The 285,142-nt window shown below is 39.2% G+C and overlaps 17 protein-coding genes and 1 long non-coding RNA gene across 27 annotated transcripts; 11 read left to right on the forward strand and 7 right to left on the reverse strand.

Annotated features, from left to right (window-relative positions):
- Positions 1 to 9,053: 9,053 nt before the first annotated feature.
- prdx6 (peroxiredoxin 6) lies at positions 9,054 to 13,814 on the reverse strand. The gene is made up of 5 exons (XM_042005994.1): positions 13,600 to 13,814; positions 11,659 to 11,815; positions 10,940 to 11,083; positions 10,374 to 10,520; positions 9,054 to 9,362 (listed from the first exon to the last, which is right to left on the reverse strand). Exons 1-5 carry the CDS (start codon positions 13,689 to 13,691, stop codon positions 9,237 to 9,239), a joined length of 666 nt encoding a protein of 221 aa, XP_041861928.1. The 5' UTR covers positions 13,692 to 13,814; the 3' UTR covers positions 9,054 to 9,236.
- A 351-nt stretch (positions 13,815 to 14,165) lies between these two features.
- plpp6 (phospholipid phosphatase 6) lies at positions 14,166 to 19,793 on the forward strand. The gene is made up of 2 exons (XM_042005993.1): positions 14,166 to 14,812; positions 16,905 to 19,793. Exons 1-2 carry the CDS (start codon positions 14,329 to 14,331, stop codon positions 17,270 to 17,272), a joined length of 852 nt encoding a protein of 283 aa, XP_041861927.1. The 5' UTR covers positions 14,166 to 14,328; the 3' UTR covers positions 17,273 to 19,793.
- Positions 19,794 to 25,398: 5,605 nt separating this feature from the next.
- On the forward strand, positions 25,399 to 35,833 carry LOC121652882 (flavin-containing monooxygenase 5-like). The gene is made up of 11 exons (XM_042005964.1): positions 25,399 to 25,501; positions 29,618 to 29,756; positions 29,883 to 30,071; positions 30,150 to 30,315; positions 30,428 to 30,570; positions 30,657 to 30,856; positions 32,858 to 32,993; positions 33,070 to 33,289; positions 34,257 to 34,329; positions 34,433 to 34,685; positions 34,791 to 35,833. Exons 2-11 carry the CDS (start codon positions 29,625 to 29,627, stop codon positions 34,938 to 34,940), a joined length of 1,662 nt encoding a protein of 553 aa, XP_041861898.1. The 5' UTR covers positions 25,399 to 25,501; positions 29,618 to 29,624; the 3' UTR covers positions 34,941 to 35,833.
- A 4,312-nt stretch (positions 35,834 to 40,145) lies between these two features.
- si:dkey-239i20.4 lies at positions 40,146 to 44,940 on the forward strand. Its single transcript, XM_042005931.1, has 11 exons — positions 40,146 to 40,240; positions 40,436 to 40,576; positions 40,717 to 40,905; positions 40,998 to 41,163; positions 41,282 to 41,424; positions 41,836 to 42,032; positions 42,239 to 42,472; positions 42,855 to 42,976; positions 43,168 to 43,240; positions 43,328 to 43,397; positions 43,485 to 44,940. Exons 2-11 carry the CDS (start codon positions 40,445 to 40,447, stop codon positions 43,779 to 43,781), a joined length of 1,623 nt encoding a protein of 540 aa, XP_041861865.1. The 5' UTR covers positions 40,146 to 40,240; positions 40,436 to 40,444; the 3' UTR covers positions 43,782 to 44,940.
- A 3,001-nt stretch (positions 44,941 to 47,941) lies between these two features.
- On the reverse strand, positions 47,942 to 66,649 carry LOC121652865. The gene is made up of 3 exons (XR_006012697.1): positions 66,570 to 66,649; positions 50,174 to 50,179; positions 47,942 to 47,952 (listed from the first exon to the last, which is right to left on the reverse strand). It is a non-coding gene; the product is annotated as an uncharacterized LOC121652865 (long non-coding RNA).
- On the forward strand, positions 50,466 to 54,473 carry LOC121652859 (flavin-containing monooxygenase 5-like). The gene is made up of 10 exons (XM_042005930.1): positions 50,466 to 50,570; positions 50,910 to 51,085; positions 51,166 to 51,354; positions 51,467 to 51,632; positions 51,896 to 52,038; positions 52,337 to 52,533; positions 52,759 to 52,906; positions 53,048 to 53,255; positions 53,355 to 53,427; positions 53,510 to 54,473. Exons 2-10 carry the CDS (start codon positions 50,951 to 50,953, stop codon positions 53,922 to 53,924), a joined length of 1,674 nt encoding a protein of 557 aa, XP_041861864.1. The 5' UTR covers positions 50,466 to 50,570; positions 50,910 to 50,950; the 3' UTR covers positions 53,925 to 54,473.
- Positions 57,461 to 89,177, forward strand: prrc2c (proline-rich coiled-coil 2C). 2 transcript variants are annotated; one of them, XM_042005928.1, is made up of 34 exons: positions 57,461 to 57,841; positions 64,953 to 65,122; positions 70,102 to 70,276; positions 70,453 to 70,562; positions 70,960 to 71,085; positions 71,241 to 71,539; positions 71,644 to 71,723; positions 71,985 to 72,121; positions 72,223 to 72,310; positions 73,222 to 73,405; positions 73,491 to 74,142; positions 74,219 to 74,391; positions 75,838 to 76,087; positions 77,588 to 77,798; positions 77,883 to 80,366; positions 80,685 to 80,848; positions 80,952 to 81,106; positions 81,226 to 81,610; positions 81,693 to 81,778; positions 81,878 to 82,072; positions 82,162 to 82,419; positions 82,556 to 82,648; positions 82,753 to 82,854; positions 82,942 to 83,113; positions 83,196 to 83,420; positions 83,540 to 83,661; positions 83,736 to 83,890; positions 84,007 to 84,238; positions 84,356 to 84,466; positions 84,561 to 84,755; positions 84,844 to 84,944; positions 86,621 to 86,747; positions 86,946 to 87,188; positions 87,325 to 89,177. In XM_042005928.1, exons 2-34 carry the CDS (start codon positions 65,008 to 65,010, stop codon positions 87,577 to 87,579), a joined length of 8,460 nt encoding a protein of 2,819 aa, XP_041861862.1. In that variant the 5' UTR covers positions 57,461 to 57,841; positions 64,953 to 65,007; the 3' UTR covers positions 87,580 to 89,177. The 2 variants fall into 2 exon arrangements, with proteins under 2 accessions (XP_041861862.1, XP_041861863.1); XM_042005929.1 differs by having other exon boundaries at positions 83,199 to 83,420.
- A 719-nt stretch (positions 89,178 to 89,896) lies between these two features.
- On the reverse strand, positions 89,897 to 96,079 carry myoc (myocilin). Its single transcript, XM_042005932.1, has 5 exons — positions 95,345 to 96,079; positions 92,867 to 92,932; positions 92,699 to 92,791; positions 91,073 to 91,284; positions 89,897 to 90,999 (listed from the first exon to the last, which is right to left on the reverse strand). The coding sequence occupies exons 1-5, from the start codon at positions 95,838 to 95,840 to the stop codon at positions 90,418 to 90,420; spliced, it is 1,449 nt and encodes a 482-aa protein (XP_041861866.1). The 5' UTR covers positions 95,841 to 96,079; the 3' UTR covers positions 89,897 to 90,417.
- Positions 96,080 to 98,869: 2,790 nt separating this feature from the next.
- Positions 98,870 to 107,637, reverse strand: vamp4 (vesicle-associated membrane protein 4). 2 transcript variants are annotated; one of them, XM_042005935.1, is made up of 9 exons: positions 107,427 to 107,637; positions 106,598 to 106,703; positions 105,983 to 106,084; positions 104,590 to 104,636; positions 104,352 to 104,402; positions 103,338 to 103,438; positions 101,226 to 101,305; positions 101,043 to 101,094; positions 98,870 to 100,832 (listed from the first exon to the last, which is right to left on the reverse strand). In XM_042005935.1, exons 2-9 carry the CDS (start codon positions 106,598 to 106,600, stop codon positions 100,804 to 100,806), a joined length of 465 nt encoding a protein of 154 aa, XP_041861869.1. In that variant the 5' UTR covers positions 106,601 to 106,703; positions 107,427 to 107,637; the 3' UTR covers positions 98,870 to 100,803. The 2 variants fall into 2 exon arrangements, with proteins under 2 accessions (XP_041861869.1, XP_041861870.1); XM_042005936.1 differs by lacking the exon at positions 106,598 to 106,703.
- A 1,147-nt stretch (positions 107,638 to 108,784) lies between these two features.
- rangrf (RAN guanine nucleotide release factor) lies at positions 108,785 to 109,882 on the forward strand. 2 transcript variants are annotated; one of them, XM_042005934.1, is made up of 3 exons: positions 108,785 to 108,895; positions 109,041 to 109,652; positions 109,856 to 109,882. In XM_042005934.1, the coding sequence occupies exon 2, from the start codon at positions 109,052 to 109,054 to the stop codon at positions 109,616 to 109,618; it is 567 nt and encodes a 188-aa protein (XP_041861868.1). In that variant the 5' UTR covers positions 108,785 to 108,895; positions 109,041 to 109,051; the 3' UTR covers positions 109,619 to 109,652; positions 109,856 to 109,882. The 2 variants fall into 2 exon arrangements, with proteins under 2 accessions (XP_041861868.1, XP_041861867.1); XM_042005933.1 differs by lacking the exon at positions 109,856 to 109,882 and having other exon boundaries at positions 109,041 to 109,821.
- Positions 109,883 to 114,694: 4,812 nt separating this feature from the next.
- Positions 114,695 to 116,420, reverse strand: itpa (inosine triphosphatase (nucleoside triphosphate pyrophosphatase)). Of its 2 annotated transcripts, XM_042007091.1 has the most exons (9): positions 116,266 to 116,420; positions 115,983 to 116,040; positions 115,849 to 115,913; positions 115,693 to 115,766; positions 115,572 to 115,603; positions 115,350 to 115,462; positions 115,189 to 115,265; positions 114,831 to 114,999; positions 114,695 to 114,796 (listed from the first exon to the last, which is right to left on the reverse strand). In XM_042007091.1, the coding sequence occupies exons 1-8, from the start codon at positions 116,326 to 116,328 to the stop codon at positions 114,867 to 114,869; spliced, it is 615 nt and encodes a 204-aa protein (XP_041863025.1). In that variant the 5' UTR covers positions 116,329 to 116,420; the 3' UTR covers positions 114,695 to 114,796; positions 114,831 to 114,866. The 2 variants fall into 2 exon arrangements, with proteins under 2 accessions (XP_041863025.1, XP_041863024.1); XM_042007090.1 differs by having other exon boundaries at positions 114,695 to 114,999; positions 116,266 to 116,419.
- A 64-nt stretch (positions 116,421 to 116,484) lies between these two features.
- On the forward strand, positions 116,485 to 121,668 carry mettl13 (methyltransferase 13, eEF1A lysine and N-terminal methyltransferase). Of its 2 annotated transcripts, none has more exons than XM_042007088.1 (9): positions 116,485 to 116,734; positions 116,998 to 117,270; positions 117,356 to 117,827; positions 117,913 to 118,112; positions 118,227 to 118,416; positions 120,290 to 120,451; positions 120,618 to 120,830; positions 120,926 to 121,057; positions 121,180 to 121,668. In XM_042007088.1, the coding sequence occupies exons 1-9, from the start codon at positions 116,582 to 116,584 to the stop codon at positions 121,461 to 121,463; spliced, it is 2,079 nt and encodes a 692-aa protein (XP_041863022.1). In that variant the 5' UTR covers positions 116,485 to 116,581; the 3' UTR covers positions 121,464 to 121,668. The 2 variants fall into 2 exon arrangements, with proteins under 2 accessions (XP_041863022.1, XP_041863023.1); XM_042007089.1 differs by having other exon boundaries at positions 120,293 to 120,451.
- Positions 121,669 to 121,992: 324 nt separating this feature from the next.
- On the forward strand, positions 121,993 to 141,083 carry dnm3a (dynamin 3a). Its single transcript, XM_042005531.1, has 21 exons — positions 121,993 to 122,560; positions 124,102 to 124,175; positions 124,507 to 124,656; positions 124,756 to 124,959; positions 125,138 to 125,236; positions 125,871 to 126,031; positions 126,129 to 126,271; positions 126,358 to 126,493; positions 126,668 to 126,735; positions 126,822 to 126,960; positions 127,890 to 127,976; positions 128,082 to 128,152; positions 128,236 to 128,296; positions 128,946 to 128,972; positions 129,649 to 129,762; positions 134,182 to 134,291; positions 136,782 to 136,887; positions 137,454 to 137,612; positions 137,937 to 138,160; positions 139,183 to 139,323; positions 140,703 to 141,083. Exons 1-21 carry the CDS (start codon positions 122,400 to 122,402, stop codon positions 140,734 to 140,736), a joined length of 2,469 nt encoding a protein of 822 aa, XP_041861465.1. The 5' UTR covers positions 121,993 to 122,399; the 3' UTR covers positions 140,737 to 141,083.
- A 1,331-nt stretch (positions 141,084 to 142,414) lies between these two features.
- On the reverse strand, positions 142,415 to 145,501 carry pigc (phosphatidylinositol glycan anchor biosynthesis, class C). Its single transcript, XM_042005532.1, has 3 exons — positions 145,398 to 145,501; positions 144,552 to 144,783; positions 142,415 to 144,458 (listed from the first exon to the last, which is right to left on the reverse strand). Exons 2-3 carry the CDS (start codon positions 144,777 to 144,779, stop codon positions 143,802 to 143,804), a joined length of 885 nt encoding a protein of 294 aa, XP_041861466.1. The 5' UTR covers positions 144,780 to 144,783; positions 145,398 to 145,501; the 3' UTR covers positions 142,415 to 143,801.
- Positions 145,502 to 146,462: 961 nt separating this feature from the next.
- tmed5 (transmembrane p24 trafficking protein 5) lies at positions 146,463 to 150,128 on the reverse strand. Its single transcript, XM_042005533.1, has 4 exons — positions 149,805 to 150,128; positions 148,993 to 149,090; positions 148,733 to 148,916; positions 146,463 to 148,121 (listed from the first exon to the last, which is right to left on the reverse strand). Exons 1-4 carry the CDS (start codon positions 149,991 to 149,993, stop codon positions 147,903 to 147,905), a joined length of 690 nt encoding a protein of 229 aa, XP_041861467.1. The 5' UTR covers positions 149,994 to 150,128; the 3' UTR covers positions 146,463 to 147,902.
- Positions 150,129 to 151,167: 1,039 nt separating this feature from the next.
- On the forward strand, positions 151,168 to 190,037 carry suco (SUN domain containing ossification factor). Of its 3 annotated transcripts, XM_042005416.1 has the most exons (24): positions 151,168 to 151,436; positions 166,997 to 167,111; positions 170,353 to 170,448; positions 170,733 to 171,067; positions 171,858 to 171,998; positions 172,338 to 172,518; positions 173,753 to 173,864; positions 174,288 to 174,415; positions 174,603 to 174,670; positions 174,757 to 174,864; positions 175,485 to 175,590; positions 177,412 to 177,432; positions 177,671 to 177,726; positions 178,535 to 178,626; positions 178,901 to 178,966; positions 179,847 to 179,930; positions 181,791 to 181,869; positions 181,962 to 183,350; positions 183,439 to 183,526; positions 183,626 to 183,730; positions 185,061 to 185,215; positions 185,472 to 185,563; positions 186,336 to 186,391; positions 186,892 to 190,037. In XM_042005416.1, the coding sequence occupies exons 1-24, from the start codon at positions 151,384 to 151,386 to the stop codon at positions 187,435 to 187,437; spliced, it is 4,272 nt and encodes a 1,423-aa protein (XP_041861350.1). In that variant the 5' UTR covers positions 151,168 to 151,383; the 3' UTR covers positions 187,438 to 190,037. The 3 variants fall into 3 exon arrangements, with proteins under 3 accessions (XP_041861350.1, XP_041861351.1, XP_041861353.1); XM_042005417.1 differs by lacking the exon at positions 177,412 to 177,432; XM_042005419.1 differs by lacking the exon at positions 171,858 to 171,998.
- A 2,247-nt stretch (positions 190,038 to 192,284) lies between these two features.
- Positions 192,285 to 198,921, forward strand: mysm1 (Myb-like, SWIRM and MPN domains 1). The gene is made up of 20 exons (XM_042006414.1): positions 192,285 to 192,357; positions 192,564 to 192,633; positions 192,707 to 192,777; positions 194,000 to 194,074; positions 194,165 to 194,246; positions 194,423 to 194,521; positions 194,613 to 195,117; positions 195,205 to 195,430; positions 195,521 to 195,651; positions 195,727 to 195,830; positions 195,908 to 195,985; positions 196,071 to 196,153; positions 196,236 to 196,290; positions 196,879 to 196,929; positions 197,079 to 197,153; positions 197,225 to 197,413; positions 197,498 to 197,630; positions 197,788 to 197,893; positions 197,985 to 198,042; positions 198,145 to 198,921. The coding sequence occupies exons 1-20, from the start codon at positions 192,302 to 192,304 to the stop codon at positions 198,421 to 198,423; spliced, it is 2,526 nt and encodes an 841-aa protein (XP_041862348.1). The 5' UTR covers positions 192,285 to 192,301; the 3' UTR covers positions 198,424 to 198,921.
- Positions 198,922 to 199,158: 237 nt separating this feature from the next.
- Positions 199,159 to 210,520, forward strand: oma1 (OMA1 zinc metallopeptidase). Of its 3 annotated transcripts, none has more exons than XM_042006415.1 (8): positions 199,159 to 199,894; positions 200,616 to 200,844; positions 201,061 to 201,234; positions 201,380 to 201,487; positions 204,296 to 204,424; positions 205,369 to 205,443; positions 206,625 to 206,774; positions 209,219 to 210,520. In XM_042006415.1, the coding sequence occupies exons 1-8, from the start codon at positions 199,539 to 199,541 to the stop codon at positions 209,543 to 209,545; spliced, it is 1,548 nt and encodes a 515-aa protein (XP_041862349.1). In that variant the 5' UTR covers positions 199,159 to 199,538; the 3' UTR covers positions 209,546 to 210,520. The 3 variants fall into 3 exon arrangements, with proteins under 3 accessions (XP_041862349.1, XP_041862351.1, XP_041862352.1); XM_042006417.1 differs by having other exon boundaries at positions 199,159 to 199,484; XM_042006418.1 differs by having other exon boundaries at positions 199,159 to 199,484; positions 200,619 to 200,844.
- The last annotated feature ends 74,622 nt before the right edge of the window (positions 210,521 to 285,142 follow it).

Consider the following 285,142-nt stretch of genomic DNA (forward strand, 5'->3'; position numbering starts at 1 on the left):
ACAAATGGCCCTTTTTGGAAGTATTAAATGTGTTTACTCTCACCTATTCCTGCTAACTCACTGCATGGCTTTTGTAGTTTTAAGGGGTTGCACGACTGATATTCTCATTTAACAGGGGGGACAAAGATTTGTCGTCTCCATGACCATATGGACCAATGTCAGGGCTGATTATTTTTTTAGCCAATCCGCACTGCTTACATGCAGGTTAAACTGGTGTAAAAGTGGGCCAGTTCACCAGGAATCTTTGAGGTTCTGAGATTCCAGACAAGAGCCAGAGCCTGAGCCAGAACCAAAACCGTGTCTGTGTGAAAGCCCCTACAGATTTGTTTGTCTGTACCATAGTAAAAATGGTGGCTCTACTATGGCAGCTTCCATGTGGACCGACAGCAGGTAGAAAAAATTACTCTAAGAGAATACAAAAACAACAGTAATCTTAGTAATGTGATTAGATACCAATAGAAAGACAGTTCTGAATGATATGAATGAATTTTTGCTGTCATTGGCCTTTCATTTAGTTACACACTGCACCTTTAAGCTCATTTATCAAGTAGTTTGTTTTTGGTTAACCTAACATACAAAACATAATCCCAAGTTGAAAAATCAGAAAGAAAAGTATACAAGTGGCATCAGCCTTCTCAGGGAGCTTGTGAAAACTGCTTGCTAAGCTTGTGTGACCAGTTATGCATCAGTCGTGTGTGAAAACTAATCACATCTCAACTATTGACTGTTTACATGCTTTGTTACTTCAAGTTTACTTCCTAACCACAGTTGGGTCATGTGACAATTTTTGTGGTCAGCTCCAGCCTTAGGTGGGCTACAGCTACACTCCATTCAGGCATCTGTAAAGGCCAGCTGCTGACCCGTGGCCTCATAAAGTTCTAGAGGTCACTAGAGAATACAAGTCTGCCTTCAGCAGCTTCATGTTCAAGCTGATTTCTTTGTTCTGCTTTGTTTGTTTAGTGATAGAATTGACCTCAGAATCATGGCCACTGGGTCAGTCCAAGGTGTGAATCCACTGACCCCACGTCTAAGCTGATGTCTCTGCCTTTTTGTTCCCAGCAGACAAACCCAAACAAAAAATCAAAGCCAAACCAACTTGTTCCTGCTCCCCCATTTCCACCCTCAGAAATCCTCAGGCCTACCTACGTAAATAAACATGTGTACAGGCGGTCGAGTCACCTTTCCTCCCCACCATCTCCTACTTAAATAAACATGCAGGGGGGAAGTGAGGAGTTAATAAGGCCAAGTTTAGGGAAAAGGAGGAGAACGAGAGAGTGATGGAGGCCTGGAAAGAGGGGTGGAAGGTGGGGGAGACCCAGGGGAGCTCATTATACTTAGTCAGAGGAGACGTTAACTCACATGCATGCTTTTGACCCACACCTCTAAACTTTAACGCACACACAGAGACTTATTACTCTCCATGTGTAACATATGCTGACTTAAAGCCTCATTAACACACAAAGTCTTAAAATGTACTCATTGAAAGTAGTAGCACAGAAAACCTACTGGTTTCTGGAGAGTTGAAATCCACAAGCTAAATTGTAACATGAGAATAGAAATAGTTGGACCTTAAGAAAAGATTTGAGAGTTTAAGAGATCCTATCTTATATCAATAATGTAATGATTTACCTTTTTCTTACAGAACACACAGATAGAACTGTATTATTATAACAATATTTCTTGTTCTTTTTGCCTTCCTCTGCCTTTTACTGTGTTAGCTTGGCACTGTTTATTTACAAGTGCTTGTTTAATGATCATCACTTTAATTGATAGTTAACTATGGCTCTTCTCTCCCACTGTTGGATGAACATAAACAAGCACTAAAGCAAAACATGTGCTACACTTTCAGCTCTGTGTGTGTATGCACGTGACCCTGGGTGTGAGAGCCAAGAAAGCCAGGCTGGTTTCATTATACTCCAAACTAGCCCATTATGGTTTTGGGGGGGGGGGACTTCTAAACTCTAAACTGTTGCTATGGCAATGCCATCTCAACGCTTTCTTTTTTCCAATTTCCCCTGCTCCTTTCTTTTTCCTCCACTCTGCAGCCTCCACTTCTTTTTTCTTTGTCCCTTCCTCCTCCACTCTGAAGAATGCACATCACACCCAACATGCACAAACGTGCAGACACACACACACACGTTGGAACGTGGCACTCTCTTCTCCCAGCGATAAAGTTTCACAGTTACCCTCCCTCTGCCCTCTCACACTGACTGCCCTCTGCTTAAAGAAAAATAAACCAGTGGAAAAGAACACAGTGGTTTTTGTCTCTATCTTTTTCCTTTCTGCTACATTTTTCTTTTCTTGTTGCTAGCAGGTTTATGGCTCTGCACTTCCTTTTACAATCATGTCCTAATCTGTGAGGGGTGTAACAGCAGGAGTCGCCCAGTCAGATCCTGTTGGTGGTAATTTGTTCTCAGGTAAAGATTAATGTTATGACAGTGAGTTAACATCACTTCTGTCACTCCATTTTGGAGTTTTGGAGCACAAACTTGATTAACCTTTCTAAACCTGAGGTCCCCAAATTGGGGGACATTGAGCACAAATAGCCAAACTGTGTCAGAACAGTCATGTAGGAGACCTCACCTGAACTGTCTGAAATAAAACCTATCTAATTTTTTTCTGCTTTAGTTTATCAGAGTAAAACTTAGCAGAGATAGAGATTTGACAGAGATGTATAACTACAGCTGTATCATTCCAAAGTAATATCCATCAGTGTTTTTTTTTTTTCAGGCAAGCCTGAAACTTTATCATTTGTGCTATGTGCCATCTTCTTTTCCTTACATTTTCACCACTATGACTCTAAAAGTATTAAAAAAAAGACCTTGTGATTGCAAAGATATTCTTATTTCATAATGAGTGCACAGTTTTCAAGCAGAAACCTAAAAAATGCAGATGGCTCAAAGGGTTAAGTAACCAAAGACTACAAAATCTGAACCCAACTGTGAGAGATAACAGTTTAAACAAGTATGGTCCAATACTGCATGGGGCTGTATGGGCCAAAATGTGTAAACCAGGCAAGTCACAAACAAGCTTTGGAGATGCAGTTATGCAGATCTTTTTACTTTATCAGAATAGCCTGTCACTGTGCTTGTGCCTAACACAGTTTCACTATAGCTGATTGGCTGGCTGTATATTTTAGTGTATTTTAAAAAATGTGAAGCTCTTAATTTTAAACTGCATGTTGATTCTTAAGGTGTAGATATTACATGAGTGCATTAAGACTGAAACTTGAGGAAAGTAAAAGAGTCATGCACAGATACTGAAAGCACTAACAATGACCTAAAGTGATAAATAGCGCAGCATATTGTGGTATGTTGGTGGTCCGTTATTCTTATTGGATAGTGTTTCTTAATGTGTACTGCATTATAACTGTGCGCACACACATACACACACACAGCCATACTTTATTATGTGAGCAACCATTTGCCTTGTCACCATGATGAAGCTCTTGGCGCTCTGCTGGGACTGTTTTAAAGCCCAGACACCCTTAGCCATTACTCAGGTGATATGCCAGTGGCTGGTGATCAATGTGTCTCTAATAGTAAGAATGAGATGGAGCAAAAAGCGAGAGAAAGCTTATGAAATTGATAGAAAGAGATAAAGATAAGCACAAAGAGTGACTGCACTTTTACCATCTCATTTATCACCCTGTTCATTCAGAGCACTAACCTGCTGCAGTAATAGCCTGTCTGAATTGTGTATTTACGAGGTGCCATCAAAACAATTGCATCTATCTGGATAAACGAATCATACACCTTCATCATGTCTTCACCTCTGTGTGTGCACTCTGTGTATATCTAGAAAATCCCATGTTGACCTATGTTTTAAGTAGAAGAGAGGAATGCTCAAGGGTGACCATTGACTGTGAGGCAAATAATGCTGCTTAAAGTTCAGCTAAATCCTGGAGTCATCATTCATTTCTCTATTTGTCTGTCTGACCTTCACTCTGCTCATCCGTCTTACTGTCTATCAGTACGTCTATCTTAGTATTACTCGGTAGGTCGATACACAGAAATGCCTGTGAATTTTGCAGCGTACCAGTTTCAAAATGTAACCACCATGAATCATAAATAGGATCATTCTGAGTGTGGAGGAAACAAACCAAAGAGTTTGTGCAGTGCTATGAATGTGCATGGGAAAAGGAAGCTGAAAAAGCAAAAACTTTGATAAGAAAGCTGGAGTAAGGTGGGGGGAGGGTCTTTTGTGTGAGCACATGTGTGTGTGGGAGATGGGGAGAGTGCAGAGTGCCAGGCGATGTAGGAGGGACAGAGAAGGAGGGAGCGTCTGGAAAGCATCAAGCCATAACTCACAATATGTGTGAGTACATGTGCATGTGTGTGTTGCGTAGCTCCTCTGGTCTCTGGCTTGTTAACCTGCAGGTCACAGGCAGCTTCAGGTGATGAAGTCAATGCCTGGCACATGAGATGGGAAGAGTGACCTCTCCCATAGTAAGCACATGCTCATGAATAAACACGCATACATAAAAGGATATATACAAACATGTGTTCCTGGTTTTTCTAATGTTGTTACTTCTTGACAAAAAGACACCCATAAGGGACTAATTTAACATTTAGGGGTTATTTGTATTTTTCACCAAAGGTTTTTTTAAAAAAGAGATTTGATTAAATCTAAATTTCATAAAATGTTCTTATTATTAAAAACAAAGGGTGTAAAAGGAACTACAGTCAGTGTGCAGCTAGCCAAAATGGGTCAGCACTATCAAGTCCCACATCTAGCAGAGTAGAAGAAAGAAATCACCCCGGGTACCATCTAAATGACTCCCCTGCCCACACACGTACATGCACAGACACAAGGATAATTTTACTGGCTCAAATCCAAATCCTATGTCTGAACCTTGTTTGTTCCTTGTCCAACTTTAAGTCACCTAATATGGTCTATGATCAGTCTAAATGCACGAAATTTGCCAAGTTTCAATCCAAACTGTTCCACATTTACACATGAAAAACCCTGTCAAAATTGGCAGCTAGGTTCAGTTAATTATTACAGAATTATTATTTACAGATGTGAAAGCTTCAACCGGGGCTTACTTTGTCTTCTGAGCACAGGATACCCCTTTACTGTCACTTTTTGACCTACAGTTAACTGCTTCCCAGCTGTGTGTGTCATGGTTAGTGCATTTTGGTTCTGTTTTTGGTTTAGTTCCTGTTAGATTTTTATTTCAAGTTGGTGGTGTTCTCTGGTTTTCAGTTGTCACCACAGTTTGTCTTTTTCTTTTTTTTTTTTTTTTTTTTTTTTGCTTGCTTTGGTCTATAATTTGTCCATCTATCCATCCTGTGCCTTTGCTTGAGTTTTGTTTCTTCTTAGTTTAGGTTTATGCCTGTAGTTCTGCATTTGGGTCCTGCTTTCTCGCCAATAACATAGATTATGACAGCATACTGAGTCCTCCTGCTTGTAAGTGATGTGCCAGCTGAGCCCATAATATCTACCAACAGAAAAACTTTCTGCAATGCTCACTTATCAACAAATAATTTGGATCATAGAAAAAGGCTGGAGACAACTAGCCACCAAAGTCCTAAGCAAAGGGACTTTCTTTTGACTTCCCTTGTCAAACTCCTTTAATGACAATGTATTTAGACACTATTACAGTGACATTACAGAGCAACAATACACATCCAAAATGAATGCTTTGGGGATACTCTGCATTCAAAAGTGACACAACCAGCTCCTGACCAAGTGTCATGTTATGCACTGGGAGTGAGAATGACTTGACTTGGCTACCTGGATAACACGTTTCTAACGCATGTACTTCCACACTTGTATAAGCTGGACCAACTGAGCATGCTGGTAGTTGCAACTGGGGGCAACAAGAGAGACTGGGAAAAACAACTGTGAGCAAGCATAAAACTCACATTTGGTGAGTTTTGAGACTAAATCCTTTCCACAATAATCACTTCAGATGTTGCTATAATCAAGAGAAAATGACACAGAGGGTCCTCTATTTTAAGTTATATTGTTATATTATGATGCAATTAAAGTTTCACTATGTAAAATGTACTGACATGGCAAAAATGATACAGTCAAACCAAGTGAATTACCACCTATTCTTCTCCTTCCAATCCTGAAAACTAGAGAGGATGTAAAAAATGTTAAAAAAAAAAAAAAGCCTGCTTTAAAGCTAGTGTTTTGCCCTTTTATTTATTTATTTTTTTATGTTCTGAGTAGATAGTATAGGGCAGTCTGTAATGTTTGTAGGCAATACCACACACTGCAAGGTAAGAGGAATGCAGTTGTTGTGTTTGATCCATTTTACACTGATCAAAACTAGCTATAATTATTCTGTTACAATGCTGTGTTTAATACATTTTCCATTTGCACATTTTCTTTGAAGTTACATGTATCTTATTTAATTTGTTTAGGTTCAACTACTTTCATTTGATCATCTTCAATAAACCCTGTCACATATGCATATTGTCCACTAAAACAAAACTAAATGTGAAGGTCATATGGTGGTTATGTTTCCGACTGGCTGGGGCAGTGACTTCCTTATTGTCTTGTCATTCTTGACAAATTGCAATGACAAAACACAGACTTTAACATTTAGACTGTGTGTGGCTTGGCTAACCAGCAGCCAGTTGTAGCATCATATCAAAGAGATGCATTTTAGTAACTTAATCATCTTGGCAAGAAAGCTCATTTTGCATATTTTCCAAAATGGCTAACATCCCTTCAAGATTTTAGCAGCTAATAGCATTTAAATATCCCATTTCAGTTATCATCTCTCAGGAAAACTGGAGTCTAGAGAATTTGAGATTAAAACATTAAATAAGACAAGTAAGGCAAGAGGGTAGCTTCTTTTGAAGTAGTTTGTGTGTGTGATCAGCATTATGTTACAGTGTATGTTTGTGCACCGTGTACTCATAAGAGACGAGAGCAGCTGGCATTGTGTTTGTGTTTTGCCCCGTGAGAGGTGGATGAAGCCGGTATTGTATTACATGGACTAGTGCTGTTGAGGCGAGGTGGGGCAAGCTGGCTCGATTGCCAAGAAGTGAGGGATGACAGATGAACAGAGTGAAGAGGGAGGAGGAGGAGGGAGAGAAGTGGGGGTGAGTTGGCACTGGGCAATTAAGCCAGTGTCTGACACCCAAAGAACCTCTCATGCTCTGGCATAGACCATTGTAGTCTGGAATTTGAGAAATGCATTTGATCAGCACGGTGTGTCTGTGTGGGTGTTATTTTGGATGACTCCTGGGGACAAAACAGCCACCAGAGAAGTGAAAGGGAGAAAAGAAGGCAAAGGGCAAGGGTTTCCTTATGAATGCAGAGCTTCTATCATGTGTTTGAGAACTACTGCTGCTGTCAGGCAGCTAGCATTTCATTAACTTGACTATACCCATTTAATGGAAAACAAAACACTGCAATCAGCTTTTACGTTTTTAATACCTCAGTTATGTGATTATTAAATGGAAAACCAAAGAAAAACATTGAAGTTTGCACTGTGTGGATGACAGTATTGAAAAGGAGGAGGAACAAGATATGTTTCATCATGCCTTGCAAACTCTTGGCCTCCCTCTGCACTTAAAGGGAATCCCATCTTTTCTCTTTGACCTCAACATTCCTCGACCTCAGAGTGAATGAGAGGCCAGACTGTGTGTGAGACCAGTGTTCACCTTTAGACTACTTATGGTAATTAATACGATCTTCAGTCTTGTAGTTCGACAGTTGAACAACCTAATGATGAAACATACACCTCAGTCCTGGCTTTGGTGTCACGTCTACAGTTCAAGACGACCTGCTGAGAAATTATAAGGTGTTGGGTTCCTCTATCATATGCTTATGTTTCTATATATTCATTAAATATTTTCCATGTAATTTTTTTGCATTTGATAATTTGGCTTTAGTATAGTTTTTAGCTCAACTAAAGTTAAATAAATGAAAATCTGAAATCTACTTTTTTTCATCTAGTTTCTCATCCAAGAATGATTACTGTAAAAGAGCTTGAAAACCTACTGCAGGCACACTCATTATTCATTAAACTGTCAATTTCAAGGTAACCTGCAAAGTTCTACTACAAAAGAAAATTAAAAGCATGAAAGCATGAAAAGCAAACGAAGATACCCAGTAGAAAAAATGCCCCTGAACAGAAGAGGTCAATGTGCTGGTTCCTAACCCAGAGGTCAGGCCCCTCCAGAGGTTCAAAAGATAAATCTTTGAGACCATGTGATGATTAATGAGGGACAAAAAAAGTAAGATAAAGTTCCACTGCACAAATGAAGATTCATTTCATTTTTCTGGCTTCTCCATTAACTCCCCCATTTCTGTGTGAAATAATGGATGATGTACCTTCTTCAGGCTTCAGACAATTAGTGACACGAAACCAACAGGGAGTTAAAGGGGTGCCTTTTAGAGAGGAACTGCAAACAACTTTTAGACATCTGAAACATGAGGGGCCCTAACTACACTACACAAATTGTCTGGAAACAGTTTTAATGTTCTGCACATTTAATTCTTTCTAGCTAAATGTTATTGTTAAAACATATCTAGTTTTATGGCAATTTTAAAAGATTATGTCACATAAACTGAGTATTTCAACACTGTGCCCACTGGCATTTGGAGTGTAAGGTGGTGCAGCTGGTAGGTTTCTTCATAATTCTGAAAATCCCTGACATAGCTTACTGTGAAAAGAAAAAGAAAATGTTTAGGAGACTTATAAGCGGAACATCAACATGTGACTATGCCTTTGCAAAGTGCAAAACACAACGAGAGAAAGTTTTAAAATCCTGTGATCTTTGCAGAAATGGCAGAGATTAAACTAGATATCTACTCCATAATTAATGTGTCACAGTTTCTCTGTAATGACTGTTAGTGTAAATAGTCATTTCTACAGTTGTTGAACAGGTTGGTGCTTCCACCCCAACAGCAGCTGGAGCTGAGAATGCAGTGCCCCCTAGTGATATAACACAGTACTGCAGTGAAAACAGAAAGGTGAGGTTTCTATTTTAGCGTTGCAGGAGGACATCTAGTGGTAGTTCAGAACAAACAAACTTGTTACCAAACTAACTCGATGTTCCATAACAGACAGAAAATGCAGGGCATGCGTGAAAATGTGTTTATTTTAGGTCAACGAGGCACTGTACAGTGACACTAAAAATATTCCTGGTGCTGTGCTTAAACAGAAATTACTTCACGAAACGGGATAGGTGCATGTTGGTCAGTTATCCAAATTTCCTAGTCATAATACAAGTGAAAACGTAGCATGACAGTCTTCTTTTGTGTCTTCAGATTTGGGTGTAGCGAAGGTATTTCTTCCCAGAAGGCACTTCTTTAGTTGTCACCCCATTGGGGAAGAGAGCAGCAGCTTCAGCATCAGAGAGCGAGGGAATGACCATGACTTTGTCACCAGGCTATAAAAGATTAAAAAACAAAATAAATAAAACAAACACAGGGAAAGGTATCTCAGAATCAGGATCTAATTTTGTCACATGACTAGAATAAGCCTTCACTGATGACATAGAAGCAGCAGATTTGAGTCATGTGCCTTTTGATCATGTGATGTTTCTTCTGAAAATGGTTTTACATTTAGATTTTAATAGTTTAAAAAGGGAGGAACTCACATTTAGCATGTAGCTACCTTAGTTTAGGAAGCATAATCATGAATAAAAAAAAATTAAAGAAAATACATTGAATAACACCTTAAAAAGGAAGCCTAAAAAATAAAAAAAATAAAAAGTTCTGTTATGGTAATTTAGTTAGCATTGAACAGAACCAAGCTGAGACTCCTGTTTCAGGCTTGCTGTTTAAATAAAATAAAGTTTCTGTATTTCTAAAGGACAGACTGAAATTAGACATTAGACCTTTGCCAAACAACAACAAAAAAATCCTGGATACAAATCTGGATCAACATCCAAGGTTATTCTCATTTAATATAAAAATAACTTCTGCAACAAAGCCTTTTAACAACTTCTTTTGTTCCCTGTGTAATAGCCATTTTAAATTGTTGCATGTGATTTTATTCTTTTTTACAATTTTATAGCACAATCATATTTTGTGTTTTTATTTTGGGCATATTTTATTTTATTTTAGTGATTTATTTGGTGGTTTAATTCAACAGTCATGTTATGTGTATGCGAGAGAAGAGGTTATTGTTTGATGTAATATTTTCCAAGTTCTCCATTAGGAACAATAATTAAATGACTCCACATGAATTTACTGTTGTTGCATACAGGACAAAGTGTTGCACATTCCTAGTCATTTGTCTGTAAATATAAATTGTGTTCATCTAGTTTTTTGTCATGGCTGATGTATGCACAACTAAGAATATCACCACATAATCCTATCTAAACACCTTCATGGCTATTATTGTACTGCTGAAGCACAAATTTTTGATTTACATGAGTCCATGGTTTAATACGTACCTTCCAATCCACAGGTGTGGCAACCTTCTTCTGTGCAGTCAGCTGCAGAGAGTCGATAACTCTGAGAATTTCGCTAAAGTTCCTTCCTGTGGTGGCAGGGTAGAGGATGGACAGCTTCAGCTTCTTATCTGGGCCAATCACAAACACCTGAGGATCATATAGATTACAAGTTAAACAAAAAAAAAATAAAATTGTTAATGCCTTAAAAATACGTCAACATCAACAAATGTTTTCCTTGTGACATTAATTCATTTAAATTCTTTCCATTTCATTAAGTTAGTGATGAGGTTATGATTTGTCTCGTGTATGACTGGAGAGTAATCTCTGACAGGAAATACTCTGTAACTGCTAAAGCAAGAAAGTCAGGGCTGGGCTGGTATCTTTATTTTTTCCTCAAACTCAACTTCTACATTCGATGCCATTCCCAAAAATTAAAGTGTATAGAGTCTGCACTTTTAATGAGATTAAGTTATGAAATTCACCACATTAACTTTTCTTGAATATCCACAAACATCCTCATGTTATAACGATGAATGTGAGTGCGGATATGATGGCGGCTTCCTTACGCAGCGAGCAGTGAGGGGCAATCCATCCTTGTCTTTCTCATCTGGATCCAGCATGCCCAGCAGGACCGACAGCTCCCTCTTGTCATCGGCGATGATGGGGAAGGGCAGCGTGGCGTCAGCCTCGCTGCTAACTGCCATCACATCCTGTGCAGAAGGAAGGGAGACGTTCACCTTTTACATCTTTATTTAGAGCATGTCATCCTCTGGTCTGTCAGTCCTCTCTGCTGGTGTTGCACAAGTGTAGTGAACAAACAGATACCCCAAGTTTCTAATCTTTAACTCCTGCATGCTTCAACTAGGTCATGAGCTAACTGCTGTGTGAGTGCTATATTAATCACTGTGTCTCAGAAATATTATTTTCAAGAAAATAAGTGTTGTGTAGTCACTTGGATATTTTTTCTGACTTGAGCCAAATAGAAACTACTTCACTGTGATAAATTTCAATAATCAGGACTGCTGGACACATGGAGAAAAGGAATCTGGAGGAGTTTAGTTTTGCTCAAGATAAAGATTAACAGGAGACAACTAAAAGGTTACTGTACTGAGTCATGCCACTGTCAATGTTTCTAGATATGGAGCTACATGCAAATTATATATTGTCAACACTGTAATAAAAACATTAAGCTGTTAATCATTGTTTCCATCTACCATTCCATCCCTAACTACTCCAGACTTGTTTCAAGGTACAATTACACTGAACAGTATAGTCTTTGTACAACCTTGCTCCAACTGTGGTGATCCTGAACGCTGTCGATGGACAAGGCAATCATCTTCACACCTCGTTTCTTGAACTCATTGCTGATCTGAGCAGCACAGGCAAGCTCAGTGGTGCAGACAGGAGTGAAGTCTCTGGGGTGAGAGAACAGAATACCCCACCTGTGGAGGAAGCAAGAAGTGTTTTTAATATAGAAGCAGACCAACAGGCCTTTGTCAGGTTGATCAGTTTCAGACAGAAGTAAATAATTCCTCATGCTTCCATTTGGGTTGTTAAATGAGAGAAATGTATGTTTTATTTTGCATGTACCTCCATAAAGCCTTCTTATTTTTTCTGCAGAATTTTAAAAAGAATGAAAGACTCAAACAAATGAAGGATTAGGAGCACAAAGAATTGGAGGTAGAGCTAAAAGAGTGAATGAGTTTCAGCAGAGAAATTTCCTGGCATAAATTATAATGACAGGTGTCTGGCAGAGTTAAGCTAAAGATGCTAAATCCAGCTGTGTTCCAGTGGCGATGTATACCGAAGAGAATGGGAACTATTTCCTGCTCACATTACTGCATCAGTGTATTGTAACTTATCACATGAAGTAGAACAAAAAGCTGTGTCCCCCCATCCCTAAGAGAATGTGATGATCACCTGATTATCTGGTGACCAAAGGCCTAGATTAGAATGGGACAATCCCAAACTGCACCAGGCAGCAGTTTATTTTTTTAAAAGCTTTCTCCTACATGTGACCTGTAGGCCTCAAATTTGACTGTGTGGAGTTTTTTTTGTTTGTTTTTGTTTGTTTTGTTTTTGTCATTAAAGCTTTCACCTCCACTGGCAAGAATAATCTTAATTGCTGACAAACATAATGGAAAGCCAAAGAAATCTAGGACGCAGCTTTAACAGATGGCTGAATCTCACATTCCAGCAACTATTCCCGCTGAAGAAAAGAAGGACGTTATTGTGCTGCTATTCTAAGTAGGCAGTTTCCTTTTTTATGCAGAAGGGTTTGAATTTGAACCATTTGCATTAGAGTTCATCCACTGTGTGTCTACATTTAATACTGAAGGGGGGGAATCAGAAAACAGACACAAAATTAGAGTAATCAAGTTTTTGTTTTTTGTTTGGTCTGACTGAAACAGAGTCATATAAAATAAGAACAAAGTGGAGACATTGGAACCAGATTTCCCCGCCCTTTTTTCATAAAGTCTTCACAGATTACCAAATTATTTCTTTAAATGAAATGTTTCAACTATTCCTGGAAGATACATTCTCAAACAAGCCATTAAAAAATGGTTTCTGTTTATCCACATGCATCAAGCACAAATTGATTTGCGGAAGAATGTACATTGTGCACACCTGAAGTCCATCCATGTCAAACCCAGGCTGTGAGTATGTGTGTAATGGTATGCATGCAAACAATTCTTCATCTCCATTCTTTTTAGCAATAGGACTGCAAATCAGAATTGATGCCAACTGCTGAAGTGCAGTGCCAGGTTCACACACATCAAAAGTAGAATTTGGGCCTTATTTGACTATTACATTAGTAAAAATGTACCCTAACTCTTCATTATATTCACTATGTTACTACATTTGAACTATTGTATTTCAAACAATGAAATTACATGCAAAAAAAAAAAAATCTAAATAAAATCAGTTTAAATCCCGTTTGTCATGTTCATTAAATGATGTCTATATTTAACTTATAATTTATCTAAATGTGGCACACAGCAGGTGTCACGTAATGCTCACCTTAAAAGCCTGTGGACTTTTGAGTCAAGTAAACACAATGAAATTCGTCTTAGCTTTTAAATTCAGTATTAGTTCAAATCAAGAAAATAATAACAGCCCTTTATATCAGCTACCGTGGCTAAACGATCAATGGCATTGTTGCCCAGAACTCAAAAGACTCAGAAAACAAATTAGCCACAATAATTCTTGAAACCTGCGTACTTACGAGTTGCCCAGAAAGTCGTGGAACTTGATTCTTCCGATGGTGGTTTCGGCCTCGAAGTTTGGGAACTCGTCTCCAAGCAGAAGTCCAGGCATGGTAGTCTCCTCACTTCAGCAGCTCACAATTGAAACTAACGTGGACAACTAGCCTGTCCTAGCTTGAACTGTTTGCTGGTATGTTACAAAAGGTTCCGGATAGGCGTGGCTAATTTTACGTCCGTACGTCACAGTCCAATCAGAGAACAGATTAAAAAATATATCTTATAAATATATGGAAAATAATAAAATAAAATGATAAATCTGGAAAACTTTAATTTCGTGATTGGCTGCATGATTTTATTGTGTGTTAACGCCAAAGATAGATAAGGGCATGTTTTCTTTGTTTTGTTTCTTTAAAAAAAAAGATAAATGCAAAATCTGATTGTAAACTTTTATTAATTAATATTAAGCTAAAGACACGTTTTCACCCAAAATCTTAAGAAAAATATCTTTTACAATTAATTTTACACTTTTTCACGAGCATTAGTGAACGCAATTTCCCAAAATGCTCTGCGATTAGAACAACAAATATGGCGGCTCTACTCTGTCCTCACGGACGTGATAGGAATTGTCAAACGTACAACAGATGAGCTGAAAAAGCGACAACCTGCTCGACGCTGCAGAATATTTACCATTGCGGCATCACTATTTCACTTCACACATTGCTGTCCACGCTGGTAGGCCAACAGATAAAATGCCTTCTCCTAAAGCAAAAAATCCCGGTCGCAGCGGAGGAAGCCCGGTGTTCGGCAGCTCTTATGAGTTTATGTCGTTGACGAAGCCGTTGAACCGGTCCTCACCGTCACACCTGCTCCAGCGTCAGGGCTCCGACCCGACCACCGCCCGCCTCCGAGCTTCAGAAAGCCCCACTCGTCGCCGGGGCTCCAGCTCCTCCACAGGCTCGGCGAGCGGTCAGGGGCCACCTGAAGAAGATGGTATACGGCTCAATCCTTCCCTGATCCGCGTAGCGCTCAGCTCCTTGCTCGCCATCGACTTGTGGCTGTCAAAGCGGCTGGGGGTGTGTGCCCATGAGGACTCCTCCTGGGGCAGTGTGCGCCCATTAATGAAACTGTTAGAGATATCAGGACATGGCATCCCTTGGCTGGCTGGTGCCGCATACTGTCTGTACAAGAGTGACAGCGCTGCAGGACAGGAGGTCATGCTCAACCTTCTTTTGGGTAAAACATCTCTGTTATCTGTGTTCCTGGTGTGTTTTCACTCTGTTCCTCTTTCTGATACAGCATGCAAACACATAAAAACCTTGCAAAGTACAAATACAGATAAGATTGTAGGTATTACTTGCGCCATCTCATTTAAAGCCCTGGTTTGCTCTGTGTGAAGCTCCTCAGAACTCCCATCATATTTATTAGAGTTGTTCCCACCTCACAAAGCCATTCATGTCACTTCCTTTATTTGTGCTGGCAGATCCTCACCTGTAGAAGTAATCTGTTCTTCATTCAGGCTCAGATCCCTCTTTGATTTCAGTTATCCCTCTACATGTCTTGCTCCAGCTGAACATGTTGCTCCAAGTCCCTAGTGATATTTTCAGAACTTGTGTCAGGCAGCATGTAGGTCAGCCGGAAAAACAGCTCAATGCAAACAGGTGATGGCTTCGGGGAATGGTTTCTATAAAATCCTTTAATCTGTGGTCCCTGTATGTGTAGATTTGACAGCTAAGATAATTAATTGAGGTCTTCAGTAGACTCTTCTTTGTATCCTCAGTAGGAATCTGAAGCTTTTTCAAGTAACAGGAGAAAAAAAAACATAAATGACAGTGCAGAGATGAGATGCTCTTATTGGATTTCTAATTTATTTGACATGTTGTAAAAACATACTTGATAAGGAATAAGGAGCCAAGTAGAGCAGCCTTCAGTGTTCTCATACTTTGGACTTAGACCTGTTTTTATCTTTCTGTTCTGTTTTGGGTTACAGACTTTTACAGATTACAGATATTTTAATATAGTTGTGGCTTTTTCTTGATTTTTATTAAGCTATTTAAAACAAACATATAGACCGAGATCACATCTTATGCTCACATTTGTCTTCAGAGGTCTGGTAGTTTTGCTTATTATAATAATATCTCATAATATCACTGTTAAGACATATTTTTGACTCTTTCATTTTGGTGCATGTATAGTTAAAATCGTTAAAAACTACTCAAGCTATGTTTGGTTTTGGGCAAACGGTTTTTTGATATCCACTTGTATGCATGGTGTTAGCATGGAGCAGACAGTCTCTATCCGCATTAAGCTGGTTCGCTTTTAATTTCCTCTAAAGTGTTTTCAGGAGGTTTTAGATTTAATTGAAATTCAAACCAGCCAAGTAAGAAGAAAGGACCAGCTCTTAATCAATAAATGCCTGGAAAAGGGAAGTGATTGTCACTACAGGGCTCTGCTTTCACTTCAAAAAGAAAATATATAATTGAATCAGAGCTTTTGACAGCGATAATTATTCAACAGTGGAGTAGTTATTAGTAATAACTACAATCTTTTCTGCACATTAATTTAGCTGAAATCTTTTCCCCAGATTCCCAGAAGTGATTGGTTCATTGCCACTGAGAGTTTGTTTGTCAGCACTGCAGCCCTGCAGGATATAACACTTCTAATAAATTATTGTGTTGTAAACTCAATGCAGACGCATCTTTAAAATTTGATTCTTTTAATCAATACTATTAATATTAACTATTAATACTATTATTATTAATAATGCATTTTTTCTTTGTTGGTACATTTGTTAGATGCCAAAGTTTTTTGGGAGGACCTCTACAAGTCAGGTTTCCACTTTAGCGAAGCAGAGCCATAGGTATCGTTATAAGGAGTGCTTGTACTTTTGCTAGTAAGAAAGGTCAGCTGTGAAAAAGGTTTAATGGTGACACTGTTTGGAGTTTTGTTATATTACTGTTACACATGCTTTTTATAAACTGTGCAAACAAATCACTTAGCTGGATCATCAGTGCTTTTCTGTATCTGGATAACTTCAGAATAAGATAAACTAAGGTGAGTAAAAATGTCTTGTTCTTATACAACCACTAGATGGTGCCAGCGTATTTTATTTTATAATGAATAATGTCCTCTGTGCTGTGTTCAGGCAAACTGGTTGTTCTGGCTGAGACTCACTAGGTTTGCCTACTAACTTGAATAAACACTGTGTGGTTGTATGCTTTTGCCAACAATTTACACTTACATCCATGTGTGTATCATGCCTTATGTTTGATGTAATTGTATTGCTGTGTCTTTATCCACCATAACACATCCTCTTCATCATCTACAGGTCTTTTGCTGGACATCATCCTGATTTCCATCGTTAAGGCAGTGGTGCGTCGACGCCGGCCAGCACATAACAGGATGGACATGTTTGCCACTTTTTCTGTGGACCGCTTCTCCTTCCCCTCCGGCCATGCAACCCGTGCCGCCATGTGTGGGCGGTTCCTGCTGGCTCACCTTGTGCTGGCTGCACCGCTGAGGGTCTTCGTTGTGCTGTGGGTGGGCCTGGTAGGGTTGAGTCGAGTGATGCTGGGCAGGCACCATGTGACTGATGTGTTGTTTGGGTTCTGGATGGGCTATTGCCAGTACAACTTAGTGGAGATGCTGTGGCTCTCTCCTCAAACCTTACAAGGGCTTCTAGGACAGTGGGCTTAAAGTTAAAGACTACAGGAAGGTGAGAGATGGTGGTTTAAATCCTTACTGTAACACCACCTGCACAGTTTTTTTTTACTTTTAGAATATAATGATGTACAATAAAAATTTTATTTAGAATAGAGGAGGGCACCATCAAACATTTAGCTCCTTTTGCTTTCTGAATCATTTGTCTAGCTCAGGGTTGCCCAAGTCCGGTCCTGGAGATCCATTATCCTGCAGATTTTAGATGCACCCCTTCTCCAAAACACCGGAATCAAATGTCTGAATTTGCTGATCCACATGTCATTCAGCTCTGCAGAGGCCTTATAATGAGCTAATTGTGTGATTCAGGTGTGTTGAAGAAGGGATGCATGTAAAAGTTGTTAGATCTCCCGGATGGGACTTGGGCACTCCTGGTCTAGCTGGTACCCTCCTTCTGAGGCAGCAGCTGTATGAGATACTGATCAGACACTACATAAAGCCTGTCATGATGCTAAGATCCAATTTTCTGAGCAGAACATTGTAATGAAATGATCATTTTACTCTAACTGGTCTTAATGTTGTGGCTGATTAGTGCATATCAGACAGCAAGAAACTAGATCATTTTCCTCCTAAAGCCACCTCACTAACCCGTGCCACTGCACTGGCCTGATACAGTGAAACAAGATGAATTCTTTCCTGTTTCAGTGGTTAGGATACACTACTACTAAGGGATTGTTAGGTCCAGTCTGTGTACTTGTTGATCTAACTAGACACTGCCTGTAACTTTACAAACAGAGGAGCTTAAAAAAACACTATTTGGATTAAACTAAAGGTTTCATTCTTAAGTTAATTAAAGAAAACAACCATAGGTAGTAAGAGTAACTTCAGTAACATACAGGAAATGTATGTGAGACTATATCTTAGTTCCTACTGTAAAAACTCTGATTGAACCTTTTGCTCAGTGTTCAGCAGTTGTGGGATTTTTATACCTGCTTTAAACATGTGCATCAAGGAGCGATTCTGCAAACAACTAGCAGGATCTTTCTGTTATCACCACATTTTAAGCCATCTTTACTGCTTTGCACAGGATTCGTAAGAGTAAGCGTGTCTTCCTCTGGCCTTTGTTGATTTCAGGAAGGTATCCTTAAATCAGCCGGGTGGGGTTCAAATGCTTACTCCTTAGAAAGTGCTTCGATTACTTCTGTTCTCTCTTTATGTGACTTCTAACCTTAAATTATCACACATTCCCTTTGTTTTAAGTAGACGGGCCATAACATAAATTCAAAAATGAATCTTTTTCTACCATGTCATTGATTTATTAATAATCAACTCACAACTAAGATTACAACCATTACATTATCTTCATTATTCATGGAGATAAGTATGGACTTGATTACCAGAAGGACGTTAGTCTGACATGCTGTATTTTGAATCCTTGTTAGATTTCTTTGTTTTTTAATCTTTTTAATAAATGCTCATGCAGGTAAAAAAAAAAGTCTCTTAAATTTCCACATTGTTTATTCAAAAGACGAATTGACTACATGTAATCTTCTCAAGACGTTTGAACTTGTAGTGAAGTTGATTTTGTTTGCCTAGCTGTCTGTGTGAGGATGAAGGGGTCAAATTAGTGATAGGTTGTAGTTTATCTTCTTGTAGCATTATGTAGGTGGTCATCATGACAAGAAAAATCACTTATATAAATGATGGAGCATTTTTATGCATATCTATAATGTTAAACATGCGTAGTAATTGCACGAGGGCAGAGCAGTTTGTATGGATGGGATGAGGAAATGTGATCTGGAAAAATCCCCTCTGATATACTTCTGAGGAGTTTCTCCTGGGTCTGCCTTGGTTAAACACCATTTGATAAATAATAGGAAAGATTTTTAGAAAATCTGCCACAACACAGATAGACCAAGGTTTTATGCTTCTGTTGCTACTACATTAATCTTAAGCCTAGTCAGGTAATTATGTATCCTGTTACTGAAGGCAGCGCCAGTTTGTTTTCCTAGTTCATTTCCATTTTCCTGAGCTATGGAGGAACTACTGCAAAAAGCATCAGCTGTATCCCAGAGCTGACCCTCATGTTTACACAGTGTAGGTGATGCTTACCTGACTCACCCTAACTTACCCACATGGAACAGCTGAAGCCTGGCATATGTGTTAACTATCAGTACATACAGAATTTCTTTAAATAATTAGGGATTCATCTTAAAGCATGCATGTGTTTTTTTTAATATCCTATATACATGTTGATAAGCATATTCCTTCTATATTAGTTGATGCCACAGGGTTGCTTTCTGCTGTCGTGGTAGCAGCTGTTTGGGGTTTCTAAAAGGTCTGTAACTAGTTTGATCCCTTCATCCTTTTTTTTTTGTATGAAAATTACTCAACAGAGACATATTTAATAAACTTGAGTAGAGGATAATACATACTTAAATACTGTATATTCACATCTTCACTGTTCAGCATTATGAGAAGAACTTGAATAACTGAAGGAAAAATAACACAAGTTGAAAATGTGCTTTTTGTTTTTTTTATTTTTTTATTTTCTTTGTTTTGTTTTGTTTTTTGTTTGTTTGTTTTATTATTATATGGAAGATTTTAAATGTTTACTGCATGAGTAAGTGTTTTTGGGCACTTTTACTTGATGTTTGACTTTTAACCAAAAAATAAATATAAGTGAAGGTCCAACATAGTGGAGTTGGAGGATCAGCTGTAGTAAGCTGTAATTCATTAGCAATCTTTCCAAGACAATATTACCAGATTTATTAAAGGTAAAATCTTGCTCTTGATTCATACACCCTGAATGTGTTTTCCCTCTCTTTCTCCAGGTATGTTTGTAAAAAAGGTAATAATGTCAGGTTTACAGACTGAATTCTGCAAGTTTTTTCTCTTAATCCCCATTTCAGTAAGCACTTTTTTTATTTTATGTGACACTCCGGTGAATGTGTGTTTTAACTGTTTAACTTGTGCAATGACCTGGTAAATTTCCAGAGGGTTTGTGGATCAGAAGGCATCAAAATCTTTAACTTTCTATGACAAGAGGAAATTGTAAAGTATATCTGTCCAGGCATGCAAAAAAAAAAAAAAAAAAAATGCATGGCAATACACATTTCTAAATTTGCAATATCTTTTGGATTTAATGTGTGTGACATAGTTTTTGTAAAAATGTACAAGACTATAACAAAACCAGTAAAACCAGTAAACATGTCCCTGTATGATGGATAATGGTGGGATATATTGTGATTTATTTTTTGAGAGGTATGGTAGTTAAAAATCCTGAAAGGCAATAATTTCTGAAGGGACAAGCTTAAAGCTTTGTAATGAAACATGAGTTAATATTTTGAGACAAAATGTGACATTTTTAAGTTCTAGACTGATATAAAATGTAAAAAAAAAAAAACACACACACACACACACCGCCCTGTAGTTCAGCTTCTGTTGCACAATAAATATTTGGGTTTGCATACCTCTGGGGGGGATTAAATTTTACTCATCATGACATACTAACTTCATCAAATCATGAGTGTGTCTTTTAAAGCATGTACCATTTTCCATATTCAGCTCTTTTGATGCGTGAGCCACATCCGTGCGCTTCTTCTCTTACTAGGCGAGATTAAAAGATTCATTTTAAACCTTGAAATGGCACCAGCGGTGAATGTGGCGTAACTTGGATGTGTGTTTGATGTTAGCTCTGCCACGGAGGCAGGTGGAACGTGTGCAAGCCTGCAGGAGGCGAGTGAAAACTGCTGGCTGCCTCACTTCTTTAATGAATAGCATCAACTTTTACCAAAATCATATTTTCACTTTAAGCCAAATATTGAGCATAAATGCTCTGAAATTTTCCAAACAGGTTAGTAGGGCTACTAGTAAAGAAAAGGGTGTCATGGATGTTTTGCAGCTGATCCATAAAGACACAACATGTAATGAGATTGTCATCCTTGCTGCATGGATGTCTTTGTCATGTTGGTGTGCAAGGCTGGATTACACAGTCAATAGAAGACAAACATGTCTGTGAAGCATCTGTGGAAGCCAGAGAGTTTTAATCTGCAGATGCTTCTCAGTGTCTGTACCCCATTCTGGTTTATCCATTCAAAAAGCTTCTGCTTATTTGAGTATTTAGTTCCATTGTACATGTATTTAAACAATTTCTACTTGCATTAACATAATATTTTGTGTCATTGCTGTTTTTAACTTTGAATATTCTGCTTCACGATTGGGAAGATTTCCGACTCTGAGCCATTTCTCAGTGTGTGTGCGTGTTGGTTTGAACCAGATCCGCATACCTGTTATTTAACAGACTGTTCCATCACCGACTGTTTGATTGACCTGTGTCATACTGAGTCCAACTGCTGCAATAACTGACCACCTTCTGCATGCCGTTTGCTCACTGAGGTGGCAGCTTCTCACTGCTTAGTTTCATCACCCTCTGCTACTAATCTGAATATGATGAATGATGAATTTTGTGACCAAATTTAATTGTTTTTATGGTTAATTTCAGTGTTGTTATACTCGGTGAAAATGAAGATAAGCCTAGATCCAAGAGAAAAGGCTTTATCTCTAGTTATTGCACTATTTATATGTTTTTGGATAGATTTCCACATCAAGTGTGACTTGTTTACTCAAAGTTTGTTATTTACTCTTAAAGATGATAGTCAGCAGTTCTCACATAGACTCTTGCACATCAACATATTTGAAGTTCTTTTTCACCACATTGAGTTTTGCCTGCCAAATACAATGAAGTGTATTTTATGTTAACTGTAAAGACCTTGTTGGGTATCTTAATACTGTATATACATAATGTCAACATGTTGATGTGATTGCACTGTGTGGTAATAATAGATTTAAATCTGCTGTTAAATACTTCCTCATGTTTAATTTCTGATTAAACTGGGAACAAATCTAAAAGTGGCTCATGTCATGTATAATAAACAGTGTGCACAGCTTTTAAGCAAATTGTTTTCCCCATGATCTTCATCATTTCAAGCTCTTTTTGAACCATAAACCTATAAATGTGAGTTTTGTCTTCCTCAAAAGAGTTTGAGTGTACAATCTTTATATTTTCTCTTTTTTTATTTTTTTTTAACCAGGAAAGTCATTTGAGAACCACTTCTCATTTGCAATTGTAGCTGAGTATTATTATTATTTTTTTATTAATAATAATTAATTTTTATCAACATTCTTGGTTGTAATATTTTGTATTGCCAAACCATTTATTTGTTTAATACTGCTAGCAAAGTTCCTAGTCAATTTTTGTAGTTGGGGGGCCTTAACGACACACTGCAGTAGCATGTGTGACATTTTTCCATATTCCAAAAGCTGGAAAACCACTGTTTGGGAAACGATGAGAGACTGTGCCCCTCCTCTTATCCACAAGTGTGTGTGTGTGTGTAATAAATGTGCAGATCTTGATCCCTGGTGTGACGTCATTATTTGTCATTCAAGAGCTGCCACACAATGACGACCTGGGCCAGAAGCAACAGTTAAATATACAGTGGTACATATAGCAATGGCACATGTTTAAATACTATGTACGCATTTAATATAAAGTAAAACAATATTAAAGTACAATGATTCCAAAAAGTCTAGGAAGCAATTAATGGCAGGAATCAGTGTCACAGATTTATATATATTCCTTTTCAGACATAAAATAAAGTATTTAAATCATTGTTTATTTTTCTTTGTCTATTCATTGACTTCTCTCACTGTAACTTTAATGCAGATTTTCTTAATCCTGGTCCTCTGGACCCACTACTCTATATGTTTTAGATGATTCTGTACTTTAACACACTTGGCTGAAAAGATCAGCTCAAAGAACTTGATTAGAAGGTCTGTTAAACTGAATCGAGTGTGTTTAAAACATCTAAAACATGCAGGGCAGTGGGTGCTGAGGGTCAGAATAGAGAAACACAACTTTAACGCTAAAGGAGAGCCCACAAGTCTTCAGCAGGGTGTAAATTAATGTTTGTGTGCATGCGAAGTGGATCCATAAAGATTGTAGCTGTCCTCCAGGCTTTGGATTTACTACTACTACTCATGCAAGGTATATTCCCAAACAGCAGGGTTGTGAGTTCAGTTTCAATCCATCTTATTCCCAGAAAGGTCAAACTGGCAGTCCTCTGCACCACGCTGCCTTGTCTACTCAAGTTATTAAAACACAGGCCATAAATCTGCTTCTCATTTTAGGTGGACATGGATCATTTTTAAAATATATATTTGCATATTTCTTGGGTCAGGCTGGGAATCTTATTGCATTGTTATTGGGTTCTTAACAGCTTCTCTTTTAAACACAGGAGGAACTCGGGGTTATGGTGGCTTTGATTTTTCTTTTGGATTTTTTAGCACTTTAGTTTCTGTTTGCTCAGCCATGTTGACTAATCACAAATGCATAAGTCTGAACTTTCTATATAAGTTAAATAACCTTAATTGGCTTGATTTTCTGGACGAAACTAGGCCTCCTTATGAGTCAGACTTTTGTTATCATGAAAAACGCATGTAAGTTAGAAAATATCAAAGGCAGGTCGGCGGCTGCTGATCTGAGACCACAAGGACCCTGTGGCTGCAGGGGGCTCTGGCTGGGACCTGTTGTGGAAATTTCAATGGATCCCACACTGGATGAGAATATAGTAAGAATGTTTTATTGTGAGCTGCAGCAATGGGAATCACACAGTCAAACATCTTTGGCTGAGCGAGTCCGAAGTCAGACTCTAAGACACAGATAGTTATACCCCTGGTTGCATGCAGGCAGACAGGGTTGTGGTTAAGCAGAACAGGACAGTCCAGTTTTGATATCAACAACTCCTCTGAATAACAGAAGTTGACCTTTATCACTTCTGCTCAAGTAAAGGTGAGTGAGGATGCTATTTGCAGAAGTGAAGAGGTCTCAGTCAGGTTCAAACTGAGTTCAATAGCAGGTCTATTATAAGATGTTGCATACATCTGCAATTTTAAGCTTGCAGTGACAATGAAATCAGACAAGATGGAAAGTTATGCAACACCCAATATTTCATAAATGTATCACAAGCTTTTCCTCACATCTATTATAGAATAAAGAATAAAACACAGAAAATCATACTATATGTAATTTTACCATTACAGACCTTTCTCTGCCGCTTTCAGGGCGGATGCATGGTCATCTTCATGGTGTGGTAACTGGGATTCTTGCTCCGTGTTTGCTGTGGATCCCCTGGGTCTCGGGGCCACTCTAGTTAGCCTCCGCAGAGGCGTGGTCGCATTTGCATGCTCACACTCATCTTTGAACACTTTTCATTTGTCACATTCTGCATGTTGACTCAGTTACAGTGTTTTCCTTTGGGTTTACAAGAACTACTTTTGTGTAAGTATTTTTTGTGTGTGTGTGTGTGTGTGTGTGTGTGTGTGTGTGTGTGTGTTTGTGTGTGTTTTTCTGTTACTTTGGTTTTTGTTGTGATACATGTTTTTGTTTTGTTGTTTCAGCTTTTTCATTTCTTATAGGAGCTCCTGATGATTGTCAGCTTTGTTTTCCTGTAAAGCCCTGGTTTTCTCTTTTGTGATTCTGTACAGATGTTTGTTTGTTTGTTGTCTGGTGTTTCTGTTTGATTGAAGAGCCATTGTTTTCTATCTGGTGTATCTTTATCTCCCCTTTCTTTTGTACTCTCCCCTAATCATTTCAGTTTCAGTCTTTATCCTTTTTTCTGTCTCCTTCGGTAAGCTTTAACAATATTATATAAATTTAGTAAAAAAAAAAAAAGATTATTCTACATAAATAAATAAAGTAAGAATAAAAAAAATCAGCCTATCAAGAGGAGCCTCACAGTCATAAAGTTCCTCTTGGCAAAGCAAATTTGTTCGACACATCATTCTGCTTGCTACGGCGCTAAACAGGACAAGTTAAAAATAAGAAATAGAAAGTATTATCAAAATTATTTATTTTTTATATATAACTAGAAGTTGGAAAATATAGACAGACACAATCAGTACATTAAGAGGTCAAAATACTCAATAACTTTGCCTCCATTGATAGAGTGATCCTTGTTACTAGGTCACTCATTAGCAGTATACCAGCAACTTCAGTTGGGACACAAACTGAACTTTAGTCAAAGTAAAACTAATCCAATTTATGTAAACATCACTCAGCTGGATAACTGCCATTTTGAGGGCAGGATAAGAGTAGAAAAAAAAATAAAAGAATGTGTCTTCATTTGCCCATCATGTATAAAAGTCTGTGTTGAGGAAATTCTCTTCCACTTGACTGACGCAAAAAATCATCACACAAGTATTGTCAAGGTAAGAGAGATTCTACTATATCTGGTTTTCTGCTACAGAGAACTTTGAGATACTAACATTTGAATAATGGGAAGTTTTCCCATCCATCCATCCATCCATTGGCTACCGGCTTGTTCCAAAACCAGATTACAGGGGCTATCCCAGCTCCTATCAGGCATAATGAAGGGTACACCCTGGATAGGTAACCAGTAAACGACAAGATTAAGATTAAAATTTTTAATGTAATTGGTTTGTGATTGGTTGTTTGCAGATGAGCTGACGAGCTTCCATGTTTTAGCAAAAACATGCTCACAACTCTCTTACTATAACTACTATAATAATACTGTAACAACAGACTGGAGCTTATTCCAAATTGTAGTGCTTTCAAAGAACTGCAACGTCACATTTGTTCCTATTTGGAGTTTTAGGAACTGAGAACGTTGTCTGATAAAACCTGAGGTTAAGAAGAAAATGGGATATACAAACACTGGCTCAAACATTAATTTTACAGCAGATTTCAGTTTATGTGAGAATTGAAGCAAGGACTTCTGGTTTTATATGCAGCTTATTACCTAAGATGTATTTTCTTAGTGCCTGTTTTGTTTTATCTGAAATGTGGGAAAATAAATGTTAGTATTAAATGTTAGTAACTAAAAAGCAGCCTTTAAGGCTTCAGTGTTTTTAAAACAGACTGATCCTAAAGGAGGGGAACTTCCTTTTGTTCTGAAGTTAAATTTAATCTGCCTTTGAATCAGCCAGAAAACCATTGCATGTCATAGCTGTTACTTGCAACAGGTCTCTATCAGCTGCAAAAGATGCTTTACAGTCTCTAATGCAGCTTTTACACGGAAATTGTTCTTTTTTTTAAAAGTTAAACTAAAACTAGCTTTAAAAATTGTCCAACCATTTTTAACCCTGTGGTTAAGAAAATGTGTTTCAACTGTTTACGATATCAAGATGACCTATGAAACTATGAATGAAATATCTTTGGACTGAGGAGAGTATAGCAGACTGTTATCAGACAAGGTCCCAAGAAGATAATTGTTGGAAAGAACAAGTGAACAATAATGATAAGTACTCTGCTTCCTATCACTATGTTTAAACAGATTATCAAGTCAGGCTGACCAAATCAAATCAAATCAAATCAAACTTTACTTATATAGCACCTTTCATACATAAAAATAGCAGCTCAAGGTGCTTTACAGAGAGTAAAATCCCCCAGAACCCCAACCCAAGAGCAGCAAGCCCACCCCCCATCCCTTTCCATCAAACACACACACAACACAAAGGGTAAAAGCAAGTTAAAAGGACCAAGGAAATGCTGTCATAAATTCTGGGGTCTAGTGGTGTGGGGAAACACTGAGATAAAACACTGTAAAACCAAATCTAAAACAATCTAAAAACCAACCCTGGGTATAAAAGTAATATTGCTAAGACCCATAAAATAAGAGAACCTGTGAAATAAGAGAATACAAAATGATAAAACAAATACATAAATGATAAATAAATAGAAGCTGAATACAGCCTGTGTGTTAAGAATAAATAAATGAATAAATACAATAGTAATAATAAAAGTAATGATTAAAATGCTAAACTAAAAAGGTGGGTCTTGAGTCTGTTTTTAAAAATATCCACACTAGGAGCTCCCCTCACGTCCTCAGGCAGGCTGTTCCACATACGAGGGCCGTAGAAATAAAAGGAGGACTCGCCGTGGGTTTTTGTTTTTACTCTGAGAACAGTTAAAAGGCCAGTACCAGAGGACCTGAGGGGTCTAGTGGGCTCATAAGATAAAAGCAAATCAGATAAATAAGGTGGGCTAAGACCATTAAGAGACTTAAAAACCAATAAAAGAATCTTAAAATCAATTCTGAAGCAGACGGGGAGCCAGTGCAGAGACTTTAAAATTGGTGTAATGTGGGCCCTCTTCTTGGTCTTTGCCAACAGACGTGCAGCTGCGTTCTGTACAAGCTGCAGCTGGTTCAGGTGACCAGAAGCTGGTAATGAAATCAATCAGTCTTTATGTCTGATTTAAGAGGTAGTGAAGTCTGAGGGGAATCACTCAGAGGAAAGGAAGGGGGTGAATGAATGTGTCAAGGTAAAGACAGGACCATTCAGACCCCAGCCCCTTTCTTTAATAGATGGTGTTACCTTTCTGACAGTTAACACCACGCTGCAGCTGTTAAAATGCATATTTAAAAAAGTGGAAGAAGATCTTCTTGTTTCATCTTTAAACCTCAGAGTCGGGTCATTTAAGGTTGAAGTTGTGTGGGTGTGATATAAATTCAACAACACACTTATTCCAGCTTGTTAAATATTTTCCAATTTTCTTAAGTGCCTTGAAAGTGTATATTGTCATTTATTTCAATCTTGTAAAAACACTCCTCAGCTACAATACTCAAGAATACTCAGATGCGTCCTCCCAGATGGCATTAGTGGCAGTCATAAAAATACAAAAATAACTAAACCTCATCGTATCATTAAACTAGACATGAAGGACTTTTCTGAACTTGTGACATTGTTTTACTTTGACTGGGAAATAATTCATTTTACTCCTAACAATGTATAAAAAAATTTAACATTAACGTTAACATTTAAACTGATTTATCTTACTTATTTCATGAGTGGGAAAGAATGGGAAACAAATCTTAATTCAGGCTGGCTGTGGTTCTTTTAAAGAAGAAAACTAAATGTACTGCTGAAAGCAGACTAGCCAAAAGTATTAATTTGCTTTAAGAAACCTCAAACACCTTACATAATTCTTTATATTTCAAAGACAATGAAACCATTAGATGGTGATATCATTGGGATAGAGCCCCCATCCTCTCTCTTTCCATTCACAGTCAAAGATACAAAAGAAAATGTAAAGGTTGTTTTAATAAAAACTGTTGTGAGTTTCTTAGTATTACTGCTCATTCTTATGATCCTTATGTGACAAGTTGCTTTTTTGTGTAAAGCCCTAAAACATTTAGATATTAGAAAATCAGAAGGTTGAGACAATCTTTTGCCTTATTATTCAAAGATACCATCAGGTTGTGTTGCATCACCTTTGGCTTATCTTTCTTTCAAATCTCTCTTTGGACACAAGTGAAATGAATTCTGTTTAGAAATATTTGTCTTGGTTCTCTTGTAATTTAAAAGGGGGGTGACCCAGCTCACCCATCTTATCAAACTTTCAGTCTGGCTTTAGGAAAGGGCATAGTACAACTACAGCAGCTCCAAAAGTAATGAATAATCTTATTGACTCTTCCAGACAACAAACAGCACATCACAGCTTTTTCTATTGAGCTTGGCGTTTGGCTTGTATATCATACAGCACTAAAGCAAAGACTTATCAGTGTTTAACTGTCTGCGCCCACTAAACCAGAATTACTAAAACAGTGGGGGTTAAATTATTTTTCTTGTGATCGTATCTGACAGATTCCAGTGCCTGAAAGCAGATCTTATTACATCTCACTGCTATAGGGAATCCTATGTGGACCTTAGGGGTTGGTCCTGAACTGCTGCTGCCTTGCTCTGAACAATCTTCCAAAGAGAGGGTTTAAAATCTCAAGACTTAAAAAGTTTAAAAGGTTAAAATTATAATGCTCAAAAGCTTTGTATGAAGTGCAATCAAACTAAATAATATTTGTATAATTTATATGAGACTTAATATAGAGTTAAGTTTGTTCTCAAGTCTCATTAAATAATTTGCAAAACTGTTGTTGTATTGTTGGACAGACAAATCTTAAATGGTGGCCTTCATCAGAGTCATCATAAAATGGGTGACCATATAGCAGGAAGAAAAAAAGCAACAAAGAACCAGTCATGTACATCCTCATGCATATCTGCTTATGGTGTGTCAAGGATTGGTTGGGGATAAAGCTACATGACTTCTGGCCGCTTTTATCACAGGCTGGCAGAGAGGTAAAGGTAGAAGTAGTGAGTGACAGTATATCATATTGTACAGAAGAAGCCTTATCCCACAGTGCGACTATAGATGTGGCACACAACAAAATATAATAAATAGACCAGGTAGCAACACTAACACAAAGAAAACTGATCAGAAGACAGCCTAAACTGAAAACTATAGAAACACACTGAAAAAATAATACAACAGAGAAATCTGATAAGAATTAACCTACGTCTGTCTTCTTGCAGCTCCATCATGGTGCACAAGGTAGCAGTGATTGGGGCAGGTCCCTCCGGTCTGACCAGCATCAAGGCTTGTCTAGATGAGGGCATGGTTCCGACCTGCTTTGAAAGCAGCGATGACATTGGTGGACTGTGGAAATTCAAGGCAAGTACTCAACTTTTAAATTCTCTGAGCTGTTGATGGAAAACTGAGTGAGATGGACAAAGTTGCTGCCGTTGTTTCCACTAGCTTTCAGCCTTGTGATGTCATGTACAAACTGTTTTTCTGCAGGAAGTATCAGAGCTAAGCAGGGCCAGCATCTACCGTTCCCTCACCATCAATATCTCCAAGGAAATGATGTGCTTCAGTGACTTCCCAATCCCAGCTGATTATCCCAACTACATGCACCACTCTAAAATCATGAGGTACTTCAGGATGTATGCAGAGCACTTTAAACTACTACGGCACATTCAATTCCAGGTAAGAAGGGACAAAAGCTGAATTAAATTTTTGCTGCATTTGGATTACCATTCACTATCTTATTTTGTTATAATTCAGACCGCAGTGAAGAGAGTCACAATGAGACCAGACTTTTCTCGCACTGGTCAGTGGGAAGTGGTGACAGAGAGCAGAGATGGACAAGAGGAGAGGCACGTCTTTGATGCAGTTATCTGCTGCTCTGGTCACTATACCTACCCCAACCTGCCACTCAAAGACTTCCCAGGTAGATGTGTGTTTTGTACAAACTTTCCACATATCATCCCTGTTCTTCATTTTAATGTTACTTATACATTCCAGCAAATAACAAACAAAACTACATCACAAATGTGTTGCAGGGATTGAGACCTTTGAAGGAAAATACTTGCACAGCTGGGACTACAAGGGTCCTGAGGACATGTATGGAAAGACAGTGGTGGTCATTGGGATTGGTAACTCTGGAGGTGATATCGCTGTAGAGACCAGCAGAGTTGCTGAGCAGGTTCTTATTGTTCTTGTTGTCTTTTGATATGAAGCATTCCTCACTGATTTCAATGCATCTTAAGTTGCACCCCCCTTATCTTGCAGGTGTACATGAGCACACGCCGTGGGGCCTGGGTCATTCGTCAGGTTTCTGATGACGGCCTGCCAGTGGACATGAAGTACAACACACGCTTTGTCCACATCCTGTTCCAGCTGCTGCCTATCAACTTCTTTAACTGGTTTGGAGAGAAGAAACTCAATGCTATGTATGACCACACCATGTATGCCCTCAAACCCAAACACAGGTAGGTTTTGCCAGGATATCAATGATTGTTGCTCTTGATGTTGTTGCTGGAAAGTAAAACAGATTGTAGTAATGAAGCCTCTTTCTCTTTAACTGCAACTAACTTTTACTCTTATCTGGGAGAGGGAAATAAAGCACACTCAACTAATTTTAAAATCTTAATCCAGCCTGTTAAGACATTTTCATTCATATCTATCATGAATATATATTGGATAAAAGTCATCCAGAAATAATTTTGTCCCCCAAAAAGGAGCTTTTAACAACAACAACTGTCAGTGTGCAGGAGCTGTGATTTCGAAGAGAATATCCACTCGCTGGAGACTGGCACCACTGACCGCCCCCCGTTTGTCGCCATCCTCCTGACTCTCAGGTTACAGTCTCCAAGTCAGCCACAACTCTCCCTTGGATTTCAATAACTGGTGTTGTAGCTGGTCACTGAAAGGATGGGTGACTTGCTGAGTGTCAGAGCGAAGGGATAACATCAGACATCAAGGCTGGTGTTGAGTCATTTGCTGCAGTCCCATCAACATAGGTCCCAGTACAACCTGAATGGGTTCAAATGGGAACAAGATCCATGGCTCCAGTTTGCACATCAACAATCCATCAAACCTCCTTCAGATTTAGTCATCTTGGTCAGAAGTGGTTTTTGGTGGAAAGGTCCTATCAGGGGCTCTGACAGCCATGCCACTATGCTGGAACCATAAAATCATTTCGTGGTTTTGCCTGATGAAGATGCTTTCGAAACCCCGGAGGCTCTGCAGGAAAAAGACCAAGATGCAACATCTCTTCATTCTGCAAAACCAGTGAAGACTGTCCAGGCTCACCAGACCAGCAAAGAGAAGCGGTGGAACACAAGTCGCCACTTAGCAGTGAAGCCTTTGTCCTTGTCTTGCTGTAGGCTGCTGAAAGAGGCTGTGAACAGAAAGAGCACCGAGGGCCTCAGTCTTCCAGAGGCTGAGAGGGTGACATCACACAACCCAGCAACTTCCCAATAACTACCCCACCGGATACAATGCACCCATGGTCAGAGCGCTGCTCCCATGACCAACTCCAAATATGATAAAGCCCAGTCATCTCCTCAGCTGCTTTTCTCATTTACACCCCTGATTATTGGTGGTGATTCCATACCTATATTTCTTTAATGCAGCCACACATCCTTTCCCTGGCACAACTGCTTCTGACTTATTAGTAAAGCTCCAAGTTTTCTGCCTTCACTGCCATCCTCCATGAAAACCGTAACCACTCACATCGATAATTCTGAAGCAACAGTAGAACTCTGACCAAAGAACATTTTTATCCCAGGCTGCATGTACACTGTGAGTGGAGGTTCAGGTCATGTTAGCAGGTTACTGACCCTTAACACTTGGTTGCAGTCAGTTTGTAGAATCCACCGCACAGGTTTGATCAATAACTTTAACCTGTTTTAGAATTACTTTACAGTTTTTTATCAGAGTTGGTGTACTTCCCAATAAAGCTGACTGTTGAATGTTCATTGCTAATTTGCATCATGCTGTACTGACCCATGTGATTGTTTATATCCTGAACACACCCTCTTCCTTTTCTGCGATTCCAAATACTGATGAGATTATTGACAATTCAAAGACATTAAAAAGACACCTCACCGTTGAAACATATACTATTCTTATTCTGCTGAACCTCCCTCATCAAATCCTGCTAAACAAGAATGTTCAGAACATCTAGATTTCAGTCTCCTCAACAACTTCAAGTCACCTTTGCAAGGTGCAAACTGTTGATGCCCATTTATGTCTATAAGACTAGACTTAGAATTAACCTCTTTTGACAGTTTATGTCTAATTCATCAAACTCTTTGTGCTCTGTTTTATTTGTATCGACAACACGTTTTTGGGATCAGTTTTATTCTTTATTCATATTCCTTTTTACTTATTGTTTGTCTATATTTTTAAGCACTTTGAGTTGCAGTTTGCGTGAAAAAGTGCAATATAAAGATTGACTGATTATTGGTGTCCTGCTTCCTCACCAGGCTCTTCAGTCAGATTCCTGTGATCAATGATGATCTTCCACTTAAGATTCTGTCTGGATCAGTCATCATCAAACCAAACGTAAAGGAAATCCGGGGCTCCACTGTGGTGTTTGAAGACGGCAGCACTGTGGAAAAGGTCAGAATTTTCTTTTAAGTTTTCTTCAAGAGCCTTTTGGCATTTAAATTTAAATGTATGCATCTTTTTATTACAGGTGAATACAATTGTGTTCGCCACAGGGTACAATTACGACTTCCCCTACCTGCCAAACAATGTCATGTACAAGTCTGGGCACCGTGTAGGTCTGTACAAGCATGTTTTCCCTCCCAACATGGAGCATCCCACCCTGGCTGTTGTGGGCTTCATTCATGCCCTTGGAGCCATCATGCCTCAAGCTGAAATACAGGCTCGCTGGGTCACACATGTCTTCAAAGGTGAGGCAACAAGGTTGACTTACAGAATCTCCTGACAACAATCTAGATACTTCCCAAATACATGACAGTCTAATGACCTCTTCATGTTTCCTATTTTGTGCTTCTCAGGATCAGTGTTGGGACTAACGCGTTATTTAGTAACGCGTTACAGTAACTACGTTAATTTTACAGTAACTTGCGCTGTAACTAATTAGTTTGTAAAAAGCAGGAACGCGTTACTCGTTATTGTGATTTAAAAAGACTCGTTATTCGCTACTTAAGGATGAGAGAGAGAGAGAGAGAGAGAGAGAGAGAGAGAGAGAGAGAGAGAGCATGTGACCGCCAGTCGACATCCAGGTGAATGAAAACAAGAAAACAACCATGGCAGCAGGTGAACACAGCCCAGGCGTGGGCTTTCTATCATGGAAATATGCGCATTATTTTTCTTTTGTGTCAGCAAAAGACAACATGAATATTTTGGTGACCTGTAATCTTTGTGGAGGTTCAAAAACTCTATCCACGTCGAAGACTAGCAATTCCAACCTTCAGAAACATCTTCAGAAACAGCATTCATCTACTAAGCTAATTGAAAAACACCCTGGTGATGCTGCTTCATCGTAATACTATTGGGTACAATCAAGTTTTTTTTAAATCAAGCAATGTGCCACATCAACTCCAAAATAATGTGTGTGCATTTGTACAAGGTGGGGAACAATAGAAAAGTATCAAAATAGAAGGATAAAATAAATGAGAGGAAAAGAGACATTATCATGTTTGATTTATTATTACACTGCTCTACTGCAGTTGTACATGTATATCACTAGATGGCGCACTGCACTTGTAGTAGCATGGAAAAAAGTTACTTTCTCTAGTAACTAGTTACTTTGAAAGTAATGAGTAACCAAAGTAACTAAGTTACTGTTGGAAGGAGTAACTAGTAACTGTAACTAAGTTACTAATTTAAAGTAACTTGCCCAACACTGCTCAGGATATAAAAAGCTGCTCTCAAACCAGTCCATGATCAAGGCTGTTGAAAAGGACACTAAGGACATCGAGAAACAGTAAATATTCCTTTCCACGAAGCACCAAATATTACATATACATTTTACTTGTACCTTCATTTAATTTAGTAATTGTACAATAATTTCTCAACCATCTCCACAGCTACATCGTGTCAAAACTGACTCCACTGCAGGTGGATTTTGTTTCTTACATGGATGAAATAGCTGGAGAGATTGGAGTACGACCAAGTCTCCTCTGGCTCCTCTTCACAGACTATCCTCTGTTTAAGAGGGTTTTATGGGGACCTGTCACTGCTTACCAGTACCGTCTGATGGGACCAGGGAAATGGGAGGGAGCCCGTGAGGCCATCTTCACCCAGTTTGACCGCATGTACCAGCCCCTAAAAACCAGACAGGTCTGTGAGTTGCTTCAACTACTTTTCTCAAAGTATTGCACAAAGTTCTAAACTAATTCGACAACTACAACACCACATTATCTTAAAGCGGTCAATGTCTTCCAGGTGCTGGAACAGGAGCCTTCCTTTGCTGGCCGCCTGGTAAAACTGAGTCTGACTCTCATGGCCGGAGGAGCTGCAGCATACTACTTCCATACACGTAATCCAGACACCATCCACACCCTGCTGTCCAGCCTCCGTCTGCATGCTGTCTGATCCAACTGCATAAGTCACACAATGCAGAACTCTAAAAACAAAATATGAGCCTTATCTGCTTATCTGCTGTTTCTAGATCTGTTAGAAATTCAGTAAACTTCTGTTTGGGTTGTAATTATAGAGATTGTTAAAAGGGGTCTGTACTGAGCAGCTGACTGAGGATGTTTTATAGTATCTTTGCAATTTAAATCTTTAATAACTAATTTCTCTGAGCTATGCTTCATATTGAAATGTTTTATATCAAATGTTGACCTAATATAAAAATACTGGTTTGCATTTTTAACCAAACTTCACATTGACTATTGCTGAAATATAACTGGGTGTTTGGTTCAGGACTTTCTGGTCATAGTAGCTCATAGTTACATAATTAATAAAGAAAAGCAAACTGGGGTTTCCAGTGTTAGAATTTAATATTTTATACATCTTCAATTTTCAAAAGCTCCACATTTTCATTGTATAAAAATCAAAAATTTGCATGTTGATCTAAAGCTACGCCAGTTTTTTGTGTTAAATATAAATGTTAATTAGATTTACTGGTATTGTGGTCGGTAGTAATGTTGTTTGGACTGAATTGTCATGTTCTGTGTTTCAGTTTTTCTTCATGTTTTCTTTTGTAATTTGTCTTTGTTAATTCAGTTGTTTGTTTTTTCTTTGCCTGTTCCTGGTTGGTTCATACTTTCAGTTCACTGCCACACATCTGCCACCTTTTGACCATTATCGTGTTTTTATATAAACTACCCAGTTTCCCCAGTCTCCTGACAGATTTGGTTTGTTCATCGATGATTCTAATCCAGTTTTACTTTTCCATTCAGACTCATGTTCTTTCTGTTACATTTGCATCTTGCTTTTTTATATCTTAGTGTGTTTGATTAAAACAACTTTTTTTTAATCTACCTGCCTCCTTTGTCTGTATTTGTGTCCTTCATTAAATTACATTTGAGGCAGCTGAATTGTAAAATACCAGGCAAAAGTAAGATAAAGCTCATTTTATTGGTTTGTATGCATCTTATGGGATCAAAGCAATTAAATATAAAAATGCTCTGTATTTAATTATCAAAATACTTGAATGGAAAAGCAGAGGAAAACAATTTAATGCATCCTGAGTTTCTTAAATCTTAACGTTACAGCTAACAGGGATTTTTGCTAATTCGCTAATTAATGCTAATAAAGCCATTTTTTCCTGCTTTATGTGCAATTAATTGTGATCTCTTTTTAAGCTATGTGTGGAATTTTATGGGAAATTACTGTGATATATGTATGTAAATAGAAATCCAAACCAAAATTTTTGATTCATCCTCCACAACTGAGTTTGTGAGTCAAGAAGTAAAAAACATCTTGTATGCAAGTCATTGTTACCATCGCCAAGGTGGAGGTTATGTTTTTGGCGCCATTTGTCTGTCTGTCTGTCTGTTAGCAGCATAACTCAAAAAGTAATTTTATTTATAATATTACGTTTTCCTTAATAAAATTTTAAGCAAATCTCTGAAATGGATTAAGCAAAAAGTGATTAGATTTTATCTACTTTCAAAGAAATAGACTGCAAATAGACTGTAAAATTTATTGAAATAGTCTGCATGTCATCTTTGTTCAATGATGTCTCAATGCGTTTTTACATTTGATGGTCTGATTTCCTGCCTAATATCATCAATATTTTAGAATTACCAACAAGTCCTATAATCAAAGGGACAAAATAGTTTGCTACGGTCCTCCTCTAAACCAGAATGTATATTATACTATACTAGCTTTTAAACCTCATGTTTGCGTATATTCCATTGTGGGCATAATTGTTCACACTAGGATTCCACAAGGAAGTGCATTAGAAAACTAAGACCGGATAGAATTGTCACATTTTTGGGGTGTTAAAGATGATAAACATGGCAATAGAGGATGTTAGCTTTTGTTTTTTTGTTTTTTTTTTTGTTTTTTTGGTTTTTTTCTTTGTTTGTTTGTTCTTTTTTTAGATTGAAGAAAAAACAGAAACCAAACAGCACCAGTGTCATATGAAACTCTTAAAAACAATCACACTATGTCTTGTGTTTGAAACTTTCTATCATTTTTACTGATGCCAATCCTCAGACTTTCCTTCCAGTGAAACTGGTTCCAACACTGCCATCAATGGTTTCTCTCATATCACAGCTTGCAAATTTATTGCATTAATTTCAGCACTGCGACATTACCCGGTTAGGGGTTAAAAAATAAATAAATAAAAACTTGGGTTTTATTAGAAAATGATCATGAATGGGGTGTCAATCTCAAAGCACACCTGTACATGTGGAACTGATTCTTGTCCTCCAGTCCCTAACCGCAGTAAGGATAGACTAAAGGTACACGTTTGGCTTTGATTACATCCAAATTCAATAATCCTGAGTTATTTCATTCCATCACATATCCATGGTTGTCTGAGCTGGTTCTGAATGAATCTGTTTGAGACAAAGGTTTAAAGAGCAGTCCAACCAAAACTGTCCTTTTATCCTTCCACATGGGAAGTATCCACACCCTTCAATGCAGTAAAAGGGTGATCTGAAAATCATTTAAGTCCCAGAGAATGATCCAAACAGTAATACATGGAGCGTAAAGTATTCCAAATACTTCTTCCACTTGATAGGATTTCCCATCTTAATTTATGAGTAAGCCATGGAAACTCAGTAATACAATCTGGTCTGCAGCTGAGGGGTTGTGGTACAATCTTTAGCTCTTGATCCATCATTAGTGAGGAGGTTGGCTCTCTCCATCCATAGCTCCAGGAAAAGACGATATTTTAGCCAATTCAAACACTTTTATACTCTCAGCTTTTCTCTGAAATCTATCAAGCCCGTTGCTAGGGGACACCCTCCACTCCAGCTGTTACTAAGAAAGACCAATGCACACTCACTTCAGCTCTGTGCCAGTCAGTCCTTGAGGTTTCCTGCTTATCCAGCGCTAGGATAAGCAGTTGTTCATATACAACCCCTTGGACTAAGTCATTGTTTTGACTCTGTGTGGTCCAAACAATTTCTGTTTACATGGGAGCCATAAACTCATGAAAGCCTTCTTTAGGAGGCATTCCTAGATTTATCATTTCTCCTTTGCTGAAGATCAAGTTTGATTGCATTTTATCCATTCATAACCTGATATTGGTTTACCAGAGTTAGCATACTCATCATATCGTGCACAGACAAAAATTTGTAACTTTATTTTTTTTTATTATACCTTATTAATCCCAGCTTGGAAATGCTTTCTCTGCATTTAACCCATCCTGGTTACCAAGAGCAGTGAGTTGCTCTATGGAAGAATACAGATGCTATTTAAACTAGTATTTGTTCATTTATTAAATGATTTTATGATATTTAAAGGCTACTGGTAAACTTTACCTCTCATGCATTCTGTCACCTCAACAGACGTTTCAGTCAGATTCCTCTGATGATCTGCCCTTCAAGATTCTGTTCGGGTCAGTCCTCGTCAAACCAAACCTGAAGGAGATTCATGGCTCTACCGGGGTGTTTGATGATGGCAGCTCTGTGGAAAATGTCAGAGAAATATGTTGTCTCAAGTGCCTTCAATTTGTACTAACATAAAAACATCTGACAAATATGTATTCTTTATTATAGGTGGACATAGTGGACATCATGTCTGTTTGTTGTATATAAGCATGTTTTTAAACCCTCACAACATAAGAAGCTGCCTAAATACCAGACAGGTCTGAAATGATTATTATTTTATTATTACAAAGTGATTCATATTATATACACAGGAGAGACTGACTGCTTCTCAAATTATTGTAGGTACAGTGAATAATCTTCTTACATGCCTACCCTAGCTGGATGTACAACAGGGTTCAGACCCAGACTGTCTGATCAGGTTGAGTTTGACATCATGGCTGGAGGAGCTGCTCCTTACTACATTCAAGTTAACAACCCAACAAACTTCCCCACCCTGCTGTCCAAACTCCATCTACAGTCTAAATAAGGCAGGAGTTGGATGTCTCATCGTATACCTCTATCCACATCAGCTGTTTCTACATCATCATCTGTCACTTATCATCATATATGCCAACATGTGGCACTGTCCTCTTTGTGGTTATATACTGTAACTTAAAACTTAACTAACACCGCTGTTTTAGAGAAGCTGCTGAAATACCTCTACATACTTCATAAAGTATTTTAACCAGTTTTACAATTTTAGATGACTCATCTTCTTTCTGTATCCCGTGTTTTTTTAAATACATATTTTGCTATAGCTGTAGACTTGACTTTGATTTACAACACCAAAGTTGTCATTAAAATAAAATCCCACTCATCAGACGAGATAAATAGAGTGAAGCTGGACACTCCAACACTTGTTTTTGTTGGTTTATTCAAGTTAGGACAAGTTAACAACACTCTCAGGACTTGTCAATAATGTGAAAGTTACAGATTTTAATGACAGATTTACTGTATTTATATTCAGTACACATAGGTACTGTTAGTTGCATGGCTTTCATGGCTTTAGAAAGTATTAACACTTAAATAAAGCAGCAAATATCCAAGAACAGAAACAATCTCTTTTATTTCTTCATTACTGGAAAGCCATTTGCACAATGACAAAGCAGATTTGTACAATTTGGACAATAATAGAGACTAATTTTTACCAAAATATTAATAGAAACATGAACATGAACTCTCACCACCATCCCTTTTACACACATACACTAAGACAGACTCATTTACTTCCCTCTGAATATTTTCTGACTGTCTGAAGTGCAACTTGCACCATTTGCTTCATTGTACATTATCACAGGGACATTTCTGCAGCTAGATGACAGCATATATTTGCACACCTGTACTTTTAGTGTATCTTTCCATTGAATGATTTTAATTTAGTTTTTTTTTTAATATTGGTGTGTTTCTAATTTAATTTAATTTCATGGTGTATATATTTGACAGTAAGATGAGAGTTACCAAAATAAATATTATGTAAATGCATACTGACAATAAAGAGTTCTTGAATCTTGAATAAGTTCACCTGAGCAAGAACTTAGATTTTTATACAATGTGAAAGTGGTTAAAGGTGTTTTTTGTTTTTTAGGTTTTGTTCCCACAGTGTTGCTTGGTGCTTGTTAAAGGTGAAATTCCACCTTTCCACTCCTTCTTTCACGTCTGATCAATCATTTGTTTTGCACTGTAACTGAAATATTTCCACTCACCCAGCAGGGTTAAAGTCCCTCCCCTCCGTTACCGTTCAACTGATTATGTAACTAGCAACAGCTCGGTTCATGCAGGCCTACAGACTGTTTAACATTTGACAACAGCTGCACATGACTTTTGACTGCCTTAAGGAAGAAGGTAAGAACAGCTATAACAAAAACACTGTTGTTCAATGATTAGAAAGAAGTTTCTTTATGTGCTTTTGGTTTCCAACTGATAGCCAAAATGAGTTTAGAAAAAGTCAGTGCCAGCACATACTATGAAATGTAAAACTGATAGTTTTCCTTGTAGATGTGAAACATTTCTGACTGGTAGTTTCCTTCCCTTTCCAAGGACTCAGTAATGGTTCGACGTGTCGCAATAGTTGGAGCAGGCAGTTCAGGCTTGGTCTGTGTCAAGACTTGTGTTGATGAGGGATTAGAGCCTGTCTGCTTTGAAAGCAGTGATGACATTGGCGGCTTGTGGAAATTTAAGGTGAGTACTTGGACAGTTTGAGACGGTATCCTGTTACACATGGGAGATTTGAACAAAGCAAGACCAAATGAAACTGTAAAATGTCCTTGTGAGAGTCTAGTTTTTACAAACTCCAGGATTGTCTGTCTTTGTTTTCACAGGAGTCCCCTGAACCAGAGCGATCCAGCATCTACCGCTCTTTAGTGGTTAATACTTCCAAAGAGATGATGTGTTTCAGTGATTTTCCCATGCCAGATCATTTTCCCAACTACATGCACAACTCCCAGTTACTGCAGTACTTCAGGTTCTACGCAGAGCACTTTGACCTGCTCAGATACATTAACTTCCAGGTTATTCCTGTTTGATCACAGCTATCTTCTTCATGAAAAGTCAAAGAAATTTAAAATGCATGTTTTTACTAACACCAGTGTGCACCCTTCAGACCACAGTGAAGAAAGTTACACAAAGACCAGACTTCTCTCTGTCTGGTCAGTGGGATGTAGTTATTATAAAGAATGATGGCAAGGAGGAAAGGCACATCTTTGATGCAGTTCTGGTGTGCTCAGGTCACTATACCCATCCAGTATTACCCCTGTCCAATTTTAAAGGTGAGCAGATGGATGCAGTAAGTTCAATGTTGCTTTATGCTACTTTAAACCTAATTTTTCTTTATCAAACCTCTCTCATCTTTCGCTCCTAGTTCTTACAACATCTGTCTTTTTCCAGGACATGAGACCTTTAGTGGCAGGTTTCTTCACAGCTGGGAGTATAAAGATGCAGATGCCAGCAGAGGAAAAAGGGTGGTGGTGGTCGGCATTGGAAACTCTGGAGGCGATATTGCAGTAGAGATTAGCCGCTCTGCAGAGAAGGTAAGGCAGAACAAGAATACAAAAATGTCTTTGTTGCTTGAGAACCTGAAACAGATAACAAGGTTTACTAATCCGCCCATGTGTTGCTCTAAGACACATATGTCAAACTGGTCCAGCAAAGGGCCGTGTGGCTGCAGGTTTTTGTTCCAACCAAGCAGCAGCACACCAGATTTGACTGATTCAATCAACTGATCTCAGTCTTCAGACAGCTGATTGGTCAAACTGTGTGCTCTTGGCTGGCTGGAACAAAAACCTGCAGCCACACGGCCCTTTGCTGGACCAGTTTGACATGCCTGCTCTAAGAGCTGTGTAAAACATCATTCATCACAAATCATTTCTCTACACAGAAATGTGTTTCTCTTTTCTGTATTTTTATGCACTTACAGCCAGTCTTCTTCTCCTCCCTGCCAGACATTTCTAAGTACACGCCAGGGGGCATGGGTGATTGGCAGAATGGCTGGTAATGGCCTTCCTCTGGACATGACAATGATCACCAGGTTCAACAGTTTCCTAACTATGCTCCCCAAGACTTTGGTCAACTGGGCTGCAGAGAGAGCTCTGAACCATAAATATGACCACAGGCTGTACGGCTTGAAACCCAAACACAGGTGACATCCACTAGTTTTATACGGATTAATGAGTTGAATGTGATGTATTGATGTTGCCCCACAGCCTGAGGGCATCTTTCTGGGCATGTTAACATCCAAGATCTCTGCTTGATGCTATTAACTTACAAAAAGGCAGTGTCATCATGCAAATGTCTTGTCTTGCATAAGTTTTATTAACACTGATTATCATGTCTTCCCTTCCACAGACTATTGGACAGAAGGCCTCTGATCAACGACGATCTTCCTGGCCGAATCCTTCAAGGGGCACTGGTCATGAAGCCCAACCTAAAAGGGTTTAAGGATTCAAGAGTCATTTTTGAAGATGGAACAGTGGAGGAGAACATCAATGCTGTGATCTTCTGTACTGGTTATAATGGAATTTTCCCATTCCTGCCCTCGGCTCTGTCTGAAGGACCCTCCAGAGAACTGAAATTGTACAAGTAAGTTTTGCATGGATAGAGTTTAAACTGTGACATGCATAGACAGTCCTAAATGCTGCGTCACAAAACAGTGCTATTTATACTATAACTGACAGTTTATAAGCTAATTACATAGTTAATCTAAATGCTTTATTTGAAAAACTGAGACAGGGAAATGAATGCATTCTGCAATTTATTGATTCATTAACATTTTTGACATAATGTTGTAAAATAATGTTTATTTCATAGCAATTAGATAAATCTTGTTGAATTCAGTTAATAAACCTGAGATTGTCCCACAACTCATCTTTGTTTTCTTTGATTATAATTAAAGATCTGAATCGTTATGTTTTACTTTGTGATCAATATATAAAATTTTTCTTTTTTTTTAAACTTTATTCAGAAGAGTGTTTCCACCGTCTCTACAACACCCCACACTGGCCGTCATGGGTCTTTTCCAAGCAAAAGGGCCAATCATGCCAATAGTGGAGTTGCAGGCACGCTGGGCTGTTAAGGTCTTTACAGGTACCATCATTTTACACATGCACACACACACGTGTGTGTGTATATATATATATATATATATATATATATATATATATATATATATAGATAGATAGATAGATAGATAGATAGATAGATAGATAGATAGATAGATAGATAGATAGATAGATAGATAGATAGATAGATAGATAGATGTGTGTTTTATTTTCCAGGTCTGAGCCATCTTCCATCTATGGAAAAAATGCTGGAAGTCATTGAGTCTGAGAAAAGAAGAAACATGCACAGGTAAGAAAAAACATCCTCAGTCTGAATATAAAATCTAAATAATTCCTGTTTATATTCAAATTGAACTTCTGTCTGTGGTCTCCTCAGCTCTCTCAGCCCACAACTGGCTGCCCTACAGGTTGATTACATTCCATACTTAGATTTCATGGCAGAGGAGGTTAGTTTTATTAATGCTATGTAAAATGTTGTTATCCGTCGTTAAGTATTTAGAAAAGAAATAAAATTGATAAAATTCTGATCACAGGTGGGTGTTCGACCAAACCTACTGACACTGCTTCCAAGTGATCCTGTGCTCTGGATCAAGGTCTTCTTTGGTCCCTGCACTCCTTACCAGTATCGGCTCACTGGGCCTGGACAGTGGACAGGTGCCCGACATGCTATCTTCACTCAGTGGGAACGAGTCACTAAGCCTTTCAAAACCAGACTGGTACCAGAACCAAAAGCCAGGAGGTCTGCCTTGTGTTGTCCCTGGCTGATTATATTTGGAGGAACTATGATAATGGCTATGCTTTTTAAATATAAACTCTTCACAATGCTGTAACACGCAACTGAGATAGTGGACAGTGGCAAGATTTTTTTGAAGGACTCATGGTTCACTGGTTGAAAGACCCACTTTCTCCCTAAGAGTTTCAACATATCAAAATAAAACACACAGCAAATCCCAGAAAATACTGTTTGTTTGTTTTTTTTATACTGGTTTGCAAAACGACAGCGTTGTACTTTTACACTCACCAGCTACATTTTACTGTAAAAACCCAAACTACAAATTTACTATTTCAACATTTTTTATGTTATTTAGGTGAGCAAATATTTAAAAAAATAAAATAAAAAGCTACACAAACTCAAAATGTTAAGTTTTCTAATAATCTGGGCAATGAGATAAAATTCTTTAGTTGAGACAATTTTGGATGATGATGATTTTACGAACTATGCATGGTGAAATGGTTGTTGAAGTTTTAGGAATAGTGTCATCTCACCATGACAACACGATGAATACACGTTAGCAGCAGGTAGAGGTTCAGACACATGTGCTATAATAGTGTATTTTTAAGTATACAGTATGTAAAATGTTTTCATTAAAATATTCAGTTGTTCCTGGGCTGTATGGTGGTGTGCTAGCACCAATGTCTCTGAGCAAGAAGGTTTGTAGTTCGACTCACAGCTGGGGTAGAGGGGTTCAAAACGGGCCTTTCTATGCTTTTTGCTTGTTTGAATGTTCTCCCCATGAATGCATGGGTTCTCTTCTGATGGTCAGCAACATACTTCCAGCACGATAATGCACCATGTCATGAAGCTCAAATCATCTCCAGCTGGTTTCTTGAACATTACAATGAGTTTACTGGACTCCAGTGACCTCCACAGTCACCAGATCTCAATCCAGTAGAGCAGCTTAGGGACGTGGTGGAACTGGAGAATTGCATCATGGATGTGCAGCCAACAAATCAGAGTGGTGTTCGAATGTATTAAAACCTGGTGCCCAAAATCTCAGAGGAATGTTCCCGGCACCTTGTTGAATCCATGTCAACCTAGTACTCGCAAGGTGTATGAAATGAATTGGCCAGTGGGTGTAATTTATTGGTCAAATGCTATGATGTAATCATTTATGGCTAAAGAATTGTAAGTTTGCATTGAGTTTGTGCATCAAGTCCAACAGCGAAAAAAAAAAAAAAAACATTTTCTGCCTTGTTGAAAGTTCAAAATTGTGGCTCTCAAATGCAGAGAGAACATCCGATTTCTTATTGTGTTCAAGAAATCAGACATTTGTTACCATGAAGAAGGTGGTTGGGTCACCCTAATCCTAACCCTAGGGTCACCCAGCTACCTTCAAATTCCAACTAAAAACTCACCTCTTTCACTCTGCTTTTATCACCTAAGCAACTTTTTATTTCAGCTTTATTTGTGTTGTTTACTTTGCTTTGTTATTTGTCTCATTTTAACCTACATTTGTATTATTTACTACTGTTGTTCTCTTTTCTTTTATCTTTTAAAGCGCCTTTGAGTTCATGAAAATCACTATACAAATAAAATGTATTAATATTATTATATTATTATTACTTGTAGTAGTAGTAGTAGTAGTATTGTTATTGTTGTTGCTGTCTTTATTATTATGCATAAGGGGCTAAACCCAGGCTGTTACTGGCGATAATATATTTATCAGCAGTAACATGGTTTCTAACATGAAGCAGTATTCAACAGTATTTTGGATAAAGCGTGTTTAAAAAGAAATTAAAAAACATGCTAATGGGACTGTATGTGCATGAAGAGTGATATAAAAAATGCTCATCTCTTGAAAAGTACTTGCTTTTACAAGCATTTCAGTTGCCTTCATATTAGAACTTTTGAGGGTGCAGTAGGATTATAAGAAATATTAAAAACTATGTTTAGAGGAAATGTACCTCCCATGATCTCAGTGCAGTCTGGCTAAATGAGGTCTCTGTAGAAATTAAGTTTTCTGTAACTATGTTGTTGCATCCAAGTCTATTTTAACTGGATAAAAGTGAAAATGGCCATGAAGTTTGATTCAATATGTTGGTCAACTTAACCTTAAATGCTCCTTAAATGTTGAACATATGAGAGGACACGCTAGCTCACAGTCACTAACCTGGAAAACACTGTCATCTTGTGGCCTCCATGTGTTACCATGCTTAGTGAAGTATCGTTATTATAACATTTTATAGGCCACTTGCATCATTGTGTAGCGTGCATGTGTATGCATATGATTTTCTTTACTGACATGAATCTAATATGGACACAACTCTGTATACGAAAAATCAATTTACTAATAACAAGAGCTGAGTTTATCCCTTGATGTTTATGTAGATTCTCCGACATCTAGGTCAGTGGTTCTCAAACTGGGGGTCTTAAATATGTAGGATTAAAGTCAATGGTTAGTGTCCACCTTTAGTCTTGAGGCAAGTAGAGGGATTTAAAAACAAAAAAAAAACTACATAATACAACAACATAAGACAACATATTATATTATGACAAAGGGACAGAAGATAAGACGCAGACAACAGCTTAAATTTACAATAAATGGCTGCAAATTAAAAAGGCATCTAGTTAAGAATGTATCGATACATCTCAAATAATAACACACAACTATTCAAAGATTAACACACAGGAAGCAACGACCATACGTTTCATACATGGTGGGTATATTGGTAGAGTGACTTTAACCGTTCCTTAAGACTATTTTTGAATGATGAATAGTCATTGATTTCCCTGGTGGTTACTGGTTGTTTCAGTAAGCTTCGGGTTTCTATAGGGGTAATGTTTTTCTTTCTTTTTTTTCTTTGTCTGTATGGAGTAAGGTATTCATTAATGTAAACTAACACAAATAGACACAACATGCAGCATGCAGTTACTCTGGATGACAGTGACACATTCAACAAAAAGTCTTCAACCGGAGAGATATCTCTGTAAATGTGCGAAATTGTTATAAGAATTGTGAATAACAATCTGTGATTTTTGTGTGGGTTTTTTAGACTTTGGTGGGCAGTGTGAGACAGAGATGTAGTGAGATGTAGAGGCAGAGGGAGACACATGTTTTTGTCCTGATCATGTCATGACAATTGGCTCACGGAAAAAACCTTCAAAGCATGATGTCGGTATCATTAACGGAGAAAAGGTTGAACTTGTGGACAATTGAATTCTTTTAATGTATCTAAATCTATTTTATGTGTCTTTTATTGTTCTTTTACCTTTTAACTTTTTCTTGTATATGTTGGTTTTATGGGTTGTCAGTGAAGGACAAAATCAGCTTGTACAGCAATGTTGTGCCAAGATCATGGGTGTGCAGATCCCAGATTTACAGTCTCTGTGGAGGGGGCAGGTGATCCAGAAAGCAAAGAGCATTATTAGCCACTCAGATCATGTCCTCAAAAAGAGGTTTGCCTTGATGCCCTCTGGGAGGCGCCATCTCTCTCCCAGCAGGAAAACAGATATGCTAATTCTTTTATCCCTCTCACCATCAGACTTTTAAACTCTGATGACAGAATTTAGTGTGAGATGTTACATGTGTTGTTTTTAGGTTTTTAATCTATTTTTTAGCCTTTTTACTGTAACTGATGATAAAACTGCTGCACTGTATGGCTGGATCTTTAGCTGCTGACGTTCTATCCTGAACTCTGACTGATCCGTGTGTAATGTGGAATGTGTGGATTATGTCCTGTCCATTGCTGTGACTCATGTCTGTAAACTGAATTGCCCCTTGGGGATAAATAAAGTGTTCTGAATCTGAATGTTTGTGATGCTGCTGTGATTTGTACTGGACATTACACCCAACCTCACCTGCCACTTAGTGACTTTGCAGGTAAATTTAGATTCTCATGATTTTTTTATTTTATTTATTAATTTTTGTTTTCAATTCCACCGGTGAAAAAGAAAACGTCATTTTCTCACACTGCTGATCATTTTATTTATCTTATTCCATTACAGGAATTGAAAGCTTCAAAGACAAATACTTCCACAGCTGGGACCACCAATAAGCTGAGGGTTTAGAGGGGGAAAGAGTGGCGGTGGTTGGAACTCGGACAGAGGAGATGTTGCTGTGGATACTCAGCCAAACTACATGGATGCAGTCTTTTTCTGAAACAGGAGAACTGTTTAACATTATGCACCTTCTTGTTTCAAATGCATTCTTAAAAGAGATGTGACGCTCATGTATCGTTCACTGGTAACCTGAGGGTGTACCTCAGTACCAGAAGTGGAGCCTGGGTTGTCATCCACGTGGGATAGGGGGGTCTCCCAGGTGACGTGATTATGATTTCTTTGGGTGGAGACGATGATTCGAAAGCTCTTTTCTACATGGGATGTTGGAGAAGAAACTGAATGAAGCTTTTGACCACAAACTATATGCCTGAAACCAAAACATGAGCATGAGGGCAGAGTTTAGATTAAGTGTACACCTTTAATAATATTTGCAGAAACGCCACATGTAGTATAGAAGAGTGACGTTCCTCCTATTAATTTTTCCTCTGAGGCATGAAAGTATGAACTTGTCCAGCAGATGGTGACAAACTTTTGTTCAAAGCTTTCAAGCTAAGAATTTTAAATGTAAAGTCTTGTATGTTTTTTAAGCACACATTGTTTTTTCCTTTATTTGTCAGGAACTGTGGGTAGACCCATATTCATCAAGTGCATAAATTACACTCTAAACTCAGTTAAAAACTAACTGAGTGTGTTTGTGTCTCTTCTGTTGGCAGATTTTGGGCACAGATTCCTCAAGTGAATGATGATCTACCAGCTTGGATCATTTTAGGTTGTATTCAGGTGAAGCCATACGTGAAGGAGTTCTGTGAGGGCAGTGTTGTCTTTGTTGATGGGACCATCATAGACAAGATATTTAAGGAATATATAATGAAAATCTTTCATGGGATTAATAAAGTCTATAAAAACTGATCTATAAAAACCCATAAACCATGTCATAGTTTATTTAATTCACATAATCCATTGAAATTTCCATTGCTATACACTCATTGATATGTATATGTGTGTCACACATGTGGATGCAGTGGTGTTTGCCACAGGCTACAGCTTCCCTTTCCTGCCCCTGATGGTGTGGCTGCAGGCTGGTCTTGACAAGCATGTGTTTTCTCCCACAGTGGCCAAGCCTACACTGGCAGTGGTGGGCTTCATTCATTGATTTAGAGCTGTTAACTGTGACTGAAATTCAACACAAGAATGTTTTCAAGCCAGTCTTTTAAGAATTCTGGGCTTCCTGGGGGCTGTGCTCCATGGCAGCACAGTGCTCTGGCTGGGGCTTCCTCTGCTCCCCTCTGGGCAGATGCATGGTCATCCCTGTAGCAGGCTGGCTGGGATACCTGCCCTGGGGGGGTGTACCTGGTCTGGGCCCCGTGTTGTCTCTGATCTTTGCGGTGGCCCGGACTAATAGTTTGCCCCCACATTCACTAACCTGCATGCTGATACAGTCACTGTGTCGTCCTGTGGGTTTAATCACAAACAGCTACAGCTATGTTTATGATTTTCTTTGTGCTTTTCTGTCTCCTTATAGGTGTAGCAGCTGGTTGTCTCCTTTTTCCTGTTCAGATTGAACAGCTGATGCCGTTACTTTACTTTCTATCCTTATAGATATCCTTATTGATCTAGATAAATATAGATATATACTCTTATCAACTCTTAGCAACAAAGCTTCTGATTGTGTAGTGTGCCAAGATTGTGATATAATCAGTTTTTGTCTAATCTATTTTTTTTTTCCACTTGAGGTAATAAATCAGCCATAATAAATATGCAGGTTAATGTTTGTCTTTAAATAGAAACAGAGCTCGGATTTTAGATGTTTCCTGCTCCAATAAACCTGATTCACATAAAAACTGATGTTATCAGGATCTTCTTGAGTTCAAATATAAAAAAAAAAAAAAAAAAAACATCTTAAAATACTGACTGACATTATATAAATATATAATGTGTGTGCGTGTAATATTAGTTTCACAAAAGTTTGGGATATTTGGATTTTTCTATCAGCGATGTCAAAATTCTCTATAACCTTTAAAGGTGAACTTAATTGTACTTTCTCTAAACTTTTGAATACACGTGAAAATGCACTGTACAAAGTTTATGTACTTCTTCCGACGTACTAAGATGCTTAATCGTTAAAACAATAATAAAGTGTCTGAACCATGACAAATGGATGCACCAAAGCAATATACCACAATAAATTAAATGAAATCACGTTACAAAAAATAAATAACTAAAAAAAGTTGTTAAACATAAAACTAAAGACACAACTCACGCAGTGTTAAAAGCCAAGGAATAAAATGAAATTTAAAACACTCCACATTTAGACATCACCAGACCAAGACCACATAAAAGTTATTAAACCATTAACATTTTATATTGTGGATTACCCACTACTGTTAGGTTTTGTTTCAATAAATAGTTTGAAATGAAGGAATTACCATGATGCTACTTAACCTACATCTATGATATTTCAGTGTAACGTGAACTTTTTACATTTCTTTTGTTGAATACCGCTTTTTGTGAGTAGTTTGTATGTGCATATTATAAATTTGTTTGTACATATATTTCACTTTATATATTTTTTTTTTTACCTCTTATTATTATTAAAAGGGATTAAATGGATTTCCATACAAGCTTGATACTAGCTCTTTGGCTTATAATTTAGATAAAAGCAACTAAAGGTTCGTGATATCGCCAGTTAAAAGCTAACTGATCCGATCAGTCTCTGTTTACCCTCCCTCTAAATAACTGGTTGTGGAGAAGCAAGGGTCAAAGCAGAGCAACTCTCACTCCGCCCACTTCCGAGCTGCATGCAACACGAAAGAAGCTGTTTCTCCTTCGATCCTCAGGGGTAAGCTTTTTATAGCCATTCTAGCTACTTTTGCATGCATCTATTGATATTAAAAACGATTGAGTTCTCATAATGTTGACAGAGCGCGTGCTCAGTAACTTTGATAGGTGCAGCGCTGTCTTGGCACGCCTTCCGATAAAATACGACAAGTAATTTTTAAACTTATTTCGAGCCTATTTGGTAAATCTTATTTTGTCGGACACATTCAAGCGAACATCAAGTGAAATAAGTGGATTGAATTAAAAAAGAAACATTTTTTTTAATTAGCGTAGCTAACTGAAGTAAATAGGAGGAAAGTCCTCAGTGTGGCGCAGCAGTGATGCATCATCTTGTTTACAGCGAGAAACTTTTCGGACTGATCTGGTTCACGGAGCTGAATCATGGCTCGTCGTCGTGTGGCTGTGATTGGAGGAGGGGCTTCAGGTCTGGCCTGCATTAAGTGTTGCCTGGATGAAGGGCTGGAGCCTGTCTGCTTTGAAAGCAGCGATGACATTGGCGGTCTGTGGAGGTTTAAGGTGGGTTCATGTCCATGCATGTCTCACATTTCTGCCATATTGTAGGCCTACATTAAAAAGAAATATATCTGAAATTGCAGGAGAATCCTGAGCCAGACAGGGCCAGCATCTACCACTCTGTCATTATCAACACCTCCAAGGAGATGATGTGTTTCAGTGACTTTCCCATTCCTGCACATTTCCCAAACTTTATGCACAACTCCCTCATTATGGACTACTTTCATATGTATGCGGACCACTTCCAGCTCACCAAGTACATCCGCCTTAATGTGAGGAAGCTTTACCAACAAACTGCTCTCACTTGGTTCTCTGTGTCATCATAAAGACAACAGGAAAGTTTTTGCACCGTTATCAACCAGCTGTGTCTCTTTCTGTATCCAGACTAAAGTCTTGCAGGTGAAGCAGAGGTCAGATTTTTCTCATTCAGGTCAGTGGGATCTTCAGACAGAAAATAAGGATGGCAAAAAGGAGAAACACATCTTTGATGCTGTAATGATCTGTATTGGACATCACTGTCAGCCCAACATGCCTCTTCATGACTTCCCAGGTAACAACTGGACATGCTGATTAGGCTCATAATCAACCTTTGTCACAACATGACTAATCTTGTTGTGTTCTTACTGTGTACAGCCTGGTTATAAAGTAGGCTACAGTATCGTCACAAATCTGTAACATCCAAAGTGTGAAGCATTGAGGCTTTAATGACCTTTACTTTGTGCTTGAATTGTGTGCTAAAGGAAAGTAATCACAGTCATTTTGGGTCAGAATCAATGGCACAGGTGTCACAACGTTATGTCTTATTTCTCTCAGGGATTGACACTTTCACTGGAAAGTATTTCCACAGCAGAGACTACAAGACTTCTGAGGAGTGGAGGAACAAAAAGGTTGTGGTGATTGGAATAGGCAACTCTGGAGGAGACATAGCAGTTGAGCTGAGCCGAGTCACCAAGCAGGTTGGACTAAGATGCAACACACTGCATGAAACATTTCACTTCATGTTCAGTGGTGTCAGTGTTACAGCAGAGGTGATTGTAAAGTTGCACAAGCAGCTCTTGTAAGTAAGATAAAGGATTGTAAATGCTCATACAGTGGATGGTACAGGTGATACTCGGTTGTTTTAACCGTCCCAGATAACATATTTTTACTGTATTTTTCTGCTTCATTTACATGTTATTACAAATAAGCACATTATCAAAACTAATGTTCACCTTAAATGATCTGCACAGTGACATTTATTATTTCTTTACGTAGGTTTATCTGAGCACTCGAAGGGGAGCTTGGATCCTGAACAGAGTTGGAAACAATGGGATGCCCCTTGATCTGTATTTCAACAGGGTGACTGATTTTCTAGCTAGTGTCCTTCCCTTTGGTTGGTTCTGTTCCCTTGGAGAGAGACAACTCAACCAAAGATTTGATCACGCGCTGTACAATCTAAAGCCGAAGCACAGGTGCTGTACTCATGCAGATTTTATTGAAGTGTACACTTTATGGTGTAAAAGTCTGTAGGTTGCCTTGATTTCTTTTTTTTTTTTTTGTAATCCAAAGTGATCACTCTTCTCTTTTTTTCCTTTCAGTTCTTCCTGAAAAAATCATTTCATGTTTTATGTTCTGTATATCTGTCTGGCCGTATAACAAATGTACTTATATTGTGGATTGTATTACTGGTGTCTCAGGTTGCTCAGCCAACATCCTACTGTGAATGATGAGATTCCCAACCGCATCCTATCTGGAACAATTCAAGTGAAGCCCAACATCCGCAGATTTCAGGGTTCCAGCGTTGAGTTTGATGATGGGACTGTAGTGAAAGACGTTGACCTGGTGGTAAGTTTTGATATTTGTGCGTACAAACTCCACACCCAGTCTCAGTCCTGTCTGCTTCTGTGCCCCAACTGCACTTTGAGAAAAAAAAACTGCAGAATCAGCAGTTAGTTTAATGACACAAGCCTCATTTTTTTCTTACAGGTGTTTGCAACTGGCTACAACTTTTCTTATCCATTCCTAACCTCCCAAGTCATCTCAGTGACTGAGAACAAAACATCTCTGTACAAGTATGTGTTTCTTCCAGAGCTGGACCGCCCAACGCTTGCTGTCATTGGTCTTGTGCAGCCTCTTGGAGCCATTATGCCCATCTCTGAGATGCAAGCCAGATGGGTCACACGGGTTTTTAAAGGTAAGAGGTTTTTTCTCATTGCTGTTGTCTTGGCAGATTTTGTGTGTGTGTGTGTGTGAGTGTTTACAAAAGTAAATCATTATGAATCCCTTAAACCAGGCTGCATAAAGCTTCCTTCAGCAAGTGCTATGCTGAAAGATGTCATGTGCAAGCAGAACAACATGGCTAAAAGGTACTGCATTACTCAGCTTAGTAATTACCTAATGCTTATATTTCCATCATGTGCACTTGTTCAACTTGAGTCTCATATTTAGGTATGTGACCAGTCAGAGACATACCATCCAGGTTGACTACATCAGATACATGGATGAGATCGCAGAGATGGTTGGGGTTCGACCCAATATCACAAGGATGCTGCTGACCGATCCAAGGCTGGGACTGAATGTGATGCTTGGTCCCTGCACCCCATACCAGTATCGCCTCAGAGGACCAGGAAAGTGGGCTGGAGCTCGCCAGGCCATCCTCACCCAGTGGGAGAGAATCGCTCAGCCCATGCAAACCAGGCCATGTAACGACCCCAAAGCAAAGAGATCTTTGCACTGGCCTCTGGTTCTGTCAGCTGCTGCCCTGGGCGTGGCTGCATATGTCAACAGGAACAGTCTTGCAGCTTTTCTGCAGGATCCGACTCCTTTGCTGGAGAGAGTTAAAACGTACCTGCCCACAAAGTGATGCACAATTCCCAATGAAATCATTTTCTATGGGATAACTCTTGTGACCAATGTAAACGTTAGTAAATCTTTGCAGTAAACTACACAAATGTCTCAAATTTGGAATATTCAAATATATTTTAATTAAGGATACAGATCTATAACACATGTAAAAGCCAGCTGATGTTAAAGTACACTACATTAATCAGTACATTCTTTTGTTTGTCCAATTTACAGATTTGTGCTTCGCTCTGTATAGCCTTAGGTTTGCATGATTTTTAGAATATATTTTTTTCACTTTAGCCTTTATTTTTTTTCTCATAGATTATAATTGGCGATTTATAAAGCTCTCTGCTCCTCCGCTTCCTATGTGAATTCTGAGTATATGAACTATTACATTTTGAAAATGTCATTTTAACTAAACTTACAAAATACACAGATCCTGGTTTCTTTTTCACAGTAATTATGTAAAACTGCATTGTCACGTGTGTTCTTTTTTATACTAATGTAATTTCTCATGTATAATTGTGCTCCTCATTAAACCAGTTAAAAATAAAATCTATTTAAAAGAGGTTTTGGATTCATTACAGTTCTTTGCATCAGGTAAAATTACAAGGTTCCACTCTGACTGATATGAAAGACCTGAGGGGAAGCAGAACCACTAAACAGGTGTTGGCTTACCACATCTTTTTGATAAGCAAAACGCAAAGTAGGTCAGTGAGCTCAACATAATCAATGCAGACGTTGCTCTGTAATTGTGTTTCTTATTAATATTAAAACAGCTTTGTGGGATGCTATATGGTCGTAATAACTGATTTAAAACAAAGTTATTAAAAGATTTAAAAAAAAACTCTAACAATGACCTTAAGTAGGAACTGTGGGGTGTGTGCAAAAAGTTACCCATGAATCCTTCTGTCACTGCAAAAGGTTGAATCAGCTGTGCATTTACACAGAGCATGTTATTCCTTTTGCTGCTCTGCTAAAAGTACACCAGTGAGTTAAATTTCAGTTATTTAGAGGATTGCATGAAAAAGCCTGACAGGGAAATACTTTTTTTTAATCTTTTGTTAGCTCAAATTTGTGCAGTTTTCTTAGAATTTCTGCTCATGTTTCTAAATTGAGTAAACGTTACCCCACATGCCATTCATCAAATGTCTTTTCATTTGCTAAATCATTAAAATCAGATGCCTGGATGAGAAAACAGAGCTGTTGGGGTTCAGCTGCTGCTGACTAGACTGTAATTCAGCGTATTTCTGAATCCCTGCATGCCAAACTGATATCACCTCACAGAGCCAGAAAAGTGGTCTGGAAGAGTCCAAACATCCCTTTGAGTTGGAGAGGGTAGCCCAACCCATGCAGACTGCATGGGTTGGGCTACTCTTAAGGTGATAAGAGATCTTTAAAGTGACCTCTGGTTCTATTGATAAGGAGACAAAACAATGAGACAAAAGCTTCATTTTTACCACAGGGTCTGACTTTGTTTTTAAAAAGAAAAGATACTTCCTTCTAATATTTACATAATCTCTAATATATTACACGGTAATATGAAATTATATATAACTTAATCATTTAATGTATTATATTTAAAAGAAGCATATTTCACTCATTTTACTGGAGAAAAAAAAGAATGTTTTAAAAGAAAACTTTAGATTTCCAAGAATGCAATACTCATGTTAAATGTATTACTTTGGCAGCTTTGTAAGGTATTAATGCAGATCTCTAAATCCAGGCAGAGTCATGAACTAGAATGATACATGGGTCAAAGACGCCATCTAATGATAACTATTTGTCTGGTGATTAGCTTGAAAAAGTCTTGCTGAATCACCGGGAACATGTTGAATTTAGCAGATTTTTTATACCTACATTTATAAAGTGTTACTGTATGCCATGGAGTTGCCCTTAAATTTAATAAATCAAGAAACTAGAAATCCAAAGGTGCACAAAAAAAACTTTAATCACCACTTCACTTAAATATAGAAGTTTAGCAGAGAAGGTGAGACACTCACACCAGATAGCTTGATTTATAAATTTCACCCCGTGATGGAAAAGTTTGCTGTTGGATTTGTTAAAGCACCTCTGGCAAAATGAATTATTGTGGATAATTCTTAAAACTTTGTTCAGAGATCCCCTGAAAGTTTCTCAGAGATGTTGGAGTTTAACAAAGTTGATTAGGGGATGAGTGCACAGCTGTTTCCTTTATCCAGAAACTCTACTTCAAGTCCAGACTCTGGCTGGATCGCAGGAATTGAACAGGTTGTCATACTTGAGTTCGCACAGTAGAATCCGAGCACCCTAAAAAAAACTCTGCTCAGTGCAATATATTTCTGCACTCATCTTTCCTTCTATCCTGCCAAGTCTCTCTTCCCTACAGGCCTTACCTGTGGGCTGCTATCCTTATTTTTGTTGCATGCTGTATTAGGATACCACACTGTCATCGCAGATTCCAGACTTATATAAAAGGATGTACGCAAACTCAGACCTTAAGTGTGGATAGATAGATAGATAGATAGATAGATAGATAGATAGATAGATAGATAGATAGATAGATAGATAGATAGACTGTAAGTAAACACATATTGATTCTTTACGTGAATAGCTACAGTTATTAGGTGTACTGGACTTCAAGTTAACCGCCACTCGTGAACCACCCGGTAGACCCGGAACAAGATTTGGCCACGCGTGACTCGTTAGCATTTGGGTTGCCAGGTTTCCAGAAACCAGTAAAATAAATAAATAAATAAAATAAAATAAAGAATGTACAAAAGTCATGCTATACTTCGGCCCCTTTTTTTCATGGTTCAGCATTTCTTCGTCAAACCCTGTGCTTTCAGTGTAACAATGCAGTTTAAGTTGTAAATTATAGTAAAGGTGACACTAACCAAAGTGCAACCGGAACACTTGGCAGCAAGGTTCAGTCATTTAGAAATAATCCAAAATTTAAAAGAATTTATAAGAAAATTTATAAGAAAGTGATGAAGAGAGTTTTTAATAGTTACATTCATATCTCAAGGATGAATACTGCCTGTCTTTAAACATTTTGCTGCTTTGACAATTGAACAGCTGTAGATCAGTTGGTTATTTTTCAAAATGATCTCAGGACATATAATAATAACAACAACAACAACAACAACAACAACAACAACAACAATAATAATAATAATAATAATAATAATATTAATAATAATCATCATCATCATCATCATCATCTGGGTGCACGTTTTTAAAATGAGCCTACTGATTGCAGCATTGGTCAAATTCAAGACAATATATACTTAAGTTTAGCTTTCCATATTTACTGATAAGGTTTAGATTTACTGGCCATTGCAGGCAGTAATCAAGATTAAAGTTTATATTTAGCCACAGTTTTAACTTTCTCTGTTTGACTTAACCCCCATTAAACCCGTTCAAATCCACCACGTGAAAGTCTAATATTGTTAAACAGCCTTTTTCTGAATTCAATGAATTTTGTAAATGTTTAAGAACTTGTGCAGGTTGTTGAAACCTTGTAGAGGGGGATGTAAGGAGATAAATCTGGCAACTACTGTCTGCCATCTTTAATCGTGCGACAGGCCGCGGCGCGAGCGGGGCCTCACTCAAGTAGAAAAACGGTCTGACACGAGATAACGGGTGGGGAGATATACGGAGTTACGAGACAGAAGCGTACCGGTTCCCGCAGCGAAGGCCGAGCAGACTAGGACGGCCCGGGGGCTTGAAACGGTGGAGAAGACACAAAAGATAAAGCCGTGCATGTGGAGTGCGGTTTGCTGGCAGCCAACAAGCAAGGCTATCCATCGTTAGCCGAAGTGGGTTAGCAGGCTAGCCAGCTTTTGTAATCCGCCGGCCAGACATACATTCGTCCACCTCAAACCAGGCCGAAACCGGATTTCAAGTGAGGCCATATAACAAATCAAAAGACAAGGAAGACAGCGGCGGTGGCAGGTGGGTTTGTATCTTATGCAGGCAGCAAATCTGCTGTTTTGCCCAGTAGCCAACACATTGATGTTCACACAACGCTAGCTGGTTAGCATAGTGTGTGACCACAGTCTAGCTGAAAGTGGATGTGATGGCGACTACCGAGAAACGAAACTATGCTAAACGATGCAAGTTGACGGCCTGTTCTCTAGCAGCACCAGGTTTAGTTCAATGCATATGAAGCCGTGGTGCTACTACACAGAAACGTTGGCATTTCTGCATGTAACCTTTGTGAAGATTAACGTGTTATTTGAGCCTTGTCTGGATGAGTTCCGGGCGAAGACGGCCTCTACTCCCCTGCCGGTATGAGCCACCCTCACTATCAGTAGCTTGATTCATGGAGAGGGGTGGCCTGTATATTCGTCAATGGCAGTGATTTAAGAAATACAAGTTCAAGAAATCAGTTCAGGTTATCCTCTGGATTGTAAAATGCCCGGGCAAGTTTATGTGCTCTTTCAGAACATTGTTGGAGTGTGAGTGTCTAACCGGACTGGGTTGTGAAGAACTCCATGTGATTTTAAAAAAAATCTTTCAAATTTAGAAACCACTTCAGAGAGAAATAATTTGCGACGTCTTCTCTGCACATGGACGACTAATGGTAGTTCAAAAAGGGATTTTTATATTCTGACATTGGGTGACCGGGCAACACACCATGATCAGAGATCTGTAACTACAGATGGAAGTGTCTGGAGTACATGAGCATTGATTTACAGAATAAGGATGTTCAAGTGACTTACAATTTCGCTTTTTTCTGGTAATAAAAGGCATAAGCAAGGAGTTCTAGCGGGCTGCACTTTTTACACTCTAAATTGGTTTGTCCTCTAGAGAGCTCTAAGGTACATGATTTAAACTGACACACAAATGTCACAAATGGCTTTATTAGTGCAATAAATCTAAACATGACCACCTTCTGCATTTCTTTGAGATAAATGAAATTGCAGTCAGTTCTCCTGGGATCCTCTGATTTGATGACCAGGCATTGGACTACATTACATCCTAAGTAGCTTCCAGTCCAGAGTGTTGTCATCGCTTTTGTTTCTTGTGCCAGAAGTGGTAAGAAATGTTGGAGATGTCTGAATTCTCTTGAATTTAATTGAATTTCCTCCTTGTTTTGTAGAGTGAAGATCAGATCCTGATCTACTATTAAGAGAAATTGGTTTATAATTCTTAATTACCTGCTTACAGAAATTACCGGTTAAATGGGAAATGTACTTGACCCTGTACTTTAATGGAAGCCCAATATAGCGACAGTAAAAGCTTATCTGCCATGTGTGTTTGTAAAAGTTTATTTTCGGTGTCTGTGTAGCTGGACACATTTAATGCACAAAATGTAAACCTGTGGGTATGGAGTATTCAGGTCTATGTTAAGACAATACAAAGGAGGAAAGAGCTCAGCAATGGTCTTAGCGAAATAATGCTATAAGGTCATTTCCAAACTATTTGTAGTACACTTTTCAATGAAAGCGATGGAAGTGAAAAACAATCAAGACAGACTCCAGTCTTTGAATGAGTGGCTATCCCAGCAGATTCACCCTAGGGTCGGATCCAGGTCTTTTTATTGTTGTACTGCCAAGTAAAAAGGGAGGAGAAAAACATAGCAACAGGTTTGCAAAACTACATCTGTATATACTGTAAGACTTCTGGAACAATGTCTTTTGGACAACTGAGACCCAAGTAATTTGGTCATAATGCAAAGCAGCATGTTGGGTAAAGTCATACTGCAGCATATCAACACAAATGGCTCATACTATCTGTCTGGCACAGATTTGGGCTTGTTTTACAGCCACAGACCTGGGCATATTGTACTCATTGAGTTGAACATGAACTCCTCTGTATCAAATCATTCTAGAGTCAAATATGAGGCCATCTGTCTGACCCGCTAAAGCTGGATCATGGGTCAGGTCACGCAAAAGGACAATGATCCAAAGCACACTAACAAATCTACATCAGATTGGCTGAAAAGAAAAGAATCAAGGTGTTGCAATGGCCCAGTCGAAGTCCAGGCCTCAACTTTGTTGTGCATACTCAATGCACTGAAGCAACGTTATGTTTTTTATACAGAATATTGAACCTCCACAGTATTGAGAGACGGATGACATTACGCAGAAAACTACAGCTAAACATGGTTCAACAAGCTACTCAGTCACTTAGTTTGTGTTAAATGATGTCAGTTTGCATCATCTCTTTGTTTTCATATAATCTTTAAAACCTGTAGAGTACCAGATAATTTTTTTGTGATATGTCAAACCTAACAAAAGGGTATACTTTATTTTTCATGCTTCTGCATTTGAGCATAGCATCAGAACTGAAATGATGCTATCTATCTACTTTATAAAGTTTGTTTTAAATAACAGTTGCATCTAAAAATGTCAGATCTTCCCAATTTTGACGCCCAAAATAATTATTTTCTACTTTTCATTCGTTTGTTTGTTCGTCCGTCCGTCCAGCCAGCCAGCAACCAAAGTGACTAGCATGTTAGAAGACACCTTGGGCTAGGTTCACACTGCAGGGCATAATGCTCAATTTGGATTTTTTTGTGAAATCTGAGAGTCCGTTCACATTTCCGTTCACATTTTCAATTAAATGTGACTGTATGTGATCTCCTGTATGAACCTTATGCTCACCAAAAGTGTCCCGCATGTGTAGAAGACACGCCGACGTGACAGTGAGCGTGCGTGTGACGTCTTTGTGTTTGCGGAAGTAAACATGGACGGTAACAGCGGAGCGTATGTTGCAATTTTTAATTTATTATTCAGCTGTAGTCAGCACATTTCCGATGGTATCATTTTAAGGAGGAGATTGCAAAAGTGGAGAGCCAAATTTTTGGCCATGGCATTTTGTGGAGCAGCAGCAGCAACATCTGTACAGAGAAACGTTTGGTACGGAGTCGCAGCCAGGAGTGGTGGGAGAGTGATGTGAGCGCCTTTACAGATATGGAGTTTATAAACAACGTGTATGACGTGTAGGTCGAATTAATGCGACTTGGCCGTTCAGACTGAAGTCGCATGGCAAAAGATCAAATACGTATCGGATTTAGGACCACATATCCAAGTGGCCTGGGTCGCATTTGAAAAAAATCCAATCTGTGTCGTTCAGACTGTCATGAAAAGATCAGATACAGGTCGCATAGGGGCCAAAGAATCGGATTTGGGTCACTTCAGCCTGCAGTGTGAACCTAGCCTTAGTGTGCATACATGGGGCAACTAGACAACCCAAAATGCCACTGTCAAATTGAGGTCACTTTTAAGAAACTTAGCATATTCCTTTTGAATTTGTTTGTAAATACCAGATAAAACAATATATCTCTAAATGACAAAATACACTAATTAGTATTAATGATGTGATCAATTTTCATTTCAAAAGTTCAAAATGATAAAAAACAAAAATTCCTTTACACATATTTCTATCTCTGCTGTCAGAAACGAGCAACAAGTCTGAAACTGACAGAAAAGATGACACTAGATGTTAGCTCTTGGTTAATGTCAAGGCTCCTACTCTGAAATTTTAATCAAACAGCAGCATAAATTAACAAATTTACTATTCAGTTAAAGCAAAAGTCATGGTGGGATTTCAGAATTTGGTACTGTCTTTTTCTCACTCATGTCTTTTTTTTTTGTTTGTTTTCTTTCTTACAAGAACAACATTGAGCATGTGCAAGCAGCTTGAATGGGTTATGAGATTCTTTGCTAGGCATTTTTTAAAATTAAGAGATCAGAAAAGCTGCTAAATTTAATGAAAAACCTGTTGAATTACAAACAGTGGCAACATTAAAATTGAGTATCAGCTGTGAGTAGTCTTGGTGGAGAAATGTACTCCCATGATTTTGGATGTTTTGATACATTATTGCAGTTTTTTTATTTTTAATTGGTTTGTTTTTTTTTTTTTGTTTGTTTGTTTTTAAGGGATGCTGCCTAGTCTTTATTTTATTTATATCCCCCCCCCCCTCAGTAAACTTCAAATTTAACAGTAGGTCCTCCCTACTCTGAGCACCCTGTGCTTCAAGAGAAGACTGGGGGAGATTAAGGTACTTTAACATACACAATAAACGACCAGGGCAAAACGGCTACATCACTGAGGTTATGCTTCTGATGGGTGAGATTGAGTCATGGGTCATGGCTGTATCAACCGACTTGTGCACTCCAGTGCAAGTCCATTTATCCCTGCGATCACACCACGAGGAGCATATGCATCTGGTTGGAAGCGGTGTGAGGGCGCATAGCCTTCCTGTTAAAAGTGAGGCTCTAAAGCAAGTTCTTTCACTCCGGTCTTTGAGGGTCACTGTTCTGCAGGTTTTAGATGATTGCACATTAATGATTCATTACAAAGCTTGTCTAGACCCCAAGAACAAGGTGATGAGATCTGCTTCATATGAATTTGTGAAAACAACTAATACCTGTAGGGCCCTTAAGGAATTAAAGAACCCTGCCTGGAGGGTGGCTTGACCCCACAGCAACTGTTTCTCTATTTCCATTTTGGGATAAATCTCTGTACAAGCAGGGGAGGTAAACAAAGGCAGTGGTGGACAACAGCAGACTGCAAGAAACCCCACACTAAAGCCTTTCAAAGAGCTTCAGTAAGCAGGTTTTAATATATATCTGCCATGGAGCAATACTGTTTTATTTTTTTGGGGGGGGGCGGTTGTTTAACAGTATTGACAGCTGCTTTGCATACCTTGTGGGTGGTTTATTAATACCTCTGTCTTGCAAAAATGTGGTTATAGTAACAGCACCAAGAACAATATAACAATTTATTTCAGGGAATCCTAGTGTAATATAAACTAGTCTTATTTATATTTCTTGGGGGAAAAACATATGCGTTGACAGTAAATTTGTTTAAAAAAAAGCATGTGCTTTAACAAGGAAAACACTTTACATACCTGTTGCATAGCTGCTTCTTCTGTTTAAGTGTTCCAGGGCCAAGTTGCAAGTAGACTGAGGTGTCAGCTCCCTTCAACACACACAGCTACACAACACTACATGCACAGGCACCGTTAGTCCAGTCTACACCAATCCACCTTTAATAATAAATGGCCTCCGTGTGACCTGGTAGAGACACTGAAGCCCCAATGTGCTGTCTCCCAGCCCTCAATAATGCTCACTCTAATTTACCCTTTTAATTTGCACCACTCCATCTTGTGTGATGACTACTCAGTTCTGTCTCTGTCCTTCTGCTTTTGTTATGGTTTAATACAACAAAAATACTGTAATTAATTTTCTGTAAGTTTGACATGCCCAAACACGTTTAAGTTCAGTGGTGAACTTTTACATGGTCTAAATTTAGTATCCCACGGATCTCTTTAACCCCTTAAGCCCAACAGACCCACCGATGGGTCCATCAGGTGTAAACACAACTTCATGTGTGTAAAAATGTTACTTTAGTGATTTAAGGATATTTTATTTATAATGTGTCTTAAAGAAGAATACCTAATGCCACTAAATCAACTCTCCAAGTGCATTTAGTCAACAAAGTATTTGTTTAATAACAACTTTAAAATACGTATGCCACAAACAGCGCCACCATTACGAGTAACACCCGAAACAAAATGCAACACAACGCGTGACCCGTTCACTCCACCCCAACATATTGGGTATCAAATGAAACTAGAAAAGCTGCACTTTCATATGATACCAAGCATAAAAAGATATTCGCCAAGCACCTCACTTCAGTCTCAAAACAAACACAAAGCTAACCTTTACACATCACAGCAAGCCTTATCAGACAGCATGTTTATCACCAAATACAGCACCAAATCCCAAAGCTATTCTCACAAACAGCGATATTTTTTATTTCCTTACCTTTTTGTCGTCATTTTCACTCTATCCACACTGTTCTTCGACCAAAACTCACAGCGTAGTAATCCATAATTGTGAAACTGCATCATGCTCCAACATGTCATATGCTCCCATTCACAGCCATTTTGTTGTTTTGTTGTGGGTCTTGGCAGTGTAAATAAAGTTTGGTCAAATTCTACATCTAACGAGCTTTCCAACGACATCTGACACTTGAACGAGACTTTATCTGTCAGGTATAAATGCTTGCGCGTAAACAAAGGAGCATCATTGCCATTTTGCGGCAGTTACGCACGTGAGCGCACCGGAAAGACCGAATATCGAACAGCGTTCATTTCTTTGCTTCATATTGACTTTTTATCCATTTAGAACGAAGGATAAAAGCCATAAACATGTCCAAGAAATTACAAAAAAACAAATACACTGTGTTTGAAGCTCTGGAGGAAATACAGAGACGTAGTGATATGGAGATATCCAGTTCTGAAGACAGCGGTTCTATTTTTGACAGTTTAAAGCACTATTGAAATAAATGTTTCAACTGGAAAAAAAGGTTACAGCTCATTATCTTTTTATGAATTTTATATTATGCAAGAGCCAAATGGTGGACTGTATGCACACAGCCTCCTATAGTGGTGTTTTGTAGGCAGATTTTCTTCCAATAAGTAAAAAAGCCTATTTGGCACAGTTTGGGTATCCAAGTGGCCAAATGGAGAGTCCGCCTGGTACTATCCACACTAAAACCTGCATCAAAGCTATGAGCTTTGTTCTATTCTCATGAAACTTTGTATAATTGTAGTCAAGGAGTTGCTGAATGCATGCAGTGGTATTTTATGCACAGAATGATTTTTATCATTATGTTTTCATCTGTGTAAAAGAAAAAACAATTAGGCGAGGATAATTGTTTTTATTTTTACCTATGATTTATCACAATTTGCACAGGCATATTATCATTCACAATGTTTCTGACACTGGATTTATATTCCATAGGGTCTTACCTATCCATTGAGACCAAGGTTATGTATATTGACCTGAAAATTACAGAGTTATTGTTGATTTAATTTGGGTAGGTCTGTTCAGGCGAACTACACCTCCAAAAACCCTAGGGTTTAAGAGTTTAAGTAAATAAACGATTGCAAGATATGACAGATGAACAGTTGCATGAAAAGCTATTTGAGTGATTACCGTTCTAAAAAAAAAAAAAAACCACTACACCATTTAAGATTTTTGTTTTTTCATTCATTCATTCATTCATTAAATCATGTTTTTTTTATCTCCCCTCTTGTCTATAGGAGGCTGGTTCTGGGGGTGAAGCCAAAGGACCAGACTCAATGAGTTTCCAGCGAAATGTCAGAGAAGTCAGGGCAGAGCACCAAGGCAAAGGATGGCAAGACAAAGTATGCAACCCTTAGCCTCTTCAACACCTACAAAGGCAAATCTCTGGAAACCCAGAAAACTGCTGGTAAGAACTCAGTATCATTTTCTATTTTTGGTCATCCTTGCTGTGTTAACAAGTAAAATGGTAGATATTATATCCAATATGATTAAATGAGTTTTTATGTTTGATAAATGCGTAAAGACTTTAAACTAACAATATCAATAATGCAGGAATTAAAGTTCTCCATCCCTATGGCGGATTTTCGTCAAATAGAAAAATGAGATGAAGAAAACAGATGCACGTGTTTTTGTAGTGGTTCTGTTTATACTCCTCAGTCCAATTTCTTTGTGGTATTAAACAGGCTGTTCTCAGCCAGTAAAGTTTAGCAGAGCAATTAGCCAATCAGAAAGAGTGCAGTGTGGTCCTTACCACAGCTAACTTTTGGAAGAACATCACATACTGGGCACTGATGACATGAGTGGAAGTAATGATGTCCAAAGGGTAATGCTTATTACACTTAACGTTAAATTAATGAGTGGTGGTGTTTTGTTTTTGTTTTTTTTTTGTTTGTTTTTTTTGTTTTTACACCTGTAATTGTGCTACTCAAACATCTGCTGTCACCATCTGTGGTGATTTCTTCAGCCTCAATAACACAGTTGAAATATGGAATATGCATGCAACCAAGCATGGATTTCCTTGTGATTGGTCATGCACTATGTGTGCACCTAGAAAATATGTATATATGCGAGTACATCTGTCCCTCCCGATGTCTTGGTCCAATTGTTTTTTGTTTTGTTTTTTTCTCTGGTCCATATGGGACTCGTATCAGATTTTTTTAATGACTCCTTAACAGCACAAATCCAATTTAAAAAAAATCTGACCCAGGCCACTTTCATATGTTGTCCTAGATCGGATACATATCCAGTCAGACACATATCCGATCTGCGTCAAAGTGGCCTCAGTCTGAACAGTCATGTCGCGTTTCATGTGTCTTTGATGTCAATGAAGTTGCATCAATTCTGCTGTTTCACAATAATAACTGTGTTTTTATTGTAAATGAAACCGACGACAAAACAACACCATCACTTTAATATATGAACGAATCAAACAAAGTAATGTTGTGAAGGGGGGGGTGTATTTACAATTAGAATGTGTTAACGTGCTGGTCAGCTTGTGTTTTATATCCTAGATCAGGCATGTCAAACTGGTCCAGCAAAGGGCCGTGTGGCTGCAGGTTTTTGTTCCAGCCAGCCAAGAGCACACAGTTTGACCAATCAGCTGTCTGAAGACTGAGATCAGTTGATTGAATCAGTCAAATCTGGTGTGCTGCTGCTTGGTTGGAACAAAAACCTGCAGCCACACGGCCCTTTGCTGGACCAGTTTGACATATGTGTCCTAGATCGTCGGGTCGGGTCCAGATATCCACGGGTCGGGTTTGGTAATCATTCCAACGGGTTCGGGCAGGTGTGGGTTGGTAAAATTAGAGCTGCACAGGACTCTGCACAGACTAACTCAGCTGCATTGTCTGTACTAGGGTTGTCACGGTACTCGGTACTTCGGTACCAAGTCGGTACCAGCACTGCTGTCGTACTGTCGGTACATGTATTTTCATGGTACCGGTAGTACCGATGGTACCGAAGGAAACGGACGTAAGAGATGTTTACATCCGCCCGCTGCTAGCTAAACAGTTGGGTGGAGATGGCTACATTGAGTGCAGCGGGAGCGGCTGCTCCGCCTCAGCTCGTTGAAAAAAAGGGAACCAGGAGCCACATATGGAAGTACTTTGGCTTCAGGCCAAACGACAAAGGGGACATAATAAATCCCCAAAACCCAATTTGCCGAAGATGTGGAAAGGGATTCAATACGAAAGGAGGAAACACGTCCAATCTAGCAAAGCACCTTAAAGACAGGCACCCGGATCTATACAAAGAATTCAAGGTGAGCAGAACTTTACGAAGTTTTTGCTAGCGGACCACAACGGAGCCTTACCGAGGCTGTTTAGGCTTCTGGCTGCTGGCATGTGCAATAATGATGGAACACAAAGCTATCTTTAAGCATAATTTTGTTTGTTTCTTTTAAATACTTGAAGGCTCAGAACTATTTTTATTATTGTATTTCTATTTTGTATTTACAGTATTTGTTCATATTTAAAACGTTTCATTACAGAAAATGTTCACCATTGTAAACTACAATGTTTGTTTAAAATTTTGTCCATGATTACATTTCTGACTGGCTGCTGGGATTTATAATGCTGTTCTTGCATTAAGCACAATATTGTTCATTTCTGTTAAATACTTGAGGGCATGCCATTATAGAAATATTTTTTTAATTATTATTCTTATTTCTTTTTTATTTATTTGTTTGTTCTTTAGTAAAAAAAACACAATCTTTGTGTAAATACTTGAAGGGAAAACACCAAGGTATATATTTTATTATTATTTATCTGTTCAAGTTTCTACAATGTAAACAGATTAATATTTTAATAAAGATGCTGGATATCTTGAATAAATTAGTCTTTTTATTTTTTTGCCGTGGTATCGAATTAGGTATCGAGTATTGTGTAACTTCACTGGTATTGGTATCGACTACTGAATTTCTGGTATCGTGACAACCCTAGTCTGTACATGCCTCTGTACAGAAGTAGAAGTCACTGCTCCACAAAAGGTCATTTTTAACATTTGTGCTCTCCTTTTTCTCAGTCTTCTTCTTTCATTCATCAATTGGGCATAATTTTATTGGTTCAGAGTATGCAAGTACTTCTGAATAGATATATAGATGTGAAGCATCGAGTACATCCATTAATACAACATGACGTCCCTGTGCATGTGTGTCTCTTTAGGGCCGCATACCATTCATCCTCAGCGTGATGAAGGTCGCATTCAAATGATAATCTGAACGACCACAAACAAATATCGAATTTCATAAAAAAAAAAAAAAAAAAAAAGGATTAAAATCGGAAGTATTAATACCTGCAGTGTAGCCTTAGCCACTAGTCAAGCTAATAGGGTTAGATGCTGTAGATCAGAGTGCACTTTCTAGATCAGAACTACTCAATTCAGTTCTACAAGGGCTGCAGGGCAACACAAGGGTGTGTTGGAGCAGGGAAACATTGAAAAACTGCAGGACTGTGGCCCTTGTAGAAACAAATTAAGTAGCCCTGTTCTCGAGATGAATATCTAATGCAAATGTCTCCTACATGTCCACACATGGCATTCCTGCCCAGTACAAAACAGTTTGACCATGCTGGAGGCATTTGGTTTAAGTGCCCCCAAAAAAAGAGGTGAAAAGCACTATTGGAACAGTAGTTTTATTGTTCCAGTTCTTGCTGTTATTTTGTTTTTGATTGTCGAGTTTAGGTAAAATTGAAAAAATGAATATAAACCTGCACTGAAAAGATTGATGGTTGATTATTTGTATGACAAAATTACAAACTGCATCCAGGGCTTAAAGTATTCCGGCACCGTGCCGGATCTCCGGCTTTTCACTACGATTCAGGAAAAAAAAAGAAAACTGTGGCTATAGTGGTTGAGACTCTGAATTGGCTCTGAATTGTAGAAAATTAATTGAACAATGAACAATGTTAGTCAGAAATTACACATGTTCATCTTCGAAAATAGGCAGAACTTGCTGCTGCATATGTTTTCAGTGTTCAGCAAATAATGACAATATGCCACACTTCGTTTTTCTCCGCCTGTAAGCGTGAACGTTATCTCTGAGTGGTCTTAAACGCAGCATCCAAGCCGATGGTTGTTTCACCGAAATCAGAAAAAAAAAAAAGGAGAGTAAATTCATGAAGCCAGGGAAAGACGTCCTAATTGTCAACGGCATTAGAACCAAATGGCGCTGGGCATGGATAGAAGAAGGGGTGCAGACGACAAGCTTTTTGGGAGCTGGTGCCAGAAACTAAGAAAGCCAGGTAGGCCTACTTGTTTCTGTGTTGAGCTCGAAGAAGCTGGTGTATGCAACTAGTGGCAAAAAAGTTCTATGACGCCACGAAGGAGACCCCTGCAGCAGTTCGCGCTGTCCAACATACAAGTTGTTTGCCACAGCTGACGTAGCTGCCCCGGTGACTGATCCATGTTAAAAAGGAGAGGAGAGGAGTCAAAGCCCAACCAGAAAAGAGAGAAGAAATAGAAAAGGAAAAAAAACGTATCAACGAGCTGTGGTGATTGCTCTGGAGGCTTCAGTTTAGCAGTTCTCAGTTTCTGAAGTAAACTGTATTTATTTTCTCTACTTTTCTTATGCAGTTTAATCATGTCTTGGAGCACTTTAACCTTTTTGTTGCTGTTGTTAATTGTATTAAATTGCATTTGTTTATTTTGTATTTTCTATAACCTAATTTGATATTATTTTGAACAAAAGCGATGGAAATGTTGCAATTTAAAATTAAAATGTTACCTAAAGTTCACTGTTTCTCTGTAACTGTTTATATATAAATTGCCCTTTACTAAATTAAATGATTGCTAAATGAATAATTTAAATCAATTAGTTTCACATGTCCTTATAACATTATTATCTTTACTTTCTAAAATTCACATTTAAACTGTAGGTCATCTTATGCCCTGCCAAGCACAGTGCCAAAAGTTGTTTGCCTATAGTGTGTATGCATCAGATCCACTGCACCTCCACTCCACGGAAAAAAGTTCAGGCTCAGGATTTTTTTTTACTTTAAGCCCTGTGCTTCAAACCTTACAAATAACTGAAAACATCAAAATTCCATAAGAACAAATTAAAGACAAAATTAGCTTAAAACCACCTCCCTTTAAAAATTTATGGTCTTTAATATTTGGATTATATAGTTTAACTATGTTCACCTAAATTCTTTAGAAAGCGATTGAGATGGATCTGCTATTGTAGTGTGCTAGGCATGTACTTCATGCCTCAAGAATATATCACCTGAATAGAGGAATGTTCTGTGAAATATATTACATCTGCCAAGGAGATATGAAATACAGGGTGATGGATCTTTTGCATGGGTCAAATAACAAAATGGACCTATTGCATAAAGGCTTAATCACTAAATGATGGACGGAGTTTTACTATAAAATGTTGATTCATTCCAGTGGCTGCCAGACATGGGCTCCAGAGTTTGGGCAAAGTTGCTGTCAGCCGGCGTATGCCGCCTCCAGCCAACCTGCCCAGCCTGAAGGCAGAGAACAAGGGAAACGACCCCAACGTCAACATTGTCCCCAAAGACGGCAGTGGCTGGGCATCTCGAGCTGAAACAGGGGAAGAGAGGTAAATTGTTAACTAAGGCATAGCTTTTGTAGCCTCCATGTAAATTTATCTTACTCTTAAATGAAGGCAATTGTGATTAATAACATAAAAGAACGGTACATTTTTTTTTTTTAGGATTTGTAGAAGTTTATCATCAAAGTTGTGTTGTTTTGAAACTGTTTTGTTTTGTGGCACAGGCAACAGGAGACTCCTCCACCCCAGAACAAACCACCAGTGCTCCAGTCACAAGAGCATTCTATCGGGGGCAGTCGCTCTTGGGCAAACAGCAAGCAGACACAACTAGATGGTAAACATGCATTAATTTGCTCCCTAAATCTTACATCTACTTAATCATAGCTTACTTATAAAGTCCCTGCCATTCTTTGCATTTATGATAGAAACCTTAAAGAATATAAATTGTTTTCTCCACTTCAGTGTGATGTTCAACTTAAAGGTATTCATTAACTTTTCCGAGCCTTGTGTCCATGTCAATCTTTTGTATACATTCTGTGTTCGGTTTACTGCACTCAGTCGTTGTATTCTGTATGGAATGCAGACCATGTGAACTCTGCTAATGTTGGAGTGAAAGTACTGTTATATATCCAGTGGGGCTTAGACCCTTGAATGCCTTTTTTTTGTAAGTCATTGTGTTGTGTTCAACTATGTGATATCAAAGCATTTATAATGCTGTTTGTATTGTAAAGGAACTCCTCGTGTGAGCAGCCATTTTCACCAGGAGTTTCCCAGCTTGCAGGCAGCTGGTGAATCGGAAAAGGGGGATGGTCAAGAGGAAGAGCCTTATGGACCCGGCCCTAGTCTTAGACCTCAAAGTAAGGCCACACTCATACACATAGACATCAGGTGCTTTCAGACCGAACAGTTTCTAAGAACTATGAATGTTTTTCTGTCTGAAAGCGGTTACAGTTGTCTTGCTGCCATCTGAGAAGAAATGAATCTTAATATTTCTCTTCCCTCTGCCCATAAGATGTTGGCAGTTGGCGTGAGGGCGGAGGCAGGAATCTGAACACTGCATCCAGCCCCTCTGAGATGGACAACAGGACTCAGGAGGAGGGTAGTACGAGCCTTGGTACCTCCACACCACCTGAGGAAGCTGATGATCCTGGTCGAATTGCAGCCACTGAAGGTCAAAGGGAGAAGAGGGATGGCAGGGAGAGGTTGGCCCCATCCGGCCCTCCTCAGCCTAAACTCAATGGGGGGCAGCAGCCTCCTGCAGGGGTACCAACTCACTTTGACCCTGCTTTCAGAAGCATGATGCCACCATATGTAAGTCAGTGTGATATTCGGAACTAAAATGAAGATAAAGTTGTAAAATCTATCAGTTTTGTTTGTCTTTGCTGTGTTCTGCATAATGGTTGCTTTCTTTGTAGATGTTCCATGCCTATCCTCAAATGTCGTTTGCCCCAGGGCAAGGGAACTTCAGATACCCTGTACCACAAGACGGGGCAAAGTGAGTTTCATGAATATGTCTCATGTACTCCAGTTGAAGCAAAACAACATGCATTTTTTTATTATTGTGCCAGCAATTTAGCCTGGATTTTTACTTTAAAATTAAAAAAGCACCCATTTTAAAGTTGATTTAATATATATATATATATATATATATATATACTGCAACATACTGATGATAAAATTTTATATATAATCCCTCAACAAGTTTTAAATGTCAAATAATAAAGTCTTAATTAGTCTGTCTTTATTGGGCCATCAGGGGTCCTCGTTCGACTCGACCCCAGCAGCCACCCCCTCAGGCCTGGCTCCAAGACCCTGACAGACCCTCCATCATTAGTGCAACAGAGCTTAAGGAACTGGACAACTTGGACACTGATGCTGATGAGGGCTGGGCAGGTCAGTAGTTTTACATTATCTACAAATTGTAATATTTGACTGGTTGTTTTAAAGTTAATTTAAAATGTAATCATGTTAATCATGTCCATTGTGCAATTCAGGAGCTCAGATGGAGGTGGATTACACTGAGAAATTAAACTTCAGTGATGATGAGGAGAACCAAGCTGCTAAAGAGAAAGGAGAAAACTGGTGAGTATTTTGACCTTCAACAGTTATAGTATTTCTCGTTTTATTTTTTACTTGGGCTACAGAAGTGTTTTTTTATGTTTACCTGCAACCCTAATTGTGCCCCCTGCCCCCCAAGAAAGAAGAGAAAGATCATATATTTGTAACAGGACATAAAATATGCGACAAATGCTGAAAGTGTACCTTTTATGATTTCATGGAAAATATTCACTTTAAATGTTTAATTGCAGAAACACGTGTCATAATTTCGGACAGAGCCCTTTCCCTTTTTTTTTAACAATAGTGTATAAATGTGTGGGAACTGAGGAAACTAGTTTCTAGATCTTTGGGAGCTGTCCTTAACAGAGACGTCTCCAGATTCTGAGTATTTGATTTAAGGTAGTGTTAGATGGGTTTAAATCTCAGCTGGGGCATTTCCGTGTGGAGTTCACAAGCTGCTCTTGTACACGTATGGGATTTCTATTCTGGCTACTGCTCATATTATCCAAAAAAAGGGTAAGTTTTGTCACTATAGCTTGGTGAAGACTGGGTTAGGTTCCAGCCTTCCCATTACCCCGAATAGGATAAAGTAGATATAGAAAATGAATGTAATGTAGATGATGTAATTTGAAAAAAAATCTAATGTTGCTCCACAAATTGTAGACAAAAGTTTTTTGAAAATTGCCAATTTCTTTCAACAGATCATTTAATTTTTAGTTTCACCTACTTTTCCACTCTTTTGTTGACCTGTAGCAACTTTTTGAGAAGTTGCTGCCTCATGTTTTTCATGAGCTCGTTCTGATTTTTGCTAAACAGAATCCAGTGGACATAGTTTGTTGTTTTTATGGCTATATTGGGCACTCTGAGGCTAGATCTGTTGGGACACTGATAATTGATGGAATTTTATTTTTGGTTTAACTCAAATATATTTTCAGGGAATGGATGGGCAAAGTTGAGCGAATGAGATCTCGTACATCAGACAGTCAGGAGGGCTGGAAAGAGGGATCTGAGGAACGTGGGGGCAGTAAAACCTCCTGGGCTGACAGTGTGGATCACAGAGCACCATCACCTGGCAGTGTGGGGCAGTACAATAAATCTGCAACTCCACAAGACTACCAGGTAAAACATTTTTTACACAAGTGTACCACTTAGCTGGTGCTATTTTAAATGCATATTAAAGTCAGTCTGTATTATCTGTTTCCAGAGTGGCAGTCGTCCTGCAGGCAGCAGTGCTCTTCGTGGGAGTAAACCGCAGGGTACTGGAGCACCTGGTGCTGACGAGGACTCTGACGCATGGCGACAGAAGCGAAAGAAGCAATCAGACGTTTCTGAAGCTGTAGAGCGAGCAAGACGGAGGAGAGAAGAAGAGGAACGGCGGATGGAGGAACAACGACTTGCTGCATGTGCTGAAAAACTCAAACGTCTCAATGAAAAACACCGGCAGGCAAATGAGGGCAAACCTGCTTCTGCTCAGACCACTACTGAAGAAGCAGGAGCTGCTGGGGAGGAAGCCTTAACGGCTTCAGCCCCTGCTCCTGCATCCAGTCCTGTACCTTCAATCCCAGTTTCTCAGTCACAGGTCCCAAACTTGCAAGCTCCTCTGTCTGAGAGGGTTGATCGAGACAGGGATAGGTTGGAGCTAGAAAGAGTGAGAGTAGAACAAAGTGATGATGATGAGACTCAGTTGCCTCGTCAGCCCAGCCCCCCTGCTCAGAGACCTGTAAGTGTACCACCAGAACCCCAGAGCGAAGGAAAGACCTCCTTGGCTGAAGTTGGGCCTCTGATGGAGGAGAAACAGACAGAAAGGACAACACCAGTACCGATTCGTGACTATTTTAACATAGACGACAACAGAGGTAAGCCATCTGTAGAAAATTTAGAGGTACATGATCTTACTGCTTCTTGGTTATGAATGTGGATATTTTTCCCCAGCTGATGAGCCCCATTTGCCTCTGTCACACATGGAAACCCCTGGTGGAGAAGAAGTTCCCATTGCACCTCCACAACTGGAAGGAGAGGCTGCAGCTGCCATGCGTCCCTCTCTCATCTCAGGCTATTCCAAACAGTTTCAGAAGTCTTTGCCACCACGTTTCCTCAGACAACAGGTAAGATTGTTTACATCCGGCAGCTTGAGTTCCTTAACACTGTTGTTACACGCTGAATCTGTGATAACAAAGGGATCGGATATGCCAAGATTATGTAGTTTCTAAATTGCCAACTGAAAGGCAACTTTAGAGGAATATGACATTTGAAGTCCATGTCCAGGAAATGTCTGTGTGTGGTGGGTGTTAAAGCTCTAACTTCAGCCTCAGCCCACTTCTTGTGAAGCTCCCCCAGATTTATGAATGGCCTTTTCCTGACGAGACTCTCCAGGCTACAGTTATCCCTGTTGATTGTTCCACCTTTTTCTTTCACACTTTTCCCTTCCACTTAACTTTTTATTGATATGCTTTAATGCAGCACTTTGAGAGCAACCAACCTCTTGAGCAATTTTCTTTTGAGGCTTTCCCTCCATGTGGAGGGTGTCATTGCTGGTTTTCTGCATAGCTCTGAGGTCAGCAACCTTCCCCATGATTGTGAATTCTACTGAAATAGACTGAGAGACCATTTAAATGCTCAGGAGTCAGGAGTGTTTTGGATAATTAGCTGATTAGAGTGTGGCACTAAAGCCTGGGACACACAACTATTTTTTTAATCTTATGAGATTTTTCATGAGACCTCACATGTGAAGATAAAAAAAAAATCCATTTTGATCGTACTGTGTGTGGTGTGCTCCGAAAATGTAATCACAGAACAACACACACATAAAGATGCTGTCCCGCAACTCAGCTACAATCTAGTCCTCTGAACCAGACAAACGTCGAAACAAAGAAGAAACATAGCAACAATCAGAAAACACAACATGCAGCATGGATCTTGGGACTATTGTTAACAGACAAATACAGAAATGAAAAAAATGAGACTGGAGACGGCATGAACACAGACTTTATTTACTTCCTTCTTCCCCAGCCAGCTCGCTCTCTGATTGGCTACATTCTGTGCCACGTCACCATCCACGCAGTCAGCTTGCACGAGTCGTCGGCGTACCTCAGAAATCGGCACTGAAATATTGAACAGGTTTAATATTCCCCATTGACGTCTATGACCCATTTCGGAGCAGATTATCCAGACAAATCGGCTCGTAACACACCACAGACCAAGTGATAATTGGACAGGGAAATCTCACAATCTGGCGTTTGCTGTCCGAGGTCGGGATAAGGCAAAATCGGGACAAAAACTGCCCAAAAATCGTTAGATATGTACAGGCCTTAGAGGCTCTAACATTGAACCTTTTCACATTGTTCTTATTTTTTGGGGATGTTAATTATGGATTTTCATAAGCTGCAAGACATAATCATCAAAATTATAACAAATAAATGTTTGAAATATCACTTTGCTTATAATGAGTCTATATAATATCGTAATTTACCTATTTAAGTTGAAAGTTTTGCATGATATTCTAATTTTGTTTCACCCGCAGTACTTAAGATTTTTTTTCTTTGTCTGTATAGGAGCAGATGAAGCAGCAACAGTGGCAGCAGCAGCAGCAAAGTGGAGGCTCTGTGTCTCCATCGGGTGGTAGCAGTGTCCCAGCCACCCAACAGCAACAACACCGCTCCATGTATCAACCCATGGGTCCTCACCACCAGCACTTAGCTTCCATGGGGTTTGACCCCCGCTGGCTCATGATGCAGTCCTACATGGACCCCCGCATGATGTCAGGCCGGCCCCCTATGGACATGCCAGCTAACATCCACCCTGGTAAGGGAATTTGGAGAATAGACATTAGGACAGAACAATTAATAGGTTTTAAAAGTAAATCACAATATAAGGCATTGCGATTAGCAAAGAACAGGATTTATTTACATTACACAGCGCCTAATCCAGGTTACAAACCTGCAGCATCCACGTTGTACGAATCTACTTGCTTCAAATGTATTTCCTGTTGTACGATAGTTGAGTCCTCTTTTTGAGTTAAAATGGAAAAATGCACCTGGCCGTGATTCGGCTCTATCTGAGCCTCAAATGTTTGCATCAGATTTGCTTTGAGTTTTATTCCCCACACTCGCTTATTATTATCCACTCTCTCAGTCTGTGAGAAGGACAGGAAGCAGCCGCAGTGCAGACAGCCCAGAAAGGACAGAGTAACCACGGCCCGTAGTTCAAAGGATTTAATCCAGATGAAAGTTTTCAGATTGGATCCACAGTCTTGAAAATGGGATGTTCATAACAATAAAAGGATTCTGTAATCCAATTAGATCAAGTAATCCAATCTTGAATTTTATCTGAATTAAACATTTAGTTTGTGTTGTTCAAAACTTTTGGGTAGGATTGGGATACATTTGATCCAAAAATGCTGGATTATTCTGATCCCAGGAGAAGCGTGGATTAAGTGTGGATTCCACAAGCAAAATGTAACAAAACTAACTTAAAACTGGTAAAATAATATATTGTACTATGTAGTGTTCACACACATTCTGTTTTAATTTGCAATTGGTTTGTGCAGCCACAAAGACAAATTGTATACATATATATTAAATATGGGCTACAGATTTAAATTAAACATCCTGTGACAGCTGCACTCAGCTGTAAACGTCTTCGAACCTGTTGAACTTTTTTTGTATGAGGTTTTAAAAAGCAGAATTTCTGTCTGATTTTCAGGTGTTTGAAGCTTCATATTGTCCAATATGCGTTATCTGCTGGTTGGAGTGTGTGCACCTGCTCATGCACGCATGTGTGTGGCATTAGGGTGAAACTGTTGTGTACAGTGCTTAAATTATGTAGAGATAAATGAGTTGCTGTGGTGTAAATAAGATTAATAACACCAGACTGTTTAGTTTTTACTATTAGAACAAAGTATTAACCTGTTCTAGAGAAAATGTACCCTTTAGACTTCAGTGTTTTGGCCACAGGTTGCATCTTGCAGTTGGTAAGTGAAGCCATTCATTTACGTCCTTGTTAAAATATATTGCAGTTCATATTTTGACGTGATAATCCTCCACCTCCATATAGAAAATAAACTTCTGCATGAACACCAAGCAGAAACTGGAATTTAAAAGATTAAATCACAATGTTATAATTGTTATGTTATAATTACCATGCAATGTTGGTCAGAAAAAATCACTATTAGGTCTTTTTTTTTCCCCATATTGTTTAGGCCTAGTAGACACTGTGTCTAAATGACTATGGTTGTGATTTATACCGAGTGCTACAGAATAACCTGTTCAGATTTGCTCTGTTTTTTTTTTTTCAACATTTCAGGGAGAATGCCTCCAAAGCAGATTGTGCGCAGAGAACCAGGTGACAACTCCAGCTCTAGCTCAGATTCATTCGATCATTTGACCCGACCTATGCGTGACCATGGTCTACCACCAGACTCTCGGATGGTGTGGGGATCAGACCCTTACCCACAGTCGGAGCCCTTACCAGCTGTAACTCCTCCAAAGGGACGAGATGATAGCAAGGAGCAAAGGTAAAGAAAAGACAAAAAAAAAAACCATAGCAATATGACAATAACTTTTATACTTTGAATATAATTACAATTCTTTCTTTACAGGATGGACTCTAGTTTGGATTTGGACAGGGGTCTTCCAGCTATCTATACTCAGGACCATAGTGCATTGGACTCTCGTAAAAATAACTTCTTCCGGGACCCTTCAGAGTCCTTGTCAGCCTTTGCACAGGGCCCAGAGGATGTACCAGGGCCTCTAGATAGGGTCCCTGTAAGCTCAGCCTTTGATTCTGAGGAGCCAGGTTTACCTAGTGGGGAGGAAGTAGAAGCCCTTGGTCAAGCCATGCTCCAGAGAAGTGTCTCACAGGGTTCCAGCCACTCCCTAAAATTGGATGAGCCCAGGTTTGATGGGCTACCGCTGGCAACAAAATCACTAGAGCTACAGGACACGGGTGAACGGTCTGACGACAAGCCCCAGAATGAACTCTACTCCCAGGCTGCTGTAACAAGTAACAGAGCTACACCTCCTTCAGATGGATTACACAAACAGGAGAAGCTGCCTCTGCCAGCCTCCAGCAAGCAGAAAGCTGAGCTGCGCTGGGGTGGGAGATCAGGACCTGGACGCAGAGAAGGGCCAGGGGGAGAGAGACCGGTCCGCAGGTCGGGACCAATAAAGAAACCCGTCCTGAGGGACATGAAAGAAGAGAGAGAGCAAAGAGAAGAGAGAGAGAAACGTCATGAGAGAGGAGAACGTGGAGACCGCCCCAAAAAAGATCAGTCATCCAAAGCTCCTTCTGCAGCTGCAGCTGTGTCTGAAGGCTCTAGACCTCAGGGTGAGGGGAAGAGAGAAACTACAGAAGCAGAGGAAACACCAGCTGCTCATCAGAGGGCCAGAGACTCTCAGCCTTCTTCAGGGGTGCCCACCTCTTCCTCCCAGGAGGAGAAAGCAGACAAAGCACCCAATAACGAGAAGCATCCAGAACCAAAACTGCCCTCTCGAAAAGAGTCCAATCTTCCTCCACGTGTTTACAGACGAGAGGAGAGGGAGCGGGATAGGGAGCGGGATAGGGAGCGGGATAGGGAACGGGATAGGGAAAGGGATAGGGAGAAGGAACTGGACAAAGACAGAGAGAGAGAGTGGCCCATTGACTCAAGTTTTAAAGGACGTGGTCGAGGGGAGTATTATTCCAGAGGACGGAGCTATCGAGGAACTTACAGCGGCCGAGGCAGGGGCAGCCGTGGTAGAAGCCGTGCAGAATACCCTTACCGAGAGCCCCGATTACGCTCCGATTTACCCTCTGTTGGACATGCTGCTGCTTTTCGCAACAGAGAGGAAAGCGAGACACGCAGCGAGAGCTCGGACTTTGAAGTCATACCAAAACGCAGACGACGCCGTGGCTCCGACACTGACTCTGAAAGTGAAGGTGGGAGGGAGTCTGCCAGTGATACTGGACCCTCTGACCGTGAGCCTAGCACAAAACCTTGCCGTCCACTTAGAAGAGAGCTCCCTGGTGAGGGCCGTTCTGTGCCCCACAAGCCAGGCTTTGGACCACCTCACATGGGTGACAAGGTTGGGCCAAGAGGGGATGATGAAACCCGGCCCAAACCAGGATTTCTTCCAAAGGGAGAACCCTCTCGCAGAGGGAGAGGAGGATTATACAGTAGACGGGGTGGAGCAAGGGAACGTGGAGGCCCTCGCTCAGCCCCTCTTAGACGACCTTCTGCAAGAGATTCCTCCTCTCACTGGCCATCTAAACCAATGGAGACATTCAGGCCTGAGGATGCAGCATCCACAACAAGATATGACAATCCTTCCACAGATCGACGGCCCCCTAAATCAGATGGCAAGAAGTTTGGAGAAGGGGCTCCTCAGAACAGCAGAGAGAGGCCTCGTCGATCCAGACCAGCACGGCCACCAAGGCAGGATAAACCTCCCCGCTTCAGGCGCTTGAAAGAGCGTGAGGCTGCTGTCTTAGCTACTGGAGACACGGCAACAAGTTCCCCTATTTCTTTACCTTCTGTGCCTGTTGCAGCTGCTCATAGTTCAGCACTTGCTCCAGTTTCCCTCTCCCCAACCATGTCTAGAGCTCCAGGAACTCCTCTCTCTGTGCCTACAGAAGTTGCAACAGCTGTACCTGCAACGGATCAACCCTCTCATTTAGAAACCTCCTTGACTGAAACCAGTAGTCCCACCATCACTGCAGTGGGTACCAAGTCCCCTGACTTGTCAAACCAGAACTCCTCAGATCAAGCCAATGAGGAGTGGGAAACTGCTTCTGAGAGCAGTGATTTCAATGAAAGGAGAGAAAGGGAGGAGAGGAAGGGAGCGCTGGAAGCTGCTAATGAAGCAGCCACAGCCTTCACCCCAGCACCTGCACCCCCTCAAGGCACTTTGACACCTAACAGAAGCCCACCCGATGGAGGTATAACTTCAAAACGTGAAGGATCTCAAGCAGCCAAGAGGAGTTTCTCAAGTCAGAGACCTACAGAGAGACAGAATCGTAGAGGCAACAGTGGAGCGAAACCAGGCCGGAGCTACACAGGGGGCAAGGGAGAGAGGAGAGGAGGAGCCAAAGCAAGTCGCAAAGGGTGAGTTTTAAACAATCTGCCTTTTGTCTGCTGCTGGTCTTTGTGTACACACAATAAAATCTTCTCATTGATAGTGTCTGTTAGGACAACATTGTAGGTTCATTACCAGACAGTGCCTCTTATCTAGTTTATCTAAAAGTTGGATGAGGAATATACCCAAATTAGTCCATTATCGCTTGCAAATGTGTAAAAGGTAATTTACCTGAAAGAAAAATGACTGCTTTCCCAGACTTTCTTAAGCCAATTTTATTAATTAAAATGTGTAACAGTCTTTCTCAAAACAATGAAGCTGAATATATTTGTTAATCCGTTTAACAGCCCTGCAGGCCAGCAGAACTCTGAAGCAACAGCACAGGGAACTGGTGGAGCAACCCAGAGACCCACAAAGGATCAGCCTGCCCGTCGAAAAGATGAAGCCAAACAGGCCACCAAGAAGCCCAAGGAGAACGCTCTTTCTCAGTTTGATCTCAACAATTATGCAAGTTAGTAGATGCATATATACTGCAGACACTTGTCACGTAACCGTTAGCAAGGATGCTACATCTTGCTCTAGCTGATCAGATTGTAAATTTTGTGTTACTGTAGGTGTTGTGATTATTGATGACCATCCAGAAGTAACGACTACAGAGGACCCGCAGTCCAGTGCCAACGATGATGGCTTTACAGAAGTCGTTTCCCGCAAGCAACAAAAGCGCTTGCAAGATGAAGAGAAACGGAAAAAAGAAGAGCAGAATACTCAGGTTGGGGATAATTCAGTCATTTTGCCAGTTTGTCATTTTTAAAAACGCAATAAATAACAATGTGTGAAACTTAATCCCACAGCTGTAATTAAATAATGATGTTGAATTTTTTTCTACAGAACTGGGGTAAAAAGGGTTCTGGTGAGAAGAGCAGAGGGAGTGGAGGAAAACTCCCACCAAGATTTGCCAAAAAACAGTCATCGCAGCAGCAGCAGCAACAACAGGCCTCACAGTCTCAGCCTCCTGTAGCTTCAGCCCCCAGTGCTCAACAGCAACCTCCTGTTTCTGCAGCCCAGCATACTCACCTTGCTCCCTCCCAGCCTCCTGCGTCTCCTCAAACTCTGGAAGGAACAGTGGCTCCTCTAAACTCCATTCCCCCTGCTACTGTGGACTTTACCTCAAAGAGCCTACCCTCTGCACCTACGCAGACACACAGTAGTCTAGGTACAGAACTATGGGAGAACAAGGTAGCAGGCTCCACTGTCCTTCCTGATGTCAAAAAGCGTGAGTAGCACAGTTTATTCTTGTTTTTAAATTGTCTGACTTATCTGCGAGCTCTGTCTAAAGTGTAATTGGTTTATTCCAGTCGGTCCCATCAGCCCTCCTCAGCCACCTTCTGTGAGTGCTTGGAACAAACCTCTAACCTCCTTTACTGGCACTGTCACCTCTGAGGTAGATTAAAAAAGCTTGTTGCAGATCTTTGTGGCTATTTTGTCCATCTCTGTAGATAAACCATAAATAAACTTTTTTAAATATATTTATTTATTTTAGAGTGTTAAGGCTGGAGCTGAGGGTAGTGTCGAGTTGGGAATAGACAGTATTCAGTTTGGAGCGCCATCCTCAGCAGGCAGCACTGACAGCGATGGAGGCCTTGTGTTGCTGGAAAGTGGCTCTGAAAACAAACTACCTGCTCCCAAAGAACAGAGACAGAAACAACCTCGAGCTGGTCCAATCAAAACACCCAAGGTACAATTTGACGGAGATCAAATGGTGCCAGTAAACAGCATTGATTATAATTAATAGTCCAGTGACAACATTTTATCTTTCCTCTCAAGCTTCCAGAAATGGAACCAGTGGAACCCAAGGAGTACAAGCCAGGTCCAATTGGTAAAGAACGCTCGCTAAAAAACCGCAAGGCCAAAGATGCACGAGGAGCAGAGGCTGAAGGGATGGAAGGAGGAGTACCTGGAGGAAGTGTCAGCAGAGCCACAGACTCCAGCCCTCCCACAACTGACACCACAGTACCAGAACTTGGAGGGGACATAGAAGGCATGATCACAGTCCCCTCAGCAGGGTACAACAGTAATTCTAAGGTATACTATACCATCATGCCTCAGCAAAACTTTGTATTTTTAATCATACTTGACATACTGACCTTACATTGTACATTGCTTAAGTATTAATGGAACAGTCTAACATTTTAATATGTTGTTGCTCTTTTTCTCTCAGGAGTCTGTCACTGATTACACCACTCCCTCATCATCTCTGGCTGACAGTGTTCCTACAGGAGGCAACAAAATGGAAGAGAGTTTAGTGGCCAATGTGAGTACACCTCCTTCCTCTCGTGCAAAATACCATATGTCTTTTCTAATGTGAAAACAAGTTAAAATGAATTATTTTAAAACGTTCTGTGGGTTGTTTCCAAGGTGGCACTACCACATTCGCTGCCCCTTCCACGCAGAGAGACCCTGCAGCAGAGCTCCAGCCTCAGCACAGTCTCTCCTGCTACTGTTGATCTAACACTAAAGGTAAATGGATGTACTGATCAATCAAAGTCTTGCTATCTTTCTAGTGAAAAGTCATCAGTAACTGTTTTCTTTCAATTACATCCTCAGATGGAGTCTGCTCGCAAAGCCTGGGAGAACTCTCCGAGTCTGGAGAAGAATTCGCCAGTCACTTCCTCTTCGTCCCCCATCACCTCCTGCGCTTCGTCATATTCCTCTTTCTCCTCAACCTCCATGCCCCAGATCCCTGTGGCTTCTGTAACCCCCAGCACTTCGCTGTCGGGTAACTTCACAAATATTGTGTTTGTTCTTTTTAATCATACTATATATGAATCACCTCATTACCTATGGTCATTTCCATCCAGCAGGTTCTGGTACCTATACAACATCATCCCTCACCACCAAGACCACTTCAGCCTCTGACCCCCCTAATATCTGCAAGGTAAAGCCACAGCAGCTACAAGGTGGAAGCCTGTCTGCCTCCACCAGTAGCAGTAGCAGCAACAGCTTCTCACAGCTCAGCTGTGTGCCTCCCCTCCTGCCCCAGCAGCAGCAAACCCCACAGGTGTACGTCTCCCAGTCTGCAGCAGGTAAGAAAACATGTGATGCCAGTTCATCGTAACTCATGTTGTTGCCACAGAAGTCCTTATCAAGTGGAAACTTAACAAAAAACGTTTTAGCTTTTTAATAGTATTTAAACTATCTTTAGGTTCTGCAGCTCAGATTCCAGCTTTCTATATGGACACTAGCCACCTCTTCAGTACTCCCCACCCTCGTTTGGCTCCTCCATCGCTGGCACAGCAGCAAGGCTTCCAGCCTGGCCTCTCACAGGTAAGATGTGGTTTTAAAACACCAAAGAAATTTATACTGTTAGATATTAAACAATCTGTTCTCTCATCGTATAGCCAACAGCAGTGCAGCAGATTCCCATTCCTATCTATGCCCCACTGCAAGGCCAGCCTCAGCACCAACACACACACCAGGCTCAGCTTGGACTCAGCACTGGTCCACCGGTCTCACAACCACAGGACCTGTTCAGTTCATCACTTCAGCCTTATCGGTAATGCACAAGCTCTCCTTCAGTTTTCTTCTCCAAAATAACTTAACACAGATTTCGCAACATCCCAATTTTGAGAGATGATAGCATCTGATTTTTTTGTATCTGTCCTTCATCAGGTCTCAGCAGGCGTTTATGCAAAGCAACTTGTCACAGCCGTCCATGATGCTGTCAGGACCATCCCTGCACAGCTATCCTGGCGTTCAGGCCCCTGAGCTGGGCAAGCCTCAGTCCAATCTGGCTTATCAGCAACCCTCCTCCACCCAACACATTCCCATTCTGTTTGAGCCCCAGCTCAACCAGCCCTCGGGCATGGGAGGGTCCCAGCTTATCGATACACACATGCTGCAGGTAACCAAACTACTTCCAGGAAATGTATTATTTTTGATTGGTGATTCATGTTATCTGCATTTCATTCATGTTGTATAAGCAGACATTCCATATGACACATTTGTGTGTTTTGTTCAGGCTCGACAGGGGATGAATCAGCATTCTAACATGTACTCTGGGCAGGTACAACAGCATGGTCAGAGTAGCTACTATAGCAACACTCAGTCTCCCAGTTCAGCAATGCAACAGGTAACATGCATGCAAACAGAAAATGTAACATTTATGTGGAGCTGAAGCTGCAGAGTTTTATGCCAATTAAATAAATTTCTTAATTTCTCTCTAGGTCACTGTCCCTCTGCCGGGTTCTCAGTTGTCCCTGCCAAACTTTGGCTCAGGTGGAGGCCAACCTCTCTTGGCGCTGCCTCCTACTCCTCCCCAAGCTCAGCCCCCGAACATTAACCGGCAGCCTCCAGTTTCTCAGCCGTACCGAGGCATCATGGGCCCCAATCACAACATGATGCAGCCTCCAACTAGCAAAGTACTTTTATGTTTGTGTGTGTTTGTGTGGCCGTAAACCATGTTTTTATTTTACTGCAGTTTATCAGCTGTTTGGTGACCTGTTACAGATGGACATGGATCTGAAACTGTTTGGCAGTGGGATGGATGTGAAGCCTGGAACGCCTCCTGTCAGCGCCAGGAGTACAACACCCACCTCCAGTCATTACAGGTAAAGTGTCAATAATAATTTGTTCACCACCGGTACCATAATAAAACAACGTGGTTATGCCTTTGCAGGGCAAGGTACAGTCGTATAGGGCAGAAAAACAGGGATGGCTAATAACAAAACCAGGATGGCATGAAAACACAAACTGCTACAGTAGCTTTGTACTACATCAAACCGAGGACACTTTTCATTCAATGTTACTATTTTCTGAAATAACTTGTGGTGTTGCCATTTATTTTACCATGCTTGTTGTTGAAGAATGGATTTTGTACGTGCCAAAGCACAAGCTGCTGAGGAAAATAATCCACAAGTCTTCAGTGGTTTTGAGTCTGAGGTAAAGGTGCTACAAATTTGTGATTTGTTCAGGAATAAAATTAACTTACTGTAGTTCTGACCAATGAGCATATGATTAAACTGTAGTCTTAATTAAATTAGCCACGTAATGTGCTCAACTTGGAGCCATTTTCACACACAAACACTGGAAATGTTCAATGCAAAAGTGATAGCGTGAAACAGAACCACTATGTTTTTTGCCTGAATCAGGTTATAAATATAAGCTGGAGTAGTAAATAATTAAAGCTATTACACACAACGATTTTTTTATTATGAGATTTTTTTTATCTGGTCGAGACCTCACACGTGAATATAAAAAAAAAAAAATCAGTTTTGATCCTATTGTGTGTGTGGTGTGCTCCGAAAATGTAATCACAGAACAACACACACAATGATGCTGTCCAGGAACTCATCTACAATCTAGTTCTGCAAGCCGGACAAATGCTGAAACATAGAAGAAGAACTATAGCAACAACCGGCAAAAAACGAAGAAGAAATATAGTAACAATCAGAAAACACCCAGCATGGAAGGGGATATATATAGGACAAGGGAATGACGCTGGTCTTGGGACTACTGTTAACAGAAAAGGCCAGAACTGAAAGAGATAACAGACTGGAGATGGCATGAACGCAGACTTTATTTACTTCCTTGTCCCCCAGCCAGCTCGCTCTCTGATTGGCTACATTATTTAGTAGCCAGTCAGAATGCACGAGTCGTCAGCGTTCCTCAGAAATCGGCTCTGAAATTTTGGAACATGTTCAATGTTCCCCATTGTCAGCTGCAACCAGTTTCGGAGCGGATTACTGGGACAAATCTGCTCGTAACACACCTCAGACCAAATGATAATTGGACAGGGAAATCTCACGATGAACGGGCGTTTGCCGTCTGAGGTCGGGAAAAGGCAAAATGTGGACATAAACAGCCCAAAAATTGTGTGTGCCAGACCTAAGAAAAATATGCTCTCCTCTGGCTGAGCAGCTTAGCTGTGATGTCAAGATTCCCCTTGAATTCTCCAAACTTGGAGTGCTCTAAATGCTGCTTACTGCAGATGAGACAATGAGTACTCATGTTTGGACAACCCTATTTGAAAAAAAATTAATTAATTAAAAATATTTTGAAAATTTTTCAGGTTCTTTTTTTTTTTTTTTTTTGTAAGAGCAAACATTCAACTAAAACCATTTGGAACTGGAAGAAACAAACAACGTGGTTCTTTTAACTATTCTTGTTTTGGGTTTGGACACAGTGACAAGTTTTTTCAATTTAATATTTTATTCAGTCTTTATTGATCCATAATGTGTTGCTGAGATTCTGCATGGGATTATGTTTCCCTGTTGTTTGTGTGCAGAGCCAGCTCCACCTCTCCTAGCAGCCAGTCCAGTAAGATGAACAGCATGCTCTACCAGAAGCAGTTTCAGCCCAGCTCTGCTGGCATGAGAATGGCGCAGCATTTTCCTGGGCAGTTCAACCCACAGGTGATACATAACACAATAATCTTGTAATATAATACATTTTGATTCATGTATCATGCGTGACATGACTCATGAAACACACTTGTCCCTGTCAAATAAATAAAATTTGATTGTGATTTTGATTTGATGCAGAAGATATTTATTATGCATAGCAGGAGTCTGAGTAATTGATTTTTATTTCCTTTGTTCCTCTTGATTCAGATTCTGTCTCAGCCCAGCATGGTTTCTCCTCTGGTTCGTCCTCCACATGCTAATTCCTTTGCTGGAGGTGTTCAGCGTTCTCCCATGGGCCCTCCAATTTCACCCAATGTCAGTGGTGGTCTCATGCCTCACCCCCGACCCCAGCACCCACAGCACAGTCAGCACCCTCCCAGAGGGCCCTCTGGTCCCTCACTTGGACCCAGAGGCACGCAGGCAGCACTGAAGGCCGAACAGGACCTAAAGGTGAGTTTCTTGCTCCTGTATTTGCTCATTTTTTACATGTTTCATTAATCTGATCAGTCTAGTCATTATTTATTCACCTAGTGGTTTTATTCAGTGGTTTATTCTAGTCTCTTTCCCCCCCTCCTTCCATCTCAAGGCTAAGCAGCGGGCAGAGGTGCTTCAGTCAACTCATAAATTCTTCTCAGAGCAGCAGCAACAGCTGAAGGCCCCTCAAGTCAGTAAAACTTCACGACTCGATCAAGGAGGAAAAGCTCCACTCGACACGTCTGCCTCAAACCATCAGGCAGGATGCGAGCGTCCAGATACTGACAAGCCTCCTGTATCCACAGCCAAGCCCATTCGGACTGGCCCCATTAAACCACAGGCCATCAAACCAGAAGAAAGCAAGTAAAGGGCTTGCAACCCTCTTTAGATGACACAATGAATGAATATATGGAAGAGAGAATCTACCCCCATTCACTCAGCCACAGCCTCATCATCCCTGGAGGACAGTGAGGGAGGATAAATTGAGTAGAGGTCCACATGGTAGAGGTTACAGACAGTAGGCACTGTCGTGAACAAGCATAATCCTCTTCCGCTTCTTTCCTCCTCTTTCTTGTCCCACTGCAGGTGGGGGTGTTCAAGTTGGATTCTTCCATCATTTTTAAAAGCCGATTCAAATTGCTGCAGAGTTTGTTCCATTAAAGAAAATCTACTGACAGTAGATTCTAAGAGGGTTGGAGAGGAAAAAATGAGATTTGCTGCTGCATTTGCCATTTTTATAGTTCATTTCAGTTTTTTAATTTGTCTGCCCAAATAGTGTCACAAATACTATAGGAGAAACCTGTTTTTGTTAACAAAAGAATGAATCAGATTTTTTTTTTCTTGATGTAATTTAGTGAAGCACATTTTTTTTTTTTTCCAATCTCCCTTCAGAACTAATCCAGAGATTTGTGCACATGCACTTGCTCAATGGTTTGATCCATGTACTGCACGGAGTCATGAAATCAGAAATGTTATCATTTTTGTTTTACAACAAAGGAAATGTGAAAAGCATTTGATTACCTTTAATGATTGATTTATTGATTCGTCTGCCTGAGCCTTTGCTCCTGCCTTCTGCTCTCATCTCCTTGCCTGAGAATTTCAGATGTGTTGGGGTGTGTGTGTGTGTTTGTGTGTGTCGGGTGTGTGCTCGTGAATACAACAGTGAGGGCAAAGCTTTTAGCTCGACTCTCCTGTATATTTAGCCAAAGGTTAAAGCAGACAGAGATGATGTCACAGCCTTCTAGGATTGCTGTTGCCACGGCAGCAGTTTTGAGTGGACTTGCAGGATTGCATGCATGATGTAGGATCACTACTTCGATCTATTCTAAAATCGGAACAAGTGTCGCACACCCACACTGCTTTCACAGCCATCCTTGTGGACATACAAACACAAATATACACACTTCACTGTATAAAGCAAACAGACCTGCTGCTATTGACTGATTTCAGTGCCCTTAGCTAGTGTATACCAGAATAGGGCTGTTGGAGGAAGAGGAGAGAGTTAATTGAAATGGTAGAAAACTTGGAGTGTGAACATTGACAGTCACCATGACAAGGAACAGGATGGAGAACAAAAAAAAAAGATGCCTCAAGTTCCGAAGCATTTAGGCAGAAAGACACTTGCTGTTTTGTCTTTAACTGATGAGAGCAATCAGTTCTGTTTTTGTCTGCCTCCCCTCCACTGGCTGTCCTGCCCACTGTGCTCTCATCTTGGGGTTGTGATGACAAAGGCCCTTCAGAATTGTACAGAAGTATGCACCCGGGGGTCATGAGGGACTCTTCTCACATCTGCCCCAACTGGAGGAAGAGTCTTTCATAGGGAGGATGGAAGAGGGAGTGGGGGAGGGTTTTTTTTTTTTCCCTTTATTTGTTGTACAGGGGTTTCATCGCTGTATTAAAATATGTACGTTCTTATTTACATTCTCTTGGTTTGGTTACAGAAACTAATAAAAATAATATACTGTTGAGATGCTTTTCAGTAAGGTTTGGTTTTTACTCTCACAATCATCCTCTTAGACATCTATTAGTCATTTAACTACTTTGTGGCATTGTTTACATCTGACCACTAGATGTCACTGAAACACAACGGTAACAAATTTTAAACATAAAGTTCAATTAAAGGATTGGTAATGGGGCATCATCAAGAGTAGTGGATTCCATATTGGTGAGCACAAGACATACATTCACAGGTGCAGCCAATTAATGAACCTGGTGTGTCCTGCTCATGCTGGTCACCAGCTTGATCACAAACTGTTGTGAGATGGCATCCTTTTTCAACTAACATTTGTCACAAATCAGCTAATGTGGTTGTGTTGGTCACTCTGGCTCCAACAGCATTCCCAAGCTGATCCTACAGGTATTGGGTTGAGGGCAGGACTGCAGGTCATTCCATCCTCTCCACTCCCAAATTCTGGATGTAGAATAGCTTCTCAGTTATAATATTAAGCTGCTTCCAGGATGTAAAGAGTGAAAATATGGGGGAATAAAAAACAATGACAGAGCCTCATACTGATCTGGATCTGTTCTCATTCTGTATGATACACACTGAACTGGAAGTTTTTTTTATTTTCCTTTTTTAAGCCTGATTACCACCATACTTAAAGAACTCTTAACAACTCAGAGCTGGAATAAAATTACTAAACTCATGCTGCTAGAGAGACAAATAACCACAAAGATCTTCATAATTAATTTAGGATAAAGTTTATTGCATGATTTCAGACATGTCATGTTGACTACATTGTGCAAATACATGCAATATTCAAAACATGCTACATGTTAAAGCAGTTTATTTGGTAAAGATCTTGGACTGATGGATCACTGCAGGGCATGTTGTACTATAGAATTTTGCAATATAAGTAGTCTGAATAAATCATCCTTATCCACTAATAAAACTCATCTAGGCTTCATTTTTCAGTCTTGAAATGTATATATATATATATATAGCTAAACATGAAAACAACAAAATCATACATCAGGATTAAAGGCAGTACAAAAATAATTACTCTAAAAAAGAAATAAAAGCAGACCTGCTGGGCGCGCTGTTCTTCAAACGTCTTTGATTCACTTAATTAGGTAGTTAGGTTCTCCTACACATGGGTACTGGTAGTGTTGGCTTTCTAACTACTGCTGCCACTCTTCTTATGCTCTAAAACTGAGTCTTTGAAGCAGGAACAGGTGAGCAAAAAAACAGTCACTCATGGGGTCCTCAGTTGGCCTGCTGGCGACCCAGCCTGAGGTCATAGGACACTATGTGGAAGTTGTCCCAGGAAAACAGCTTCCTCTGTGCCACGTTGTAGTCAATCATGCTGTTGTAGCCGTATTTGTTCTTGAAAGGGATGGATATGGCCTTCCCCTGGTTGGTTTCGGTGTCGTACACATAGTTGATGATGGTGTCAGGAGCTGCGTAGCTGGCCACGGTGTACAGCTTTCCACAGATGATGAATGAGTTGGCTACAGATGACTTCCTAATGTTGGTCTCCCAGCTCTTCTTCACCTCCAGACTATTTGGGTCCAGCTGTGAAATAACAATGGCTCCTTGGGCCTTATTGGTAGAGTAGACGGCCCACAGCCCCTTCTCGTCCACAGACAAGTCAATGTCTGTGTAGCCTCCCCAGGAGTAGGGGAATTGGCCATGGAAGCCAGCATGGGGAAGTTCCCGACGGGCTGCGACATGCTCAGCAGCCAGATCATAGCGGATCAGAGAACGACTGAGCCGTCTCTGATAATACAGTGAGCCTCGATATAAAGTGGCCCCAGTGCTCTCTAAGGGGTCTGGCAACAGCAGGACCTGATGCAGGAAAATGTGAGACAATAAATAATAAATTTTTTGGCTCATTGAAAAGCATTTATCTGATACCTACCTTGGATGGGAAGCCTTTAGAGAGTTGTTCCATGTCCTCATATCCAAACAGCTGTCTGACTTCAGTTCCGATTGTATTGATGCGCCAGATCATGTTGGCCCCATATGGCAAAACACCCTCAGGGTCCTGCATCCAAACCCCATATTTACCTTCAATGTTTTCGGCTTTCCTGTGAGTGACCGGCTCACCAACTGAAACCAGCTCCCCACAACCTGCAAGCAGGAGGAGACAACACATCAGAGGGAAGGATCCAGGTGATCCAAATGGTTTGAGACAATGTAGGCCTAAACGTAGCAGACCATAGGAGAAAACTTGCCCAGGTACATAATAATTAACACCCCAAAATCAGCCCAAGAACAGTGGATTGAGTTACCATGTACTAAAACTAAAACAGATCTGTTAGGTTCCTGTTGCTGTGACCATATTTACACATTTCAACACACACACAATAAAAACTATCAAGCTGACTCAACTGGGCCCAATTCAGTCAGAAAGCTGTGAATCAACAGTTTTAAAAGCAGCAATCCTTCGATCAGCTTATCCTTTAACTGCCAACATCAGAAGGCCCCATAACAAGCCATGCGACACTGAAAAGGGTGTAGGTGAGCATGGTGGAGGCATGATAAAGGTGGATCTGAACAGGGCTGTGATGATGTCACTATTTGTCATCATGAATCAGTTAACTGTGCACTTCAATTTAGTCTTAGTCACTGCCATCAGAGCAACAGCAGCTGCACCACAACTCATTCCAACCGGGAGCCCTTAGCTTCTCTTACTGAGAAAAACGATAACGCTGGCTGTATCTTTACCACTTCCTAAAATATACCCTTGCACTCAGATCCAGGATGTGGCACCAGATTTAGGGTTAGATAAGAATATGTCTTATAAATACACCCAACACTGTGTAACTTCTCATGGCCTCATCAAAGACTGAATGACGTTTCATGTTGACTGTACGTGTATTTTCATGTCTTAAATAATCAAACCTGCTGAGAATGCTTCGGCAAAACGAGCTGCAGTGTGATGTGGTTTTGGGAAACCCATCCAGAAATGGGTTTAACAACTTTGTTAAATGATATTCGTGTTAGAGGTACCTTCCCTCTTATGACCCTAACATGAAACTCAGAGGGGCCCTCATACCTACGGTTTGGTATGACGGTGGTATTCTCGCCCCAAATGCCCTTGTATTAATAGTAGTATTTGCTTTAAGGTTGTCAGCAGGGAGGTGAGTGTCATGTTTGCGAGGTCACATGGATTGGGGAGGGGGTTGTGTGCAGGAAGTCAGTTAGGTATGAGCAGCAAAGACTGGCTCCCATTCCGGCTTGTATTTAGATGTCATCTTCGGAAGGACATTGCTATGCTTTTTAAAATGTTATTTCCGCCAACTATCAGATTTGTATCAATGTTCCCATGCAAAGAATGAAAAGACATTGCTTCTTGGTTGCCTTTTATTTAAGTTTGTTCATGCTAATAACTTTAATCAGCTTCATTATTGTTACAGATTATTAGAAACTAACTAGAACCTTAAAATAGTTGCAGACCTGCTCTGATCAAGTTAACACAGCAGCACATTGGGAAATCTGTGATTTGTAATGAATGAAGCTGTTTCAGGTTAAAGATTAAGACCTGTGTTGTCCTCGTTGCCATCAGGAGCAGGTACCTCAGTGACCTCAGCCTTCAGCTCCTGAAAGCCTGGAGATCCATGCTGCCATGCTGAATCTGAGCAGAAATGGAGAGACAGAGTAAACAAAGGAATTTACAGGAAGTGAAAGCTCTGCAGAAATCTTGTCTCACCTCTCAGGCGGCTGCTGTCTCCCTGCTGGTTGGGCCTCGTCATCAGGTGGGATATCTGACTGGAACCTAAACACACACACACACACATTTATGTCACAGCTTCATCATCTACAATAGTTTGGAGAGAGTTTGTGTACCCGTACATGTCTGTGCCACTACTGACAGCAGGGAATGTGACCACAGGGATCAAACACCCCTAAATGGATTTCCAGCTGCTCTGGAGTCAGCCAGTCGGTAGACTGACTGACCATAACACACACCACACACTTGACACCACACCTCGCCACAACAGCGTCAACTTCAAACCAACCACTTGGCTTTTCTTCCTTGTATCACCGTCAAATTTCACATTATTTAACATTTTGTTTTTGTTTGTTCCAACTCCTCCAAGCCAGTTAGTCTTTTGTCTGTTTTTTCTTTTTGTCATTTTCACAAATCATTACTGTGAAACATAAACCATGTCAAAAAAAATGTGATGAACTGTAAAGTCCTTGGCTTGGCCAGATATGAACATATAAACATAGAGATTTTTTTTCATGAAAACTGATATGTAGCATGGCTTTCTACATTTGTATGTAGAAATAGTTTGGTTGTTTTTTTTGTTGTTTTTTTTTTTCAGTGCTATCACACATGCCTGCTTTGCTCCTGCAAGTGCAGCGTTCAGTGTTCTCAGGCAGGCAATGAGCCCTAAAGATGCAGAGAACATTAAATGTTAGCATCTGGAAGCTGATGTTTATTCTTAGCGGTGATGAAGAGGCGCAGTAGGTTGGTAATGGGGCAGATGATGAGCAACAAGAATGTAAGAAATGTAAATTTGCAGGAGTTCATAAAGTGTTACAGGGAGCGCAGACATTCACTCTGAGCTATTAGGCTGTTTAGCCAGTCATCAGCACCATACTCATCATCACAGATAAATAGCGTATTCTCCTGTTGACTTGTCCTTGGCGTGTGCTGTATATGCCCTCACATTTTCCCCTCTGTTGAGTTTTTTTTTTTTTTTTTTTTTAACAAAATGCCACAAAGCTCATTCATTTTCCAGATGAAGAGGTTCAGTGTGAAGAGACAACAGTCTAATCAACTCATGAGAGCTTTTTCATCTCAGTTCTCCCAGTTTGCATATTTCTCTGTACAATCATGAGTCAGGATGCTGTGCACAGAAAGCAGAAAGCTAATTTACATTTTGATTGCTTTGCTTGTTGCATGTCAGGTGCAGTTACTGAAACATCTTACAGACATTATATACGTCTACAGCTTCTTTAGGATGCACTTTCTCATGATTCAAAGAAATTCTGGTAACTGAACAGAAACAATACAAATCTGGTTTCTATGACTGCTGTTCTAATTCTGCCCTTGTTCATTTTAGCAAAATCTCAAGTCTGAATGCAGTTTGAACATAAATTCCTCCTCCACAGAGCTGAATCGTGTCGGCTTTCACAATTTATATTTGTTTTGCTTGCAGCCCAGGCCACATTCTGTGTATTTCAGTCTGCAGGTGAAAGCATGAGGAGCTCAGCAGATTACCTGAAGTTCGATGGAGTATATAAGCCTCCCAAAGCGGAGGGGAGCAAGTATGTCCCTCAGGAAGCAGTAAGGAAAGATTTACTGCTGCAGGAAATCTCAGCTTTGAAAGCAAATGGTGTTGAGAGCTAGGAGGGTAAACAGAGCTATGCTTCACTGATAAAAGAAAGAGGGATGGTGATAAAGTGGAGATGAGGATCACTGCAAATACAGAATGGCAGAGCTTAACCTCAGAGACTACAAAATAACGTTAGATCCCAAATTCATTGGACTTTCAGACCTCCAGCAGCTCCAGTTAGGACCATAATGAGCACAGAACTGCTGCTTGCAGTGAGTGCATCACATTACAGCGACCCTCTTATCCCCCCCCCCCCCCTTTTCCAGGGCTATTCTCACCCTTTTCTCGCCATGCTGAGGGAAACACCAGCTATAAAGACAGCAGGATCAGTCCATAAATATAAAGCTGATCCTCTCTGGCCTGACTCCAGCACTCCTAAATCCAGGGCAGGAAGTGGGGACACAGGGAAACCTGAGCTGAGTGTCCTTGCAAACTTAGGGGACAACCAAAACATTACCATGCAAAAACACACACAAAAACAGGTGTGCATCATTAAACCATGACAGCAAATTATTCTACTTTCTTTGTTTTCAGGAGGAATTGTAAATTTTGTTTTGTCAAATAGGAATGGAAGCACAGGATTCATGAGTAATTTTGTGTGGCTTTATAAGTGCATAATATTCCACATCTAAAATGTATTTACAAGTCACTACTTTTCAGTTTCAGTTAACTCATCATCATCATTACAGAAAACTAATGTCACTAAATGCATATTTCCCTTTAAGGATGATCTGTTTGCAGACAAGTAGGTTTTTTATTTGTGGGTTCTAATTATGTTTAGAGAGGAAAAACCTCATTATCTCATCTTCGTGTTGTAAGAGCTCTTGAAGTATCTGTCTTACCACTACCAGCTCTGATTGGGGTCCTGTCTTGCCGAGGGGTGCTGGGTGGGACCACAGGGGTTTGAGGAGGACACGGCCTGCTCCTCAGCCTCTCCGTCTCCCTCCTCATCTCCTCCATCCTGAGGTGCAGCCCTTCCAGTTCCCGCTCCAGACGCTCCTTTTCTCCCTGCATCAGGTTTCTCTCTCTCAAGGCCCGGTTCAATGCCTCCTGAAGCTCAGCCTGAGCTCTGGTTCCGACCCCCTGCTGACCCCCTTGGGACTGAGAGCCTTTTCCACTCAGCTGGGATACCATCACCTCCAGCAGGCTGAGTCTGGCTTTCAGGCCCTCCACCTCCGGGCTTTCGACCTGTGGGCAGCTTGCCTCAGCAGGGCTGGGCACTGTGAAGGTGTAATGACATCGGCCACTCCGATCATTTCCCCTCCACAGAGAGGCTCGGTCCTGGGCATCCCCTCGAAGCACAAGACTGCATACGCTTAATAAGAGAAGAAGGAACATGTTTCAGACTGTCCTTTCACACAGGGGTTTCTAAAATAATTAATTTCTTTGTCCTCTGTCCAGTCTTCGGTTTTTGTGTGGACTGATCCTTTAAACCTTTACAAATTCCAAATTTCAGGTGATTTTCTTCTTTCTCCTTCTCTTGCTGAGGTACCTCTTTTATTTGAGTTGCTTTCCTCTGTCGTCCCCCGTCTTTTTCTCTCCTCTGTGACCAGGCCTGCTACACTGAGCTCTCCCCAACAGCTCACAGATATTTATACAATCTGGAAAGGACGCAAGGAGGGAAACTGAAAACAGGGAAGAGAGGAGAGGTGAAAAGGAGGGAGGGAAGGAGGGAGGGAAAGGAATAGTGTAGTGAGGGGGAGGGAGAGAAGAAAAGAGAAAAATAAGTAGAGTGATGCTGGTCATTTTAGAGACAAAAACATCTTATTTTTACATAAATCTTTTTGGGTTTTGTGGCTCTGCAAATGGTGATTTTTATTTTTTGAAAATGTGATTTCTGCTCCTGGCGTTTTAATCATTTAATTTTTTTTAATGTTCACATCTTACCTGGAAAAGTTTATCTTTCATTTGTTTGATTCAATCCCATCCATAGAGATTGGAGGTTTGGGTCCAGCATGACAGGCAGAGCTGGTCCACACAGGATACAGTTACCTCCTGAGGAGCCAGTGTCTCCTTTCATAGTGTTCGGGGCCTGGTGACTGGATATCTGACGCTGACCCTGACGCGGACCGTGTCCCGTCAGTTGGGTGAACATGCTCCAAACCATGCTGCGGTCATTACACAGCAAGATGAGTACATACAGCTTACAATCGCAAACAACTTTTACAGCTCTCACTTTACTGTCGAAACCTCTCCTGGCCCTTTCTTCACATCCTCATGTCTTTTTAACTCTGTGTGTGTTCAGACTTGTCATCCATCCATCTCAGCTGACCTGCATGGCCTCGAACCCTAAAACATCTCAAGGGTGCAAAGAAGAAGAGAGCTGCAAGGGTTGAAAAAGTGCAAAGTATGCACACCCTTGAAAGCACATACTTGCAGGCTGATGGCATCTTCCCTGGCTGCTAACTGTACTTGTATAAAGCTACGTGTGCTGCAGTTGTCACAATCTTTTTAAAAAGTAATTTATAAAATATTAAGAATTTTGATTTCTTCACCTGTTAAATGTCATGGAAGCAGATTTGGAAAGAACACTTGGGAAAATATGAGGGGATAGAAAGAGGTAAAAGAAAGAAACGACTAAGAAAATAATGACATAATATTGATTAAATGATTTTTTAAACTGTGATGCTAGCAGCACATTTTAAGTTATAATTGAGAATAATGAGCCAGTGGATTTACCTTCTATAAATGGACTTGTGATTACTTACTTGTGATTAAAACAATTTTTTCAGCAATTTCTTTATCTTCTTTTCAAGCAAAATAAACAGATGAATGAACATCATCCATGAGCAGAAACTCCATAGTTCATGCCAAAGGTTGCGTAAGCATGATGCACTAACCTTGCTCCTTTCTCTGAGCCTGAGAACATCTGAGATGGACTGAAGTAAAAAGGAAACTGTCCCAGGGTCTGATGGAAATGTATTACTTTTCTTTGATAGAAATCATGGAAGCTGCATCCTCTGGACTAAAGACAAAACAAATGATATGATTTGTTTTCAGCTCACAGTCCAAAAGGCAGAATCCCTGATATTACACGGGTGCATTGGTTGTCAGGGCCTGAATAACTTGTACCATTGTGAAAGTCATCCACACTCAAAAATGGTATTAATAAATACATGGTTACAGGTTCACATCACACTGCCTGAACATGTCCTTATATAAAATAACAGGTAATGAAAAATGACCTCATCTCTGATTTTTTGTGCCTTACCTTTCTTTTCTGTTTTGCAAGACTGATTAATGCAACTATAAATTCTTTACTAATTACAACAGCATGGCTCTATATCCATGACTGACACTTCACCCCTGAGGACTAAAGTGTCAGTCCAGACACACTGAAAATATCTGGCACATATTGACTGTAAAGCAGCTGAAATCCTGTACTGAGCTGGAATGAGAAAACATTTCACTTTTAATATGGCAGTTTGTTTTTCATTTCATTTTAGTCAGTAAAACATTTACAGGGTGGCATTAAAAGATGCAGCGTGGTATGAACCAATGACACATCCACCTCCAACTGATCAGTCTCCACTGGAGAGAATGTATGTGTTCTTTAATAAATGGTGGTTGGCACATTGTCCACTCTCCCTCTTGTGAGTTTGTCTCACTTTTATGTGGCTCATATAACCACTACTATGCCCAGAATTTGAGGTCATCTTGTATGAGCCCTTAACAGAGGACCAAAACATCCTCTGCTGCCAGTGTGGATGCCGTATGTGCAGGCAGAAAGAATAGGAATGTCGCACTTACGAGGTATAGCAGTTTGTTTTTTTATCCTTGCATGCAGATGTACAGCACCAACTAAAGACATTTAAACTCAAAGCCATCCATTAGCAAACAGGCTTTTTAAATGCAACCTAATCTACATTTATGACCCATTCATATTCAGAGATGAAATAAAGAAATCACCCGTTGTGTGCTTTAACAACAAATGTGAGCTGAAAGGACATCTGCCATAGATCAGCAAAGCAAATGGTCCCAATGGGCCAGTTTCATTTCTGCTCCCTCAGTAAGGTTGGGCAGTGCTTGTTGAAGAATGGGCTGTTAGTGTGTGTTTACATCTGCAGTGTTGGGAGGACGTGAGTGTGAGGTCTGTCAGAGCAATAATGCTTTGCGGATTCCAGGTCCTCCAACTTTAGTGCCATCTTGGGACTCCAGAATGCCAGTGAAGTCACAAAAAATAGCTGCGTAATAAGGAGATGAAAGCACAGGAATTTGGTAGCTTTGCAAGCAGGATACTTTTGCAAGTTTAGTGGCATGGATATTCATTTTTCCCTCTTCCACTTTTTTCTGTTTCCATTGATTAATCCCTGCACACTTCTGATTCAAGACAGTCAACTGGTTCAAACCAGAATACACCAGACAAGTGCCCTTTCAAATCACTTTATTTCAGAGCAAAAAGGATCCCTCCTCAATGCAATGCCAGTAATGTACATCATCTTCATTACAGAATCAATATTTACAGCTAGAATAAGTTACACAAAAATATTCAAATTACAATGTAGAGTTAATCCAGTCACAATTACACCAATGCTTATTTCAGAGCAGAGTTTTTGACTTGCATCACATAAGATCCATCCCTTCAAATATAACCAGTACAGAGAGATAAACTGCCCCCTCAGAGGAAAATACCAGCAGTCATACAAAGCATCATATGGAGCAGAAATAAGAACTTCAAATTCATTGGGAAAAAAAATTAGAAGCAGCATTTAAACCAAACCGAACCATTTTCAGCAGGAAAGCTGAACCAAAGCAGTTCAGGGCATCAGAGTACAGAGTGATGAGACATTCATAATCTGGGTGTTTTGGTTTGACTTGTTTCTTCTGTGGTGCTTTATGCTAAGAACAGGTTGTTGCACATGCACATGAAAAATAACTCTGCTAACCATTCTTCCTAAAAAGGAAAAATAACTGACAAGTGGTAAAAAAAAAAAAACTTTTTGATGATCGAAAAACTTTTTTTTTTTTTTTTTTAAATGCAGATGAAGCTAAGATGCCGCCTCCCCTCAGGCTGGTGGAAAAAAAATGTGCTTTCATTTGAAAAGTATTCCCTTTAAACATGAACATCCTCTACGCTTGAGAGCAAGTACACATGAGAGGAATCATGAATAGACATCAGAGGTTCATCTGCAGGACGTTAGAGCCCCTTTAAAATGAGGCTGCTGCAGCAGATTCTCACCTGCTAACCAGAGACAGACGGCTGGATTCCCTGCTCTTCCACTATTTTTCTTTATAATGTAACATGCAGGGCCTGTTACTGAGGGCCTTACACGTGATATGTATCATGAAATGGAGCACTCTTCCCATTAGCTATAGGGGTGGTTCCCAACCTGGGGTCCCTGGACCCCCAAAGGGCTCTCCAAAAGAGCACAAGGGGGTCCCCGAGGCTTTGACTGTTCAGAGCCAGAGTGATTTAAATTAAGGCCATGTCCACACAGAGACGACCTGTGGTGTATTTGCTAAGTTTTTATCATTTGGGTGTTTCATTCACATGGAATCAGTGTTTTGGGAGCAAAAAACAGTAACTCTGCACCATTTTATTAGCGAGACATGTCTGAGAAATGCCACAGTGCAGATGATTCGTCCTCATTTTGAAGAAAAAGAAAAGAAAAAAAAAAAGGCTATATGTTTATAATTCAAAAATGGGTAAGGATAACACGCACATCCCAGAAGGGTAATGCTGGGTGCCAGACCAAAACGGTGATATCAGATAAATAGTTCTAGTACGCACACCAGAAGTTGCTCCTTAAAAAGTTAAATGTTACGTTTCGGGTGTCTTGACTTATCTGAAGATGACCGAAATGTAACACACATTAAACTTTTAAAGAAGCAGCTTCCGATGTGCAGACTAGACTTATTTATGGTGATAATTACCTTAACTTTGGTTTTAACAAGTGAAAGGAGAAAGCCAGAATACATTAATTATGGTGAGAAGCCAGCTAATGAAAACATGAAACTGGGGGGTCCACGGCTTTTGGGGGTCCTCAGGGAAAACAGGTTGGGAAGCACTGACCTAGAGGGCCGAGAGTCAGTTTTCTCCTCCAAACTGTACCAAAGTATCTCCCTCACTCCCCCCACACAGAATTTATTTCTTTTTATTTTTTAGCTGGAATCAAACGAACCCGTGGCACTGATTTTACATCAGATTTATGTGGGATCTGCACCAAGGGCCATGTTATGGGCCTGATCCTTGCAGGTAATTGGGCTGACATTGAAGGGTTTGTGGGGAGCTGGCTGGTGCCCCTTAGCTGGAGTGGATGACTGTGTGCAGGTGGGGGGGGGGGGGGCATCTCTTTATCGGTTACTTTTGATATCGAAGGATAACTGGAACTGGTAAAAGAGAGAAAAACACAAGATTAGGAGAGAAGTCCTTCACCTTCTGTAAATGGTCCAATATAGTGTTTCCTAATCCTGTTCATCAAGTTGTCATCAAGCTTTTTGAAAATCTCTTATCGAGCCACTGACTTCAGTCAGGCTTTTAAAGAAGGGAAATATCAAGAACACAGGACTAGGACTTAGAAACATCGGTCCAATACTCACTGATTATAATCAGCAGGAGAGCAATGACTACCAGTGCAATGATCATCTTCATCTGTGGAAGAAATGACAGCAGTTACACACATTCCTCACAATGCTGACACTGGACAAACTACAATGCACATCCAAGTGTGGGTGTCTCACACTGGGATGTGCAGACACTTGTAAAACAGACAGACATCCCACCTTCATGTCTCTCCACCACATCCTCCTGTGCAGCTGTTTGGCTCGGCTACTGAAGGCAGATGCGTTGTCTGATAGGCTCTCTGAAGCATCACGAGACCGCGGCGCAAGGACGAACACGTGAGGAGGAAGATTGGGGGGCGGGGTAGAGAGAGAGAGACATCTGTTATAACCCAAAATAAATAAACCTGACTATTGTTTTCATTTTGATGTTGGATACTGTGAGTCAAACCTCTGTGTCTGTGTGGTTATAATTTGACAGGGTTATGCAAGACTCGACTGTTGATTTGATCGTTATGAACAGCTCTTTCAATGTCAACTCTGTTGGCACGAAATACTGAACAAGTTTCCAAATTAACACACAACGTAGCAAAAACAGTTTACTCTCTTCTGTCCTTGTCCTGACATCCCTCCACTGCAAGCTCCCCTACACTGTTGTCTGTTTCTCTGATACTGTTGTTAACTTGGTGTCTCTGAACGTTAACATGAGGGTAACAGCTCCCTAGCGTGCGTTGCTGTACTTGCCCAAACCCCCATCCCTCTTTAGAGCCTTTGTGTCTGCTGTTTCCATCTCCATGTGCCTGTTTACGACCTGCCGCCACTACAAAGAGAAGCTGTCAGACAAGGCTTCTGAGAAGCTTCTTGTTAACCTTGTGGAATTTAACAACAGGTTACCTGCACATGGATACGAGAGCAGACGCCAAGTGTCACTTAGTATGTCATGCTGTTCGCATAAAGACAGCTATTAAGGACAACAAGCACAGTGGAAACACGCAATCAGCCACACAACGATTAACACAGCCCACATAAACAATGTCTGAAATTCAAACACACGCAAAATTTGTCCTCCAGATGTGGATCATCGCCTTGGCTGGTTGGTCAACATGACCGAGTGAAGCGCATGAGCAACATGTGTGTGGAAGACACATGATAATGCCTGACAGACTGGGAACATTCAGCATCTCACTTGAGAAGGAGACAAAGAGCAGTGAGCATCTTGTTGAAAGCCTTGCGTGTATGTAAAGCTGTGTCACTGAGTAGATCAGAAACTGCTGATCTACCAGAATTTCCATCTACAACCATCTCTAAGGTTTACAGAGAACAGTCCGAAACAAAAATCCAGCTCTGGATGAAAATACTGTATTAACGCCAGAGATTAAAGGAATGGGGAGGATGGATCAAGCTGATAAAAAAAACAGTATGAGTCAGACAACAACTCATTACAACTCAAATACACAGAAAAGCTTTTCAAAATGTGCAACATGTTCAGCTGTGGAGTAGCTGGTCAACAGCAGATAAATCCACACAGGCTGCGAGTCCGGGCAGTTTAAAGGAAGAAACTGGATGCAGCAGTTTCCAAATAATGGACAAAAATAAATGATGATGATTAAAGATGAAAGTTTTGCTTGCTAGTTTCGACCTGTGGTACAGAATTTGATATAAACATAGTACAGATCCTTTCTGCTGCTTGTGTAAAGGTGCTTCTAAGGCACAGCCTCAAGTTCAATTGTGAATTATCTGTAGACAAAAATGAATAGAGTAAAGCAAATGATAGTGGTAATCCCTCTACAGCCTCAGTGTACCCATCTTTATATCTTCTTAGAGCACTTTCTTTGATATAAAATTTATAGAGAACATGATGTTCATATGGACCAGTCTCTAAGGTGTGTTTCAGCAAAAGTTCAGCTCTGAAAGCCAAATGAAGTTAAACTCCAAACTAAAAAGGTTCAGATAACAACATGGCCAGTGAGTGTATTTTTTTGCAAACAGCTGCTTCCCAAAACTTGGAATTTCTAACATCAGTGGTCCATTCCAACCCTTCATTACTGGGTAATTCAAAGATGTTTAAGATTAATCAGCCCCATTAGCATATATTTTCTTTTAAATTTGATGCATGTTGCAGAAAGCTTTCCATTCATGCAAGTAAATTCCCCAGATAATCTCATTTACTTTAATGGCCTGTAAGCCTGAAACTTTGGTGGAAAGGAAATGTTAAGATAAATACAATGGTGCACCCACTTTACGGTTGACTTAATTTGACTTTGTGATTTAAACACAGCACATGTTCGGTACACGTGAAGACACAAAAACACGTGCTTTATCGGCACAGCTTACCTGATTTGTCCTGCAGGTCATCGAGACGTTCGCCCCTTTCTATCACCTTGGAGATATTCTCCTGCATTACATCGATCACCTCATCAACCTGCGATTGCACCCTGAAGCGACAAAGTGTGTGTGAGGTCCAGAATTGTAATTGTAGCTGAAGTATTGGTCTTGTTCTTTTGGCAGCACAAAGCTTCCCTACATCTAAACTTGCCCAGCTGGTAGATGATAAAAAGCCTGTCAAATAATTTTCCACTTAAGTGTGTCTGCTGCATTACGTTTAAATCTTTGTTTAATTTGTGCTGTTGTAACTTAAGCATGACATGGCTCAGATTACTCCTGAGTGACTCCTAATTCAGACTAAACATTTTTAAAGAGCTGCAGAATTGCTAACAATGAAGAAAAGAAAACCTAAACAGATATGAAATAAAGGAATTAATTTGTTTGTGACATTAAAATCGACTATTAAGGACACAGATTAACAGAAAATGATCAATCTCGGTTTTCACCTTGAATACGTGGTGGCTGTAGCAAACATTCAAAAGCAGAGCAAAATACACATTCAGGAATTCAGACATAAAAAAGCACAATTTGTTGCAAACACATGAGGATTTCATTGAGTTCAGGTTCAGACAAACACATGAAAGTGGGAGCCTTGTGTATACAACATTCCTGGACTCTGTGATGATGGCATCAAGTTTCACATGGTCACAATGATGACAAATGGCAAGGACTGAAAACGGGGATGGAGAAACAACTCTAGGTGCCAGACATTCTCAACAATGACCTCCTCTGTTCTCTGGCTGTCACTTAATGGGAGTTTATATGGAAAGAGAGAGACTGAGACATGCTGGGAAGGTTACATAATAACCTGCACACGATAGCCTCTCTTACACAATGTCATAACAACCAGCAACTTCTGGTAAACATGGTGAGCCAGTTACATAACACCAACATGAAAAAATGTTAAAACATCACTATGACCTTTTGCTTTTTGGCTGCAACAAGAGAAATGTTAGTACTTACTGTTTGATTTTGTCATTCTGAGGTCCAAATCTGGGTCCCGTAGGCCCTCTCCTAGAAAACAATCCTAATGAAATTAAATTCACCAAAGTAATGTCTAAATTTAGCTATAAAACATACTATTGTTCACATCTAGTGCTGTAGTTGTTGTTTAGGAAAATGATTAGGAAATTATTATCCAAACACATTCTGCCTTTTCTTACTATGTTAAACCAATTAGAGTATTTTCACACAAACTCACAGAAAAAAGTCTTCCTCTTCATCAGAGTCCTCCTCCAGTAGGTTCCTCTGTAAGAAAAAAAAGGCCAGTAATCTGGAGGTTGTTTTGGTTCAAGGCTCAAGCCCATTACCAGCATCTCATTGGTTCTGAAGCCCAAACAGAGTACAGTACATTCCAGGCAATCAGTATTAATGCTGCTGACTCAACATTAAAACTGGCTCCACTTCAATTAATCATCCAGCAGCCAATAGATGTCATACTGATCAGTAACAGCTTTCCCTGATTGTCCTCTGAAGGGAAATCATCAAAGAGCAACGACTGATCCTAAGCGCCAAAACATCCAACTCTGACCAGGATAACCAGCTAAGTTAAAGCAGATTAGTCCACTTACACTGCTGTGATCACAACTAGTGATGGCTTTAATCAGGACAGAACGTGCCCTGCATAAAACGCTATTCATAGAGAATTAGCGCAGAGAGCTGCATTAATATTCTCACAGGAGGAGACAAGAGAGCTTGTCTGTTACTGGAAGGAAGGCAGAGACTAGATTCACTAGGAAAGGAAGGCTTTATCCTATAGTAATTTAATTTTAGTCATCATAATCACCATATAAACCTTATAAGATCTGCTACCAAAAAGAGCAGAGAGAGGGAGAACCTGTGGATGATGTTATGCAACATTTACCTGCCAGTGTTATGCTGATACATAGACATGTTCTATTCTTGTAAATACAATGTCATCTGCAAAAAAAGCTGCAAGAATGGTAGCCAGATGATCATAAAGTGTCGTATAAGTTGAGGAACTAATGTTCTCCGTCTGTGCAACCTCTCTTCTGTCTTTCCACCAGAAGGGGAGACATGAGGAGAACTGCTTGTAATTATAAGAAGGCAGGACAACAGCAAAAGCATGGAAGGGAGAGTTTTGTTATGCAAGTCTCCCCGTAAGCTTAGCTTTGATCCTACTTCAACACAACAGCAAGTTGGACTACACAGAGGAAGCAAGGCTGAGTGGAATATAAAATGAAAGGGAGCACAGAGGAGGTGGAGGTGGGTGGGACGATCACTTTGATGAGGACCAGATATTTGCCCATGGGAGGTTCTGGAGTCTCTTACCACTGAATCACCTCATTTGAACCTGTCCTTTCTTTTGTTTTCTCATATATTTTTCTTGTTTTAGGAGTATTTTTCCTCTAATTAATTAAATATTCTGAGGCAAAATTAGCTTTTTAAACCAACCGTTTTTAGCAAGTGCATAAATGCATTACACTGCAACAACGGTTTGTAATAAATTAAGAGGCTAGCTTTCTTTGTCTCTCTTCAGTCAGCGTGTACGTTTGCTTCCTTCATCCCTGTTGTTGATTGTGGTTAAAAACCAAAACCCGAACAATTCCCCTCCCGCTCCACCTGCATCTTACCCTCTCACTGCGGATGGATCCAGTGACCTCGTCATCGTTAAGGTGTCGTTTAAATTTGGGGGGCATGTTGTCTTCAGACTGCTCCTCCCGGTCTGGCTCCCTCTGTATGACAGTAGAAAAGTTTGTGAGGTTCTCAAATATTGAGGTAGACCTGTCAGACGTCTGCATCGAGCAACAACGGTTCTGTTGCTCTAATTGCTCCACAAAGACAGACGTGGCTCTTCAGTGCTGTTTGACTGTGTCTCTGCAAATTTATACTAAAACTAATACATTTAACAAAACATGGTGAAGAGATGAAGCATGAGAATAGAATCTATCATATTGGTGTAGATATGTATAACATAACAGATAGGGAAAGTGGATGTAATCATTGCTCCCCATGCCACTGGGTAAAAAAAATCTACTATGTGGATTTTCTCTTCTTCCAAGTTCTTCCAAATATACATGAGTCATGTGTTTTGGTACAACATGTTCTCAAGAATGAGAAAAACAGACAGATGTCTAAAAAAAACTATCTGGTCTCAGCTGTACTGTATTCCTTACGGGGAGGTACATTTTACTTATACATACATACTGTACATCCCAACACTCTCACACCAACAATACAACCTGTACCATTGAATCCGGTTAAGTCTGACACTGTGGCTTTCTTGGCTCCTTTTTTGGCACTGCGATGGGAAAATGGCCTTTCAGAAGCCAAGATAGGAGAGACGGGACAGGTCTGAAGCAGCGAGGAAAGAGAAAGAGCAGCAAGTCTAATCTGTTAGGGATACAGAGGGAAGAAATATAAAACTAAACTATTTCAACAAAGAAACTTAAAAGGAACAATCCACAAAAATCTTTATATAATTTTTACTCAAGCTGTGATTTATTACACAGAAAAACTATCACTGTGATGTTTGGTCTGTGGAATCTGCTAAATGACAACCACAAAAGGGGAATATTAATTATGAAAATTATGGATTGTAACTTTAAGTTAAAAGAAAGAGAGGAAATGGCATTTTTATAACGATAAAGTCAGGTATACCAGATTTTTTTTTTCATGGCGTTAAGCAGAGATAGTTTTAACTGATTAGTCCTCTGTTATAGCAATGTAATAACTTTTAGGTTCGTATAAGGTCTCTTTAAATGAGCTAGTACTGGAAATCATACCAACATCCGATCTGCGCGGCTACAAGGAAAACTAATTAACATTATATCACAGCCGTTACAACTTTAGCTTGTCGAACAGTTTGCTAATGCTGAGCAAACACGTCTGAATGTCGTTGTTTAACTGATAATATATATTTAATATTGGATATTAATCGACAACTGTGAAGGAAAAAGCAACGGAGACCAATTTACACAATATAGCTGATACACAATAAAGCCAAACAAAACAGGCCACTTCGCTTCCTAACAAGGCTAAACTATGCTAGCTAAGGATGCTAACGTGACTAGCTACCTGCTGTTTGCCACAAGATCGGAAGCTCCACGTCGCAGAACTTCTTCAGACGGGTTCTCGAGTATAGATACAGGGTTTTAGCAGTTCATAGTGGTTTTACAGGAACGTCTGATCAATTTTAATGGCTGTGCTGGACGATGATGCAAAATAATCATCGTGGATGCTAACAGTCCTCTCATCTGTCTCCGTCTGAATCAGCTGACCAGGAAGTCAACAGAAACAGCTGGATAAGAGGAGACTGCTGCAGATGTTTAACAGCGTGGGGAAAATGGTTCATTTGGTGTAGTTTTCATTGTCCTTTTTGTCATGTAAATGGTATAATTGCACAGAAAACATAACTTATTTAAATTTACAACTGCACCAGCTGAATACAGAGCTGTAGCTGTATTTGTTACATGAAAATACATTAAACTTAATATAAAATGTAATTGGTTTAATTAATTAGATAATTTTCTATTAAATACATTGAAATTAACTACACGTATAACATACATAGATAATTATATTTTGATCAGTAAATATAAGAGTGAAATTGTAACTGCTTATCAATCCTGTGTTTCTTCATGTAGGCTCACACATTTTTACCGAGATCTCAGTTCTTTCATTAATAAACTACCCATTAAGCTTGTAGTTATGCCGTGCAGACATCTAATCTGGGTAATTAATTTCAGTTATCAGGTTCCTCTGTGGGACCACATCCCAGTTTTGGCTAAGGAGGCGGAAACCCTGTTAATTGTTAATATTTGATTAGAAAATTTTCTTTTTTAAAATAAAGTTTTATAAAGCTCGTGATGAGGCGACCTTGAACCAATCCAATTAAGTTTATTTACTTTATATAACATATTATAAAAACCCATGGTTGCTAATGTGCTAGAACATAATTGTTGAACATCTCGAAACATAAAGACATTCCACACACAGCCAAAAAGTAAAATACACTAAAAGCAGTTAAAAGATTAAAATACACTAAAACCAAATAAAAGATCAAAATGCTCTAAAATAAATGAAAAGATAAAGATATAGTAAAGGAACTGGATAGATAGAATACAGTAAAATAAATTAAAAGGTTAAAAATACATTTAAGACAAACAGGACAAAGTATTCTCAAGCTGTGTTAAAAGCCAAGCAGTGAAAATGTGTTTTAAGATGTGATTTTAAAGTGTCCAGAGAGGGGCCCAGTTTGAAATGGGAGGAGAGCTCATTCCACAGTTTTGGTGCCAGTACTGTAAAAGCTCATTCACCTCTGATCTGAGGTCTATGTAAGCTGGTGCCAGTCCATAATGATTTAAAAACAAACAGTAAAATTGTAGTATTGACTAGAGCTCATAAATTCTGCGTCATGTCTTCCTGACCTGTAGGTGGCAGCAGAGTGCGCATCGCCGCTATAGTAACCAGAATTTAGGCGAAGCTCGAGAAGTTTAGCTTTAACGGAAGTCCGCGTGTGTTGATGACCGGCAAATAATAAATAGGTGAGTGTACTTCAGGGGCTGTGTATACCACTGTGTTTTTATATCTGTATTCCTTCATATTCTTGGCTGGATTTGATTTTTTCAGTCATATGATGTTTATGTGCAGACAGTCACGAACAGTACCTGTGTTTGTCGTTGTTGACAGGCTTCACAGAGATGCAGAGTAACCAGGCTCATCCTCTTTTTGGAGGGGCTTTATCAGCTGTGATCCCACACAGCGCCACGGACATCAGCGAGCTTAGGGAGATCCCGGACAACCAGGAGGTGTTTGCCCACGCTCACACCGACCAGAGCCTGATTGTGGAGCTAGTGGAGTATCAGGCTCAGGTGTCCGACCAGGATGCAGCCAGGTACCACTTTGAGGACATCGCAGGCAGTAACAAAGCCTTGGAGCCAGGTGCTTTTGAAGTGACCGAGATTGTGGCTTTACCTAAACCCGAGCTGTCCCTATCAGACTGCAGCTGTGCTTGGATGTTGACAGGGACACAACGTGTTTCTAAGTTTAACGAAGAAGCGAGGAATAATGTGACCATTCACCTTGGTCTGTTTCGTCTGCCGCAGTTTTCCACGGATGTCCTGATAACGTTTAATGATCCGCAGAAGATCAGCCCCGACAGCAGCAGCGCCTCTGCGGTGGAGACGCACAGAGAGCCTTGGACGGTGCTGGACTTCCAGCGGTTGTTACAGACGCTGACTCTGCACAATCCTGGCCTGTTTGGGTAGAACAGAGTGGGACTTAACCTGAATAGTTGTCTCTCTGTAACACACTTTGACCTGTGTTTTGCTGAAAAGAATTGGCTTGCTGGTATAGTTTTGAGTCCAAACCCACAAAGCTGGTGTAGAGCTGTTGTTGTTGCTCTAATAAATAGGAATACTTGTTCTCTTTTGTTTTTTTCCAATACAAATAAACTATACAATAACTCACAGACCAGTTGGATGTGTTTATTTTTCTTTTTAAGACATTCAGGAATAACCCTGTTCAAAATAGTTAAATATTAAATTATTTAAACTTGTATTATGTCATATTTGCATAAATATTTTTCTATGTCCATAGGCTTGTCTGGTCCCTTATCATCATGTTACTACTTCTGATTCACTGTGTATATAAGTTCCTTTATTTCTCAACACTCATTTATACTTTATGTTCTTTGTCAAGACTCTTCTCCTTTTTTTAACCTGATGAAAGTGGGTTTTTTTTCCTTGCAGTCCTTCATAAAAGTTGACACTGAAAATCATGCCCAACTTGATTTAACTTGTCAAAGAACCTCTGTAACTTTCACTTAATTTCGGCTTTATTTGTAGCGCCAATTCCCAACAAGTCATATCAGGACACTTTAACCCAATTTAGTTATAATCCAATTTAAACAAATCCACTGTATGATCTACATTTGTCCAATTAATAATAACCATGGTAATACAAACCAGTATTGCTGCTAAGGAAGCCAATGAATTGTATCAAATATTCTCTTTGATTCAGTCCCTCAACCTGAGCATGAATGGGGAGGAAAAACCTCCAACAGAAGCTGACTTTATAAGGACAACACAGAGGGTCAACAAGCACCATAACGCTAAGCCAGGGACACCTGCTGAGAAAGAGAAAGAGAAGCACAAGTTAATGACCATAATTATGTCATATGTTTGGAGAATAAAGAGAAAAGAGAGGAGCGTGTAGGGAGGCTCTCAGTATGGATATAGGGATAGCTAAAGCTCACCCAAGCCAGACTTAACTATAAGCTTTATCAAAAGTGAAAGGTTTGAGCCTAATCTAAAAGATGGAGAGGATATTATCTGCTTTCCAACCCTAAGTTGGAAGCTTGTTCCACAAGAGTCTACAAGACGTCTCAGCCTTCTGTCTCTGGTTTTTATAGGGCAACTGGTGGACTTCTGATTAACAGTACTACAGCTTGTGTACTTCCTGGTTTCTGCTGTAATAATCATATAATATTTGATTAAATAGTTTGCTTTAGTTTCTTATTCATTGCTTATCGAGGTTCATAGCCGAATGATAAGTGCATGTTGACTTGTATAAATGTTAATGAAAAGAGCTTCTGTAGTTATTATAAACTTTAGAATAGGTAACCCTGGATCATCCTTTATGAAAGGAAAATAAATCTTTCTGTCCCACAAGTCCTTGCTGTTGCACCATTTAAAGTGATATTTCAATATTTTTTGTCCAGTGGTACTAACTGTGATCACATGGGCAGATATGAAGAAAGGAGCATGGCTGTAACCAGCATGTATAACAAGATCTTTAAAATTTGTATCTTTGTCTTTCCCTTTTTACATAACCAACTATAACTTTCTTAACTCTTAACATACATCTCCTAACATTTTTTCTTGACGTCAGGACCTTTTCAAAAAAGGCAACGAAAACAGTTTCTACACAAAAACTGGTGATTTTTTTTCTTTACCTTTTTTTTTTTAAAATCATTCAGTCCTCCCGTTTGTTTGTGATCACATGTGATCTTCTTTTCTGTATGGACGTCCTGCAATAAACGATGTGATTAAATTGATTTAAAGCACCAACTCTAGAAACAATGTGAGAAATGCAGTAATTTATGCTGTATATGCTTGTTAAAGGATTTAGATCTGATACAGATCTTTTGACTTTGGTTTCCATCTACTCTAAAATACTACCTCTGTACTTAAGCAAGTTTATATGCTTATACAAGGAAACTGCAGATCACCATTAGAAAGCATCTATAAATCACAACCTTCACCTTACAGACTATTTAAAAGCCATTTAGTGACAGCCCATCCTGTGTGCCACAGCTCAAATGACCATATTTCTAACAGTATGGTAGTAATGAAAACACGAGTAATAGCAAAGGTCAGTGTAAGAGTCAGGTGGTTCAGGGTGAAATGTGATCCCACATACAGCATCCCTCTGGAGTAGTTTAACTGTAGGTACTGTTCACTGAGATCTGAGTGTTTTCAGCACTTCTTGGGTTTAGTCATAAACAGAGAAGTCAGGGATGAGTCTCAGCAGGAAAACGTATTAAGTCAACTGTTTCCATCTTTCACAGCAGTGGCCTTATGGTGGAATAATTCATCCATCTAAGCCTTTAGAAATCCTGGAGAGACTTCATTCAAAGAGTAGGTTTGGTGAAACACTAAATTTATGGAATTGAAAACGGCTACTAATAATCGGTCCTTTAAATGTAAAACCAACCTTTATAGATCTGAAGCCATATGTAATCTGAGCTGTTATCTGTGTGTGTGCTACCCTTTGATGAATCATTTTTTGCAACTGGAATCTGCTGTTAAACAGAACTCATCACAGCAGGGGAATTCAGGTCTGTCTTGTAAAACAATTAAAAGGAAGTAGCTGCAGCTTTTTTCCCTAAAGTCATATAAAATCTTTTCTTCCGATGGTGCAATCATGATGGATTAAGATCTCATAAAGTCAGGTATCCTTCCTCCTCCAAGACCCCCAGAGTATCACATTTCTTCATCAACCACAGCACCACAACAGCAAATCCTATTTCCACAAATCGTTTGGATAAACATGCCGTCACTGTTGTTTGTCACATTGTTGAAAATGTCAGGCATTTCACTTACAATTAATGTCTGGAGACCGCTTTTCCAAACATTATCAGGCTGGGGCTTTTCCAGGGCTTAAAAAGGTACGTTTCCAACTCCATAATCACAATAATCATTTTTAGCAGCAGTCGTTGTCATTTATGACCGACATAAAAAAACAACACTGACATGATATAAAACACACTTTGTTCCAGTACATCTGATGTTTATCGTGCATAAAACACAAAAATGAAAAACTGCTTGTTAGACCTGCACAGTTTTGAATACGTTGGAGCAATTTTAATGAGCAACTTTACTCAAGTTCAAGTTTTAAATACTTGTTCTCTGCAGTGTATTCATATTACAGAACCAGATGGTGATGCTAACTTCTACTTTTTCCCCATTGGTATTAAAGAAATTAAAATACTTCTTCCACCACAGGAAACTATACTTAAAATGTCTAATTTTCTTGTACTAGAGGCAGATCTCTTGAGTATGAATCTTTTTAAAAAGTACTACAGATGTTAGATTAACTGCCCTTCTATCCATGGAGACAGTAAGACGGTGAGAATGTGAGACGGTAAGGTTCAATGAAAAGGAAGTCCTGTTATACACTGCCTTACTAAGAACGGTAAAAATAAATAGTTTTACAGAACCAGTCAAAAGTATGGACACATTTTCCGATTAGATTCAAGGGGAGAGTGTGTCTAAATGTTTGATTGGTACTATATATGTATACAAGAAATAATCCCCTACTGTTTTGAGAGCCATATCTTATCTTATCTTATCTTATCTTATCTTATCTTATCTTATCTTATCTTATCTTATCTTATCTTATCTTATCATAGAGCCAAAGATCAAAATCTAAGACAGAATAAACTATTTTTTATTCATTTTGTAGATTCAGTTAAATACATTTTTTCAGTATCAGCCTAATAATATTAAACTAAAACTCCTTTGGTAAAGGTGGTAAAAAGAATTAGTTTTTGCTTTCATTATATATGCAGTGTACTACAACAATGGCTGGAATTTGCATTTAATAGCAAAACCATTTTCCCTCAAGCTGACAGATAACGATGTCAAAAGCAGGACAACCATATTTCTGAGTGGTCAAAGGTGCGGTGAAAAGAGGGTAATTATCTTACATCTGTCTTTTTTTAAGTTTTGCTTCCCTTTTAACAGACCATTATTATTTTTGCAGTTAGTTGCCTTGACTTCTGCAGCACGACAGCTATTTTTGGCATCATTATGGGAATTCCCATTGTTTAGTCCAAAGAAAAACAAGAACTATAAAGTCTGTGAAAGAAAGGATCAGAAAATTGGGGCAATTTGGGGGTGTGGCACTCATCACCAATGCTGAGACAATATATTGATCAACGAGGAAAAGCAAATTCCTTCCAAAGAACTGCTGCAAACTAGAAAAAATAGCCAAAGTTACCAAAGGTGTTCATTTTTAATAATTTCAACACCTTCTGAGCTGAACGTCTACATTTTAAAAATGGTAACATATCCAGTGTTCAGAGAGGGAGGATCATCCATTGAGGACTCCACATATTTCTTAATGAAAAACTCACTTTTTTATGAGCAATATTATTTAAAATAAGCTACAAGTGTTTTATTGCAAGATTAATAACGGCCCTTACAATATACTGTCGACATGTAGGGAGATACACTACTGAAGCAAATGTACCATTTACTGTATGTAGACTATAGCAAATTAAACTATTTGTAACTTGAGTATCAGCAACATTAAGCTGTAAGCTCTTTTTACTGGTCTTAAAGCAGGCTTGTTAATGTGCATGTCATCCCCTCCATGCAACTGGGAGGCATCAGTCACAGCTGTATGAAAAGTTCCTGCTCAGAGACTTGAGAATCCCAGATAAAACTCCCTTGTTATCACTGTGATGTATATACTGAAAACCCTGCAATCCTCTTCCCATCCATCTCTAGATTCCAGCCTGAATAACTTTTTGCTCTCTCTGCCAAACACAAGGGGCCAGTCTTAGCCTCACAGCAGTCTGCTGCTCTCATCAGGACCCTGGAGCTTCTCTTTTAATAAATTATTCTCCAAGTCTATTTTTGTCAGTTCTTGGAAGTTGAAACCCAGAAGGCTGTCTGGGGGTTTCTACTGTGGAACAACGATACCAGATTTGAAACCGTTTCCACTATCTTTTTAAATTATCTGGATATTTTAAACATGCTCTGTTCCTAAAGAAATGACTAATATTTAAAAGGAAACGCTCAATAAGTATAAAAACTAAAATGAAACTTGTTTAAAAATTACAGATCAGGTTTATTGAAAAAAAATGAAGAGGAAAACAGATATAATGCAGCAGCTGTCTCACTACAGATTTTATGATTACAGTACATGTTGTCACAAAGAGTCTCCTCTTGCTGAATCAGACCACCTATTAACACATATCAAGGCAGATGAGGTCAAAATGAATTTTTAATCTTCCTGTTTTTTCTTCTTGCTCTCTGGTGAAGTGTTGTTGGTTTGTGAAAAGTGCTCAGACATGGCAGCGAGTGCCCGGTAGCGGTGAGAGATTGAGTTCTTCACGTCTTTGGGCAGTTCAGCATAGCTACACATAAGGGAATAGAAATCAGTATTAATTATAGATGTTGTCGTTCAAACAAGTATAACAGTGATACTGTTTAAGAAGTGTACAGCTTGAGGTAAAACAAATCTGGTGATTTGCACACTAGCAATATGTTATCCTCTAGCGCCACCTGCTGGCATGAAATGACATTTTCTAGTAATGCTAGCTTACGTTTTGTCATATCCATTTGGCTGGAAACAGGGATCCCATCCAAAGTCTCGAGGACCCCTTGGTTCCACAATTTGTCCCTGAAATGAAACAGTAAAGTAGTAAAAGGGGGGAAAAACACAAGATGTAAACACTGGAGAAATGTTACAGAGACAGATTCTGACCTCTGTTTTCCCTCTGAAGAGCTGCACGGGTTCATCTTTGCCAGCACAGAATGCAAAAGTGCAGAGAGCCCATGCTGATTTATCTTCAAACCCAGCTAAGAGCTTGTACAAACCTGAAAATACATTCAAAGAGTTACACATTTGACATCACAGTGTTCTATGTAGTATAAAATAACCTTCTTTAAATGTCACACCATGCAAAACATGTATTGTATTTCTTACCCTCTGGCTTGAGTTTATCCAGAAACCATTTGCTGCAAAAACAAGTACATTTCTAAATTAATTACTGCATCTTTATTATCTGATATGTACAAGCTCAATAAGGGATGGAAATTGTACCGACATGTATGGACCAGGCAGTCCCCCCAAGGCCCTGAAACACAAGCAGGTGTCTTCTACTATAACTGGGCCATCAATCTAGGGGTACAGACACAATAGTTTGATTTCAGTAAGTCACTGACTCTCTAAACGTATATACCATAGTAATAACAGTATGTACCTGCTGTGCAGCCTCCTTACACTTTTGTATGGAAATTTCATCTGGCTCTCCTTGGTATTCAGGCACTAGATAAAAAGATACATAAGTTAGGATTATATTGAAATAATTATTTAAAATGTGTTTTTTATACTTACAATCAATCTTTTTTGACACTAATTTGTAAGGAAACTTGTTTCCAAGGATCTGGATAACCTAACAGGTGCAACCACAAAGAAAACATAGCATGAATCTATTTAGGTTGCTTTAAGGACAATATCACAAGATAATAATAATCTCAGCACCGTCGATATTTAGCAAGCACAACGTGGAACTGCATAAAGACGATGGACGTGCAAAGATCCAGCATAAAACGCTTTAAACAGGACACAAATATGGAAGCACACATTTTGTTTCAGATATGAGACATCTAGCTCTTACTTCTTCCAGTTTCTTTGCGTTCCCAGTCACGAAAACCACAGTTCTACAAGTGGGTACAGCCATGATGAATGACACCCGGAGGACTAAGAAAACTGGACCAAGCACTTCCGGCTAATCAGTGGCCAATAAAATAGTTTCTGAGAGCCTCAGCGAATCACCGGGCAGTGTATTGCCCCGCCTACCAAAGGTTCACCAATCACCAAGCGGTGCTAGAAAAAAATTGTCCGGATGTAAAAATGAGTTCGAGGTGCCATGTGGAGTAAAAACAGTCCTGGAAAATCAGTGCTGTCGCGGACAAGTGGAAAGAACACCCGCAATGAGCCTTTTACCTCGCACCGCCGAGGAGTTCAGCTCTGCGGAGTATTGGGAGAAATTCTTTAAGAAGCGCGGAGAGCGAGCTTTTGAGTGGTATGGAGACTACAATAAACTGTGCGGCGTGCTACACAAATACATCAAACTGCAAGACAAGGTATTGTGGGATGTGCAACTAGCCCTGCACCTCTTACCAGATCAGATTAGCCTCGATGATTATATGGAGGTGTTACCGAGATACATTTGAACCCAGTATTAATACATGATTAATACATTTGCGACCTGGTCTTTGCATATGCGCTACAATACATATACAGTAGCTAGTAGTGAGGGGAATCAGAATATCCGAGTCCCTTTCCATATCAAATGCGTATTGTACGGATAAGTGAAGATTGTGTTTGTTGTATTTCTATCCCCCAGGTGCTGGTGGTTGGCTGTGGTAACTCTGAGCTGAGTGAACAGCTGTATGATGTTGGCTATAAACAGCTGACTAATATAGATATAAGTGAGACAGTGGTAAACCACATGAACCAACGTAATGCTGAACGCAGGCCAGGCTTGATCTTCTACCAGGTGGATGCAACACAAACTCCATATGATGATGCCAGCTACCAGGCTGCTCTGGACAAGGGTACTCTGGATGCCATGGCATCTGAAGAGGAAGGCTCCTTAGCCAGGAACATGCTCACTGAGGTCAGAAAGCTGTTGATTTGACAGACAGTATATCACTAGTATACATCGCTGTATTTTCCTTATGAAAGTTTTCTTGTGATTGCAGGTATGCCGTGTACTAATTGTTGGGGGGCGGTATATCTGTGTGACTCTGGCTCAGGAGGGCGTTATCAAGTTGGCTGTGGAGCACTTTGTTCAGCTCGGGTGGGCGGTGAGGCTTCATTGCCTGCAGGGAGAAAGGGGAACAGAAGAAGAAGACTCCTTTGCTCTGCCTGTCTTTGTGCTTGTCTGCACCAAGTTCCGTCAGCCTATGCCCACACCCATTCTTGAGATGTGTGTTGGAGATGACGGAGCACCTGTCCGTTACTCACAAATTTGTGAACTTTTGTCAGCTGTGAGGGAGCATCAAGCCTATTCTGTTTTAAGAAAAAGGCTCCGCACAAGCACCGACCCCGGCTCAAACCTCTCACTAACTCTCTGCCATGCCAAGACCGGCCTTTCCCGATACACTCTGACAGTTCAAGATTGTCCACCAGGAGCCAAAGTGCCAAGATATAACCACTTTGCTATATTTATTGGTGAGCTTGTGTTTGTGAGTGACACTGGTTTAACTGTGTTCCTCTGTGAGATTTTTGTGACCTAACTCTCTGCTTGTTTCTTTAGTGCCTCGAGGGTGTGAGACAGCCTGGCTCTACAGTTCCAGTGAAGGCAGAAGGCAGCTGGCAGCCAGTGCTAACTTTCGACGCCTGGTTATTGTTGCTATGCACAGGAATCAGGAATACACAGACATGCAAGCAGTACAATCAGAACTCTCACCAGTGGTGATGGATCTGGCTCCCCCCGGTATGCCGACCAATCAGCAGGTAAATGCACATAAATATTTACTTTTTATGATACTTTAAAAAGTACAATAAAACATGTTGGGGCACAAAAATAATCAAATTACTACAGCAATTGAACTTTCTGTCTCAATTCAGGTGCCATTCCTGTCAGTGGGAGGTGATCTTGGTTGGCGAGAGGAGGTTAGCAGGGGTGTGAGTCAGCTCAGTGGAGAGTATTGTGTTGAGAATGTCAGAGGAGAAGATGGCGAACTGTATCGCAGACTGGTGTTCCTGTCTAACACTGCACTTGTCCAATCAGAAAGCCGACTTGTCTCATCAAATACTGGTAATTTTTTTTCCTTCCTCTTATTCTCAGTATAATATATAGCATTTTATCCTCATTGTTTAATATTGATTGTCTAAGTAGCTAAATCAAGACTCAGAATGCATAGATGATAATTAATTATTATAGTTTTTTAAAGGAGCATTGTAGTATTTAGTGAGATCTGTCTACAGAGTTGCTACACCCAGCTTTCCCAGCACAAAGGAGAAGCCATGATGGCTGATGAAAAATGCCAACTTTAGAGCCTGTGTTTGTTTCATCAGTTTCGGCTGCTGTAGGTATTTGGCTGGGAAATATGCCATATGCAGGTGTAAATAACATGTTCTAAGATAGCAAAAACATATTTAAATGCAATTCTTTTTCAGCTTATGTCATAAAATTAGTCAGATTTTGCTGCCTCCAAGTCATTTAAAGTTTCCTTGAATTCATTTTGTGACATGTGCTCCTTAAAGTTCACGTGGTTCTCTAACTGATTCCAAGTACAGGGAGCAGCATATTTACATACCCCTTTACAGATGGATAAAGGCGTAAGTCTGAGGACAATAATCTTATTGAAGGACACACGTTTTTGGGTGAAAAGATCAAGAGCAACTTTCTGTTTAAAGTTGGACCAGGCAAAGTGTATCACTTAACCATACTGTGTGTAATAGTGTGTGAGGTTTATAAAGCTTGTGTCATATGTCAGTGCTCTCTGGTACAAACCCCATTTCCACAAAAATGGATGCAAATAATAATAATAAAAATAATTGTCTTCACTTCACACAGATAAACCAAGAATTTAATGACAGTAAAGCACTCAAAAGAAGTTGGGAGAGGGGCAAAGAAAGGAAGATTCTGTAATAGCAGATTAATTAGTTACACGTGAGATTATCATGATTGGGTGTAAAAGAGCATCTATCAAAAGCTTCCAATCAAAGATGGGTTGTGGAGCTCACCTTTGTGTCAAACTATGTCAAAGAATTAACAGAAAATTAAAAAAAAAATTCTTTCTCAGTGCAAGACTGTAAAACTGTTGGTCTTTCAACATGTACAGCATGAAACCATGGATAATTTGTATATGTGTGAAGGGACTACTGATGCAGAGGTGTATGTTGGAATTTATGGGGCAACATCTGTTACCAACAATTTGATGTTTTTTCCAGGAAGGCTGTGGTTATTTCTGCAGGACAACACCACAATTTATTAAGCACTTCCTTTCTAAGCTTTACTTCATAGAAAGAGTGTGTGTGTGTGTGTGTGTGTGTGTGTGTGTGTGTGTGTGTGTGTGTGTGTGTGTGTGTGTGTGTACATGACTGGCCTGCCTACAGTCCAGATCAGTCTCCTGATTCACATGACTACAACCACAGAATATTAACAACTGAAATGGAAAGATTGGACTCAGAGTCCTTTTGTAAAACTGCAGCAATTAGTATCTTCAGCTAAAGTCATCAACACACACATGCACACACACAGATACACAAACAAATCCATTGTTCCATTCAGACAAAAGCAATTAAAAGGGGTTGTATTGTAACTATATGGAAAATGTGTCCAAAGGTTTTGAGTGTGTTGTTGGTTTAAAAAAAAAGTTCACATGTTAATATATGATGTAAATCAAGGTTCAAACATTTTAAAAATTATTGATTTAGATCTTCGTTTTTAGAAAATGTTCACAGGGTTTCAGAACATTAGTTTGTCAGTATGTGCAGGCATAATGAAGATGCATGCATGTAGATGACACCTCAATAAACCTACAGATACTAACAGAAATGATAGGTTACAGGTCTCTAGCCTCCAACAATTAAAGAACAACAAAAAGCTTAATTTAAAGCTTATACTTGCATACTGTAGTTTGTTATAATGTAACTGAGTAAAATGTGTATTTATATTTGTGCAGCAGGTCACAAAAAGAAGAACAAAAGGAAGGCAAAAGCAACAGCAGCTCCAGCTTCATCCTCAGTCTCGCTGTCAGTGGACTCTGGCTTCCTCTGCTGCGCTCACCATGAGGTCATGGTGGCTGGTCTTACCATGCTTGGGGTGGGGAGGCCACAGAACAAAGGTGTGTGTTTGTTTATGTGTGGATTTGGACATATTTATTAGTGTGATAAGGATGTGAAGAAACAGAACCTGTGGTGCAATCAGAACTCCCCAACACACCCAATGAGATGTAACACTTGCTTCACATTTGCTTGTATGTATATAATCCTCCCCATCTTCCGTCCTAGAAGTCCCAGTGTCGGTGCTCCTGGTGGGGCTTGGTGGAGGAGGCCTGCCTCAATTTTTGCGGGACTTCGTGCCCAATGTGACTGTTGAGGTTGTAGAATTAGACCCTGTTGTTTTGGAAGTGGCAAAGGAATGGTTTGGATTTCGTCCAGATGATCGTTTGAGTGTCACTATCGGAGACGGGCTGGAACGCATCTGTGCACTGGAGAAAGAAGGTTGGTGAGGGTTGAAAATATGGTAATTACAAGCAAGGCAGCACAAGTTAATATATTAATGCAAAGATCTGACTGTGGTGCTTCCTTTTCCGTAGGTGGTCATTTGTTTGATGTCATCATGTTTGATGTAGACAATAAAGACAGCTCTTTAGGCATGAGTTGTCCTCCTGCTTCCTTTGTAGAATTGTCCCTCCTGAGGAAAGTTTGTAACTTGCTGACCCCCAGAGGTACAAATAATTTCTGATTTATTTATTTATTTTAAACTCTATTAAGGTTTTAAAAAATATATAGATGAAGTTGTGTTTAATTTGCTCTCAATATTACCTTTCCCCCTCTCTCCCCCTGCCAGGTCTATTCATACTGAACCTTGTGTGTCGTGACCCAGACTTGAGGAAGAGTGTCCTTGAGCGTGTGAGCGGTGTGTTTCCCACCGTCCTTTCTCGCAAGATAGCTGAAGAGATCAATGAAGTCCTACTATGCTCTCGTGGTGAAAAGGGTGCAGCCCACATCCTTCCATCCTTGAACGAAGCAGCCAAGAATCTGCAGAGTGCACTGAGATCTAACAGAACTGAAGAAAAAGGCAGGCCACACATAGACATTGTAGAACTGTTAAAAGACCTGAAAGTAGAGTAGTATGCATGTGACCATTTTGGGAGGGGGATTGGGGGAATTTGGTTTTATGCAACAAGACAGTGTGAGACTACCTGATGAAAAACATGTGCTTATAGATTTTTCCATTCACTGCAATGTAATTAAATGTTATTGTTCATAACATTAGACAAAATAAACATGTATTGTTATTGCTGAATTATATAACTAATAAATCTAGCCTCCAGTCTCTTCTTGATTTGCCTGTAGTTTCTAGTGCATTTGCACTGTGTACACTCCCCCGCAGCCAAAGAACGCAGCAGCGTTATTTACAGTAGATGATACACTCCCAGATACATTCTCTGGCTCTAGTTGCAGCGTTTATAAGGTTGCGATGGTGCCTCACCAACACTGGATGTGTGAGATCTTAAATAGCAGTGGGCGAAATAAGTGAGTGCATTTTAGGTTTCTGGTAATTGGCTCTAAAGTTTGTCTGTCTTCTGTTTATGGGAGTTGCCGACTAAACTGACTTGTTGGTTTGTACGCATGCGCAAAAAACTTCGTTCCATTAGCTGTCAAAGCAGAATGTTTTCTTTACGTCCATGGAATAAACTCCGCACAGCGCCGAACCTCTGAAACATGTTTAAGATTGACAAACCACCACAAACATTTGGAAACTTGAAAGATGGATGCGTTTAACGAACTTCATTGGAGGATTTGAGTTCTCTGAGACTATCTGGGGACACTTTCGTCGTAGTCGCTCTGAAGTGCTAACGGCTGGTGAAGTCCTGGACCTTTAAAAATAAGCAGCAACTCTTAAGAGTATTTAAAGTTTCTTTTCTTTATTGGATTTAACTGAGAATGATGGTACATTGGTAAGACAGCATTAAGTATGGTAGTTGTGCTGTCGGCTGGTGTGGACTAGAACTGAAGGAAAACAGTTTTGAAAAAGGGGTTGGACGGATAGCGGTTCCTGTTGCGATGGGCAACCGCGGGATGGAGGATCTGATCCCGCTGGTCAACTGCCTTCAAGATACCCTGGGCAACGTGGGACAGAGCTGCAGCCTTCACCTGCCTCAGATAGCTGTGGTGGGCGGCCAGAGCGCGGGCAAGAGCTCCGTGCTGGAAAACTTTGTGGGCAGGTAAGCCGCAAACATTCATCTCTGAACTGAAAGAGATTTTAAAAAAATAAAGAAAAAAAAATCTTGTAATTTTGAAACCGTGCTACTTTCTATACAAGGGTTAGGTTGTGAAAAATCAAATCCATTCTGCAAATGTACTTGTATAAATTTATAATTTGGGACTTTACTATAATATTGTTACTTTTTTATGAATGGACAACTCGCATCTGTAAATGAATTTTCTACCAAATATAAGTGTAAGCACACGCCTACGGGGATGTTATATTTATTCTAAAAGATGTACAGCTGTTGTATAAAACATTCAATTCAAAATCAGTTACAAATGATCAGTTTTTTCTTTTCACTCACAAGAAACAAACACTAAGTCTAATAATACAGCCTTAAGTCTGTATTTAAAACATGTAAACATTTTCACCCTAAACTATTTAATCTAAAATAATGGTATAATAAAAGCTTCATAAAGCAATGTTGTCATTTTATGTCGGTTATTTTTAGGCAGTAAAAAGCTGTAAGATGTATGATCTATGTATACTGTTTAAAAAGTGTTCTCTAAATTTGAATGTACTGTTAAATAGTTGTATTCTTCAACAGTAAAAGCATGCAAGTGACTCGGTTCCTTTTCTCTGTGTCATGACCTCCAGCCGAGTATCATGGATATATTTGCTAAGTCTGAAGTGGCGGATGCCTGACATGAAGTGACTGCAACACTTTATCTCCCAGACAGGCTGTGTAGGTGTGAGTGAAGGAGCTGAGGCTGACATGGCACCTAAAGCATAATAGACGCTAAATTCTGGTCAACTTACAAGTTATTTCATTTACAGACACTAATCTGAACAAAGCTTTGTTGTGTTAAATATTTCTCTGACTCTAAGAGATTTCATGGTTCTAAAAATAATGCTGGTTGCTTGTGAATAACAGGGTTGTTTGGGTAAATCTGAAAGGCAACTGAGACAGTCTGGTGTGTGAAAAGGACATTAAGTTCTTCCATCTGTATGTGTCTTGATATTTTATCACATAACTGTTCATTGTCTCAGCTAAGACTGTGCTATGGACACTCCTTTTGTCTTGGACGGTGCCAGCAGTTTGACAGGATGTAATAAAACAAACTTCCTGAAAGAGATTTCAGTAGGAAAAAGGAGGGTTATTTTTCTCACTGTGCTTTCTGTTTCTGTATAACAATCTCTGAATCTGCTGTTTAGTGTTTACATATCATATAGCAAACATATACTTGGTCTTCACAAAAACACGGATGACATCTTAGATAGTTTCTAAACTAAAATAACTCGTATGTTACTCTTAGTGCTCCCAGATTTAGAAGGATACTCTATATTACAACATTTTAATCCAATCTGCATCATCATCACTCCATTTTAATTGTGATAGCTTTGTGCTAAACAATTGAAATGATTTAAATGGTAGGGTCATCAAGTAAATTTTTCAGATGAAGATTCAAGTTAGAAATGGCATCAGCTGTTGGTGGGTTTCTCCTTTATGTGTTTATATATATATTCTTCTCCAACTCAGTTTTTCCTTTCTGACAGAGATTTCCTTCCACGGGGTTCAGGAATTGTCACTCGCAGACCTTTAATCCTCCAGCTGCTAAATTCTGATGCAGGTAACAATGCTTTTGCAATTAAAGTAGTAACTTTTTAGTCTTTTATTGAAGCTACCACAAGGTGGCAGTATGATGTCTCAAAGCTCAGCCTGGAGCTGTCATCTGATATGGGTCATATAATTGTGTCCTACATATTTTTTGGTTGTCATTATTACAAAAAAGAAAGTTGATATATACAGTTGTATCAGTGTGGCCTTACTTTAAAATGAAGCTAACAATCTGATGTTCCTAATTGACATTAAAATCCAGAGTTATTCCATAATGATGATCATATTATGAAACTGTCAATTAACAGATGTTTTTCTCCTCTACTCTTTGTGCAACCCTGCAGAGTATGGCGAGTTTTTCCACTGTAAGGGAAAGAGATTCACAAATTTTGAGGAGATCCGCAAAGAAATTGAAGCAGAGACGTGCAGACTCACAGGATCGAATAAAGGCATATCTTCTGTTCCCATGAGCCTACGGATTTACTCACCACATGGTAACAAAGCCTGTGTCAGTGTGTTTGTTATTACATATCCTTGAAATATAACCTGTCTTTGACATGTTGCATGTTCTCTGTGTTTTTCTGTGTTGCCAGTGCTCAACCTGACTCTTGTGGACCTGCCTGGCATCACAAAGGTGCCAGTAGGTGACCAGCCAGCAGACATAGAGTACCAGATACGAGACATGGTCATGCAGTATATCTGTAAGGAAAACTGTCTCATTCTGGCCGTCACACCTGCCAACACTGATCTGGCCAACTCTGATGCACTAAAACTAGCCAAAGATGTTGACCCACAAGGTAAGCCTGATCTTTGTAAAGGGAAACTTGAACTTTTTAAGTCCTTGACTAACTCTATGTGTAGTTGCCTTTATTAAATTTATTTGGCATAAAGAAAAACAAATTGATTTAAGATATTGAAGATATTATTAAAATTCCACTACTTTAATAAGTTTGTTTCCTTTAACTTTTTTCTTAGGTCAGCGCACTATTGGTGTAATCACAAAGCTGGACCTGATGGATCAAGGAACCGATGCCAGGGAAATACTAGAAAACAGTTTGCTTCCCCTGCGAAGAGGTTAGATGCTAGCTTTGTTCATGTTTGTTGAGCCAGCCAGTAGCAATCAACACCCAAGAGGGCCCATTAGAAAGGACAGGGATTGTGTCTTTATCACCAGACAAGAAGTCAGCTCAGCACTATTCATGACATCACTGATTATGTATCGTCTGTTTGTGTGCATTTGTTCTTTATTCTTTCTTTCCTGGTGACTTGTAAACGTTTTTGTGTGTGTGTTGTAAGAGAGAGTGAGGGAAAAAAAAAGTCTGGCCTGGGAAAAAATGAATGTAGGGAGCTCTCGGGGCAGTACACAGACTGGTTAAAGCTGCACCAGGTGCTGGTCCTTCATGCTTCTCCTGAGGCACAAATTCATTAGCCACGGAAGCCCACTGATATAGCTGCTCTAGTAGAAGCATTGAGCTTACACATTAGATACAAAGTCTGATGCTATGACATGTTTTACTGCACTCAAGTATGAGATTTGGCCCAATATATGCCACCGTCATAATGGAACAAATGTACATCTGGGAAGAGCTACCAAGGACATGTTTGAAAAAGCTGCATGAAAAGCTTTGTTTCTTTGTCTTCCTGGACATTGTCCATGGTGCTTACAGTGATCACACTCTTAATTTCTCTTTCACCTCTTCCTCCCCAGGTTACATTGGGGTGGTGAACCGCAGTCAGAAGGACATAGATGGGAAAAAGGACATCAAGGCAGCTCTGGAGTCAGAGAAGAACTTCTTTCTGTCCCATCCAGCCTACAAACACATGGTTGAAAGAATGGGGACCCCATATTTACAAAGAATACTTAACCAGGTAAAAATGCACACATTTATACTTACGTAGAGAACTAAATACATTATATGTACATACTGGTTTTGTGTTGTTTTGTTTTGTTTTGTTTTTTTTGCAGCAATTGACAAACCACATACGGGACACACTGCCAGCCTTCCGCAGTCATCTGCAGAGCCAGCTTCTAGCCTTGAATAAAGAGGCCGAGGAGTACAAACAGTATAAACCTGATGATCCTGCACGGAGGACCAAGACACTACTACAGTTAGTCAGTCATTCTGTGTGTGTAAATTCACCATTTTTCTATGTGTATGTGCTTTTCTTAATGTCTGAGTGTTTCTTTATTCCAGGTTAGTTCAGCACTTGGCTGCTGATTTTGAGAAGCTAATTGAGGGCTCTGGTGACAAAGTGGACACTGTGAATTTGTCAGGAGGTGCTAGGATCAATAAAATTTTCCATGAGCGCTTCCCATATGAACTGGTAAAGGTGTGTGTGTTTCATTCTATGCTTGAGTTTTGCTTAGCTAGCTGCATATATTCTGCATGCCACACAGTAGTACTTTGAATATTATTATGTCTGTCAGTAGCTGTCAGGTATTACAGGGTTACCCCTGATCTCAGTCCCCTACTCTAACTTATGATTTTCTGTACATGTCCTAAGATTGAATCCGATGTGAGGAAGCTGCGGCAGGAGATCAACTATGCCATCAGAAACATACACGGTGTCAGGTGCTGTACAGATTTCATATCAAATGTCAACTGCTTTTAATTCACTTACCATTTTTATTCTTGTTTTTCTTGTTTTTTTCTTACAGGACAGGCTTGTTCACTCCTGACATGGCCTTTGAAACCATAGTTAAGAAAAAGATATCAAATCTAAAGGGGCCATGTATTCAATTTATTGACATGGTCAGTCAAGAACTAATCAACACTGTTTATCAGTGTATCAGCAAGGTATGATTATGTCTTATACACTCCCCATCCAAAAAAAAAAAAAAGTCACCACCTGGATTTAACTAAGCAAATGGGTAAGAGCCTGTCATTGGATGATTGTTTCATCTGGCATCAGTTCTTCTTATTTCTTAAACAACCACATCAGAAAACACATTTTGTGGTCGTGGAAACAATGCTAATCTTTTTTAGAAGATTCAAATTATTGGTGTCAAGCATATAAAACATTTAGTGATTCTGAGATGATCAATTTGCTAGGGAGCATAAAGATTGGACTCTGGAGCAATGGAAGAAGGTCATGTGGTCTGATGAGTCCAGGTGATTGGTTGTCAGTGTAATTGGAAAAGTAGATTGAGTGATGCACCCATCATGCCTGGTGCCAACTGTACTTGATCTAGTCAAGGTTCAGCAACATTATTTATCCAAAGAATCAGGTCAGTATATTCAGGTCAGCTGACTACCTGAATATACTGAAGGACAAGGTTATTCCATCAATGAATTTTTCATTCCCTGATGGCATGGTCTAATTCCAAGATGACAATGTCACGATTCATTCAGGCTGGTTCAGAGTGGTTCAGGGAGCATGAGACATCATTTTTACACAGACCTGTACCCCATGGAGAATTTTGGGGATGTGCTGGGGAAGGCTTTGTGCAGCGGCCTGACTCTCCCACCATCAATACAAGATCTTGGAGAAAAAAATGTATTTAACTCTGGACAGAAATGAATGTTGTGACATTAGAGAAGCTTATAGAAACGATGCCACAGTGAAAGCGCGTCATAATCAAAGCTAAAGCTGTCCAATGAAATATTGGAGTGCGTGAGTGTTTTTTTTTTGGATGGACAGTGTATATGCATTCGTATGTGCTGTACGTTTTCATGGCGTCAAAACAGTCCTGTCTGCCAATTTTGTGCCGTTTTTCTCCCTGCAGCTCAGCTCCTTTCCCAAACTGCGAGATGAGACAGAGAGGATTGTTGTCACTGAGATTCAAGAGCAAGAGAGTAAATGCAGAGACCAGGTCTTTCACACAGATTTACACAGATAGTTATAGATAACTCAACTGCATCATTACATTTTTTAACTCGGTCTATTTTTCAGTTTAATGTGTGTTTATTTTGCTTAGGTCTTGTTGCTTATTGATATCCAGCTCGCCTACATAAATACCAAACATGAAGACTTCGTTGGCTTTACTAAGTGAGCAACCTCATTAGTTTTATAATTAAATAAAAACTGTAACATGCTATCAGTAAACAACATGTTTCTGTCATCCCTCTCAGTTTCCAGCAGGTGCATGACCAAAACAATGGGAAGACTGTCATTGGAATGGCACCGAACCAGGTGAGGTAGCATCATCTTGAGCTACAAGTGTGTGTTGGCTGTTATTTTTAGCTTTAATTACTGATTAGAACTCTGAATGCATGTGTTGGAAACAAACACATCCTTGTATTTGTGCACAATTGTACATAAAAGCTTGATATTTACTGCAGTGTGAAAGGGTACAAACTTTGAGGTGACATCACTGTCCCCATATGTTCTCCATTAATCAGTATTAATCTGTGTTCATTGCCTCAGATAAATCAGGAGTTTTTTGTGATTTTACTGAGCTGGAGTTTGGTTCCAGTAATGCAACCCTTATTGTTTCTGGCTTTTCGGAGAAATCAAGTCAAGCAAAAAATGAGCACCTTTGATTTATGTGCAGGACATTTATGAGAAAAGCATGGATAATTAAAAACACAACTCCCGCGTGATTCTGTTACGTCAGGAGCCTTGATGTATGATGCTGACAATGTTGAACAGCAGTACATTGCAACCACAACTCAAAATAAAATGAAAAAGAACTGTAGCGATTTGCACAATTGCTCATGCTACTTTTGTCTTAATTCATTTATAAATCATCAGTATTGGTATAAACACCCCCAAATGTGAGTAAGTAAAAGAGAAAGTAATTCTATATTAATGTTGCTGCTTCATTTCCTGTTTTCTCTAGGGTGTGGTTCATCCCTCAAGCCGAATAGTAGGAGACCATTCTCTTAAAATTTTCTCTTTACTGCTGCCTCTGCTGATGATATGTGTGTGTAGGAGTCAAGCTTAAGGGTTGTGGGTTAGCATGCCACTTATGGGAGCAAATATGCACTCTGGCAAAATGCCTTGTTGTGGCTTTATAAATGGTATTTTTCATCATCTGAAACTGACTCTGCTAATGTCACAAACTGCTCTTTTTCCTCTTTCTCATTCACAGTGCCATCTTTGCTACAACTTAATATTTCTTATTCTGATCTTTCACAGTTCCTCTGTTCTGTAAATAAGCACAGATTTAAAAAAAACTTTTTCCAAGATATATGTCATAAATATGTTGGATTTATGTTTTATCTCCTGTAATATTACTCATTTCACATCTCTCCTCTACAGTGCCTGGTCTTTCACCCCTGCCTGGTCTCTTCTAGCCTGTGTTTTTTCCATATGATGTGGCTGCTCTTATATTTATGCTTCCTGTTATGGCTTTACCTGTATAACCATTGTTTTCTTTTATCATTTATACTCAACTGGTGGTCAATAAAATATTCTGGTGATTGAGCCATGCTGCATACCAATGTGATACATCTCACAAATGTTAATTAGTTTCTTTCTCATGGCTTTTTAGAAGCTGTACCTTCATAAAAAGCTGTCCTCTCAATACTTCTGTTGTCCAGGTCATACGCAAGGGTTGGCTCACCATCAGCAACATCGGCATCATGAAAGGCGGGGCCAGGGAATACTGGTTCATCCTCTCAGCAGAAAGCCTGTCCTGGTTCAAAGATGAGGAGGTAATGCCTTCTTCTTACAATGCTTAGCTAGTTGATCAAGATAATAATATTTTGGACTGGAATAATGGGTCTTAGATAAGAATTAAAATAGCAAAACCAAGACACAGCAGTCAATTCATCACAAGTTTATTAAAACCTATCCAAGTTTAAAAATAGCATGTTAAGTGGTCAACCCGGAGAACTAAGCCAAAAGGAAATTGCTTGTCCTGTCATTATCAAAGATCCTCCTGTTTTATTGGAGAAGGTGGCAGAGCTTTTCTGATGTCAGTGGGGCTGCCATCTGTCTGCCTGTCTGTGCCTGCTGTACAGGAGCAGAAGGTCTGCACAGCAAGTGTAGACAGGCAGACACACCACAACAGTCTCATCCGGTCACAGTTTGAGATCAGAAGAAGGAAAACACATTGCAGCATTTGTATGTGGATACAAACAAATGCTTGTAAACACTCAGATGTAAGTGAAAACACCAAAGATGGATAGGAGACTTTTGTGATGTTGATTCTGCTGATCAAACAGGGTTGTGTTGTTTAATCGACTACAAATCGAGTGGTTGGAAGGAGCATTATGTAGAAGATGCGGCACATGTTGTTCAGCGATACAAAGAACATCAACTTCATGGAAATGTTGTGACTGCATTACGTGCACAACTGTTGCTTTTCTCTCCTGCCACCTGGAGCTGAAACTGACCTCCACCATTCCCCCCATTCATTCCTCTGACACCCTCCTCCCCCCTCTTTCCCCTGCTCTCCCCTCACTCTTCCCCCTTACTCCTCCTTTTCTTCCTCTTCTGGGAGTTTAGGCATTTGGAGCGGCTCACTTTGACACAGCTGGAGCTGCCCCAAGCCAAACTAAGATGTGCACACATGCACCCACAAACATACACACCCAGCGGACAGAGTTGTATATACACTATACAGTACACATGCTGGCTGTGATGTAAACAAAGTGGCATACAAATAGCAGAGAAAAATATACAGTCACTCAGACAGACACATGGTCACTTTTCAGATAAACACTGCATCGTTTGAACACAGTGTTCCAGACACAGCCCCAGGCATGCATATTGTACACATACAGTGTTATAGGTTTCCTCTTTCTGTCACTCTCAGACATATCACATCTGCAAGGAATAACACTAAAACAAGAAAGCAATGTCTTTTGACCACATCAGAACTCCAGCTGCCTGCAGATCACTGAGTGACAGTTTAAATCTTTTCAATTAACTTGGGATATTGGATTTGCCATTGATTAATGTTTGCACCATCCCGCTGTGCTGTAAGGTTTATCAGCTGTTTGTGTTTGGAAGGCCTGAGTACATTGTCAGTTATGCGTGTTATCACAAGAGATCAGATCTACTGCCTCTGTGAGTGTGGAACACACTCACACAAACCCACACACAGGCACATCAGCCAAGCTTCTGCTTCTTCTCTTTCATAGTTCCCGCTCTCATACCTCCTCGCCCACACTACCTCCGCAGACATTTAGTTTTTCTTTGACTGCTGCCCCCTTTTTATTTTTTTTTTCTCTTTCTTCTGCCTCGGCTGCTTTTTCAATCCTTCTTACTTTGCCTCTCTATGTCTGTCTCACCCTCTTTCTCTTTCTCCCCCCTTCTCTCTGTGGTTGGCAATCTCCCTGGGACTGTGCACATTCCTGGCTGGAAAATCTGAAGCTTTGTCCAAACACCAGCGTCCAAGATCTGCCCAGAGAAATCCCACATGGCTTATGGTTTCTACACTGCAGACCTCCCCCCTCAACTCCTCCACAGCTTCTCTCTCATGCCCCCCCCCCCGCCTCAATCTCTCCTTCCAACCTCCGTCACCATCTCTGTGTCTCTTACTTCCATATACATTTTTTAAAAACCTTTTTGAGGTGTGCACTGCATCTGCTTTCCATGCACTCCAGTATTTGTACCCTACACTGACCTCCACAGCAATCTCCACAGCACACTGAGCAGACATACATTCCTTCACCCCTCGCCTGCCAGGGCTCCACCAAGCAGCCTGAAGAAAACCAGACGGCTCATGCTTATACACTCAATCTACATGTGCTCCTCTGTGTGTATATATATGTGTGTGTGTGTGTGTGTGTGTGAGGCCTGTTCCATATCTAAAATCCATTAGTCTCTAGAAAGGAGGGAGACAGCCTGATTTATGAAACTTCACAGCCACCCTGACACAGCTAGAAATATGACATGCACGCAGACACATATACATACATGCATTTACAAAGCTGTGCCATGATGTTTGTGCATGCTAAAGCAATCAGATGCACACACACATGCACAAAAAAAATAAATCTGCAGGAGACATACAATAAATGCATGGAAACTGCACTCAGCTATTTTTCATGTTTCCTGTTTGTAGACTGAAAATGACTAAAGTAAGACCCACTTTTAAGTTAAACATTCTTTTGTTTGTATGTTAACCTCTTTGTCCTAAATATTCACATGTTGTTTTTACAAAGACATTAAATTCAAGCTTAAAAATTTGCAAAATTAATGAGATATCTCTTGACTTAAATAGAGAGTTGGTAACAGTGTTTGGATAAATGAAAGCTGTTGAAAGTGAATGCACATTGAAAAACATTTGCACAAGAAACATAATAATAATGAGACCCAAAATTAGCCTCAGTATAGATTGCATGCCGGTCCCAGGTTGTCCTGAGTCTCGTCTATGAGCAGATGTCATTAATGGAGGCTGCTGAGGCTCTTCCATGCACAGTCTAACCAATGTGCAGACTACTGTACACCAGTAAGATCCTGAACAGGTAGTCTGAACACTGGGATGACGGAGCAGGACCCTTTCTCACTCTCTCTTCTCTTTGGACTCGCTTTTTCCGTCTCTGGTTGTTTTCTAGCAGTCTTGCCTGATGCGAAGTGGAGTTGGCAAAAGGTTTCCTCTGATATTCTGTTATTTTTTCATTATCCAGTCTTAGTGCTTGGTCGCAGGGCAAGAAGTCTACACCCGAATCAGTCATCCGCTCCTATTGGCGTCCTTTCCGTAAAGATGTTAGTGTATCTTGGGTCGGTCGTCCACAGGACTGTGTCCCGGCATAGTATCCAGTCTTGACGTGGCACATTCACTCATTCAGCTAGGGATCTGCCTGTTCACTCAGGGAAGGCATAAGGAAATAAGGGGAGTGAGAGAAGGAGAGAGAGTTAGGGAGGAACCTAGCAGCCATATATGGGTTGATGGGACCCATGGGGAATCAACTTTGGAGTGGTCTGGAGTTTTTCCCCATTTCTTCTGCACACTCTCCCCTGCTCTCTATGTTCCTCAACGTTTCCTTGTCTACTTTTGCAAAATTCATCTTCCTCTATCCCCCTCTATCCCTCCTCTTCCTCTCTTTCTCATCTCTACTTTCTATTTCTACCCCATCAGAGCACCCTATACTCGCTCCAGACTCCTCCTCCTCCGTCTAAAGCGATCCCAGATGTTGCTGTATGAGCGCCAATCGCGTTCTGTCATTTTATTTTTTTTTTCAACGTCTGTTACAGGAAGTGGGCCTCTTTGGAAAAAAGGAAAGGGGAGCAAAGGAAGAGAGTCGAAGGGTTCAGGGAAGCACTGTGAGAGGAAAGACTGTCACATCTCATCCCATATTCATGCACAGGCTCAAACGTGGAATCATATAGTGCCCCTTTACACATGCTGTATTGTTCATCCAAGGTTGTTATAGGTCATCACTCTGTTCACGGCAAACATGACTGTTCCTATTACTAGTCCTTGTGGAAGGCCTCTTCTCAAAGGTTAGTCAGAGGCAGCAGGCTGAGCAAGTGAGACTAGGGGGAAGGGCTTTACTTTTGGAGAAATGTTGTGTTAGAGCTTGATTCTGAATAATGACTTTCACATGTGGGCCCGGCTTCTTTTTTTTTTCCTTCTTGTACAACTCTTCCATTTGCCTTCCTCCCTACTTCAATTCTCTATTGCACTCTGCCTCCATACTGTCTGGCTCTCCTTCACACCGGCCTCTGCACTCCTCCAACTGTTCGCTGTCATTCATGAGTCCCCATGGCGATGACAGACTATAGGCTTATGGCATCTCTTTCCCACTCTCTCTTCCTTCTCAATTGTCTCTCTTTTACCAGTTAGGGGATTGTTAACGTGAAGAACACTGACAGGCAGAAACATCATGTATCAACTGGGATGTTCTCTTAGTACAGTGGTCTACATGTCCCGTTTGCTTCGCCTTGCCCTCTGAAAGTGTTCCCATAATGGTTCAAGTTTCTTGGCTCATCTCTGTACTCTATGCGCAGGCTGAAAATTATTTACTACCAGACATGACTTTTTATCTTTAGCCCCCAAGTGAACTGGCCCCGGTCTCTGTTGTTTCTTGCTATCAACACCAATGTTGCCTCTGTGATGTCATATTTTACTCTGCATACCTCTGTCAAATTTTTATCTCTCTATACTCTGTCTTTTCCAGGAGAAGGACAAGAAGTACATGCTTCCTCTGGACAACTTAAAGCTCAGAGATGTAGAAAAGGGCTTCATGTCAAGCAAATTTGTTTTTGCTATCTTCAACACAGAGTTAAGGTTTGTGTGTGTGACTGTGCATTTCTATGTCTGTGTCTGTTTGGTAAGTGAGTCAGAAAAGGGAGTTCTGCTCTTGTCACCTGCTTGCTGAGGTTTTCATGATATTTTACAAGGGTGGACATTTCAGTGGAGGAAAGGGAGGAGGTGTCGGAGTGGTGTTTTGCCCTTCCTCTGACCTTTTTCGCTCAACTTTGCCATCTGAACTGAAAGGATATCCAACGGGCATATGCCAGGCTCTTGAGGGCAGGGCAGTGTTTGAGTTTGCGAGGTTTATGTGTGTGAAACAGAGAGACAGAGCTAGAGAACAAGAGAAAAGAGAACAAGAGTGCTTAGGAGCTGGAGGTGGCCCAAAGCTTGGATGGTTGTACCAAGCATGTGGGCTTTGTTTATAATTCTTTGCTGTGCTGCGCTCGGACACACAAACCCGATTTGTAAGTGTATTTGTGTAATTTTACACGCGTGTATGTGCATTTGCAAAAGACTGTGCGTATAGACCACAGCATACCGACGGCAGGCTCATTAAGCAGATAATCAAAGCCAGAGAGCTTGGATCACAGATGAGGCTGCTCTTGTTTGGAAAGAATTGCTCGACTCACCACAAAAAGAAGAGAGAAAGAAGAAGTGGAAGAGTTGAGCGGAGAAAGAAAGCGGTAGAGAGAGTATCAGAGCCATTGGCCAGGAATGTGTCAAAGTCAGTTCTGTGGCGCCCCCCCCCCCCTACTCCCACCCTCCCTTTTTCCTGCACCCTCATGCTCTCTGTTTCTTTTTCTGTGTTTGTGTGTGTGTGTGGAGGGTGGCAGACATCGCAGTGGCTTTGTCGCTGGCTGACAGTAATCAAAAACCTCAGGAAACTCTTCAAATCTCAAGCAGTCGGGGCTCTGCAGAAATTCCTCAGGATGAGTGAAAAAACTCAAATGAGCCAAAAGCCGAGAAGACAATAGCAAAGGGGATGAGATCAAAATGTTGATCTTAGTGATAAATCAGCTTAAAGAACAATTTTATTGTGTGTTCAGTGGCATGTACGGATGTTAGCGTAATAGCACTCTACTAATGTCATGGTTGGCCCGGTTCCCTGTCCGTTAGCCACCACACCCTAACTTACTAGCCTCGGCCATCTTAACCCATTTATAAGCACAAAAACTGACTGTATTTTATTTATTTATTTATCCCTGTATATATCTATTTAGCTACAATCTGTCTGGTTTCTCTCCCTATCTCTGTTGTTTCTCACACAAAGCGTTCACATATTTGAGGTTAATTGCTGCGTGTTCTGAATGTGAAAAGGGAACAACAAAACAACTAAGTGATTAAAGAAAAATGTTTAACAGATGGGCACACAGCCTCCACCAGACCCTTTGCTCATGTCTTGCTTTGCTTTGGCTTCACAACCAGAGCGTATGGATATTACATGGACTGAAGAGGGATGTAAGCACTAAGACAAAGGGGAAGAAGAGCTCGAAGTAACTGAAAAAATACACCATAAAGGGGAAAATTGCAGGAAGGGAAGTAAACTGGTTTATTTTTGTATGAGCGTGTATGCTCTGTGTGTGTTAGAATGAATCTACTTTGCCATTAGGTAACTGTATTTTTCTTTATATCAATCAAACTCTCATTGTTTAGTTGTACTGCATATTTCATGTAGTTCTGGGGAGTCTAAGTTGCTAAATGTTTTTTTTTTTTTTTCCCACCAAGAGCCTGTTTATTCCATTCTTAGGGTTCACAGGTATACACAAAATCTGAACCTCTGTCACCCCTGTATTCAAAATATTAAAATGAAGTAATGTGACATAGGTCAGACAAGTCGAAAAACAGCCCATGAGACGAAGTTGTGTTAATTGTGTCATGTTATTAATAAGCTAGTGATGTATTGCAGTTTTTCTTGCCCAGAGTAGGGGCAAGGGATCTTGTTTCAAATCCTGAATGGGTCTTTTCTTTTCTAGTTTGCATCTTGCATGTGTGGGTCCTCCCTGATAGGCTTCCTCCCACAGTCCACTAGGTGTGAGTGTGATATTCTTGGTTGTTTGTCTCTTTGTCGGCTCTTTGACGGACTGTCCAGGATGTTCCCTTCCTCTTACTCAATAGCAGGCGGGATAGCCATGGGATAAACTGTGTCCAGCTCTTGAGTGGTTCAAGCCCTAAAAAAATTGGAGCCTGACTTCTTCAGTGTGTTCCTGTGGCATTTTTGGTCCTGATTATTTCTGCAAAAAGCACTTGATCCTTATTGATAATAAATCATTGAGTTTGTCAATTAACTAACTCTGACTTATACATATGTCAGAGTCAGTAAGTTATAATCAGTAAGTATTGGTCATTCACCAGTGAGAGCAATCTACGATTGAGAATTGAGCACTTTTGTATAATCAGTAGACTTATCTCTCCACCCTACAATGCATCATAGATGATTTGTATATAGTGGTATGTGCTGTTGAGTTTGAAACATCATGACTGTATATTTTCAAAGACTTCTGACCCCAATGTGATGTGTTGCAGGAACGTGTATAAGGACTACAAAAGCCTGGAGTTGGCCTGTAACTCTCAGGAAGAGTTGACCAGCTGGAAGGCATCTCTGCTACGGGCTGGAGTCTACCCTGAGAAAGTGGGTGTCAGTACTTTAACCCCTAATTCAACCTAATTAAATCCAAACCTGACCTTAGCTGCAGGGCTCCACCTGCTTACATTGTACCTTTGTGTCCCACTCATTCGTTGCCTTTGCTAACCTCAAACCCTGGCAATAACCCTCGTATCCCTCTCTCTCCATGCTCCCCTTTCTCTCCCCCCTGTCAAAGTGAAAAAGCAAGTCCCCCACCCCTTCCATCCCGCTCTGTCGTTGGCTCTTTAGCCCACATTCTTGCTCCATGATGTCACTGCAGTATGTGTGTGTGTATGTGTTCTAGTCTGTTTCTAATCAGCAGCTCCCCATCCCTCACCCACTCCCCCTTTTTCTTTCTTCTGCCCACTTCTTCTTGCCTCCCTCTTTTGTGTTCCAACCATTCTTCTTTTCTTGTTCTATCCTATCAAATACGTTTCTTCTCATCACCAACAGAGTAGTTGACAAGATAGGACAATAAACATAAGCTTCACATATTTGAATAAAATGTCAGCTGTGACTTCCCTGTTCACATTACAACATTTGTATGTTCCTTATTCCCATATGTCACATAGGTGGATGGACAGGAAAATGGACCTAAAAACTTCACAGATCCCCAGCTGGAGCGTCAAGTGGAGATCATTTGTAACCTGGTTGACTCCTACATGGGCATCATCCATAAGACCATCAGGGATTTGATGCCAAAAACCATTATGCACCTCATGATAAACAGTGTAAGCTTTTCAAACCAAACTTTTAACTGACTTTCCCTTTCTTTGATTCTAAAAAAGCTCTCCTAATTACCAGCAGTATTTGCTCCTTCTATTTTTTGTCTCTGACACTTTTTGAAGTAACCTTGTTTGACAACATTCTCTCTTGTAATCTGTATTCATCTGTCAAAACATGCATGCTTTCACTATTTAAAATCCATTCAATCCGCCCTATGACTGAAAAAAATGGAGGGGACTCCACCTTTCAGAATTAAAGTCAGAATCCTGAATGTGTGTTTAATACATGTAGTTAAACTTATCACAGCAGTATGAAACCCCTCTGTGTAGGTGAAGGAGTTCATTAGTTCTGAGCTCCTGGCTCAGCTTTATGCTCTGGGGGAATGCTCAGCACTGATGGATGAGTCACCAGAGCAGCAGCAGCACCGGGAGGAAGTGCTCCGCAAGCACGCTGCCCTGAAGGAGGCGCTCGCTGTTGTCGGAGAGATCTCCACGTCTACCTGCACCACTCCTCTTCCTCCACCGGTGGACTCCTCCTGGATACAATCCACAAAGTAAAAATCTTATGAAATAATATTTAAAAATGAAATAAATGTTCAAACCGAGACGTTTACTATTTTGTAAAAAACAATATGAACTCATCTTGAATTTGATGGCAGCAACAAAAGTATGACAGAGGGAGTGACAGGGCCATGCTTGCTACTATTACCACTATAGAGCATTCCCTTCTCCTTAAACAAGTCTGCCAACATCTGGGAACTGAGAAGATAAGTTATCCCATTCTGGTTTTATGTAGGATTCTAGCTGCTCGGCAGTCCTGGAGCTTCTTTGTCATGTTTTGCATTTCATGATGCTCTGAATGTTTTCCATTGGTGAAAGGTCTGGACTGCAGCCAGGCCCTTTCAGCACCTGGACTCTTCTACTTTGAAGCCATTCTGCTGTAACAGATGCAGAATGTGGTTTGTCATCGTTATGCTAAGATATGCAAGGCAAGACATCTTGTATATGGAAGCATATGTCGCTCTAAAACTTCTATAAACCTTTCAGCATTGATGGCGCTTTTACAGATGTGTCAGTTGCCAGATTCACTGGTGCTAATGCACCCCAATACCATCAGAGATGCAGCCTTTTGAAGGAAGTCCTGATAACAGGCTATATGATGCCTCGCCTTCTTGTTCTGGAGCATGTGGGATGGAGCCACATCCCACAATTATTTCCACAATTTGTAGAATAATTTATTTTTTTTTAGATTTCTGATCTTTTGAGAGACTTTGCATCTCAAAGACTTTCTTTTTATACCCACAAAGTCACTAACCTGTTGCCAATTAACCTAGTATTTGCTTCATGTTCCTCCAACTGTTTCTTTCTAGTTAACAATTTCCCTGCTGTGTGTTGTCCAGTCCATATTTCTGAGACATTGTTGCTGCCATTGAATTGAAGATAAGCTAATGTTGCTTAAATTGATCAAATGTTTTAATTTAATTAGCTTTTTTTATTTATATGTGTACATACACAGTAAATAAATGTGTGCAAACTAGAACTGTCACTTAAGCGTCTCTTCTCTACCCATCTCAAGTTTCCCTAAAAATGTAGTGACCGTTGGTAAGCCAGTGAGTCGTGGTCATGCTCCACCAGTTCCTCGTGTGACTCAGTCTGGACATAAGGCTTCTTCTGACAGCTTTCAGCACCACAGTCGTGCTACAACCAGTGTACCAAGGTGACTTACAAACCACAGAAATTAAGTTTTTGTTACCTGACCTGTTATATCATGGTGACCTCCTGGTTTGGTATTTAGTCATAAACACACAAAATACACAATGACCAGTTCCTCTGTTGAGGCACAAAGTAAAGAGTTGATATTTGAGCTGGGCGGGGGTCTGCTGGAAAATGTGTTTCTCATATCCCCCCTTCTCATCAGCCTCAGTAGACAAGACTTCTCTATCCGTGCAGCTTTCTACTGGAGCCAGAAACAACAGTGCTGAGCGCTTTGTCAAGTTTTCATCTGTACATCAGTCCCTCACCCCCTCTTTTCCTCTTTCTCCTTGCATGCATTTTTTTATTGCCTTTCTCAGTTTCCCTCATGCAGTAACTGTTATTTTTTCTTTTTGCCCATATTCCCTTTTCTTGTACTTTTTATTTTCTTCTTTCACTGGTTCCTCCCCTGCTTTTGGCCTGTGTCTCGTTTTTCTCTCTGCCTCATTTCCTCTGTGCTCTCCAATGGTTCCTTAGGTTCTTTCCCCAGTTTCAGACATTCAGACTTTATTTTCTATCCAACCTTATGCCTCTCCTGTAGACATGCAATACACTGTGGCTGCTTCCTTAAGTTAGATTTTTTTATAGGCGAGTTTTATAGTTTTTATAGTTAGCTTTTTTTTAATAGTGGCATTAAGGGCAAATAGAAATACAATTAATAGGTACATTGGAATTGTACTGGGATTAAATATGAACTCTTGCACATCAAATGGATGAGCCCCTTGCTAAATGTTACTATTCATGTTCTCATGTTTGAATTTTTTATCGCTTTCCATTCTCTTTCTTCTTTCAAACACTCATCTAGTATCCCATGTAACCATGTGATTGCTTTCAGAGCTGTCATGACAACGCAATAATCGCTGTAATCCAGATGTCGTTCATTAATTTATGCTATTGGCCTGTTTTTTAAACCCACGGACAGCTTGAACAGTTTTATAGAAGCAGTGGCTATACAGGCACGCATGAGGATATTTTCATTCATCTGGGAAAAATCAGCTCATAGATCTGGAAAGTTGGTATTCAGGCTTCACTAAGTCTCAATTTATGTTCATTTCCAGATTAGACTTAGCTGCTGCATAACTGGAATCATTGATTGTGATGATGAGGACATGGTTATTAACACTTCATCACCCCTACTTCTGTAAAAAAGAAAACAACAACCCCCTCCAAAAAAAAAACAAAAAAAAAAACAAAGTGCTATGTCTAAATGAAATTAGTTTCTTTGCCTTTGGGTTAAATAAAAGATCTGATAGATATGTGTGTTTTTTTAGGAATTCTTTCTGGTAGTGTCTATATGTCATATTGAACCATTAAACAAAAACTTTGATTTGATCTTCTTCCCAGGAGGCAACCCCCTGCAATTCCAAGCATGAAATGAGTCTTTTTCTACTGATTGCTCTTCTATCCGTCTGCCCCTGTGATCCTTACAGCTCCAGCTGACTGCTACCCAGAGACACCCATGACCTATGTGATGTGTAATCCAGCTGAAGCATTTTTCTGGGGTTCTTGCTGTCTCCTCTGGGAGCTGCTGTCTGCTAAATTCACTCCATCCTGAGTCTGTTTTGTACATAATATGACCAGCCATAAATGCTGGAATGTGAACAACTGTCTGATTTCTCTCAGAGTCTGAATTTTGTATAAATAAAATGACTGGTTTTGAATTGCTCTCCATAATGAGAGTACCCATGCACTGCTTTTACTTTGTTAATAAAACAGTTTATTTTTTACGGTGTCCAGATATCTCATTATTTAACCATCCCCGAAATCCAACTGGCCTCCCAGCTGCCACCCCAAGAATGGACAATCAAATTCTAACAAACATTTAGTGTAAACTGATGTTTCCCATGAAACCTTAGATGTGCAAGTTACTGCAGTATATAACTTACTTCTATAGGTTGTACTACATAATGACTTGGTTTATTTATTTATTCTATATAGACACAGCAAAAAATTAATTGCCACTCTTATTTTTTTACACAAACATTTCTTCAAAACACATATAGTACCATGTTCTTGATCATAATGCAGCATTTATTAAAAATCTCATGAACTGCTGACATGGGGATATTTATCTGTTCAAACTGTTTCCATTTCATGAAGAGAAAGTAAAAGTCATAAGACCACCAGTTGTGATGACTGTGCAAAGTTAAATGGACACTAATTCTGAAGAAACACTGATTAAACTTGGGATTTGGCTCAAAGAAAGTTTATCCCTTTGTCAGTGAAGTAAATGTACAGCAGTGATTAAAGCCATCCGAGCAGGATCCCCCTAAGTAAATAGTTATTATATTTAAAAAAATCATGGGCTGTTTGCTTTTACATTTTTTCTTTACCATTTACATTAGATGGCCAGTTAATTGTAATAATTTGTTATTACAATTAATCCTCCCTTTAAAGGTCTAAAGTACCGTCCTTTTTCTCAGTCGATTCGACCTGTAACCCAAATTTCTTTCCACATCACCCACAAAACTGTTCCAAAAAGAAATTACATTTGGTAATGTAATATTTATGTGAAACGAGAATCTTAACTTATTGTTAGGATAATCAGAAAAACACATTTTACCAATGGGAGTGTGTAATTGAGATTTCAAGGGCATGTTGTGTATTAACTCTTGGCTGATATTTTAAAATATACAAACTCCAGAGGGTAACAAAAGACTTGTAGGGTAATTTTTATTATTATTATTTATTTAAAAATTAGTCGTCAGAGTTTGTGACGTATTAATCCCGCGACGCACTCTTCTTTGAGGGTCTTAAAAGAAGCCGCAGGACAGACAGCTCGACTGTCGGGCTTCAAGCTCTGACATCTCAAGTCATGGCGCCATCTCCAAAACCAATGGCAAAGCCTGCGGTCACCCCTCGTACCAAGGCAAAGAGAACAGAGATGAAGGTATGACACCTAGCGACCAGCACGCATTGTTGCGAGCTCTGCTGCCTTCGTTCTCAGTACTATAACACAATGTAGTGGTAATGTTTACAGTGGTTGAATGAGCCGTCGTTCTGATTTCTGTTTTCAATTTTTCTCATAAAGCCAGAAATGAGAAACTAAACGTGTCCTTACTTGTTGAATTTATTTAATTTATTTTACACATTTTTAAAAATAAACATTAACTTTAATTAAGTTAACAATGAATGCTAACCGAAAAGAAAAATGAGTCACGTGAAGACTAGTTATGTTACAACCAGGTTAGCTTAACTCCACGCTGTTTTGGTTTAAGATGATTTACTCAGCACAGCAGCTGATATTAAAGGGTTTACTAATGATGAAGACACCCACTGGAGACGGAAGAGAGCCATAGCTGACATTTTGACTGTGGAGCAGCTTTCTGTCCCCTGTGTACTAATTATTTGCTCGTTATTATAGACCTAATATTATAGAGCATATATATATATATATATATATATATATAATGATACCTCTTGGAAAAAAGCCCTTGTTCATATTGATTTACATATAAACATGGAATATCTCACATAGACTTTAAACATCACTGATACCAAATGGTGCATAGCATCATGTGTTTCCAGATGTGTAGGTCAGCTCTGCACATCAGTACCCTCAGTTCAAATTCTGTGGTCAGTGATTACAGTACAAAATAGTAGCAGCTTTGACATTAAAAACTTCTTGTGTGATATGTGCATGATTATTATTTGCTGCAGCTAGGGCTGGGCGATTAATTAATGGAATCAATAAATTGAATTTTCAGTTTCTGACAATTTATTTTAATGAAAATCTGGATTTTTCTCTTGTATATGCACCACACACGCTACCCTTGGGCTTCCATAGTTAGCAGTGGACTCAGCCGTCTCTCCGCACCAGAACAGTATTTGTCTAAAATACTAACAGATTTAAAGTGAAGTGAGCCGTCATTTATGCCTGGAACTTCGCTGTGACAATAACTGCAGTGACAAATGCTGCTCTCTTTGAGATGCAGAATACAACTTTAGCCCACAAATTCATTAAGAGACGACCTACATCAGGGGAATTATTTCCACAGTGGATCGCATATGATAAGGATCTAGATGGAAAGAAGTCAGGGATGCAGTTGTGTTCCATATTTCAATGCAAGATATGAAGTCATTTACACAGTGGAAGTGTTATTTACTTTTTTTTTTTTGCTGTCATTCATTCATTCATATAAATAAATGTATTTTTAATAAGTTTAATATGCTTTTAAAAAAAGAAAAGGAATAAATCGATTAAAATCAGAAATCGGATTTGGTAAGAAAAAATCTCAGATTTTATTCTAAGGCCATATTGCCCAGCCCTAGCTGTAGCTCTCAATACCGATAGATGTTAGTGGTAAATTTGTCACTTAAAATGGGCAGATTTAACAAACTGCAGTCTCACAGCAAAGCAAGTTAGTTAAATGTCAATTTGGCCAACATCTTGAGTACCTTGGGTAGGTAGTAGCCCAGTTTAAATCTGTTTTATTTTGTTCATTAGTTAAGGAAACGGCTAAGATCCTCACAAATCTCAGCCTCATCCCAAGGTCCATGAATGTTGTCCTTGTGCCTCTGCAACTTGATGAGCAGCAAGGGGCAGAGTAACGTCACACTAACTAAGGCCAGGGATAAGAGCACGGCTCCACCCATCGACTGAGACCCCAGACCTCCTACTCCTCCGATACATACTCCCAAACAAACCCCAGTAAACTGGTGTGAGGTGCTCTCCCTCATCTTCTGCAGCAGACAGGGCCAAAGTGCGAACACCAGCAGGGCACAGCTGAGCATGGCAAAGGTGTGCAGAGCACCAGGTAGCCTTGAAGCCAAACACACTGATGCAAACAAGGCTGCATTTAGGGAGAGGCTGCCAGGGGGTGAAGGCTGGGAGTAAGGAAATGACAACAGGTGGGCCAGCAGCATTACAGCAGACATGGCGTAGACTGTGTCTGTACTCACAGACTCTGTTAATGTTTTAAGAACTGGTGAGAAACCAAAGGTGAAGGAAAGGAAAATGGCAGCGCTCTGTAAATTAGCCAGATGTGTACGCGGTTGACTACATGATTCAGTTTGAGTTGTCAAAACTTGGTGAAGTCCATAACCCAGCAAGGCACAGACCAAGCTGGTCCACAACAACGTCTCAGGAGCCAGCTGACCCTGCGAGAAAGCAGAGGCGATGATAACTTATACATTTTATTCTGTAAGGCTGCAGTCCTTATGAGTTGCATGACTTCCATAGATGTTCCATACCTGCTCCATGTAGAGCCACAAGGTGATAAAAATGGCCACACAGGAAAGCTGCTGTCCCACAAAGCCTGCTTCTTTGACTACAGCCCAGTAGCGATACACCCGGATGCCCTCATTCCTCCGTAATTCCTCCAGGAACCTCTGATCCACGTAGTTGTCGGGGAATGGCTGACGCTCCCACAGCACCTTCCGCCAAGGCTCCGTCTGATCCGGGGCACCGTCTGCCCCCATCACCCTGATCAAGTACAGATGGTCAAGACTGTGAACCCTAAGGTTATTCCATTTTTGAAGGTAGCTGGTAGCACAATGTTTGGCCCAGATACAACATTACAATGTAGGCACATGAAAATTATTTGTTTTGAACAATTTCCAATCAGAACGGAAATGATACTTTAGTTTATTATCATAATGTCCATGTCTTCACTGTGAGCCCTACAGTCTAAAACAAAGATCCGGATGAAAATCCCAGTTTTAAGGCTTATATATTGAGTAATACCAGTGGTAAATAAGAGTATGAATAGAAAATAACGAAAACTGGAACAGTGTCTTTATGAGGTCAAATTAAACAGGATCTATTTTTTGGTAAATGATTGTTCAGTTAACATGAATACACTTAGTTTGCCTCAAAAAGACATCGTAAGAGGTAATTCTTCTTGATTTATCTACAGCTCAAATCCGCAGCTGTCAGATGTATGAACGTATCTGACAGACAGGTATGATCCGCCGGTTCTTCCGGATTGGCGCGATCATAAAATCATACATACCATTTAAACATGAGTCTAGAAACATCAACATGTTCATTATTGCTTAAAGTACCGCGTCAATACCTGAAAAGTCAAAACGCTTTACCTAGGCTGTGATTTTGTCCGGAGTTTGTGCTACAGTCCCATCACGACCATCACCATGTCCCGGAAGTAAAGCAGTCTGCTGGCCTGGCGCTCACACTGCCCCCTGGTGTTCAAGCGGCAGAAACGCACGATGCCGATTGTCAATCAAACTGATAAGTTTTTTTTTTCTTTTTGTGTCACTAGATTCCTATATTGCATGTGATCCATTATATGTTGAAACAATACGTCCCAATCATCAGACCACCATACCACGTGAAAGGTAAATAGTTATTTTCAGACTTAAATGTTTTATAGTTGAGACATTTATTAAATAATAATTGTAATAAAGTAATTCATTTTACAGATTGGGGAATACAGACGTGTTTCCAGAAGGAGTGGATGCCCTGCAAAAAATCAGATGGTCAAGTAAGTAAATAAAAAATGCATTTATTTTAAAAACAATTATTTGCCACTTCCCCTTCTGTTCAGCTCTCCTACGTCACACATATCTAGGATGGTTTGCATTAAAATATCTGATCAAATCTCAGCATCTTCAGTTGGTTGATACACTGCCTCCATATACAGTTTTTTTTGTTCAGTAGACACTTTCGAAAACTTAAATACTTTACAACCCCTAAATCTTAGTATAAATATACATGGGTACACCACTAGGCATGCAGCTGGAAATAACTACCTAAAGCCAAAATAAATGCCATCAAAAGGACAGTTTAAAATAACATTACAACAGCACTTATTGAAACATAAAATCTAGTCATTAAATTTGTTTACACATTTAAAATTATGTGTATTCATAGACATATCTTATGTATCTGGTCTACATGAGTATGGACAAAGCTTTCATGTAAAATATATTCACATGTATGTATGTATGTATGTATGTATGTATGTATGTATGTATATATATATATATATATATATATGGTGTTTGTATGCATTGATGTATGTATGTGTGCATAGAAGTTTGATTGTACTTGAAAAATGGAACTCAGGAACGATAGCAGAAGCTTTATGTGGATCCAAGCAAACACCAAAATAGAAAAAAAGGAAAAAAAACACACAGGACAGAAAAAGATAAGGCTGTTTAATTTATACACATTTACAACTACAGGACATTAATCGAATAAATATCTAGTCAGTTCCTTCTTCATCCACTCTGCCATCATAGGATTTTTCTGTAACAGAAAGATTGTATCTCTGAAACTTTAAAACTCTGTTGCTCAGTAATAGAAATACTTTTTGGAAACTTTACATTTGTGAGATTTTAAGGGTACTTTAAAACTGATCAGAATGATTTATTAGAAATCCTTAAAAAAATCTTACAGAATCTCAATATATAGCACTCAACACACTGGAATATCATGTAACAGCAGCTGGACCGATGAAAAAGAAATAAAGTGAGATGGAAGGCTTTCTCATAGCTAGACGTCTGTCTTCAGGCACTCAACAAAGTCAGTGAGATAAATGCACACACAATTATTTATGGCAATTTTCTATTATCTTAACTAGGCCACAACATTTTGGTTTTATTCATTTCTAACATAAGGCTATAAACTGTAATGACACAATCTTACTGTATGGTCTATATCTTACAGAACAGATTAAAGTCACAAGATGGCAACATGGAGCTTTCCAGCCAGGGAAGTAAGCTACTGGGTTCATCGGTGGAGCTGAGAAAAAAAAAATCCAAACAAAATGACAAGTCACAGCAGCATCTGAACAGAATACAAGCTATACGAGTTAAAACATCCTGATAGGTGCTTCACACAAATCAGGATTAAGTTTAACCCATTTTGGTGGGCCTGTGATCTGTTTCTAAAACTTCAGTGCCTAAAAATGTAAAGACAAAGAAATCTGTTGTTCTGTGGCATCGGAGGCAGTGCAATATTCAGAGGAGTTTGTAACAAGTCGTGGACTCAATGCACAGATACAACCTGAAAGAAGGCTGACGTAGCCGAGGCATTGGAAGCTGAAGCACATTTATCTGAGCAATGCAATGCCATCATAGCAATGACCTTCCAGGTGTCAGTAAGATAGAAATAGACTCGTGTCACCAGAGAGACAGGCAGGCTCACATCTTCACACGGTAGGTGGGCTGTAAGCAGACACCCACCAGCAGCCATGAAGGCAGTGGAGCTGCCAGCCACCCAGGCCATGAATCCACAAATTGTGGCCAAGGGGTGTCCTTCTATTCCACAGTTCCTTGGGTGTCAAACAGCAACATTACAAATGCCACTTTTACTAACAAATAGATAAAGAGGATGATAATCACTGTCTTGTTCCCAAGTTTGTATTCACACTGTCTTCCAAACTCCAGTGGGCTGAAACCTAGAGAAACAGGTGAATTTGCTCTGGTGGTGTCTGTGTTTGTGTGCATGCATGTCTGTGTGTGACATCTTGAACCTAACAAGTGGGGAAACCTAGAAAACGTAAGGTATTTGTTATAAGAGAATTAGTTTTTTTTTTTTTGTTTATTTGTTTGTTCTCTTTCCATCCATTTCTGTTGCAGTTATGTGCGAATTTTCCTTTTATCTTCAAACAGCGAGCGGACTAGATAAACCTGAAGCCCTGACACCATCACCATCACGACGAGATTGACCAAGGACCAAAAGTTCACCCTTTCAAAGTTACTTTCCTGGATGTTTCGGTCACGAGCCTCGAACGCTCGTAGCAAATTCTGTATCTGAACACTTTTGCCCAGCCGAGACTTGACATTGTTGATGGTGTCCTGGAGGAGAGGAGAGAAATGTGTCAGATTAACTGCACCTGAGCAGAGGGCTAATATGTTGTCTGTATGCAGATCCTAAAGGAAACCCTGTGTGTACAATTGTAAAGCCAAAAAAAAAAAAAAAAAAAACAGTAAAAACTTTTTAAAGTTTGTAAACAAAGCAGCTTGGTCAGGTGTTTTCCTTGCTCTGTGAGGACAAAACTTCCCCTACATCTGGCAAACATATTTCCTGCCTCTAACCATTAAATGGCTGCATGACTTCTGACACAAATTAAGGCCCCTCATAGAAAAAGGGGCGGCTGTGGTGCAAGCTGAAACAATTGGCTGCCACCACCCTATAGGCAAGAGTTCATGATAGTCTATTCTTGTAAACCACTGAGTGTTTTTGCTCACAAAAGCATGCAATCTGTTGGGTCATTTGTGTCATCCTGTGAGCATTAGTGACACTGTGACAAATCAGTGTTGGCAAACATCACAAGGATAAAGTCTAAATGTCAAATGTGAATAAATAAAAGAAGAAACACTGCAGATAGGTTTTAAAATTTGAATAACGCTGTTTAGATTCCCACATAAACAGATCTTTTAGCTTCAGCAACTGACTGCACCCTCACCATGATGTCTTCAAGCTTCATGTCCAGCATATCTGTCCCATGGACATACTCCTTCCAGTCGTCAGGGTCTTCTTCTGTATTCATGTTGTCCAGGATCAGTTCAAAGAAGATGAGCTTCTCGGAGAGAGTGCTGAATGTGTTGTCAAAGCAGAACATGTAGTCTCCTTCCTCCTCGGTTTCTATACTGAACAAGAGAACAAGCTGTAAGAGCTACAACATGCCACCGAGCCATTACTGCCCATTTCATACCAGCCGCTTACGTGTGGACGCCATCTGACTTGTGGTAGTCATTAAACAACAGCTGTCCAGAAGGAGAGGAGATGAGGAAATCTACATCGAGGCCTGCACCATCTAATACCTGTGGATGGTAGAAGTAAATGAGAGAGGTGGTATTAGTGTATAAAATGTCTGTCAGTATTTTTAGGCATAAAAAAAGAAAACCATTTTAGGTAGTTTTAAGTTAAGTGATAAACCTGATGTTTAAAAAGTCATGTTTAATACTAATTTGCAATATCAAAACCTAGAGAGTGCAACTGGCAGCAGAGCCCCAAAAGTTACCTTTGGAAGCCTGTAAATGAGAAATGCTAGTTTTTCCGTCTCATGCGCTTCCTTGTTTTCATTCATACACAACAAGCCTGGGGCTCTATTAACGCATACACAAGATTTATAAGATGTTTGGAATGCCCCGCATTGCCACAGTCATAGAGCTCTGAGAGAAAGAGAGATACATGTGCACACACTTACAAACTGACCAGCTAAACGGGTTCAGAGCAATATGAAAATCAGGGTGTGAAACACTTAATCTACCGGCTCTGCTACATTATGCAACTAATATAACAAAATACGACGGTGGGTAGTGTGGCTGAATGAACGGAAACTCTAGAGAGGTTCTGTATAAGGACCACTAAGGAAAATCGTAATAAATTGTTAAATAGCAGGTTGGACATGTGTAATATGTCGAGGCTGACTCGCTTTTATTGATTTTGTAAAGTCCCGGCAGAAACTGAAAGTTTTAGTTTTCCTAGAAAACAGTTTAATGTGAGATTATCCAACTTTTAAAAGTCCTTATCACCTGATATTCAATCTCCAGTGAGGCATGCTTCTTCATGGTCTGGAAGAAACACTCCTTTCGTCCAGCAGGTAGGGTGAATGTGAAGTCGCTGTCCATACCCTGGGAAAAAGCAGCCAGCACCACAAACCTCTCCAAGACAAGCGAAAGAAACGCGAACAGTAAGCACAAAAATATCCGAAATGGGCCCATGATCAAATGTGCTGCCCAGAAAATCCAAACAACCAAATAATATGTCAATGTCTGGGGAAGAAATCCTCGTTAAAATCGCGCTGCGCGTCCAAAGTTGACTTCTGTTAAAATGTTCTTATTCAGTAGTAAAGTCTGCCGTTGGCATCTCAGGACCCCGCCTGTTTAAAATACCAATTAAAAATGTTATGCTTCAGTCAAAAGCAAATTGAGCAATGTTTTATTTGATTCATTCTGTAATTGATTCGTATGAACGTGTAAATGGATTAAATACATTAAAACAAAATATTAATAACAGGCAAACTGTAGAGCCTTTCTCGTGTTGCATTTTGGGACGTGTAGTTCTTTTCTGCCATGTGGAGCAGATCGAGGAAACGGGAACTAACGAATTAAAGTGAATGTATTACTCATTTTATTAATAAAAGTGCAATTAACAATACCTAACAGGGCTAAAAGCTGAACTAAAATTGTAGAGTCTTGGTTACGATTTTCGTATTCTTTCGAAAGATTTCTCTACCCAGCTGGCTTATAATATTCTATGATAAAAAATAATAGTAATAGTAATAAAGAAAGAAACACTATGGGACAATAACGATCTGACTTATTTTAATAATTCATAGATTTACCACGGAAATATTCAGCTTTGCATGACATGATGGTTTCATCAGTAGCCTATAGCTTGTGATAAGTCAGGGCTTTAAGTAACATTCAAGTTTGATAGGGAATTTATGTTTTCAAAGTACTTCGTCGGGTTTAAAAAAACAAACAAACAAACAAACGAAACTTTTAAAGTTTCTTTAAGGTGGTTTTGCGATGTTGAAGTAGAGTACATTGTGTTCACAACCCCAAAACACTCACCACACATCTGATTAAATTATATGGCCAAAGAAACAAAAGCAAGAACGAAAAAAAATTATACAGAATCATACAGAATATTATTGCACAATCATTTTAGGTATTGTGTGCTTTACTTGTTTGCTTATCGAAGTATTAGTGACGCGTCCTGCTCCACAGTCACCAACTCATCCTCACTCCAGCGGGGGCGGGGTTTCTCGCAAATACGACGTCGCCTTGTCTTTTCTGATTGGACTAACAATACGTAGGACTGAATTGATTGGTTAAACGCTGAGGGGGAGGTTAAATTTACCAGGAGCCCAGCTACCCGTCAACAGCAGTGGCCACTGAAGCTGAAAAAGAGGCGGATAGCTCGTCCGCATAATAAGAAATAGCTCACTTTAAGTGTAGCTTTTACCCTCAGACGACAATAATTTGTTTATTTTTATTAAAAGCAGGCTCTCAGCCCACAGAACGCTTGCGTACGGTGTATCGTGCAGCCGCGACAGTTTAGAAAGAAAACCCAAAAAGCGAGGATGTTGGTCCCCGCGGGAAGATAATGAAGAGGCTGCGCGTTTTGTTGGTGTGCCTCATTGTAGCTCTCCTGTGCTGGTAAGCTTGGCCTGATACCTCTATTGACATTATTAACTACATATTTGACTGGTAACCGTTATAATGACGGGTTGACTGTGTTCCCTTATAATTTTAACCCGAAATGTTGTTTTGCTCGGTGTCTTTTCGCGGCCTTATATTCGCCAGTAATCAAATGTTAGGTGACAAGAATCACTCCTGCTACAAAGCTAACATCACTGGCTTGTTAGAGCGTATAACGTTGTGTGTATATGTAAGTCAGGACAACAGCTTTGAGATAATTTTATAGGTGCTTGTCAGAACTGACTGTTAGCTGTTTAAATGTTTTTTAATGGGCTAGTAGGTATTGAAGCCAGCTGTTGAACAGCTAGCTAGTCTAAGTTGGGCAGTGATGGCATATGTTAATTCTTTGCTGGTTGGTACAATTAATGTTGGAAAAAAAAATCTCCTTTCCACTCAAGATTATTAGTTGTATCCTCCTGTAACACAATACTTCAACTGGCTATTTTATCAGTGCTAAACCCTAACGTGATTCTGTGAAATAAAAAGCTATATCTAACTGTGTATAATTATTTATAAGATAAATTAAACTAAACATTTCTATTTGGCTTTGAGTAAGTACAAACAATATTTGCATTGCATGCCCAGTTAATGAATTACCAAAACAGTTAGTGTTGGTAAAAACTTAAACAGTCTATATATAGACAAACAAGTGCTCATAAAAATAAGATGATCTAAGAGGAAAATATGAAAATTAGCATCATTATACAAGCAATTTTTATAGGGATCCGTTATAACATTGTGTTATATTAATAAGCTGCCTTCTTAAAACTATTGTTCTCAAATACTGTGGGCAGAGGTCTTGTAGAGCAATTCAAACTTGAATTTGTTTAATCTCAGAGGCACGCAGCAGGTAACAATACACAGGGGTGTGTAGAAGTGGATTAGCAGTCCAGCTAGCATGCCAACTTTATCCAGATTGGTGACTCAGGATCAGCTAGCTATCTAGTCCAAGGTTTGCAGAGCAGAACTGTCTTGGATCATTTTTGCTATAACCACTCACAGTCACTGTCTTTGACAGTGTGCAGGGTTAGCTTTCTATGACTGGAAAATGATAACAAAACATTTGATAGTTTAATAATTATAAAAACTAACACTTTCATTTAGCAAAACCGCAACATCAAAGTTCCAGCGGATAACCGTATGCCTTTCCTTATGCTTTTTTTCAGAAAGCTAACACCCACCCAGTCCCTTCGTTTCCAGAAGGGTGTCTGGAGTAGTTTTGCTGTAGTAACACACAGCATACTTGTTTGATATTTTATTTTGTACTATTATTTTACCTGTGCAGCACTTTGGGTACCTCTTGGTATGTGAAAGCGCTATATAAATAAAGTTTCCGTTTCTACTGTTTATATCCTCATACTTGAGGTCAATGATCATCATAGTATAAAGCACACACTTTTCAGTTTCCTTCTTGCATTGGAAAGTTATTTTAGTGCTCATTTTTTATTGATCAAACTAGAGATTGGTGTTTTGTAATGCTGTCTTTAATAAGTAAAGCTGTTTTTTGTACAGTGTATTGCCGTACCGTCACAGTTTTCATGATTTGCTAAAGAGATTCAGTTTGGTCCTTTGGTCAGACTAAAAATAAACTACTTTGCTTATAGAGACTAAAACAGACTACCCCATCCATTAGTTCCAAATTGTAATGCTTTTTCTCCTTTTTTCCCAAGTGATTGCATTTCCATAAAACAAGGTTAGTTTTTTTACAGATAACATTTAACATACATTTTTGTCCTTGGTGCTGGGGAGGAAAAATAAAATAAAAAAAAAACCTTAAAGTAATACCGGTGAAATGGCAACAATGGCTCCAATGAGCTGTGGTATTGGTCGTAGCCATTTAAATTTGATAAAGGTCTATGGAAATATTAAATTCATAAATTAAACCCACGAGTGAGACTGGCCTTAGTTCCTAGTAACAACCAAATTTGATTAAAGCCTTTCAGATCAAGGGTTTGCTTGTGTAAAACATCAGTGCGCTTTTTCATTGCAAACTTATGAAAGACCATGCTCCATGCACAGGCCTCATTCCTAATTCATACCCTTTTTAGCGTCGTGCTGTTGGCTTCTCACTCTCCTATGCCAGTGCTCACACGTCCTAGTAGGAACAGAGACATGGGGAATGCAGTCCTTGCAGTAATCCAAGGGTTTCCAAGGCAGCAGTGATTTGGGGCATTGAACAGAGGCTGTGTGTTAGAAGGCTGGCTGGTGGTAAATGACTATTTGAGGGAAAGGAGTGAGGGGTGCAACCATGACTCACCAAATGTTTTGTAATAACCTTGTGCAGCTTGAAATGAACAGATCTAATGTTAATATTAATCATTCAGATGTTTATTTCTTATGCTATTTATTATCTTTTATACTTTTGAGGGTGCTGTCTCCTCATAGTTGTTTATTTCTATGCACAAGTATTTGATAGGCACAGTGTGTTACGTGTGTGTCATGCTTCCTCTTCACTCACGTTGTCAGCAAAAGGGATCTTACTGCCTTTACGGTATGCTATCTCAGGCTGTTGACATCAGCATTGCTGGATAAACTAAGTGTATGCGTTCTGGAGACCATTTGCGTGAGGGTGCACATTTCCAGCCAGGCTGATTGTCAGTAATGATGGTTTGCTACCACAGACATAGAGTTTTCTCATTTAGATGTTAACTTTACTGCTGAGACATTGACAGAGGGCTGTTTGTTAGCACTTATTGCAGGTCATAAATTTGCTTATATTTTTGTCAAGGAATTGACATTGAATGTTATGTAAAAACCATCCCAGAGCCACAAAGAAGAATTTTGTTTGTTCCATTTTCACAGAGGCTTCTTTAAGCAAGGATGTCTACATCATGCTGCTCCGTCCCTGTGTTATAGGCCTATTAGTTTCACAGCCATTTGAAGATTATTGTTGTTATGTAACATGATTACCACTCAAGAGGTAACTGTAGCCAACTGATATGTTGGGGGGGTTTCTATTGTATTCCTATAGACTGTGAAGGCAGGGATATAGACCTCCTACAGGTTTAAAAAAATCACCTAGAGTTGGACTTCTAACATACTGGTTATTATGATTTTGTATTTGTATTATTTGTTGATTTGGCTCATGCAATAATACTGGCACAGTGTAAATTGCTTTAAGTGATGTGTAGTTTACGTCTGCTTTGATAGTGTCAGGAATGGGAGTACCATATCATTTTGCTTGTCCAACATGTTCTTCCTCAGAGATCATCTATAGTATGAGCAGAGCTTTATGAGCTCACCTCACAGCCCCCATGCACCTATAGTCAGGGAGGCTGTTGTCTTATAGCGGTCCAAACATTTTCCACCAGCATTTCCCACCCTCGGTGCTGACACACAGACTATGTTTTATGTGTGTAGGGGATATTTCAGCTATAGGGGACGCCAGCAGCAGGGTTGCAAAACCTACCATGGGAGGCTTCTTACTTAAGCTTTTTCCTGAAGCTCATCGCCTCTAAGTTATTCATTGCATCCGGTCAGCTTGTAACTTTATGGTCCTGTAATACCCCCAGGCTGTTTTGATTTACGGCACGCGTGTGCATGCACATGCCAGCATTTCCTCTCTGTATTAGCTTACCCGTTTATTGCTGTTGTTTTTTTCTGGTACTATCCTACTGGACAAACTCAAATGTTGTCTTTTTATTGGTGGGTAGAGAAAATATGATGGCTTATAATGTTTTTATTCATGTTTTTAGTTATTTGGCTTCATACATAATTGTCTTTTTTGGTTAACTGATTGGATATCTTCATCACATGTCACTCTACAGCTTTAGTTTTCTCCATTATGAAATTTTGTGAGATGAGATGAAAAAATTGCTTATTGTGATATAAACTCATTTCACTTAGAGAAAACTTAAGAAGAACAAAGAAGAGTTAATGAGTAATGATCTGGTTTGCATGTTTTTCATGCAAAATGTCAATTTTCACATCAGTGCTATTTATCTATGCACACAAATTTTAACCATTGATTAACTGGTAAAGACGGGAATTGGATTAAGCAAAATAAAGACGTAACAAGGGTTATCTGTTAAAGCAAACATGACATTTGATCTGCATGTCAGAAAACTGCTGAATCATCCTCTCAAACACATAAACCAGACTGGGATCCTGTCAACCTCAGCCATGTTTACTTCACAGCTTTCTCTGGTATTTGCTTGGCATTATCATAAATGAATTTGAAAAAAAATAAAAGTCTTAAAAAGAATTAGCTCACCACTTTAAGTTAATTACCTATTTTTGTAGTGATCAGATATATTTTCTCATTGGCAGCCAAAATAAAATGAAAACTATAACTAGATTCCACCATCAGTCTTTAGATATTTAACTCTGACTCTGCATCTACTCCACTAGCAGTGGTTTTATTAACATTTTGTAAATCTCTTTAAAGTTTTATAGCAGCCTTCTACTGTCCTCAACTTTTTGCTGACAGACTAGAGCCCCATTAGGTCAGTCCATGCGTGTACTGTAGCCACCCGAGGGTTTACCACCGTGGGTTGACAGATCAGTTTTATGTGAGGAGACAGAGCTGGACTGGACATGGTGTATTGTTCCTGCCCACATGCCATGGAGGCTGGTGGAGAGCACAAAGAGGCTTCTTGGCTGCCAGTTTTCCTGTGTCCAAGTTGCACGACCCAATCCAGCACTTGCTCTAGATTCAGTGTTGGATGTAAAAACTATTCAGAATTAAAGTCATATCAAAAAGTGTTCATAACATTTTCTGTGTTAAAAAAAGTTAGACTGGTGCTGATTTTCCCATGAACTCGCACAGGAAACACACATAGCTGATTTCTAACTCTATTATGTGTCTTAAGCGGATACAAACAGGTCTGAGAATCTTGTTTTGCTTCAGTGATCATCTTGTTTTTCACTTATTCCAATCAGAAAATAATCCCAGTAATCTTATTCAAAGTGCAAGGACCTAAGCAAATAGTACTTCAAAAGCATCCCACCTTGCTTTAATATATATTGCTCTGAGTTTAATCTTTATTTGTTCATATTAATTTAACTGAAAATCCTGTCTGGTTTTTTTTTCTTCCCGGCAGCAGGTTTGTATTTTTCTGAGAATAGGTTGTCCTGTGGTGGGAGTTGAAAGGAGGCCAGTAGCCTGAGGCTCTGTCAGTAGTTTGAAAGGAAAATACTTGTGTTGACTGTATTAGGGAATTGTGTTTTAAGAGTGGAGATACTCAGCTTTCAAAGGTGAGAACATACGTCAGAAAACGAACGTCACTTTTGCCTTTATGAAAAGAGGAGTTGGCCAGGGACAGGAAAGAAAATCAGCATTTGATACCTTGGTATTCATAAGCTTTTTTTAAACAAAATTGACTCTACTTTTTGTGGATATGTAGTAAGCATTTTTTTTCTGATAAATTAACAGGACATAGTCAGTTTGCATTGACTTTAGTGTTTTAATTCAACCGAGTAAATTTCCTGGATATAATGAATACTTCAGCCTTTAGGTTACATTTACCCTGTGTTTCGACTCTCCTGTAGAGAAAAGGCAGCACTTTATTTTTTCCCTCTGAAAATACTGTTTCTTCCCCCTGCCTCTCCTTTTTTTTTTCTTTTTTTTTAAAAGTTATTTGTTTTTGCAGTTACCAGCCAGCTCTCATGCATGAATTTTAGGCAGCATGTTTATTTTTCTCTCTCTCTCCTTTTCTTTGCTGGTATGGTGTAGTTGTCTAACTGTGTACCTGAGCCTTCTAACTTTCTTGAAGACGGCAGTTAACAGAAAGGACCCCGCTGATAATACACAGTGATAAAGGAACATTATGTACTCGGGGCATGTTCCGCCGGAGCTACATAAAGACATTCCTGCTCCATTAAATCTACCCCCCGTCCTCGTACGCTGTGAACTAAAACTAAAATGCTTAAATTACAGGCTGCCACATGGAGATGAAGGATATCATCTTTTACTGGCATTGTTTCAGATTAAATTATATCACCTTACTCTGACTGTACTGTATTGTTCATAGTTTTCAGTTTTTTTTTTGAACATTTTGCTAGCTGCAGTATTGAAGCATGTATAGCTGATGTAAATCTTTAACCACGTTGGTACAGTGTGTACTGAGGTGAATAAGTGATGAGTTTTACTTCTGCTGTTCTGGCCGATACTGATGGCGAAAACATATATTTTTGTGTATTCCCACTTATCCAAATGAACCCTGACTGGCAAACTGGCTTTTTCCATCAGATCGAATTAAATCACATGACTACATCCCTCTGTTCCATTGTCCTGGACCGATGTTCCTGATGTCACATTCCCAAGCCTGTTTTGATCCCTGTCTGACTGGGACCAGTGCAGTGTTCCACAGAACCCAGCTGTGATTGTGGGACTTTTGTGTAGCTTGGCATCAGAGAGATTGAGTGATTAATGTCACTGCTTATAGGGAGATAAGCTGTTTCTCTTCGCAGATGATAACCCCCCCCCCATCCCAAGAACATAGAATATAAGATCTTCATATTTATAGGAAAATAAATAAATAAAAATAAAAAAGAATTGTGTGCAATTAAATTAACTTTAAAAAAAATAAAAACACACCTTACTGAATTTAGCATTTGCTCAGATCAGAGATTTATTTTTGCTGAGCAACGTAGGCAAAAATATTTAATTGCATCTAAATTTAATTACAGCCAAATTAAATAAAACAATTTGCTTTTAAACCAAAGTTTTTTCCGAGTATTGAACATGACACGAGCTTTAATGATAAGTCAGAAATGGAATAAGGAACAAGTGACTACAATTTGGGGGTGATACGGATCATCGTCTGAATCCAGGAATTTTTTAAAAGGATTCTTTACCGTGGGAGATGGGGCAAATTTTGCCATTACATCTTCTAACTCAATCGGTAATTCCCAGAACCACTGGCAGAATTTACAAGATTGCATCATGGTAGATTTTAAATACACAAGCAGCTAAACCAGATCACTGCCATAAAAAAAAATGCTAATTTATTAAAAAATGTTAAGATTATTACAATCACTTGCTTCATCTTGGTGTCTAAGGGTAGGTTTCCAGGGTCAATGATTTTAAATAAGATGTGGTATTTATCCTGGTGATGGAAATAGATAGTAATATTAGCTTGAAGTAGACGTAATAGTGTCGGTAAGTGGGTGGGCTTTAGGGGTTTTTCCTCAGGTGAGTGACCTTTTAGCTTGGTGCAGGTCTGCACATTTAGTGCCTTTAGTTGGTTTTGTCTTCATGAAGACACAAGGGGAAAAAATATAAATAAATCCAATATTTCTGTGCTCAAACTCTCTCTGCTGATTGTTTTTATTTCGACTTGAGCGTTAAATGTTACTGCTGCTCCTGGGTTTTTAGGGTCATATTAATTGTTACATGACATCCAAGTAAAATTATTAATGAAAGGCATCATTGTGTTTTGGTTGTGGAAGAAAATATGCTTTTAGCCAGCGGGCAGTCGACTTGTTGACAGGAGCCAAAGTCCTCCTTCCACCTGGTGACTTGACCCACTTGATGTTCCAGGACAGCTGCCAAATAGAGGTGTGTCTGTTCGGTCCTCCTCCAGAAAAGCTGCTGTGTACATTTCGTGGGATTTGTGTGCGTCACAGTGTAAGTGTTGTCAAAGAAGGATCTTTGCTAATCAGAAAGCTAAACAAGCTTTGCAAATAGCTTAGTGGTGTGAACTCTAAGCGTACGTGGCCTTTTAATGTACTGAATGTACTCAGGTGTTTGATTAAATTGTAATTGTCTTGGATTATAGAGAAAGAAGCTGAAGTGGCTGAATTATATGAAAAGCTACTGGGTCTTATTGCTTTCTTACAAGTCACTTATAATCATTGAAGTAGCACCAAACAATCTAGGATGGTTTTCTTACCAAAGAAGTGTGTGAGTGTTTGCACTTCTCTGTATGTAAGGATTTTAAATAAATTGCTCTCTGTTCATTTTAATGATCAGCATTATTTACAGTCTGTCATTGGCTAATTGTGCGTCTCCGTATGTGCTGAAAGTCGGACTGGAGAATGACGTGTTGCAGTTACATAATATTGCTTTCTGCTGCATTTTCCTAAATATGAAACGAATGAGTCAGAGTGCGTGCTTGTTGCCTTCAAAGATGCTGGTTGACATTTTAAAAGAAAGATGGGTCAAATTTTACGCCCCTTGGGGTTCGCAGTCGTGTTTATCTTGTCATCGCCTGCTAGAAAGCCCCAGCATATAAGATGGCTGCGATGGTGTTCTTACGGAGTGGAGAGAAAGTGCAAGCTAACAAAAATAGTGGAAAAATGAATAAAACATTTTTTTTATTATCAAGCCATTGAAATTTTAAAAGATTTAAAAAGAGTCTAATGTAAGAATTATAACGATGATGGATGGTAGCAAACCAACAGGTCACACTAAACAGAAACTGCTTGATCAGAACTGGACTCTAGCTGCTTGTGAGGAATTTATTTAGCAGAGTATTTTAACGAGTGCAGGTCTGGACGGTTTGGGTGCGGATATGGTAAACTGTAATCTCGTGTTCCCACAGCCATCCATAACCTTACCGAAGAGGCGGATTATCAGCCAGTGATAGTTGTCTCAGCTTTGTAATAGCATGATGCCATCACTAAAGTATAACCAATTATCTCCTCTCCAATGATCCAGTGGAGAGCAGGAACCTCCTTGTAACGCCATTTTTAAGGGAGATTTTAAGCAATCAATGGATTGCAGTGTGTCAAGCACCACCCTTTTGGGTCTGATCAGTTAGATTAGATTAGTACCCCAACTGAAGGGTCCCAAAAAAGTAGGATGGGCCTCTTGTGTCTGATATTATGGCACCCTTCCCAGTTTTTGTGTGTGGTCATGGGTGTGTGTGTGTGTGTATGACTGAGCTTTTGCCTACAGATCTGAGATGTTTATAGGTCTTAAATCAATTCTGTGCTTCAGCCCAGTGAAGAGGCGCCGATTCATCTTTATATGAGATGTGGCTGCTAGTAGGGTCACTTTCAGACCTGCAGCTGTGCAGGCAAGAGAACTATTTGCCATTTCAGCCAGTGTCCTCGCTGCTGTGAGGATGCACCAGCAGAGAGGATTACAGAGGATCAGCAGGCTTTAGAACAAACTGCTGCTCTACATTATTTCATGCTTCCTTGTGAAGGAAAAGTAGAGCACAGAGTCAAACTTGCACACATATACAGTCAGTCCTCCCAAGGCAGGGCTTTGTAGGCTCTATCCCGTCTTTTCCTCCACACAGTGACGACATGTTTTTGTCTGCCGGGCAGATTCACTGGCCTACTTTGTCTGGTGAGCCCTGGCACATCTCCCTGCCCCACAATCCTCGCTTGCCCACGTGGATCCTGGATTGTCTCCTCAACTCTTTTCTTTTTTTCTCTGCTGCTGCTCTTTCCCTGTATTTTTTTTTCTCATACCCACCGCTTGGATGTAAAACTAAAATATAGATTTCCTGGTTGCTTAAAGTCGCAGGAAAAATAAATCCCTTTCCTTTCCCTTTGGGAAAACATAGCTGGATTTTTCCTAGGCTTTTTAAAATTTTTTAATTTATTTATTTATTTATTTATTTTTTTGTTGTCTGAAACAAACAATTAAGCAGGTTTACTGGGCAGTTTAAAGGGAACCTGAACTAACTCAGTGCATCATATGGCTGTTATACATCCATCTTTGTTACACAGTTAGCTCTGTTCCCCAAGCATATCACCTCACGTCAAAAATAATCTGAGTATCGGTGAAAAACATCACAAGACTTTCCGTTCCCTCGGGACACTACACAGACAAATGTAGTAATTTAACTGGGCCTTATGTAACTTGTCTCAGTTTTTTGGAGCAGCAAATTTAATGACAACAGCTAACATTTTTATTTAAAACCATAAAGATCATAGTGTGCGTCACTTCCACTGTTGGATAAACTGTGTGTGTCAGAGAGCGAGAGAGAGCTAGTGAATGACAACAAGCTGGCCTTAGATTCAGGTCAGGAGATGGAAAGACAGCAGCTAATCTGCTCTGGGTCAGGCTATTTACAGCATCAGTTGCAGTGTAATGCTCTGAAAAAGATGAGTTTGTATGAGAGAGCAGAATGACAAGGCAAAATTGTGATTGCTGTGGATGTTTGTGTAACAGTCCCAGTGGTGAAAGTTGAATGAGAGGAAGAGTAGGACCCAAAGCTGGAGAGAACGATGCTTACAACATCAGACTGTTATGCTTGATGCCTTTGAAAACTTACAGTCAACCAGGAAAACATCCTGCCTGAGAGGACATGAAAGCACACTTTGCATGCTGTGCAGCTGGTGATAATATTAGACTGCTGTGGGCAGATTAATCCTCTCCTTGTTGTCTTTGCAGTTTTGTTTTCTGTGTCAACCCAGTTAGTTATTACAGTACAGTTGATTTGGGATGGTTGTACGATGTCCCCCCCATTCTGAATAGCCACAAAGCCAACAGTGGCTTTGGCTGCTCGGAACCAGTACAGACAGCGGATTTGGACATTTAGGTAGCGTCTCTGTGCACATTTGTTGGAATGATAATCATTATAAGATATTTTTGAAAACAACTAAACTATTTGTCAATTTTAGAAAAGCTGTGCAAAAGTCTAGAACAATTCCCGGGTACTTCTGAAGTGGCACCGGAAATGGGAATAGAGACAGAATGTGGTAGAGGATTTCTCTCTCTCTCTCTCTCTCTCTCTCTCTCTCTCTCTCTCTCTCTCTCTCTCTCTCTCTCTCTCTCTCTCTCTCTCTCTCTCTATATATATATATATATATATATATATATATATATATATATATATATATATATATATATATATATATATATATATATATAATTTGTGGGTCTTATGCTCACTGTTGCATAACCGTGTTAAGTAAAAAGTAGGTCATAGACAGATACCCTCAAACTAGCTCCTTTTTTTTTCTCTCCTTTTACCAGCTTTTCTCTTTTTTTTACACTTCAGAAGAATGTCAACACTCAGGCCTTTCCATTCATTTAAGTAGGCAATGCCAAGAGGCCCTAAAAAGAACATCCTGCTTGTTTGGCTTGGGTTTTCATGCATGTCTGTGACAACATTTAAGGTCTAAATTGCTCCACTTTGTATTTGCATATTAATGATTTCAGTTTAGTGCCTAGTTTGGAAGTTTCAGGTAAACTGCAGTTCAATGAGTCACATTATAGAGATCTTAGATTTGCACCTGCCATTACGGAAGCTCATACAGATGGTTTACTTTATGGTGTGTGAACCTGCTCTCAGGTATCTGATCAATTAATCACATTTATTTACATAAGTGTTTGCTACATGTTTGCTTCCTGAGAGGCTCTTCAAGGTTCCTTTTAAGGATCATTAATTACATAATTTAAGAGAATGTGAATTCTTCTGTATTAGCAGTTCATTGGAGATAGATATTTTATTCCAGTTTGCATGATGAAGTCACTGTTAAAGTATAATCACACGTGCCTGTGCATGTAGAGATTAAGGGTTTTTGATGCAAAATTACTTACTTATGTAAATACTGCCACCACATTAGACCTTTGGTAAAAATTTCTAGCTGTTACGTAGGATTCTGTTGTCATAGGGGAGACGGATCATGCAGTAAAGTGATACTCGAATGTCTGCTTGATAAAGCTGTGGACAGCTTACAGCTGCAGATTTCCACCCAATGATAAACTGCAGCATGTAGAAGCGTGTACTTTTTGTGTTTGGATAGTGGTAGTCAAGCTCTTTGTTAGTCACTGCCCCACCTACAGACTTAAAACAGATTTATAAATTTATCTGATGATTTATTCAACATTTTGAGCTTATAATTGGTATTAATATTGCATAGATGTATAAATTATAATGTAATTTTCTAAGTTTTGCTTTGGATTTTTTACTGCTTTTGCTCTGTTGGCCTCTATCTGTAACACTGAAAACATTGAATAATTTTTGACAAAATCTTCAGACTGCCAAAGTTTAAAGCTGTTAAAGGAATGGAAAGGTCTCAAATGGTTTCATGATTTTTTGTACTTGAATTTTCACTGCTGCACTGTGAAAGCAATGATGTTAGTCCTTGGTGTAAGTGCATGTAGTTATTGTTGAGTCTGTAGTTAAAGTCTTTGGGTGTGTTGTCTGACATGGTTTTCCTGTGAAGTGCAACCAGATCTGATTTGACTGAATGTGTCACTTGATTTTTTTTATTTTTGGTGATTTTATTTTGCCTCTTTATTATTAACTCTCATTTAAGCTGATAAATAAATGTTTTCATTCTCAACCTTTGCCATTAATAGATTATTATAGATCAAGATAATTAGATTTTAATTTGATATTAAATCCATTAAACATGGTAGTTGCTGCTACTTTTTCCACATTGTTCTCATGATTTTCTGGGATCTTCCATGAAATTATAAGACAACATGCTCTCTTTACATCCATGTGTGTTTAGATGTCCATGACTGAAGACAGTCATGGCAGACATTTGAAACGCAGCACGGCTTAGTTTAAAACTATTGATCTAAGTTTAGCCTGGAGCCTAAATTAGTTCGTAGCTCACACTGCATTTACAACAAAGTATGTATAGTAGGAGAGTGTTTGGCTTTAAGGTCTCCTTCACTGGCTTTGTGCGCAGAGAGGCTTCAATTGAAAGCTTATGTTGAGGTGTTAAAATCATACAGTAAGCCTGTACTGACATTAAATTGCAATTGAGTCATTAAATGAGTTCTCATTGCCTGTTAATGTTCATTTTATGCCACTGCTGACTCTTCTTACAAAATAAAATGAAAAAAGGTGCACAGTGAAGAAAAAGAAGTGTCATTTAGTGTTCTTGAACACTGGAACGTGCAACAACAGTTTTGCTTCCAAACCTGCCAAATGCGGTGAAGGATTTGTAGATTTTTTTGTTAATTGCACCTTTTATTGCCACCGTTTTTCTGCAAATCTCCTCCAAGTTTTATGTCGTCTATGTTGGGTGGTTTCAAACCAAAATGTGATGTTTTGCACTGCAAATAAATTCATGATCGTGTCAGTAGATGCATAAAAAAGGTGGTGGTATTAATATTTTAGGATTAATGACATATGGCAAACATTTGGTGCACTGAGATGTTATAGAACCATCATAGATAGAGATGACATGCTCAATTTCTACCAAATACTCATCACATATTTACCAAATATAAAAGCTCTCTCATCCCAGAGTCTGATGTCTGCTCACCAACCAGAACCATTACAGGTGAAGTGAAACAACAACAAATAGAAATGGAGCAAGTAAAAGCATTTCGGTATAGGGTTGTTTTTTTACATTAAGTAAAAAATCTTTCATTGTGGCTTAAACTGTATAAATTTCTACCTAAAGGTGATGTTTGGAAGTTTGTGTTTCAGTCTGAGAAGGGTTAGTTTTCCAAGGCTTAACCATTCATTTCCACACCGTTTCTTCAAACCCCAAAACAAGAAAATAGTAATGACAATATGGTGTTTTGCTTGTTTTATTCAGCTGTTTTTTTAAGTAGGTGAAGGAAAAATATTTGAAAGATTATTACAAATTATTGTGATCATGGTAATACATGAGGGAATATAGTAGTATTTATTTAACAACAGATTTTAAACAGTTTGACTTTGACATCCTCAGAACTGAGGATCTGATAACGTCATCATAGACATACCCACAGCCGTTCCAACATTCAGAAAAGGATCAATCTATTAGAAAATAGGGATGAACACTTATTGGCCTACACTCCCTCTTTTTGCTGAAGAAATAACAAGTATTATAGAATTTTTTACAACCAGTAGGTTAAATGGTTTATCAAAGTGAGTAGCTCCAATATTACATTAAATACCAAGCCATCTGAAATTCCCAGATGTTTCAAATATAATAAAAAGGATGTTGTCTGATCAGTGGTCATCTCTCAGTATTTGTGGGTCTGCATCTCCCTCCTGACAACCAGGCTGTCAGGGTCCTAACACCACGGTCCACGTGCCTGATGCTGATATTTGACACTGGAAGAGAATTGGTTTGAGACTTGTGGTGATTTCTAGCTGAGCTGGGTCTTTATCTTTTCATGTGATAATAGCTGATGGGATCTTTGTCTTTCAGTCCTTTAGTAACAGTTTCAACGATTTCTTTGATTTACTTATAAGGTAATTGGTATTTCACGTCCAGTTTTGTTTAAAATAGATGTAAGAAGTCCTTGTTTGCTTTGGGAGCCTTTTGGTGTAATTCAGTCTTTATGATAGCAGCATATGGTGTGTAATTCCAAAGAAACATGTTGGCTGACTCGGTCAACTCAAAGTACTTATATAAACCTAGTATATGGGCTAGTTGGACTCATGGCAGAGGGATCACGTGTAAAACAAACTCTTGCTGTGTTCCCCACTTTGTTTCAACTCTGCTGACGAGGTAACTAACCAAAGATTTTTGGATTTGCAATGATTCATTTTAATGCAATTAAGTGTATTTTTATAAAGCTGATTTGCACAGCACATTTCATGTAGAAGACAACTCAAAGTCCTTCACATAAAACATAAAGGCATAACAGAAAGTGCAAAAAAAACATTACAAGGAGAATTCAAACAAACTAAAAAGAATTAAAGAAATAAATTGAACAAGATGAAATATATAGAAACAGACAATTGTATTTACATTTAAGTCACTTTCGGCCACTTTATTGGAAAAAAGTTTAGAAAAAGTGAGGAAAGCAGACAAAATGACAGGACTGAGACACAAACACAGAGACACCAGGGCTGCTTTACCTTCTATGGGAAAGAAAAGAAAGGATGGGTACAAAGAAAATGGCAGCAGTAATGGCATGTAGATACACGAAGAGTGTAGAGAGAAGCTTAGTCCATCATGGGGCGTCCCCAGTAGCCTAGAGTTATAGCAACATAATTAAAGGGATGGCTCTGGGTCACCTGAACCAGCCCTAATCATACATTTTATTCAAAAAGAAAGTTTCAACCTAATCTTTAAGATAGAGAGGGTGTTTGTCTCCCAAACCCCTAGTGGGAGTTGGCTCCACCGTGAAGGGGCCTGATAGCTGAAGGCACTTCCCTGGTGTCCTAATGTGTTTGTGTCTTGCACTTTATCAGTTCCCTGCTTGGTCTGTCTGCTATCTGTGCTTTTCTTGTTTTGACAAAGATTAATAATGACATTTGAAACCTTTTTTCATTTTCTCATAAACACAGGACACTCAGCTTGTTCTTTACTTACATTTAAAAGCAGTCATTTCTGTTTCAATGGTGTTTTAGTTGTTTGAATGAGGTAGTCTGAGTTAACTGGTACATTAGCACCAGTTGGCTTTGAGCACATTGGCTTGAAGTTGGCTAAAAGGACTGCTGCAATACATCTCAGCTGCCCTCCCCCGTAGGAAGAATCTGCTCTCACTGTAGAGGATCATGTAATGCAGTACACTTTTCAATCTGAAAGGCACATGTTCCTCATAGTATATTATTATGGTTTTTTTTTTACCTCTTAATCTTTGTTTTACCCTTTCATCATTATATAAAACATGGCTGTTAGTCCATTTTTTGCTGTGAATGTCTCCTTTGGGATGAAAATACTGATTTTATATTTGCTAACGAAACACCGTTCTATCTGTGTTTTAGGTACCCCAGTCAACATGTGTATTGTTCAGAGCAGAGCCTGTCTGGCTCAGGTCAGTCTGGCCAGGACAGAGACCCCGACAGACACGAGCACGAGAAGGACTCCGCACAAAACAAGGTACAGTATACTGAAGTTTTACACCTTCACTTGCACCATTTTTAAACAAGCCACAGTACCTTAAAATTATTTGCCAACTGTCACAGTAAGGAGCTGTTCCCATTCGGTATGAACATGTATCCTGGGTGATCTGATCTTAAGTGGACAGCACTAAGCAAGCATGTTCAAACCTGCTGCTCCCCATATGTGGGGACAGGATTCTGTCTCCACATGAATCCTGAGTGACCTCTTGTGATCAGATCTCAATTACTCGCTCTGAATGCAAATAAATAGTCTGTCACACAGTCAGCTATCAGATCAGCAGTAACAGGACATCTGCAGATCTACTCATGTTTCTGTAAAATCACAAATACATTCAGTGACCTCAGCTATGTCACGTATGTCACATTTATTATTAATAAATGTCAATAAACCTGTTAATTCACCTACAGTATTAAGCTTCAGAGAATCCTCTCATTGATATTTTTCCCCCCCAAATATTTTTTTTTGTTTTTTGACAAGGGTCCTGATGATTGAGTTCAGAAAAACTTGAAGCACAGATAACAAGTCTCTTCTATCAAACATGTTCCCACAGATTGCTGTTACATCATTTCCAGTTAGCTGGCAGCTGTGTATAATCTTTCACTTTCTCTCTTAAATCTGGTTACATTTCTGATGCAGTCATGTCATCACTTGAAAATATTGGAGTTTTCATCTTGTTTTCATCTACAGGGTATGATGGTCAGCTGTGCTGCAAGGAAGTGCACAACCTTCATCCATGTACAATATATCAAGCTAGCTGTAATCAAGTCTGTTCAGGTCACTTTGCACTGAAAGGAGGCCTGAAGCTGTGCTCATAGCTGCTTTATTTACTGTCTCTGCAGGGATTAGCATAGAATATATAATAAATTCACCGTGAATGATTAATCTCATAAGGTTTGATTTTTGAGTTATTTTGTTAGAGTCTGCAGAACACCGAGAATGTGTTGGTAGGAGTTGGGTCATGTGTTTTTGTGACCCACTAACCCTTAATGAACAGTAGGTGGTTTAGAAGGAGTAAAAGTAGCTATAGAGAATTAATGTTTAGGATTATGGAGGCCAGCCTGTGGATAATAGGAGGGTGGGGGGGTGAGTGTTTTGTAAAGGATATGCCATGGAAGTTATAAGTTTTTCCATAATATTGTAAATAAAAAAAATCTGATATTTAGTTTCAGTCCCTACATATAAAGGCGATACTGTTACACTGACAATTTAATTGAACATTAAAATTAAGCAGGTTTTTTTCATAATTTCCTAATAGCCTCTGACATTAGCTTGTTTTGGTTTTGTTAGTTTTTTTTCTTTATCAAACATAGATGAAAAATCCTTTCCTTTGCTTGATGTTTAAGGATTTTCTCATAGGTGCTGCCTGTTTTTAATCCCTCCACAACATTTCAGTGGGATTCAAATCAGGGTTTTGACTTGGCCATTGCACAACCTTGTATTTCTTCCCTTCGAGTCATTCCTTGGTGCATTTGTGAGTGAGCTGATGATCATTATCATTATCCTGTTGAGAAAGGCCTTCAAGTTCTAACTCAACCTTTCTGACAAATAGCATTACATAACCATCAAGGTCTTATTAATATGACTTCCATAGAATTCAGTTAAATGAATGAAAGGAAACTATATTTTACAATTAACTAGCATGCATGTAGAAGTTAAGTGCAGCCTTTAATAATACACCTGAGATTAACACCATTTATTAAAGTATTTGTTTATATAACAAAATTGTATCGTTTTCACAGGATTTGACTACGATTACATAATAATAATAATTCTTTATTGGTACCACAGTGGGGAAATTCTTTCCTCTACATTTAACCCATCCTAGTTGTTAGGAGTAGTGGGCTGCCAGATTCCGTGCCCTGGGAGGCAGTCGGGGGGTAAGGGCCGTGCTCAGGGGCCCACAGTGGTTTTTACTTTAGTTGCCAGCCCGGGGACTTGAACCCAGGTTCTCCAGACCCAAGCCCACCGCTGTAGCCCTCCACCACCCCCCGCTATTATACTTAATTTCTTAATATTGCTCAAACTTATTAGAAGTCCTGTGAGGAAATTTGGGGGTTTTTGGAGACTTGTTGACTCAAACACTTTGCTCTTGGCTAGATTTACTGGTATAACCAGTACTGGATTAACTGGAAGTAAATTTCTGAACAACTTGATTGTTTTTATAATGGGGTGATTAAAGGTTTATGCATTAATGAGTGAAGCAAGCTGAATCTGTTTGAACTAATTTAACAACTGTTTAGATATGTATGGATATATGTGAAATGTCTCTCCCAAAAGGTGATCTAACGATGGGGAACTAATACAGAATAATTTAAAGTGGGATTATGCTTGATTCATTGGTTGATTCACTAACAAATTGTGTCAACAACACACTGGTAACAGTTTATACCCACAACTGAAACTGTACAGAAAATAAATAATCCATGCACAAGTGCAACTACACAATGTCAGTTTACATACTTTTATGTGGTATTTGATATTTTTTATTCAATCTTCTACCTGTGCAACACATTTTAGGCTACAAGGATCAGGAGGTTCACGGTGAGCCGTCATGGCACCAAAATGCACGAGTGAAGTATTATAATGTCAACTTTAGCACTTAACCATTTATACAAGAACAGCTTAATTTTTTACACGTTATCTACGATGACACTGTTTAATCAATGTCTGCAAAACTTAAACAATTCTTGGCTTTCTTTACCTTTTCTACAGCCCGACAGCATTGGTGGTTGAATATTTTTGGCAAAATTGTTCTATTTATTTGGGGGGGGGGGCATCTTTTGGCCTGCAGTGGGGTAATGCTAGCTCTGAGCCAAGTCAAATAGGAGATATCCTCAGTTCTTATGAATGGAAGCTCAAACTTGTGTCTGTGCGTTTATACGCAGCTCGTCAACAAAATGAATGATAATTTGTGGAAGTGAGTGTTTGTTAATGAGAACAGAAGAAAGGGATTCTTTCAGCTACAAACGGGCCTGCCAGGGCAGTTCAGCAGGCCTGGCAGTCTGTCATCAGCCTCGTAACATGGCCTTTGTCCATCAACAAAAGGCTTTTTCACATCCAGATAACACCACATACATGCATGCCTGAAATAAATTTAAAACCTGACTTTTGCCTTACAAATATTTTCTGATGTACTTTTTTTCAGTGGCATTTAATGTACAGAAACAATGTTTGTTTGGTATTCCTGTTCAGGATGTGAAGTATTTGTTTTCTCTAGGTGGTGGAAGAATGGCCTACAGGCACATCATACGATATGGGATTAGAGACGGAGAGAGCAGCACAAGAGAAGCTAGCAAGCAAACATCATAAACTGGTAAGAGCATACATTTGCCAGAGTTCCACCTCATAATTGGACGGTTTTGAAAAACGTATAGTACTGTTTATAATTTCTGCATCAAAGATCAAAGACTGGACAGTTGTAATGACTTAAGTATTATGATTTCTTCTTATAATACGCAACAGTCCACATATATTAAAAGAAAGGGGGAAAAAGTTAATATCTTGTCATGTGTATACTTATACTGAGCTCACTCAGCTACAACAATAGCTACACCGGAACAATAAACATTTCTAAATGTTTGTGTTGTCTCTTACCAGACTGTGAATCTGTTGGAAACGGTGGTGGAAGAGACGAAACCAGACCCAGAGTCAGATACTGTACCTGTTGCTCCTGAGCCAGAACCCACCTCAGAGACCCAGACTGATTTGGACTTGCAGACTCGCACACAGGACCATGACCAGGAGGCCCCAGTGTCCCCAACTTCAGAATCAGTTCCAGTACAAGACCGTGTGTCTACAGAAGCTGCAGCCACAGCAGAGACCTCTGGTGAAACCCTAGCTGCATATCCAAGCCTGGACTCACACCCAGCCACAACCCCAGATGAAGCTGAAACCATACCTACCTCACAGAGTGCCGGCCCAACCCACCCAGGGTGAGCTCAGATTCACTTCATCATTCCAGAGACCTGGCTCTTTGGCTTTGAAAATTGGCTATAACCACAGAAGAGTTTAAATAAGGAACTGAAAAGGTAACCTTGATAGTTTATTAAAATGCCCTTTTAATGGTTAAAGCCAATTTCAACTCAATCCAGGTGTAACATTAGTTATAAATTATTACTTTGATTATGTCACATCAGATATTTAATATTTTCTTTAATATTTTTGTTTGTTAACCTTTGTTCCCTTCAGTTGTGTATTTTGTTTATTTCTTTATTTTACCATGACTTCACTGATTATAAAGCGAAAGACGGCCTCGGAAGAGTTTGTATCCTGGATCTAACTTTTCATGGAACTGACAACATATTAAAGTTACATGGGACCGTTTGTACACAGCACAGTGACTTTATTTTTTCCCTAATGGATTTTTTTTGATGGCGTTTCATAAACATTGAGGAGAATCATCAGTATGGACATGGAACTTTGACCAAGACCACAAAAGATATGAGCCGGAATAAACCCGATAGAAGAATGTCTTCCTTGTGGCATCATTTGCCTTCAGCATCAGGACATTGTAGTCAAGGATGTTCACACCACTGGACCTTCCAGCAAGCAACCTCTCCACCCCCCACTCTCAGTTCATTTCTCTCTAGTCTCCCTTAATTTCTCTCTTGCTCTGTCTCCCCCACCCCTGCATCTCCTCCTCTCTCTCCCACCCAATCCTCCTGTCTCTACCCTCCCCATTGTGAGGAGGTGTGGTAAACGCCATGTCTTTCTTTCCCTCAGTGCAGTGCGGGTTGCCAGTGCAGGAGATGAACTCCCAGTAGACAGCTTTGTCTTTGCTGAGCACTCTGATTCACAATGCAGGGTCATTCCCCCCCAACTGCCAATCTGTGATAACTCCCCTTTTGGCTTCCCTGTCCTCAGGTGAGTTTCTAACCACCAGAAGCTAATAAAAGCACAGAGACAGGTAATCAAGGTACAAGCTACACTTCTCTGCTGTGCTCAACCGTCGACCGCTGGCCTTGCACTCCACTTTTGCTTTTTTATTAATTTATTATTATTTAATTTTTTTCCCTTTTCAATTGTTTTGCCTGCTCCAACCAAGGACTGTCCAATAAAGTGATAACATGTTACTTTTTTGTATCATGTGTCCAGCATTACTGTGTACTCATTTGTGTTTTTCTTTTCTTGTATCCTCATTCCTCCCCAATCCATTTCTTTCTCTTCCATGTCTACCTTATTGACCCCGTGTCTGTGACATAGTGTGATTGAGAGTGATACAGAAGACCAGGCGTCAAGCCAGAGCCACAGTACTGACCCTAACGCAGAAGGTCAGTCTACGTCTGGACTAGTAGACTGGAAACAACAGCAAGAACAGGAGCTGGTAGATGGTCTGTCCAGTTTGGAGCAGGAGAGCAACACTTCCCAACATCATGAGCAGCAGGTTGGCAGCTTTATGATTCCCATAATCATGTCCTTCGTGTGAGTGAATTTCAAATTTGACAGAGAAATGTTGAGAAGTGATTTTAAATACCAGATGTTAAAAAAACCCAAAATAATTTAGATCTATATGTAAGTAGACATTTCACAAAGACAGTCATATCTGATGGATAAACGGTGGGAAAACACTTTGAACAAGTTGTTCATAGTCTGTCCGTCTACCCATCTTTACAACCACTTTGTCCTGTAAGGGTATTACTGTGGGGGATTGTATATTATCCCAGCTGACACTGGGCCATGGCAGAGTACATTGTGAACTGGTTACATGTCCATCACAGAACTAATACAGACAAGCAATCATCCACGTTCACCATCCCAGCTGAAGTATGGACAAGTCTGGAACTATTGAGTAATCTAAAATGTGCCTCTGTGGATTGTTGGAGGATCCTACATAAAAGAAAAAAAAATAAAATAAAACACATACGTACAGGGAGAAAATGTGAACTCAATACAGAAAACTCTCGAACAGCTGCGGCTAAAAGATGCTAACCCTTCTGGGCTATGATCCGTAGCCAATAGACGCTTGTTGGTCAGTTGGTCAGTCCATCTGTCCACACTGACAGCTGCACCACACAGTGTCTGGCTAATTGGCTTAAATATTAGGAAATAATTATTGGGCCCATGTTCTAGCAAAAGGCTAGAACTAGCATTAGCGTGGTTTCACCATGCCATTGCTGAATCAGCCTGCTTTTTCCATGTTCAAAGAATAACAAAGAACAAGCAAATTCAAGCAAAAGTGCTTGTTTTCATGGCCGATGTGTTTATTGTGTATTTTGCTGATTTTAAGCAAAGATCTGATGACTAATCTGTTTGGAGCTGGCAGTGATTATCGTGGCCAGCGTGTCGTTTACATAAGAAATGTCTGAGTCGGTGGATTTTTAGGATCAGACACTTGTGAGGTCCAATAGGTCACTTATGTAATCCATTAAAATATTATTCCCAGCTCACTGCATCCCCTTGCTTTTAGTTCCTGGGGACTACTTGGGTACCATGACCTGAGCACAGAAGTATCTCAGTTGTTGTAGTCCTCACTATGCTTTGGTTTGATTAGTCATGCCATGTAATTGTCATAATGAGATATTGAATCTCTTTAACCACGTTAGTCATGTTCACTGCAGTGATGTAAGAAGTTTTGCGCTTGGTGGACGTGGGTGTGATAAGCATTTTATGTGTTTCAGATGGGGGAGACCAACACTGCCAGAGAAACTGACCCCTCTGTGCCCAGCAAAGAGGACATCCCTACCTTTGATGAATGGAAGAAGCAAGTCATGGAGGTGGAGAAGGAGAAAAGTAAGTGCATTCATTATTAAAATGTTTGTTGATTGCATAAATGGGAAAAAGCTGCTATAGCATGATGATGATCACCTAGATTTTTGACAGGCTCAGATAAGGTTTGCAGCATCTCTTTAGCAGATAGAAAATGTCTTGCATGTTAGTCTCTGTACTTCTCACTACTAGTTTTTGTGGAATTTTTTGTCTCCTGTCTGTTACTTACTTCCTCATTTTTTTTTAATTCCTGTTCCTCTACCTTCATCCATCTGTCTTCTCTCTCGCTCTCTCTCTCTCTCTCTCTCTCTCTCTCAGCACATCACATGCATTGGTCAGTGGAGCATGTGTTTTTCTGTGTTACATAAGCTCTGCTTGTTCCTCTGAAGCAAGACTTTTGTTTTCAAGAGTCTGTAATGAGCCTAATGCAACACTTCCTCTCTCCAGGTCAGACTCTCCATACCTCAACTACTGGCTGCCCCCATCCAGTGAAAAAGGTCCAGAAAAACTTCAAGAATAATTATGCCTCTGTGGAATGTGGTGCCAAGATACTCTCTGCCAACAATGAGGCCAAGGTGAAACACCCCTCACCCATGTGACCAGCTCACAAATTCACACTCATAAGATGTATGAGATGCATGAACCTGCTTTTAAACAAAGCACATTAAGCTGCATTTTCTGTTTTTCTGTGCATGTAACTTTAAATCACAGCAGTGATTTTGGTAGTGGATAATAATGATGGGATTTGTTCCTTTCTTTCAGAGCACCTCAGCTATTCTCATGGAGAATATGGATCTTTACATGCTTAATCCATGCAGCAACAAAATCTGGTACATTGAGACACACTGTCGGCGCTCTTAACAGTGTTTTTGTTGGTATGCAAGCTTCATGTGCTTTCTTTTTTTGATATCTCCAGGTTCGTCATAGAGCTATGTGAGCCTATTCAAGTCAAACAGCTGGACATAGCTAACTTTGAGCTTTTCTCGTCCACACCTAAAGACTTTTTAGTTTCCATCAGTGACAGGTATGCTCTCTTTGTTCATTTCGTGTTAAAACAGTGCCATATTTTAGACAGCCTTGACATTAGCATTTTTCCCAGGATTCAGTGGTAAAACACAAAACCATGTACCAGGATTTGTTGCAAAGTTTAGAAACGTTCTGTCAAGTTTTGGCTAAATGTAGCAACATGTATTTTTTTAATAGCTCTTTTTCTGTTGATAGAAATTCTACCAAGTTTATTTAACTTCATGGTTGCTAATTGCTTTTTCAGAGAGATGACATTTTTTTTTAATGTTAAATGTCACTTATTTCATTCTTGAGACCATCACTGGTCGACACACACACCAGCCCTCAAACAGCAATTTAATTCCAGACCACAAGACCAAGCAATTATCACCCCCCTTTTACATTCTCACCTCTAAGTTTAGCCGTCAGAACTGCAACTGCATTTGTTTACGATTTTTTCCCCTCAGGATTTATTGCTACTTGTCTTCTCGCTCCACAACTCACAAATATATTCAACCCTTTGGCACTGAACGACGAACCTGTGGTCGTAATGAATGGAGTGTCATTTGCATCCACCCTGTGTGAACATGCCCTCATCATTACTCTCAAATGCTTACCCTTTCCTCGCTCTATTTGCAGATATCCCACCAATAAGTGGGTAAAGCTGGGTACTTTCCATGCACGTGATGAGAGGATAGTCCAGAGTTTCCCTCTGGATGAACAGCTGTATGCTAAATATGTGAAGGTACTCTGTTTTTTTTATTGCTAGAAAAGTAAAAATCCCCGGGTTAGAGTGGGAACAGTGGATTAATTCATATGTAGTTGTATACTACAGTCCCTGTAAGTAAATATACAAATACTGAAACAAATCTATTAAAGTATGTTTTGCTGTATGACTTGCTCTTATGAGTTCATGCTGAGTTAGCCACATCAGGATGTAACATCTCTGATGAATGGATAAAGAAAACATAGTTTTCCTTGTCAGATTCAACTATAACACTATAGATTTGACTGTATGAATGTTAATTCTTGATGTGTGTGAGGGTGAAGGATATTTTCTTTCTTTTATCTTGGTTAGGCCACTAATGATGACTCCCAAAATAATTTGTAGAATGTTAAGCAAAGTTTTTCCCACTGAATGCATGAGCTACCGAGCTATAGGTTTGAGTAGCATAAAAAGGATAATCTAGCAACCTTAGAAACAGAGTTTGTGGTGGGTTTTCTTTTACTAAGGTTATAGTTTCTATTCCATTTACTTGTGAAGCTTCATTGCATCACAGGGTTCAGTCATGGCTGTCTGCAAGGTCCCTGTAACACTTTTTTGTTTTTAAGTTAGACATTAATGCTGGAAAAATACAGATAATCAAGTTGAAATATACAAATTTGACAAAAATTAAACTTTTAAGATTTAAAAACTAGCTTAAACATGTGATGTGTAGCTTCAGTCATATAGAGGGAATAATTCATTGATGTAATTCCACTTAATGTTCCTCCTGAACCAAGTGGCAGAATGCCTGTCAATTTCATCAATGACCTAAATCTGGATTGATTTTTAGTTGTAGGTGCAACTGATACAAAATGCTGCATTACATTTAATAATTGGATCTCCTGCTTTTAAACTGCTTTGTAACTGGATAATGTTCAATACCACAAAGAATTACTTGAAATCTTGTTCTCAAAGCAAGTTGTTCATCTGATGGACATCCATTTGTCTTAGTCCAAAGCATGATGTCTCTATAGTTGCACCTTTTCCTCATTGCATTTAGCATGCTCTCATTTCTTACAGGTTTAGTTATGTGTAAGTGTTTAGTCTTTCATACAAAACGGAAATGTTATTGTGCATTATACACGGCTGGGATGTAATGAATTTAAAAATCCGTGCTTTTCTGCTCCATCTTCACTCAAAGGCCAGCTCTCGCTGTTCTTCACTGAACTTTCTTATCAATGACTTGCTAAAGAGTTTATTAATTTCTGGATAGTTATCTTTGCCATTTGATGAGCAAGGATGCTCTGTGAAGGACTTCACTACAGTTTCTGTGCGCTGTTCTGCAACAATAGTTCTTTGATTGTCTAAAGCACAGGTGTCAAACTCCAGTCCTCGAGGGCAGTTTTCCTGCAGGGTTTTGTTGTTTCCCTGCTCCAACACACCTGTACGAAATTATTGGGTCATTGTGAAGAACTTGACAACAAGCTGTTGGATCTATTTGATGGGAATTCATTGTGTTGGAGCAGGGAAACAACAAAAACCTGCAGGGTAGCAGTACTTGAGGGCTGGCCACGTTGATCTTCTGTGGCTGCCACACAGATCAAACTGATCTTTTTCTGATGTTTTCTGTCCTCAGCCTGTCCCTTCTGTCTTGTTTGTGCATCTCTCGATCTGCTTCGTAGAAACATCTCTTTAGTGTCTTGCCCGTGAAGTGTAAATAAACAGTGGTTATCGTACAAGAAGGCTGAACAGTGTGCACAGTCTTGACTTGCTTGTAGCTTGAATCGTTCTTTACTGATTTCTTTTTCTTGTTTTATTTCTCTCTTCTTCTGTCCCTCTCCTGTCATCTGCTCACATCAGATGTTCATCAAGTACATAAAGGTTAGCACTCTTCACACACTTGCAGAGGTCAAGGTGCACTTAAAACACACACTTTTTGAATGGTGGTATAAAGTGTCTGGGAGTTTCAGGAGACCTTAACATCATGTATGTGAAATATAATACACAAATAGTTTATGTACACAAGCTATTTTGTCAGAGTTGAGTAGTACAAATGATTTTTCTCGTTGTTGTTAAAACTGGAGGCGGTATTTAACAGTTTGTCCATTTTTTCCTGCAGGTTGAACTCCTTTCTCACTTTGGATCAGAACATTTCTGTCCCCTCAGTCTCATCAGGTATAACAACATCTAAACTGGTTAAAATGCTATTTTATCTTTTTCAAACACCGTTCCAAAGGTACATTGTAGCTTATGGCAACGTTCTGCGACAAACTTCCGAACTTTTTACAGATATTTTTCCCCTTTAAACAAATCAGCTACATTCAAAAAGTGTTCCCCTTATTATTTTTTATTTTTTTGATGTTTTAATAAACAGAGATCTTGTGTCAATTATCTTTTAGCGTGTGCAGGATAGTTAGTTGATCCCTCTAGTTTTCATTTTGCTGTCCTCCGTGTTCATGTGCTGCATGCAGATTTCCAATCATTTTTTGCACAACAGATCTGCTGTTAAACACACACAGTCATCCAGTTCATTGCATTTAGGTCAGTAGTGCAACACGAAACACAGTAAGACTCTTCTTGCCTTTTGAGGCACAGAGTAATTGTTCTGTTTTTTACAGAAATGCGTGTTTGTCTTCAGGGTTTTTGGGGACAATTTCTGCTTATGAAGGTTAAAAGGTCCATAAAACCTGCAGCATTTATTAAAACACGGCAACAAAGATTTCTGATAATCCACAGTAGATTTTACCACTGAACCATGTGGAAAAACTCCCAGCAGTTTACAAGATTATAGTTTGTTGACATTAAGGAAATGCAGATTAGTTAATATTTGCTAAAATATGATCTGATCAGTGTGTTTATGACTGTGCTGTTACAGAATCTGTAAAAATAATCCCACCTCCGCTGCTGCGTGTTCATTTCGACCCGTAGGTTTTTCTGCTACTGTGTTTGCTTGTGTGACACGTGATTTGTGTGTCTTGTGTAGGGTGTTTGGTACCAGCATGGTGGAGGAGTATGAGGAGATTGCAGACTCCCAGTACCCCTCAGAGAGACTGGAGTACCTGGACGAAGACTATGGTAGGATGCTAATATGCTACAAAAGTTGTTTATTTTCATGCTTTGTTTGCAAATGTACCATTTTTACTTAACCAGCAGACGATGATGAATGCATCTGCTACTATATTAATATTTAAACTCAATCTATCTGCAAAACATCACAAGTCTACCACTTCAGAGAAAAGGGTCCAATTACCTTCCTGCACTGCAAATTGAGACATATACCTCACATTTATCAGATTTTTTTTTTTTTTAACTCTATCCCAGTTATAACTTGTTATGCATTTCTTTTCAGACTATCCTCCAGGATACCAGCCGCCTGAGGACAAGGCCTCTAAAAACCTGCTTGGCTCAGCAACCAGTATGTATACAAACATACACACCTTCATGCTCATAAAGATATATGCTGCAACTCTGTAAAATACTAAATAACAACAAATATGGGGGGAAATGTAGTTAAAGCTGACATCCACAAAGAAGTTTGCAACCAGCATTGTAAAGACATTTTTACCCAACATGTTGAGTTGACTTATTTAAACATCTGTTCTGTCTCAACCAAGTGATAAATGCCTGGTTCCGAGGGATGCTGTGGGAGTTTACACACTTTTGGACACTTCAAACTTGCATTTACTTCATAATAAAACAAAATAAAAAAAAATGTTTTTGTTTTTTGCTTTTTTTTTTTTATAAATGTCTGTTATTCCTGCCCACACTTTTACAAGTAGACGGAGCTTTATATAGGAAGTAAACAGCAGAAATTTTATGGGCTCAGATGTAAACTCATTTCAACGTTTCTTTGTTATTTTAACCATCTTCTTATTATACACACACACACACATAGGCGGGGGTTTTATGGGTTGCTAAAAAACATTTTCTGCAAAGCTTTTTTTTCTTCTTAAACCACACATGCAAATATGCACTGGTGCCTTTCTGTCTCCAGAAATAGCAAAGGCTGGACTGGTGCTCCCCCAAGCACACTGTAGACAGAGCTCATATGAGAGCTCTGACATCTGGAAACGTCAGAGGGTCACATTGTTTTTCTTTGGAAGGGCAGGCACAGAGGAAAGTGAACAAGTAGAATCTTCAAGTAGAATATTGTCAACATCTGGGAGAATACTGAGTGAAAAAAACATTGCAAACCCGTGGTTTCTTTGATATTTGCTTGGTGTCAGGCTGCTGCCTGTCAGGAACCGCATGCCTGCTAAGTAAATATACTGAGTGTGTGTTTCTTTTTTCTTTAGATGCAATCCTTAACATGGTAAACAACATTGCTGCTAACGTGCTTGGTGGCAAGCCAGAACTGGAGGGTGGAGCAGAACCAGGAGGTATTCAGATACTGTTTACTCTTTTAAGAGTTATTATTGTCACCTGAAACTTGTCTTTCAATTAAGCTTGATTCACTTAACCTTTTCAGCTGTGTCTCCTTCGTCAGCTTGTTTTATGTAACATAATTTAGCTGATTTTGTTACATGTTAAGTAAAATCCACATCAATGCATAACCCACTATTGGCGTCTGAATTTTCTAACTTGTTAGCACTTAAATTGCTCAGCATTTGGCTTATTACAAGCCATTCAATTTTCTTTAATAGTTTCATTAGGACATGCATTAGTTGTAGATTTAGTTTGAGACAAGCAGCAGTTACCCAACAATCGAATTTTCACTGTTAATGAGACGTTTAGGGCATCTGTTACTGTCTCTTTTCATTTTAAAATATATATTTTTGAAGGAGAAACTCAACCATGCTGACTTATTAGCTAAATACTTTCTGTCTTAAAATATAAACTAATTGTCTGGAAAAATAAAAACTGGAATACTGTAAGCTGCTTACAATACTGGCCTTCAGAGATGCTTGGCTCACAGTAACAAGTCTAATTTTAGTCAAAGATGTGGTTATTGAATCAGCCCCTCTGTGTGTTCTCTTTTATAAGAAAGCTAAGGCTCTGTAATGAATCCCTTTCTGCGTAGTTTGAGCGGCTGTACCTTGCCTTAAGGCAGTATGTGGTATAACTGGTTAATTCATTTAGATTGTCAGTTATTTCCTGATCAGCATCAATTAAAACTCATCGATTTGTTGTTGCATGAGTCACTGGGTGTAGATGTCGTGCTGTACTTGCCCATTGGGGCATCAGTGATTTGGTCACACCTTATTGATGGATAATAATAAACTGTGTGTGTTTGCGTTCATCTAAACTTTTTTTTTGTGTGTATGAAAGAAAATGATCCAGATTGGCATCCAAATTTAATAAACAATGATCTCAGAGATGTTTCAGGATCTTTCGTAGACATTACTAATAAACACAGGATTTACATAGAAGACTAGTACAACTTTCCTCTTTTCCTGCACTTTTTTCTTATACTTCATATGTGCTGCTGCTTTTTTTCTTCCGTTATATAACCACTGGTTGGTCTGTCTACCCACATGTTGTTCAGATTAACTGCTTTGAAATCTGGGTCACTTTATGTCCCTCTTTAAAGTGTGAACACATGCACAACCCGAATGTTCGTGTGTATATGAGCTAGGAGAACCAGATGTTTATTCTGCTGCCGGCAGGAGGTCTCCAGCGACGTTTCAGCAGAACTTTGGCAGTCTGTGTTTTAGTTCTTGGAAGAGAGGTCATGCATCTTAGAACAGAGTTGGGGGGTCTATGATGCCAAGCCTGCACGTAGTTCTGTTCACCACATGGAGACGATTCCCTTACTTAGATTTTCTACACAAAGAAGAAAAACTTTCATTATTTCATTTTCAGCTTTTTAGATATGTGACTTTCATTGCAATCCATTAACAAGGCAGAGTCAGAAATCAAAACTTAATAAAAGCAATAAGATGCCAGTAGAGTCCACATATCCAGCCTTGCCTGTTTCTTGCCAAGAGAGCTACGCCACAAAATGTCTTTCTCACTTCAGGCTCTCCACAGTTACACTTCTGATTCCAATTTACACCCACAGAGTCAGAGACAGGCTGTAGGAGAGAGATCAGTTCTAACTGGTCTAAACTGGTTCACAGTATTTCTTCCTTTCCCAAAAATGGGCGTTTCAGCCACACGGCTCTCTGTGCATCTACCTCCTACAGCTGTGCAGGGATGGCAGGGACTCTTCTCTGCTGAGTTATGTAGCTCAGCCTTGCACACTGTTCAGGTATTATGTGTGCTCTGTACTCATCGTTGTGTAATTGTTCAAATTCCAGGTAATACAACAGCAGAGGGGGGTGAAAACAAGGGGAGCACAGACGTTACAGAAAAACCAGCTGAAGCCCCTCATGAAGTGTAAGAATCATCAACAATGAATCACCGTTAATCGATTTTAAGGTTTCAAAAAGAAAGAAAGCTTCTATGTGGCTGAATTTTTATTTTCTCAGAGAGGAGCCGGCAAAACCAGAGCAACTTCCAACAGAGGAACCCTCGAATGTCTCCAGTGACTCAACAATATCTCCCCCCTCATCATCCGAGTCCCACGAGGACAGACAGATTGTGACTCTGGTTGAAGAAGAGGAGGAAGACGAGGAGCCCAAGCTGTCGACTGTCACACTGTTGGAGGAGGAGGGGGAGGAAGAAGAGGAGAAGAGTGAGGAAAAAAGAAGGAGGGAGGCGGACAGGAACCAATGGGAGAGCCAGACTTACTGTCCTTTCTCCTCCTTCTCCTCGCTGTCTCTGTCCTGCATGGCCACGCTGCCGGAGCTGCTACATCGCTGGTGCTCTTCCAGGCTGTCCAAGGAGAGACTGCGCAGCCTCAAAAGGAAACAGCTCAGCACTCAAACACACACTCGCTCTGATGAGAGCACCTCTGTCCTCACACACACCCCCCCACTGCTCCCTGTCCCCGTCCCTACACCTCCCCAACAGTCTCTTCCTCTCACGGAGAAAGTTATAGAACCTGAAGTGGCGGTAAAAGGCCTCAGTGAGGGGAAGCCTTCGGGTGAGGTACTCACCACCGACAGACATCTCAACATGCACACACCTGACACACACACTCCAGAACTCAACATCCTCCTTGAGCCTAGTAGAACCTCCACCATCCCCCCTCACAGTTTCTCAGACATCCACAGCTCTCTGACAAGGCCCACCCCCACCCACGATGAGAAGCCGTTACCTCTTGTTAAAGACGCAGACCTGGACCATGGACCCACTCCACCCCTTCAAACTGCTTCTATCCCAGAGACGCAGCAGGCCAGCAGTGCCACCTCCACTCTTACTGTCAGTTCCACTCCACAACCTCTCTCCTCTGAGATGGCGTCTTCGGGTTTGGTAGTTCCTTCTGTTAAAGAGCAGCCTGTTCAGTCTCTTCCTACTGCATCAAGGCCTGAGGACCTTATACCCCCTCCTACTGAGCTCCCAGCAGCTTTCCCACCAGCTGACACACATACAGAAACGGTTAGGTCAGGCACAGACACTGCTGGAGACACCCAGAGACAAAATGTTCAAGCTCCTCAGATCCATGGGGAGCAGGGGGAGTCTCCTTCTCAAATAGAAGAGCCCCGTAGGGTGGAGGACACAGTGGAGGAGGACCTGTTGAGCACCAATGGGAATGGCAACATCCACCGGACAGCTACAGACTTCTATGCAGAGTTGCAGAACGGAGGAGATTATAACGGTGGAGCAATGAATGGCAACGGTGGGTTATCAAATGGAGGAGCCGTTCATGGGTCCAGCCAGAAGGAGAGCGTCTTCATGAGGCTGAACAACCGGATCAAAGCTCTGGAGATGAACATGAGTCTGTCCAGCAGATATCTGGAAGAGCTCAGCCAGAGGTAAAGACAACAAATGCTACACGATCTATTTGTTTTAAACATTTTCAATCTTATTTTAAGATGTGGCTTTTGCTTGTGTCTTCTACAGGTACCGTAAACAGATGGAGGAGATGCAGCGTGCGTTTAATAAGACCATCATCAAACTACAGAACACCTCCCGCATAGCTGAGGAGCAGGTCACATAGCACTGACTTAAGCTTTGGAAAAATAAGCTGACTCAAATAAAAGCAAGCATTTAGAGGGTTATCTGCTGTTTTTTCTGTGTGCATTTACAGGACCAGAAGCAGACCGATTCCATCCAGGTCCTACAGAGCCAGCTAGAGAACGTCACCAAATTAATGCTCAACCTTACAGCTACAGTGAGCCAGCTGCAGAGAGAGGTAACACACCTTATATTAATGTATTAATTAATTACCTTTGAGAGTTTGGTCCAGCCAAGTCGTTGGCCGTTCAGACTTAAACTCCATGACTTATCAGCTTCCCCATGTAACACAGTTGCGTCATGGAAGTCTACCGGATATTTTTACACACTTCAAACAAATGCATAAAAAAATCAGTACTTTAAGGGTTTCTGCTAACTTTATGACTAAAAAAATGTCTCAGCTATGAGTGAAATACGCAATGTTGTGTTCAAAGTGCGCAAAAGAATCTTTATACACTTGCAGAATTCAAGCAACTAAAGATCCATTGAATTATATTTTACTTCTGATTACAGTGTTTACACACCACAAGGAAAATGTGTAGTGTTTGCACATTGTGCATAAAATGTAGCTGATATTATTGTTATAGCACACATCCACAGGCAAGAGCTTCCAGACTTGCAGGACCATCAGAAAAACTCAGAAAATAATTATTATAACAGATGCAATAACAATAAAACTAGTTATAGATGTTGTTTCTCCTCCAGTGGATCCAGTGGACGATTATAGGACCCAAAGTCACAGAATCTTGGAGTCCCACACATTTTCATTGTTGCCTCACTTTGGCCTGAGCAGATGACTAATAAGAGCAGACTAACCTTTTATAGAAGGACGCTTTTCAGACAGTGAGGGAAATTAACAACATGATAAAAAGCTAAAGTAAATTTGGATAAGTTATATTAATATGTAGGTAACTTATTGATTTGTGGAACATAGTCATTTATCATACAGGCAGGATGATAGAAATGTTCATATTCTAACTAAACTGAAGACAACCTAGAGTTTTAGCATAGACCTTTTTTATTTTTAGGGGAAAACTGTAGTTACTAACTCAAAGTATTTTAAATATGTCCCGCTAACTTACTGACTTGGACCTAAGATAAATAATTGTCATTAAAATGACGTTATTAGTAGTATTCAGATACTCTGACCATGTTTAGAAGTGTGATGTTGGGTCAGATAAATGTAGAAAAGACAGAAGACACAAACCTGTGTCAGACAACCTAAATATAAATTCTGACTTCATGTTCTGTGGACTCTCACTTTGAAGTAAACACTTTCAACTTGCGTGGTGGAAACGGCTGTCTGTGTCCAGCCAGGGGTTGGCTGCCAGCTCTTAGGAAGGAATTTATATTAAATTTGGAACCACATTCCAAAAAAAAAGCACTTTGTTACTTAAATAAAAGAGTTCAGAGTGTTGTTCTTCCTGATGCTGTCAGGCTTGTTGCAGACACTTTCAGGACAAACTAGAAGACTTAATGTCAACATGCTTATTATTTCTCCTCTGCAGGTTTCTGATCGTCAGAGCTACCTGGTGGTCTCTCTGGTTCTGTGTCTGTTGCTGGGGCTCCTGCTGTGTCTGCAATGCTGCCGCAGCTCATCTCCCAGCCCCAGTTCCAACATTGCTGCCATCCCCAAGAGCAACCACTACCCTAGCCCCAAGAGGTTGGTCTCTACACTCCCTTAACTTCCAATGAAAATGAGATTTTGTTTCTGTAAGTTTGGTGTTTGAATGTCTGAGTATTGCTCTGCTTTTCTTAGATCTGTCATTATAAATTCTGCACTTTGGTTGTGCCATTTTTAAAAACAATTAGGACTTTTCAAAGCACAAGTTTTGTGCAGTGCCATGACTCCTGTTGTGCCACTAAATGTAAACAACTTTGCTAACAGCATGAACAACCTCATGTTTCTGATTTATCAGATGTTTCTCCTCTTATGATGACATGAGCCTAAAACGCAGGGTGGCATGTCCACTTGTCCGCTCCAAGTCATTTCAGCTGTCCTCTACAGAAGGTAAGAGCCCGTCTCTGACGAAAACTACACACTAAACAAGGTTTTGCTTTTGTTTTTCCCCCCCCCCCACAGCTTACCTTTTTGTTTTTTCCATCTATTGTATTTCTCCTCTTGTTTGTATCATTGAGACATGAGCAACAATGAGCCTTGGTATAGTCATAGCTTGCTGCAAAGATTGAATAATTGCAACTCTTTCAGGCTAGCCGCTCTCAGGTACTGCAGCTACACCTGATCTTTCCTTGTTCTTTTCATCTGCCATTTCCTCACACATGCCAGAGTGTTAAGCAACTCAAGGCCACAGTGTGCAGCTGTTGCAAGCAAGAAAAGAATCAAGCCTTTGACTCAGGGAACCTAAAAAACTCCCCCTGCTGTTCATTATCTCTCAGCTGTGTGTGTGTGTGTGTGTGATTGAGACAGAAATTGTCCTTCAGGGCGAGAGGCTGTCATTGCCAGCTTGTGTCCACATGCAGACTTCCTGAGTGTAATAATAGAGCACAATGCTTTGCTGGCTCAGGGCAGACATTTGCAAGTAGTGATTAATAATGAAATAACACACTTTTCTGTAATTTCAGCCTCACATTAGATTTTAGCTTTAATCAAATTATTTGTGCTTGTTCCTTTTCCAACTCTAGGCCATGATTAGCAGATGGAAATTGTTTTTTGCATTTTTGTCATAACTAAAGCTACTTGCAAGGTCACTTCATGCTTGTTACATGTATGTATTCCTGTTTGCCATTTCATCATTAACCTGGCCCCTCTCTCCCCTCCCCAGTAGGTCCAGATGACTTGTACATTGTAGAACCTCTAAGGTTTTCTCCAGAGAAAAAGGTACAGTGTATGTTGGCTGTGATGGCCACCTTACATAAGTCCTGTGTGTTCTCTAGTGTCAGTACGTCTGTACAATAAGTGTGTTGGATAGATCAGGGAACTACTTCTTGGTCAGATTTCTGATCATAGTGGGAGTAGTCAAGATGAGGGATCAGTTGAGGAATATTGAGTTACAGCTCAGGCCAAATGCCACTTCTTTGCTGACACTGTTAGCATTAGCACGCGGCTAATTCATCTCCATGAACTTGTTCAGTTAGTTAATTTAAGCAAGATTACTACACTGTTTTTTATCACTATACCATGAAGGTCAATCATAAATACTTCCAAATCCCATATTCCATTATTCCCTGTGAAATTTTCCCATCTTCTCTGACCAGCTGGTGTGCCGTCAGTGTCTAGCACAAAAGTGGTTGTTATGGTTGTTTAATACAAGTTCTGTCTTTGCTTTCTCTGAGATGTTTGGAAATCATTTCTCCACCTCTGTTGTGTTTTTCTTGCAGAAAAAACGCTGCAAGTCAAAGTCTCTGGACAAAGTTGAGACCTTGAAGGCATTCGATCCCTCTGCGCTCCTCGCAAACGGGGATCCCAAGTGCAATGGCTTCCTCCCATCCCTCCCTGCACCACCACCCCTTCCTTTACCTCCTCCCCCTCCTCCCTTGCCACCTCTCCTTCCCTCTACAGAGGAGGTGTCATCATTACACTCTTGCACCCCCAAGGAATTCCCCTCAGAAACTAGCAGCTGCAGCTCATCCACTCATTCGGAGGAGTCGTACACTAGCCGCCTCCCACCTCCTTCTCCAATCTGCCCCCTCACCGGCATGTGCAATGGCCACGCCCTTTCTTTCCCCCTGAGCCAGCTTCCAGCCAAGTCCCGCCAGGAGAAGCGCTCGACAAAGCGGCGGAAGTCTCGACAAACTGAGCTACAGTTCCCTCACATGCCCGGGGGGAGCGTCAGCCCTCTTCCCAGTCTGCAGCAGCTTATGAAGGGAAACAAGGAGATTAGTGTCGGGACCATCGGGGTGACTGCTGTCAACGGACATATCTGAAATCTAAAACTTTACATTTTAAAAGTTTTTGCTCACAAGAAAAAGGCAAACTCTTGAGAAAAAGAGGTCTTATCACATCCCAAAGAACCACATTTCCCATGAGCACCCAGGCGTACCGTGGAGCTGAAGTGGGTATGGCAGCATTAGCTCATCCAGCCCTTATCCACTCTTGTCAAAGACCTGTTTACGGTTATGTGCCTTTATATCTGTTGTAGACCTTTTAATTCCTTAAAGCATTAAAGAAAAGTTGTACAAAGAGAGACACTGTGGTGGGGAGCGACACATCAGTACCATCAAATCCATCTGGAGGTTCATTTTCTTCTTCTGGATAAGCACACCCTCTGTAATGTTTTTCCCCACATGGTGTGCACAGAGACCAGAGGTTCTAGCCTCAACTCTACGTTCCTTAAACGAGTATTAGGCTGCTGCTTTTGGAGGAAAGTGTCATTGTGAGAGAACTGTGGAGCATGACGCCTTCTTTCATCCTTATCTGCTTCTGAGTTTTGTTGCCATCATCTAATTTCATCCATCCTGTTTTAAGTTCTGAAAAGATGCAGGTGTTCGTATGGGACCAGTGTTAAATTCTCCTTGTGCATGCATCTGATTCTCTTGCTATGTCAGCCTGTTTCAAACCAACCACAAGAGCTGAATGAAGAAACTGAATTTGCATAATAGTAAATAGCCTTAGTGAGTCAGCCCTTAAAGTTTTCTGTCTTATTTAACATCATAATTCAGGTACAGTAATAGCAGTCTGCAGATCCTACAGGCTTGTAGTGAAATATTTAATCTACTTAGTGATTTGGGCTGGGCCCAAAACACACTGCTCACACACAGGTGCAGAAGCATTCTATTATGTTAGATTCTGTTACTCTGATGAAGGTAACCAAGCCAGAGATGAGCTGGATTCTGTTTCTATGTGTATGTCAGTCATTTAAAACTGAGCCATGTCCCGCTCTCATCCTTGCTGGTTTGGTTTATTTAAAACCAATCAGGAGGAAATGGTTCCTGCTTCGGGCCCGATGTACTGTAGGAATGCATTGTTTAGCGGAGTTGAATGTTTACACTTGTATCACACACACAACTGCTGGGACCCTGCAGACCAGTCTGACTGACCAGTTTTATTTATCTATTTATTTATTTAAAAGACTATATAGGTTTTTCTAATCAAGGCACTGGTTGGTCAGTCTCCCGGTCCTGCAGGGCCACAGCAGTTTATTCATTGAGTTTTTTTTTTTACATAGAAATATTACTCAGTGGTACTGATGAATACAGTCATGGAGGATGGCAGGATGGATCTCTCCTATGTTACACGTTATTGTAGATTTTTACTGCATGAAGCTTTTGATAGTGTTGGCTGACATTTCAAGCTGAGGTAAAGTATCATCTCAGTCACATTTTACATCCAGCAGAATAAGATTGTTTATGATTTTATTAGGATCATCACACTGCAGTTTCTGTCTGTTCAGAGCTGCTGGGTAATTAGAAATATTGGAAAGGGCTGAGCTAAGTGTTTATTGCTGTCCCGTCTTATGTCTTTATTGTTGTTGCATCTATTCTAGATGAACTAACTTGATTTTTAAGTCACTCTGCGCGGTATCGTGACTGACCTACGCTAACATTCGGTTCAAATGTCTGCAGAAGTAAAAGCAGGGTATTCGTTCTTTGTTTTTAAATTATAAAATTTAAATGTCTTTTTGTACAAACGCTGTTTCTGATTGGCTCTGTGTGGTTGGTATTGTGGACATTTTGACTCAGACAGTACTACTCTTCCAGAATAACAGCATAGCTAGCTTTTGGCCCACCTTCTACAGCTCTTCTTCCTCCACATACAGGTAACCGCTAGGGTCACCTCTGGCTCCTGCTGCATGACTCTGTGATTGTGGAGAAAACTTTGAATACACCTGCTTGCATTAACCACTCCATCATGTCTCCAGTCGGAGGCTTAAAACGCTTTCTCTTTCTACACCTGTGCTCGCTCTACTAGCTGATCTTTCTGTGCACCCTCTCTCTCACATTACACTCCTGCTATCTTGTATTGACTCATTACTGCTGTCAGACTTCATGTGTTTGCCCCACCTGGTATGACTGTGATGTTTTGTGAAGAGGAAAATAATTGATTAAAGGGAAAGCAGCAAAAATTAGTCTGATCTGGAACACTATAAATGTGATTGTTTGTTCCACAAGTCGTGCAAATCCTTTTTTTTTTTTCTTTACCCTTTTTGAATGTGTATGATGCGTGTATACTTGTACACTTGTGAGATTATTTTGTCTGTCCCTGTGTGTGTCTCTTATGAGAAAGACTACTTTGAACCTACTTATACACATAACACAGCAAACGAGGAGGCACTTGCAGAGAAGTTGTAGAAGCTCATCGTGCACTTTTTATAGCTCCTCATGCCTTTTTTGTTGTTTTTCTACTTTCTATGTCAAGTGCTATCTTTTCTTTGTCTCTCCCTTTCTCTTTTTCTCTCTCTGTGAGTACTCTGAAGAGCTGCACAGTATTTTTGAGCAAGAGTGAGTTACTACAAAAGCTGTAGTGCCATTAGAAACTGTGAATTCTTTCTAAATAAAAATAAAACCTTTTTTTGTTTTGTCTTTGACTGGGTCTGCATTTTATTGTGTTTCCTCTTTTGCAGTATTTAGTGTTCCAAGTTATCATGCAAATAGTTTTTTTTCTTCAAAATAACCAATGCAAATGACTGAATACATTTTTTAATCTTTAGATATTATATTACTTTATATAATAATTTGTGTTTATTTAACAAAACTGACAATTTTTTTTTTTTTTTTTTTTTTTTGTCTTGGTTTTTTTTCCAATCATTGGCAAATCCATCGTTTCATCACTGTCAATTATTGCAATTTCTCTCTGGGATAAATAAAATACTCTTACTCAGTTTTAAAACATTAAATAGGTTGTAAAGAACTGAAAATGAACACTTAAAATTATTTTAGAAAAATTATCTATGTAATGCAAAACATTACATAGATTTTTTTTTCTAAAAGCAAATTTATTTGTCCAGATCAAGTTTAACGTTAATATAGGAGCTCTTTTTTTTTTTTTTTTTTTTACATCACCTTAGCTGGGAATCAATAAAAGTATCTTTCGAGGCAACTCTCTCTCATGCATTGAACTTGGAAGGCCATGGATAGTTTCTGTCTGCATTAAAGAGACCAGATTCTCAAAGTTGATGTTTGTAGGCAGATTCCCCCCATCTTTAGATCTTCCTTTTAAGGATGCTCCACAGCTTCTCAGTAGGGTTGAAATCGGGGGCTGATGATGGCCACATGAGTTTTCTCCCTTTATCGTCATACCCAAAGATTCATCTATAGCTTTTTGCAGCATGGGATGCTGTGTTGTCTTGTGTGAAAATGGTTTTATTCCTTAAGGCAACGTTCTTCCCTTCCCATGACAGGAAATGGTTAGTAAGAAATGTATTTTTCTCAAGGGCATTTACACCCTCTGTTACCATAAAGGGACCTACCATCTCCCTCATTATTCCAGCTCAAAACACCACTCCACCAACTTGCTGATGGTGCAGCCTTGTTGGAACATGGTGACCATCTACCAACCATCCAGAAATCCAGGCATCTGGAGCATCCAGTGAAGTATGGCATTAATTGTTGAATAAACTTGACCAGGTGATCTTAGAGGTGGTTCATATGGCACTAGCAAATTGTGTGTGTGTGTATGTTTCCAATACATCTGATGCATATATAGCCATTTAGTTGGACCTTTTGGGTTGTTCTTGAGCATTTTAAAGTTCTATATAAATGAAGCTGAGTTGATTTAAATATTGTCATTAAAAGTAAATTATTTTCTGAACTAATGGCATGAAGAAGGTGATGGCAAATGTTACAGATGTATCAGTTCAATAGAGCCAATGTTATATATGTGACTAAAATGTGTGAAATATGGACAGACACACCACAACAGCCATTGTGATTGTTTGCATGAAGACTTCCTAAATTGTAAATAGAACTTCCTGTGGGACTTCTCGGGTGTGTTCATTTGCATAAGCACATCTGTTTGTGGGTGAGTTGAAGCATACATGCACATGTAACCTATGCATGTGCGCATTCATATATAAATACTTATTTTTAACTAGTGTAAATGTAATACTTTTCCATATTACTGGGTATCAGGGAAATACATATTATTTGTTGTGTGTCTGGTGGTGGCATTGCACAGTATGTGCAGTCCATGTTGAACAGTGTGTGAAGGTGTTGGGTGGAGGGGGATTGCTGAGTCAGGGCATTTGCCAGAGCACAACACAAGCAGGTACTGGGACTGTTAAGGCTGCAACAAGGTTACAAGATGCAGCTGAGACATGTATTTTCACACTGGTTTAAAAGCATTACCACAGGGTGCAGAAAAGGCATATATACTCTTTTTCAAAGTTCATATTATATAACATTCTGTAAAATTTTTATACTTTTTTTCTGTTTTGACAATGAAAAGAGCTTGAAACTGTTTCTAGACACCCAGCAACCTCACGCTAACCCCATAAAGACAGAAAACCAATCTGTTTTCTGTCTTATCTTGGCCACCCCATTGAAAATGTCCTGGACATGCTACTGTGTTATGGTTCATGCTATTACTGTCAAAGAGAACAAACAAGTCTTTAAGTGTTTTTTTTTTGTATATATTTTTTTATGCACATATATATACACGCTTACTTGTTTAGGATTTTCCATGCAGGATATTGTTTAAACCTGATTATTTGAAATTCCCAGAATTTAACCCGCATATGGACAAACTGCAGAGTCGCACTCCTGGCCGCCAGGTGGCGCTGTGAGTAAATCTGGAAGCTCTTTCCCTCCAGCGCGCCGTTCTGTTTTCTGATATTTACGTTTGTACAACAACATGGAGGACGAGGTGGATGTTGATATCGAGGGAGATGACTTTGGTAACAGTTTAAGGCAAGGATGTCAATTTTTGTAGTAAATTAATAGACGTACTTTCAGCCGATGTGATCGTTGTTGTCCACGCTACAAAGAAGGAGGTTTACAGTCACTTAATACGGGTTATCTGTTTGATTGTCAGATGGAGTGTGTGCTTGTGTTTGTATGCAACTTTTGCCGTTAACATGTTGCATTAATGACAGCTTCTTTCTTCGCTATTGCAGTGAGATGGATGGAGGTTTGCTCCAGGGGGACTTCACACAGTCTGCGGGGAAGGGCAGCTCCTGGATGCTGGTATGTAGTTCGGTTGTCCATCAGTCTCCGGTGGGTTAGGTGGTCCCTTTGACTCTGTCTCTCGTTTTTACAGCCCTGGGAGCTGGACAGCTCAATCAGCCCAGAGAACAGAGAAGTGATCGAGAGGATGCTGCTGGAGGAACAGTATCCTTTTAATAATAAATGAGATGGGCATCAGCTGCCTCCATCTGTAACTAACGCGCTCAGATATTTTTGCACAGGTAAGGCACATCATTCCTTAAGAGAAATGTCACGAGCATTCTGATAACACTAAGTTTCCTCCACACATATACTGTGTGTTAAGAATTGCAGTTAGTTCCTCTTTTCGATGCTGCTGGATCTGCGTAAGGCACTGCAGAAAGAAGAGTCAAAATCTCAAACTTCAGTAAACAAACAAACAAACAGAAGTTAAATACACATAAAGGAGAGCAGGGCCGGCTAGTTTAATCTCCTTGATACTTTTAATTTTTTTTCCCTAAGTTTGTTTAGCTAATTATTAAACAGATTATTTAATTAAGTGTTTGACAGAAGTGATTAGGAAACAAGTTGCCACTGTCTAGTGTTTTGCTGAGTCCAAAAAGTTGCAGATGAGTTGATTTTTAGAAACATTTTTGACACCGATGCAGTCTGTGCTATTTTATCTGCTTGCCAAAACACACGAAGTCACAGCTAATATCCTGAAACGTGCTTAAAGTGCAGGCTTTTGACTAACAGAGTAAAAACTATTTATGTAAACTTCAGAATTGTTTTAGTTGTTTCTATCCACTATCATATGATCAAGAAACACCAATAACCTGGTAACTTTGGAAGCCATGTATGCTGATGCCATAACACCATCATCATCAAGAGTTTACAGGTTAGACAATATGCTTCAGATCATGAGCTGTTCCACACTTTTTCTCTAATCTGATTCAGGTTGATCTTTAATTCAGAACAGCACTGACTTTAAGATCAGTTTTCAACTAAATCTAATCAGGCCTTTTGATTTTTGAGGCTAAGGTGGGCACCATCTGGTAAAAACCATTCATGATCTGTGTCACTTGCACTGAGAGCTCATTTGACCCCTTGCTATGGCCTATAACTATTTTCAAGTGACACTCTTTAACTCCAGACCCTATACCCCCTTAATTGACAAATAATAAATGAAAAGCTTTTGAAACACCTTTTGAGTCACCGCTTCAACAACATTTAAATCCATGTGATTTACATATAAAAAAAATCTGAGTCTGCAGTTTAAGCCTGCATTAATTATCTATGTAACTTCAATATAGTTTATTAAAAGACTAAACATATATTAACCTAATGCAAACTATGTAACACGTGCATGTCTAACATTAAAAGTGGTTGTCCTAACTCTACTCCCAAGATATTATTTGACAGGTAAGGGGATTCCTGACCAGATTTTACACAGTGATGCAAACAATAAACCCAAAATGAAGAAGTAAGTCAGTTGTTTCAGCATTCACCTTCACCAATACTGTTATTCCTACTTTTGTTGGCAACCATGTGACCCTCTGTGTTGGTTCTTCAGGTCTCCAGCCAAGAGCTCAGCCTCAGCCTCTGCTGCATCGCGCTGGTCCAAACAGGAGAAAGAACTGTTTGAGAAAGGACTGGTAAGCTTCTCTAGTCCACATGCAGCTGTTTCTGTTGTTGTCATTGCTGTTGTTTTAAAAGCTTGTGAATTGATGTCACTTTCATCAAAATTGCCATGTATAAGATTTATCCTGCAGATAATTTCCTTTAGGGATTAATAAGGTAATTTTTATATCATTCATTCATTTAATTTCAGGCTCAGTTTGGTCGAAGGTGGACTAAGATTGCGAAACTGGTGGGCAGTAGGACTGTTCTTCAGGTCAAGAGTTATGCCAGGCAGTATTTCAAACACAAGGTAATAATCTCTGCCTACTGAAAAGTAGTATGCACAAGTTAAGTTTGTCATGCAAATAAGACTTAAGGTTTCTTGATTATTTCCACTCCAGACTAAATCAGAGCCCGGAGCTGCAGCTCCACCTACAGGTCCTGTGCAGCACCTACAACCTCTGCAGCCCATGTCCGGCCACACGTCCACTCTGACCAATGCTGTCCGCATAGAGAGGCTTTCTGATGACGAGGATGTCGACATCACGGATGACCTAAGCGAGGATGAGAAGGCAGATGAGAGACAAACTGAGACCAAGATCCAAATAGAAGAGGCGGGTCTGAGTGGGACAGAGAGCATCCATGATACAAAGGACCGGTCCAGTCCGAGCCCTCTTTCTCTGCAAACTCCTCAACCCTCATCTTCTCTTGTTTCCTCAGAGGATATTGAAGTAAACAGACTAGATGAGAATGTGAATAAAACAGCATCTATTTTCCCATTAAGCCCTCAGACAGAAACACAAACAGACTCAAAGCAGACATTTGATGCAGATGGAGGCCAGAACTCCCAGCATGACATCTCAGTGCAGATGGGTCAGCTGGATGAAGCTGATGGGGACTTCAAAGGTAATCCACATGTAGAAGTGTTTTTTTTAAATCAACATCAAGAACTTATTTAATTTAGTGATATTTTACATACATTTTTTTCTTCAGATTTTGCTGATAAGGTTGAGACTGATGGACCAGAGAAAGACCAGGAGGAGCAAGAAGATGAAGACGAGGAAGATGAGGAGCTTAAGGCCCCGGAGCAAGAAATAGAGATGGATATGGAAACCATTACAGAGGATGAGAAACAAGCTATCCCAGAGTTCTTTGAGGGACGACCATCCAAAACTCCTGAAAGATATCTGAAGATTAGAAACTACATCCTGGATCAGTGGTACTACAAAGACAAACGGGTCACATGTTCGATAGCTTCTTTCACCGCCGCTTAGCAGAAGAAGTTATTGTTGTGATGTTTGTCCACCAGGCTGAAAAGCAGACCCAAGTACCTGAACAAGACGTCGGTCCGACCTGGTCTGAAGAACTGTGGAGATGTCAACTGCATTGGAAGAATACACACCTACCTGGAGCTCATAGGGGCCATCAACTTCAATTGTGGTAACTCTGCTGAGCTTTTTACAAACTTAGCTTTGGCTCCTTTTTGATGTTTTAGCTCTGATTTTCTTCGTGCAGAGCAAGCGGTCTATAACCGCCCCAAGGTGGTGGACCGCACCAGGATAAAGGAGGGCAAGGAAGTTCTGGAGGCCTATCAGCTTGCCCAGAGATTACAGAGTATGGTAGGTACCAAGAAACAGACCCTGTCGTCCAACAACAGAGTATGAGCAGATTTCTACTAACTTCTGTTTGGTTGTAGCGGACCAGGAAGCGGCGTGTGCGAGACTTATGGGGGAACTGGTGTGACGCTAAAGATTTGGAGGGACAGACGTTTGAGGTTTGGATAGACATGCACACGCTGCAACTGTTATAAATTCACATGAATATTTCTTCTGATTCGTTGCGGGTGATGTGTTTCTCAGCATCTCAGTGCTGAAGAATTGGCTCTGAGGAGGGAGGAGATGAAAAAGCAGCCTAAACCCTGCAAGATGTCAAGATACAGAGGGTGAGCATGATGGACTGATATGCTGAGAACAAAACATATGCATGTAATAAAACTGACACTATAATCTCACTCTGTCCACTAGGTCTTTTGATCCCTTCCAGCTGATCCCCTGCAGGTCTTTTGAAGATGATGTACAGGTCAGTATCATCACTTAGTCTCCAGTGATGCTGTCTGTCTCTGCACAATATGCATTCCTGTATAAAGGAGGCGTCTCCTCTCTTGCTGCAGAAAGTTACTGTATAAGATTATTAAGCAATGACCACCTGTATTGTTTTTATTGCAGCAGAGCTGAAGAAGCCTCTGTCAGATTTTGTTTAGTTATTTGATCAGCATGTTGCGTAAAGGAAGTATAAATGTCCTTTAGAATCAGAATCAGACGTACTTAAATGAGCTCAAAGTGGTTAATGGTGGTGTTACAGCAGCATAATAGGAAGAGAAAAGAAAGGAAGAATGAGAGGTCTAGAATAAAATATGATGCAAAAAATACTTGGCCTTAGAAAGAGTTTTATGAAGTGATCGAAGCTCAATTTTACCATTAAAAAAAGAAAACAGATGGCTTTTCTTGAACTTTTTATTTGAAAGCCTTTGCAGGCTCTTGTATTTTTTGACAGTATGGTACAGTAACATGCATGTATATTTTTATTTTACATACAGTATGTGTTAATAACATAGACTTTTAAAAGTAATTTAATCATTTTAATGTCTTCACTGCTCTTTTTCCCCAGGAACCATTCCAGGTCATTGTGTGTGCTGAGACGCTTCTCATCATGGACATGGTATATGATACACACATAACCTCAGCTGCAGTGTTTCTACTGTGCTTTCAGGCTGTCAGTGCTTTTGTGGTACCAGTGTTATTTCTTGTCAAAAGTATAGCATCTTTCAGTTTCTAAACTGATAAAATGTGCTATAATCTTTTATTCAGCATGCTCATGTGTCACGAGGGGAAGTCATTGGTTTGCTGGGTGGAACGTTTAATGAGGAAGCAAAAGTACTGAAGGTAGGAGGAGAAGTAAGAAGCAAGTAAAGCTTTTATCCACAACATTTTCTGAAAACAGACTGTTCTTGTAGATCTGTGCAGCGGAGCCGTGCAACAGTGTGAGCACAGGTCTGCAGTGTGAGATGGACCCGGTGTCTCAGACACTGGCCTGTGATGTGCTGTCCTCTCTGGGTCTCAATGTGGTGGGATGGTACCATTCCCACCCATCTTTCCACCCAAACCCGTCAGTGCGGGACATAAACACACAGGACCAATTCCAGGTAAAAGTCCATGAATGAGAGAATTACTGCAGGATTCCCCACATTTGAACGTTGGTCTGATCCTTTTTGTCCTGATTGATTCAGAGTTATTTCTCACGTGGCGGAGCCCCTTTCATCGGGATGATAGTGAGCCCATATGATCCAGCCAATCCCTCCCCCCACTCCCAAATTACCTGCTTGTTGGTAAAAGAGAGCCAGGAGCCCTCAGGCCCCCACAGTACGTCGAAAACAAACACACACATATGACTCAATGCCTCAAAACAGTTGAGATCAAGATGCTTTGAAATTAAGCAGACAATGTAGATCGGTAGTTTGTCTACGTATTAACAGCAGATCCTCTGGCTGAGTCTTTCTCTGGCTCTGTTTCTCCACAGAGCTTCCCTACAGATTTGACTTCCTGTCATCACAAGACACCCCTGACTGGGAACAAATCATGAGGAGGGCTCAGTGGATCATTCATAAATATGCTCAAGCACCTGGGTGAGCGATAAACAAGTCTGTTCTTCATGAGCTATTGAACAGTTCCTGGTGACGTGTCTGTAAACAGCGTTTGCCCTCTCTGATTGGCTAGGAATGTCCAGATGGACAGATTATACCGGAGAGACTCCCATCTCACCTGTTTGGAGAAGGTCAGTTTGCACATCTCAGCCTTTTGTGGCTTTGTAAAGTGATTTATACCTCCTTTTACAATTTTGTTGTGCACTTCATTTAATTTGACTTCCTCCCTCTAGATGTTGGCATCTATGGTGAGATATTTGGAACCCCTACCAAACAGGGAGGGAGACCCCTTCCTCACTCAGATCCAGTCCCTCTTCTGGTCAGACTTCATCACAAAGCAGCAATCATCAGACAAGGAAGGAGAACCACCAATGGACTCTGATGACATTGGTGCTGATCAGCTGATCAGTCAGGAGACGCCCCAGGAAGGAAGAGGAGACGTAGAGACAAACAGCAGCACAGTGTTGCATCTAGGCTCTGTGTTGTCGGCAGAACATGACTATTTACTGTGAACTTTGTAGTCAACCGCCCTTGTTTTGTACCATGATATTCACAACAGTATAACAGTGTTTATAAAGACATTAAGGATAATGTTTAGTATTATTCACTTAATCATTTAGGATTATATTTTATGACATTTTAATATGGTTTTAGACTTGGTTAGTCACAAGTATGTTAGACCAAAAACCAATAGTTAGGCATAATACTCTTGTGATTTTTTTTTGTGTGTAAGTCTTGTTTGTTATGTATGTGGGGATCCATAAACTGAGATACGGTTATAACAATATTGGTTTCTGGCATCTCTCTTGGGAGCAAAGTTCTGGATCCACAAACTTAAATTGCTGTTTAAGGAACAGAGTTGGAATCAGGTTAATGTGATGGTGCTTTTATGTCAAGTCCTTGCAGTGGCAGGAAATAAATGTTTGGCAGAGAGGGTTTATGAATGAGTGAAAATGTTCTCAGTCTTTTAGAATTATCTTTAACATTAAAATTAAAGTTTATTTTTTATATTTGGTGGTCTATTGTATGTTTGTGTACTACTTTGACAGTCATTTGACAGTTTGTTTTAAAGGCTCTTGTTTCCAGCACTATTTAAAACTTTTCTTCTCTCTTTATGATGAAAATTAATTGACAATAAAGAGCCAGTCATTTCCATAGCTGTTAACTATTGGCAACTTGTACTCTTATTTATTTAGACTGTCTCCGTGACCGGAACGGTTGATACCGAAGTGTTTCCGGAGGAATCATTCACGAAGCTGGAATGTCGCACATCCAACCGGTTCTAATATTTTTACTCTAAGTTGCGTAATTTCTCGTCTTTCCACTAAAATGCGACTTATTTGAGTTGGGAAAAAAATGTCGATCACTGTATAAAATGTCATAAAGTATTTTTGGACAAGTGCAGCCGCTAAAGTGTACCGTCACCGAACTGGTAACCAAGGTTACTCGTAGCTAGCGCCCCCATTAGCATTGACTTTGACAGTTGAGAACTGCCCAGAGGGTCGACATGAGTCCACCATTGAGCAAGTTAAAAAGTATCATATCGACCTACGATAGTAATTTCTTCTCTAGGGTGAGCATAACTAGCCTTTATGCAGTATAAGGTGTCCTCTTTCCTGTAACAACGATGTCCTTACTTTGCCGTAGCGTTTTAAGAAACTGTCTCGCTTATCGCTACATACATCCAAAGTTCCGACTTTATAAACAAGGAAATGAGACGTGTTTAGTCCCTCACAGCAACTTTCAAACAGCTGCTCAACTGAGAGCCGCTGTATCAAGACCACCTTTATTATTTTGTGGCAATGGCGGCACAGAGTGTTTTCTTTATTGCGTCAAACCCACAGTACCTGTGTCCTGCTCACCTGCTCTAAAACAATGTGTTCACCACTTCCACACTTCTGGCTCCATGAGGGCCCTGCCCGTTCCCTTCATATGGATGGTTCTTAAACCTCTGCAGAAGCTTGCGGCCATATTATTGGGCAGGTAGGAGGCAATGGTAATATGTAATGTTTCATAAACTTAAATAAGTTTAGATAAGAGTTGCATTTAAAGCAGTTTACTTTAATATAACGTGCAGAAAATCAATAACATTTTAATCTACTTCTGTAGGCATTATGACGATGGCGCATTATTTATTCTACTTAGGAATATATATGTAAATGCCTTATAATTGTATCAGAAAATATATCAATTCTATATATATATATATTAAATGCATTTGAAAACGTTTCTTTCTTAACAGCTTTTATGTGATCATTTTAATTAATTGTCACAATTTAATCATTAGCATAGTGTCTTTGATAAAAAAAAAACATGAGCTTCACATAGTTGCTCAGTTTAATCTTAGAAGTTTTGATTAAATTCAGTATTTCAGTATTCCCTTTGAGGACTCAAACAAAATGACTATTGTTTCATGCCTGGTTTGGCGGATTGCTTTGAGGTTGTTTTTTGCCTGTTTCGTTGCCTTAAGAATGCCTCCTTGAAGAAGAGACGTAGATCTTAGTCTGCATTTCTGTAGTTCTGACTGAAATTATTGTGGCTGATTTTTTCCCCTTTACTTTCTCTGCCAAAATCCAAACAATCTCAATAATTCTTTTCTTTAAGTGTTATACTGTTAAGCAATATATGATTTAGACTTAATGCATGAGGCTATATGAGCAGCATATAGGGATATGATAAAAGTTATGCTTTCATTTGTCTACAGAAGTATAAGGAAGTGGTGGGTGGCTCTACCAGACAACCGCAGGCAGCTCATGCGTGAATGGGTCCTGAGGAGACGATGGCATCTGGTGGCAGGGGCAGGAGTTGCTATGGTGATACTGGCCCTTCTCCTCCTTACACACCTGGATGAGTCCCCAGTGACAGGACGAATCCGCCTCCTGGTGTTCAGCAGAGAAAAGTACATGGAGTTGGCTACTCTGATATCAGAGGCGGTGAGAGAGGGGGGCTAGGGTGTGTTTTACACAATGTTTGTATGCAGAGCATTGCAAATATCTATTTTACTCATAGTTTAGCATGATTGAGATGGCAATGAAAACAGTAAATGCAAGGAAGATTAAATTTGCTTAAGGGGGTGGAGATTAAAATGTAATGTGATTAGAAGGAAACAAAATCCTTCTTTAAAAATTGTTAATTTCTCTGTGTTTCAGCACATGGAGGAGTTTGGAGAGCACCTGCTTCCAGTCACTGACCCTCGTCACCAGATGGTGGAGCAGTTGGTGCAGCTTTTGGCACAAAGGAACAAGGACATTTCTGAAGTCTCTGAAATCCCCTGGAGTGTTCATGTGGTGGACACTCCAAACATCAATGCATTTGTCCTGCCAGTGAGTATAAAGAAAGGCAAACTGAAAACTTTCTTCTTATCATAGTTTCCTTGTATTTTACTTTTGCCCGTATTTTTACTTAGGAGTGTAAAATTTATGCAAAAACAGCACTTGGCTCAGATGTGTCATGTTTTTCTTTATGTAGAACGGGAAAGTGTTCATGTTTACGGGGATGCTGAATGCTGTGGCAGACATTGACCAGCTCATCATTGTTTTGGGACATGAAATGGCACATGCTATACTTGATCACTCTGTAAGTACAAGACCCTCAGCCTTCTGTGTTTTGCGCATTGTTTCTACTACTACTACTACTATGATTTTCTACTCTATTCTGGTTTTTTCTTCCTCACAGCCCAGTAGAAAGTATCCTCACTGTTAGCACAGCTGTTCAAAACTCCACTGTTATTTTTTCCAGAAAAAAAGCCTCTCAGATTTTTGTCAGAGAAGTCCATTGTGCAGGATTTAGTGACATCTGGTGGCACAAATTGCAAATATTCAGCCAACTGAATAAACTCTCACTTACCTTATAATTAAAAATGGATACAAAACTAAACAAAAAACTAAGCTAAAATGAATTTGTTCCTTCAGAGGTACTGTAATATCATGGCAAAAGGTGAAATATAAATAGTTTGCTTTTTAGTGATCAAAACATAATGGATATATGCTTATTGTCACATAAATCTTCACTAATAGTGACCAGTGTTGTGCAAGTTCATGCTTTTCGTGAATGAACTCAAAGTTCAGCTCTCACAGGTTAACATGAATAGTTCATGTTCAGAGTTGTAGTTTAAGGTTCAGTTATTTATTTATTTATTTTTAACCTGTCCTATCCAGCATCATTGCAAACAAAATGACAATCTGGTTGCTTCTGAACAAATTTGCTCTGCCAAGGGGAGGCCTATGGGTTAAGGCTCCTCTTGATAATCTGATTAATTAATTAATTTACTTTGAATCACAGAATCTATGTAATCTTGCTGGACCTGACCGGAGGGGACAGAAAAAGATGGAAAATATCAAAAAGAAGCAAAGAGAAAGAAGAAAGGAGACAAAAAACATCACAGACAGAAGGCAACGACCCTTCAATCCACACCATCACCAGACAACAAACTGTTAGACTTGTACATGAACACGCCAGAAAATTTCCTACAACTTTTACAAAAAAAAACAGAGCAGCTAGTCATTAAGAGTTTTTAAATAATAACCAAATCAAAAAGACATATCATGAAAGTAGCACAACAGCGACCAGATACAAACTCAGAGGAAAAAAAAGAAGAATTATCTCTTAGTATAAAAATCTACTGGACAGCTCAGTGACTGTGTCAGCATGCAGAGCATGAGGAATAAGGAGTGATCAGTGATGAAGAGTGGTGGGTGACATCGTGCAAATGCGACCACTCCTCTATGGAGGTCAGAGGCCGACCAGGGCAGCCCAGAGACCCGGGCCCTCAGCAGCAGCCCCGGAGCACCAACCCAAGCCACCCCACCCCGAAGACGACTCCAGCCCCACTGGTAGGGCGGCAGAGGTGAGCCCCAGCAAGAGCCCCTGCGGTCTTGGGGCACAGGTCCCAGTGGGCGAAGATCGGCAGCCGCCGGCTACCCAGGGCAGCCCGAACGAAGTGCCCAGGGCCCCAGAAGCCCAGAGGCGGCCCCCACGCCCCCCAAAGGCAGAGGGCCCACACCATGCCTAGGAGGACCAGGCCCCCTCAGACAACCACCGGGCGTAGGCCAGCACACACCCCGATGTTCCAGCCGCACACCCCGGGAATCAGGGTGCCATCGACCCCCCTCCCCCCAAAGGTTCAGTTCATTAAAAACATTTTTTTAGGTTAGAAGTGAGAGAAAAAGATGACTTGAGAAAGAAAATAAATTTAAGTGTTGTGTCTTGCAATGAAATCACCTAGACCTTAAATTCTATAATGCAAAAACATGTGGAACAGATGTGTGGACAGAGGACCAAAATAACCTTTTTCAGTGTTAAAAAGTCAATCTTTATTTGCAAATAACGTTTCGTTCAACATTCATAAAAAAAGAAACTTGTTTTGAATTTGTTCTGCACAGCACTGATAATGACAATTATTAGTTTTCTTTTATTTTATAAGTTTTATTGAATTTCTGCCAACAGATAAAAATTTGTATGACATGCAAGAATGTAGTTTAAAGCAGAAAAAAGCCTCTAAAACAAACCTGTTTAGCTACTGAAGCAGAGTTGTTGCAGTATGCTGTGTGATGCCATCTGCGAGGCTTAGCTGCTCAGTAGCAGACCTTGTTTTGGAAGAAGAGTCACTAGAAACACCTCAAGTTCAAATGATGTTCGAGAACAAACTTTAGTTATTCGCAGGCCCTACGAACACAGAGGTGAAGCTTTCCTACTGGAAGCCTTCCAGGTCTGTCTTACACAAGAATGTAAAATATGCTCACTGACATTCTATAGCTGCATCATTTACTATATGGGGTTATACACAGACATCTCCTGACTATTTATTAACCTCCTCCCTGCCTCAGGGTTGTAATATTGGCTGAAGTGGCATTAGTTGCAGTGCTGTTACATCAGCTGTTGATAAAAGACTCTCTGACAGTCACCTCCAAGTACTCACTAATCTTGTCTGCTCTATGATGACCACAGTCACGCTGTTAGTGAACAATGTCATCATTTATTAACTTCCCACAAACAACCGTTTTCCTGTAGCCATAAAGACCATTTTCTTGTTCTTAAAAAAAGTGTCTAATGAAGTTGTGGGTATTTCAAGCCTTCAAACATCCTCAGAGGAAATGCTTGAAGGAGATTTTAATTAGATGAGGGGAATGAGCATTGATGAGCACGGTGTTACACGGTAAGTGTGCAGTATTGGATTGGCTGTTAAAACCTCTAAATCTGTTACAGCGAAAATGTTTCATTAAAATAGATGGGAACGATCAATATGTTCCAGCTGCCTCCTTGAGCTCCCAAAAACTTCTTAACACAGTTTTTTTCTTTTTCTCTCTCTTTCTCATTCATCTCCACCACAATCCTTTGCTTCTCTCCTTCATTCCTTTTCTCCTGTCACCCTCTTGACCCCCCCAGGCAGAACAGGCCAGCCTGTCTCATGTTGTGGACCTTCTGTCTCTTATTCTGGTGACAGCCATCTGGGCCATGTGTCCCGGAGACAGCCTGGCCGTGCTGGGACAATGGGCAAAGGACAAGATCACAGAGGTGAGGCATTGCTATTCACCCCCCCCCCACAAAAAAACCTTACCATCTGGATTTAACTAAGCACAAAGATAAAAGCCTCCAACTGGAGAAGCGCTGACTTTTTAAAACATTTCTGCTAACAAGTGAAGTTATTTCACCCAAACGGATGCAGTGAGTAGCTTCTAATTCCTGAAAGAAACATGTCAGAGGACACTTGCTGCCGAGATGATCCACTCTCTTTGAAAAGGGTAAAATTATTGATCCTTTGATCTATCTAGCTTTAATGGTCGAGCAAACAGGAGATGGCTGAAATTAGTAAAACTGGATTTCCACGAGCACAATGTGAAAATAAAGTGAAGGTTTAATGATTAAACAACCTTTTAGTCCTACCATCTATACGTAAGGCTAATCAGAAAACAATTAAGATTTGTATTTTTTTAGAAGCATAAAGATTGGACTGTATTTATGTGATGAGGTCATTTGGTATAAAGAGTCTACAGTTTCCTTGCTCCAGAGTGATCATAACGAGAAAAGTAGTGGATGAAGTGCTGCAACTATCATGCCAAATGGCTAGTGCACAAGTGGGGGAAGCATTGTGATCTGGGGAGCATGAGTTCAGACCGTTAACTATCTTTGCAATGTTCCAGGAACACTTTACACAGTAGTCTGACTCTTTCATCGTCAGTACAAAGTCTTGGTGAAAAATGAATGTAACTCTGGCTTATTGAAACCATTTCATGGCAGATGGGTAATAATGGAAACTGAAGTTAGTCCAACAAAACGTTAGTCTGTGACTTTCCTGTAGACAGACAGTGTAAATGAAGCTATGGGCCATTAAACCCACATCTAGTTACAAAAACCTTACTCAAAACTTTTAAAAAATTTTATTAAATGTCAGGAAAAATCTTGTTCCTTTTACACAGTTATATGTACTGTAAACCATCATTTGTCTCTCTCTCTTGCAGCTGATATTCAGCCGTCCCTACAGTCGGAAACTGGAAGCTGAGGCAGATGAAGTCGGATTGCAATTAGCTGCAAAGGTATCACGATTACTAGATTGTCAATACTAGACAGAGATTTAGACAGAGATTTGTTCACACAAAGTTCAGTTTAGGCATCAGTGATACGTATTACTCAATCTCTGTCTTTTTTTTTTTTGTCTTTGGAGGAGTTTAAAGTTTGTTTTTGACTTGTCCAGCTTATAATACTAAAATAGCCCTGAGGACGTTCTAAGAGTTAGTTCAACTTTGACTTTAGTCCTAAACATTTTAAAAGAAGCCAGCACTCAGAGCCGAGTGAAAATCATGTGGTAATATAACTATGCTTTTCCTCGATCTTGGTGGCAAACATCACAGGATATGAGATAGATGACTGAGGCTTAATGAGGATTTAGAAAGAAAACCACAGACAACCAGATTGCACTTACAGTAAGCTGTCTCATTGGTCTACTGTGGTGATATTACAAATGTGGACTACAAAAAGTACATTACAAACTTAACCGTGTATTTTTTTTATTCTATTTTTAATTTATTCAGTAAAAACCTGGACAGTCTGGAAAAAATATTAATTAATTTACATGGTCAGTCAATTAAGACATTTAAAAAGTGAAAATAAATCACAAAAGTGAATGGTTGGTTGCACTTTACATCTGCACGAATCCCATTTGAATAGATGAATATCTATTTGAATTAATTGAGCATAATTTTAAATGTTGCTGCCCTTTTTTTTAAAAAAGGATCTTGTAACATTTTATTAGCTAAAAGAGAGAGGAAAGCATTATCATGGATGCCACGCAAATACTTTCATGTCATTTTACTCTTAAAAACCGTTCCTCAGCAAAAGCTTCAACTGTACCCCAACTGTACCAGGCCTCTTCTGCTCAAATTTAGGATATTTTATCTCTTTTGAGATTTTCCCATGTCTATTGCCAAGAAGTACTACATTGCATAAGTATCCTTTAACTGAATAGGAGGACTTATTTAAAATGTTTTTGCTCCTGAAATGTTTGTGATTAATTTAAGATTACAGAATCTCCTCTGATGCAGCCGTTGTTCTCACAGCATGTAATTTGACGGCAGGACACCAGGGGGCAGTGTTGTCAAACTAACCCAAACTCATACAAACTATAAGTAAGATTTTTTCCACTTAGCATGAGACAGAGGGATGCCACATCATGTATGTGTTTTTTATTTAGTGATGTGTGTGTGTTTGTCCTTTCTAGGCATGTGCAGATGTGCGAGCAGGTCCTGTGTTCTGGCAGCAGCTGGAACTCGTAGACCGACTTACAGGAGAACCCACTTTACCCGAATGGCTGTCCACACACCCATCACACAGAAACAGATCCAGTCAACTTGGCCGTCTTATACCACAGGTAAACACACACACACACACACACACACACACACACACACACACACACACACACACACACACACACACACACACACACAGATACACATGCACACAAACGCACTGTTATTATTTTTGATTGATTTCATATTTATTGTACAAGTAAACAGTACTAATTCATAAACTTATCTCAAGAACAAATTAAAGTCAAAAGATTTCTAATGCTGTGTTCCTGCCTGTTGTTTTGAAGGAACAGTGTAGCTTTAGGAGTCATTGGAACAAATCTTAATGGAACTAATGAAGCGTCTGGAGATAAGCATATCCACCTGCAGACACAGAGTTGGGGGTAGAGAAGGAGGACGAAAGGAGAAGGGAGAGACTTCAGGGAGGAAGGGAAAAGATGTAGGGTGTTAAGGAAGGCAAAGAAAAAAATAGCTGCACCAGGGCCAGGAGGCCTGCTAAAATATATGTCTTATAGGAGTTGAACTGAGGACCTGACAGAAAACAGCCTTATCATTAGCAGCTCAATCTCACATGCCTGCACGCTGTGCTGGCACTGTGGCAAGACAATCAATGGTGTCTGAAAGCTAGAAGGAAATCCAGAGACAGTTAAGATAGTAGTTTCTATGAAAAAAGTCAGTATCCATAATCTTTACTACTCACACGTAGGTGTGTTTTGTGTCTGATAGATTTTCAGTATATCAGGAATTAGTGAGTGTTAGTTGGACTATTAATACACTGTCATATGTTCTAAGCTTAAAGCTTGAACAGATGCGTCAACCACTAATTTTCCATCAAGTGGGTGTGGTGTTGCATATGTGTTCTGTGTATATGATACTGAATCTCTGCATTCTCAGTTGTGGACTGACCTTTAGCCCCAGTGTTTGTCAAGGCCAGGCTGTAACCACAGGCAGTGAAATGATGAAAACTGTTGCCTGGGGATTAATTGATTCATATAGTTTGTGTGTGTGCATTTGTGTGCTGATAAAACTCTGATTCTAGTATGATAATGCAATAGCCTCCTCACACCAAACAGTTTGATCTAGCAATTCAGCACAGAGGAGCCAGTTAACAGCTGAGCTAAGTCATGTGAAAGTGATGCATAATGTGATGTTTTTAACCTTGCGAAGGGGGTACAGCCTCAAGCTGCTTAACCCGACTCTTCTGGGGGCACTCCACCTCCACAAGTGTGCTCATTGTCCTAAGCAAAGCAAATTAAGTCCACAGGTTGCACAAGAGGCAGAGCCTGTTGAGTGGCAAGCCAAGTGCATATACTGTATTTGTGGTGATTTTAAGTGTGAGTGAAGAGCGTATACTTTACTGCTGCAAAGTAACTGCATTTATTTTCCATCTGCACTGTTTTCATTACTGTTAACTGGGCTGAGTCCTTCAATTTTTTAAAGCCACTTTATCGCAGATAGAAATGACACCTTTAGGTGGATCCTTGATAAGTGAAATAAATAAAAAAAAATCTGTGCTGGGCAATGATTCAAAATTTTAATCACAATTAATTGCATGAAATGTTGTGATTAATCGCATTGTTACGGACAAAATGTACTTGGCCTACTGCTATATGAAGAAAATGCAGTAAATTTTAGTTTACAAACACTAAACCAGGGTTCTTCAAGCTGTGGCTCCAGAGCCACAAGTGACTCTCTGGACCTTCCACAATGGTTCTTAATACATGGCTAAAAATGCTAAAGAACTAACTAATGTTTTTAAATATAGATATAATAACAAATGCAGGTTTTTAGTAAATTTAAAATATTTTTCATGGAATAATTGCATTGATTTTCCACAACATAATGACACTAAAAGTACCAGTAATATTTTCTTTTTTCTATTTTCCTTGGAAAACTATGGTTGGAAACTGTGGTCTTCTTTTTTTTTTTTTTTACAAAATTTTTCAAAAATATCTACATCATAACAAAAACGTCTGTCTATCCCTTTTTTGGCAAAATAAAAACGTGTTCTTTAAAAATGACAACACATTTCCTATAGTGGATATTTATCAAAAATTATAAGTTGTCTTTTTTTTAAATGGTCTCGTAACATTTGTGGCTCTTAACAAGTTCTATTGAGCTGGCTGAGGGGAAAACGTCTCTTTGGTTTGAAACAAGTTGCAGACCCCTGCACTAAATAAATAAACAGACTTAGCAGCAGTTTTCTCTTTAAACAGCAACAATTAAAATATTTCTTCATATATATTTATGAAATCAAATATTTATGACAAAAAGGGATGAAATTTTCAGGATTTACTAACTAAAAGGTAAAAAGTCAGCAGGATGAATTTAAAGCTGTGAAGCTGCTTCCTTCTAAACACAGAAGCAACAATATCTGATGAATATCAGCATCAGGTGAACAGACAGAAAACATGATTACAATCTCACAGCTTCTAGATGGTGAGGAGAGAGAATTATGCACAATAACTTCCATCCATTTTTTTTTTTCCATTTTTCTATCTAGGCTCTGGAGTTGAGAGAAAGTTGCGTCTGCCCTGCTCTGCCTCCAACTGACCCCCGTGTTGTCTTCTTAGAGACTGTCCAAATTTTGTTGGAAAAAACAAAGGACCAAGTTGGGGGAGAGCCAGAGAGGGTACCGGAGCGACGACCCACCTCGGTCCCCGTAGGACTGCCTGCGGCATCGGTTACCCAAACTGCACTCTCTTCTTCCTCCAATGTAGATCAGTTAAGCAAAGGCAGGGTCCCAAACATGGCAGCTTCCACCCGTCTTGTTGCTGCAGGAGAGAGATCTCAACATTTACAGCAAAACACCAACTGCCAGGAGAGTTAAAACTTCACAAAGAAACTCTCCAGTATTTTTCTCGCCTATTAAAGTTCTGTTACGATGGTACTTCAGTTGAAAGTAGAGCAGGGGTGCTCATGTGAGAATAGGAATAGGTAGTTGGGATCATGATAAATTAAGAAAAAAATGGGGTAAAAGTCATCAAAATCAAATTAAGAATGCTATCCATGTTTGGCGACTACAAAGATACCGCATTAATTATATAACCTTGAGCAAGGAAATGCTGAATTAATTAGTAAATCTTCCATACATTATGCGATTAATATGTGCATTATTCATCGACACACTGTAACAGGCAAGAGTAAGCACTTATGTGTGCATGTTAGAGGGTGTATCCACAGAAGAATGAGAACATCTACATTCTTTCTGTGACCACTGCATTCTCATGCAGTGCACACTTTATGCACTTTATGCATTTTTTAGCCTGAGGCACTTAATAGGGTAAATTTATGCCAGGTTGTTTGAAAACGTGGCCCTCTGCACAGGAATGCCAATATCGAGCATCAAGCTATGAGAAATATTTTATTTTATTTTTTAAAATCATTTTTAACAAGGCACGTTGACTGAGAAAACATTGATAGTTACAGCAAAAGTCTGTGGGAGCAGTCACGCACTGAAGAGGTGAGGCCAGTTATGGTTCAGATCTAATCTGGACTAAAATGACACACTTGGATATACTGTGAAATCAAAACGTTAAAACTTTGTTTTCATTGGCGATAAATAGTTTTATTTATGTTTAGCTTTTTTAGGTGCTGAGCCAAAATATCAGCAAAGCCTCTTTAACCCACTGTGGGAGCTTTGCTTTACATCATACAGATAATTAAAGCGTTTTTCTATATCAAATGAAGCGGTCTGTGATCGGTTTTGTGCAACATGATGCCATGAAACGCTTGGGGTGTGTTAGTTTTTGCTTTCAGCAGAAACATGTCCTTTTCGCTGTTTTTCTGAATTAAAATGCTGGGGAAAAATTTTATCTTGGTTTGTTTTTGTTTTTTTCCTCTGTGAGATCCATAAACTGACATGGATCAAAGCCTCCCAGTCCACAACAGAAATGAGGATGGAAACACAGTGTAACATGTTCTGTGTGTGTGAAATTAGCAGCCTGTTTGACATTGCACTGGAACATCAAAACCTCCTCATCCTCACACCAACCAATTAGAAGCTGGGTAAAAGATGAATTTCTTTTGAAGTGTTAGTATGCATATTTGTGTATGTGTGTGTAACCGCAGCCCTATTGCCAGTTACATAATGATGTCACGCTCCTCGAAGGTATTCCTGCTGGCCTCTCACATCTGATTAGGGACAAATAATGCTTAGAAATCTGTCTTTGAATTCTGAACCAAAGAAATCTCAGTGCAGCTCTTCTTATAACTTCATGTTATAGCATCTTCAATGCAAGATCAGTTTTTGTATTAGGTAGCTCTGGAATATGCACCGGGGCGGCATGGCTCAGTGGGTAGAGTGGTTGTCCTGTAGCCCAAGGGTTGCTAGTTTGATCCCAACCTGGAGAGCTCATGTCGAGGTGTCCCTGCGCAAGACACGGAACCCCTAATTGCTCCTGATGGGTCGTGGTTGAGCTTCCGCCATCAGTGTGTGAATGTGTGTATGAATGGGTGAATGTGGCGTACATGTAAAGCGCTTTGGATAAAAGCGCAATATACGTACAGACCATTTACCATTAAAGGGGCTGCAAGGTGGTGTGGTTGTTAGCACCGCAGCGTCGCTGGTTTGAATCTCGGTTGGGGGGCAGGGGGAGGGAGGTTGAACCTTGAGGGCTGTGGCCTTTCTGTGTGGATACTCCGGCTTCCTCCCCCCATCCAAAGACATGCATGTTAGGTTAATTGATGACTCTAAATTCTCCCTAGGAGTGAGTATGAGTGTGACATGGTTGTTTGTCTCCTATGTGTTGGCCCTGCGATGGACTGGTGAACTGTCCAGGGTGTACCCTGCCTCTCACCTGTTAATGCTGGGATAGGCTCCAGCTTACCCGCGACCTTTAATGGACTAAGCGGTACATAGAATGAATGAATGGAATATGCACCTATTTAATATGTGCTGCAGATAATGAGAGAATATAATCAAACTGGAAGGAAGCATTACTTACCTTCATTGTAATAGGGACTTCCCATTTCCTGGTTGCATCGTTGTGTGCGCGCTGGCAGCTGGAAGCAGCTTCCTCACCACTCATAGAGAAATGGGAACATGAACAGGCAACAGATGACATGCTCTCACCCAGAGGTAATTGTAATGAGTGTGATAGAATACGCACCATGCATTGAGTAATTGTAGCCTACTGCTGGAGTCTAAACAACACAGCGACAGAGGGCTTGACAAAAGAAAACAAAGAAACATCAGTCAGATTGAAGCAGAAATAGAAAATAGATAAAAGGGGACTGACAGGAGCAAAGAAAAGATTTGATTTCAAATGTTTAATTTATATTCAAATCACTTGTTTGATTTTTAACGTGGTGCAAAAGCTGGGTAATAAAGTTCTCATTTCCGTTTCATTTATTTATTTTTTTCCACATACATTGCCTTTAGCAAAAGTTGGAAATCAAATGTCTACTTTATGTCTGTAAATCCACTTTAAGTCTCTGTTTGTTTTGTGTTTGTATTTTCTTCCACCCACTAGAGACATGAGATGGCTTCTGAGACCTCCGACGAACTGCTCACAGGTATTTTGAGGTATTGTCGAGCAAGGAGCTGTTGAAAAGTAGAAGGAGCAGTAAAGGCAGCACACCCACACCGGAGAAAGCTGATTGCCTGGTAGTCGGCAAACTCTAGATGCTGTTTCCCCAACAAAAACACTCCCAGAGAGAGTCAGGGCCGTGAAAGCACAGCCCAACACATCTGCTGTGTAGGTGGCTGAATGATGTCCCAGAATGCAGGCTGGCTGCCCTCTGACCTCCCTATGGAGTGTTGCTCGAAGTGGCTCATCCTCAGCTCAATTTCCTGGATCCGCCCCAACAAACACACACACACACACACATGCAGCAGCTGGCTGTGATGTGTAAAGGGAATACGTAGATGGAGAAGTGTGTCTTTGTATGTGTGGTTGTGGTAAAAGTTGCCATGTCCTTCCACTACGCATTAATTATAAATGTGGCATGTGGGTGTCTGATTGAAATGAATATTTTACTGCTTTTAATCACTGCCATTGCCAGAGTGATGGAGCATCTGGCTATATTACCTGGGTAATTAAAGAAGCTGACTCACACGCGAACACAGTCTCCGAGACAGAAGTACTCTGGAGGTTTTACTAATGAGTCAAAATTAGATTTGGAATGTTTTGAAGCAATAGACCCCACAGATAAGTACAGACAGCTCCTTCTTTGTTGCTGTTGTGTAATACTCTGATTAGCAAAAGGCTTTTCAAACAGCCCAGTAGACAACACGTGTTGTCTATTGGCCATATAGTTAGTGTCTATAATCATGAAGAGCCAATGGACTTAATGAAAAATGCAAACTGTTTGCATATAAAAAGTGGTAAATGGTAGCGAGAGTTAATTGTCTTGATAAAAATTCATCTATCCCTGTTCTAGATTAAATTATGCTGCCACCTTTAAGCAGTTTTATATTGACACATCATGTGCATTTCTCTTCACTGTACATACCTGGAGCCAAAATATTATTTTTAGCAATCAGGACAGAACCATGGAACTAGGGTTGTTCGTCTCTGATGCTGTCTAGTGTCATTTAAGTAGGTTGATAAGAGAGCTTTTCCCCTTACTATATAAAAGTCTATGTCTGCTGCAGATTTAACTCTTTCCATCCAGAAGGTCCCTGTTCTCAGACTAGCCTTAATCTTTAATAGGTTGCATTTTAGCAACCTAGCAGCATTCTTTGATGATTGCCAAGCATGGCATATTCAATGACGAAGCCACCTAATGCGACTGTGATCACAAACATAGCATTGCTGCATGTTGTTCCTGTTGCATTAAATGTGGTGAAGTTGGAGTTTATACATTTTAGAAGAGAATCTGTCTCTGTGAGTTATTGTTAGAAAGTTATTTATTGTCTAATTTAGCAGATTTGGTATGGTGGTAGTTAAACCTTATTTTTTGTTTTTAAGATCTCAGGGGACACAGAGACTTATCAGATTTTAGAATTTACACTCACTAGCCACTTTATTAGGTGCTAGTACCAGGTTGGATCCCCCTTTGCCTTCAAAGCTGCCTTAATTCTTGGTGTCATAGATTTAACATGGTTTTAGAAACATTCCTCAGAGATTTTGCTCCATATTGACATATGACAGAGTTGTCGGCTGAACATCCATGATGAGACTCTCCTGTTCTACCACATCCATTGGATTGAGATTTGGTGACTGTGGAGGCCATTAGAGTCCAGTGAACTCATTGTCATGTTCAAGAAACTAGTCGGAGATGACTTGAGCTTTGTGACATGGTGCATTATCCTGCTGGCAGTAGACTTTAGAAGATGCTACACTGTGGTCATAAAGGGATGGACATGGTCAGCAGGAATACTCAGGTAGGTTGTAGTGTTTAACCCATGTTCAGTTGGTACTAAGTGGCTCAAAGTGTACCAAAAATATCTCCCACATACCCCCCACAAAGGAGTGACATCTGGTGTGGTCTTGTGATGCTGTAGCCCATCTGCTTCAAGGTTCGACATGTTTCACATTCAGAGATGGTATTCTGTATACCTTGGTTGGAACCAGTGGTTATTTGAGTTACTATTGCCTTTCTATCATGTCCAACCAGTCTGCCCATTCTCCTCTGGCCTCTGACATTAACAAGACATTATCCAGGCAACTACTGCAATTATACAAGTATACCAAACAAAGGGGTTCCTTTATTTATTTATTGTTTTTTATGATTTTTTTTACTTTGTATGTGTGAAACTGTAGCTGGCTGGATTGAAGTTTTAAGTTTTTCTATGTGTAAATTTAACCAATATCTTAGGGCAGAAGCCAAGGGGTGTCATTGCTAGAGATGATGATACAACATACAATAGAAGCAAGTCAGAGAACTTTTTTTTATTGCGCATTATTAGAAAATAATAAATAACGTGCTTGATTTTCTGAGTAAAACTGAAGTTTAATTAAATAAAATGTAATTTCTTCATTTCAGAACTGAGGTTGTGTTTGAACAACAGCAAAGAGAAAAGCTGTGGTCATCAAGGCTATCTAGGTATTTTCTTTCAGCTCGTGGTAAAGGTCTTCCTCTAATGGCTTCTTATGTTCTTCTTCTTCTGTCCCTCTGTGTTATCGTCATAATCTATGCTTTTGTGTGTGCATGGTTGGGCTGGTAGAGTTTTATAGTTGGCCTGTTTGGATGGTATCAGAGATTAGGATGTTAACACAGTCCCTCATCTGACTGCATCGATCCCAGCTCTCACAATGGAATTGCATTAATACTAACAACTCCAGGTACAAGCTTTACCCCTCTCTCTCTGTTTTACATCTGCTTCTCTGTCAGCATTGATTTACATTTGAATAACCAGCCTTCTTCCTGATCTTTCAACACAGAGAGGGGGCAATTTAATAAGGGGAATGAGAGAAGGAAGATTGCAGAAGCCAGGGGGGACTGAAGGATGTGGAGATGAGATGAAATGAAATTTTTTAAATCTGTCTTCCTCAGCTGCTTTGACACTAGTTGCTTTGAGTGTTGAAGTGCATATTTCAAGTAACAACTCAGGATAAATGTATTAAAACAGTGTTAAACAAATTCTTCTTGTGTATTTATGTAGAAAACTGAGTTGTTGCAAATGTATAGTTCACTCTAGAACTAGCAGTAACAAATTAAGATTCTGTACTGTGGGGTGCTGGATAGCTGACCTGCTTAAGTAGGGGGCCCCACTTACAGAGACTGAAGCTCCTCCATGCAGCCTGCCCAAGTCCTAACCTGTGACCCTTTGCTGCAAGTCATACCCCCTTTCATATAAGTAGCTTTCAAATTAATGCCACTAGTGATTCCATTTTAAAAACGCATTCTTTTTTGGTTCAATTACTTTAAAACTTTATCTGAATTGAGCTCTAAATTTAGAATAATTTGGTCTACTTGTGTAAGAAGAAGAAAAAAAAGAATAAAATAAGCACAAACCCACCTCCATCTCAGAGTGTCAGTGCAGCAGTGCATTGTCCTCTTCCTCTCATCTCCTCTGTGATCCCTGTGAATCCATGAAAACAACACGGCAGAGTAGAATTCAGACCAAAACACTGTCAGTCAATGTCAGCCAAATTCAGCAAACTGTGACGGACCCTGTTGTGCATTTAGACCTAAAGTAAAGCACAACTAGCAAGCACAGCAGGTGTGTTTTGATGACTTTGGCAGGACATATTCAACACAGATGCTGCTATCTTTCAATTTCGTTCATCCACGCTGTATATGGCCAACTCTTTTATGTTAGATTTTGGCGCACAGTTTTCCAGGCTGAGCCTGGCACTTTGTTATATGTAGTAGCCTCATTTTGAACTGATGTTTCCTTCTCTAAAGCTTAATTGCTGAGGAAATATTTGTTATTCCACTAAAAATATAATTGAAGAGCGCAGGTTGAGGTCTGAGAGTTTAGTTTTAGTTTGTTTATTTTTGTTTTCAAGGGCTTTAATTTATTACAGTTTTTCTGATGTACAAAAGGGACAAAGCAATAGATACAGCATACCAGAAAACACAAAGCAGAAAAATATACATTTTATTTTTTGTCTATTTTTTTCAACGTTTACATTCTCAGCAGAGATATATTAAACAGAAAAATCCTTAACTGTCAATAAAGCAAAAAAAAAAAAAAAAAAGAAAAAAAAAAGAAAAAAAAAAAAGAAAAAAAAAGTACCTTGAAATGACTACAGTTTATTCAGGTAAGACATATTTTACAGATTACTGGCCAACAAATTCCTTACATCCACTCAAAAACCATGTACATCTATGACAAATGCCAGTCAAGTCATCTACAAACATCAAAAAAGGAAATGAAAGAGAAAAAAACTGTATAAATATTAATTTTTTTACTTTTTTAAGATTATCTGATTTGGTTTTAGTAAAATATAACCAGCTGAATAAACTTCAAGGTACATTTTTTTTGTTTTATTGACAGTTAAAGGGACCACAATCAGCTTTTGGCATCAACAATATTCTGAGGCCCAATTCTACTTTAAAAAAGTAAGGGGGTCAGTGTAAGGTACTACACTGTAAAGAAAGATATACCATATTTACTCAATAAAATTGAGGCAACAGATTATACCCAACATTATTAATAAAATATAATTATCTTTGTAACTGAGTAAATTTAAATTAAATGAGACTCTTTGGAGTTAACCATTTAATATGAGTAGATTTAATTAAAATACATAAAGAAATTAATTAAAACTCAAACAAAAATATTGAGTAGATATCAAAAGGAGAAATGTCGATGTTAGTAAAACATACTAATAAAACATAATTAAATTCTACATACAAGTACTATTTAATTGAGTAATAAGGATATATCTTAATCATTGACTTTAGCTGAATTTACTCAGTGGATTTAATTAAATCTAGATATAATTTTTATGTAGATATATTGTCATTATCTCATGACCTACATTTCAAGATAAGACTATAAAGTGTACCAGGAAGTACAGAGGGAATAAAACTCAATTTACCGAACACAAATGAAATGCTTTCCAAAAGTAAGTTTTAATCATAAAAGTTAGAGCATTACATTGCAAACTTTTACAAAAACTGACACTATTTTTGTGAGTACATTTGCCTACAGACTTACATTTACAAGAAAATTAAATGCTTGTGACAAATAAGAGAGGAGACCATTTATGGTCATTGTATAAACTGAAAAACCTGCATGTGCCCCAACAGAGAACATGCAACAGAACAATTTGTATATCAATATTTTTACCTTGAACTGACCACAACAGAAATTTCACCGACATTTGAAATGTTCAAACATGCAATTCTCAGCTCTGATAAAGCTGAACCTTGTGTGGCACAAAAGTGTGAGACCATTGTCTCACTTCAAGCCAGACGTTTGCTCTTGAGGGACTGACAGCTTGGATGCATCCAGTTCCAAGAAAAGTTTTTGAAATACCTCCAAGGTATACTTCAACTGCTTGGGATAATCGAGATTCAGTGCATAGGTCAAGCCCAAGAGGAGACAGCAAGCTCTTGCAATATCTCTAAATCCTTTGGTGACTTCTATGCCCTCAATGACAATGCCAGTTTCCTTTGGGCTGTCACTTGTGGAGGCTATGTCTTTTGTGAACACAGTTATTGCCACTACAAGCTGTTTCCCCAAGTTCTCGGTGCCCTGCAACATGCCATAGCATAAACTATTTTTAAATGAATGAATGAATGAATGACTTTATTATCATTGCACAACAATTACATCAATAATCATTGGCAGTGAAATTCTTAGATCCCAGGCTGTCCTAACAATGCTAAAAAGAATATAAACCACATGAAAATAGTCAAACACAAAAAGCAAGAATACTACAAATAAGTTATACAATAAAATATATAATAAGCAATAAGAAAATGCTATTATTTAAAGTTGGTGTTTCTCCTGGCAGCATTTAGAAATCTTATGGCCTGCGGTACGAAGCTGTCCGTGAGCCTGGTGGTATGGGCTTGAATGCAACGAAACCGTCGACCAGACGTAGCAGATAAAACAGTTTGTGATTGAGGTGGCTGGGGTCCTTAATGATTTTGGTGGCCTTCCTCCTACACTGCTGGGTGTAGAGGTCCTCCGTGGATGGCAGGCCCGTAACGGTGATGTGCTGAGCAGTTTTCACCACCCTCTGTGGAGACTTGTGGTGGAGCTGCTGTACTAGGCAGTGATGCAGCTAGTCCGTATACTCTCAATGGTGCACCTATAAAAGTTGCAGAAAATCCTTGAATCCATGTTGAGCCTGTCAATCTGTGGTGCCGCCTGTCAAGAAGTTCAGGATCCAGTCACAGAGGTGTTAAATGCTGAGCTGTAGTCAATAAACAGCATTCTCACATATGTGTCCATCTCTTCCAGAGAGTGTAGAGGGTGAAGATGATAGCATCTTCAGTTGACCTATTGGGCCTGCAAGCAAACTGAAGTGGGTCTAATGAGTCTGGGCTGGAGGAAGTGATGAATGATTTGACTAACCACTCAAAGCACTTCATGATGATGAAACTGAGTGCTACTGGGCGGTAGTCATTCAGGCAAAGGATTTTAGTTCTCTTGGGGACAGGGACAATGATGGTCTTCTTGAAGCATGTGGGGACTAAAGACTGGAGCAGTGACATATTGAAAATGTCTGAAAAGACATCTGCCAGCTGGTCTGTACACACCTTGAGAGCTCTGCCAGGGATGCCGTCAGGTCCAGTAGTCTTATGTGGGTTTATCCTTTTTAAAGTTCTGCACACATCTGCCCTGGTTATCACAGGTGGGCAGTGGTCCTCCTGAGCCTTTTGTACCTCTGTATCTGTAGAGGTGCTCTCAAAGCGGGCATAAAAGGTGTTCAGATCTTCAGGCAGAAATACAGACATCACCTCATACTGCTGGTCTTCTTTTTGTCGTCAATAAGAGTTTTTAATCCGGCCCACATGCTACTATTGTTGGAGCCCGTGTAATAAGACTCCACTTTGTCCCTGTACTGTCTCTTTGCACTACACATAGCTCTCTGGAGCACATACTTGGACTTCCTGTACTCCTCCAAGTCACCTGAGGTATAGGCGAATCTTTGTTTACATCTTTTTGCGCATGCGCGTGTGGTTGGGTGGCAAGAAGACCTGTTGAGATGGCGGAACCTAGCATAAACAAGAAAGTAAGCGGGCGAAATCCAAATTATATAAGTACTCTAAGCTCCGAAGACCAGAGGAGGTTTAGAGAGAAACTAAAAATTTGTGTTGCAGACAAAATTGAACAAATACAAAGCCCATATGAAGTCTGGGATGACGAAAAATACTGGTCTGACTCACCTGCATCTTGGCCACAGATGTGCTGGGGAGATATTTATTCTTATTTAGTTGAAAGCCCTGGACCCTTGACCCACGAGAAGTTAAAAGCTTTTAAAAGCCTCGAAGCTTACAACTATTTTGTTTCAAGAAAGGTTGGGCCAATCTTTTCTGTGAAACAAAAATCAGTGGTCGTGCTCAAAGCGGAGGTCAGACCCGGCCAAGCAGAGTCACAGCGTGATTCGCATCTTCCGTGGGTGATCGCCCAAGAAAACGGTGAAATAATCACATGTCACTGCGACTGCAAAGCCGGGTAAGGCTTTATTTATCAGTGCCTTTGAATTTTTCATTTTAAATCTGATGACTGTTTTTCAATTTTATTGGTCCTGTTAACTATAATTTAAATGGTGTTTGGTCTATCGTGAAAAACGATCATAACATCTTACAAAATTTTTCTTTCAAATCCAGTCTAGGAGAAACATGCAGTCATGTAGCAGCTTTAATGTTTAAAGTAGAAACAGCGGTCAGGATAGGACTTACAACAGCTGCGTGTACCAGTGAGGCTTGCAGGTATCAAAGCACAGCTGCAGAATCTACTGTTTTGTTCATCTGATTAGAAAAGATCCCACCTTTGAAATGACAGTTTACTCTTTTAAATGTGGATTTGGTCTGCAAATGGATGTTGGTTTGTAGAAATCCAAAAATACACACCTTATTTTCATGTTAAATGTTTCAGATGGAATCAGGTTTTTGGAAACAACTCTCTGACCGCACCTGCAGATGAAATCAACTTCAACCCCAGTACAAAAACAGAAACTGCCCCAAGGCCAGCATGTCCAAAGAAGGGTAGAATTCCACTGGCTTGTACCAGGGGGGATGAGGGATACATGGAGGCATATGGTGGCTTTATCAGTGAGCTAAAAGAAATTTGCCCCACCGCGTGTGTGTTCAAGTCCCTGACGAGATTGGACCCAGAAGAGACAGATACAGCAAACAGCGAGTCCAATTCCACTGAAGATGAAGGTAAAAATTTGCATCCTTCTTAAAAATTACTCTTTACTGTTCAGTATTTAATCTTGGAACATAAAACTGGATTATTCTGTTTTACAGATATGGGCATTCCAGCTCATACATACATGGACAAAGGTGAACCTTACCAGGTGTTGGTAACACCATGTCAGAAATCGCAGCTCTGTCATCTACATGCCAAGAAGTCTCCCGGTTCAACGCCATTCCCACTAAGTGGTACTAAGCTCCAAAGATGGGGAGAGTCTCCACGAGAGATCTCAGCTGAACATATATCTCATGTGAAATCACTCTCTGTCACATATGATCAGGCAAATGAACTTCAGAATGAAACAAAGCAACAGGCAGACTGTCCCAAATGGTTTCAGCTTAAGTACTCTAGACTCACAGCTTCAAATTTTGGTCAGATTTGCAGGAAAATGAGCTCCAAAAGAGCCAAACCAGAACTAGTTGCACATAACATGCTTCATCCAAAGCCCCCCACTGATTTCCAAAAAAAAATGTTTGATTGGGGAAAAGAAAATGAAAGCATTGCCATTCAAGTTTACACAGGACTTGCACAAAGAAAGCATGTCACAGTACATGAGTGTGGGTTGTACATTAGCCCAGAAGAACCCATCCTAGCTGCTACTCCTGATAGAGTTTGTTATGATAGCACAGAGTTCAGTAAGTGGGGCATCATTGAAGTGAAATGCCCATTTAATGCTAGAGACAAAACCCCAGCTGAGGCAGCAAAATCAGAGAAGTTCATGAGTGAATTGCATGATGGGGCCCTAAAACTCAAACATGATCATGAATATTATCACCAGGTACAGGGACAAATGGCTATTACTGGAGCACAGTGGTGCGATTTTGTCATCTATACAGAAGCTGGCTTCTATCCGGGCTTTAAGTTTAACACGACTTCACCGTTAACCCAGGGCTTCTGATTTGGAAATGTCTGCACAGTAATCGTCATCAATGCACTTCCCTATGTAATCAATGACCATGTCCATGTATGTGCTCATGTCAGTATCCTTAAACATACCCCACTCCGTTGTGCTGAAGCAGTTGCGCAGAGCTGAGTCTGATTGGACAGACAACTGCTGAATGGTCCGTGTCGCTGGTCCGTGACACTTCAATTTCTGTCTATAGGAAGGCAGAAGCAGAACTGAGACGTGATATAATATGAATAATATAAAATATAATAAAATAAAAAATAAAGGAATAACAAAAAAACAAAAAAACAAACAAACAGAAAAACAAACACTCATTAGAAAAAGGATTGCCTAAATTAAAAATTTACCAAAATACCCCCAAAACTAAATACCTCAGTTGGAGTTACATCTGTTCTTCTTGTCATTTTAAAACAAAATAAAGAACCCAAATTTACCTCTGATGTGACAAGCCCAACAAGTAATGAACCTGATAAAGGTACCAAAGAACACAAAACCAATATAAAACAGACATTTTTTAACACAATGTCAAAGAAAATAAAATAAACATAAATAATAAACAAGACCAGAAATTTGTAAGAGTAAGTACTGAATGGTTCATTCAGAAGGAACAATTTCTAATAGTGTTTTTATAATCATTTAGAGGGGACTCCATTGTGTTAGTGAAATATTATGGTTACATGAGGAATTGTCATGACACTAACTTTCCAAAGATGGTCAGGAAAATTAAAAATGGATGGTATGACTTCTTCCTTTAAATGAGTTGACTTTCGAGTCCTGTCAAAGTCCTCTGGGTTAAAATGTGAGCTGCAGAAGATTGAACAGTCTTTCACAAAGTTTTTCCTCCTTCTGCTATCCATGCTAATTGTTCATAGAAAGAAAACACTTAAGGTTAAGCAGGATTTTTTTCCCCAGATGGCGCCTTTTCACAGAAGTTAATGGATTATGATTATTTAGTTAATCTAACATAATAATAGATAAAACAAGCATATTTCATGCTAGCAGCTGTTTAGCTAGCTTTTATGCTCGGATTAAACTAGCTTAAAGTAGCAATTTTTGTTGAACTCTCAAACATAGAACTAGCAGCTGTTTTGCAGTTGCTAATTGTACATTTGAAAGAAAACACTTAAGGTTAAGCAAGGCAAGGCAAGGCAGTTTATTTGTATAGCACATTTCATGTACAGGACAATTCAAAGTGCTTTACATAAAACAAAGACATTACAGATATTTAGAATAGTAAAAGGCATCAACACATAATCACAATAAAATAATAAATTACATTAAAATGATTAAAAGCAAGATAAGTTAAAAAAGTTACCGTGCAGATTTCATGCATAGACGCATGAGAAAAGAAATGTTTTTAACCTGGATTTAAAAATGTCTACATTTGGTGAAAGTTTAATCTCCACTGGCAGTTTGTTCCATTTGTTTGCAGCATAACAGCTAAATGCTGCTTCTCCATGTTTACTTTGGTCTGGACTAGTTGACCAGAGTCTTTGGATCTAAGAGCTCTGCTAGGTTTGTATTCTCTAAACATATCACAGATGTATTCTGGGCCTAAACCATTCTGGGATATGTAAACAAGGAGAAGGGTTTTAAAATCTATTCTGTGACTGACTGGAAGCCAGTATAAAGATTTCAAAGTAAATCCTTACATTATAAATTTTGGCTTCTTTATAAAAGTTCTTATTAAATTTGTTCAGTTAACCTCATATTAGTAAACCAAAAAATATGAATACAAATAAGCATGTTTCGAGCTAGCAGCTGCTTAGCAGGTACTAATTGTTCATGTGCATTTTAAAGAAAACACTTAAGGTTAAGCAGGATTTTTGTTTTCCAGATAGTACCTTTTCACAAAAGTGAATGGATTATGGTTATTTGGTTAATCTAACATAAAAACAAGGATGGGAAATAATGGATACAACATTCATGCTAGCAGCTGTTGAGCTGTTTATGCTCTGGTTAAACTAGCTTAAAATAGCTATTTTTCTTGAACTCTTAAACTTAAATGTCAAAGAAAATCCTTACATTACAAAATACATTTGGCTTTTTCTTACAAGTTTTTATTAGATTTGTTCAATAAACCTGACATTCCCAAAACAAAAAAGCATGAAAACAATAAGCATGTTTAATGCTAGTAGTTGTTTAGCTAGCTTTTATGCTCTGATTAAACTAGCTTAAAGTAGCAATTTTTGTTGAACTCTCAAACATAGATTTTAAAGAAAATCCTTACATCATGAAAACATTTGGCTTTCTCGTATTAGTTCTTATTAAATTTGTTCAGTTAACCACATATTAGTACAACAAAAAACCATGAATACAATAATCATGTTTTATAGTAGCAGCTGTTAGCAGTTGCTAATTGTTCATGTACAATTGAAAGAAAACACTTAAGGTTAAGCAGGATATTTTTCTTGCATGTAGTGCTTTTTCAGAGAAGTTAATGGATTATGGTTATTTAGTTAACATAAAAACAAGCATGGGAAATAATGGATAAAACAAGCATATTTCATGCTAGCAGCAGTTTAGCTAGCTTTTATGCTATCGTGAAACTATCTTAAAGTATCTATTTTTCTTGAACTCTTAAACATAAATGTCAAAGAAAATCCTTACATTTTAAAAACACTTGGCTTTTTCGTAGAAGGTCTTATTAAATTTGTTCAGTTAACCACATATTAGTAAAACAAAAAAGCATTAATACAATAATCACGTTTTATGCTAGCAGGTGTTTTGCAGTTGCTAACCAACATTTGAAAGAAAACACTTAAGGTTAAACAGGACTTATTTTTGCATGTAGTGCCTTTTAACAGAAGTTAATGGATTATGGTTATTTAGTAAATTAAACACAAAACAAGCATGGAAATAATGTAAAAAAACAAGCATATTTTATGCTAGCAGCTGTTTGGCTAGCTTTTATGCTCTGGTTAAACTAGCTTAGCATTTTTCTTGAACATAAATTTCAAAGCAAATCCTTACATTATAAATTTTGGCTTCTTTATAAAAGTTCTTATTAAATTTGTTCAGTTAACCTCATATTAGTAAACCAAAAAATATTAATACAATAAGGCTGTTTCAAGCTAGCAGCTGCTTAGCAGGTGCTAATTGTTCATGTGCATTTTAAGAAAACACTTAAGGTTAAGCAGGATTTTTGTTTTCCAGATAGTGCCTTTTCACAAAAGTTAATGGATTATTGTTATTTGGTTAATCTAACATAAAAACAAGGATGGGAAATAATGGATACAACATTCATGCTAGCAGCTGTTGAGCTAGCTTTTATGCTCTGGTTAAACTAGCTTAAAGTAGCTATTTTTCTTGAACTCGTAAACATAAATGTCAAAGAAATTCCTTACATTACAAAATACATTTGGCTTTTTCTTACAAGTTTTTATTAGATTTGTTCAATAAACCTGACATTCCCAAAACAAAAAAGCATGAAAACAATAAGCATGTTTAATGCTAGTAGTTGTTTAGCTAGCTTTTATGCTCTGATTAAACTAGCTTAAAGTAGCAATTTTTGTTGAACTCTCAAACAGATTTTAAAGAAAATCCTTACATCATGAAAACATTTGGCTTTCTCGTATTAGTTCTTATTAAATTTGTTCAGTTAACCACATATTAGTACAACAAAAAACCATGAATACAATAATCATGTTTTATAGTAGCAGCTGTTAGCAGTTGCTAATTGTTCATGTACAATTGAAAGAAAACACTTAAGGTTAAGCAGGATATTTTTCTTGCATGTAGTGCTTTTTCAGAGAAGTTAATGGATTATGGTTATTTAGTTAACATAAAAACAAGCATGGGAAATAATGGATAAAACAAGCATATTTCATGCTAGCAGCAGTTTAGCTAGCTTTTATGCTATCGTAAAACTATCTTAAAGTATCTATTTTTCTTGAATTCTTAAACATAAATGTCAAAGAAAATCCTTACATTTTAAAAACACTTGGCTTTTTCGTAGAAGGTCTTATTAAATTTGTTCAGTTAACCACATATTAGTAAAACAAAAAAGCATTAATACAATAATCACGTTTTATGCTAGCAGGTGTTTTGCAGTTGCTAACCAACATTTGAAAGAAAACACTTAAGGTTAAACAGGACTTATTTTTGCACGTAGTGCCTTTTAACAGAAGTTAATGGATTATGGTTATTTAGTAAATTAAACACAAAACAAGCATGGAAATAATGTAAAAAAAACAAGCATATTTTATGCTAGCAGCTGTTTGGCTAGCTTTTATGCTCTGGTTAAACTAGCTTAGCATTTTTCTTGAACATAAATTTCAAAGTAAATCCTTACATCATAAATTTTGGCTTCTTTATAAAAGTTCTTATTAAATTTGTTCAGTAAACTCATATTAGTAAACCAAAAAATATTAATACAATAAGGATGTTTCGAGCTAGCAGCTGCTTAGCAGGTGCTAATTGTTCATGTGCATTTTAAGAAAACACTTAAGGTTAAGCAGGATTTTTGTTTTCCAGATAGTGCCTTTTCACAAAAGTTAATGGATTATTGTTATTTGGTTAATCTAACATAAAAACAAGGATGGGAAATAATGGATACAACATTCATGCTAGCAGCTGTTGAGCTAGCTTTTATGCTCTGGTTAAACTAGCTTAAAGTAGCTATTTTTCTTGAACTCGTAAACATAAATGTCAAAGAAATTCCTTACATTACAAAATACATTTGGCTTTTTCTTACAAGTTTTTATTAGATTTGTTCAATAAACCTGACATTCCCAAAACAAAAAAGCATGAAAACAATAAGCATGTTTAATGCTAGTAGTTGTTTAGCTAGCTTTTATGCTCTGATTAAACTAGCTTAAAGTAGCAATTTTTGTTGAACTCTCAAACAGATTTTAAAGAAAATCCTTACATCATGAAAACATTTGGCTTTCTCGTATTAGTTCTTATTAAATTTGTTCAGTTAACCACATATTAGTACAACAAAAAACCATGAATACAATAATCATGTTTTATAAGTAGCAGCTGTTAGCAGTTGCTAATTGTTCATGTACAATTGAAAGAAAACACTTAAGGTTAAGCAGGATATTTTTCTTGCATGTAGTGCTTTTTCAGAGAAGTTAATGGATTATGGTTATTTAGTTAACATAAAAACAAGCATGGGAAATAATGGATAAAACAAGCATATTTCATGCTAGCAGCAGTTTAGCTAGCTTTTATGCTATCGTAAAACTATCTTAAAGTATCTATTTTTCTTGAATTCTTAAACATAAATGTCAAAGAAAATCCTTACATTTTAAAAACACTTGGCTTTTTCGTAGAAGGTCTTATTAAATTTGTTCAGTTAACCACATATTAGTAAAACAAAAAAGCATTAATACAATAATCACGTTTTATGCTAGCAGGTGTTTTGCAGTTGCTAACCAACATTTGAAAGAAAACACTTAAGGTTAAACAGGACTTATTTTTGCACGTAGTGCCTTTTAACAGAAGTTAATGGATTATGGTTATTTAGTAAATTAAACACAAAACAAGCATGGAAATAATGTAAAAAAAACAAGCATATTTTATGCTAGCAGCTGTTTGGCTAGCTTTTATGCTCTGGTTAAACTAGCTTAGCATTTTTCTTGAACATAAATTTCAAAGTAAATCCTTACATCATAAATTTTGGCTTCTTTATAAAAGTTCTTATTAAATTTGTTCAGTAAACTCATATTAGTAAACCAAAAAATATTAATACAATAAGGATGTTTCGAGCTAGCAGCTGCTTAGCAGGTGCTAATTGTTCATGTGCATTTTAAGAAAACACTTAAGGTTAAGCAGGATTTTTGTTTTCCAGATAGTGCCTTTTCACAAAAGTTAATGGATTATTGTTATTTGGTTAATCTAACATAAAAACAAGGATGGGAAATAATGGATACAACATTCATGCTAGCAGCTGTTGAGCTAGCTTTTATGCTCTGGTTAAACTAGCTTAAAGTAGCTATTTTTCTTGAACTCGTAAACATAAATGTCAAAGAAATTCCTTACATTACAAAATACATTTGGCTTTTTCTTACAAGTTTTTATTAGATTTGTTCAATAAACCTGACATTCCCAAAACAAAAAAGCATGAAAACAATAAGCATGTTTAATGCTAGTAGTTGTTTAGCTAGCTTTTATGCTCTGATTAAACTAGCTTAAAGTAGCAATTTTTGTTGAACTCTCAAACATAGATTTTAAAGAAAATCCTTACATCATGAAAACATTTGGCTTTCTCGTATTAGTTCTTATTAAATTTGTTCAGTTAACCACATATTAGTACAACAAAAAACCATGAATACAATAATCATGTTTTATAGTAGCAGCTGTTAGCAGTTGCTAATTGTTCATGTACAATTGAAAGAAAACACTTAAGGTTAAGCAGGATATTTTTCTTGCATGTAGTGCTTTTTCAGAGAAGTTAATGGATTATGGTTATTTAGTTAACATAAAAACAAGCATGGGAAATAATGGATAAAACAAGCATATTTCATGCTAGCAGCAGTTTAGCTAGCTTTTATGCTATCGTGAAACTATCTTAAAGTATCTATTTTTCTTGAACTCTTAAACATAAATGTCAAAGAAAATCCTTACATTTTAAAAACACTTGGCTTTTTCGTAGAAGGTCTTATTAAATTTGTTCAGTTAACCACATATTAGTAAAACAAAAAAGCATTAATACAATAATCACGTTTTATGCTAGCAGGTGTTTTGCAGTTGCTAACCAACATTTGAAAGAAAACACTTAAGGTTAAACAGGACTTATTTTTGCATGTAGTGCCTTTTAACAGAAGTTAATGGATTATGGTTATTTAGTAAATCAAACACAAAACAAGCATGGAAACAATGTAAAAAAACAAGCATATTTTATGCTAGCAGCTGTTTGGCTAGCTTTTATGCTCTGGTTAAACTAGCTTAGCATTTTTCTTGAACATAAATTTCAAAGTAAATCCTTACATTATAAATTTTGGCTTCTTTATAAAAGTTCTTATTAAATTTGTTCAGTTAACCTCATATTAGTAAACCAAAAAATATTAATACAGTAAGGCTGTTTCAAGCTAGCAGCTGCTTAGCAGGTGCTAATTGTTCATGTGCATTTTAAGAAAACACTTAAGGTTAAGCAGGATTTTTGTTTTCCAGATAGTGCCTTTTAACAAAAGTTAATGGATTATTGTTATTTGGTTAATCTAACATAAAAACAAGGATGGGAAATAATGGATACAACATTCATGCTAGCAGCTGTTGAGCTAGCTTTTATGCTCTGGTTAAACTAGCTTAAAGTAGCTATTTTTCTTGAACTCGTAAACATAAATGTCAAAGAAATTCCTTACATTACAAAATACATTTGGCTTTTTCTTACAAGTTTTTATTAGATTTGTTCAATAAACCTGACATTCCCAAAACAAAAAAGCATGAAAACAATAAGCATGTTTAATGCTAGTAGTTGTTTAGCTAGCTTTTATGCTCTGATTAAACTAGCTTAAAGTAGCAATTTTTGTTGAACTCTCAAACATAGATTTTAAAGAAAATCCTTACATCATGAAAACATTTGGCTTTCTCGTATAAGTTCTTATTAAATTTGTTCAGTTAACCACATATTAGTACAACAAAAAACCATGAATACAATAATCATGTTTTATAGTAGCAGCTGTTAGCAGTTGCTAATTGTTCATGTACAATTGAAAGAAAACACTTAAGGTTAAGCAGGATATTTTTCTTGCATGTAGTGCTTTTTCAGAGAAGTTAATGGATTATGGTTATTTAGTTAACATAAAAACAAGCATGGGAAATAATGGATAAAACAAGCATATTTCATGCTAGCAGCAGTTTAGCTAGCTTTTATGCTATCGTGAAACTATCTTAAAGTATCTATTTTTCTTGAACTCTTAAACATAAATGTCAAAGAAAATCCTTACATTTTAAAAACACTTGGCTTTTTCGTAGAAGGTCTTATTAAATTTGTTCAGTTAACCACATATTAGTAAAACAAAAAAGCATTAATACAATAATCACGTTTTATGCTAGCAGGTGTTTTGCAGTTGCTAACCAACATTTGAAAGAAAACACTTAAGGTTAAACAGGACTTATTTTTGCATGTAGTGCCTTTTAACAGAAGTTAATGGATTATGGTTATTTAGTAAATTAAACACAAAACAAGCATGGAAATAATGTAAAAAAAACAAGCATATTTTATGCTAGCAGCTGTTTGGCTAGCTTTTATGCTCTGGTTAAACTAGCTTAGCATTTTTCTTGAACATAAATTTCAAAGTAAATCCTTACATTATAAATTTTGGCTTCTTGCATGTAGTGCTTTTTCAGAGAAGTTAATGGATTATGGTTATTTAGTTAAAATAAAAACAAGCATGGGAAATAATGGATAAAACAAGCACATTTCATGCTAGCAACTGTTTCGCTAGCTTTTAGTGAAACTAGTGAAACTATCTTAAAGTATGTATGTAGTGCCTTTTCAGATAAGTTAATGGACAATGGTTATTTAGTTAATCTAACACTATACAAGATTGGGAAATAATGGATAAAATAAGCACATTTCATGGTAGCAGCTTTTTAGCTAGCTTTTATGCCTTGGTTAAACTAGTTCAGGAATTTTTCTTGAGCTCTTAATTATAAATTTAAAAAAAACCTTATATTTTAAAAACATTTGTTTTTCTCTTAAAAGGTCTTATTAAATTTGTTCAGTTAACCACATTTTAGTAAAACAAAAAAGCATTAAGCATGTTTCAAGCTAGGAGCTGCTCAGCAAAACATTTTAGTTAAGTAGGTTTTTTTCTACCATGTCGTGGCTTTTTCACAGAAGTTCATGAAATATGGTTGTTTAGTTAATCTAACACAAAAACAAGCATGGGAAATAATGGATAAAACAAGCATGTGACTGCTCATTTTGTATTATAACTCTGCATACACCATAGCTGTGCTTTGTCCTCACCAGCCCAGTACAAACAAAATCTGTTTCCTTACCGTAGTCATCCAGATAGCATAGATGAGTAAAGTGGACTGCATGTTTTGTGCCTGTCCATCCATCCATTTTCTATCGCTTGTCCTTTTCAGGGTCGTGGTTAGCCTGTAGCCTGTCCCAGCATTTTCCAGGCGAGAGGCAGGGGACACCCTGGACAGGTTGCCAGTCCATTGCAGTGTTTTGTGGCTATGTCTGCCGATTTAAAAAAGGACGCTTAACAGGAAGTGCTTTTCAATTAAAAATTGTCCATTTCCAAAGAGTTGGATTTATTCAAATTTCTCTCTGATTAGAATTACATGAACAGAAAGTTTATATTGGATTAACCCAGAATACGTTGGTTTTATTCAAGCCATTTTTATTTGAATTTTACTTAAATAATTACCATAAAAACAAGGACACATTAATATTGAATTTATTTTACTAAATTCATCAATTAAAACCTACATGCCTACAGAATCATTTATTACAGTGTAGTTGGCCATAACTCTTGAATGAAATTAGACCACATTAATGTAGATTTCTACATTTTATTGACAAGAAATATACTGTAATAAAAAAGTAATGAACATTAGTGGAAACGAAACTTTGTAAATAAAGACATAAATCATATACTAATTGGACTTTACATTCTAAAAATAAAGAAGCATAAGTCAGTTTCTGGCAGACGATCGCTTTATGTGATGACACCTGTCACAGCATATTATGGCAACTCTTCTACTCAAACATTAATGAAGTTCATAACAAACACAGAGTGTTTTCTATAGTTTCAATCATACCACTCCGCCTCCTCTCCACTGTAGCAATAACGTCTGAACAAATGTGAAACTTATGTTCATTAAAAACAAAAATGACTCATCTTACCATAGTAACGCTCTGTCAGTAAAGTTTTATCCTCAGTAACGGCAACAGCATTGTTACAATTGAAAGACTAATTAGTTAGTTGATTCATCACTGAAAAAAGTAATTTAGTTTATTTTAACACCGTTACTCCCAAAACTCCATATCACACCCAGTTTTACACTATATTTGTCACATATTATAACTGTTGTTTTGAGTATTGTCATGAGATAATCACAAAGCTTTGGTTTCTTTATAGATGAGTTGCTCAAAGGAAAAATACACCTGAATCAAAGCAATTTTGGATACTTAGTGTGTTGAGTACTTTTGAGCAGCTCTGGTATATTATGAGTTAAGACTTCTGCCCATATATAAGGATGACAGGACTGACACTAGTCAGTCACACTCAACATGAAGATAATTAAGACACAAAAAGGTGGAGACAAGTAGGTCTACGTGTGATGTCTTATGCAACATTCAACAGAATCTTCAGTTTTCTTTTAAAAAATATAAAGATGGTAAAACAATTGACTAACTGACATTTGTCTCTTTTTAGTGTTGTGAGCATTTGTCTTGTAAGCACTTTTTTGCACACCCCTGCGGCAAGTTTTAGCACAGTTAGGCTAAGTTAGCATAGTCAACCTTAAACTTCCTATGAGTTTTAGGACAGTTATGCTAAATTTGCATAGTTAGACTTAAAGTGGCTATACATTTTAAAAGTTAAATTAACATAGTTAGGCTCAAACACGCAATTTTTTATCACAATTATGCTAAATTAGTACGGTTACATATACATTTGCTACAAGTTAGCACAGTTGTCCTATTCAATCATAGTTGGGCATACATTTCCTTTAAGTTTTAGCACAGTTATGTGTAAATTAGCTGGGTGAGGCCTAAATATATAAGTTATCGTTGAGTAAATGTAGACACTGACAAGTTAATTTTGTTTTTAATTTAATTTTTTTTAGTAAGTCTGAACTAGAGGAAAGTATATTCTGAGCTGTCCAAGTTGTGGTTATTCAGGGAAATGTAACAACTGGAGGCTTTACTGCCTGGCTGAGTGTATGTGCATCTGCCTGCTTACAGCTACTTATGAGGGATATAATGAGGGATTAGGAATGGAATAAATTAGAATAAATTCACATTATTCCTTGTATGTGTGTTCCTGTGACATTTGTTTTAAATTTGACATTATAATTCCAGCTTAATGCTGGAGGGAACCAGCATAACATCTGAGGAAACCTTAAGCCACTACATGCTGTTAGCTAACGTTAATAAAATAGACTTTGTGCCAGATTCTTAGTGGCTGGGAATAACTGCATGGTTTCTGTTGGATTCCCGTTCTATTCTGTGGGATGTGTAATGTTTAATGAGTAACTTTGATAGCCGAGTCTCGGAAATTGTGAAGGAAACCCCATAGAGCCCTTATTAAACCAAAGTATTGGCTCAAATTATACCTCATAGTCCTAGAGATCTGTCAAGAAAATGAAGTTCCATCCTATGTCGCAGTGTGTATCTGCACTTCCGCCTGTGCTGTTCAGACATTTATATGTGGTGGTGGTGGGAGTTTAAAAACTTGTTTTAAATTTCATATTCTTTTCTATCACATGTATTTTCAGTTTACTTCCCCTTCAGTTGTCCTCTCAGAAAACCCTATCCAACCATACAACCATCCATCCTCACTCACCCTAAGCAGTGCTGTCTATTTGCTGTCTCGTTGTCATGGTTTCCATTATGCCTCCTGCCTGTTTTGGTTTGAAGGACAAAGCTCTGTTGATGGGTTTTATTTAGAGGGGAAGGAGAAGAGAATGACAATAAATTGTTGAAAACTATACATATATATGCTTTACTTTTACTTTTTGGTCACTGGCTATTGAAGGTCATTTTGTCTCTCTCACACACACATACGCACATTGTGGTCTTCGATCTACATCCCTGGGCTTCTAGGGGAGATAGAAAGACAGCTCTACACCAACACCTCCCTTGGGGTCTGTTGTTAAGCTCTAGCAGGTCTTATCTTTTAACTGATCAATAAGCAGGTAGTACAGCACTCCCTCTATTCTCTACGGTATGGGCTGCAGATACACAGGACTGCACCAAACCAAGTCATCATGCATCAGGCCTGTGCTTTGCTCAGTGACTGTGCTGCACATTTCCAAGAAATACAGCAAAAAGAATTTGCACAGAAATCTATAACCTACAGTAGCATACACACATGGATGCACGCACACTGGCATTTTTGAGCTTGCTTGCACTGTTTTTGTGTGAAGTTTTTAGATTTACCAAAATTAGGCTAAATCCTTGAACTTTATTTAGCTGACCTTGTTGGAGAGTGAGAAGGGGTCACTGCATATGAGTGAGGAGAAAGATGGTCATGCAGCATATGTGTGAAAACAAAAAAAAAGAATAAAGAGAGCACAGGAAACTGAGCTTTAACTAGATCCTTTTAGCACTGAATGCTTCATCCTCTTTGGTGCATGATTTCTCACATGCTGTCTTATTGTAAGGTTCTTAGTGCCTTCCTCAACTTAAATAAGAGTCTCTAATAAGACCTCAGATCATGGCTTGGTTGGTCAAGGCTTCGATTTCAACACAGCTCTGCTTAATCTCACTCTAAAATAGACCCCCCCCCCCCCCCCATTTCTCTCTTTTCCCCTTAGCCCCTCACATCCCTTTCTCTCTATTTTGCCACCACACTGTAAAAGTATTTAATAATACAAGGTTGTGGTGACCTCTGTGGTTTGCCTGAAGGTCAGCAAAGCACATTACATACGACCTAGGATATACCAGTGTTGTTGGGAGAGAAAAGGAAAAACCCTTGGTATTCAGTAATGATAGACAAATTTGGTAAATCACTAAAATTGGAATTAAACCATTTTGAGTTTTTGTATTTAATTGTCTCAGTGGTGTGACTGTGTCGATTGACTTACAGTAAGTTCCTGAAACATGGATAATGCTATGCACTATAAATTGCCAAAGCTGTTGCTAAAAATATGTAACCTGTGGTTGGACTTTCAATAGTCTGCACAGTGATGCTCTGGTGTGTCTGTATGTTATACTTTAGTCAGTCTCTGTGGCCTACTTAGGTTTATTGTAAGTAGCACACTGAGCTGCTTCTCCTTTCCCCTTGGACCCAGGCAGAATAATTGAGCAATGCTGAGGCAGGGCAATAAACTACACTGCCACTGTAATAACCTGCTGGACGATGTATGCATGTGACTCTGTGCTATTACTCGAGGGTTGGGGAGCAGACACACACTAGTTGAGGAACCCACTATGTTATATGAGTGTATGTGCTTGTGTTATCTGTGTGCAGCTCATTGTACAGAAACATCTGTTTAGTCATTTCTGTCTTTTATATGTCAGGTTTAGCATATGAAGCTTCTTAAGATATCACTCATATGTGTACACATCTGCATGTACCTTGATTGTTCTCTTTTTTTAGCCAGTCTGATGTAGATTTGCTGGTGTGTTTGAGTTCTGTTGCATGAGTCATTGGTGGCCAAGCTTTAGTAGGAGAACAGATGGCCTCACATACGACTCCAGAATACTTTGGTATACGACGGAGTTCATAACTCGCTGTTTGCAATAGGTCAGGGTATCCCAGGTCCTTGGCTGCAAAACAAGCCCTTAGCACCTCTCCACCACTGTCCTCAACAGTTGATACGATGTGTTTGTGCTGTTATACAGTGTTTGCTTTTCTCCAAACATGGCAAACTACCTTGTGACTAATAGTTTCTAATTTGGGCTCATCTCTCCAAATGACATGCTGCAATGTTCTTTTCAAAGAGAAGAGACTTTGTCCTGGCAACTGTCACAAAAAAGCCATACTCGTTCAATAATTTTTCTAATCATACACTTCACCATGCTAAATGAGGCCTGCAGAATCTGAGATGTAGCTTTCGGTATTTTGCAATTTGGGATTATTGTTTGTATGGTGTTATCATCTGTTAAATGGCTGCAGATACACAGGACTGCACCAAACCAAGTCATCATGCATCAGGCCTGTGCTTTGCTCAGTGACTGTGCTGCACATTGCCAAGAAATACATCAAAAGTAATTTGCACAAAAATCTATAACCTACAGTAGCATACACACATGGATGCACACACACTGGCATGGATATGTATGGCATGGATATGTATGAGATAAATGTCACAATTAACTTAGGCATAGTAACAGACTCAAAATTTCTTACACTGGGTCAGTGTTGTTTTCATCAACGATGACAAATTTATTTCGTTGACGAACCCTTTTTTCATGACGATAATGAGACAGTGACGAGCTAAAAATGGCTCTCTGGTGATGAAAACATGAGGAGACGTTTGTGAGATTTTGTTGATGAGACGAAAATGTTCTGCAACAGCAGCAGTTGCCCAACAGCAGATAAGTATCGCACGGCAGCATTGCATCCCTGTTGATGGGAACCATCTTGATGTGCCTTTAGTACTTCCAGGTCAATTCTTTCTATAACCAATGTTGTCTGTCCCCTGCAGTTTTGCTTCCTCCTTTTCCTCTTGTTTGTGTACATATGAAAAATACCCCCCACTGCTTAGTGGTACATATATCTCGACAGTTCCCCCTCCCCTGCCAAGCACCAATTTCAGCAACCCCTCCCCTGCTGCAATCTCAAACCAGCATCACTTAGATCCCATAAATTCTTTATGCACACTCTTAAACCTGAAATACATGAAAATGACTCTGAACTTTCACTCTGCTTTCCTTTCATATGCCTCTCTTTGGTTGACAGACAGACTTGCTGCTTTTTCTCCCCCTTTCTTTCTTCTTTGTTGAGTCTCATTTACTTTTGACGTGCATAGACACCATTTCCAGGTACTGAACAGACACAATATATCACTATCCCTACTTCTTCTTTTTACCTTTTGCAGATAAAAGTGATGCCTTCTAGTTAAGGAAACATGACATATATAAGAGAGAACGTGGAGGACAAGACTTCCGTCAAAAAGGTGGAGTTGATAAGCAGTCTTGAGTGTCAGTGAGCATTTTTTTCTACTGGCTTTGTGTGCCCCTTGAAGTACACATCACTTGTTGCCATACTCTGTGGATGGATGAAATGAATGGCTGAATATTGTTTTTGTGTGCATCAGTCCAGCAGACAGACATGCAAACATTTCCTTTTCACAACTTACGTCATCCTGCCTCTATATTTCTTGTCAGTCTGTCCATGTCTCCATGTTGTTTCTGTCGTTTATCCTCTGCTTCATGTTGACAACCAATATAATACTCTGTCAGTCACTCACCTTGAATCTTGGCTTTGGGAGCTCTCGCAAAATCACCTTATTACCCGACTAACTAACTTCTGATACTGCACACATACACACACTGCATTTAAGCTGTCTATGTGATGGATGTGTCCTCTCAGACTGTGCGTGCTGTATCCCAACCCTCACCCTCAGGCTATATCCACTACAAAGACAAGGCACAGTGTGTGTGGAAAAAAAGGGTTTGATAATCAATACTTTTAGCAAAAATATAGTTCGGAGTTAGAAAAACAAATAAAAACAACACATGAAGACACAGGGACTCTCCCTCTTTCGTTCTGACTGTCACACAGATGCACACAGGCTCGTAGAAGCTGATAAAGACCTTTTTGGCAGAGGCTCTCCTCTGTGCTGTGGGCTCATTAATGCTCTGAGTGTGTCCCTGCAACTGAGGACTAAGCCCTCAGCCCTTATCAACAACGCCAGGCCTGGTCCTCTACACACACACACACACAGTAGCATGCACAAAAAACCCCACACACAATGGATTATGAAGAGTGTGGATAAGTCGCCAACATCATCTCAGATATCCCCTTACAGGACAATGACGGACACCCCTTCTGCTATCCCAGTGTCACAGTCATGGATAGTATGTGTTTGTGCTTCAGGGTTGGTGGGAGTAAGGGGGGAATCACTTCTGTCCAATTGATCCATTTGTATTTGTTGATCCATCTGTACACAGTTGCTGTCATGGATAGGTCATTGTGTGTTTGTGTTTTCAGGTATGTGTGTGTGTAAGGACGAGTTTGAACTTGAGCATTGCTTGGTGTGCCATCTCAATACATGGTGATAGAAAAGCTTTCCCCTATTCTCCCCGTGGACCCTATTTGTCTCCTGCAGCAAACACACAGACAAACTGGGGGGTTATTTACATATTTATTGCGCCGTGCTTGTGCTCCACAAATTGATATTGGGTATATGTGATTAACTGGGTGCTGGTGCTGACTAATGTTTCAAGCTTGGTTCAGTGGAGACAGTGTGGGCGGTTGCTGGTTTATGGCTATTTCAAGTAGGAGTGTGTATGAATTGTTGTTTCCATGTATTGTCTGAGCCTCCAGACTGTAACTATTCAGTCTGGTGATGAATTATTATTTATCCCCAGATGTGTGTGTCTGTGTGTGTGTGTGTGGATTAGTGGGGTGAGGGGAGATTCCACAACATACACTCATAAACAATCACACTGCACACACACACGGTGATACTTGAGGAAACATCATCTATACATCTATTAACGTAAAGAACATGGCATTGCCCCAAAGCAGGTAAATTTTCTTTTATTTTCTTTTATTTTCTTTTCTTTTCTTTTCTTTTATTTTATTTTATTTTATTTGATCAAATATATTTTTAAACTCTTAAACAAAATTAAACAAAGGACTAACAATTTCGCTCATGTCTCAGTGCAGATATCAAAACAAAAGATTAATACTAAATGAATAAACAAAAACAAACCACATATACATATTTAGCTGTAACATAATGACCAACCACACGTAAAGTGAATAACTGCTCATCTTATCGAAAATCAGATTCTAAATAAATTAATCTTATTTTTGAAATTTTGTTTTAAAGAAACTTAAACTTTATCAGTGCAATAAACTTGAATAAATAAAGACATTTAAAACAAAAGTTCTCAGTCTCAAGAAATCTGATAAAGTTACTGAATTGGAAAGAAAAATGATGACATTTATTGAGGCATTTAAAAGTCAGCTGAAACAACACAAGATGAGAAAATGCCAACGTGATTTGAATGCCTCAAAAGGGATCAGTCTATCAGTGGTGGAAGCCCAGATACAGACGGAAACTAAGAACCCTGGTCAAAATCCAGATTCCTTGTCAGCCAGATAGCTATCTGCCATCCTTCAGTGAGCAATCAAGTACACAGAGATATGCTACCCCTTTTTTAAACATTTTTTTAGTATATATTTTTACTTCTTGGGTAAAGCTCAAAGAACATGACAGAGTTTCAGCTGTTAAACTCTTTGTCATGACTTTCCAAACTTCCCAGATATCAATCTGGTGGAATGTGTGGAAAGCAATCATGATCCACACAAACCTCCACCCATAACCCATTGGGCCCCAAAGATCTAATAGCCAATGTTCCAGTACCAGACACTTCAGGATACCCTCACATGTTCTTTGTCAACAAGCTGCCTGGTCAGGGTCACTTGGTGAAGAAGACCTACTCAGTATTAGGCAGCTATTTCTGATTGGTGTATGTGCATTTTGTCTCCTCTAATGTCACAAATAAATATGTCAGCAATGACCAACTCAACTGTAACAGGCAGAAAATGTGTGTGTTATTGTTTATACTACTTTATTAAATAATACAATTGATGTTTGGCTTCTATAGGCTGTTAGCCCATCATTCTTGTGCACATGTTTTCTCAATTTAAAATAGGAATGACTTCCATTTTGACTTTCCAGCCTACAGGTGAATGCTAGGGTAATGCAGGGACTGAAAACAAGTTGTTCAGTGTTGAAGGGCAGCAGCAGTGGAAGCAAGTATGAAACAGAGAGCAAGACAGGAACTTTGCAGCGTAAACAGACCACCCAGACTGGATGTGTACATTTGATAAGTTACAAGTAGAGTGTCAGGGAGATCATGTAGGAAGCAGCAAAGCAGTTTGAGTTGCTTGCCTGACATAGCTCATTTTAAATGCCCTTTGATACGTTTGGTATTGGGAAATGTTTTGCTCATAGACATAGAGTAGGAGTCAAGGGATCATCAGTTCTTTCTGCCAGATCATTTTTTTGAGCATTCAATACTAAGATATTTGAATCAGGCAAAATACTTTTACAGCTGACAATGAAGGGGTGAAGTATGAAGGTGTTGAATGTTAGCATGTGGAAAATTCTAAGTAGTGAGATATACATCTTTTTGCATCCCAACTGGCCTTGAAGTGTCTGTAGAAGAGTCTTTGATTAGTGCTTTATTGTATTAATTGGGCTCATTGGACTGTTCCTGTGAAAGTTTAGATGTACGAGCTGTCTGGCGAGGCATGGAGAAGATCCTGCTTTGTTATCTAGCTAGCTATGTGCCATGCAATTCTGGCATGCCCAGGTGAAAGATATGAAGCAATTGTGGTAATATATTTGATAGTGGCTAAAACAAAAGGTAGTTCTAGATTAAAGTTTATACAAATAGAAAAAGTGTAACTCTCAAGTTGATTGAATCCACAAAAATTAGATTCACCTGAAAAAACTACTTTATATCAGCTGTAACTCTTAAGTCTTTACTATGGATGCACCAATACGTCTGGTAGGCCTATTGTACTTGTACTCAGTTTGAAAAAATGTGGTATTGGTGCATCCCTTCTTTTTCTTTCACAGAGTAGGAATGTTTTATTGAATGATGTTTTGATCATTGTGGTATTGGTGCTGTTGGGTAAAAACAAACCGAAACAGTGCAGATGGAACGAGTAAAACAAACCTTTTAGAAATCAACCAAAGAAGAAAATTTGGCAGCAGAAGTCTTGTTTTTATGACGTGTCCCCCAGCTCATAAACACAGCATGGATAGAAATTGTGGAGCATTTGCTGCTTTCAGGTGATTAGCAAACCAGCAGACCCCAAACATGGCAAGTCATTAGATGCCTGTCAGTCAGTTGGACTGTTAGTTAACTTATAAGATTACCTAAATTGCACAGTGTGTACCTGATTTAAAGATGTGTATTCTGTTTGGCGTTTGACAGGTAGGAGTTTGAATCCTGAAGAAGCCTCTGTTTTATCTTACAACATGACATGCTGGGCCACAACATAAAATATAGACTGAAACAGTTTCCTCCACCTTACCTCTCAGAGTAGCAGATACAAAAATAACATTTATTTTTTCTCTGTGAGATTTTTAATCTCATCTTTCTGTATAAAAGAACAAGTGGACCGGATGTCTTCCACTGTACTCTGATCTAATCACGTTGAAAGGCACCCATTGTAGCTTTGGGCGCTCGATAATTGGTTGACCTCAGAGATACTCCCGTCTCTTCCTGAGGATTTGATATTTTATGGCTGATGCTAAAATGCAGACATCTGCTGCAGCACTTATGATGGTTCTTTCTGCTTTACTGTCTAATTCATCAGATTGCCCTTCTACATTTGAAACAGTCAGGTGGTTCCCTGCTTATTCACAGTTATGCTACCAATAATATGGCTCATTAATGAGTGCATCTGGGGCCTGGAGAGATGGATATGCAGAAAGGGAGGGTTTTTAGTGAACAGACCGGAAAAGCTGCTGTAACACTTGGGCAGGGGTCAGAACTTGAGAACACAGTCTAAATTTAATGTTTTGCTACTACTTGCCTTTGGTTTCTGTTGATTCAATGCAGATGTTGAAAAATAAGACTATCTGTGCATGTGTTTCTGTGTGTGCATGTGTGGGCGTCTTTGGGTGGGATGGATATGGTCTTAGTGTGTGTTGTCTCTCCGATTATAGACGTGGTTTATCTGGTGCAAGCCTGTGTTCCTTTTGTCTGTTAAGGGAGTTGAGAAGCATCTTTTTAATTTGGTCTATAATTGAATTTGGCCCATGGGCATGCCATGGTCTTCTGAGAGATGGCAGCAGATGAGAAGGGAATGAAAAGAAGAGGCTGAGAAAAAGGAGAAGGGAACAAGTGCAGAGATGGCTGAGTGAGGGAGAGCGTGGAGAAAGAGGTGGCGAATGGTGGAAGATGAGGGACAGAAAGGGAGATATTGAAAGCAGCGACTTTGGGGAGGACACAGCATTGCATCTTCAGTCATCTGTGAGACTTCATAAGTACTGGGTGCATGGGCAAGTGGCTGGCAGTCAAGTCAATATGAAATATGAATATTGCAGGAGCCATTCTATCGCCTCATGCCCTCCTCAATTATTAATGTCTGGCTCAGAGTTGGCTCAAATTTTACTTGAGGCACTCCTCTGCAATACTCGTGAAAATCAGTGAGAACTGTAGACAGAAGGATCAACACTCTTAAAAGAAATAAACACAGGAAAAAAAAGAAGAAAGCCCACAAAGACAGGGGACATGCATACAGTGTAGATGGGCAACTTGCTGAAGACACAATCACACTGCTCTTGACAGGCTGCGTTAAGCTAACTGCCAGGATTACTAGATAACAGGCAAAGCACGATAGTCTCAATTTCAGACAATTGTTTGCATTTAAATAAAATTATGAACAGTGTATGCTCTTAAAAAGGTATTGTTGTACCAAGCAGGGGTGGACACAAAGGGGTGGCCTGGGTGGCACTGGCCACTTCTGAAATAAGGTTGGAAACCCCTGGTGCCCCCTCAGGTGATTGACAGGCCACTGGAGGAGAAGTAGTTTTCTAATCCTTTAAAAATATTGACATTTGGCTGCACATTTCTACAATAGATTTTGCTCCTGCTCCTGTTGATAATGTTATTGGGCTATTAGCCCAATGTTAGCATGAAGCTATGTAGTAGTGCTAATCTTTTTATGTGGTAGCACTAGCTTGGTTTCAGGATAACGTTGGGAAATCCTGTCATATTCAGTTTTCAGTGAGTGCATTCAAGGACTACACAACAAATCACTTAATCAAGATAAACTATAAAGATGCTCAAAAAGTACCTCAGTATCCAAGTTACTCATTGCTGACCAAGCTGGAGCTACATGATCCAGTTTAATTCAAACAGGGTAACAGTTGACTTTAAAGTAAGCTACAGCATGAAAATGTAGAGAAATATAGTCTGTAACCAGTCTGTTTGTATAGGAAGATAGGTAAAATTGAGAGGATGTATATTTCTGATTTTTTTGTAATGAAGGACACAGTTCAGGCATTTACACATACCAGCCCCAATGTCAACAGGTCCAATAAATCCAAATGTAGAGTTGGCCATGCAAGTCATTATGATCACACAAGGGTCCAGTCTACCACCACCACCAGACAGACTTACTACCACATCAAGCACCACATACTGCCCCCCAAAAGGATCAATTTACCTTTCTATGGACCTTTTTTTAAAATACCTTTTTCACATATTTACACTTGGTGATCCAGATTATAGATGTAATTTTTTCCCCCCTCGAATCTTTCTAATGGGACCACAGTAATCACTTAGTGTATGTATGTGAGTGGGTGTTTTATATCTGAAAGAGGAACACAATAATGTCCTGTCTTAGTATCTGGCCCCCTGATAAAGTCTTTCCCTCCCTCTGTCCACCACCTGTATAAAAATCTAGATCTGCAACAAAAACAGCCCTACTTGAAATAGGCTAAATATTCTTATTTACTATCAAATTTTATTGTTTTGAGCAAAAAATCTGCCAATGGGGTAAGCCAACTTTGCTTGGCTAGAATTCTCGAAACTAGCAAATTAATCTAAATATTTTCTTTTTAGACAAAAAAAAAAAAAAAAAAAAAAAAAAAAAAGTCCAAAAACAAGGTTAATTTACTTTCTTGAAAATTATTTTGTGCAGTGAATATGATAGCATGTTGCAATTTTTAGTAGTTTTGAATTTCTTCCATACCTTTTTTATAAATGTAATATTGAGTTCACAACCTTTTTCAAAAACACAGTGGCACAATGTAAGGATACTTAGGTACAAGGTGGCAAATATCTAAAAAACAAAAAAAAAAAGGAAAAGAAAGAGACTGGTTGAAAAAGGAATCCAAGACATTAAATGCATAAAACCTCTGTCAGCTTTACTTGAAAGATATAATAGGTTATTATAGAAACAGCACAAGGTGGAACAAATGTCGGTCAGACTGAGTCAGCTATACAAAAGGGTGTTAATTGTTCTTTTTTCAGTATAAACCCAAAATCTGGTCAGACCGACCAAGATGATGTTATTTATGATATATACTAAATATAACTTTTTATGATAAATACATAGATATGAAAGTCAAGTCAACTTTATTTGTAAGTATGTTTAAAAACAACATATATTGACCAAAGTGCTGTACAACTAAGAGTGATAAAATAAAAATAAAAATGAGAAATTACAAAATATATGAAAGGTAGTGGCTACCTAAAGTCACAACTTGTTGTAACTGGCTTCATTTGGACTTTGTGTCAGGACCTGTGTCCAGTTAAAAAGCAAGCTTCTAGCTGCGCTGCCAAAAAGCTCCATGTACTGTGAATTATTCAGGCTGTTTGGAAGATAACTTTTGAAATGACTGATCACCTGTGTCTTTTCTAATTAGCATTATGTATATTTTAAAAGCATTAAAGTGTGACATTAAACCTGATTGTGAGTGTTACATCAGATATGAGCGTTGATAACCTTAATGAATGCTTGGCTGTAGTTCTGAATAGGTCACATTGATTTAATGTGACTGGTTTGCCTTCCGTGATGTCATTGCAGGACAAATGGTTTCCATGATGATCAGCCATGTTGCTGACATTATGGCATCAACTTGATCTAAACAGCAGGTGAAGGGAGGAGCTATGGCGTAGGAAGAAGGTGGGCATAAATATGCAGTGTGTGTTAGTGTGTGAAGAGTGCCAGCAGGTGGGCAGAATTATTCTAATAGCAAAACAGCAATGGCAATCAGTGTGTGCATGAGATCTGCCCCAGTTAAGTAGGTGGACTCAGAGTGAATGTCAAGGTCTTCCATGTAATCAACTCCACAAAAACAACACTGAAACACTTATGCCTGCACATATTCACAAACACACGCTGCTTGTGTTTTGAATGTTGACCTTGTTGGGCTGACAGAGCAGCCACAACACCTCTCTTTGGCAGCATCATTTGTTTGCCTATTGCAGAGCTATGTGTGTGTGTGTGTGAATGCATGCAATTCAGAACTGTCTGTGTAGTTAAAACTCCCCTTGGACTTTTATATTCTCAAGCTAAGGCACAGAAGAAAATAAAAGAGGAAGAAAAGGTAAAAAGCAACAGTGGGTTTTGGGTTTGTCTGCCGTGGGATTTTTGTGGATGTCAGAGGCAGCTTGTATTGCGGCATTGTCAAGAAAAATGTGGAAGTTCAAGCAGTTTGCTCGTAGTTGATGACAAAGCTACATTTACTGGTTGCACATAACTAAGTGTGGTTTAGACCACGACCATTTATGTATTGTCAGCACTTCTTGGGCAGTCTTCTTACTTTAACATATCGTTCACCTTGACTGTAAACAATTCCAATCACCAATTAATTCATCACAATATTAACATATAAACAAAAGACACTAGAGCAACCCCTATGTCTCCTCTTCTGACTCCTGTATTTCCACTTTCCTTGTTATTATTCTGATGAGTTCTGGACATGTTTGGAATGTAAACCTTTGAGCAAGGGGTGAGCTGGTGGTACATAATAAGTGCACAGACAAAAATCAGCTCATCTTCCACCTCCATGTTCTCTGTGTAGACATATCTTCTAAGCAAACATTATGCTCTGGTGGTAGAACATGGAATTGCTCGTATAATACGATGATGCTGCACTTCCCCGTGATACTGCATGTGGATGTATGGAGGTGTCATCATGCTTATTATCATTCTTATTTGCTTAGAAAAAGCAGCAGGCTGGGGCTTTCCTCTGCCATCTTCTGGGTGCATGTGTGATTGTCGCTGCTGTGGACCACCTAGGCTTCATGCTCCGTGGCCCTCTTTGTCTGCTTCTGATCCTTGGGGGCAGCATGGTCGCATTTGCACTAACACACCAATCTTTAAATAGAACTTATTCCTGATATTTTGAACTCAAAGTCATTTACACTCAGATACACACACACACACACGCATTCATGTGCACATGCACCCCCCCACCCCCCTCCCACACACAGACATTCACTAACACACAGGCTTACACAGTTAATGTGCCATCCTGTAAGTTTAGTTACCAACAGAGATGTGCTGTGGCTGCAGTTGTTTTGGCTTTCTCTGCAGCTTTCTCTGTCATTTTGGGGGCACCAGGCTACTGTTTCCATCAACACTTTCAGGTTTACTCACAAGTAAACAGTAATCCTCCCCCCCCACTCCAAAAATCCCCCTAGAAGATAAAACATTTAAATATAGACAATGGTGCAGTGTTTTTTTGGCTGACTGTGTTTGCATACTGTAAAAGTTCCTCGCCATTAAAAAAAAAAAGTTTTTGTCAATGTTACCTTTAAAAATTGAACGCTCTTTGTACAGAATAAAATATGAAGCATGAGATATGTTCTGAGCTTAGCACGACAAAGTGCCAATTTAAATTTCATCTGCTGAAAGTGAAAAGTTTATGTAAGCCAATCCTAAAGTTTAAAATGTAAAATGTCACTATAAATATGATTTGAGATGTCATTACTAGGAAGAAGGGAATCTGCATTGAACACACTTTGAGAAAGGTCAAAGGAAGTAGGAAACATCTTGCAAACAAGAGTTATTTCATGTGTCTGTAGCAAGGTCAAGATTTTTATATATCCATTTATGTATGGTATAAACAGACGGACAAGTCTTCATGTTTTTTTGTGTGAGCTTGCATTTAGAGTGGCAAAACTGCCTGTATGTGTGCAGCTTTGTGCTTTTCTGTATGTTGCAGCTGTTGTAGCTGTGATTGACGAGGAACAGTGAGTGTGCAGCTGGAGCAGAGCTCATGCCCATCTGACTGATCTGTAAATATTCCTCCTTTCTGCTGCTTCAGCAAAACACATGGATCACATTGGCAGGGCACAGGCAGCGAGGGAGAGGGAGGTGTGGAAAAAACTTGTATAGGTGAAGGAGAGGCAGAGGCAGGGAATGGAGGAATGGTTTAAGGGATGGAATGTTTGAGGATAAGAAGAGAGAGAAGAATGGGGCTGCAGAGCTCTTCTCATCAAGGCTGCAACACTGGGTCCTCAGGCCTTGCTGGACCGCTGCCAGCACCTCACAGCAGCAAACACAGTGCCCCCCCCGCTACTGTTGCTGTCTGGCAGCATGTTTCTGTCCTTTCATGTAACTTCAAGGTTAGTTCTTGAGACCCATGTGTCATCTCTTAATCAGCCTCACCATAGTGAGAAGAGAAGGATTTCAGAGAGAAGATGATGAAATAAGTGAAATGTTAAAAGTATATCACTTCATTTGTCTTCTTATTATGGTTTAATTTAAACCAGGCTCCTTTTAACCAATTTAATTGTTAAAAAAACACATTAGGAAAACATTAGAAATGAATGTGACAGTGGTCATCTATTGCCTTGTTCTGTCCGTCTTGCTTGTCTGTTAACAGTGAGGAGAATTGAATCTTAGTTTCAAATGAAATGGACACTTTGAATAAAATAAATCAAAGACTGACCATATATTACTGAGAAATTTAGTTAAGTAAAGGGAAGTTTTTGTCATGACCTTGATGAATCTATTTCTCTTACACAAATCTCTGATGTACTCCTACTGTATATTCACACACAGTGGCAGAAAGCTTTACACTCTCTTCTACAACCTCATATTCACATTTAGCAGCAGTGTCATGCCGAGTGTTTTGGGGTGGAACTAAAATCTTTCAAAGCCACTTTGTAAGGTTGGTCCACTCTCACTAATTCCATTCAGTGTGAAATGAAATTGTGAGCTTTGTGGGGCATGTCCAAGTCTTGATTCAAAGGCCTGCAGCTTTTTAAAAGAAGGATTTAAACAGCAAAGGTTTGACACAAAGTGGCTTTGTTGATTGCATGAAATTAGGTCCTGCATGTAGTCTTTTTACACTGCCATGCTCTTACGCAAGACACTCTCCTTCTTTTTACTTATATAAACCCTGCTAGCATTCCCATTACTCTTTTAACAATAGCTTTGCTGTGTGGTAATATGATTATATTAACATGGGGAAATGGAGCTAGTTTTCCGAAGAGCTCAAATCAAACAGGCTTCTTGCTGAGTGTCTGCATCATTTAAGAAACACTAAGCTTCTGGTGTCAGATCAGACCTCGGTATTTACAACCTCAAACTCCAAAAAGTTGGAATGCTATGTAAAATTTAAATGAAAACAGAGTACAATGATTTACAAATTTCATAAACCCATATTTTATTCCCAACACAACATGATCAGATGTTAAAAGTGAGACATTTTACCATTTCATTGAAAATATTAACCTATTTTGAATTTGATGGAAGCAATATATCTTAAAGTTGGAACAGTCGCAACAAAAGAAAAGTAATTGGCTCAAATCAAAGGTGAATGAAGGAGCATTTGACAACTAATTATGTTAATTGATAACAGGTGAGTAACATGACTGGGTATAACAAGAGCATTTCAGAGAGGCAGAGTCTCTCAGATGTAAATATGGGCAGAGGTTCACCAATCTGCAACAAACTGCATCCAAAAACTATGCAACAATTTCAGAAATATGTTCCTCAACACAAGATTAAGATCTGAAAGATTCACCCTTCTACAGTGTACCATATGATCGAAAATTGGGAGGAATCTCTGTTTTGATCCCTGTGACCAAAGGTCAAAACTGATGTAAATATAATTTCACCATAAAATCCCAAAATTTATGTTAAAGCTCAATCAAAGAAACAAAGTGGAAAACTGTTTTGTGGTCAGATGGATCAAAATTGGAAATTCTTTATTAAAACTATAGATGCTGTCATGTTGACTAAAGAGGAGAAGGACTATCCAGCTTGTCATCAGCAGACAGTTTAGAAGCCTGCATCTCTGAAGGTTTGTGGTTTATGGGTTTGCATTATTACCTATGACATGCACAGCTTACACATCCGTGAAGCTCCATCAATGAAGAAGTGTACATGGAGGTTTTAGATCAACATCTGTTTACATCCATACGTCTGTTTTAGAGCAGATATTGGAGGTTTTAGCAAGACGATGCTAAACCACATACTGCATCCATCACAACAGCATGGCTGCACAGGAAAAAAAAGTCCAGGAGCTGAACTGGCCTGCCTGCAGTCCACACCTTTCACAAATAAAAAACACTTGGATCATCATGAAATATGATAAAGCTAAATGTAAATAAAAACAAAATGCAATGATTTGCAAATGTCATAAACCCATATTTTATTTCAAATAGAACATAAACATATCAGATGTTGAAACTGAGACTTTATTATTTCATAGAAAATATTAGCTAATTTTGAATTTGATGCCAAAATTAGACAAAATGCATCTAAAAATTGTGGAAACTTTGAAGATCCCACCATCTACATTGTAAATTATTATCAAAAGATTTGTGAATCAGGAGGAGGAATCTCTGTGCACATAGGACAAAGATGAGCTTTCACCAATAGAAAACATTGAGTGCATCACGAAACAAAAATAATCTGTCAATGAAAGTCCAAGACTGTTGAGCAGCTAAAATCCCGCACCAGACCAGAATGGGACAAAATTCCTCTCCTAGAACTCCAGCAATTGGTCTCCTCATTTCCCAGATGTTTAAAGACAGCTGTTAAAAAAAGATGGTATGTTACACAATGGTTAACATCACCCCGTTAAAACTTTCTTTAAATGTGTTGCTGCCATTAAATTAAATGAGTTAATAGTTTCTAAAAATGGTGAAATGTCTCAGTTTCACCATCTGATATCATGTTTATGTTCTGTTGGGAACAAAATATGGGTTTATATAATTTACAAATCATTGCAATATTTTTTATATTTACATTTTACTCGGCGTCCCAACTGTTTTGGAATTGGGGCTGCAGTTTCTACCACAGCATTTGCTTCCACTCGGTTAAAAGAATATGTTCTGTTATTATTTTGAGGACAATAGCAGTGGAAGCAGAATTGGATAGGATGCAGCAAGGGGCCCGAGATGGAACAATCTGCTGAGCAACAGGGGCCACCTTTATAATCAGTTTTTATGTATTTCTCCTCTGCATTCTCTCAGGTTAGATTTTGACCTTCAAATGTATCCAAGGCAATAATGCTGTCAGAATCTCTGCACTTTTAAAAATCCTAAAACATCTTAATCTTAGTGTTTTTTCAGATTCAGTCTAAAAAACATCATGAAATATGTAGAATTGTAGAAAGAGGGACACTGAATTTTTAATTTTCTGGTTAATTCTGGGCAGCAGTTGAAAAGAAGACAGACTACATACTAGGAGCAAACCAAGAAGCTCAACTATGGGTAAATGTAAAAATGAGAAGCAGTTGGAGGATTAAAAATCTTCAGCTGGGTGAAATTATTTAGAGATTTGTATTAGACAATAGGTTGCAAAGCACTGAAATCGCACATTAAATCTGAAAGTGCTATGCAACCTCTCAGAAAGTACTGTCCTTTGTGTCAGTGCTAGTTTGGCTTTACACACATGTTAAGGAGGATTTATCAACCAGCCACCACACAAAATTCAGCACTTTTTGTTACCACATGAGACTCCACAGATAAATCAGTCAATCTGCATGAATTTTTACTTTACAATCAGAATGTTCTCTCTCCATTGCTAAATCTGGGCAGAGATCCTTCATCTTTTACTCAAGGCCTCCCACTTCTCAGATGACTCTGATCTCGACTGTAAGATGTTAAAGGCAGATGTACAAACCATTTTTCAAGTCTGCCAAAGATTCTTAAGAAGAGTAAACAAGATAAGTTAGCACCCGCAGTTGGAGTACATGCAGAGTCTGTAAAATGCTAATTTGTGATTCAGCAAGTTAGCATAGTAAGATAACTGTAGGGAGAACAAAGACAGTGATCCGTTTCTTCTGATCTGCACTGTGAACATCAAAGCCTGCGTTCGTCTGAGCCACAACCCTGGCTTATCAACAACCAGACAGCTTCAGTTGCCAGCAAACTTCTTCCCTTTTACAAACAATGTCCCCGAATCAGGACACAACAGCTTAATCTTAATTGTTGCTTTGATTAATAAATTTTGTAGTTACGTTCCCTCTCGTGCTCAGGTTATTGAGTAGTCGGCTTCTCCTCACTGCTAAAGACAAGTTAGTTATACTTTGGCTATTATTTAGCTATTGATATGGTAATGTGAATATTTATTTATTTAATTATTCAAAGCTTAAAAAAAAAAGAAAGAGAGGATTGCAAAGATCATTTGATGAGACTGTGTAGTCTGTTCAGTGGTGAGCTGTGTTCTTGTTTTGCTTGTTTGGTGTGAACCAGCTGTCAGAAGATGGTTACAGTTAAGGTGAGTCACAAAAAGTCACACACAGCAGTGGTACTAGAGTTAATTCTGATCAAACTAAACTTACTAAATGTGAACACACCATCACGTGGGACATATTTCAGTTAGTTTCATTTGTGTTTCTGATTACTAAAATATTAAAATCCTGGAATAGAAAAATATATTTATGAAAGCCTCATTGTTGGAAATTTAGGGATTTCAAAATTCTGTAAATGAAAATAAAATATGAAAGAAATGGATGTTAAGGGATAGAATACAAATACCTGACTAAGATTATTAGAATAATCTTTGAGCTAATTGTGTCTTTATTCATATTTACTTTTACGGTGATGATATGGCTCTAATGTTACATCCAAGGGTTTCCAACTTTGAATATGATGTGCCACTTTATCCGAGAAATATTTTGAGAAGAATATCTCAGTAACGTGTGCAATGCTGCAAACTGTAATCTTAAAATATATTGATACACCAGCTACTGATCAGTATTATTAGGACTTTATCTGCTCTTCACAGGCGATAAGAGCAGAGCATGTTGATTTTAAAAAAGTGACGAGATGTCAGTAAGTTCTGTTGCATCTAGTTTAATAGCTTTGTATCTGTTGGTCTATTTTTTTGCAAGTCTTAAGTGTTTTGGTCGAGGTTCAAAACTGCATTTGAACTTTTGTATTTTCTTCATGTTTGGGTTGAAAAGAGACTGTCAAAACATCATCTAAACCCTGATACCACTACAGATTCACACTGACACTCCTCTCCATGAATATTATACAGAGCACTTTAATACACTGTACGGATTATTATAGGAAGCCATCAAAGCAAAACAGTAATGTAGGCTCTGCAGTGCAATCCCATTCAGCTGTCATATTTTATTTTTAACACATATTTGAATTGCTTGAGTCACGTGGCATATCGATGGGATTTCAGTCAAATATTCAGTTTTTAGTGTTAAAGTGAAAACTTTTGTTTTATGTCTTGTTATTATATGTAACTGATATCTGAGTCAAACAGGTTTGTTGTTGTTTTCCAGGTGATCATTAGGCACTGCACCACATTATAAAGCAAAATATCATTCTGATATAAAATAAAATGTCTCACAAGAGAAATAAACACTTAAGATGCACTATAGAACCTTTGCAATTTTCTCAGTGACCCCCCCTCTTTACAGCTAATTCGGCATCCACCTTACATCCTACCTGTACTGTGAGATCTCAATGGCTGGTGTGTTTCTATCTGTTCGCTAGTGTGTGACGTGGTGTGTAAAGCAAAACTCAATGGCAACGTCATGCAGTGTCCTGGATGAAAAAGTTGTATAATGCAGTTTCTCCACCTCAGGATGCTGCTGGGCAGCGATGGCTCCAGAAATGCACATAATAGATGTAGCTGTACCATCAATGAGTCAGGAGTGTGACGTTTTAAAGTTGAAAAGTTACACAATGCATCTTTAAGTGATCTATAAAGCCTCCTGGAGAGCAGGAGGTTAAACAGCTGGTGGTCTGGATAGGCACCATCAGTAATGATGGCTGAAGTATTGAAAAAAATTAAAAACACGATATTAAGGTTATCACAGTAAACAAACATTTTTAACAAATGGACATTTGAATCCGATGCCATCTCTGTAGTCCTTTAAACTCTTTTTTTCTTAAAACTTAAAAAGTGAAATGTTTTCAGAGGGCACAGAAACACATGGAGACCCAGTCTGAAACTGCAATGAACAAAAATGGTTTACAAATGACAAAGTGACAATTTGGGTGAAAATGTTTTCAGTTATTGTTCCTTAGACAGGAAAATGATCAATATAGACCTAGAGAGGAGTCCCAGGAGAACTCAGGATTGTTCTGGGACTTGTTGTTGCAGCACTTCTCAAATGTTTGGGCACAATTAGATCCACTAATTGATCTTGAATATAGGAAGACAATAAGGAATTACAGCTGGTTTTTAGGCTGATTTTAATATATTTAGTCTTCATGTTCCTGTTGAAGTTTGCAGATTTTGCCTTTTGTTTTTCTATCTTTTTATAATGCGAACAAGGGGGAAAAGGCAGAAGTTCCACTCTGATACATCTCAGAGACATTCACCTTAGCTCCTCCTCATCTGTGGCCAGTGGCCTCACATGTTTTGTCTTAAATTAAGGATGGATCCACAGCAACCACGACTGAGAAGAGACCAAAGCAGCTTAATGGCACCAGACCATATTTGATTTGGTTGTATTATAGTGACAGCACTTAGATTTGTGCTGCTTTGAATTCAGTATCAACACAAACATCTTTAAGTTGCCTACATGTGACTGTGTGAAACCGGGGGGAACAGAGTGCTTTGTAACCTTGATATGACCACAGGTTGTCCATATAATTAACAGATAACCTTTAATGAAGCTTTGGCCTCACAAGCTGTAACACAGAAATGTCACATTTAACCAGACAGCAACACATCATGGGTCTGTACACGCATACATACTTACACACATACACATGCAGTAGAGAAAGTGTTAAAAGTGTCCTGTCAACCCATAAATGTCATCTGTCTGTAACATTCAGGAACTGCCTCTGTGCTCTTTACAGATGGATTGTGTGGGTGGGATATGGAAGAGGCTGGGAAAGATCAGCTTGTCACAATGTGTAGTCATCTTGTACTGAGGAGAAAAGTGAGCTGAACACATTAATAAAACAATCCTTAGACAGTTTTTTATTTTATTTTCAGATCCAGTATGTTGCAGAGCACATTCAGTTTACATTTGATTATTAAAACTGATTTTCTGGGATAATATCCTTTCAGTATAATTTCATGAACAGGATCAGTGAGAATCATACACTCTCTAGATTGGGTTCAGACCCAGCAGGCTGGATGTTCTGGTACAATCAGACCCAGTCCTGCCTCTGTGTTTCCCTTTGATCTCCTCTCTGTCACACTCTCTTTTTACACTCTTTCTTTCAGTTTCCAATGGTTTCTTTGTGTTTTCAGCACTGCATAACATACACTCAGGTACATAATGCTATTTAACATTAAGATACATATCTGTCAGGTAGATTTATTTTAGGATAAAGTTAAACTCGTGCATATTGTGGTCACCAAGTTGGGGTTTACTGGCTGAGGTTCGCTATTTTAGGACCAAATAGATGCACTCACACACTTACATTTTCATAAAAGTAATAAACCCGCTTGATATCTCATGAAACTTTCTTAATCTTCAGCAGAGCAGAATGCTGATTTATGTAACCATCCCCAAACACTTTAATATAAATGTATGGATGACTTCCAGAGTCGGTGAACTACTGGAATAATTTTGAGGAGGGAAATTGGCTTTCAGACTGATATGCAATAAATGCTTCTAGGTCCAGAGTGTGCGTAAAAGACAATGATTGTATATTCAAATATACTTTCATTCAGTAAACCTTAAAGCAACTTAATCACAACTGGAAAAAATTACACATTTGACCATTTATTGCCTCTGTAGCTGGGAGCTTTGTGGCTATTATTTAAATAAAAATCAAATTAGAAATGATTCTGTCAACTTGGATCAGACAGACACATGCTGTTAATGAATCCTGAGGTAGATGTATGTTTGTCCATACGAATCTTTGTTGGTCATGCAAAGATCAACTTATGTATTATCTCGGGTGTATTTTTCCCTCGCCTGTGTGTTTATACGCACGCATACACCCACTATCATGGTGTAAAGATGTGCTAACAGACACAGTCACATAGACATTCCCCTTGCATCTTATGCTCTCGTCACGCCTCCCTGACATCCTCTCATTGTCTGCCTCCAAGATGAATACAAGCTCAAGCACTCACAAAACACACACAGTGGCACAAATTATACCACTCACACAAACACGTTCTTTAGGTTATAGGACAATTTGTTCAGCATCTGTGAAATTAGACACGGGTTTACAATGTAGCCCTTTCAATACTCATCACTGTCATACAAATCTGAGTTTTGGTGTGTTCGTGTGTATTATTGTGTTTCATTCTGAGGAGACTTAAAGAAAATCATTGTTCTATTGTATTTCATGTTTTTTTAGTGAACTTTACTGCATACTGATGAACCTGAAGCATGGATTTAATTTTTTATTTAGGGCCAACAATGGTAGTTAAGTAGCACTCAAAGACTATCTACCTCTCTTCTGTCTTTTGGTAAGTTTATCCAGCAATTTATACAACAAATAAAAGTTTAGCTCTACTTTAAGATTTGATCTACACTTTTAACAGATTTGTAATTTCTGGAAGATGTGTTTATTCAACATCTGCATCAAGATGTTACATATCTGCTATAAGTCTGTTTTAGAAAGTGCAATCAGCTTTGCAGCCATTTGCTAGAACAGCAGCATCACAGCCAGAGACTTAAAGAAACTGGACAAAGAAGAAGACTGGTTCTGTGCTGGGGATAACTCTGGAGCCCTGTTCAGAGTAGAATGCTGCCCAGTCTTAACTAATGGACAATTCTTCACATCCTCTACATCAGTGATTCCCAACCCTGGTCCTCAAGGCACACTATCCTGCAGGTATTAGATGTCTCCCTGCTATGACACACCTGATTCAAATCCATGGCTCATTAGCAGACTTATACAGAACTTGTCAGAGATTAAGACCTGCAGGATAGTGTGCCTTGAGGACCAAGGTTGGGAAACACCGCTCCACATAACATAGTATAGAAAAGGGGAATAATAAATTATTTTTAAGGTTGTCAAAAATAACACATTAGGGCAATAACTAATTTCTGTAAATAATTGCGTTAATATTAACGCCTGCGCGGCATTACAAGCCTAATACATCCGTCATTTCACTGTTGTTGAAGCAAGATGAAACTAGATGAGCCAGACGGTGCTTTGGATGGATTTGTGAATAAAAAGAATGGAGCAACCCATGGGCCTCGCCCCTATGGGGGATGAGTGTGTTTTAACACCCACTCCTTTCCTTGTGAGAGGGTTCAACACCCACTCTTTCCCTGCTTGAAAAAAAAACAAAACAAAATTTTTACTGCGTTTTGCACGAACGTTTCTGCTCCTGTGGCTCTCTGGTCGTCTCCTCATCTGTGCAGCATCCTCTCCTGCTGTGAATCATGACAGCAGGCGGTGATCAGCTGATCGTTTTTTCTGTCGCAACTACCATCTGTTCTTTTGCGTTTTTTTCACCGTTCATCTAAGAATGTGGAAACTAGCGGTTCATGGTTCACATCATCACGTATTTACTCAAAAGTATTGTTTTTTGCCAGGAAACTTCTCCAACACAGATATATACGTCAGATATGCAGGGGCGGGTCTAGAAAAGTTTTGATGAGGGGGGCCAGGCAGGAGCACTGGCTAGGAAAAAGGGGGCACAATATGAAATATTAACTTATTATCACAACTAATTGATCATTTAATGTTAAAAAGTGAAGAAAAACTTAACAGTCATTGATCTGTTTTAATAGTTGTTTACTTAGGTTGATGCTGCTGTAGGACTTTTATCACTGCTGCACAAACACTTCAATAATAAAAAGAATAAAAAGCATCAGTTTTATTAGAGTTTCATCATCATTATTGGCTGTTACATTTCAGTCATAACATCTGGTGGTCTTATGACAAATATTATCACCACAGAGATGGCTGGTGAGATGATGCTGTATGAATTCTGCATCATGTTCTATAAGATGGTAAAGCTGATGCAGAACAACATATGGTAGTATATTACATGCTGCATTTACTGACCCTTGGACATCTGATGTTTACCCAAGTGAAGGTCAGTGAACAGTTTGAATCGGCTCTTTCTGTTGATACAATAGGCTACAGTAAAAATGGGCAAAATTCAGGCATAGTAGCGAATGGTGCATCATGATTAATTAAATAATAAGCTGTCTATATCTCTCTCTCTATATATCACAGAAATATGATAAAGGTGGTGCTAATAGGTGTTTTCACATCTAAGCTGTAGTCTTTCACTGTAGCAACATTTACAGAAGATCCTTTAATGCAAACACAGGAATGACTCTGTACTTTTGTGCCTGTGTAATTTCTAAAACCTATTTTTGTTAGCAGAGACCAGTAATGTTTGTTTGATTGTTTTTTTTCTTTTATATGGTAAACATTTTGATGTTTTTCCATGTCCATTTCTTTTTCTCAATAGCTATTTGTTCTGTTAAAGGATGCATTGCATTATGATTTCATTCTGTTATTATTTTTATGTCATTGTGGCACAATAATATAGTAACGACAGCCAGAATATTATTCACTACATTCAATTTTTCTTTCAGATGTACTATCCATAAAGAGGTAGTTATTGTGTCAAGCCTTCATAGCGTACAATGGTTATGTCCTTCAACATGAAAGAACCTGAAGTCTGTACTTAGAGAGAACTTTGAACTGGAACAGATGTAGTTGTCCTGTTCTAATGTCTTTTGCATTAAAATGCAGACTTGCTATATTACATGGCATTTTTCTTCTGGGGGTTACACAGACTCCTGATGAAGGAAATATTTGTGGGCGCATATCAGAGAAGCGTATTTTGTGCATCTCTCTGTGTGACTGTGAGTGAGTGAGGAAAAAGAGACTGGACATTCAGCTAATCAAAGCCACCTCTGTATTTGCTCTTTAAATCCCTTGTTGGTGAAAACTCAGTTTGTCTGGGGGCAAAAAGAAACCAGTGAATTATTAAAGATTGCTGAAGCTTCAATCATAGAGAACCAGTAAACCATTGAGACACACATACACACACAAACACGCACTGAAGCCAGTTCAATGTAATGCCTTTCTCACTATCGCTACGCATGAAGAGTTTTGACTCCTCACGCTGAGCAAAGCTTGTGGATTTCACTGTTTGCAACTGCAAACACACTGCTGCAGCCATTCACACAGCCGACTGTCGACTACTTTTACTACAGCAGAAAAAAGAGTCATCCTACCTGAACCACAATATTTATAGTTTGTAGGCTGAGCACAGCCTCAGTGATGGACAAGATTTATGAAGAGCTGCTGCTTTCTTGCCCTCTCTGACCTTTTAAAGATCCACTTTGATGAGATTTCAGCTTTACTAAATCAATTTGTATTTAACAAATAAATGGTTGAAGATCATTTTCTTAAATTCCAACAATGAAAAGTATTTGAGCTGCTGTGTTAATAATAAAATGGTGTTTTGGTACATGTGTGTTGGTAGACAGAGCAAACACTGTAACAATATTTAAGTACAGTGTTTCACTTGAGAAACAGTGTGGACAGAATGGATAAAGTCATGGTTTATTGTGCCTAATGCTTTAATTAGGTTTCTAAAATGGAACCAGTAGTGCAGGCCTTAAGCAAGAACATGAGCTCATTTGTGCCACCTAAATGAGCTGATGATCAGCTGATTCCTTTAAGTGCCATCTTCATAACCATTCACATAATAGAGTGGCCCTCTTAAACACTCTGCTCTATACATCTGCTGTTAGTGTGCTCATTGGACAGTTGTGTATTGCAGGCTGAAAGCCTCCAGTTTCATTGCTTCATTCACTCTGAATCAGAATGTTATTTGTTGCAGTTTTAACCCCATAAGCCTATATTTTGAATATCTAATACTGTTATCATACTTGTTTGATTGTTTAAATACTGTAGGTGACTATCAGTGTTATTTCTGTCTTGTACTGATCCATAACTACTGCAGTACTGATAGCAGTGGGATAATCAATTACTAAAATTTTTAAAAACATTTTTAAGATTTACCCAAGCAGTTTGATTATTTCTAGCACAGAGAAATTGCAAGTCACAGTTTCCATCTGTGTTTTGTATTTGCAATCATTTTTTTGTCTTGAAAGATTGTGGCTTATCTATTCTTTCAAGCTACTGGCAAGTTACAGCACTATCTGCAGAGTGAGGGAGGCTCCATTGACTGCTGCTAGTCAAGCTGGCATTCATTATCAAGCAGGTAATAACACAGAGCACTGGGCCTAACTCACGCGGCAGTGGACTCATTAATATAAACAGGACCCTAAACCCAAACTCAATTTACTTGAAAGCCTCTTTGGAGACGTGAGTTCAGTGAAGAGCCTTTGCCTGAATGGGTGTATGTGTATGTATGTGTGGTTGTGCGCATCCATATGTGTGTCTAAGAAAGGTATTAATCATTCCTCTCCCACAGCCCAACACACCAATTCAGAAACAGTGCTGAGTGTGTGCATGTGCATTACAAAGCTCCAATTATATAGCTGATCAGTGGTGTATGTTTATGTAGTCACACACCTCTCCCCCTCCCCTACTCCCTCATATCTTTGTCATTAATAAGTCCAATTAGCACATGTAAATATTTACTCCTAACTAGCATTTTTGATTTATCACACTGTTCAGATTTAAAACAAACAGTGTTAGTTATATGTGTGTATTTGTGTTTGCGCATATGTGTGTATGTGGGTCCTCTTGTCTTTGCTCATGAAGGCGTATCAGCTCATTTGGGCCTCCTGTTGTGTAAGATCATAAGCACTGCAAAGAGAGGAATCAAAAGAAGGTGCAAAGAGAGAGAGAGAAGATCACATATTCATCACGGGAATATTCAACTGCTCATGTACACTGCTGCGTATCAGCCATTGATTTAGGGTGTGCGACTGTAATGGATACCACTTCACTAGTGTCAGATTAATGACACCCAGACACTGCAGCGGGCACTGAGAAGAGGGGGAGGAAGGACGAGATTAAATGGAGGGAAACAGAGATGCACTTTTGGGGAGTTATTGCTGAGAGGTACTTAAATTTGTTTTACCTAGTATTTTAAAATGTCAGTCCATCATGGACAAATGTGTCATGGAACTTTGGTAGACTTGACATGAACAAATAGGTGCTACTGTAAATGAGGATGTTGCTCAAAATAAGGATTTTTCTCGAATCTTTGTTCCCTTCTTTTTCTATTTAAGTCTGCTGTGATTCTTTTCACTCCCTGCAAAATATGACTTGGTGCTGCACAATACAAAATGCAGTGCAGAAAAACTATGAATTAATAACACGGTGACAAACAATGCGCAAGCCACCATGAAACTCTTACAAAATGTAATGTATTGATTTGTGTTCTAGGACAAAACAAACAATAATTACATGTAGTATTACAGTCTTACAGCATTTTCTAAAAACTCTCTTGAGGAATATTTATCTCCTCATAGTAGGCTCAAATCCCCTAGTAGATAAAACTGGTTCCCAAACGGTCAGAAATATGCAGTATTTCTGGTTCAAAAACACTGCGGGGTGGGCATTCCTAATAACGCCAGTAAATGTGTTAAAGGCAAACTCATAGAGTAGATATGAAATGTCTCTGTCACTTCAGCAGCTGTTGACTAAGTTAACCACTATAATAAGCCAAGACTGCACGTCATCTTGCATTCCACTCAATGGCTTTTATTGTTGAGGATGCAGCACCAGATGTTAGGGAAACAGTAGGCTGATAGTTGGCCAATGAAATAGATTAGTAGACTTTATTGAAGAGTAACTTATCACAAACACAAACTTCAAAATTCAATAAACAGCCTTTTGAAGTAATACCCCATAAATTTCCAACATCCAAACTGTGCATCTGACTGGCTTTGCTGGCATAATGAATGTGCATTCATTATGTACATTCTTGGAGCCATTGTTGCCCTGCAGTATCCCTAGCCTGAGAAACTGCACTTGTCAACTATTATTTCCAGCCTGTGGCATCACGTGACACCAACCTTTGCTTTACACCACCATGTCATACAACAGCAACTGGATATCAACACATTAGTGGTTTTGAACATGCACCATTGCTTGTTTAGCAAAACTCAATAGAACATCATGAGAAGAAGCAAAGCAAAGAAAGAAAGAGAGATATTAATCAACATCAGGCTGACTTGTACTGGCTGGAGATCACTCAGAAAAGAGACAGGACACAAGGAGGATGGTGAATTATCCTTTGTTAAACAGTGTTAAAGTTGGAAAAAGTTCAGTAATATTGCTTTAATGAGTTTTAAGCTGTCTAACACAGTGGTGGGGAACCTTGGTTCTTGTCGTGCAAGTTTTCTGTGTGTCCCTGCTCCAAGACGCCTTTTGAGGCATTCCCTCCTTGTGGAGGGTGTCAATGAAGGTTTTCTGCACAACTGTCAAGTCAGCAACCTTCCCCATGATTAAGAATTCTACTGAAATAGACTGAGGCCATTTAAATGCTCTGGAGTCTTTTGCAAGTGTTTTTTTATTAATTGGCTGATTAGAGTGTTTTTAGAGGCTACAACATTGAACTTTTTCTCACTTTTCAAATTTACTGAGATTATGATTTTTGAGTTTTCATAAGGTGTAAACCATAATCATTTAAACTGTAACAAATAAATGCTTGAAATAGCTCACCTTGCATGTAATGAGTCTATATATTAGTTTCTCCTTTTAAGTTAAATTACTGAAATAAATTAAGTTTTGCGCAATATTAAATTTTTGGGGGTTTTACCTGTATATTACTAAAAGTATTTGCTCGTCTGCCTTCACATGCTTATAAAGTTGAGTGACATCCCTTTCTTGATCCATTGGATTTAATTTTATGTCGGCCCACACTCTTCTGGGAAGGCTTTCCATAAGAGTTTTAGTTTTTTTTTTAACCATTCTTTCTGTTCTGTGCTTTTACATGACTGTTCCTGCATCTGGAGGTGGAGCTCTGCTGGCTGCTCAAACTAAAAAATGTAATATAAAATGTAAATATAAAAATTACAATTATTCTTGGGGGGGCAACTTTATGGAGGGGGGTGACTTCCCTTGTGCCCCCCCCGGGATTTCAATCAGATAAAGCTGACATGCATACTTCTTCATCCAGTTCATGGTTCAGAATAGTTTGTTTTCAAATGGCCGAATCAAAATTCTCACCATCATCCAACAGAAATGTTTTGGCGGGACAATTTTAGGAAAAAGTTCTAAAATTAAATTAATTTAAAATTCTAAAATTCTTCCAATGTGCAGAACTAATCATTAGTTTATGGAAATGGTTTGGTACAAATACTGAAATTCTGAAAGGAGAGATTCTCATATTTTTTCTTACTATGATATTTTTTTAATAACAAGATGTTAAAACATAATTTTGTGTCCTTTGGTTTGTGAAAATCTAAAAACTTAAAACTATGACATAAAATCTGATGTTTCATGTCATAGTGTTGTAAAACATTTTTACCTCCAAAGACAAAATTTACATTAACAAAAGCAAAAAATTGTGATGTATGCTTTCCAAAGTGTTTTCTATTAGAATATGTTTACAACTTTATTATACTTGACTATGTTTAAATTTACAATCACAAAAATACTGTGCTTTACAGATATTTCTTTAATAAACAGTTTGACTGAAGCACTGAATTGGCTTAATTTAACCTTTTCTTTTTTTAAAATATATTCATGTGTGAATACTAATTGAATTATTGCAACTCAAAATTTTTAAGAACCTCTATCATAGATTAGGTTTTTCAGGAAAGGAACTGAGCCATAGGATTGAGTTTCATATCTAACTCCATTGGGAAAGATGTCCAGAAACATTTATCGTTTTATCTTCATAGCCGTGCTTGCCAGTTTTTCTTAAATACAAAGCATGAGCTGATGAGACAAAAAGGTTTTTTTTTTTTATGATTTTTTCACACTGTCAGCATTTCAGAACTGAACCACTTCCTCACCCATCTGTCCACTCGCCTTACCCCGACCAACTTTCCTTCCCTTTCTCCCTGTCGCTCAGCAACCATCCGTAATTAATGAGCTTTCACCGTTCGATCTGATCTGCCTCAGGATTGGACACGTCTGATAAGCCGAATGGAATATACACACAGGCTTGCACCTCTCTGCTTAGCGCTGCCTGGAAATATAATTACTAGTGCATGAACCCCCCCCCCCCAACACACACACACACACACAAACTCTTAAACACACACTGAGTAAGCCCAGGTTAATACCAATCTTTTTCCTCTTCTCTGCACTAATTAGAAATGTACTGGCAAGTCATTTGTTTGGAAGTTGAATGCACTGTGCAGTTGTCGTTATTCAGAGACTCAGAAACTTAAATAATTAAATTTATTTAATGATACGCTTTAGTGAGCATCTGTGTGTATGTTAATGACATGCTCTGATGCTCTTAATGAGCATGTGACAGTAGCAGGGAGGGGACACTGTATTCCACTTCTAAATGCTATTCAGCCAGTCATTACCTAAACACAATCTATCTCTTCTTTGTTAAATGACACTTAACACACTGGCTTATCAATCTGCCCCTTTAGTCACAGTCGACAGCTGTCAATAGACTGCTCAAGTGGCTCCCCATAACAGCTTCATTTGCAGGACGTACATGGAAACTGTATTCATGACGTGACAAATTATGTTAATAAATAATTTTAATGATTTAAATAATAAATAATTTAGCTACACGGATCCGAGAGGTAACATGAACTTAATGTGTTTCCTTATGGAGTTGACACTTTGAGCTTGTAAGGGCACAAGCACATCCTATAGAAGCATTCATTCAGTTTGGAGTAAGTCAGGTTTATTGCTGTGGCCATAGCAACAGCAATGAGTGGAGATGGAGATGACATTTTTTTTGTGGTGATTTACTGAATGTCCTTGTTCAGATGAGAGATGAGAGCGAGGGTTGAAAGCACAGTCAGACTGAGAGATGGAGAGAGAAGGGAGAGGTGAGAAAGCTGGGAGAAATTTTAGAGAAGACTGAACGTAGGCTTTCTGTCATATCCTGTGAGCTGTTTGTTCGATAAGCTAGTAGAGCTTTTAGATATTCGCTTTATGAGTTTTATTTTTTCTACTTGCCTACTTAAATGAGGACTTAGACTGAATGGAGTTTCATATAGAGATGCTGTGTGTTGTCAATGAAGCATCAGAAGAGCGGTGATATTCATCTATTACCAACACTTGGTAATACATGGGCAATTTTGTGACCATGCCCTCTTTTCCCTCAGCCATACCTTTGAAATATGTACATATATGTGGTTTGGAACACTGTGTCCATTTCATAAAAGAAAAAAAAAAATTAGAATACTGATTCATATGAACAGAACACACTTTTTGACTGTGTGATGATGTGAATCAGATGTCTTCCACAAAAGCAGATGCTGACTCTGGACAAAGTCAACATAAGGAATTTTTTTCTTTCTTTCTCAAAATAAATTTTTTTAGTGGCACTTTTGAATGCAGCTGTGTACTGAAAAGTTTGACCCAGATTTCCCAAAGTAATCCCTTGCAGTTCTCTCAGTTCTTTTTGTAGTGCTGTCTGAGAGATCAGAGATTACAGCTGTTCAGCTTACACTTGCATGATTAGTTTTTATGACTCGAAATGCCTCCAGGTTCCTTGACTTGTTTAGACCTACACAATAAAATTTTACACCTGATTTTCCTGTCATAGACAAATGTTGGAAGCTGCAGAAAAATACTCCCAATCTGACACAAGTTGGCAGTTTAGTTGGCAGTCACTGTTCACCAGTGTAAAAATCTCAAAGATGTGATTTGAGACGCCTGATTCATGATAAAGAAATTGCAATCTGCTGTGGAACATTGGTTAAATATTGGTGAGAACACCCACATTGCATTGCTGTTTCCATCACGCAATTTCATAAATGATTCAAGACAGAAGCTGCGAAGAGAAGCTGCCACTTTCTCCTCAACAGATGTGCAGAACTGAATCACCAGAAGTCGCTGCTGTTGTGTATATTTTAGAGAGGCTGTGTGCATGCCGCAGAGATCGGCTGTAACTGATCAAGCAGTTAGAGATCAGTCAGATGAGTCAGAGGTTTGAAGAAAACGTTTTGTAGTGTGTAAGCCCCTGTCACAGATCAGCTGTGTTGTATAAACACATTACAACTTTAAAAGTCCTGAACAGAAGAGAAACACAACATCTACTGTGAATAATCAGACCGTCCTATAAAAACCTGAGTCGGAATTTAAGGATCTTTTGCACTGTAGGTGAGAAATATGCAAATCTATTTAAATCTTTATTTAAAAACAGTGTTTATATATTTTTCTTAAGCATTTGTTGACAAAGATTGTTGACAAGTTGATAAAGACCATGTCTGATCTACATGCTTAACAAGACTTAAACTAATGACTCTTCAACACCTATGTCCCCTGTCTAACATAAATACTGCAGTTTCTTCTACTTCCTGAGTTGCTCTTTTCTCCAAAGACACTGCCTATCTTCCCTTCTCACTGTTTATGTTTCTATGTGCTCATCTCTTTCCTCTTCTCTGTGCTGGTGTTTATGTGTATGTAATCTGTGTTGGCTAATCTGACTGTTAGGGAGGACTGAATAAGCCTGTCTCCGAGGGCATTAGGTTTGGAGTGGATTTATACATAACACGAAAATAAGTGGTAAAGGTGGTGTTAAGTGAATTTAAATTTATCAGGCAGAACTGTTTCTCTTACGAGGCTTTGGTGAAGTATTCAGCCTCCATGGTGCATTTCCCATTTTGTGCATTTCCTATATTTTTAATTTTTTTTTATATAATATGGCACCAAAACAAATGTGTCAAGAAAGAGCTCCACTGTAAGCCATACACCCAGCAAATATAGTCTTTATGAAAGTGTGACCAGAATAAAGAATAAAATAAATAAAGAAAGCATGTTTAGAGTTCACCATAAGGCATCTGGAAGAATCCTCTGACATGCTGAAGGGGAAATCTGGTCAGATGAAACACAAATAGATCTTTCTGACAATTAAAGAAAATACTGTGCCTCAGAAAGAAAATACACTCCCAAATCTTAATCCTCAAGGAGCACCAGGACGATAGTCAGGCACTGTGGTGGCAGCATCATGCTGTGGGAATGATTCGCAGCAACACGCCTGGGATACTGGACAGAATTAATGGTTTTATGAAATCTAAAAAAAGGGGAAAAAAAAGGAAAATTTGGGTAATCTTTTAGCATGAAAGCAAACTAAATATTTATTATTTAAAAGTCTTGAATGGCTAAAGGCTCCTTTATGTTCTCTTTGCTTACATAAAACTGTGCCTGTCTCAAACGTTGAACATCACTGCCCACAAACTCCCATTCGTCCTTTATGTTGGTGTCGTTAGGAAATACCTCCACTAGAGGGCAGTGTAGAGCTTAGCGTTTGCTTATGAGCTTCAGTTTCAGACAATAACAAACATGGTGATAATGGAGGAGACCATGATCATGCAAATTATTGGAAAGGGATGTAAAAAAAAGCACCACAGTAGACAACGATGGTCTATGTGGCCATTAAATAGATTTCGATCTCTTTGTTCCTTATGCTGGTTGCACGCTAGCTATACAGCACAACAGCCCTCAGCAAGGATCCTCCAAAGCATTGTAACAGCTGGCAAGATTATCGGTGCCTCTCTCCCATCCGTGCAAAACATCTACACCTCTCGCCTCACCTGTAAAGCCCTCTGCATCGCAAAAGACCCCTCCCACCCATCACCCAGCTATTTCAGCCTGCACGCCAGGACCAGCAGACTGAAGGACAGCTTCGTACACCAGGCTGTCAGGATGCTGAACTCTCTCCCTGCTCTGCCCCTCTTCCACACACACCCTGGATTCCCCCATCCTATCAACACTTTTACACCTTCAGGTTGACACCCTCAGAAACCAACACACAGCCACTTTAATCACTTTAACCAGACCATAAGTTAACTCAATCTTTTTTTTTTGCACTATAACCATAAACATGCATTGCATGACTGTAATTTGTCTTGCCTGTTTATTATTGTGTTTTATTTACTTAGTGATAGTACTTGTTTTGATTGTTTAGTTTATTGGCTTAAATTCTTCATCACACGAAGGTTTGAGAAAACTGTAATTTCAATTCTCTGTTTGTCCTGTACATGCTGCCGAATTGACAATAAATCAGACTTTGGCTTTGACTTTTGACAACAGTGCTCCCATGGTTTCTAGTGTACTGCTTTGTTTGACATTTTTCATTTGAAAATTAACCAAAATAATGCAGGTAAAGGACACAGAAGATGGACAGAAGACTCATAGCATAGAGCATAAATTTAGCTTAAATCAAAATTCAGACTTCAGTCAAAGAAAGAATTTGTGGCATGACTCAAATACCAGCAGATCCCATCTAGCTTGAAGGAACAGATGTAGAGATGGGATTTATGGCTCTTTGAAGGGAGCCATTGCTTTCAAAGAACCATTTAAAAGACTGTCTTATTTATTTATTTATTTATTATTTATTTATGTATAATTAAATCAGGGTTAACTCATTTTTATTAAGAAAAGGCAGCATGGAAAACCTGTATATGAAAAGAATGGCTCACAACTGCGACTTGGTTCCCATTGTTCATTCAAGAGCCGTTCAAAAGAACCGATTCGTTCATGAATGTCACATCTTTAAACAGATGCAGTTTTTCTTTAATGTGTGGCCAAAATCCCATTTGGTACATGTGTCACATGTAGAGAAACATAAGCTAAGATAGTTGCAACTGTGCTTGTTGCAAATAGGGATCTCAACAGAATAATATGCACAGTAAGGTTTTTGTCTTAATACTTTTTTTTAACAATAAAAAAAAAAAAAAAAAAAAAAGAAATTGACCAAAGATGAACTTTTTCTAGTTTGCTGTGTTCGGCATGTAGGGACAACTATAGTCTTATTTATTTATTTCTTTATTTAAATTTTTTTGTAGGGGTGTGTGTTTTTTGTGTGTGCTTAATGGTATATATACCAGTAAAGCTGCATAAGCCTAATTGCACTCAGTCTAATTGTATTAGGTAAAGCAGAAGTAACATCAGTACATTGGTGCCTTTAGAGCAGGATGGTTAACAAACACATCTTCAACTTACTGTGGCACACTCTATTTTTTAGGAGAGGGAGAATGAATACGTTACTAAAACAATTTGAAATGAAAACCTGCAAAACTGTCGCATCCTTATCTTTAACTTCTGCATTAACCACAGAAACTGTTCATGCTGAAACATACCATTTAACCAGAGATGGTGGTTTGCTTGTTAATGTTGGACTTTTGAAGGAATACATGTAACTAAACTATAACATAATGCAAACACACTCTCACCTTGAATGTATGGTGTTATGAAGAAGATTTCCAAACTTGACTGAAGGTAAATATCTCAGGTAAGGATGGGGCTTGTGTGTTCTTGATTAAGAGAGGAAGACATACAGGAAGAAGGGAATTTGCTATTAGGGGAAATGTGGTAAACATGAAGGAGAAGGAGGGGGGAGAGGTAGAGTGAGAGCAAGACAGCGCTGGGCAGGGAGGGGGGCTAGGTTGCTGACTCTGAGCTCTGCCGCGGTGAGCTTTGAGCTAGCGAATCTCTAAGCTCTCTGGCTGTGCATGTGTCTTCTGTGGTGCAGACTATAGCATAGCCACCACTTTCACAGCTCAGTCAGCCGGCTGCTCTGATGTGTTTCAGCAGCAGCTTCCAGTACAAGCTTCAAGTGTCTCTGCATGTGATGTAGGATGTCCTGCCTCTGGAAGGATTCTCCCTCTTTCTGACAAATGCAAAAAGAGAAAAAGAGAGGCAGATTGTAAGAGGAAAGGAAAGGAAGACAGGAGAAGGAAGAGTGACAGTGGGCTGGGAGTGACCTTCGTGGTGTGGTGGCAAAGCAAAGGAGGAGGACTGGAAACGTGCAGGATCCATCAGGTGTGTGTCAGCACTTAAATGGATGAGTCAGAAAGAGTCAGCTGTGGAAGGATGGAGGGATGTTTTATATGAAGAAATAAGATGTATTACGGATTTATCACAGATTTATTTTAAAATGCTTTGCAATGCCTATTTTTCCAACTGTTCTGCACTTGTGTTCAAGTTGACATAAGAGTACAAAAGTTAGAGAAAAGAGCTGTGAGAGAAGTAGATAAGCAAGAGAGCGATATGACATATTGTAGATGAACACTTTCTCACAGAAACCAGATATAGAGATGCTGATATGGAGAGAGTGAGAAAATATAAATGAAGGATGCTCGAGATGGATGGAGCAGGGAGGTGTAGATTGTGCGAGCTACAGCTCAGTGTGGATGACAGACTTGTTTGTGTGTGTGTTTTCTTATTGGCTTGGTCCTGGCTGGTGAGAAAAATGCCTGTTTCACAGTATCAATCACTGTGGACTGGGCGCTGCCTCAAGGTTGTAGACTAGAGAAGTGTGCTCTCAGAGATACCTGGGTGTCTGTGTGTGTGTATTTTTATGAATGTATTTTTTTCCTCTGTAGTATTATATCTTATACCAATCAACTACAACATTAAAGCACTGACTCTAGAAGTGAAAATATTGATTATTTTGTTATATTGAAATGTTCTGCAGGAAACCTTGCATCCCTCCACTCGTAGCCATGTTACTTTGGCAGGTACCCCACTCCTAAACCTTTAAAAACCAACCAAACCCCTTCATTAGGATTTTCTAATGACAGCAGCCATCCCAACAGGACAATGCACCTCCACGAAGGAAAAACTGCATGAATTGACAAGACATGACTTGGCCTCCAAACTAACCTAAATCCCAAACTTATGAAACATCAGCCCACTGTGCAGAACAAACATGATCTGAATATTGCCATAATAAAACTGTTATTCTACTTTCCTTTAGTGAATAATTGTAGTGTTATTTCATATAATTTTATTTAATCCACAGTATCACAACTTCCCAACTGCAGAGCTCAAAGATCGATTTTGCAAAGGTCCTGCATTCATGTCCTGGAATTATTCTGGTAAAAATGAAGGGGATCCACACAATATTAGATAGACAGCTTTAATGCTGTGGCTCATTTGTGTCATAGTTCTGCATACTGTTGATTCCCTTTACTACAACACTTTCTGCAGGATGAGAAAATAAAATTGTTTTATTTAAAATATTTGGATGCTGAAAGAAATCAGCTGAGCTTGAAGGCCTGGTTTCTGTCTGCTGATAACCAGAGGGATGCTGCAGGGTAGTGTGGTGGTCAGCACTTTAGCTTCACATCAAGAAAGTTCCTGGTCCAAATCCTGGCCAGGGCCATTCCCTGCTTCATCATTTTGTTATGTTTAATGGGACTTCATGACTATATCTGTCTGGCTGGTTTTGCTTATTAATATATGTCCTGTGGAATATGACTCATGAGCCTATAGTCATCTGAACTGAAATGTTTATGCTACTGACAGGCAGGCAGATTTCATGGGCATTTGGCATATAAATGGACAAGAATAGAGGAAGGCAATTAAAATGTCTAAGATGAAATCTGCAAGTCATTAAGTCGGCTTTGAGCCAGTCAAGAAATTAACTGAATGCTTGTGTTTCCGTGTTTGTTCTTGTTGTTAAAATCTGCATGACTCAGCAGCAGGCTCATACATACTCACATATACATAATCACTTGTTGTTGCAGGTCTTGAGGTTGTTAGAATTCAAGTCTTGCCTCTGGATTGCTGTAGCACACAATGAGTATTTGCACTGATATAGCAGATATGAGCAGTAATATTACTGTTTGAAAATAACAGAGAACTACTCGACATGTTTGCGCCTCAGCACTGCAACACTCATAACTTTCCAGCAGCAGAGCATCATCTTTTAAACCAGGAGGGAGGAGAAAAATCCAATAACATTCTTCTTTTACTGCTTACTGACAATGAGATGGGCTTTTTACATCTTTGATTTAACAAAACCTCGATTATCAAATTAACCAAATATACCTAAATGTGATTCTTTAATTCTAATTTTGCTTGCAGCATGCTGAGAAGGGTGTTTGCACAAATGTGTGTTTGTGTGTGTGTGTGTGTTTTCAGCCAAGGATAAGTGTGTTATCCACATAGAGGTTAGAGCTTTTCCCTGAAAGATCCTGACAGAGTATTCCATTATCTATGTAGGTGTTTGCTATGGAGCACATCTATGGATGGAGTTTGGTTTGAAGCCTGTAGAAGAGTGAGTTATAAATGCACATATTTCTTTTATGTGCTGCATGCGTGTATATTTATATAGAAGTCCAAGCCCTATAAATGCACATTTTTATTAAATGCCCACTCTCTGTACCATGTCCTTTTGGTGTCCTTTATGCGTTAAGATCCTTTAGACATGGTAAATTAGGGATGGAAAGAGGAAAAGGAAGATAGCATTTCTTCCTCACTTCCTCTTACTAGGGATCCTTTGTGCTATCATGGCTATAATAAGACTCATTTATCTCCATCTCTGCACAATCTCATCATTCACATAGGGGCTGCAGTGGCTCTGAAATGAGGATGAGTGTGTTTTGTTTAGGAGGTGATCATATGTGTGCATGGTATGAGGATGCATGCTTGAAATCACTCAGTGCATCAATGCATAAACTAACCTGTTGATGTACCTGTTGAATGGAAAGATACAAAAAGCACCAGCATTTTGTGCATTGGGTTAGCATTGCGAAGGCAAGCTGTGTAAGGTTGGATCAATGAACATGGATTACATTCTAAGGTCAGGTTAAATAAGGATTCTTTTAAGCTGTGGTGCCACCTTCTCGCCCCCGAGCTAAAAGGAAACCAAGAGAGGAGAATGGGGCAGATTTGGAGACAGACATGGGGCATCAGAGGGATGTATGTAGAGAGATAAAGGCTGACTAATGTCATCATGGGCCCCATGTCCTCCAGGTCTGATTAAGAGCTTCTCTGAGCATTCTCAGACTTGTGCTGTGATAGGCCAAGGTCATAGCGAATTGTGACACACTGCTGCAGATTGATGCTTAACTCTGTCAGGAAATAGCACAATCTAATTTGGCCAATGGGCCTCCTCCCTACTTCTGATGAAGAGGACGATTCCCCTCGCCCTCGGGCCCTCTGAGGATGTAAAAGTGTGTGTGGCTGAATATCTGCTGGCTTAGTGCCTGTTTCGTTGAGCGAGTGAGCGTTTGGAAATCTGCTTTTATTACTTCTCACCAGGTGTACATGTGTTTGTATGTAGGTCTATTTACATTGAAATATCTTTGTGTGAGTTCATGTGCCTCTCATCCAGTATGTACGCAACACCACACTGTTCAGCATGTTGTTAAGAAATGGACTGCAAGTGATTGGCAGACTATGATATTAGTTTGGGAATAATACTGCCACAATAAGTTAGCAGCGTTTGCCTCCAGAGAGTGACTCCCAGGTAATCACATTGACTCGACACAATCACTGCCTTGCATGCCTGTGCCTGTGACAGGACAATGCTATTTTTCATTTCCTCATATAAATGTCATGAGCTCTGGTATTTGTAAAGTGTTTGTGTGTGACTGTGTGTGTGTGATGCTGTCTTACAGCTTGGCTGAGCTCAGATTGCTTGTGAGATCTTTGTAATGTCCATCGGTAAGTCTTAAGTACTGTAAAAGATGTCTGTTACCGTATGTGCTGGGAAAAATGCTGAAAATACTGCTTTCTATCATTGTTTCCTTTGCTAGATTTAAACACAGTATTATACTATACTATACTGTAGTAATGATCCAGTCTTTGTGATTTCTTTCTCTGTCTGAGCTCTTCTAAGTTTAAGGAACATTTTGCTCCAGCATTCATTTTCGGAAAGACATTGTTGAGGTAAAACTGAGCCTATTTGCATCAGAAAATGTTGGCCTTATTCCGAGAGAGAAATTGAAAAATAATGAAGGTGCAGTAACAAAGTGCACAGTCACTGTTTTCTCCAGACTGATCCAAGGCACTGTTGTAAGTGAAATGCAATGCAGCAGAAACCTGAACATCAATTTTGGCGTTGAAGTATGGCAGTGTTAGCGGTGCTGAAGAAAACACACCATCCTCTTTGAACAGAGACAACATATACTTTTATTTTATTGGAGAAAATTAGTCTTAATAGCAATAAATGTCAAGTATCCAAATTAAATAATGAGAAAGAAATCGACAACGATTTGTCTACTAAAGAAAATCCGCCTCACCTTCCACTCTCTTAAAACATAACAGTCCATGTTTTTTTATTTTAACTAAAAGTTATAAACTGGCTAGAAGTCATAAGAAGTGGTGAAGAACAAACAAAGAGGGAGAACATGTGTTGTTGTCAGAAAATCTTTGAGGCATCCCTTAAAGTGTGGATCAGTTAGAGCAACTAATGTTTATTTTGTTGTTAGACATTAATGAGATAAAACTGTCACAGAAAAAAGATGAATGCTATCAGTCACTTAATGGTTATTGAGGATCTAACTGACCAGATCTCACAGAAACACAAGCTGAAAAGTACAATTTTAACAACATTATATGTTGGTGCCACAAATTGTGTTTAAATTATGCGCCCACGCCACAGATGCAACTGCCAGTAATAAGTCAGTCAGTAGATTTGTTATGGTGGATGCATGACTTGATGTGCTGAGCACAAAACATTCTATTACAAAGGTTGATAGGAAGTATGAAGACAGCACAAACAACATATACAGAGGAAGGGGAGAATAGTGGGGAGGATAAATTAGCACAGGATGTTCAGGAGACTTTAAATTTTTAGGGTTAGATATCAAAAATAAAGGGTAAAGTTTAGGGAAATGCATGTAATTGGGTATGTAGCGCACCTAGAATAGGACAGATAGACTTTAACCCCTTAATGTCTGGTGTTGCAATTTGCAACCAATCACTTCTAGTCTTTGTGTATTTTATTGATTTATATCTAACCAGTTTATTTGATTTATTTAATGCTTTCATCCACTCTTATCCATGTATTTATTTTTATATTATTTATTAGTTATTTATCTTTATTTAGGGGTTAGGGGTTTGATTGTTATTAATGGTATATTTAATTGTAGTTTATTTTATTCCAGTTTTTTTCTTTTTGTTATTTTCTTCCACATTTTCGCCTGTATTTATTATGGTTGTCTATAATTTTAAATAAAATCAGGGGTTAAGGAATTAAAAGGACTTTGGAAATCCTCCTGTCCTCTGAATCAAAGCATCCTCAAATCAGATCTTATTTATATAGCTCTTCTCATACAATAAAGCATCACATAATAAAGTAATTTACATAATAAAACCACCATTTTTACATATTTAAAACAGAAGTCTTTACACAGACACAAAGGTGTATTATGTTTTTTTTATGTTTTTTTTTCTACCATTACCACTCTTTAAGAACCAAAGTTCTTTCTTTTATGTACAACAACATGGAACAACATTCCCCATCACATCAGGACTATAACATCATCAGGACAATTTAAAACCACTCACAACAGTTAGGCTACTTCTGTGACCACTGACCCCACATCCTCCTCCAATCGCTGATTTCTCTCTCTGTAAGACTGTGTGATAGTTCTGTCTTTGAAGATGTGTTTGTCTCTGTTTCTGTAGAGCAGGAACCTGTTTTTGCTGAGTCAGGCCTGATTGTTTTTAATCCTTTCCTGCATAAAATATTAATAATAAAATAAAACTGTAGAACGTCTTGCATCTAGCAAAGTTTCTAGGATGAAAAATCCCTGCAAATTTTCAGTCCAATCTTAAATAACATTTGGGGTCCATGTCTCTCCGTTGATTCTTTTAGACCAAATATTGAATTTGTGCCTTTTTGAACCCAGTGTCATGAGAGAAAATGTATTAGTTACACTGATCCAGTGCACAAAACATTTTAATCATGCAGCATCCAGCGTTGGACAACTACTTTTCCCTTGTGCAGTTTCCTTATTCCCTAGAAATGTGACTGAAATCTTTATAATCTGTCTCCATATGTCTTTTTACAAGATGAAATTGAACTTTCACATCTTGCTGTGTCTTCTTCTATGAAAACATGAAAACAAGCTCTATGTTCATTTTCAGATCCACATTTTATTACACTGATAATATTGTTTTTTTGCCTTCAAACACTCAGATAGGAGGGAGTTGCAGAAAACACTAATCCTCTGACTTCTGTGCAACACTCCAAGTGTTCAAGATTCACCCAAAACGATGTCTTGGCAGATCTTTTACTTTTCAGTTGTCTTAACTTTCTACTTCTTTTTTATATTTGCAACTGGTGGTTAGGGTCAGCAAAAACAGCTTTAACATATTTCTTTGCTTTGATTAGTATGTAAAGTTTTTAATGTAGCTAAATGAATTTGTCCATGAGAAATGTAAAACATTAAACTTATTGGGACATCATATTCTGATTAATGTGGTACACCTCTGCTGTGCAGTGCAGTGCTTTTTTCTTTTCTACTATACAGGTAAATTAGTGTCAGCTTCCAACATCTTAATATTTTTTACAACTGTGATTTTCAGTCAACTTTTATAACTGAATTCATATCTATTGTTTAAAGTGGTCATCTAAGCTGTCAGATTCATCTTAACAAATTTGTAGGTCATCATCAAACTCTACATGGGATGCAGTTATTTCCTGCTTAATAGCAACAAAAGCTTTTAATAAATATATTATTTGACTTTACATGCAGCCTGTACTTTGAATATTTAAGTATAATATTTAATCTTTCTTCTTGACATGACATTTTGATGTGGTGCAACGTTCCACAGTAGTTATCAGACTCATCATCACTTTGTTCAATCCATCCATCCATCCATCCATCCATCCATCCATCCATCCATCCATCCATCCATCCATCCATCCATCCATCCATCCATCCATCCATCCATCCATCCATCCATCCATCCATTCATCCAGCCTATCACAGCAGCTACTGACGAGAGGCAGAGTATATCGTGGACAGGTCACCAGTCCATTGCAGGGCCTATGTTAGCTTAAAGGTCCCATATCATACATTTTTCAGTAATTTTATATCGGTTTCAGAGGTCCAACAACATTATTTTCAAAGTGTATTACCCTAAATTCAGCTTCGGTCTTTTATTTTAGCCATTCCAAATGTGGCTCTATTAAGCTCTAATGAGAGTGGGCTGTTTCCGTGTCTGAGCCTTTAAATGTTCTTGAGTGGTGCCTGTCCACGCCCCTCCCCGGGAGAAGATGTGGCTTTCGATGGCGCCCGCTCTGTGATTATAGAGGGCAGGCTCAGCCAGCCAGGGGGTGGGTCAGTGAAAGATCTCAGACTCACCGTTTTGAGCACATATTTACTAAAAAGTGGAGCAAGCATGTGAGGGAGGAGGCACTCATTTTTGGGCATCATACAAAGGCTATGAGGACACACATGACTTTTGAAAAACCTTTTGAAAGTGAATTTTGCATAAAATGGGACTTTAATAAATCCGGCTGTGGTCATCTTCAGCACCTTTTTTAATATTTTTTATATTTTCAGCCCCTCCTCACATCTGCGTATTCTATATTTTCCAGTTAATCACTAAGTAATAAATGTGAATAAAAAGACCTTATGAAGCTGCATTGTAAGGTCTCAAATGCCTTTGACAATTGTTTTTGGGAGGGACTTGTTTCAGGTGGTAACATCCGTCTGATATAATATAATCTTGATGGTGTTCACTCATAAGCATACTATCAAAACAACACATCGTGAGCAGATTTAGTTAGTGTTAAAGTAGTTAGTTCTTTTGTTTTCTGCCTGGAACACCAATCCAAGTGGGTAACTGGGAATACTCCTGAAGATGCCAATAAGCCACTGTGGTGATGCTGTTAGGTCTGGGTTGCAATTCTTGTAATTTCACTGTGACATTGCATCCCAAAATCAGCAGCACAGGGACACATTTTAATCTCAAAGTTTACAACCATAAATTACAGAACTACCCCATTTCAGACATGTGGACAAACATGTCTACTAAACATTCTTGTTAAATATTCCTATGAAGTATTTTCTAGTTGTTTAATTAGATTGAGGAATCTCAAAAGTTAAAAGTTCAGCTGTGAGGCTGCAACTACTGACTTCACATTAATTAATAATACAGTTTCAAGTTTCCTTGAATGATTGCATAAGCAGCTGATCAACTAATTATTTCAGCCTGTACCATTGCAGTGCACTTTTTAATGACTCTATGCAAATTCCTGTGTTTGAATGAAGATGCACTGACTTGATACAACTTTGAATCTCTGGCTGATATTCTGTAGCCCCCTCTGTGCTGGAAAAAAACAAACAAAGCTTTTAACCTGTGCGATCATGGACAGAGGGCCCTTCTTGATATTAGCATTAGATTGTTTAGAGCTTGCAGATTGTGTCGAAGAAGCTTCAGAGACAACACATTTCCCACTGACACACAACTGAATATTGGAATTTTAGGAGTCCAAATAAACTCTTTAGTAGGTGGCACTTGCTAAAGTAGAAGCCAAAATAATGTCAGGATCCGATGATTTAAAGCTAAAGATTGCATCAGTGTAGGAAGGAACTAAAATTATATTTAGGAGATGTGTGACAAGCAACACTCACTTTAGAAACATTACATGCAAAGACCTACACAAGAAGAAAGACAGGTGATACTACTCAGACTACTCTCTGAAACAAGTAAATGAAAATATTAATATGTAGTAAAACATATGCAAGGACCTCCATTTCTGATCATTACTTTAAAAGGAAATTAGTTCACATTGTAAAGAATTAAAATATACACACACATTATTAATATTAAAGGAAGGAAATTATCTAGCTAGTTTACAGTCATACATGACGCACAGGTCAGGGTTTTTTAATATCTGCACCCGTTTGACCCTAAATGAGAACCAATCTGACCTGCAAAAAATAAACAGTATTTATACTGATCAGTGCCTTAACATGATCTGCAATATTGTTTGCATTAACTTAGCATTATCTAAATTAAACACATCAAACTCTGCAGTTCCATTTTTTGTCTTTTCATCTTCCTCTTTCCAGACTATAAACTGTAACTGTCTTTATAGGCTAGCAATACAAAATTTGGCAACACGCTTGTGAAGAGGGCTAATAAAGTAACTCCATGTTTCTGACTTTTGGTTGCCTGGCAAACAAAGGTATTAGGAGAAATTATAGCTGACTTTTCACTCACTCATGATGCTTGCACAGCACCTATTGCCAGTACAGTACAGACCTGTGAAACAGTTTCACTTACTGTTTAAGGCTCAGACTTACACATGTCTTTAATGTTGAACAAGAGCTTCAACATTTAGCTTCAATTTCTCCCCAAAGTTAGCATCATATGGTAGCTTGTTCATAAAACAGTCATCAGTTTACAAACAAATCCATGTATTTTTGTGATTTTGGTCATGAAGAACAAACCGCTTTCACAGATCAATGAGTACAAGGTCTTTACAGAAGTTAAAAGATCAACTTGTTCTTGCAACCAAAACATCTTTTTGGAGAAATCTGTCTCTAAAACATATTGCCATGCTTTGATAAGTTGATGACTTGTGGTAGTTGATGTGCTCATTTGTTTTTTTGTTTTTTTTTAACCTGTCCTGTCCAGCATCATAGCAAGCAAAATGATAATCTGGTTGCTGTATCGTGCTGAACAAATTTGCTCTGCCAAGGGGAGGCCTATGGGTAAGGCTCCTCTTAAAAATCTGATTCATTTATTTATTTATTTACTTTGAACCACTGAATCTATGTAATCTTGCTGGACCTGACCGGAGGGGACAGAAAAAGATGGAAAAAAGCAAAAAAAGAGGCAAAAGGGAAAGAAGAAAGGAGACAAAAACATCACAGACAGAAGGAAATGACCCTTCAATCCACACCATCACCAGACAACAAACTGTTACACCTGTACATGAACACACCAGAAAATTTCCTACAACTTTTACAAAAAACAAAAACAAACAAACTCATTTTAGCTGGGAAGCACCAGGAGAATTTGACTATACAAGGAAAGGAAATATGAGCCAGAAAACATGGAAAAACATTACAAAGAATCTTTAATATTAACACAAGATTTTCTCACTTGTACCTCTAGTTAAATGTCTTTTAGAAAAAACTAACAAGGTTTTGTCCTATTTAAATAATGTGAGTAACAAACAATGATCTTTATGGTTTTGAGGCAAGACTTTAAGACATTTCTGACCTTAAAACTCTTCTGACTTGTTTTGATGACACATTTAAATTCATTATGCACATTCCTGTGGTTCTCGCTACCCTGCAGCGTCCTGGAGATGAGAAACTACACTTCAAAACTTTGTGCTCTGACCCAGAGCCTAATGGGACAGCTGTGTTTAGCTTTATGGCACTGTCACATGCCGTAACTGGATGTCCATACACTGGCTGTATTGCATGCGCATCGTGACTAAATAGGTAAAGAAACTAAAGAGAACATTATTAAAGGAAATGAGGAAAAGAAATAGAAAATTACAGGTAAAAAATATATCAAAATGGGCAGTATTGTGCATGAATGTGTTCAAAAGAACATGTTCACTGAACACATTCGTTTATCTGTGAACGTTGAACTGAATGAAGCATATTTGGAAATAAAGAATTTTAACGTGAACTCATTTAGATTTTGTAAGGTCCCACACCGGTCAATGCCTACACTTCACCAGCACTACAACTACTTCACACTACATTACCCATGATGCACTCAAGTATAACAAACCAGCAACACTCGGCAGCAACACGGGTGCAGTCCTGCTCTAAAACAACAAGTGTGGGTGCAGATGCAGTGTGCACATCCAATGCCACGTCTCCTTATGATTATTAACGGAAGTATTAATTACTATCTGAAAATGAAATATAGCATTTGTGTGGACGTTATGCCCACGTGTGCTAAAAAAACAAGACCGAAAGTTAGCTTAATCAACTTGGAAACATGGAGTTGAAGCATCTGTCCAGTGTGAGAAGTTATCTATTTACAGTATCTCAACACTTTGTAGCATTTTTTATTTTATATATCTATATTTTGATTTAAATGTAGTGAAGAAGTTAAGCTGAAAATAGCTATTTGACAAAAAATGAACCTCTTTTACACTGAAAAGGTGATTTTTGTTCTTTGTCCACACATCTGTTCAACATGCATATCTATTTTATGTGGTATAAGTTAAAGTCTGGTATAACTGATTTCATTGGAAGACACAACACCATAATTTCTTTTCTTTATCAAGTCCATCTTTCACACTCCTTAGCTAAAAAAATGTAAATGTACTGAACTTTAAATTAGTTCATGAGAAGCATGACCTTGCACAACACTGTACAAGAGTCAGCATGGGACTGACTTTTACTGGCTGGAGAGAACCCAGAAAAGCGACAGGATGCAAGACAGATGTCACATTCTCCTTAATTAGGGGGAGCAAAGTAATAAAATCTGGCAAAGTTCAGTAGTGCTGCTTTAATTTCAACCCTCATTGATGCAAAACTAGTAGACGTTAGCTTAAATGTTATGCATGTTTTGCTATATTATGCTTTAATATTGTTTCATTATGTTTACACTTACATTTCTAATGTCTTATTACCTTCATTTGAGCTGCTTAGTTAATCAAATGTCCATATTAGCATTGTTAGATATTACACAAAATTATGCCACATAACTGGGCCAATTCAACCCCTGGGTGTAAATATTGCTTTGTGGGTTGGGTATTATTTCTATAAGTTAGAAAAGCATTTAATGAACATGCAATCAAGTTTCCTAAATGATCACAAATAACAAATTTTCCTCATTTTGTTCTCATCTGTTTTAATGTAGGTTTGATTAGAATGACTTCTTTTATACCACAACCTAGTTTTGAGTGCTAGTTTTATGTTATTATCTTTCAAATTATCCTTCATTATGCCTCATCACACCTGTTTGGCAGATGGTATTTTAACTTTGAAAAATCTGTCTCGACAGCTTTCTGACATCAGACAGGAATGCACTTTTTAAAACGAACAAACCAGCATCCAGAACCCAAAGGTGACATTATCTTAATCATTGCTGTGTCTGGGCAGCATTCAGCTAAGCAGCAAATCTTATTTATTGTTGAGAATTGATCATATTCATTGTCTTCCATATCAGTTGTTTTTTGCATCACCTTCAAGGTTCAAGCAGTGAATGTCTAAAGAAAAACTTTGTAAGACTTCCCGAGAACCTGGAAAACTATATTGTTTAAGACCACTTTAAAAGATTAAAAGAAGGTCTGGCTCCCTGGAAGAAAAAAATATAAAGCAGTGAGAGGCTCAAATCTCACTGTATGTACTGCAAGTCAAGGATATGTTTACATAGTTCATTAAGTAAAGTGCTAATGCAGGAGAACAAGAGGGAGAGCATTTTAGAGTTCATTAAAAAAAAACTTGAAGGAAGAAAAAGGGAGCATATAAACAAAAGTTCACTTTGTATAAATGTATCATCAGCAGTGCAGAAGCAGTGCATGGAGTGGAACAGGGTAACGGTGGATAGGGTATAGATCAATAATATACTATCAGAGCTGTAGTGTACTAATAGGATGGATAACATTCCTCTTGTTAAACGATGTCAGGTGGACAGGGCAGACACGTGCAGGGACATTTGCAGCTCAGCTGGGCACAAAGCCAGAGAATAAGCGTCAATCCTTCCTCCTCCTCTCCTTTCTCTCCCCTCTTGAGGTCTCATTTTCCAGATGTACCCTTCCTGTCCATTTCATTTCCAGACTTAATTTCCTGATGAAAGTGGTCACCTTTTTTATTTGCGGTTAATGAGTAGCAGGTGTCTGAGTGCAGCTTTCTTGACCATGGACCCAGAAACTGTAGTGCAGCTTTTTCTTTTCAGCCTGGTAGAGAAGGTTAAGCCTGCAGCCCAAATCTAGAGGCAAACATTCAATGTGTCATCAGTTAAATTAAAAGCAAACAGGGTGATTTTCATAGGGATGCTGCACCATCTTGTTTTATGAGTATTTTTTTCTTTACTCTTTATTTTATGACTACAAAACATATTTACTGCCAATATGGAAACATGGAAAATATGAACCTCTGTCTGCAATACCGTGGCAAAATTGCAAAGCTTCAACTGCAGTTAAAATCCACACAATAGAAGTCAGCATGATAGAAGTCATGCTGACAATAGAAGTCATGCTGACTGGGTGTATGCAGCTATGTGTACTCACTCTTGTGGTTTTTTATTTTGCATTTTGTGGTGTTCACAATACCATGACTGACAGCAGCGCTCTGTCTTTGTGAAATGCAGTGCAGTGTTGTGCAGCAGATTATGCGCTGTGAAACACAAACATATTCCCTAAATTTTACGATTGTAGAAAGACCCAACATGTATGTTAAGAACAGACTATGTAGACCTTACAGCTGGAAATGTTATACCAACACAAAAGAAGATTCTAAACTGTTTATTCTGGATAAAAATGTCATTTTTATTTATCTTTGGAATCTATCAGGGAATAACGGATTACACGTTTGTGCAGTGATACAGCTGAAGTAAATCATGCAGTTAAACTAATTGTAAATGAGCAAAATAATACTGTATACCATTCACTTATGTGTTAACTGAACAGATGTACACATTTCTCTCCCAGTGCAGTTTAATTTTCAATTAGTTAAACTCACTTCATTACACACGGAAACATACACTCATGCTTATCTTTTTCTGAGAATATGCCAAAAAAATGCTGGGATACTAAAAATATTAAACTATCAGCATGAAAGAAGCTTTGATTTTTCCATTCAGTGTTCAGATGCTATGCTCACCATCATTTTCATTGTTAATACAATTACATGACACACACCATTCAACATTAATTTATGCTAAACAAAAACCAAAAATTAAACATTTGCCTAAACAAAGTGCATTTAACAACTGTTTTCTTTCCAAGTCTTCCTTTTCCTATCTTCACTCCTTACTACTGCTTGAACATTTCTGAGCTCCTCAGCTAGTTTCACTTCAGATGTTCGCATCAGTGGTTTAGCTTCACATCCCTTTACTCCTGCTGAATTGACAGGATGGGTAGTAATTTAACAGCACACAAAATAAGGTAAATACAACAAGGACAGTCTATATAAATTCCCTCTTTGCCTAAAGAACAGTGTAATAGAACATAGAGATGTTGAAATGGCTTTGTGATGATGGTGGACTAACAGTCTGTCACCATGATATAGCTTAAGAACACAAGAACATGTGATATCCTTCCCAAGATCTGGGAGCCATCCCAAGCGATGCCTGTATCAAGTCTTCAAAACAGCATCTACACCTGGGAACATCGACTCCAATTAGTGACCCTACCTCAGCTTGAGCTGTCGGTAGACAGACCTCCTATAAGTGAGGCCAGTTGTTAACATGCTCTTGGCAGGATATGTTGTCTTTGGTTACAAGGATTTTTCCTATGAAAATGCACATGGAAGTTGTTTTATTGGTTGCCGTTCAACTGAGGTGGTCACTTCAGAATCTTTCCCTCATTGTCAACAAAGGGATGCTTGTGCTGTTTCCTCTCAAATTAAGCAAGTTTATTAGTGACTCTGCAGTGAAAGTAGCTGAAGTACCTTTGTTTCACACCACCTGTTCATCAGTAATGTCCTCTTCTCTATTTCTGTGTTAGCAAGAGCAGTCTGCACTACAAACATGTTGCTTTTATTGTTGCTTCAACTCTCTTAGTTGGCCTCAAACTCAGCCACTCACAGGCTTTTTTTGAGCCACTTGGCATTTGTTTTGAGCATACCAATCTGCTTTTTGCCTTTCTATGGCTGACTGTCTACGAAAGCTACAGCCTTTATCCCTAATGGAGCTTGTTTCATCTCTGTTTTTATTCTGATTGCTGCAGATGTTGATGAGACACTTCCACACAAGCCTGTTACACAGCCATTTAGTATTGTATTATTATTATTTTTTTTTATGTGGACCTACTGTCTGTGGATGTTACCTGTGTATAACACTCTTCAACCTGGTATTTCATGACCTCTTTAATCAATTTCTTACATTTCCAAATCATTTGTTGCTTTAGTTTCAGGATTAAACTAATTATTAATTAAAAGTTTAGGCCAACAACAAAAGTGGAAATGCAACTTATTTTTTACTGTGTTGACATCAGTACTGTTTTCCACTTACTGCTCTGTGTGCTCCTCCATGCTAGTCAGCTGGAATAAATTGTGTCTGCACACATGGATTTGTCTAGCCTTGTGCTCTGCCGTGGCCTGTTTGGTTATATTTATTATCCTTTTCCCACAGTCTTATTCATGCAAACTTTTCCAAGCTTTATCAGTAAGAAGACTAAAGTACTGCAGAATATACATTTAAAGGCAGTTCACATCCCACCAAGCCACAGTATTCCATGCCCACATCCCAATTTCTAAGTTTTTTTTTACAAACATGTAGATTTCCAATAAATTAAGCCTCAGATGCTCCCAAACCCCTATTATTGTAATCTAGAGGGTGAAAAAGAGATTTAAAAAAAACCCTGTGGCTCCAAAATTCTTTGTGTCTGACTGACTACTTGAATAACCATAGTCCTGCCCACACCCAGGTGTAAAAAATTAACTATAACTTTTACTATCAGGCTGCATCAAGGCTTCTAAAATATTGTATTGACTAATCAGACCAAAATGAAGATATCTGACTGTATGTACAGTATCATCACAAATGCCTCATAGTATCTTTCAAGTACAGTATTGGATGGGTGAGGATTTGGGCTTGTCTTGCAGCCACAGGACCTGAGCCCCTTGCAGTCATTGAGTCAACCATGAACTCCTCTTAATGCCAAAGTATTCTACACTAATGTGAGGCCATCTATCTGACAGCTTGTCTACAACTGGTTTATGCAACGGTGCAATGATCCCAAGTACAGCGGCAAATCTACTTTAGAAAGGTTTAAAAGAAACACATCAAGTGGTTGCAATGATGTGGCCAAACCCAGATTCAGAACAGGAATATATGAGAGCTGTGCATAAACAAATACCTGCATACCAATGACCTGATATGTTCTTATACATGAAAATAAATTAAAAGTAGACACACTTGCTCACATGATTTTAGTAAGTGAAACTTCCAGCCTTCAGTGTCACAGCTTGGACATGCTGCCTTCATGTTTACAGCTAAAGATAGTACAGGTTTATCACTTTGTTCTGTTCCTTTGGGTATGTGTTTGCAGGAAATCAGCATGAATGAGAGAAATGGGCACTGTACCTTGTGTCCAGCTCCAGCTTTATATCTTTATCTCTAAGCCACAGCTGAGCTTAAATTGGGTTGAAGAAAAAAAAAGGTGGACTTTCAGACAGAGAGGTGGATGAGAGAGCACATCCACCGGATTGTTGCCAAGAGCCTGGCTCAAGCTTTGAATCTCTGGCAAACATAGATGCAATAGACGCATATGCAGTGAAGCGTTGTACTCATTGAAAGTACAAGGTGTGTGTGAGAGTGGGAAATGGACTACAGACATGCAAGTTTCATCACTGATGTCAGAAAATCAGATTCATGTTGTTTCTTTTTCTTTATTTTTTTGTTTGTGGCTCTCTTTGGCTCCTTCCTCTCTCTTTTCCTCTCCTCTGCAGTGAGGGAGGCAAGGCCAGATGAGTTGCTGTGTCAGAGGAAATGCAGCAGTGAGGGTGAAGCTTTATTTCCCTGAGAGAGGTGTATTTTTCTCTTGTCAACATGGCTGCATCAGCCTCCTAATCTCCATCTTTTTCCTTACATTCCTCTGGATACTTTCTATCTTCGCCTCCACTCCTTGTCTGCCTACCTCCTATATAGAGCCATACAGGACAGATTGAGGGTATTATTTTTCTTTTTTTTCTTTACTGTTGTGCCGTTATACCAAATGTCCTATTCTACTTCTATTTCTAAGATAAATTTAAAAACATTTTTCTACCGCTGCACTCACTGCCATTGCCACTTTTTCAGTAACCCTGCCTCTCCCCCTTTCTCACATATAGGCAGACATGCACACACTCTTAAGCCACACATGCACACTTCTTCACCGTTTCTTCCTAAGGCGGAGGTTGTCTCTTGAACACTGACATCAGATAGCCTCCCTCCAGCAGTCCACTCCTCTGGGAGGGATTTGCATCTTATTTGCATCTCATTACAGTTTTAATAGAGCAAACTGTGCTCCATCCTGAGCGAAAATTACGAGGAAGGGGGGAGAGAAAAGGTGAAGTTAGCTGTCTACCAGTGACTGTGTGTGCCTCCAAGCAGCTGTTACCCTGTATCCCCCTGT

Source organism: Melanotaenia boesemani, chromosome 14 (genome assembly GCF_017639745.1).
Source record: "Melanotaenia boesemani isolate fMelBoe1 chromosome 14, fMelBoe1.pri, whole genome shotgun sequence".
Taxonomy (NCBI): domain Eukaryota; kingdom Metazoa; phylum Chordata; class Actinopteri; order Atheriniformes; family Melanotaeniidae; genus Melanotaenia; species Melanotaenia boesemani.

Excerpts from the sequence above, each read along its gene's own strand:
- oma1 (XM_042006415.1), top strand. The coding sequence starts at position 199,539 with ATGTCCTTACTTTGCCGTAGCGTTTTAAGAAACTGTCTCGCTTATCGC. Across the intron at positions 201,235-201,379 it reads TCAATGCATTTGTCCTGCCA|AACGGGAAAGTGTTCATGTT; the intron begins GTGAGTATAAAG and ends TTCTTTATGTAG. Across the intron at positions 201,488-204,295 it reads ATGCTATACTTGATCACTCT|GCAGAACAGGCCAGCCTGTC; the intron begins GTAAGTACAAGA and ends TGACCCCCCCAG.
- myoc (XM_042005932.1), bottom strand. The coding sequence starts at position 95,840 with ATGTTCCTTCTTCTCTTATTAAGCGTATGCAGTCTTGTGCTTCGAGGG. Across the intron at positions 92,933-95,344 it reads CCCAATCAGAGCTGGTAGTG|GTTCCAGTCAGATATCCCAC; the intron begins GTAAGACAGATA and ends GTGTGTGTTTAG. Across the intron at positions 92,792-92,866 it reads AGACAGCAGCCGCCTGAGAG|ATTCAGCATGGCAGCATGGA; the intron begins GTGAGACAAGAT and ends ATTTCTGCTCAG.
- si:dkey-239i20.4 (XM_042005931.1), top strand. The coding sequence starts at position 40,445 with ATGGTTCGACGTGTCGCAATAGTTGGAGCAGGCAGTTCAGGCTTGGTC. Across the intron at positions 40,577-40,716 it reads GCGGCTTGTGGAAATTTAAG|GAGTCCCCTGAACCAGAGCG; the intron begins GTGAGTACTTGG and ends TTGTTTTCACAG. Across the intron at positions 41,425-41,835 it reads TTAGCCGCTCTGCAGAGAAG|ACATTTCTAAGTACACGCCA; the intron begins GTAAGGCAGAAC and ends CCTCCCTGCCAG.
- vamp4 (XM_042005935.1), bottom strand. Across the intron at positions 104,403-104,589 it reads GAAGAGGAAGACTTTTTTCT|GAGAGGGCCTACGGGACCCA; the intron begins GTGAGTTTGTGT and ends ATTGTTTTCTAG. Across the intron at positions 101,306-103,337 it reads TGACCTGCAGGACAAATCAG|AGAGCCTATCAGACAACGCA; the intron begins GTAAGCTGTGCC and ends GTGATGCTTCAG.
- pigc (XM_042005532.1), bottom strand. The coding sequence starts at position 144,779 with ATGGGGGCAGACGGTGCCCCGGATCAGACGGAGCCTTGGCGGAAGGTG. Across the intron at positions 144,459-144,551 it reads TGTGGCTCTACATGGAGCAG|GGTCAGCTGGCTCCTGAGAC; the intron begins GTATGGAACATC and ends GCTTTCTCGCAG.
- prdx6 (XM_042005994.1), bottom strand. The coding sequence starts at position 13,691 with ATGCCTGGACTTCTGCTTGGAGACGAGTTCCCAAACTTCGAGGCCGAA. Across the intron at positions 11,816-13,599 it reads CACGACTTTCTGGGCAACTC|GTGGGGTATTCTGTTCTCTC; the intron begins GTAAGTACGCAG and ends CTTCCTCCACAG. Across the intron at positions 10,521-10,939 it reads TGCCCCTCACTGCTCGCTGC|GTGTTTGTGATTGGCCCAGA; the intron begins GTAAGGAAGCCG and ends TATGATCCTCAG.
- suco (XM_042005416.1), top strand. The coding sequence starts at position 151,384 with ATGAAGAGGCTGCGCGTTTTGTTGGTGTGCCTCATTGTAGCTCTCCTG. Across the intron at positions 171,999-172,337 it reads TTTGGCTTCCCTGTCCTCAG|TGTGATTGAGAGTGATACAG; the intron begins GTGAGTTTCTAA and ends TCTGTGACATAG. Across the intron at positions 174,671-174,756 it reads CCATGCAGCAACAAAATCTG|GTTCGTCATAGAGCTATGTG; the intron begins GTACATTGAGAC and ends TGATATCTCCAG.
- LOC121652882 (XM_042005964.1), top strand. The coding sequence starts at position 29,625 with ATGGTGCACAAGGTAGCAGTGATTGGGGCAGGTCCCTCCGGTCTGACC. Across the intron at positions 29,757-29,882 it reads GTGGACTGTGGAAATTCAAG|GAAGTATCAGAGCTAAGCAG; the intron begins GCAAGTACTCAA and ends GTTTTTCTGCAG. Across the intron at positions 30,316-30,427 it reads GCCACTCAAAGACTTCCCAG|GGATTGAGACCTTTGAAGGA; the intron begins GTAGATGTGTGT and ends AATGTGTTGCAG.
- tmed5 (XM_042005533.1), bottom strand. The coding sequence starts at position 149,993 with ATGGGCCCATTTCGGATATTTTTGTGCTTACTGTTCGCGTTTCTTTCG. Across the intron at positions 149,091-149,804 it reads CACTGGAGATTGAATATCAG|GTATTAGATGGTGCAGGCCT; the intron begins GTGATAAGGACT and ends TACCATCCACAG. Across the intron at positions 148,122-148,732 it reads TGAAGCTTGAAGACATCATG|GACACCATCAACAATGTCAA; the intron begins GTGAGGGTGCAG and ends CCTCTCCTCCAG.
- LOC121652859 (XM_042005930.1), top strand. The coding sequence starts at position 50,951 with ATGGCTCGTCGTCGTGTGGCTGTGATTGGAGGAGGGGCTTCAGGTCTG. Across the intron at positions 51,086-51,165 it reads GCGGTCTGTGGAGGTTTAAG|GAGAATCCTGAGCCAGACAG; the intron begins GTGGGTTCATGT and ends CTGAAATTGCAG. Across the intron at positions 52,039-52,336 it reads TGAGCCGAGTCACCAAGCAG|GTTTATCTGAGCACTCGAAG; the intron begins GTTGGACTAAGA and ends TTCTTTACGTAG.
- itpa (XM_042007091.1), bottom strand. The coding sequence starts at position 116,328 with ATGGCTGTACCCACTTGTAGAACTGTGGTTTTCGTGACTGGGAACGCA. Across the intron at positions 116,041-116,265 it reads ACGCAAAGAAACTGGAAGAA|GTTATCCAGATCCTTGGAAA; the intron begins GTAAGAGCTAGA and ends TGCACCTGTTAG. Across the intron at positions 115,604-115,692 it reads GGACTGCCTGGTCCATACAT|CAAATGGTTTCTGGATAAAC; the intron begins GTCGGTACAATT and ends TTGTTTTTGCAG.
- mysm1 (XM_042006414.1), top strand. The coding sequence starts at position 192,302 with ATGGAGGACGAGGTGGATGTTGATATCGAGGGAGATGACTTTGGTAAC. Across the intron at positions 194,522-194,612 it reads GGCAGTATTTCAAACACAAG|ACTAAATCAGAGCCCGGAGC; the intron begins GTAATAATCTCT and ends TTTCCACTCCAG. Across the intron at positions 197,414-197,497 it reads ACACACAGGACCAATTCCAG|AGTTATTTCTCACGTGGCGG; the intron begins GTAAAAGTCCAT and ends TGATTGATTCAG.
- prrc2c (XM_042005928.1), top strand. The coding sequence starts at position 65,008 with ATGTCAGAGAAGTCAGGGCAGAGCACCAAGGCAAAGGATGGCAAGACA. Across the intron at positions 70,277-70,452 it reads GCTGAAACAGGGGAAGAGAG|GCAACAGGAGACTCCTCCAC; the intron begins GTAAATTGTTAA and ends TTTGTGGCACAG. Across the intron at positions 81,779-81,877 it reads CTGGCACTGTCACCTCTGAG|AGTGTTAAGGCTGGAGCTGA; the intron begins GTAGATTAAAAA and ends TATTTATTTTAG.
- mettl13 (XM_042007088.1), top strand. The coding sequence starts at position 116,582 with ATGAGCCTTTTACCTCGCACCGCCGAGGAGTTCAGCTCTGCGGAGTAT. Across the intron at positions 117,828-117,912 it reads CCACTTTGCTATATTTATTG|TGCCTCGAGGGTGTGAGACA; the intron begins GTGAGCTTGTGT and ends TTGTTTCTTTAG. Across the intron at positions 120,452-120,617 it reads GGGGAGGCCACAGAACAAAG|AAGTCCCAGTGTCGGTGCTC; the intron begins GTGTGTGTTTGT and ends CTTCCGTCCTAG.
- rangrf (XM_042005934.1), top strand. The coding sequence starts at position 109,052 with ATGCAGAGTAACCAGGCTCATCCTCTTTTTGGAGGGGCTTTATCAGCT.
- plpp6 (XM_042005993.1), top strand. The coding sequence starts at position 14,329 with ATGCCTTCTCCTAAAGCAAAAAATCCCGGTCGCAGCGGAGGAAGCCCG. Across the intron at positions 14,813-16,904 it reads CATGCTCAACCTTCTTTTGG|GTCTTTTGCTGGACATCATC; the intron begins GTAAAACATCTC and ends CATCATCTACAG.
- dnm3a (XM_042005531.1), top strand. The coding sequence starts at position 122,400 with ATGGGCAACCGCGGGATGGAGGATCTGATCCCGCTGGTCAACTGCCTT. Across the intron at positions 136,888-137,453 it reads CTGGAGTCTACCCTGAGAAA|GTGGATGGACAGGAAAATGG; the intron begins GTGGGTGTCAGT and ends TATGTCACATAG. Across the intron at positions 138,161-139,182 it reads TCCTGGATACAATCCACAAA|TTTCCCTAAAAATGTAGTGA; the intron begins GTAAAAATCTTA and ends ACCCATCTCAAG.